Below are 279251 nucleotides of genomic sequence, written 5' to 3'. Positions count from 1 at the left end.
AAAAGTTCTATACTTTGAAACCATGGCTTCCTAAAAGCTTTATGTCATAGCAGAATCATCAAATACAACAGAAACCCTCCAACAATTTTCATCACAAAATGCAAAGCTCCCCTGCTATGCAACAACACTGATGGAGCAGCATACGAAATCATCACCGGAAACTTGCAGTCCCCAACGGAAGGATCCTCATCGGTCACCACAGCGAGACCCGAAAAATTGCACGTCCAGCTCTTCTGGCTGTTCACCTGGTAGTACATGTTGAATGCATAAGAAGCATTCCCTTGGAGGCTGAGATTGTTGCAAGAACTTCCATATCCCAAAGAAGTGCAATCTGAGAGTGTGCAAGCATAATCAATGCTTTTTGCCAAATCATCCAAATACTTAACTTTTGGGTCCAAAATACACCAACTCCTCTGCATATATTCCACATCTTCTACAGCTTCAAGGGCCTCGTTTTGCATAGTGCCTGACAAATCCAAATTATATTTCGGCTTCCCATCATACTCAAATATCCCCCAGTGCCTCTCAAAGTTCCCGGGGGCAATGCTTTTCATGTTTTCGTCAATGAGGCTGAAGATGTATACATCGAGTTTGCCTTTCCTTGCTGGGGTTCCGTCTCCACTCAGGGCATGCTGAATCATTCCCTGATTGAACCTCTTTGCGTTGCGGATATTCGCGTTTATGTCACCATCAGTTGGCCAGCCCACCTCTCCAACTATGATCTTCATCTCGGGGAAACCAGCTTTGGTGAGAGACCAAAGTAGGGTGTCAAAGTTTGCATCAAACACATTGGTGTACAGCAGGTTACCATCTTTAATGGGCTTGCTTGTTCCATCGAAAAATGCAAAACCGAAAGGAAAATAGGTATTGCCATAGAGGCTGAGAAAAGGATAGATATTGACTGTGAATGGTGCCTCATTGGTGTTCAAGTAGTGGAGGATCGCAATTATGGAGTCTCGAATTTCAGGCCGGAAGTCTCCAGTAGATGGAACAGGGTCTGAATCAGGGGAGAAGTAGATGTCGGCGTTGAAGGGGACGGTGGCTTTGACTTGTGACCCAAGTCCTGCATTGTTTAGGGCTTCTTGTATGTTCTTGAGAGCTGGTAACGTGGTTTGGAGATAGGTGCCATTGTATGTTTTGAGAAAGGGCTCATTGCCTACTGCAACATACCTGAAAAAAACCCAATTCCACAACAATCATTGAGACATTTTCAGAAACAAGTAACAGTCACTGTAACAAATAAAAAAAACAGATACGTGAGTTAGGTCAGTTGGCTAGGGCAGTGTGCCTGCCCCCTTGCCCCTGAGCTCCATTCCTTTCCATCTTTTGGTCAATTATTCTGCAAAAGAATAAAACTGCAAAGAGTATTCCTTCACAAGGTCCTAGAATCAACTCAACCCGAGTCTCGCGCTATATGAGCACCTGGGTAGAACTCGGCCTTAAAAATCGACTCACACAGTAAAAGGATTGACTCATTCAGACATGTTACAAACAAGTACCAGTCACAGTAAACAGTTAAAAAACAGAATAAAAGAAAGCAATCAAGGGGAAACAATAACTGCTTCAGAATCATGGGGCAAAAGCATGAAAAACATCGAAAAAAAATGAAGAAATTAACTTGATATTCACTCCGCCAGAGTAGCAGTAACTTGTGACATTGGCATCCACCCATGTATCTGCAGCCACCGGATCCTGGCTCATCTCCTGCAACATAAAATTGGGAACTGCCAGCATCACCTCAATTTTAGTCCCTATGAGAGCGGATAATATCCTTCCGTCCGCTTCGAATAATTTCAGCTTGTCGAATCCGTTGTCCTCCAGCATCCGGACAACTTTCTCCGGTGGGAGCTGGTGCGTCGCCATTGTTCCCCAGTTCACTCCAAAGGTCGCACCTTTTTCGACCATTGTCACGAAAACAAGAAGGATTAGTACTAATGCCAAGAGATGCACTCTTTCTTGTGACATTTTTCGGTTTTTTTTGGGAAAGAATTAAAAGGGTTGTCTTAGAATCTTAATCTTTGTTGAATGGAGCAAGAATCGAGAAAGATTTCGAGGCCTCCAATGATTTGGGAGATGCAGGAAAGAGAGAGAGGGAGGAAGAAGGGAATTCTTTTGGTTCTCTTCCTGAATACATAGAGTGAAAAGTTGCAATCTTTCTCTCACTCTCTCTCTCTTTCTCTCTAGAATTTCAGTGTTAGAACTTTCATGGGGGAGGTGACAGAAAAGCAGAAAAAAAAAATGTAAGATTCGTTGCTTAATTCAGTTATTCAGTTAATGGTGGCCAACCCATGCAATTTGTTTAGCGTTAGTTTATTAAATATGAATACTAAACCCATGCTAATTTGGCCGTCCACAAAGAAAAAGTGTAAAATGCATTCCCTATTGGTTTAGGGAAAAAACTTTTGCAGAGTTATCCATAACACGTCATTTGTAAAGTAGCTCTCACAAAATTATGAAACTCCTTATATTTTAGTTCCACTCGACCCAATGTTGGTCCACTCAATATGAGAGTTGCACTGGTTAGATAGCCCCAATCTAGAAAGAAAGAGTAAAATGCATTGCCTATTGGTTTAAGAGAAAAACTTGTGCAAAAGGCATCTAGAACTCGTTATGAGGTTAGCTCTCACGATAGAAGTATGAAACACTCGATATTTTGATTCCACCTAACTCGATATAGTAGTTCACTTAATGTGAGAACTGTCATAATCAGATAACTCTATCGAAGTTTCTCGACTAGTTTAGTAGCTTTTGAGAAAATGCATGGGAACATGAAGACTTATCCAGACCAAGGGAGCAAAGATAGTGAGACCATGAGAAGAAAAGCCATTGACTGTTCTTTTAGAAGAAAACTTAAAGAGAGTACTCCAAAACGCTAACTTTCCAGCCAAAACTTACGTGTTAATTTCACCATCAATTTGCAGGCTCCATCTTTTCTGTTGCTTTTTCCATCAAAGTTTGACACTTTATCGTCACTAAAAGTGTTTTGCTACGCAAGTTGTGCTATATACTATATTGTGCAATTCCAAGGGAGAAGGAAGGAGAATGCTAAATTCACACATGGCACTACCAATTCCTATTTGCCTCTGGCGTCCCAAGTGCCACACATTGGATTTATTCAGATTTTGTTGCCTCCCTGTCCCTACAGTTTGAGAAGCAGTGGTATCGAATATCTTCGATCGTCCAGTGTATTTTAAGGATTTTTTACCGTTTAGGATCTGACAGCAGAAACCTTCGGTATTCCATAAAGTAGAAACTAACGTGAAAATTGCGTGTTTTTGTCACGCGTGATGGTGCAACACACTAACTATTCTCTGCATGTACAAACCATGAATTAAAAGTACTCCCACCACAGTACAGATAGTATGAGAATTTACTGGACGATAGTAAATTGAAATATTATAAATTTGTTACATTTCTTAGAAGCTAGTTCATATCTGGCACCCTCTACACGAAAGGTTACAAGTGATTCAACAGACAGCAGTGGATCGTATAGAGTGCAGGGTTTTCGCCTTCTTGGCCGTTAGACTGTTCTCGGTGTGCTTGTTTCTGTATTAGCCGGGTGAACAAAAGCAAACCAGCAACAACGAGCCGAGTTTGCATATTCTTCCCAATACCAGATGAGCTTACTATCCAGCAGCAAAACGGGTAACACTTGATGAATTATTAAACAAGGCATCGTTCTGGCAGCCTAAAGCTTAAACCAAAACATTGCCTGTAAGATGAATCAATCCATAGACGGAAAGTACCACAAAAGCATATTTGTATAGACCTTGTTTGGAGCGACATCCTAACCCTGTGAAATATTGGATCCTTTATAGTGGCATTCAAAGCTGACTCTGCCACCTAGATATAGTTGAAAAAGCAGTTTATGTGAGTGCAGAAGTGTATGAAGTACCGGAACATGCATACAGCAGACGACTGCCCTCGCTCAAAGAGCGAATGCGATCAAATCAGCACTCCAACTAAACCTGTAATGTGTCCACGTTACTAATTATGGTACTTCTTTCGCCTCAACTGCAAGAAACCACATTATTACTAGTTAGCCCATTGTGAGGACCGCTCCCCACGCTCTTAGTGTAGAGAATATCATTTGTTCAAAAAAAAAAAAAAAAAAAAAAAAAACTGCTAGAAACCAAAGGCTAAGAAGGTTGCAAGTGAAAAATTCACATGAACTGAAAGACCACAATACTTTCAAAAGTATATTACCAGCTAGCGTTCCATTTTCAGATTCTGATTCTTGATTGCCCTCAACGGCATTCTTCAGCATGGGTGTGAAAAATAAAGTATCATCGTCTTCGTCTGCATCTGGTTTCACCTCAACGTTTGGACACGCCATACGACCTAGAGTACGAACACTTTGCTTCTTCACCTTCGAGTTCTTAGTTTGTTGATATCTTCTTAGGTTCCTCTTCGTCCTTGCATATATATAATGTGTCCGGTATCCCCGATTCCTAATTAGCTTAGTTTATATAATGTACGTTTGTGGTTTATGTTTCCTCTTCTACCTTATTGGATAAAAATGTAGACAAAAAAGAAAGAAAGAAAGAAAGAAAGATTTTCCTCTTCTTCCTTCCTCACTTTTTTTTTGGACAATATCTTAACATATTCTAATCTTCAAGGAAAAAGATTGGTACTTGAGTACATGAAAGCGCACGCACTAATTTTTAGCTAACATAACTCGCGTCTGCACTGTTAAATCTTAATTACCTTGAAAGAGTCATGTGACTAAGAAACTATAGCACTCCAAAAGTTTTATTTGGTACTCCAAACTTTCTATAATTATAAAGAAAAATACATTTGTAAGGAGTGCAGAATAACATTTTTGGAGTACTAATAACAGTTCTCTATATATATATATATATATATGTGTGTGTGTAAGTTGTGTTAGCCTGTTAGGTGTGTCTGAATGTCTAGCAACAAAAAACAACCATTGATTGGCTGATTATTCTCTAGTTCAAAAGTCAACTGTCCACTAATTTCACTTAATTATTGAATCATAATAATATATGTCTAAATGAAGCACGTACAAAGCACATGACCTTTTCTCAAGAGCATATCAGTCTTTCTCGGGGATGTTTCTTCTTGAGTTTTGTGTGTTTGAGAAATTGAGTTCTTCGTCCCAGTGGAAAGCAACAATGCCCAAAATACGTAGGCACTAATAATATACATCCAAAATACATTTCGATAGCTTTTCTCATCTATATAACGTATCCAAAAGAACTGACCAGGGTGTTGTACTAAGTGACGTTTTTTTATTTTATTATTATTTTTTATATAAACTAAATGTTGCTTTTAAAGAGTTATAGATGTAAAAACCTTATGGTACCGTTTGTTACGTAGATAGGATGAAACGAGACAGAATAGAATGGAATGGAGGTTCTATGCTACGTTTGGTGTACGCTCAGGCTGGAATGGAACGAAGAATTAAATGACAATCATACCCATCCACTTCGACTAGTTTGACCTTACCTGAGCCACCGCCAACAAGTTCAACGTCATCCCTCACATCTTCCGTCTAATCCTTGCCGTTCCATCCCTCAAGCGACGGCGTCGGCCACGTCCTGCAAGTGGGTCGTCTTGAGGTTTTCGCAGCGGAGGGCAACGGTCTCGTCGTGGGACTAGCAGGGAGGAGGGAAGCGGCAGGAGGAAGGTGGGGTTGGGTTCGAATAGGCTTACTGGGATTGGGTTAGCCTGGGTTGCTAGGCTTGTATTCGGAAAAAATGGTAATCATAATAACCAAATTCAGAAAATACCCAAATACCAATTCAACCATGAATTTGTTATGTCGAGATGAATCTCTAATGATCTAATCTGGTAACCAACTAATCAATGACAATAAAAAGTTATTTCACGGAACCTCAAGTCGCTAACTTCCAATTGTTTTTGCCTGTTATTGTTGAAATTTCAATTTTTCTATGTGGTTTCCTTGAACTTTCTCGGCAACCAAACAGAAAGCGATGAATAATCCAAGTAGATGAGAAATGGGAAAGAAAAATGTACTCGCAAGTGACCTGGGAGAAAAGAAAAGAGAGGCTACGGGAGAGGGTGCGGAGGAAGGTTGCGAGAGGCCCAGAAGAAAAAAGGCAGTGGCAGAGAGGATGGAAAGAAGATGATAGAATTTTAGGGTTTGTTTTATAATTTAGATGGTGTAAATATTGAATAAGATGAGGGGTATTTTTGTCTTAAAATGTTATAATTTTGTGTTCCACGAGATGGAACGAGTCGTTCCAGGGGGAGGTGGAATGGAAATTTAACCAAATTTCGTTCCGTGGGACAATGCATCCCACTGTCTTTGGCGCACCTAACGTAGGATAAGCGTGTTCCGTCCCATCCCACGTACCAAACGGTCCCTATATGAATGACAATGAACTACCGTTTGAATTACTTGATACTCGAGCAATCTGGTAGTCTTAATGAAGTAAGAATCATGGAGTCTTGACTATGCAACTAATTTATAGAAACCCTTATTAAGTAAATACAAGGATTTGGAATCATGATGAAACTTAATATGATTTGGTTGTGATTAGGGTAAATATCGCTTTCCAATAATAAGTGGGATCGAGAGTAACCCTAAATGCATATAAAGATGCAGTCCATGCTCTCGCACTACACAATTCTAATATGCAAAACCCTATTCATATAGCAGAAAATAATTTAGTGTGCTGAGAGTAGAAGACTACTTCACATTCTTCCTTCAAGGCGACATCTACAGGCAAGTCTTTTGTAGAATATTGATTGATAGCGGAGCCAATGCAGGGGCATTGGCATCCCTTGATCCCAATAACCTTGTCAAGTTATCCTTTTGAAAATTGTATGAACTCGTATAGCAGCACTGCAACAGCAGCATTGCAGCAGCACGCTGCTTTGTAAACTTATCCCAATAACCTTTTACTTGTAAACTTATCCTTTTCTAAACTTATCCCTACAAAAATAAAAAATATTTTTTAATTAATGCCTTTTTAATTTAACAAAGCTAATGAGTTTTCTGCGTTGAAAGGAATTAGTAACCTTGCACAAAAGTTGGCGGAGACAAAGAGGGACAAACAAATCCTTTGGTGTACTTGCTAGTGAAATTAGCATTGATTTAACTGTTGCGACTGCTTTAGTTGAAAGAGCTTTTTCGGTGATGAAAATTATGGAGAATCCACATCATAATAAGATGGGTGATCAATGGTTGAATGATAGTTTCGTTGTGTACATTGAGAAAGATGTTTTTGGTTCTATTGATAATAATGTTGTGATACTATGTTTCTAAAATATGAGAACACATCGTGGACAATTATAAATGAAAGTATGATGAATTTTTTAAAACTATTTTTTGACCCCATCATTTTAAATTCCTAGCTCTGCCATGTAAGTTCATGTATATTCATTTGTCTGTGTGAATCGCATGTAACCCTAATTTAATGTTGATGCTTTAAAATAACAACTTACAATATATATGATTAAGTTAATGTGTTGAATTATTGCCTACGATGCTTATATATAAATCGTATTAGGTGCGTGTGATGTGTAGCGACAAGAGCAGGGTTGAACGTCACAAATCAAAGAAGAAGAAGCTGATCAATTGACCTAGCTTGTATTGAATCATTGAAATGGATGTTCATATTTCTGTCTCAAAACTTAACTAATTGAAAACTCGATTTCTGTTTGCACCAAACTATTGGGGATTATCAACCCTTCTTTCTCTTCAGTTTTTTCTTGTTTTTAGAGAGATGTTATTGGCATTTTAAAGAAATTACCCTGCACTTTTCAAGGACTTTTAAATAAATTAAAAACATTCATTTTACACTTGAAAGTCTAAATTTAAAACTTGAAACATGTGAACAATTTGGAAATTTGGATACGTACCAAATATATAATAGTAACACTAATAAATTAAAAAACAAATCTAATGTTTATGCACATATACAACTCTCATTTCTGACTTTTTTTTGTATATTGTATATTATATATTGCTGCTCTTAGTAGATAACTTGACGGATTAAAATAGCTCAACAAGCCGATCTACCATTTTTATTCACAAATTGACATCTTGCAGCAACTTCAATGAATTAAATAAGACTATAGATTTTTTTTTCCTCATTCCATCGGGGCTATAAACACTAGTTCTTGGGTTCGAACTTGTGGTTAAGGAGAGGCTGAAATACCTTGTGAGTCTTTCTGACTCTCAGAAAGAGTGAATAACCGTGACTTGTCACCAATTGCCCCCCTTTTTAAAGAAAAAAAAACACTTACGTATCTCATGTTGTACGTCGCATTCTCTCTCTCTCTCATAATTTAGTTTCTCTTCCTCATGGAACTTGCTAATTGTCTAGTATGATTTATGAAAGAGATGAGTTTTAGAATAATCACACTCATAGGCTAAAGTCCCTCCTTTGTGAATTCCAAAAACATGATTTCTCAAATCATCTCATCTATTTATTTATGTGTGACTGATTTTAACATTTTAATTTTTCTTTCTCAGGGCATCATCTAATATGATTTATGAATGAGAGGACTGTTAGGATCAGTTTTGCTCATGCACTAATTTAGGTGTTTATGTTCTGTGACGTTCATGTATGCACGCACGATTGATCTTAGCATTCCTGTTTTATGAGACACTTCATTTTTACTACTAAATAAACCCCATATATTCATTTAACCAACACAAAATAGTAGGGACGTTTGTGAATCATTGTTTTCCATTTGATCTTTGATCTCCTTTCAAATTTCTCAACATGTGTACATGAATTATTGTATGTGTATGTCACATAAGTCAAAAGAAGCAAAATCTAAAGTCACAATTACAAACAAGCACACTTTAGCTTCATTTCTACATCATATTTTCTCTTGGCTTGCGAAAGCAATTGCCGTTGATCGAGTTCTTTCGACCCTAAAGCTCTGCCACCAACCACGGCTTTTCTTCAGCTTTCAGTTTTGACTCTTGGGGGAGTTTGGAGAACAGAAAATCAATAGGATTCTGCCACCTGATCCTTCTATCGTAAATTCCGCTGCATCACACGGACCAATCAGTTTCGGATTGTGGAACTATCTAATCTGAGATGGAGTGGTCGTGCCAGCAGAGGAGCATGGAAACGCAGCGTCCGAGGATGTAGAACCGTGTCTTCTGTTGCTTTGCCATCATCAAGCATCGTTTTCCGAACCCCATTTTCCGGTGGCTCTTGCAGCGGCGAGTTTGGTGTGTTTGCGGTTGCTGGAAGTAAGAAGTTGTCATGGCGAGTCGGTGACGGCGGAGATCGGTGGTGGGTAACAGAACAAGATAGATTAATGCTGAAGGAATGGATGGTGTGGTGGTGGTTTATATAGTTTCTAGGATCATCCTCGAGAGAGAAATGAGTGCAGACGTAACCGGTCCCACATATTCAGATTGTTGAAGTCATTCATGCTCAATTTTACGTTATTGTCCCTTCCCTTATTTCGTTCAAATTCTACGATATATCGCTAGTTAAAGTGCTTTAAAATAACTTAAAACGTTTTTGATAAAAATTGTTTCGAAATCAACCCCCTCAAACATCTAAATGAATTCTGAAAAAACATTTTATGTGCATTCTGCAATTTAGTATTTTTTTTTCAAAAAACATGTAAAATACTCGAATCCGAAATCAATTTTAATCATTTTAAAAACACTTTTAAATGAACACATAATTGTGGATTAATAGTAGCTTTTGTAGCACAAAGGGCATTTTAGTCATTACGCAAACAAGAACAATATTCTGGTCAAAAGATTGTGGGGACAACATTGCAATTCGCAATTATCTGATGATAAAGCGAGGAGAAGCCGTGTGGAAAGGATTTGGATCCTCTCCTAAGCCCAAGGAGAAGATCCTTCTGACCAAAGGACTTGGATCATTGGATGAAAATTCAATAGCTATAATTATTATAACTTTAAAAAAATCTCCTTATTTGTAACTGTTAGATTTTCATCAAACGGCCTAAATCATTTGTTCAAGAGGATCCTCTTCTTAAACTCAGAAGAGGATCCAAGTCCGTGTGTGGAAATGCAGATGGGCCATCTGTGTCCAATGACCAACGTCCACGTGCAGCCCCCACCATGCAACTCCCTCGTCTCACTTTTGTCCTTATCCGATTAGACTAATTTGTTTTGTGTGCTGACGTTCCAATCCTCGTGTCTATATTATCCACGTTTTTTTAATCTTTCAAGACGCGAAAGGCCGTGTTAGGGAGCGTGAGAGCGACCTGCAGGTCGGCCAGCGCGCGCATTCGATAAACGACATACCGTATGTGACAATGGCGGTGATTCGTTGTCCACGTCACACCATTTGTTAGTAAACAAATAACAACGGCGCCTACAACATCATCGGGATTGCTGGATTAGTTTGCGAGGCGGGTCTCTCGGGCCATCTCCAGCAGTGGAGGGCTAAATATAATTCGAGCTTTAATAATTTTTTATAGCTTTATATGATAAATGACCGGTCGATGATAATTCCGTGTTCTAAGTTTAGTTTTAATTGTAATTTTGGTCCGTCACTTAAAAAATATTTTCTTTTACCCTCTTAGTTGAGCTAGGTTTTTAGTGTTTTAAGGCTATATTATGGGATTTAGTTCACCGTTGGAGATGACTTTCTGTTAGAGAGATTTTATCTACAATTAAGGAGATCAAGTTTTTATAGTTATTATATGCTCCGATGATTCAGGAGAATCTCTGCCAATGACGGGTAGAAGGTGAGATTGGATTTCAATACTATGTTCGGTACTCAAACAAGTGGCAGAAGAAAGGAGGGTATGCAAATGTTTGGTACTCAAACAACCATGATAATTCACAAGCCAATTTAAATAAGAAAGTGATGGAAGAACAAATCTGCCAACAAGAAATGAATCGTGCAAGTGGAGAAACTTCCATCGGTTTAGTTTAGGTACTACATTGTAATTAGATCTATCAAAGGAATTGTTATTGGCACTCCAAAACTTTCATTGTACACTCCAAACTTTCTATATTTGGAAAGAAAAATACATTTGTGAGAAGTGTAGAATGAGATTTTTGAAGTACCAATAACATTTCCCCGACCAAATACGTAGGGGTTTATCATTTATGTTTTCAGGTGGTAATATTTGTCAAGGAGCTTCTCTGAATACTCTCCAAAGGAAAGAGCAGTGTTTGGTGGAATCAACTGAAACACGAGACCCGAATTGAAAACGAAAGAAGCAGAGCAGAGGAATGCGGGCCTTAAACATTTTGATTTGTGTCAAGATTTTGAAAGACGCTAGGCTAGTGGCGGATCTACAGAGGGACCTGGGAGGTCCCAGGACCTCTCAGCAACCCTAAATCGCTGCTAGAAAATTTTCAGGAGACCCCTCGTACTCGAACACAAGGTCTGTGCTGTTATGCAAGTTGCAGCGGAGAAGAAGACAACGCAGGGAGAAGAAAGAAAACAGGGACCATTTTTAACAATTGGTCCAAAACGGCAGTGTTTTGGCCAATTGTTTTAATTTAAAAAAAAAAAAAAAAAAAAAACAATGAGACAAAAGCTGTCGTTTGTTCATCACTCCATATTGTTTTGCCCCACCTTTCTTATATTCACCCAAAACCCTAAATTTCTAATCCCACCCAATCCCATGTTATAATTACATTACTCCAATATCATACTTCCACTTGTTTCAAATCTCCATGCCACCATTAACTGTTTTTTGGTATTCTAATCTAGTCTCAATTAAATTATACTAGATATTGGTGGAGATTTTTAGTCTATTAGGTACCGTTTGGTACGTGGGACGGGACATAACAGAGTGGGACGAGGCGTTCCGTCCCACGTTTGGTACACCTAAAACGGGTGGAACGCGTTGTTCCACGGTACGAGTTTTGGGTGAATTTTCGTTCCGCCTCCACCCCTTGGAACGACTCGTTCCACATCCGTGGAACACAAAATTATAACCTCTCCGTCTCCTTCTTCTTCCTCCTCGCTTCCATCCGAGGGCATGGGGAGCTATCAGAAACGGCGGTCGTGGCAGGGACCAAAGCCGCACCAGCAATGGTGACACTGGCGGCGCCCTGGTGAAGAAAGGCATCGACTTCGCCAACTACTTCTGCACCTATGCCTTCTGCTATTACCAGAAGGAGAAGCTCTCCGATCGAGTCCGCATGGACGCTTACTACAACGCCATTTTCAAGAACAAGCACCACTTCCATGGCAAGGTACAACATCTCATGAGCTCACTGCTTAATTACTCATCCTTTACCATTTGTTGTTATGCTGTAAAATATTTGGGATAAATTTGGTTTTAAGGCCAGAAAGAACGAAAATTTACTGAAAAAGTTTTGAAATCGAGAGATACCCACTTGGTTTTTTCTTGACGATTTGTTCAAAATCGGTCTGAAAGATTTCTTATTTGTTTGATTTGGGTTGGGGTTTTCTGTTTTTTGCAAGCACGGAACAACCGTTCTGTTCCGTCCCTGCGCGTACCAAACATACACGGAACCTCTGTCCTGTCCCGTCCCGTCTCATCTCGTCTGCGTACCAAATGGTACCTATTGATATGATTGTTGATATGTTTTATGTTTGTATACTCATTTTATCATTGAAATTTAGATGAAATTTTTGTTTATTGGTTAATTGGTATATGTTTTGTGTTTTTTGTTAATTGTGTAGTTTAGAAATAAGAAATATGAAAAAGATTTTTCAAGCTAAAGCCAATAGCACCATCTACTTGTTCGGGTAGTTCGAGCTCAAGACAAAATGAGTGTGACAACTTAGTTGTTTACATTGAGAAATATGTTTTTTCACGTATTGGTAATGAAGCTATCATGGAACATTTTCAAACTATGAAACCTCATTGTGGACACTTGAATTAGGATTTTATAGCTTGTAATGTTGTTTTGCATATGATTTTTGAATGAAACGTATTATATTTAACTTTTCAATGTCATTTTTGTCTATAAATTTTTTGACCTTTATTAATGGAACCCCCCGAGTTTAAAATCCTGGATCCACCACCACTACACTAGGCACAAGTCGAGCAGCGGGTTGGGTCTAGCGCTTAGGCAGACTAGGCGAATTTTGGTAAATTTATTATATTATATAAATAAATGTCTAAATATAATTAAAAACACACGTGAGACGGGGCCTAGGCAACGGTAGGCAGAGATTTTTAAAACAATGCTTCTGACATGGTTAATTTGGGATTAAGAGTACATTACCTGTTTATGAATATGAATCTAGCTCCTCTGGAAAATTAAACTCTTCGTCCCTGCAAAACGAACAGTGATTAGCTACAAACAACCATGCTTAAGATATCATATGGTGACAATCAACGTACAAACCAGTCCCGTTGCATGAATAATGCAAATGTCGAACGATCAAGACCAGAAGCCTCCGCTCCCTTGGGTGCCCTGACAAACAACCAGTGAATCGAAACAGTGACTATTATCGGGCATATGCAAAGGAAAACTTGGTGTCAAAGGGAGATTTGGGTTTTGAGGGGCATCAGAAGAAGAGAAGAGTTTCAAACACACATATTGTAGTAGAGATAGTACCCGGACACAATGAGGCGTTGCACAAAGATAGCCTCTTGACAGAACTTCAGTGGTTTCGCCAATTTGGCATGCTATTGCATCTTCTCCAAAGACGACCTAGCACACCAAGTGTACCAAGTTAGTTTTAAGAACCTATCTATCTTAAATTGTAACTATGAATAGATGGCGGGTAAGAAGAAGATAAGGCATGCATCTATGCGGCTGGCTGCCAAATTGACGTTTTCCGGTAGCTTAAGAGAAATCAAAACATAAGGACGGGACTAAATTGCCTTACCTGCTATGAGGATCTTCAAGTTCCTTCTTCACCTCTTCAGGGAGATTGGCTAATCTAATAAACGAAAAGAAAAACTCCCATGACCACTGCTATATCAAACTATCTTCCTGAATCATCTGAATTGCAGGTAAAAATGAACATCGAAATCCTGTTTAGAAGGTTAAACCTACGGGACAGGTGTAAAAGTTCTCGACGCAAGGAAGAATATCCTGGAACCTGCAATTGGCAACTCAAGGACCCGATTACAATGATTCTGGAAAGCAAATACTTATCAGATTACTACATGAGAACGGAATAATGGAGCAAAATATCGTCGCCAAAACAGCAAAATCTACAATCCATGAAGAACAAAGTACGCCAACGTGACATAGGTGTGTTCATGGCAAGCTAACAAACATTTCGATTTCACATCTGATAAGCCTGTGTTTCATCATTTTAACCGAATCATTAACAGATTCTTTCTGCAGATGTAGATAAAAACCCAAACCGAAAATTCTATTGTCAAACAAATATGCATAATGCCAGAATTAAGTAAACGAAAAGAAGGAGTAGAACGAATCAAAAGAGATTGAAACGACAATACAGACAAACATTTGAAATTAAGTAACGTAATCATACATGAGAGATTAATAGGATTCCTAACCCATTTGGTCCAAATCCTTCTTCAACCTTCACTGACAAGTCTTTGTTCTTGTCCTGTATCAATCAATCCAAAATAAGAAAACGAAAATTAGAAAAATCGAATTCTCAACATGCGAGATGATCGACTGAGTTAAAACATAGCAATTAGACAAAACTAAGAATAAAGCAAATAAGACTCTATTTGGTTGCTTAGAAAATGAAGAGAATAATAACCGAAGAGTCAACTCGAATAGAGTTTTGCTATGATTTCGACGAGTTACCTTGAGTTTCTGAGCACCCAAACAGAAAATAACGCCAATCGATCCAAACTCTTCTGCTCAAAAATTCTCGGCAACCAAACAAACAGAACTTAGAGAGAGAGAGAGAGAGAGAGAGAGAGAGAGAGAGAGTTACTTGGAGCTCGGAGGAAGGAGGCATGCTGGACATGAAATTTGGCGGGAAAGACGGGGATTGGACTGTGAGGGTGAGGAAGAAAGAATCTGTGGGAACGAAGGTGGATTTTGGTGCGGAAGGAGGTTTTACTGTGTTATGTATATAGATGGAGGGAGGGAGGAAGCTTGAGAACGAAAGGCGTGGTTGTGAATTTCAAATTTTTGGAAGAAAGAAATGAGTGAATAAGTTAACGATTGTGAACAGCTTTAATGGGTGTTCCATTTTTTGCTAAGCCGAACATAACAAGTGCCATTATTTTTGTTCATTTTCTTGACGAAACAATCGCATGTACTCTCACGGGATTTCTTACAACGTAGTCAGTCTCTCTACATGGCTCTTGCCGTTTTGTTCTTATTTCACATCCTGTTTACCGCGCTTGGTGTTTCCTGTGCTTGGTGTTTGCTATGGTGAGGATATACAGGAGTTAGCAGTTAGCATTTCGCAACCGTCTTCAGTCCTCGCAGGCAATTCAAGAAATTATGAAGAACAAGAACGAATGTAGTAAAGAAATATACAAGTCGGTTGACAAAAGGGAAAGGAAAACAGAGACATGGAGAAGAAGAAGAAGAAGAAGAAAGAAACACGAGGCAAATTTTAAGCCGATTATTTCTTTTTCACTAAAGAGCGATAGAGAGAAGAAGAAACAGCTGCATTCTGGGGAAAAACAGGAGTAAAAAAACACAATTAGGCAGTACCAAAGAAGAAAAATGTACAATTAGGACCAATCGCCGCTCCTCAAACTTTGTAGCAGATCCAGGTATCCGAAGGATTCGGGGCTAATGTACCTGCATTGATAAAAGCAAAGATCAGATTTGTATAAGGGCATCACATAGTAGTTAAATTACCCGGCCGTGCATGAATGGTTTGTGATATCACCATAGTGGCATCCCCCAGGTGTGAATTTCTCTTGCAACGTATCACTTATTGTTAGAATGTCAGTAGTGAAAGTAAAATACCCGTGTTGAAAAAGGAAGTCAATGATGACAACAGAGCAATTTGGCCTGAAAATTTGAGTCCCCCGTATGATGTTTGCAACATGCATCACCGGAATCAACTTGAAGCTCACTACCTCTCCATCTGTTAAATCTCAAATGTTAGTAAGCAGCATTGTTAAAGTTCTCTCCGACAGGGGGTGCAATTGCAGATGGTTTTTTTTATTTATTTATTTTTTTTTTTGGAAACTAATTGCAGATGGTTTTGAATGAAGAAAAGCGAAAATTTGTCATCCGACTTCAAACGATGAGAAAAATGGCAAAGCTGAAGGCATAGTTTACAACTACTATTTGTAAAAGCTAAGCTCTAAAGGTCTCACCTTGATTCGTTGGCACAAAACTCTCAGGAAGCTTTAAATCATAGCAAAACAAAACATCCCTTTTTTACCTATACCCATCGATGTCCATATAAGAAACAGCTCCAACTGGTACAGCTCTGCATGAGATCATTTCCAAATCAACATCACCATCAGTGGACGAGACAGAGAGAGAGAGAGAGAGAGAGAGAGAAAGAGAGAGAGAGAGAAAGAGAACTTACGTACTAGAAATGGATCTGGGTATTCCGGCTTCCTCTTCACATTCCTTTACAACATTTTCCCTGCATGCAATCCCATGAGGCTGCAATTACCAAAAATGGGTGCGAACTAGATATTAGGCTTAATGATTGTCCAAGCTTTATCATTTTTGTGAAGGAACCACTTTGCTTCAGATTACAACCATAAAATCTGGCAATTTCTCAGGTCAAGTTTAACTTTTCAATCTCGTAGTTTCACCAACTTCATTTCACATCAAAGTGCACCTGAGCGGTCTAATTTCAAGAACATGTCGTGTAATGAAGGTTAATCTAGTTGCCAAAAGCTACCTCCCTTTCACAGCCTAAATATTGAAAGAACAGAAACTAAATTCCTCATATCGAGAAGAAAGCTCATTACAAACCAGTCACCCAGCAACGAGAGGATCAAGCATCCCTGGATAAGTGGATATCTGTTGACTTCTCTTTCCTATCCATAGAAACTTCTGGCCATCCTTCTTAACATAGCCATTCATGGGCACCCCATAAGCCTATTTCAAAAGTATACATAAATAAGTTTAAATAAAACGAAAGTAGCAAGTAAAACAAATGAAACAACAAAAAAAAACCGTCAGCCGGCTTCTGTGTAACCATTTAAAATCGACCAGACTACATAATCCTTCAACGCCAAAATTTTAACCCTTCAAAGGCTTTTATATTCCTCTCCTCCTCTCACCACAAACACGAACTGGTGACCTTCCAAACCTCCTTATCAAAATCTTTTTACAGAATATCCATGAGCCAATCTAACAACAAAACCATCGGCGCTGCTAGCACAGCACCAATCAATCCAATGAACAAGGTCCATTCATATGCAGATTAGTATAGCCAAAATGGCTTGCTAGTCATTCATAAAAAATTGATCATAGTTTAGAACCTAGACCGAGGTAAAAAGGCTACGCAAAGAGCGAAAACAAACCTTTATTATGAAATAAGGCGCATGTCACATCCCGTCCACATAGTAAGATATTATCCGTTTTGGGCCACGCCTTCATGGAATTGTTCTTGGGTTTCCACCCAAAACGCGTCTTACTATAGGGAGGTGGGCATGTACATATAAGGCACATCATCTCCTCTCCCCTGGGCGATGTGGGATCTTACAATCCACCCCCCTTAGGGGCCCGACACCCTTGTCGGCACACTTCCGGCCGGGAGTGGCTCTGATACCAATTTCACGTGTGAGAGAGAGGGAGAGCTTGAGGGAGCTAGAGAAGACCCCAATTCATGAATGTAACCATGATTCTACGCAATGTTTTCTTATTTAGTCTTGTTCTCATGCATTCTAAATGGCTTGCGTCACCTTCGGATGTCGGCCAGCACGTGCCTATCCTAGTGTTCGGGGAATATCGGGATCGGGATGTGTCAGCACAGCTGCACATTCTAGAGAGAAACATATGGGTGCCCCAAAGGATGATGCCACAGGGTATAGCTGATCATCCAGATGAAAAGGATTCCAAAGTTTAACTCAACAGTTAAAACTTATAGTCGTCGGTGTGCTTTTTCTAATTTACTAAATTATAAGCACATTTCAGTCTTTTCAAGCAAAATCATTACCTCATTTCTTATACCTGGAATCAGTTCTTCTTCCCCTAAGCTTTTGATTACATCTCCCACTGCTCGCATCCTATCCTCTGCCGTGCGCAGTGAAGAATACAGGGTCATTGAGCCGGCGCCACCGTGAGAATTTGCACTTTCTGGCAGGAAAACAAACACGTCCTTGAAACCACGTAAATTCTCAGCAAAACTGCATAATTTCGGAAAATTATTCAGTAACGCATCTGATCATAAATTGGGTATTTGAATTCACAGAATTTAAGCTTACTCATTATGAATGTAACCAACAATTTGATCCTCAATGACAAACGGCATGAACTCCGATTGAGATTCCTGCAAGAAATTTCAATAAAATTTATAAATTTGGGCGGGAGGTTGGAGATACAAACGACCAATCGGGTGAGAAAATGCAATGGGCAACTTACCAGCCTGCGATTGCAGATTTTGATCTTGTCGGAGTAGCATTTGAGATCTGAAGGGCATCCGGTTTGGAGATTCGGACGACCTCGTCCCAAGTGAAGACATCGAAGGCTGCAGAGACCGATACGCTGCGAGAAGTGAGGATTTCGTTAAAAGCTTTTGGGGCTGATCGAAGTGGACGCGAAGTCGTGAGGAAGTCGGGGAAGGCGCGAAAAGCTTTGGCGGGGAAACGTGAGACCAAAGAGTCGACGAGAAGACTGCCGCAACTGACCAGGCCATGAGGGCGGGTACGACTCTTTGATTTTATACAATCTGTCCGGACAACGAAATTTAATATTACTAAGAAATCTTAATATGATAAAAATCAAAATGATGAAATTTTATTTTTTAATTGTTGTGAATTTTATTATTTGATTAACCTAAAAGAACAATGAAATTTGATACAGAATTTGTAATTTTTAAACTCTCACTCATAGTAATTGGGGTATGACACCTATTTACATAAAATTTAAACTTAAGAATTGGAGGTCCCAAATTCTAAGTTTTTTTTCATGTAGACATTCTAAATTTCTATGTTTATGAATCCAAATAAGGGAATTGACCCATGTCAATTTATAAATTCTGATTTTTATCCAAATTCCAAGTTTATTTCTCTCCTTCAAACATAGTGTTATCTTCGTGATTAAAAAACTTGAGTTTAGATAGAGAAATGTAGAAACAGACAGAATTGTGAAATTATATTTTCATTACTCAATAATGTCATTACAAGAAAGAGTGACAGCCTTTGGCTTTGTACAGTAATACCTTCAACTAACGACAACTAATTACATATTGTACCACAACTGATCTCAACTAACAATTCACTGTTATAATAAAACTAGTGACAACTTTTGATGATGTGGCATTTGCATCAAAACACCCCCTTAAGCTAAAATTGGAATCAACAAGAGTTCCAATAGGAAGCTTAGATTTCAAGTAACAAAACTTGTTTTTGGAAAGCGACTTAGTGTAAATATCTGCCAATTGATCTTTACTGTAGACAAACTAAACTTTGATGAGATTTGCAAGAACCAACTCTCGGATGTATTGATAAATAATTTCTATGTGTTTGGTTCTTACGTGAAACACAAGATTTGAGGCCAGGGAAATTACAGAATATCATCACACCACAAAGTAGGAATAGTTTTGGAAGGGAAGCCAATATCATGAAGTATTTTGCAAATCTAAGTGAATTCTGTAGCTGTGTGTGGCAAATATCGATACTCTGCTTCTATGGATAATCGAGCTACATTAGCTTCTTTCTTCGCACTCTAGCTGATTAAGTTTGGACCTAGGAAAACATTGCATCCACTTGTGGATCTTCGGTCAAATGTACACCATGCCCAATCTGCATCCGAGTATGCAGTGAGATGAATGCTACCTTTTTTTTTTTTTTTTTTTTTTAAACCAGATGCCTTGAGAAATAGAACCTTTCAAAAAATGAAGAACCCTTTTGGCAGCTTGCATCTATCGTTCTCTGGAAGTAAGCATAAATTGATAGATTTGGTTCATTGCAAAAGAGAGATCAGGCCTTGTCCATATCAAATATTGTAGGCCACCAACAATGAACATGTATTCAGTAGGATTAGATAGAAGAGGACCACTATGATCAAGCTTGGTGGAACTGAGAGGAGTGCAACATGGCTTAGAACCCCTCCTTATTAGTCTTCTTAAGAAGATCAAGTATATACTTTGTTTGATGAAGAAAGATACCTCAAATGTTCCTTGAACTTCCAACCCCAAGAAATAGTGCAGAAGCCCCAGATCCTTGATTGGAAAAATGACACTCAGCTTTTGAGTGAATAACTGACAATAAGAAACATTAAGGCCTATAACAAGTATGTCATCTACATACACTAACACAATTACCAAGGCTGGTCCTTTGAAAACAAATAAAGATGCATCTAAGGAAGATTGAACAAACCCAAAAGTGTGAAGAACTTGGAATAGCTTGTCAAACCAAGCTCTTGGTGCCTGTTTTACACCATAGAGTGACGTTCTCAGATTACAAACATGATGTGGCATTGAAGTATCAATAAATCCTGCAGGTTGCTCCATATAAACATCTTCTTTCAAATCCATGAAGAAAGGCATTGCTTATATCTAATTGGTTTAAAAATCAATTAAATTGGACTGCAAGATATCAAAGAACTCTTATAGTTACTGGCTTGGCTACAAGACTGAATGTATCTTGATAGTTAACGTCTGCCTGTTGATGAAATTCATTTGCCACAAGTTTGGCTTTATACCTGTCTACAATGCCATCAAGTTTCTTTTTAATGCGAAATACCCACTTACATCCAATAACATTCTAAGAATTAGAAGCATGAACTAATGACCGTGTACCAGTAGATTGTAATGCATTAAATTCTTCTTGCATTGCAGATCTCCAATAAGCATGTTTGGATGCCTACAAGTATGTATTAGGAACATACTCAAGATCCGTGGGAAGATGATGTTTGGTTGCTAAATATGTTTTGGGCTTGTATATTCCAACTTTTGATCTTGTTACCATAGGATAAGTGTTGACAAAAGTAATAATTTGAGTAGGGGCATGAGAACTAGCAAAAGAGTCATTTGCAACAATATTGTGAACTAAACCAAATGCAGGAGGCATATGTGAACCAGTGGCAGAACTAGTATGTGATGGAGATGTAGAATCAAGTACAAGACTAACATGAATAGCACTTGAAGATTTTGGAGCATTGGAATGCCTTGAATTGTCATTGGACCTAGACGATGAAAACTACAGATCAAATAATGGTGGACTAATAGGAGACTTTTGAGAAGATATTTGTGTACATGTATGAAATGGATATGTATCTTCATCAAAGATTACGTGTCTAGATATATAAATCCTGCTAGTGTTTGGGTTGAGATATCTATAACCTTTGTGTTGTAGACTATAGCCAAACAACCAGTAGGGTTCTTACAATTTCAACAAGATGTTTGTGCTCTCTCTCAACACAGTTCATTTTGTTCAAGAGTATGTGGGCAACTCAACTGATGAAGAATACCATGAGTACTGAGAAATGATTTAAAAGCATTGGAAGTGAATTCATCCCCTGAATCTAAACGCAATGTCTTGATTTCATTTCCAAGAAAATTTTCTACATAAGACTTGAAACAACAAAGGTAGTAAACGCTTCAGACTTAGCCTTTAAAGGGAAAAACCAGCTATACTTGTTGTAACCATCAACAATTAACAGATAATACTTGAAGCCACTAGGTGAAATGATAGAGGCAGGACCCCACAAATCACAGTGAAGCAACTCTAAACAGTGAGTTAATATAGAACTAGTAATACTAAAGGGAATTTTGTCATTCTTAGCAAGAGCACAATCAAAACAAAAGAAATCAACAATAGACTTTCCTTGTAATGCTACATTATGATTCCTTTCCTTGTAATGCTACATTATTGATAGACAATATCCTTCTAAAGATTGATGAAGAGGGATGTCTCAATCTTTTGTGCCAAACTTTCACATAAGCTTTGACATTTATTAAAGCTACATGAAATGTAGGTTGTCGACTAGATGCTTGAATGTGATAAAAGCAAATATGATCCTTGACAGTGGATCCATCATGATCAAGAGTTAATGCATAATTATTTTCTTTTAGAAATTGATAAGCAGACAACAAGTTGATAACCAATTCCATTCTCTGGCATCGCAAGAGCAGTTCTCCGAAATGTATCCTTACAAGGTTAGACACACAAAATTCAAAAATCCGCAATGTAATTGCATGCATGTTTACATGTCCTTAGCATCAGCATGTTAGGATGGCTTTCGTCACCCTCGGGTGTCGGCCAACACATGTCCATCTTGGTGTCCGATTGACACCGGGATCGGGGCGTGTCATCGCAACTGTCTTCAGTCTTTGCAGGCACCTCAATAAATTCTGAAGGACAAGAACAAATGTAGCAAAGAAGATGCATGCAAGTCGGTTGACAAAAGGGAAGGAAAAAAAAAAAGATGGAGAAGAAGAAGAAAAAACACGAGGCAAATTTTAAGCCGATTATTTCGTTTTCATTAAAGAGCGACACAGAGAAGAAGAACAGCTGCATTTGGATATAGCTGCTTTAGTTGCCTAGTTTGTAACATTAGCTTTTGATAATTTTGGGAAAGAGTTAAAAAAAAAACACACTTAGGCAGTACCAAAAAAGAAAAATGTACAATTAAGAACAATCGCCGCTCCTCAAACTTTGTAGCAGATCCAGGTATCCAAAGGACTCGGGCCTAATGTACCTGCACTGATAAAAAAAACAGTGATCAGATTCGTATGAGGGCATCACATAGTAGTTAAAATACCCAGCCGTGCATGAATGGTTTGAGATACCACCATAGTGGCATCCACCAGGTGTGAGTTTCTCACGTAATGGATCACTTATTGTAAGAATGTCAGCAGTGAAAGTGAAATACCCGTGTCGAAAAAGGAAGTCAATGATGACAAGAGAGCAATTTGGCTTGAAAAATTGCGTCCTCCGTATGATGTTTGCAACATGCGTCACTGGAATCAGCTTGAAGCTCTCCACCTCTCCATCTGTCAAATCTCAAATGTTTAGTAAGCAGCATTGTTCAAGTTGTCTCAGTCAGTGGGGAAATTGCGGATGGTTTTGAATGAAGGCAGGCGAAAATTCATCATCCGAAATCAAACGATGAGAAAAAGGGCAAACCTCAAGGCATAGTTTACAACTACGATTTGTAAAAGCTAAGCTCTAAAGGTCTCACCTTGATTCTTTGGCATGAAACTCTCAGGAAGCTTTAAATCATAGCAAAACAAAACATCCCTTTTGTATCTATACCCATCAATGTCCATATAAGAAACAGCTCCAACTGGTACAGCTCTGCATGCATGAGATCATGTTCAAAGCAACATCACCATCAGTGTACGAGACAGAGAGTGAGCGAGAGAGAGAACTTACACACTAGAAATGGGTCTGGGTATTCCGGCTTCCTCTTCACATTCCTTTACAACATTTTCCCCGCATGCAACCCCGTGAGGCTGCAATTATCAAAAATGGGTGCAAACTAGATATTAGGTTTAGTGATGAAAGGATTATGCAAGCCTTATCATTTCTGTAAAGGAACCACTTTGCTTCAGATTACAACCATAAAATCAGGCAAGTTCTCAGGTTAAGTTTAACTTTTCAATCTTGTAGTTTCAGCAACAACATTTCACATCAACGTGCACCAGAGTGATCTAATTTCAAGAACATGTCATGTAATGAAAGTTATTCTAGTTGCCAAAAGCAACCTCCCTTTCACAGCCTAAATAGTGAAAGAACAGAAACTAAATTCCTCATATCAAGATGAAATCTCGTTACAAACCAGTCCCCCAGCAACGAGCTGATCAAGCATCCCTGGATAAGTGGATTTCTGTTGGCTCCTCTTCCCTATCCATAGAAACTTCTGGCCATCCTTTTCAACATAGCCATTCATTTGCACTCCATAAGCCTATTCCAAAAGTATAGATAAATAAGTTCAAAATAAAATGAAAATAGCACGTAAACCAAATGAAACAACAATAAAACAGTCAGCTGGCTTCTATGTGACAATTTAAAATCGACCAGATTACTTAATCCTTCAACACCAACACCAAAACTTTAACCCTTCAAAAGCTTTTATATTCCTCTCCTTGAACCACAAATACGATACCACACAACTGGTCACCTTCCAAACCTCATCAAAATCTTTTTACAGAATATCCATGCCAATCTATTAACAAACCATAGGCGCAGCTAGGTGCATAGCACCAATAAATCCAATGAACGAGTTCCATTCATATACAGATCAGTATGGCCAAAATGGCTTGCTAGCCATTCATAAAAAATAGATCATAATTTAGAACCTAGACCAAGGTAAAAAGGCTACGCAAAGAGCAAAAGCAAACCTTTATTCCAAAATAAGGCGCAGCAGCACGTTCTAGAGAGAAACATATGGGTGCCCCAAAGGATGATGCCACCGGGTATAGCTGATCATCCAGATAAAAACGATTCCAAAGTTAAACTCAAGTGTAAAAACGTATAGTCGTTGGAGTGTTTTTTCTAATTTACTAAAATTATAAGCACATTTCAGTCAGTACAACCAAAATCATTACCTCATTTCTTATACCTGGAATCAGTTCTTCTTCCCCTAAGCTTTTGATTACATCTCCCACCGCTCGCGTCCTATCCTCCACCGTGCGCAGTGAAGAATGCAAGGTCATTGAGCCGCCGCCATCATCAGAATTTGAATTTTCTGGCGGGAAAACAAATACGTCCTTGAAACTATGTAACTTCTCAGCAAAACTGCATAATTTCGGAAAATTATTCAGTAACGCATCTGATCGAATTGGGTATTTGAATTCACAGAATTTAAGCTTACCCACTGTGAATGTAACCAACAATTTGATCCTCAATCACAAACGGCACGAACTCCGATTGAGATTCCTGAAAGATATTTCAATAAAAAAATTATCTTTTTTTTTTTGTGGGGGGAGCTTGGAGATGAAAACGACCAATCGGGTTTGTTTGGCAGCTAAGAAAATGCAATGGGCAACTTACCAGTCTGCGATTGCAGATTTTGATCTTGTCAGAGTAGCCTTTGAGATCTGAAGGGTCATCCTGAAGGGCATCCGGTTTGGAGATTCGGACGACGTCGTCCCAAGTGAAGACATCGGAGGCTGCAGAGACCGATACGCTGCGAGAAGTGAGGATTTCGTGAATAGCTTTGGGGGCGGATCGAAGTGGACGCGACGTCGTGAGGGAGTTGGGGAAGGCGCGAAAAGCTTTGGCAGTGAAACGTGAGACCAAAGAGTCGACGAGAAGACTGCCGCCGCTGATGCAGGCCATGAAAGCGGGTACGACTCCTTGATTTTACAGTATTACTAACGGACTTAACGACGTTATCCTACCACCACCGTGGCCAGTGGCTGTGGATGAATTCCAGCCGTACATTATGGGTTCAATTTTTGCTGGCATGGAAGATTGAAATCTATAGTCTTTTGGGCCTCCAGGAGAATGGACTGATTGGCGAAGCTACCAACTCTTTTCTTTCGGCTTTTTAATCAAAATGTTATTTGAGATTTGCGTAACACATAACTTTGGTTCTTAAGATTGAAAATTAATAAAAATGATCCATGAGATTATTCATCATTAATTATTTTGATCTTTCCATTAAAAACTTGGTTAAGTGGGCCCGAAGCTCATACCGGAAACTGAGATTTTTGGCCAGAAGTTTGGGCGATTTTTAAAACTTTGTAACTTAATCGTTTCTTAATCAAATTCGACCCATAATATATAAAAATGAAGATAGGAAAGTGTTGAACAAGATTATACCTATTTGGAAGCCTAATGGTTGCTGAAGATGGCCCAAAAATAGCCTGACTGGTCCGCGGGAAAACTTGCTGGAAACTGGATAAATTTTAAATGTTCATAACTTCTTCAATACTCAATGAAATTGAGTGATTCAAAAACAAAAGTCATACTTCTCGAGGGAAGAAGAGAATTGTACCTTTTTTGACGGCTAACTTGTCGTGGTTTGGCCAAAAAATAACCTGAAAAGTGACTAGTCCACGGGAAAACTGGAAAACTCGCCAAAAACTGGGTAAATTTTAAACATTCATAACTTCTTCAATACTCAACGAAATCAAGTGATTCAAAAACAAAAATCATACTTCTCGACAAGACAAAGAGAATGGTACCTTTTTCGATAGCTAACTTGCCATGGTTTGCAAGAAAAATAGCCTGAAAAGTGACTGGTCCGTTGGAAAACTAGAAAACTCACTCAAAACTGGGTAAACTTTAAATGTTCATAACTTCTTCAATACTCAACGAAATCGAGTGATTCATAAACAAATATCATATTGCTCGACGATACGAAGAGAATGATACCTTTTTTGACCGCTAACTCGCTGTGGTTTGACCGAAAAATAGCTTGAAAAGTGACTGGTCCAAGGAAAAACTGGAAAACTCGTCGGAAACTGGGTAAACTTTAAATGTTCATAACTTCTTCAATACCTAACGAAATCGAGTGATTCACAAACAAATATCATATTTCTCGACGATACGAAGAGAAGAGTACCTTTATCGAGGGCTAACTCGATGTGGTTTGGCTGGAAAACAGTTCGAAATTGGCTATCTTGGTCTCATCGAGTTAACCACTTTCGAGCCATTTTCTGGCCAAATCACGGCGAGTTAGCCATTGAAAAATGTACCATTATCTTCATCTTGTTGAGAAGTATGATTTTCGTTTTTGAATCACTTGATTTCATTGAGTATTGAAGAAGGTATGAACGTTTAAAGTTTACCCAGTTTTCGACAAGTTTTTCAGTTTTCCCACGGACTAGTCACCTTTCAGGCCATCTCCGCCAACCATTGGGCTTCCAAATAGGTATAATCTTATTCAACACTTTCCTATCTTCATTTTGATATATTATGGGTCGAATTTGATTAAGAAACGATTGAGTTACGAAGCTTTGAAAATTGCCCAAACTTCTGGCAAAAAATCTCAGTTTCCGATATAAGCTCCAGGACCACTTAATAGAGTTTTTAACAGAATGACCAAAATAATTGATGTTGGACAATCTCAGGGACCATTTCTATTGATTTTCAATCTCATGAACCAAAGTGATGTGTTATGCAAATCTCAGGACAATTTTGACTAAAAAACCTATCCTTTTTTAAGTAAAAAACCGATGTTGTCCAATGAAAAACAACAGGACCTTAACTTAAATGAAATCTCTCTTTCAAAAGTAAAGGTAAAACTATCTTTTACATCCAATTAAGACAATTTGGTCAATTAATCTTTACAAAAGGTAAGACTAGTCTTTACATCCAATTACGACATTTTGGTCAGTCAATGTTTAGCTAGCGAACGCGCTACATCAGATATTTGAGGTCTTGAATTAGTGAATATTTGATAGAAACGTCACGTGGTTGGACTTCAATAAAAAAAAAATTAAAAAAAAAAAAAATTGGTTGGTAAGTCCGTCACACCAGTCCATCTTTGCGGAGGCCGGTAAGACTCACATAGACATTATTGTTAGCTCATTGTGAAGCTAACCCTATTGTGAGGCTACATAAACCTCTCCCCTTTAGTGTAGATAATATCGTTTGTCAAAAAAAAAAAAAAAAGGACATTCAGAAATGAGAAGCATAATTCATATTCGAACAAGTCTATGCATATAATCACTATCACAATTTTAGTTCATAACTGGCCACGAACAACGCAGTACAAAAGCACTAAAAGCGTCCAAGTGAAAGTGTTTTGTTCTCAAGTAGTTTCATTAAACATAGTTTCCACAACGGTAAATATATTTCAACAGTTCCGTTTTCACATGCCAATCCATCACACACTCAACTCCTCAACGTTCAATTCCTCAACGTTCGGGCTCAATGGCTCGAATAGAGCTTCAACTTCGCTTTGATTAACCTCTTCTAACTTTGACGGGTTCCACTTTGGATTCTTCATTGGTAACAAACAAAAGCAAAAGATAAGGATTTGTTCTGATATAACAGAAAATAAGATGATTATTTCACCAAAATGGTGTTAGAGAGAGTAACCGTTTATCTTGCAGCACTCCGTCTATTAAGAGTGCTTTTCAAAGGGGAACTGCATAATTCGGATTATTAAAGTAAACTAACATCTATACTTTAAAGCATAATACTAACTTCAAGCTGCATTCTACTGCCTTTTTATAGTAATGAATCTTTGAGCATAATGAACAAACCTGATCCTTGTCCACCAAAACTGCCCGCACACCTTCAGCAAAATCACTCCGCAAAGACGATCTTATAGCAACACGATATTCAGTTTTCATCACACCTGTTAACTGGTATTGGCCAAGTTCGGCACATGTTACTTTCAGATTTGTGAGCTTCTAGGACACAACACCTATCAAAAGGATGGAACCACCACATGATGAAAGAAACGAAAAGGTAGAAACTGCAGACTCACTGTGGATAACTGATTCTCATTTTTCCCAAGCGCAGATGCAACCTTGGAGAAATAATTTTGTGTCAAGTATAGTGAAAAAGGAGCACCCTTTCCAAGACCTTGAAGAGCTTCATTAGCCCACTCCACCACTGCAATCAAAACAATGAATCGGCAAGAACAACAAAATAATAATACAAAGAGGAAACCCACAATTTGAGAGAAAAATACTCGCAAGCGACATACAAACTTTCAATAGAAGAGTATGAGAGATTTCATTTCATTATCAATAAACAAATGGCATTGACAAAGTTACCAGTAGCATCTGAACTCTGCTGCTGCTTTTTAAGTTCATCAATTGTCTCGACAACTGACTTATTTGCACCAAATGCTGAAGTTATTGGAGGCAGCAGCGACTTAAGTTGGGGTTCAGAATCTGGGTTGCTGCTGAATTTCGCCATATTTGTTTCGATGTCCTGATGTGGATCCTGGGAACTGCATCAACAATGGCATTGCTTTTATCTCAACAAAGGTATTGGACAATGGGATGATGCCAACTAAATTAATCCCCACTAGTGCATCAGATATATGAAGGAAAGGAAAAAAGAACGAAGGCAGAACGAAGAGAAACATACAAGTTGGTTGACAAAAGGGCCTCCTTTAGAGAACCTAAGTTTTGAGATGGGATAAAATGTGTCCCAAGTCCCACATATAGTGCATCCGATGGTGTTGAAATCCTTTTACCAGTCAGTCCAAGATAAGCACCTAGAAAGACATAACACAGTTAAAACAAACTACAGGACTAAGAATTGATGCATGAAGCTAACAGAGAAATTGTATAGGCCATTCTCTTTATATACTTATAATCTAAACGGTTTCTCCTTAGTAATGAAATACTTTAGTAAAAATATCTAGATTTATATACTTTCTGATTGTAGTGCCTACTATAGTATGTCAATGCTTGAAAAACAGCTTGCTCCAGTCATATGAAAGAAGTTGCGCCTGAGTATGGAAAAAGCATACCTACAGATCCTCCTCCTGGACTCTTTGCCGCAATATGTGAAAACCCAACATCTGGAAACAAACCAATTCCATTCTCTGGCATAGCAAGAACAGTTCTCTGAAATGTATCCGTACAAAGTTAGACACAAAATTCAAAAATCCAAAATGTAGTCTGACAAGGCAATAATACCTCTGTAATGATCCGGTAGCGACCATGACCTGATAGGCCAATACCAAAGCCCATTGTTATGCCATCCATGAAGCTTATATAGGGCTTCTTGTACTCAGATATTTTACATATTAGAGAATACTCAGCAGTGAATACCTGAAAAACGTGCAACCCAAATGGTAGCTCAGAAAAGAAATGAATCCTATCCAACCAATACTAATTATATCAACCAAGTTCAAGCAAAATCAAAACTAAACAAATGATCATATGTTGTAACTTGTAGGTTGCCCAAGAATGTCAAACACGAAATTAGAAAAGAAAAAAATGACGGTATATATTGAACATTAACTAACAAATAAATACATGCTGAAAGCACAATCTTCGCTGCAATTTATGACATTTATACAAGATTTTCCCTTTGAAATTTTAGACCTATCAACAAACACATCAGTACGATTCTAATGCATGAATTTTGTGAAAACAGGCTTGGTTTGTTTCTATTAAGGCTTAATCATCAATGATTTTGCAAGGGTAAACCGTATTGCTAGTTGTAAATTCTATTCACTATGAAAATTACCAAAATTACATCTAATATGGTAGTGAAGGAAGTTGCATTATATTATCTGGATTTTAGCAAACTGTATAAGGTTATAAGTCTGTTATTATATATACTTAAAACGACACAATTAGACCTCAATCATATCCGGTAGTTGGTTTTTGGCCGTGATCTGCTTCACATCACCGCCTGCAGGTAAACTAAAGTCTGGGTTATCAATTGTCAATGAATCAATGTGCCAACTTAACGGACAACGTCTATCTCTATATGGGAAAAATGCAGCACAAAAAGCAACAATGAGGTGAAACAATAAACATCATGACATGAAACAGCACGCACATCAAAGACCAACAATCTATCACATAAGCACCTAAACAAGAAACAATTCCAGTTCAAAACAAAGCATAATGTAGAAACCTTCGGCACAAGAGGTGTGTTTTTGTCCTTTTGAATTTCGGCAACAACCCCTTTAATATCCATTCCTGCATTAACCATGATAGTTCACTCTCAAAACCTTACCTATGAGACCCAAAAAACAAAGATAACCACCGAAAGAGCTAAACATACATCAATAGGAAAGCTTATTTAGCTACATGCTAAAATGGAAGTGTAAAATTGCCAAGAAAGAAAGTATTCAAATACGGATTCTCCGTGTTTACCAGCACAAAAGGCACGACCCGAGCTGCTATCGACGAGAACACACTTCACACTCGGGTCCGATTCCCATTCATCCAGATAGCTTTTGTATTTCACATCCATATCTGCGTTTCCAAACAATTCCCACTCAAACAGAAACACAAATTTCTTCAAAAAAAGCTAACTTCTTCAAAATTTTAATCCAAAATTTCGTCATCATATCACAAATGCAATAACACAGAACTGTAATCAATACGATGCAATACAGTTCAAGCTTAAAATTTCAGCTCCAAATGCAAAAGCAATTACAGATATATATATATAAATATATATATATATATATATGTCTGCGTGTGTGTACCTAGGTTCATGGCGTTGAGAGCTCGGGGGCGATCGAGGGTGATGACTGCGACGCCGTTCGGGTGGACACTGCCCTTGACGAACTCGTCGGCGGAGGCCATGATCGCGAAGGTTCGGAGAAGGAGAGGGGATTTGGAGGGTTTGCACAGAGAGAGCTTGGAATTTGGATTGAGGAAGAAGAAGAAAGCGGAAGACGATTTGCTCAGAATTTGGGTCGCTCCTCCGAATAAGATTCGCATTACTTCTGTTCGAGAGTGACTCTGTCAATGTCTAGAGAGAGAGAGAGAGAGAGAGAGAGAGAGAGAGAGATTTTTGGTGTTTCTGGACCAGATTGCCCTTGATGTTTCGGTTAAATTACCGGGAAGAAGAACTGTCGTGGTGGCGAAGTGAAAGTTGCGATAGTGCACGGTGGCGGGTAGCGACTGGCGAATGGGTTGTGCTCTGTGGCGGGAGGGTGTTAACGGTATTTCAGTTTTTTGTGACCACAACGCGAGGCACTTTATTGGGCCAGCTAAATCTAAAAGTGAAGCCCAATTTAAGAAATGACTGGTAGCCCAAAACGTGAATCCGTTGGTTCATCCGAGAAATGACAGAACTTTCCTAAATCTTGGTTGTGTAGGGGCCTTTATGCCATTGGATGTTCATGTTCTTTAGGGGTTGCCTGCTCATTTACCAAAAAGAAAAAGAAACAAAAATGTCCCTTTTGGTCATAAACAAATTAACAAAAAGCACGGAAAATTTCAGTTTGACACGTATATAAAAATAATTCATAACACAAACTAAAATTTTCGTCACACGTGTACATCAAACCGTGACTGGTAGGTAAGAGTAAAATCATTACTTGCAAAGGAACGAGCTAAACATTATCTATTAGCAAATAACTCTGATACTAAAAGTACACATTAACCATACATAATATTTTACATGCTAAACATTCTCCATTCTAGTCTTTTGATACAAACTATTGTGACGATTGACAACTTAAACATAGAATCTCGAATGTATAAGTAAATATTCTTAATTAATTCAGCTATTAACCCTTTGCAGTGGACACTTATCTTTCACCAGACAAATTATCCTAGCTACCTAGCTAATACTTACCTAGAGAAATTAACTAATTAACATAATCCGCATATATAATTTTTAGCCAATGATATAAGGATCTTGATCAAATTTAAGCCCCAAGACTTGTCCTAGCACATCAAGAAGCTCCAGGTGTGCAGTCAACTGCGGGAAATGCCCGTCTGTATTCATAATCTCGACATTAGGGTTTTCCTTCATCTTCTTCTGCATGTAGAACGCAACCGATTTTGGAGCAACAACGTCGCTGCTGGTGCTGATGATGGTGCATGGAGTCGAGACCTTGTCTATAATGTCTCTATGGTCGCTGTAAAAGACGGTTTTCGCCAAGGCGAGGGCAATTTCAGGCCTCATTCTGCGCAGGCACTTGACGAATTTTTCGACCGAGAGAGGGTCACTTGTGTCCACAGCAAGTGCGGCGAAGTTGGCAGCCCAGTTGTGATAGTTGGATTCTATGGCTGAGATGATCTGTGTGATATCTGACATCTCAAACCCACCTTCGTAGTCGTCTATATTTATATACCTACAAATGTATTGAATTAATATGATTTCTTTGTTCATATATATGTGGACCCAAAAATATATTTATGTTTTATATAGAGACAAGACAGAGTAAAGGCACTCTCATATATATATATATATATTACTGATATTAATTAATTTGTGACCACAAATATAAACATATATGCATGTATGTATGTATGTGTGTATGTACAACGTTTCTCTTTATGGACCTTTACGTCCGGTCTTTCGTGTGGATGCCTACAGCGGTGGTTAGATTGTTCTTTTCGGTCGATTGGCAATATAATTTCTGCCATTTTCAGTTGATCAACGCAAGAGTTTTGCTCAAAATTAGGATGTTCATATTTTGGGCACATCCGCACAAAATTCGAGCATTAACGCAACATAATTTTATATAAATAACTGGATGTTTGAAGTGTCTAACACAAAGTTGGACAAGGACTGAAACAAAATGATGGAGAAAATTTCACTAAGAAAATTATAAATGAATTAATTGATGCAAAAAAAATAAAAAAAAAAAACCTCTGTATATGCTTGAATATTCAGTAAAAAATCAGAGAAATGGAGAGAGAAAGTTGTATATGAGTGAGAGTACCTAGGAGAAGCTCCAATGAGGATGAGGGACTTCAAGAGGTCAGGTCTTTTAACTGAAGCAATACATCCAATCATACCAGACATGGAATGACCAACAAAGACAGTAGATTTTAGGTTGAACTCGTCTAAGAGAGCAATTAGGTCAAGGGCAAATGCGTCATATGAGGAATATTTCCCAGCTGGATCAAACAGTTTCAGGTCATCACCTTCCTTATTATTCACAGCGCCGGAGAAAGGCCAGTCGAAAACAAGAACACGGTAAAGCTGAGCCAAGTAGGGCACGATTTTGTCCCACACAGACTGGTCTCCTCCGTAACCATGTGCTAGAACCACCGCTTCACCGCCCGAGCCCACGATTCTTGCGTTCATGGCGGTCGAAAGGTTTTTTTCTAGCACCATTTTTGTGGTTTTTTTATGAAGTATTAACCGAGAGAGAGAGAGAGAGAGAGAGAGAGAGAGGGAGGGAGGGAGAGAGAGATGGAAGGGGGATGGCTAGAACAAACTGTGTTTTGCTCTAGTCTCCATTTTATAGGAACAAGAATGGAATTTTGGGCAAATGGAGATAAATAGGAATAATTTGTTTTCTAAATAATTGATATTATCTACACTAAGGGAAGGAAATAGTATTAACCTCACAATTGGCTAGCAATAATGTGGTTCAAATTCGCATTTGACGAGAATCGAACCTAAGACCTCCCACTTACAAGTGAAAAGAAATATCACTAGACCATAGTACTAACTGGCAAATAAGAATACTTAATTTAGTGTGTTTAATAATTCAGATGTGTATTGCTTGGTGAATAAATAGTAATTTTATTTTACCAAATATTGATTTTAAAACGTGTGAAGTTATTGCATATAGTTTTGTAGCCGGAAAGCACCTTGATGGTTGATGAGCGCAAATTATACTATTTTTTATCATCCCAAAAATTATATATTCTTGTAATGTTTTAGATTTACATGGTTTTGTGTTCTCAAACTAGATTGACAAGATGAACATAAATTACATTAGATGTCATTAGTTTTTGTTGAATTAAATGGGTCAGGTATAATTCTTTCTCAATATTTTGCTAAATAAATTGACCATATGTGCTTTTGGCATATTCAAGATCACATATTTTCGTTTTGGGTTTTCAGAATACGCATCTATTTTCATTTAAATGTTATGCAGATGACAAAGCAAAGCACATGACCGCTTCTACAACAAGGTTGCCCTTATCCTCTTAATTGTACCGACAAAAGAAAAAAGGCTTTGATTCTCTCTCCCCTTTTCTAGGAGTTAGCCGCACGAAATTAGAAGAAAGATGGAGAGTCACCTACTGAAATTAGCTACCAATTCGTGGGTCTTCGACAATGTCATAAATTTGGATAAATCAATGAAGGCGTTTAATCATACAAAGTGGCCAGCAAATAATTCAGGAGCCCTTCAGTTTTCTCTTTGTTATTTCAGTCAATAAATTGTCGTTAAGCCGTTGTAGGTTACGAAAAAGAAAATGGAAACATAAGAGGGAAAAGAAGAGGACAACTGATCATTATTCAGTAGACGAAGATTTCAACGACGAGAGCTGCAAATTTGTTGCGGCATCAAGAGAAATTCAGGATTTTTCCTAAACCCTAATATGGAACTTTATACATCACTATTGCATATATAAGAGAGATTATACTATGTAATCAGCGTACATACTTCGTATCAACAATTCTCATGTTATGTCATTTGTAAATATAAGACGATATATATTCGATTGTATGTTAGAATCTCTTGTAAATTAAAAAGGCTTGTTTCAAGAATTTTGTTCAACAACACTCATCAGGGCACTCATACAAAAGTGTGTGCGTGTGTGTGTACATCAAATATGCTTTATGAGATAATCAATCTCAACCACCCTAATACATAAGCTAGTAATGGTTTAATCACTTGGCAGGCTGGTTTGAACACAACAGGAACAAGATTTGAGGAATTTATGACGGCTGTTGGGGTCATTTAGTGCATGGCCTTGACTTTTGTCTCCTCTTACTTACTAATTGGGAGGGATCGAGTTGGGTCAATATTCCTACCAAATGAGATGGAAATTAACTTTACTAGAATCTAGTGGTAGTATGTATGGTACTGGGACGTGGTTTCAGACCCCAAAAGGACCCGTTTGTCCTTTTATGGTGATCGTGAAGTGACATAAGAGAGAGGGGCTGGAGTTGGAGATAAGTCCAAAGCCAACCTTTTTCTGCCATTAAAGCTGGCATACCCCACCACCACGTTCTTCCTATTCCTTATCACAAGTTTAAACCACATATGCAGACGATGGAGGTACGATTGCATACCGATCATCGAGACGATAACTGTTATATTCATCGTTGTTATGTTTTTATCTACTTATTTGACAACCGATATGATATTTATAAAGAAAAATTAATTAAAAATATCTGAAAATTTTGAGTTTTAATAATAAGAACAAAATAAAAGGTAAAGTGAATATTACCAGTATTGATTTTTTAGTGTAAAAATATGATTTTTCGTTAAAGTGAACAGTACCGTAGGATTTTATTTAAAGTTCCCTATTTATAATGGGATATTATAATAACTGTCTTCAGTTGGTTGGAGGAGGTCTTATCGTATATATGTTCAAATGCGAAGACAATGTATATTTGTTTTTTTCTTGTTAATCAATTTATTTGTGATGTCGTAATTTTATTGTCGATGAAAACTATTAAAATTCTATTTCCAAAAGACTCTATAAATGATTCAACGTAATAGCGAGTGAATGGTTGTTTTTTAAATGGCTTTTTTTTATTAGCATCCCACATAATGTTGAATGCACCTTACATTAAACTTTAATATTAAGTGACTTATGTAACCTAATATGCAATAACAATTTCGACCTTATGAGGTTTAAAGAAAATAAGAAATTTCTAAATACACCACAAGTTACTTTTAACGTATTATTTATCTTTTTCAACTATCAAAACCTCTCTCACTCTCCACTCCATTGTTGAATAAAATTCTAACTATTGAAACTACAAGCACGTTGATTGAGAAAAAAATTAACGTATGGAAGACGATATCAATATTTCGGAAACTTCACATGAGGTAAAATTTCATATTTGTTATTATTTTAATTATTCAACGACATCGGTAATTATTTAAGCCTGCTTTTGCTTTCCATACTACCTAATTTTATAGGAGGCCAACCCAGCAACGCCTTTCCCATTCTTATTCATCTTCTGGGGTTTACTTTTACTCTATTAGGTTTCTCACAGTTGCCATTTTTTAGCAGAAATACCCTTTTTTGTTAGCAAAAAGCTTAAGAGACAGAGAAAAGGAGATTGGTTGTGATGGCCCAATGAAATTCAAGCTCAACAGACTAGGTTGTAGACTTCTCTTTTTAGAGAATGTTACAGTTTTAATCCTAAGTCCATTTAATTTATAAAAATTGAAAATGAGTATTATAAGATTTAAAGAATGCGGGGTGTATCTGAAAAATATTAGGTGTATGAGAATGTGATGTGTAAGAGTATTATGAAAAAATATGTGAGGTGTATTAAGATAATTTTTAATTGAAAAAGCAAATGTGGTGTCACATCCCGGCCCGGGCCCCCACCACATCCCGGGCTCGACTCTACCGTAGTACGATATTGTCCGCTTTGGGCCCCAACCATGCCCTCACGGTTTTGTTTCTGGGAACTCAGACGAGAACTTCCCAGTAGGTCACCCATCCTGGGATTGCTCTCGCGTGAATTCGCTTAACTTCGGAGTTCCTACGGAACCCGAAGCCAGTGAGCTCCCAAAAGGCCTCGTGCTAGGTAGAGATGAGAATATACATTACAGAATCCTCACCCCTGGGCGATGTGGGATCTTACAATCCACCCCCCTTAGGGGCCCGACGTTCTCATCGTCACACTTCCAGCCAAGGATTGGTTATGATACCAAATTATCACATCCCGGTCTAGGCCCCCACCATATCCCGGGCTCGACTCCACCGTAGCACGATATTATCCGCTTTGGACCCCGACCACGCCCTCACAGTTTTATTTATGGAAACTCACATGAGAACTTCCCAGTGGGTCACCCATCTTGGGATGGCTCTCGCGTGAATTCGCTTAACTTCGGAGTTCATACGGAACCCGAAGCCAGTGAGCTCCCAAAAGGCCTCGTGCTAGGTAGAGATGAGAATATACATATAAGGCTTACAAGATCCTCACCCTAGGCGATGTGGGATCGTACATGTGAGGTGTATTAAATATGTAGGGTTTAATCAACAATACGTGGGATGTTAATAAAATAATAAGCCTTTTTAAATTTATAGTCATTGTTCATATGTTAAATATTAAAAAAGTAATAAAACGCAACGGTGGACTGTGAGCCAAGGAGAAAGGGAAGAGGGAATGTGATTTTAGAACAAAATCATCGAGTTGATGAGTTTTCGTTTCGTTTTTTTTTTTTTTTTGTTTTTTGTTTTTTTTTGAATTGATTGATAATAAAATATTCAGTTTGTTAAAATAGAAAGTGATATTGGAGATGAAAAGTTAAAGAGACCATTTAAAGTAATTATTTGACACTATTCACTCGCTAAACAAGCAAAAATTTAACAAAACTATCGGAGATGCTCCATCTCCATGAGACTCTTTAAATATCTTAGAATGCTAATTTAAAGAGCCTAACCCGTATAAACTTTAAATTAACAAAATAAATAGTGACTCTTTCAATATAGTGGGGAGGAGAGAGAAACTAACAAAAGTTTAAAATTAAAAAAATGTTAAAACTTATCTCTTAAAAATTGGGGTTTATGGGTAATGCTAGGAAACTAAATTTCTAAATTAAATTTTGTAAACCAATTGATATGGATGTCTATAATTGAGTTATTACTTAAGTGTTGCTTAAAGTACTTATTTTTTATTAGTGACACACTATTTGCTTTGCAAATTTGGTTTAAAGATTTGGTCTCCCTAACGTTACCCCGGATTTATTTTTGTCAAGGTTGATTAATAATAAAATAGTCAATAGTGGAGCCAAGAATTATTTGGTGGGTGGGTTAAGCTAAAATTATTACTAAGAGATCAAATGGTTAAATTTTTTTGTTACTTACATAAAGTTATACAATAAAAAGCCTGAAAGTAATAATTTAAAGTAAGAAATTTAACTATGAATAAAGCAAGTTTCAACTAGATTTAACAAAGAAAACATTTGAAGTTGCAATTTATAGTAGAAAGAAAATACATCATCAATCTTGTCATAACAACTTAACAAATAAAAGAAAAAGTACTTATTCAAGTTGCGCCCTTCGATCCTTAATGGAATCGAAATCCTTTGTTATTTCTTCTGAATCAATCTTTTCGGCAAGCTCTTTTTCAATGTACACAACCATTGAATCTGCTAGAAATTCACTCTCTATCTTGTTGTGAAGTCTTGTTTTAATAATACAAGTCTATATAATAAATTATATTTCTAAAAAATCTATTAGACTATCAGAAAAAATGTATTAAACTTGAAATTGAATTTTTAAAGTACGATTGTACGAACTCTTAAAATTAAAGCAATAAACAAATAAAATCATCAAGATATAAAAATAAAGTGGTAAAAAACTTACCAATTGATGAGAAAAATCAATAAACTTTCTCACTTGTATGCTTGATTTTTGTGAACTACAGACGAGACAAGACGAAGGCTTTCTGAACTGAAAAGTGAAATAGGATCATCGTTGTACCCCAAAAGTTGAAAAAAAAAATAAACTACTCCTAGGAAATCTAAAATAATAAAATATTAAATCTACTTTTTAAAACCAGATGACTACTTCTAGGAAACCTAAACTAATCACTATAGACTACTCCCTATAAACTAATCAAATAAATAGACTTATTGGGACATGTGTGTCGTGTGTACAATTTGAAATATAATGATAATAAATTTTGATATTGATTAAAGTAAATCATTTATTAATATTTATTAATTCTTACTTTTTCTAAAAGTAATCATATTTTTCAGAACTTTTACTTGTTGAGTGGGTTATAATAATTAAAAATAATATAATAGTCTAAATTTTCAATATTTTTAATCTTAAACAACTAAAACTCTTCCTATGCTATAGCCCACCTTAGCCTTTTACTGCCTCCGCCGTTGAAAATAGTAAAACAGATTGAATAGTTGAATAATAAAATATTCAAAATTTGTTAGAACAGAGAGGTTGTTGGAGGGTAAGGATCTCTCCGGATCTTGCAAACCAAGTTATCTTCGCCGTTTGGTTCAAATGTTGCGGTCTGAAATCTTTCTTTCCCTTTCTTTTCCTCTTGTGCAAATTTCTCTTCGTCTTCCTCTTAGAAAACGAAGACGGAGAAGAACTATTGGGTCTCACACATTGAGAATTCATCGACGCCACTGACTGCGACTCAGAGGAAAACCACCACCACCGCTCCGACTCCGAATAAGTGGATAAAGACGAGCCTGCTGATGGCCGATCCAATCCTTGCCCACCGTCGTCGCCATTGGCAACGAGAGGAAGACGGGCCTCCTCGTTGCAAGGTCCAGGGTTACAAGGTCTGCTCTGATTGCGAGCAGAAAGGATCCTTACTCGAGGATCTGGAGAATTCATAGTGGATTATGTGAGACCGCTGCTGGCTGCAACGAGGCATCACACCTAAATTAGAATCCTATTTTCTGCATGTTATCTTAAGATGATAAAATGATTAACTAAAACCACTATCATTGTTTTGGTGGTACTATTCACACACCTATTTTTATTTTTTACAGATTTCTTGTTAGTTTTTGTCATTTAATTTTCTTCAACTCATTATCATTATATCCGATGGCCGGAAATTGAAATGGGTGTGTAGAAGATAAAAAATAATGTATGGATAACACAATCCTAATGTTTTTAGCTTGGAAAGTAAACTTGTTGGAATAGTTATTGGCATGGATGGTCATGTATCATGTATGTATATAACAAAAATGTTAAGATCAACTGTTTATGCGTGTATAGGATGATCTTGGCCACTCATGTTTGGACTCACAAAGCATCACATTTCTGAATCAAATAGTTTAAGAAAATCCTGGATTCCTGGAATATTTTATAGGGTTAGAAAAAACAACTTTTAGAACAGAAAAATTGCCGTTTCATGAATGCTTTCTCACATACAATCTCATGCGTCACTCATACGATATAGCAAATGTGAAACATCCGTTTCATTAAGCCGACAAGTAGCGTTTCGGTCACTTTTAGTTAAAAACTGACAACTTGTAGAAAAATCTGGTTAAGGTTACTGTGTAAAATGCATGCTGCATGGAGGCCCCAGTTATGTGAAGCAAGGCCTTGTTTGCCAAAACATACATCCAAAAAAACATGTTTCACAAGATTTCTCGTGGCCACAAAGGCGAAATAAAGGAAAACTAATGAAAATGGTTAGAAAATTTTGAATTTTAACGATAAGGACAAAATAAAGGGTAAAATGAATAGTATCAAGATTGACCTTTTAGTACAAAAATATGATTTTTCGTTAAAATAAACCGTACCTGAAAACTTTTCGTTAAAGTTGTTAAAAAATAATTCCTCTGCAAATTAACGACACTTTGTTGACCAATATGCAGCAAATAGGTTTGAACTGAATCTTGGAATTGTTCTGATCAGGATATATCAAATTACTGCAATCTTTTCAAATAATAAGTAGGTGAAAAGTTCACTGTCCCAATTAAATTTTCAATAGCATCGGGTTGATATGTTTCCTATTTTTTTTTTTTTTTTAAAATAATGAAAATTTGTAACCATGTGACATGTTTAAGACGTCGCTTTGAGACAGCACTTTAGAGATTTTTTTTTTTTTTTTTTTGTACAACATGAGAGTACAAGTTAAACCCTCTCACGGATGCTTTGCTCTCATTTAACTAGTTATTGTTAGAAAAGAATCGCATATGCCCATTGCATGCGATAATATTTATGTAAAAGGGCAAGAATATACTCATAGATTCATGTACAATATGATTTTGCATTAAACATGATCCCGTTGTTTGAATCGACCTAGACAGACTAAACCCTAATAATAAAAGGTGAACTTAACAATCTAACGGCTACAACTGCATTAGAGCATCTTCAATGAGAGCTTTATCCTCCATGAGGCTACCACATTTCTAGCCTTAACAAGAAATTTTATCCACAATGAGCCGGAAAATGGGGCTAGATCCACCATTGGGCTAGCAACTTTCTTTCTTGGGTAGCATAAAATCGGACAACATCTAGCCCAAAAAAACAGTGGGTTCTACAAAAAAAGTAGCAACCCATGTAAGTAAAATTCTATCACTCTCCATCCACTTGCGAATACACTTATAATCTTCTTTTATTATTATTTTTAATTATTTTTTCTTACTTATTTTTCTTGCAATTTCGCTAATTAATGATTGTTTTAAATTCCATAAGAATGAAAATTTCAAATTGATTTAACGTTCATAGGCATTGATGGTGAAATTTTCAAATATTTTTTTTTTCAAAATTGTAGGATACTAAATTACCAATTGGTGCTAGGTAAATTATTGTGTTATACGTGAAAATTAAATTATTTTAGAGGGCGAAGTGGAGATTTGGTTCTTTTAACGGATGAGATTGAGATAAGGGAATCTAATACAACGAACAATTCATAAGTGATGAAATCTAACTTTGTCACAATTTGAACCTTTTAGGTTGAAGGGTTCATAAAAAAATTTAAGATAGCACGTTCAAAAATCAACTTATGAAAAGCTAACACACAAAAAAAATCATCGCTTAATCAAATTACTACATAAATAAATATATATAGTCCCATATAGAGCCCGAAAGATATAGCCCCCCATTGGGAGATATTCTTTAATAAAGTTCCAAAAATTCATCGGAACTCTAAAATAGGGCTAGATTTTTTAATAAAGCCCAAAGATTCTTTAATAAAGCCTCACTAGGGATGCTCTTAAGATACAACTTGTCATGAAAAAAGTTTCAAAAGGTATACATGATTAAGTTTAAGCAATGGTTTACATCCTGCAAGAGCGGACTCCTTTTTATTGCAGTTGCCATTAAACCCAAAGCACATTCAAGGGAAGAACATTGACTGTTATAAAATGACAAAAAGTTAGTGTGAAAATTAAAAGCTAAGTGGGAGACTGGAGGCAATTAGGTCCCAATATAAAAAAGTTGAGCAAAGACATTTACACGACCACCACCACCTATCGTATCACTATCACGGCTGCCACCACCATCACGTATCACTGTTTCTCTTGTCGCTACTGTCGTCATTATCTATCGTCATCACCGTCGCCACCACCACCCACCATCATCACCGTTGTCTCCACCATTATTACTAGTACATTTCTTAACAAATATCTCTCATTTATATTTTAGTAACTTTGTACACACATTAAATTTCGTATTTAGATTTCATTCTTTTAACTTAACCAAACAATAAAATTCATAAATTCTAGAAAATAAAATTATCATTTCAAATTCTATTATTTTAGAATTCCTTAATAATCTTAAATTTGCTCATCCAAATACAGTGTTATAGTTCCTTGTCAAATTAAAACACTTCCTGGGACAATATCTTTTCTGTGCAGATATGCTCATTAATTGGACGGCTCCTAATATGCAATAACCAGCAGACCTTTTGAGAATTGTTTCACGGCTGCTTAATATTTTTGAATTGAGTTCTCACTGTTATGATGTCTGCTCAGTTGCCCTTTGCTTTGCATTAACTTTGCGGCTGGTAGAAGATGCCACAAATGACGATATTTCATCATTGCGCTGTCTTGTAGAAGAGTTAAAACACATGGTAGGGCATGATTCGGTTGGAATACTGCTATCGTGACATCTCATGTGTAGGTGAGATGTGAAACAGGTTTGGGATTCAAGGAGCGAGGTGCTATAAATACAAGAAATTACGCAATAGAAAGGCCCTTCACAATCAGCATACAATTGCCCTGCGCAAAACCTCTCAAACACCTTGAGATTTTTCCTTTTCTTTTCCTGCCGACACACCTTCAATTTGGATAAACAGCACTGTGGAAGCAACCGGTGAGCACCTTCAGTTTGGATAAACAGCACTGCTGCCGCAGAATCAGCCGACCGAGAAACACCTTCAGTTTGGATAAACAGCACTGCGTCGAAGTCGACCAATTATCTATCTAAGTCTCGGCCGAGAAGGGTTTTCGAACCTTTGTTGGTGGAGGTCATCTAACTAAGCCTTTTCGGCATAGTTGGGTGTTACGAGTTGCCTTGCTCGGCGTATTGGACGTCGAGTGAGTTTATGATTGGATACTCGCAAGTAAGTTTCAGGGTTCGGCATTCCGACGGCCGAACTACGTTTACCATCAAGACATACATCACATTCGAGTACCTGTGCCCATATAGTTTGGTCTCGATTCGGCGTGCTTATACTCTTACGAATATAATCACAGTGACCGAATCAGGGTCCGACGACCTGTGAACTCCGTAGAATTAGTAGCCTTGTCTTCAGGCTATAGAACCCAGAGACCGAGAGCGTTCCTTCCTCGGTCGCAATCGCAAGATACAGAAGTCGATAGCGCACCCAACGCGACATCACATTTTACTCCTCGGCCGAGCTCGGCCGACGAGTTGGCACGCCCCGCATTCAACCGAAGGACGTAGTTAGCTCATTAGTTACTCGGCCTGCGCGGCCACGTAGGTTTTGTAATTTTTGTAGTCAACACACGTATAAGCTCATGTGCTACTCATGGGAGTTTCAAAATCCTTATTTTCAATTTATCAAGTGAGTGGCACATGAGCTTATATGTGAGACGCTTGTTTCACGTAACGGGGTACATGCAAAAAATTCAATATATCACGTTAGTGGCACATGAGCTTACATGTGAGATGCTAGTTTCATGCAACGGGGTATAGGCGCATCCATTTTGGTTTGTGAATGGCTTTGGGCTGTCCCAGTTTTCTTGTAGCAGATGAAAAAAGGATAAAAAAAAACACAGATTTTTGCAGCTGCAAGTCATATATATGTTGAAAAATTATATGGTTGGAAAGCTAGATATGAAAATGCAGTCTGAACGATCGGGATAATGAATGATACAATTTGCTAAGAATCATCTATGGAACATTCTCATGTTCAACAATGTATGACATACATGCACGGCGGACCGGACGCGCACTCAAGAGTCAAGGGAATTTAACGGGATGAGAAAGTGAATATTACTATTGGAATGGTCTCATACGTATATGCCCTGAATCCAGGAACTTCACAACTCCAGCCTAATTTTACAGTAAAAACTAGTAACTGTGTAAAGGATCCGTGAAACCGTATAATCCATTAATATTCACTTGAAGCAATCAAACCTGTATTAGGGAAGGGAAAAAACAGCATTAATATTATTACCATTTAAGGCTGATGCAGTGAAAAATTATGGTAAGAATGGTAACTTGCCTGGGACGGAACTAGCCGAGGAACATCAACTAGCCGCTCGATTGTCTGCAACTGATCGTAGGGCGCAATCTGTGCCGTAACATAGAAAATTCATACATTGATCATAACAAATTGCAACAGAAGAACAATGATCATATCTTGTGAGGTGCAATTATGGATGTAACTACTATGTATGCATTCAATTCGTTATTTTACTGCTACGGCGCCAGTTAATGGTTTTTGATTTTTAATCGTTGGATAAATCCTATTTTCGTAACATTTTCGCCATTTCAATTCACATTACTGGTAGCTATTTGGCATGCTTCTGCATTTCAGTCAAAAGGAGTTAGGTTGTCATGATTCTAATGAGGTTGACACTTATCTTTTGCATCATGCCGGTCCCTGTCAAAAACTTTGCAAAGTAAGGTAGCAATAAAATCATTCACAATACGATATTTTTTACCTGACTAAATCCGTCTGGCCACGTTATTGAAACGGCATAATTCCCCATAGGCCGAATCTCTTCAGGTTCTATGTCTTCCGGAACATCAGCAAACTGCAACTTTTGCTCCCCCGTCCACTCATCCTGATTTTGCACAAAATTAACAACTCAAAATTCGAAGGGCGAAATATTAAGTCAGGCATGTAGATTATTTGGAAATTATGACATCAATAATCAAAACTCAATATTAAAGGAAGATTTGTCGAAGCCTTTCTTTTCTTCTAAAGGTCCTACAAAGAGTCTAGTAACTTCTACCATCTTACCCCATCAATTAGCCTCTTCATAGTCTTTGTCAATCTGATTAATCCATCGGACCTACTAAATTTATGTGAGAATTTGATAGCCGGATTATTACTTCCCCGTGTTTTAGAACGTAGTTATTACTGATGTGGAAGGATGGAAGAGTGATACTGATGGGTGAAATGTCATATATGCACATAATCTGCATATTATGTAGCAGCAATACTTTGACATCAAAGATGCTTCGAAAATAAACCTCCACGTACCACACTTTGTGCAGAGCGGTCATTCCGCCTCACAGTTGCAGGATGGAGAAGAAATTCTTCATCTGAATCCGGTACCTTCACTCTTATTGCCTTGATAGATTTATCGTACATCACAGCAGTTGACACTGTAAAAGAAAAATAACGAACTCAACATATGTTCGAACAGCGAGTAAATTGCGAGCCTCTAAAATTTTGTGGAACACAAAACCATCACCACAACATTTTGATTTCAAAATTTTGAAACTAGAATAACCTTTTATAAAAATTTCAATATAGTACCTTGTTGGCGAATCTTAGCACACTGTTGCACAACACATATCCCAAGCTCCTGAAATGTCTTCGAAACTTCACCTAGAGGATCAGCTACCACTTCGGGCGTTCCACTATCTCCGGAAGCAGATAGCTGCCAGATAAATGTTATCAAAATTTATAATAGCTTCCTGCAGGACATATCATACATCGACGGAAGACATAGGACTTACAGTTGGTCTAATGGGAAGATCAAACAGATTCGGGATACCAAACTGCTGTACAACCTGCAGCGGATCAAACTATTATATTTCAAATACAATGGACATGAAATTTTACTGGTAGTGCACAAATTTGCTGCAGTAAGATTATCCAGATGTCGAGAAAGAAAGTGAATTCTTCAATAGTGAGCTTGCCTGAGAGCCGGATCCTTTACCAAATGGGTAATAGCGTTTCCCATCAGCTTCAAAATGGCTCATATTCTCGACTACAGCAACACACGGCACCTGAATGGTGAAAACGAAAGTAAGAACGTTGAGAAAGAAATAATCACACCTTCATCCTTTTGGAACAATGTTAGAACAAATTATTGGTTACATGGTATTGAAAAGTACTTCGCAGTAACGGATGATTGTGTGGTGGAAATACACACCTTAAGCTTTGAAAACATGCGAACTCCTTTTGCAACATCAATAAAAGCTAGCTTTTGAGGGGTGGTAACGATAACAGCGGCAGTTAATGGAACAACCTGCAAAACCAACTTTGTCTGTGTCAAAACGTAGAAACCTTCAAGTAAAAAATATTCGCGCAGAGCATCCACATAAACATACTTCATGAACTAAATACAGAACGACAGTAACCGAGACAAAAAAGTAGGACCTGGCACAACGTAAGCTGAATATCACCAGTTCCAGGAGGCATGTCAATAACAAGGTAATCCAGCTCTCCCCTACATAATGAAATATTCGGGATTAGAAGAAGACATGAGAATCATACTTAACAATAATGGCGGAGTTTCGTGTACAGAAGCATATCATACCACTCAGTTGTGGTTAGAAGTTGGTTGATGACACCAGAAACCATAGGGCCTCGCATTATAGCACGCCCTTGCCCGGCAAATCCAAAAGACACCAATTTCACTCCCAAGTATTCTGTAGGAATTATCGTTTTCGTCTCTGGGTTCTAGAGGATGTTCTGAAACTGTCAGAATTGCAGCACCTTACTAATTACGAGAAAAATTCTGCTAAATTTTTTCATATTACCATCACTAGTATTCGGTTCTCAGGGGAGACCATTGTCGGTAAACTTGGACCATAGACATCAGCATCAAATATACCAACCCTAGCACCCATGCCAGCCAAAGTGTATGCCAAGTTTACCGCTACAGTTGATTTTCCCACACCTCCCTGCACACATTTCACAAACAGCAGAAAAACGGTACAGAATTAGCAGTGTAAACTGATGGTGGAAACTTTCCAACAAATGTAAATTGCTTATATACACTTTTCTTAGCTTTTCCTTTCAAGAAGAAAAAACCTGAGCATCACAAATTCTTAGCAAGTGAAGCGTGAGGACAAAGGTAATTTTAGGTATTTCTTTACGCCGCTAGTCAATATTCATGGAGATTCCATAGTTATTACTAGTTCAGTCAGAAAGAGCAATTCTCCTAACTAGAAGAGACGGAAATTCAAGCTAAAAGATATGGCTCCCTGAATTTAAAATGTTACAAACAATAATCAAACCCTAAGGATTGAACTGAACCATGTAGAGCGCAAGTCACATACAACAGAAAAGAACCGAAAACAAAGCACAGATTCTACCTTACAACTAGAAACTGCTATAACATTTGAAATCGTCTGTAACCCTGCCGGAAGTTGCCCAGCATAAATTGGTTTCGCTGGCTGTGCTGACATAGTCACACTGACACTCTTAACCCAAGGAAGTGCATTCACCACCTCATTTGCCTGTTGTTCAAACTGTAACGCAAGGGAAGCTTGTTATGTTTGCTAGGTCCTAAAATGCTATTATAAAAAGCATAACAAATTTATTTTTGCCATTGATCATAGAAGATCGAAATCATGAAACTGATGGCAATTGCATCTTGCCATGCCAAACATCACATAACTCCATTAGTAGGGAATATCAAGTGGAATATGAATCATATCTACGATATCAAACATATGCAAGTTCATGATAAAAAAAAGGGTGATTGGCTCAATTACCATGTCCTTTATTGGACATGCCGGTGTAGTGAGCTCTAACCGAAATGAAACCTGAGACAAAAAGGTCAATACATTTTGGTAAGGACATTAAGCTCTATACGTCTGTCACTGAAAATTTTCCCATACAAGCTCTAAACGACCTCTCCCGAAGCATCATTGATGTCCAGATCTTTCACAAATCCACACGAGACAATGTCCGTCCCAAAGTCTGGATCGATGATCTGAGACAACGCTTTGAGTACGTCTTTCTCAGCTTCCGCCTTTAAAATTTCATCAGCACCAACTACATCTGAACAAAAGGAATAGGAAAACATAAATAAATAGAAAACAATATCATCAGATGAATATAGATGTTCCTTGAAAAACTTCCCAATATTATTCATAATCATAGAAAAATAATAACTTTGGATTGTTGTTGTCACATTCATTGCAGTTTTCCTAATTGAATAGGAACGCTATCAGGACTTGGGCCACTAATTCAACTGCTAAATATTTCAAAAGATAAATTCCTCTATGTTTTTCTTAAATTTTCTGCCTTTCACTAAATCTCGAAGTTAAGATTCCACAATAAAACTAGTTAGCAACGGGGAGTAGCCCAACGGCCCCAAAATGAATACTAGCACATGCCATTTCCACACTAATAAAGTGAGTTGTGCAATCTAGGAAAATGGGTTTAGTCTAGAATAAGCACTTATAATTTAAGCTGCTTGCTGGGTTGCTGAAAAGAAGGTAGAGAGAGAGAGAGAGAGAGAGAGAGAGAGAGAGAGAGAAGTGCTTTTACCTTCCAATGAAGCAGCTTTAGTAGTGAAGGAGCTCAATCCAGAGCCTCTGCGCGAAACCCATTTGGACCTTTCAGGTCTTTGTTGCTGAAGCGAACAAAATACAGCCGTTGAAGACTGAAGAGGCTTCTCATATGAAGATAGTAATCCTGCAACAAATCACCAAACCATAGCATAGTAAGTGCTTCAACTCAATCAAAACGAGCGTCGCAAATGTGAGTTAAGCTAGTTAGTCAAGTCAGTGTGTCCGCCCGCACACAAGTTCCATATCGATGTCTTCAACTCACCGGCATCTTCATGTGATTTAACGTTTTGGAATGAGAGATACAGCGAAGAAGGAACATGAAGAAGTTGCATGTTTTTGTTAGGGAGAGAAAGAGACTAAGAAATGCGTGGAGATGATGAGAGAGAAAGAGGTAGTGATGATGAGTGGGCTGCGTGAAGTGTGAACCTCATGTTTCAAGCCAATAGGAATAGCCTGGTGATCAGGGTGTGGGTAAGGGGTTGGGGTAGATTAGGTCCCAGGTTCGAGGCCTGAGGTGGGGATAAAAAAAATTAAAAAATTTTAAAAAAATAATTTAAAAAAAAAAAAAAAGTGAACCTCATTTTTCCAAAATTTGAGTCATCTGTGTGTTTGTCTGTAAATACAATCTTGTAATCTTATTCAAAATCTAATCTTGTTACCCACGACGACACGTTTGCCTCATTTGCTGACTTGGCACCAATCTGGTTCTTAGAACTATGGACGACATGTCGTTCCAAGTTAACTGTCAATTTAACTTTTGATTATCCATAATTTTCTACCAAGTCCCTTATTTTCTCCTATGCAAGTGATATTTGAGGAGAGATAGTCAAGAAATACCACGGAGCAAGTGAGATTTTTCACGTGGTGAGAAATATAAATTCATGATCGTCTATAACCAGTCTTACACATTGTTTACACAAGATGATAGAAACATTTCACATACGATCGTATACAATTGAAAATAAAGCATATCTCCTTATAGAGGTATATGCTCTCGTACGCTTTAAGTCTTAACCAACTGAGTTACAAGTCTTTTACCCTCAATTTATCTCCTTAGCTAAATGATTTTCATACTCCGCCGATCTAAATTTAAATTTTGTTTTAAAAATTAAAGCATCAATTTCTTAAAGAAAAAAATAATAATAAAAGCAAAAATATTTCCATTGGTACACATTTCTTTCCATCTTACCTTACTTACAAGGCAAGAATCACCAACCACATTAATTTTCCGAATACCAGATCATGGAATAAAAAGGTGAAGATAGAATAAAAGAATGAAAATGTAAGAAATTAGCAGTGAGAAGGAAAATAAAGCTAAATTCATGTACCCTTCTTTGAGTTTTATGAAGACAATGACAGCAGTGCTTATAACTATATCTTCAATGATTAATTCTACAGCTTCAAATGTAACTACGATAACTTGGGAATGAAATGCGACCTACAGCCAGAAACCTTGCATCTGAGCATCTCCTTCCCAAGAAAAATCAGTCTCTTCCAGATCAATGACCGAAATCTTTTAGCCGGACAAATCTTGTCCGCGGTACGAATTAAATCACTTGTGACAATGACTAAGGAAAAAATGCCTGTACAAAGACTGGCAAAATTAATCAGAGGCTACTTATCTTAGGAGAAAGAGTAATTCAATATGAAGCGGATAGAACTTCTTATCAGAATGCCTGGCCTTGCCTCCGCCCGCCTTTATTTAATGCCACAGCTTACTACAGAATCCATTTCGTGGCCTCTTGTTGGACACGATATCTGAAAATGAGTCAACTAACTGTCCTGCCAAGCTACTTGGATCCTCGATCATAGTATGAATAAAGGTATTGACCACCCTACGCTCCTGCTCAGTCGATCTCAGACTAAACCATGTTAGCAATTTCAACCTGAATTCCCGCGTAATGTGACGCTCACATTCCAGCCACCGGATTATTTTCACACAGTACTCAAAGTTCTCGTCCAAGCAATAAGAACCATTAGAAATATGTGCCGGTGGCCCGTTTATTAGCGTGCTGTCACAATCATATATCTCTTCATTTGTGTTTGCTGCCCTCTTCCTGCCAACTTCTGCCCGGGAATCAACAGCTGGGACATCTCCTTGAGGCCCGTGAGTCCAGGTCTGCGAATCACCACTACCATGTGATCTTGCTAAACCATTCTTCACTAGGTCATGAGAGGCAGCATCATCATCTGCTTCAACAGCATGCTGCAAAGTGTATCCATTGTCTTCATCTCTGGAGGACTCAAATGGCGGGGTTAGCTCTTCATTCAGATCGGGCATTGAAGCAACATTTAAGTCAAGCCTGTGCGAAACTGAAGGCAATGGTTCTTGTGGAGTTTCAGTTTTTATTGTGCTGCTTACTCCACAGCACGTTTCTTTATCAGCACTACAAAACCCCTCAGAGTTGCCTTGTTCTTGAGCCCAAGCCAGACGAAGTACCTTTCCAAGATCTCGAACTTTAAACTCAGAAGAAGGACCAACTGCTGTTGTAGTTTCAGACTCTCTCTTGGCACTAGAATCTGCTTCGATGATCTGATTCTCTTTCTTATGATTCCTGGAAACTGGTGAAAGGGAGCTACTGTGAATTATCTCAACACTCTTGGTGAAACACTTTGCCTCAGAGTGACCCAAGTCACCAGCCTCCGTATAAGATATTATCCTAAACGTATACTCTGTGCAAGGCTGCAGATTGGATATCAAAATCCTTCTCTGAGATCTTGGAAAGATACAACTAGGCTCTTTTGTGTGTGATTCTTCTCGACTCTTGTAATACCACAGCTTGTAGCCCTTAATGTCGTCAGACGATGCATTAGACAATTCAATCAATATAATCACAACAGAGGATGATGCCACTTCTTGAAAAATAAACTTGCATGCTGCAGGAAGTGAACCCTCTGCTAATGAGGGACAGAAAAAAATAAGTAATCGTTCCAGTTTTCCATGCATAAACAATGGCCTGTAAAAGGCGAAAAGAGGAGGACCAAGTGGTACAGTTTCCTACCTCGGGAATTTTGATCCGCATTAGAAACATTGGCCAGCCATTCATCTGCTTTCTGAATTGCAAGGGAGCAGAGTTTCAGCACGTCACCAGCAATTGATAGTCTGCTGACTATTCCTCGTGCCATCTTTGCAGAAACGCCATTCACTGGGCCAACTTCTGTCTCTAGCTTAGACTTTGCTTCTTTCACAATTTCATGTAGTTCATTAAATTTTGAAGTCCCATGCAAGAGTCTGTAACTCAAGTATATCCTATAACAAAGTACATCAACACGGCGAGCATCCTTTGCCACAATGAGCTGCTTCTTCCAATTTCTGCTAGCATTAATCAAACGACAGCAGTAACATCAGCTCGAGGCTAGAAACCTATTAGGCAAATTACACATGCAATAACTCCTCCCTAAATTTTTTATTGATTTAGATTGTTGGTGGTGGTGGTTTGGTGCGGGGTGGTGTCAGGATTTTTCTTGTATTTCTTTCGCCCAAAGTGCTTGGCAAAGATCATTTGTACAGAATAGCAAACATAAGGAACAAACCTGAAAACAGATTATTAAATGGGATACAAAAATGTTTCTTGTTTAGGAACTCTCAAACTCAAAAACATAAATTTGGAGTTTTCAAATAAGCAAGACAATTACTTACCCCAGTATCCCCGAAACTTTGCCACAGGAAGCGCAACAATAACTACCATCTAGCTGCATCAATTGCCCGAGATCAACAACTCCCACCTTTGCACGTTGAAGGGCGCACTCGATGTGACAAGACAACCCACAGGAATCTCCGCCACCAGATTCAGATGTGCACACTAACCAAAGGCTAGGGTCCTTGTTGTCATCAAACAAATGACAGATACAGCAAGAGCACCTCCTACAAAATGCGTCATCTATGGATAGAACAGCTCTACAAGCAGAGTTTTTACAGATCCATGAGCTTGAAGATCCAAATTCTGGAGACTGATCAGAAGCTGGTGAGAGTCGCATAGGATTTTCCCCCTTTCTGCCTTGCTTTTTAGGAAGAATATTTGGACTAGAAGAAGCTTTCTTTGCATCCTGCTTCTTACTCGTCTTGTTAGTAGTCTTCAAAGGTTCAGTCATTTTATTTTTTGATGAATTCAAGTTTTTCTTGTCCTTTTCAATGCAAGTTCGAACGAGTTCCTTCTTGGGACCTGATTTCAGAAACTCTTGAAGAAGCTCTGGACTTCGTGAAGCATCATCTGAATGCCCATTCTTCTCGGGAGTGCTTTGCACGCTGGAAGAGAGGCTTTGAGCACCAGAAACTGGATTGTGGAAAAAAAAAATGACGAAAAAAAAATGAAATTTAGGCACATATATCAAAGCAACAACAAACTTCAAGTCTACAACTCAATAATAAGAGAGGGATAAGAGAAAAAGGAAAAACTGTGATAGAATGCACAAGCGATAGTAAAAGCTCTCAAGATCAAGTGGTGAAATTCTGTTTTATCCTTCTGATTTCCCTTCAGCGCATAAAAAAATTCATTTACAAAATAATCCTTTTTGTAGTAATTAGATTACATTCCAACATCTCAGTCGGTTTGTGCTTATTTCTGTTTATATAGCCAACAATATCCAAAACACAGCATCTCCTCTCTGACCTCATTCCTTAGCGCACCATCCTAATCTCTCAACTCAACAACCTATTAACAATCCCTCCATCGACGATAATGTAAGTCAAAATATCATCTCACATATTGTAGGAAATGAACATCTAGTCCCACTTCACAACAATAGCTCTAGCATTTGTCCAAGAAATCTGTCCTTCCCTGGGGACCCTTAAGCAAGAAATAAAAAATTCAGCTGGTAGGTTTTATAGGGTGTCAGATGTACATCACTACATCTACATCAGCAAAAACTTTATTTTTGAATAGAAAAAGTTCAATACTTCAAGATGCAATTCAACAGGTGCTTACACAAGAAAGAAAGACGAAACAAAATAACTTCAAAACAACCCAAGTGTCTGGCAATAGAAAGTCACACATCAAGTACCGAAGAGCGTGTTCAATACCGTTTGCTATATCCAACATATCACTAGGCTACAACGGACAGGATCCCAGTAACTCTTCCACGAAACTTCTCCCTCTTGTATTTTCTACTAAAGTTATGTAACCAATACTACCAAACATTCGTCGCGAAATCACCATGGATAAAAACTTCAGACTTTACGAAAGGAATGCACGCGAAAGACAAAGATCGTACCTTTACTAACAAATTTATCTTCTAATTCCATATTACGCAATAGTTATACCCGACCTCCCTGCAACGACTAATTGGTATAAAAACATGGACAGAACAATTGAAGGGGGCTACTAGTTCTTCAGTTTCCATAATGTAGCTAGTCGATTGAAACAACCCGAAAACCGCACCACACAACGCTTGCAGCTAAAACTAGAAGGAACAAAAATTAAAAAAAATTAAAAAAAAATTAATTAACTACTGAAAGAGAACTAAATGTGCTTTGCAAACAAGCTAGCTACCACCCATGCAAATACGAAATATACTTATTCATATAAATTGTAATATTTATGCAAAATTATAAAATATAAAATGCATATATTGAATTTATATAACAAGATAACCAAATAAATCTTTGGCATGCACATTGTGTGAATTTACCGCAATTAAATCAAAGCTTTTTATTTAAAAAAAGAAAAGGGAATACTTCGATTTAAATGGACAATAAAATAATAAAGATTCGAAATTTTTAAGCAAACGAAAAGTGGTTAACAAGAAAACGCAGAAAACGAAAGCAGACAAATGGATCTGCGCTCGGAAAGAGGTAAGAAATCGGAAAAATTCAAAGGAAAATACAAAAACGAAACCACGGCGGATTGAGAGACGGACCTGGCGGAGAATGGGAGCGGAACCCTAGGGTTTTTGGCGATTCCCGGCCGAAGAATTTACCTTCGCGGAGCAGAGAATCAGAGAGAGAGAGAGAGAAAGCGAGGAGAGAGAGAAAGACTCGGTTGTTAGTTGGTTTTGTGAGGGAAAGCAGCTTGTACGAGTTGTTCACGTTTTGGAGAAGGGGCGTTGAGGAGAAAAATCACGCGCAGAGGATTCGCGTCGGGAACGCTGCAGAGGGGTTGGCTCTGCCCCGCAGAAAAGGTACAAGGAGCACTTCCAGGCGATGTGATTGGTCGGTGCGGCATTATATGGTTTAAAGGCGCGTGAGAGTGCATTATCCATATTTACTTTTTTATTATTTTGGTCATCAGAGATTGCTGGAAAAAAAATATATATATATATATATTGTATTTACGTCCATGTCATTCATCAATAAAATTAAAAAATCCTTATCATTCAGTAGTTTACACTCCGGTAATTTGTTCCATGATGATTAGGGCTAGTAATTTTGGACAGGACAACTCGAAATTTGTACGAAGATAGACCACGAGTACATAACCACGAGATATTTATGTTGACGAAATACAGATATGTAGATAAAAGCGTACATACATTTTTATTTGATTAGTATATAATGTCATCGTAAATTTGTGACAGTATGCTAGTGTCATACAAGTCTTTCTCGTGAGTAGATAGATTTGGTGGGCGACTTGAGTAGTTGGAGATTACAGTCTTTATATTTTTTTGTCAGGGTGAGATGGGGAGGGTACAAAAATGGGGAAGAAAATGGACTCAGAAGTCCATCAGATGCTTCCATCTTTCTTTGTCTATCCTTTTTCGTTATTGTTCATGGCATGTTATAGTGTAACATGTACGTACCCATCTTTACAAGTTATGAAATTTAAGACCAAACAGTGAACTTTTTGTTGCTACCCATTGTTTGGTTTTTGAGAAAATTGTGGGAGGAGAAAAGGAAAGGGTCATTGAATTGTCAAATAAAGGTACCCAATGACAAATTGTTGTGTTGTATTCGTCAGTTACATGGAAATTCAAACAATATTTTGATCGAGATAAATTTCGATAAGACTGGTGTAGAGTAGTCATCACACAAATAGAATAAGTGACGAGTTAAATAAAAAAAAATAGAAAAGGCTCTCATGATTTTGTGAGAGTGTTTGATAAAGGACGGGTCACATTCCAAATTTTACCCAACTTGTAACGTTGTAGAAAGTACAATGTAAATTTTTCCGGTCGCATGCAGATTCTACCTACCATGACCAAGCGTAATTATTTGCAGTAGGACCAAAATTGAATGGCCGGCCAGAAGTCATGTCTTGCGGCCTTTGGAATGATGATTCCAAAAACAATTAGATGCTTTGCTTGTGCTGCTGGGAACAGCTGCAAAGTGATTTGAGAGCATACATAACGCAAGTAATCACAGGCATTCTCAGAAAACAAGGACGATTGCCTTTATTAAGTGAAGAGTATGGATGGCATTTACGCATATTAAACCTCACCCAAAGCAGACAGCTATTTAAGGATTTCACCCACCAAAACTTTGATAAAGTTACTTGTAATTTTCCCCAACTCACTTTACATGTAACAAGTAAATCGCAACTCTAGCGTTCTTGGTCAATCATACAAAATGGCCATTTAAAAATCATGTTTCTTACTTAAAAACAGTAAAATTTTAACAACTTAAGGTGACTTCTAATTTGATTGATTTTTCACATAATTAATCTTTAAAGCGTTATCCTTAAAGTAAAATGTTCATATCATCAAACAACATTACAGGATGAGTAAGAGAAGCCGAGAAGGTAAAATTAGAAGGTTCAAGAGAAGGTTACAATGCTTTGCAAGTTTCTCCCCATGTGACATTGCAGTATTCAGATGTCACGATACCAATGTCTATTCAGTACACTTAAGTCTCCATCGTTGGAATGACATGAAAATATTCTTACTTGTGACCCCCAAGTGCAATCACAGCAGTTAAATCATTTTCAAGGTGGATGATTAGATTATGTGCAAGCACTAAGAATCTTATTAAAATACTAATCATGCTTATTCCTCAAAGCCATAAGGCAATAAACAAATAATTAGACAGTCAAACCAATGTTAAAGGTAAATGTATTAATATTTCTAACCATCTTACAATTCTTAATCAAACGGAAAGAAAGTAACAACACTGCAGGCCGTGGCATATAATACTTGTATACAAGACAGAAGGATCACTTATTGCTCTTTTCATTGTTCGGTTCAAACAAATGTCTTAATACCTAATTTGATTTGCTTAAGTAGCATCGGTCTTCGAGTCGGCAACCGGGCGTCGTCGCATATGAGAGGCATCGCAACTAGAGACCCTGCAAAGTGGGAATAACGAACAAAAAGAAAGTTTGACATCAATTTACCAACAACAAATGTGAAACTGTTAAAAGTGCGGTATTTGCAAATTTCTGAGGTCAACTACTTTAAAGATTTGATCCAAGATATTGGTGATTAACTGCTCAATAGGTAAAAAGCAAAGAATCAAAAGGATACCTAAAATCTCTGTCATCACAAAGATGGCTTTCAGGAAAAGCAAACTAAACAGATCTGATGCATGTATTCCATATATGCACCAATCAAAAGGTCTTCAAGAATTAGCATCTTAGCTGGACACGGACTTGCATTCACGAGGCCAAACCAAACAAAGCCAAGATTCTAAAGTTCAAATGTTCTCCAATAACAATTAGTCTAGCATGCCTAGATGCAAATTCGCAGTTCGCAATCAGCTCCATACCAACAAGAATCTTGGGCCTACAGCTATGACAATGTGCACACAACCCTTCAAAGGTTTTGTCTAAAGGACTTGGTCGGCACTGAAAGTGTAACCAACCAGAGCACCAACAAGTAACAACCTTGGCATTCATGTTTGCATAACGAAAATGATATATCTTGTGAGCCATTGTTGTTGCTAATGTATTTTCATTAAAAGGTAATCTGATTCCCCAGTAATCTAGTATGCAGCCACATAATTTTCTACATTCATTGTCGTTGTTGGAAATGAAATCCACAAGCATCCTTGACTGTAAGGTCCATAAGGCTTAAACCAACGTATATTTCCATTTACCATATATGCCATCCCATGGCATTTTCCAAAAATACCAAAAAGTAATGGCCAGATAAACCCAAATGACAAATACTGAGGGCTAATGACTTGATATCAAATTATTTCCACGGCACACTAAGAAACTCATACAATATAGTGCTTGAATTCTAAAAATCCCACAAATGGAATTATCTCCCATGCATAATTGGCATAAATTTCAGTATTCAGATACAAGACCGATAACAAATGATTTGATTCTTTTACAATTCCAAACCATCAAAACTAAATAACGGCCCAGCTCATATTCAGAACTGCTCTCCTAAGGTCCTCATTTTGAGGACGTGTGAGGCCCTTTTTCATATGAGCCCTCAGATTAATCTTATGGTACACTACAACTTAAAACTATTAACAATCGAGCAATGTTGCGAATTAGCTCTAGAATTTGAGAATTTTGGGTCACTTCAATGCAAAGTGTTGGGACATTCTTAAAGATTCAGTGGTTAAACACGCCAACACGTTGTCACGAAAGAGATGCATTTAACAAGTATTCCCCTTTCAGAATTCTTAGAAACAATCCAGTTTCGGGATTGGTTCGGCAACTATTCAAGCTAAAGAGAACATCACATTCACTATGGGTCCGTAAATATTAGCATAAATTCGATTCCTTTAGTTTAAAGAGATTAAAGCAGAACTCAAAATTCATGGGCAAGTCATCAAAATCTGAACAAATTGCTTTCAATTCAACAACCACAAATTCAAAAAGCATTCCACCTGATAGCTACATACCCTAATCGCAATCCATGCATATACAAATCACAAATTCAAAACCCTAGCTCCCAAATTAACCAGTTATAAATCTGAAAGAAAATTGAATTAATTTAAATTAAAACCTGCTAAGAAGAGGAATGCCGGCCCTCGCAAGCAGGGCTCTCGTCGAAGTTCTTAGAGGGGTACTTGGCGGAGACCATGCCGACCTCGAACACCAAGTTGTCGCCGCTGGACCGGATTCCGGTGATCGACCACCACTGGAAGAAGGCCCGGACGCTGATGCCGTTGATCTCGGCGATTTTTCCCTCGACGATCTTTCCTGTGATTTTCTTCGAGTAGGTAGCCAGGTAATTGTCGGGTGGGAGGGTTACCTTGCACGCGCCGCCGAGGTCAACGATGAAGTCGCCGGTGGTGCGGTTGATGGTGTAGTTCTTGACGGCGGTGGGGAGGAGACCGATTGGGAAGCCGTAGTTGGTGAGCTCGGTGTGAGCCAGAGATGGGCTTGAAATTGAGTTCCGGTTCGGGGTGTTCGGGTCAGTGGTTTGGGAGGTGAGGGGGAGGAGGAGGAGGAGAGAGAAGCAGACGAAGAGAGATTTCGCCATTGCGGTTTTTCAATTTTTTCCTTTTTCTTTTTTTTTTCTTTCTGGTTTTTAGGTTAATAATTTTGTAGATATTTTTCAGAAGTGAGAAGAAAGAGCTGCGAATATTCGCTCTCTATTAATCTGTTGGCGATGATACCGAGACTTTGCAATTTTTAACGACTTGACATGAAATGATACAATGATAATAAATTTTGAGTTAAAATATGTTAACAGATTCTTAACATGTCTATCTGTAAGTAATCCATTACAACCCGTTAACCTAAACGATAGTTACATAGTCCTTTATAGTGCGTTTACTAATCCGTAATCAAATTGATGAGGAATTGAAATGAGATGAAATCAGAATCAGATTCTTGTTGAAGTTGTTTACAAAAACTGTCCGGAATCGAAATATAATTCTATAAAGCTGTTTACTAATTCAGCATAATCTGAATATAAACCAGTATGATTACTAAAATGTCCTTCTCTCAAATCAAATATTTTTAATCACATTTTCATTAGTTATTTTTAATCACATTTTCATTACTAAAATGCCCTTTAGTTCTTTATATTTATTTTTATTTCATCTATATTTATTTTTAATCACATTTTCATTAGTTATTTTAAAATGCCCTCATTCACTTCACTTCCTCCGCACCGCCATACCCCAATCCTCCAACACCACTCTCCCATATCATCTTCCCAGTTCCCATCCCGCAAAAGAAAATACTATTTTAAGAGCCTAGCCAAATTCATCTTCCCAGTTCCTACCCTGCAAAAAATATTCCGGAAAGTAATGGGAGCCAAGGATCAAACGAGCATCAACATCGCCAACAGCATGAGCAATTTGGCCTCGAACTTCGAGGTCCCGATTGTCAAACCAACGTCACACGAGGATGAGCCGGCTGTGTCAACGGTGTCGAAGCATCTGCGAAGCCTCTTGATAAGAGTGCATAATAGGAAAGAAGAAATGCATTCTCGATTCCTTCACCATCCTAGAATCCAAATACCTCACCCATGGAGGGAGTCCAATTCCTCCAATTTCAGGAATTGAATTCTATTTTTCATGTGGGTCTCATACACTGTTGACTCCTCTAAATTGTAGTAAGCACAAGAGTTATCCGTAATCGAAATCGGATTCCTTATTTTCATTCCGATTACGGGTGCGTAAACACGTCCTTAGATTTGTAGGATTTAGGGTTTACGATTAAGATATGTAGATGCTAATTTAATGACGTAGATATATACTAAGTTAATATGATATTGTTTATTCAATTATTTATTGAATTAAAATATATTTTTTAAATGAAATTGATACGGCAAACACAGTACCATATTGAGGGCCACTGCACTGAAATCCCACTCGTTGCGCTGCCTTTTTAATTAAAATTGGGCCGAATTCCGTTTCAAATATAAGCATAAGTTCATCTTCAACCGAAGGGTCTAAAAAGGCAGATGATCGAAAATAATTCGAAAATCATCTCCAACTGAGGGTTAGGCCAGAGGGCTCGTGGAATCTAAGAGGGCCCTAAGGAATCTGAAAGGGCCAAAGGGCTGGCCAGAAAAAAACACCAATTATGTCGATTATAACTGACATGAATGCTTAAACTAAAATTTGAATCCAACGGCTAGTTGGCGCTAGTTACCGTTGGATTCAAATATATATATATATATATATATATTAGATTTTTTGGGCCTTTTTTTTTTAATTCTTAAAAATTCTAATTTTTTTCCCTATAAATACGTAAATCATTCATTCACCATTCCTTTAAATTTAATTTGTAGTTTTTAAATTTAATTCGTCGTTTTTAAATATAAGTTGTTGTTGGATTTGAATTTAAGTGTTGTAGTTTTCAAATTTAAATAATAAATTATGTTCGGCCCTTTGGCCCTCGGTTGGAAACGATTTTTTGTGACAAGGTTAAAACGAGCTCTATGGCCCTTTGGCCCTTGGTTGGAGACGGAGGCAAATATGACCATATATTGTTCATTAAAATATTAATATCTTTAAGGGCCAGAGGGCTAAAACAAACCCTCTGGCTAGCCCTCGGTTGGAGATGGCCTAATAGGCCTAAGCGGGGGCCAAGTCCAATCCTAGAATCATATTATATGATTTTTGTCCACGGCATTTTTTTTATTATTTATGTGTGAACGTTGTGATTTAACCAAAAGTCAATTAGTTAAATTTGGGCAAGTGACCATTTATTATACTAGCAGAGTTTTTGCATAACGGTATATGTTTGAATCCTATTATTAGCTAATCTAACATCTATCTAACAAAATCTATCGTTTGATAAAAAAAAAAAATTAGTTAAATTTGGACCGCTCACTGTTGCAAAAGAAATGTGTGAAAAAATAATTTCTGCCAATTAGACTTTCCTTCTTCTTCTCTCTTTCTCGATCCTCAGTCTCCGTTACTCGAAAAGAAATGTGCGGGAAAAGATATGTGATAATGTTAGAGGAAGAAATAAGGAAGTGTTATTAATGTTAAAAGAAAATCATATTCTCTGATGAAGATAAAAAATCGAATTTATGAAGATAAAAAATCGAATTTATGAAGACAAAAAATCGAATTTACTCCTTATATTCATATACATAAAAAATTGAATCTTTTTCGTAATTTTGATAAATTTAATTTAGACTAATCCCTTTGTAAATTTACTCCTCATATCCATATCATTGAATTTATTTTAATATGAGTCTAATATTGATCCTTTAAATAATTTAGTTTCGTACTCAAAGGAAATCATAATCATAAATAATAGCAACACACATTGACAAATTTAGAAAAGTTGACCATCTCTTATTTAATGGTGACACGAATCCCTTGTAAAAGGGGAAAATTTCGGTAGGGTAGAGGCCCCACCTCTGGCTCCACTCTCACTCAGTACTCCTTGTTTTTTTGGTTAATTCGACCTCACTCTTGATAACTTGACAAGTTCTTATTAGACAACTCTACAAGTTTGACTACATGCCGCGCTTACTGAATATACATTAATTCAAGATATAGCACAACCATTCTCGTTAATATGGTTACCATCATGTGTGCGTTTCACTTTGTGGTCAGGTGGCTTCTCTCTTGACAATGTGATAACTTTTTATTAGACGACCTTAAATGTCCGGCCATGTAACGCTCCTACTAAATGCTCATTAATTCAAAACACCAAATTTCTAATTTGTTGTAGTCAATATGGTTACAATTGTCAAGAACATTTGACATTTACAACTGTGAAGAGATCTTATTTGGGCCTCAAATCTAAATGCCCCAAACCTGCTAAGAATAGGAGTGGTGTTAGGCACCTGGGAACATATTAGTCAATTGTTAGGCTGCTCATTAATTTAAATAATAATGGTCCTTAATATGTTTTCGTTTTGTATTTGGTTTTGACTGGGCCCTGTGAGTTGCCACTGAGAATATGGTTTAAATACCTCCTCTCATTGTTCATTACGGTTTTCTGCTCTCATTGAATTTGCCTCTTTTCATAACCAGCGCGACACGATACAAAATTCAAATCATGTATATTTTTCTTGTAAATTGAGCTTGTCGTTTGATTTTTTTTTTTTTTCCTTAAAAGAGATCAGCTGGTGGCCTCGCCAAGCTAGTTCACCATTTCGAGGGCCGGAAAGATTCACAAAGGTATTTCAGCCTCCCTTGGCCGCCATCGTGCGATTCACTAGCTCTAGGAATCGAATTCTGAACGTGCCATGTGATAATTGTGTTGAACAATTAGTTCATTATTATTATAAGTTTTCTTGTGAGCCAAGGATTAGAACGAGGCGGAATCAAGGGTTACTTTGGAAGGAGACGAATAGAAAATATGGTCATTCTTGAGAAAAAGAAAATAAGGAATGCCGTAATGCAAGAAATGCAATCCTTACAAGTGAAAGGGAACTACTAAACCGTAGTGGTAATTACCAAGGAGAGTAAAGAGTTACAATTTTAAAATTTTGTCAGGTGAGAAGAGATTGTTGGGTGGCTTGCGATAAAAGTTGGGTGTGATTAGAAGCTCCATTTCTTTCAGAATTTGTAGGTGTTGAACACAATATATTTCGTAGCCCAACCATGGCTCGGTGGTATTTCAAACCTTCCAGCATTGAGTTTAGATTGGTGCATAAATCTTAAATAAGGATTAATCTAGTCGGAACAAATTTATTAAGGAAAATATGCATCATTGGGATCCTCTTATGTATCATTTGGATGAACCATTGGCACCACTACTGCATCATCATGATCTTCTCGGCCTTGCCAGTTTATCTAGCTGCTTCGAGACGACGCGCATGCACCAGTTCACTGCTAAAAGAATCGAAATCAAATTCTAACAATCGAATATTGAAAAATGATCATTTCAACAATTGGGATTTGTAAACTCGTCATGTCGTCCAAATTCCCTAGTTTCTACTCCTTTTCTACTAACCTGAGAGCGATAGTTACCTTGCAAGTCCGCGTAACAAATACACTGTGTTTGATGATGTTATTGCTGAAGCGAAAATTAAATAATACAAGCAAAATCCTCTTCTCTATCAATCCATTTAAACCAGTTTCTCTATGTCATTCACTACTTGCTCCGCTTCATTTCTTGAAAATCCTTTCCTCCAACCGAATCCCATGTCACATTCACCACCCTTCTACACATTATGTTTCTCTCCAACACTGCATACATCATAGACTATCAACAAGAACCCTCTCACCAGCATGCTTGCTGTAATTTCTCAGATTCTCAATCCCACCGGCTCAACTTCGTACAACTCAATGGAAAATACAAACATCTGATTCCTAGGAAGTTAATATGGTTGTGCTGGCATGCATGCCCTTTAAAGTTCCTACCAGATGTCTTTTTTTTGAACCAGAAAATACTAGTTGCTATAGATACGCAGTCAAGCAATCTGGTACAAGTTTGCGAGGGTTCCAAGTTAGAACAACCCATGATGTTCTGCTTCTAATATTATTTTTGGCTTTCTTTTTATTTTTGCTTTTTATGAGTTCTTCCCTTTGGATATTAATTTCCATTTTCTTTCGGTTTGTGTAATAGTACCTTCAGAAGTTGAAAATCATTGATCTCAGTTTTCATTTTTTCTAAAAAAAAAAATCACCAGACCTTTCACAACTCCCAAATCTTGAAGAATTGACATTGGAAAACTGTGAGAGTTTGTCCAAAATTCAATGGAACTTGCTTACTTCTCTTCCAAGGGATTTCTACAAGTCGAAATATGTTGAGACTCTTATACTTTCTCGTGTATGCAACGTTGAGAGAGATATAATGTGCAGAGGAGTGGTGAACGATAAAGCATAATTTGAAGTCTATTAAGGAGGTAAACTGGATCAGATTAATACTTAATATCATACATATATGTACATAGAAACAGTGCTCAGATTAATGCCAGGCATCTTTGAGGGTACCATTGATTTTCTAACCTTAAATTTTAGTTCCTGGAATATGTGGTGAAAGCACTGCAAGTATTTATGCGAATTCGTGTAGCATTTCTCAAATATTCTGGTGAATGTCTTGTATCGATTGATGTTGAAATGTTTCTAGAAACTACTTGCTAAAAAAAGTATGAAACATCGACTTGTCATTACTATCGAACTGTGAAAGCGAAAAACAAAAGAGGCCGATGACGAAGCTGACGGTGATGCGTAATCCGCGGATTCAGATATGTGATGATGAGCTTGATGATGAGGATCCATCCCTTGGTCATACCTCAACATAGAACCGAGCAGGATGTGGATCAAAAACATAACCAGCGTGGTCCAAATCATGCATATTTTCCTTCATAGGTTTGTTCCATATTAAATTAATAGGAAACTTATTTTAATCCTTGGCAAAGATGACTTTTAGACTAAAACAATAAGTAAGAACAAAAATCTAATTTTAGTCTCTTGATACGTTAATCATCTCATTTATTACTTATATTTTTTATGTTTTAATTATTTCTCTTTTTCTTCCTAATTTTAATGTATTAATTTTATTTCATTGTAATTATAATTTTCATTTAATTCATCGTAATATATTTTGTTGTAAACATTTAGATAAACAAATTTTTATTTTACAATATATTTCGATATACTTTGTCTTCTTCATTTAGGTACATTAAATTCATTATAATACATTTCGGTGCATACATTTAGGTATACACATTTCAATACATAAATTTCAATACAAACATTTAGCTACATTATAATACATTTCAGTACATTAGTTTAATATAATACATTTGGGTACATATATTTCGATACACACATTAGGTACATTAGTTTAATATAATACATTTCGGTGCATACATTTGGGTACATACATATCGGTACTAACATTTAAATACATTAATTCAATATAATATATTTCGGTACATACATTTTGGTACTAACATTTAGGTACATTAATTGAGTTTTTCAAGTTTGAAGAATGTTAAATAAAATTAATAAATTAAAAAAAACTTTGGTTTGGTCAAAATATATATTAAAATGTGTATATTAATAAATTTAAATATTTAAAGGGAGACATTGAAAAAAATACACATTAATTATTTTGAATTAAGGATATATTAAAGGACTATACTCAATATGTAATCTAACACCAGATTTATTTTAAATTTCAATCTTCTTCAATGATTAAAGTTAGAAAATCCCTTAAATTAACTCATATTCTCTTCATTCTCATTGTCACGGGACAATTTATGTCTTGTGACACTTCAACAATTACATCAACTTTATTCCTACTTTGCAAATTGAGCTTATCATTCGATAGTTGTCCCTTCCAAATGTAATGGGCATCATATGATTCATATCTGTGAAATGATTTATTATCCTAACGTCTTATGCCTACGCAAGCCCATAACCCAGGGCTGGTTTGGTATTGCTGTGCTTTGAAAAAAAACTGTTTCTGTTGTGGTGTGAAAATAAGCAGCTGTGAAATAAAACAGCAGAGTGTTTGGTAAACTTTTTTGTAAAAGTGCTTTTAAAAAAAAAAAAAAAAAAAAAAGAAGTATTATAGTGTTTGGTAAACTTTTATGTAAAACAGGTGTGAAAAAAGCCTGTTTTTCAAAGCTGGGTTTTGCAGCTTCTTGTTTTTGGCTTTTTTTCACCCAAAACTGTGAAAAAAAGTTGAAGCTGAATGTTTACCAAACACAAAAACAGCTCCTAGCTTTTTTTTATACCAGTTTTTTTTAGAATCACCTCAATATCAAACCAAACCTCAGTATGCTTGGGATTATTTATAACAATAATGGCAAGGGGACAATGATGATAAAATATATCTGTTAAGCAGTAAAAGTAGAATAGAGTCAGCCCATCAAAATTACGACCATCACTTGAAGCAATATCAAAACCGACTTTATTGCCCTCATTGAAAAACTCAAACCAATTAGAATAAATATATAGAATAATTCCCTTGGAGGAAAATGCCACCATACCCGCAAGAAATCCATCCCTATATATACATTGCAAGTGTCATATATATATGTACAGGTGCGTTTGTATGTGTGCGTGCACGATAGAAAAGACGACATGGGAAGAGAGAGAGACCTGTAGGATGTTCCATATCAATCTTACTATAGAAGCTGGTACATGTCTTATGGCTTATCCATGACTATGTTCAATTTCTGAAACGACTATTACACAAAACCAGAATTGACTTTTTAGAGTAAAATACTGTTTTTCATTAAAATGAACAGTACCGGAATATTTTCGTTAAAGTTCCCTAAACATAAACTATCAAAAACTTCAAAATTTAACACATTAGGCATGGATAAATGTATATATATCATAAAATGCCTTGCAGAAGACTCAATCCCGAGTATTGTAGGAATATTCATAAGCATGAAACATACTTAAGGTCCCCTGAATTTAATGCAATTAGATTTTGGCAACAACTTTGAAAGAATTATGAATTTATATTAATTTATGTACCATTTTTTTTGTATTACATTTGTATGTTATCTAATGTGGTAATAATATATAAATATCACGTCAATTAATGAATTTATTTCATTAAATGTTAATTGTATTCATTACTTGTCACATAAGATGATACATCTATTTAGTATAAATATGTAGTCGCTCTAGCATTACTTATCCTTTCAATAGCAAGGGCCATAGAGGAAAACGACATCCTTTTTGCCTTTTGTTATATCAGGTAAGGATGGGGTTAGAATTAATTGGGCTTTTGTACTGAGACCTCAAAGAGCTTTTTCCTTTGGGTTACTTTGAGTAAAGGCCCAACATCGAAAACTGAAAACCAATTCACAATAGGTAGAGAGGCCCAAATTTATATAATTAGTCAATTCAAATGACGTGAGAGCATATGCGGTATTTTGACATGTAATATCATGTTAATTCAAAATTAATTGATAATAAATAACGAGACCAATATCTTCTAAATAAATAATACAACACTTTCATTTTCGACATCAGATAACAGTCTCAAACCCAAGTTAATTTGACACAGATAATATACAGGATGGTTCGACAAGAGATTGCTGCATATATAGGGCACATACACCGAACTTAAAAATGTGTATCATAGTGTACATTATGACAATGGACACACACACATATATATAGTTTATCATCTCAGCATGGGGAGTTCCAAATCTCTGCATTTTTAACCTTGGAAATGCTCTCTAGCACTTCGAAGGGAAGAACGTCTCCAATCACAACCACCATCTTGCTCTCCAAGTCTACTTTGTACGACGTCACGCCTGTTTTATTCGTGACGCAAAAACAATTACAGAATCATTGTGAGGTTTGACAAAAACAAATCATCGTGAGGAAGATGATAATTATTTATTTTTATTTTTTTAAATACAAACATGCAAGATCTTGTAAGAAAATACAAAAATTCACACACCGGCCCAGAAAAAAAATACATGTGTTTATATGTGTGTATCAAATTATGATTTGTCTTGAATTCGTATTTAAAAGTTTGACATACCTTCTATCTTTGAGATATGTTTCTCAACTTTTTTGGCACAGCCATGGCAGTGCATGGAAACCCTTAGCACTACCATCTGCATAAGGTTTTTCGCCAACAGAAAATCAATCATTCATCTTCGAACAAACATTGAATCTACTGAGAGTTATCCAATCCATTCTAATCTTAGCCGCCAAACGAGGCCAACAGAGAGAAATGAAACGAGAGAATAATACCTTGGGCTTCAACTGAAAGGCCAACGTCTGTTTTCCGGCGACAACATCCTTCAGTTTTAGAAACTGATCCTTTTCGCCGGTTACCAACGGACTGCTTTCGAACTCGTCAAGATTTTCCGACCAGTTCATACAGAAACAAGAACCAGAGCCAGTTGAAGAAATACAAAACCTGTCCAGCACCCTTCCCATACTTAGTTTCCCCATTGCAACAACCAGAACAAACTTCTTAGCCAAACGGACACAAATCTAAAGCCAAACAAAATTTCCAAGCACAAGAAATCTCTACAGCCGATCTGTCCCTCCCAGTCCAGTTAACTAACCAAACTGCCTCAGTGTTGTAAGCCAGTGCAGACTAGTGTGAACATTATAATAGTGTGGGAGTGAGAGAGGGGGAGAGAGAGAGAGGAAGAGAGGGGGAGAGATAGAGGGAGAGAGAGTGAGAAGCGCTAAAGGTCAAATATTCATTGGGGAATGCAAAAGTTGAGCAGACCCAATGAAGCCATGAAGGAGGAAAGGGAACAAGACTCCAGTAGTTTATAATTTATAAAACTCAGCTGGTCAAAAAAATGTAGAAGGGGATCCGAAAACCCAGAAAGAAAAAAAAAAAAAGCAGTAACTTTTTAAACTGTAAACCAATTCTTAGACCAAAGAACAACACCCCAACTAGATTTTGTCATGTGATCACGACTCCTAAATTCTTCAAAATACAACTGATGCATGAGAAAGTTCAAAAGTTAATTTGAGATGAAGCTGCAAGTGATTCCTCTCTCTCTCTCTCGCATGTGACAATCCTTCAAAAGATAGAAACCTAATATGCAATAAAAGCTGGTGAGGATGTGCCTAATATTTCATATGATCGAGAGGTGGAGAGAGGGAAGCTCCAAAAGAAAAGCTTTACAGTGACCAATGGAGGAAGTAGCAACATACCACGCTTTATGACATGTGATGACTATAGGCACACGTCCAAGTTAGAGGCAGAGAATATGTTTATATATAATACATAGTTGAATTAATTTGGAGAGGCATCACGGGAATTGAGCTCTGCACACTATTTTTCACCTTCTGCAGACCGCTTTAATTTCGATTTTTCACTCTGCTTTGATTTGTTCAATTCAATTGGTTAGAGAAGTAAAATGAGTGTGCATAATGTTGAGAATGAGTCCCACATGGGCTTATAAAAGGTTGGGCAACTCTCTATATTGCCAATTGATTTTATGGTTGAATCTCAACTTCTTCACATAAATTATTTCCCAACACCTTTGCTAGGCATGTTTGAACACGAAAAACGTTTAGGTGGAAAAGCTTAATCGAAGAAAAAACAGTTATATTTGAGGAGCACCAGAACGAATTATCGAACAAATTTGCAACTAACTAATGTATATTGCATCTAAATAAGTGTATGTTGATCATTTAACAAAATATTAAGATAAAGTAGAGTGTGATTGACCACCTAATCCGCATGGATTGATGAACCCTTCAAGTAACCCGAAAGTGTTTGTGACGATGGATAATATAATTTAAAAAAAAAACACTACAAGAATGGAGATATGTTGACAGTTTTGTCATGGCCTTGAATATCAAATGAAAAATGGGACAGACGGCCATCCATTATTGGAGCCCCATGAGCTCACATTAATAATTATACGAATAGAATAATTTCATTAAAAAAGAAAAAAAAAAAAAAAGAGAATGGTTTCTATTCTATTCTTCACAGGTTGGTCCATGTGAAATGGTTTTTTAAAACGGACCAAATGAAACCAAATTTGAAAAAGATGGAAGTGAAGACATGTTAGGCACGTGAGGGGCACATGATTGTTGCTAAATGCAAACAGTAAAAATGTGGTGATATGTCGCATTATGGATCACTAGAGGGGAGCAGCACCACTCCTATGGCCTGGTTTTGTTGGGTGGCCAACTGGAGTGCACCTTTTGGTCATGGAGTTGGTCATGGAGTGATGGAGCGCACTGCAAATGATATGACAAGACATATATACACACGAAGCTTCATTTTCTGCTGATGGACTTGGAAATCAACGTGGCCATGACAGCAATGATGTGGGATTTATAAGGTTGTCCCACTAACATGCCAAGTTCTAGCATAATGGACGTAGGTCTGCGCTGCGGCACCTCTCACACAAAAATAAGTCCGGATGAAATCCACGCGTAAGTAAGTTTATTTTGTTACGTAAGAGGTGTCGCATTGAGACGTTATATACTAGAATTCTTCTGCTAGTACATCCACATCAATAGCAAACCACACCTACTAGAGCTCGATGTATAGTAGATACACATGTTTGTAAGTATTTCAAATATGTGCATTGTGCAATGCATGGAACCTAGATTTTTGAAGGTGTTGCTTTAAGTAGGTTATCAACACTAAAGAAACCAATAACCAATAACAACCACATGAAGTGAAAGACATTACCTTTAATTGAAATCTAATGTGCAGAAAAAAACTCACCTTACATTCTTTTTATTAATTTATCTCATCACATGACATGTCAATCTAAGTCCGAAACGTTCGGAAATCTCAATTCAAATAGCTTATATTGTTGTTTCACTACCTTTTCTTTGAAAAGACAAAAAATAGCAATTTGGAGATATCCAAGGTTATATACATTCATCGTTCCCGAACGCAGCATACAACCCTCCGTTGTACTGCATCTGCTTCTGGAAGAAATTGAAGAATTTCTTGGGAATCTATATTCCACATGTTTGAATATTACAATTCATTAATTAGCAAATGGTAATAGCAATAAGTGAATTCCATACCTGGCAAATGGAAGTGCAGATCTGACTCTACTGACTCTATATAAAAGAGGTTAGTATTTAAACGGCATTGTTTAGAGATAATATAAAACAATATTAGCTAATGCAAAGCATCCAATTTTCACATGGTATGACATGAATGGCTGGCTATAATATTTGTATATAATTTAGGTTTAATTAATCAAAAGCACAAGGGTTTAATTAAATACAAGCCTCAGCCTAGTTGCTGTGGACATGCATGCTGATCATAATATAAAACAAAAGCGCATTCTTCCTCTGGGACCAATTCATGGAATCATATATATAGTGCAAGCAATAGTAGTAGGCTATCTATATATATATATATATGATATACAATGAAATCGTCCACTTTTCGTTTGACGTAAGTCACACAACAACCAAATCCCATGTGCCCAAGTTATGGTCAAAAAAAGGTCGGTGATTTTTATGATAATACACATCATTTGCGTACAGATATCAAACTCTCATATCTTGCAATTATTCTACAAGATTTGTCCGACATTAAAGAAAATAAGATATATAATATAGTGGAGATCCATTATAACTAGCAATAGTAGGGGAGGAGAAACTTGAAAGTTGAAACTAGCAATACTAGGGAAGGATAAATTCAAACGCATTACTAAATTCAAACGCATTACCTCGGCTTGAACACGATAAAGGCAATTAATCACTTGAACTACAACTCCATTTCTTTTATGTGTGTGTGTGTGTGTGATGCATTAGATATACTAGGAGTGGTTAAACTGCCCAGTGTGCCAGGGCGGTGAATTGGCAAGCCAATGCAGCAATGCGGGGCACCATTCACGTCCAGAGTAAAAGGAATATTAGACAGTAGATTCTACAACGACATCAAATTAATAAACTAATTATATCACATGATTAGTCATTAGGCTTTTCGTCCTCCGTTTCTTTCGTTTCTTGTCCGCACAAAACCATAATCTCAGTCGACAGTTGCACGACAAATTAAATATTGAGTACGTACCTGATCTGCCTCTCGAGCTCCGACTCTCCGCATCGATCATCGTCACGTCTCACACGAATCGCAACGCTGCGTTCTGCGGATCGCTCTTGTGCTTTGCTTCTTCTACTTTTTTTCTTCTTCCCTACTCCCACTGCATAAGAATTGACGTGGGCTCCCAATTGGAAGCTGCAGTTGATAAATAAAGGGTGAAAACTCGAGCCCATATCAAAAAATAAGGAACGCCAAACCCAAATATTGAATGGGCCGATAACCTGGCCCATTGAGATCAAGCAACCGTTTTTCAAGATTTTACTAGAATTCTAAAATTTAATATTTTACTGACAAAACAACTAACTTCATTTTAAAATTGAGAAAAAAAAAAAGAAAAAAAAAACTAGATTTGAAGTTATACAATTTAGCGATACATGTATCGTAGGTGTACTTTGGACTACATAAGCAAGAAGGTACAAATCACGTAATTGTTTTCGTTTTTCACGCAATATGTATTATATATTTCACAATGGCATACAAAACGATGCAGTTATTTTGGTTTTAATTTGTAAGCACCTTATTTTACTCACTCTCTCAATCGTTATAAGGTTGATCGTAGATGTTGATTTTTTTACATAACACGTAATAACATTGTAAATGAGTAACCACTTTAGTCTTATAGAAAAGTAGAAAACTAAAACAAAAATTATTTTCTTTACTTAAGCTTAACAAATTTATAATATAATAATATTATAAAAAATAAAAAAACATAGACTTAGGTCACATGTTTCAAAAATACTTTTGATTAATAAAGATACAAAAGCCGGCATATTTGATTATTCAATTAAACTTGTTCGAATGATTGTGATGTGAGGCCAAAGACACGAATATGTTGGATTCATCTTATCCATTTTGCAACTATAATCTCAATTCTCAACCAAATAATGACTTTGTACAAGGTCATTGCCCTCTCACAATTCTCTTGTTATAGAGGGTGCAAATTGCGGATATCGTATATAGTTTTAATAGTTGAAGTTTTTCTATTAAACTCACTATGTCTTAAGCAGTGTTCTAAAAAACGCTATAGGCGGCTGCCTAGGCGCTAGGCACCTTGGAACCGAGGCAATTTTGTGCAAAACGATTGGAAAAATTGAGGTGACTCTAGGCGGTGCTAGGCGGCGCTAGGCGGCTGGGTGGTTTTTTTTTTTTTTTTATTGTGAAATTTATTTAAAGTCTAAGTTCTAATTATACCTTGAAATTTTGTTAATTTTATAGAATAGGTGTGTTGTGTATCAACTTAAATTCCGGGATGCTAAAGATAAGTATCTTACGTTACTAAATTTCCTTATTTTCCTCTTATTTTCCATTTTATGTTGTTTTAATTTGTGAACTTGTTGTACATGTGTTATCCTACAATACTCCTCACTATGGTTATATGACATATATGCTTAATGTGTTTTTAAATTTTGGATTTGTTGGATACTCTTTTTGCATTTTATCATTCTTTTATTATTTTATTCATGAATTTCATATAAGTATATTTTTTTGTAAGTGTCAATATGCACTTATTTACAAGATATACAATAAATTTACCTAAATCTGCCTAGGGGCCAGCCTAGGCACTAGGCGCTAGCCCGCCGTCCAACTAATGCCTAGCGTTTTTTAGATCCTTGGTCTTGGGTTTAAACTTTTCACCATTTTCTTAGTGTATTTTTGTTTTTTTAATAAATGAGATTATCTATACTGAGGGGGTGAATGAGTGGGCTAAACCTCATAATAGATTAGCAATAATGTGGTTCAATTCGCCTGTGGTAAAAATTAGACATAAGATCTCTTACTTACAAGTGAAGAGTAATACCATTAGACTGTAATACTAAATGACTACTTAGCACAAATTAAAGTATAGACTTCGCATGGATAAGAATGTATCTTTTATAATTTGTGATGAAGATTAATTGAATGTTATATTAAAAGTATAACAGTACAAAAGGCTTGCATTTTAATAATGATGACTAAATGCCGGTGTGACATGATAGGCCAACCTTGAAAGCAAAAAGTGGCATGATAGTATGGCATTATTGCCAGCAAAGATTTGGAATTATATGCATGCCATAGAGACACGTAGCACCACAAACTCTCGTGAAATTTAAGGTTAACAACAAAATCACATATCAACAAATCCAGAACAGTACAAAGTATGCGAGGAAATAAAATTCAAATAATTTCGGATTGAATATAACATTTCAAAACTAATATATTTAGTGTGTTTAAAAGAAAAACTCCAATTGAAAAGTATCTTAATTACGTGAGAGTTTTTGTTATCCTAAAGATTCGCATATCAATTTCGTTTGTAAATTCAATATAATGATTATGTTTAATTTGAAAAAGTGAAACTTTTCCATGTTGATAAGCTCGTGGTTGGAAAATGGGAATTACTTATTCTAGCCCATGAGAAAATAGGAAGAAGGTGAAACCCTTCATCCACCATCTCGAGTTTCATATTCTTTTCCCATAAGAAATCAATACAAATATTATTATTATTTTTGTATGATCAATTTGCTCCCATCGACGAATAAAAATGCCCCAACTTCATCTTGAGGAATGGATTTTCTGGTTACTATCTCTTCATTACCAAACACATAAAACGGATTTTTTTTCACTCGCCAATTACATGAGTTTAAATAAAATGTTAAGTCAGATACTTGTTTGAAAATACTTTTAAAATAATAAAAAAAAAATCATGCATATTTTGAAAATCATTTAACGTTTGACAAAAAAGTTATAAATACATATGTGATCTACTAACACTTTTTAAATGATTCATCGTTCATAATTTATCAAGAAAGTTACACTTGTCAAGCGCTTCTTCAAGAATAGATGCAATTGGAATGGTTGTACAATTTTTTTTGTTCCAAAGATAATAATGAATTTCACTCAAACATCACTCAAAACCAGTACATTAACGAGTATGAGAACGGTTTTTGAAACTTTAATCGAGTAAAATCCAATGAAAAAAAGCCTACTAAAGAATGGTTGTACAAATTAAACGTACTTCTAACAAAAACGCCAAAAGCGTTCGTAAAAAAGTACTTCCTGGATAAACATCCCAACCAAAATGATGATTAGTGGAAATTGCGACGGTAAATTGACCATTAATCAGTCAAGTCGCCTTGTGTGACCACGGACAAGTTTCAAGCAATAGCGATAGCAACGCCAGCGCCAATATAGCGAACGAACGCCTCGACCGTAGGGACAGGGTAATCCCCTGTGTCCGAGAACACCGTATAATATCCCAATTTCATTCTCTCTCTCTTAACATTTTGTAGGCATCAAAAGCAGAGTTTGGTTAAGCTCTGAGCTGTACAACAGCCATAGCTACACGCCCTCCAAAGATCTGTTACCTTCCATTTGATACACACGAAGCGAGGCAGTGGGTGGATCTCTGCGACGACTTCGTTTGGCTAGAGTTCTGAAGAAGTAGGCTACTTCTTCCTCCATCCGCAGCGAATTGAGGTCGGTACTATTTGTTTCTCGTGGTTGCGTACATATTCCGATTTGTTTCTGCTGTTTGAATGCTCGTTGGCGGCTCTGATTTTTCAGATCCGCCGCAGTATGGTGGTTTCTGTACTGAACAGGTTGCCGTCTGTTTGGTTGCCTAGAAAATGCTGGCTGATAAAAGAATATTTGGAGTTGATTGTCTAGTATAGGAATTTGAATTTTGTAGAAGATTTCGATTTGATGTGTTTATCGACTGATTGGTTTAGTTTAGTTTAGTTTAGTTTAGTTAAGTTAAGTTCATTGCTCTCTGGAAATGAAATCGATACAAAACTTAAAATATCGCTATGATTTCGGCGTAATTTGTTGAGATTCTAGTGGCTAAGTTATGATTCAACTCCGCGTCTTGTCCGAATTTATGTGTTTTTGGTAGTAATTATGGTTTATGATGAAACAGGGAGTGTGAGAATGGCGAGTCGAAAGGAGGAAGAGAAAAATGAACGAATTATTCGCGGCCTTCTTAAACTTCCCGAGAATCGCAGATGCATCAACTGCAACAGTCTGGTACACAATTCATTGCTTTCTTGTTCAATGTTCATTCATTGTTGCTTTCGTTGTTTAACACGTCACTTGTACATCTGATAATTGTATTGTTTGTGTCTCATTATGGTTTAATGGAACTAGATGGAATTCGGTCCAAACTATGTTTACTGAAATTATGTAAAGTAAAATTAACTTATATTTTACATTAGTGAGTAAGAAACTATATGATAGATGCAATTGAATTATTGGAGAATATAACTTGAGCAAGTCTGATGAAGTATCACACAGACCGTATTTTATATGTAGATTGGCGACCTTAGAAACAAATTATTACCTTAGGAGCAATATTTATGTCCAAAAGATTTGTCATGAGACTAATACTATGGTTTTGAGTTCAAAGAGTACACGTGGGTAAATTTATACGTAAAAAGTATGATTTTGTTGTTAAAACTTACATTCGTCTTTAAATTTCATTTTCTGCCAAGCAGGGGCCACAGTATGTTTGCACAAATTTCTGGACATTTGTTTGCACGAACTGCAGTGGAATACAGTAAGTCATGATGTACTCTGCTGCATTATTTCTTAAAGATATATATTCCTTTTCTCTGCATGTGTGTGTAAAACTGTAGATTCAGTAGAGGCGGAGGGGGATGCAGTGGTTATATATATTTATTTATTTAACTATTCTCCTTTCATGTTTCGAGCGCACCACTTATTGATTTGCTTACGTTGTGTTAATTGCATGAATTGTTTCCAGCCGTGAGTTCACACACCGTGTAAAATCAGTATCGATGGCCAAATTTACTTCACAAGAAGTTAATGCCCTTCAAGAAGGGGGAAATCAGGTATTCATGCATCTCTCTTCTCAGTTCTTAGAGATACATGAGATGTTCTTTCTCTCTGTTGCTTATCTTCTCAGTTTATTTTGGGCTCCTCTCTGCTTCCCCATTACAGCGTGCAAAGGAAATTTATCATAAAGAATTGGACCCACAACGTAATTCCTTTCCTGACAGCAGGTTAGTACTCTTTTATTCAGTATTATGTTAGTGCCGGTAATGACTTTGGTTCTGATTCAAATCTTTGATTCCAGTAATGTTGAGAGACTTCGAGACTTTATTAAGCATGTATATGTGGATAGAAGATATACTGGTGAGAGAAACTTGGACAAGCCTCCAAAGGGGAAAATGGTGAGCTATACTTTATACCAAGTGCTACCATATACCTAAAGTCAACATACTGATTCAGTTTATTCTTCTATCACAATGAAATTGTTGTAAGTGTTTCTGGGTTTAATTTGTTAATTACATGTCATACAGGGTGAGAAAGAAGATTCCTATGACAACAGACGAGTGGATTCATATCAGGGTGGCTCTCGAAGCCCGCCATATGAGGATAAATATGACCGTCGTTTCAGTGATAGGTCTAGTCCTGGTGGAAGAAGTTATGATGGGCAAAGAAGTCCGGGATATGATCAAGAAAGTCGGCAGTCTGGTGATTATAGGAGAAGTCCTGGTCGACCCGAAATTGTGAATGATTGGCGTCGAGAAGATAGATTTGGAAATGGGAGTCGAAATGATGATCGTAGAATATCTGATGGAGATTCTAAAGTGGAAGGAAAATCACCTGAACGACCAAGAGATCTAAATTCGTCTAGTCCCCCTATTGTACGGCCTGTTAGAGAGATTTTGGGGGAGAACACAATACCTCTCCGTATAATTGAACCTCCAAAAGCTAACAGTGCTAGAGCTACTGATAGCTCTGTGCATGCACAGGTGATGATGCTTCTCATCTGAATCATCTTGGTGTTAAAATATTATCTTCCCAAAGTATTCATTTTGTGATTGAAACACTTGATGGTTTTTTAATGCATATTCCTCTATTACACTGTTTTCATTTACATGTGAGACCAATATAATGTTTCAGCCGTTATATGTAAAAGAGCTGCTAGTGCCTGTGGATACATATTTAGTCACAATCAATGTGATTGTGATCCCCCGCATGTCTGCAATTTTCATCTTTATTTCGAACATTAGTGGTAAAAAATCTGCAGGAGTATTTTCTTGTCTGATTATTCAGTTCATTTTATGATTAAATTGGCTTGATCTAATACATTGCTGGTTTGCAGTTATGTTTAGTTACTTTTGAGTTTAATTGCTGCTCATTATTCTCATAAGTTTGTCTGAACAAGTATAGATGCTCTATTTCTACTATTTTTTAATGTTTGCATTTTTTGCTTGCTTGACTTAGCATGGCTTCATGTCAGCTTACCGTAATGCTTCACACTTTCCTGTAGTGATATCTGTGTTAGTCATGTTACATAGAAGATGATCGAATAGTGTATTTGTTTGGTAATTTTGTCTTTTCATCGTCATTCCCAAAATAATATAGTAGAGTTGCTTTTATACTCCTTTTTAAATAATTTCAGAGAAGTGTGTCGTCCAGCAGCTTGGCCTCCTCTAATGGGAACCCAGTGGAAGTGAAGCCGGAGACTTCTGGAAGTTTAATTGATTTTGATGCTGATATTGAACCTACTCCAGCTGCTGCAGTTCCTCAAGCGCAACAACCTACTGTAGCTCAATCCTTACCACAGCCAGCAAATTTAACCAATGACAACAATTGGGCCTCTTTTGATGTTGCTCCAGCAGTAACAGTACCTCAAGCTCCTGGGAATGTGAATTCATTAGAATCTCTACTATCACAATTATCAGTTTCAGCACCTGTCCCTAGTTATACTTCTGGGACTGCAGGTAATATTGGTGCTCCCACAGTTGCACCAGTAAGCAGCTTGTCAACATTTCCCCCTGTTGGTGCTCCGGTTCCTGCCCCTGGATCTCAAGCATTCCCAGTAAATGGTGGTAATTTCCATTTGAAAGATGCTGCTTCTGGCCAATGGCCTACCATGCAGCATCATCAACCTTCATTATACCCTGTTACTGGTATTCAACCTGCTGCACAACAATACATGCCTTCCGTCGATGGAACTTCGACAATTGCATCACAGTCGTCAGCTGGGGATGCAAAATCTACTGGAAGAAGAGAACTTCCTGCGGTAATTATACTTTTTATTGGCTTTGCTGGCATCATCATAATATATAAGCTAGATGTACTTTTTGGTCCTGTAGTTTAAGCCCTCTTTAACCCTTGTTCTAATTTAAACTAGTTTACTCTGTAGTTGCTAGCATTTTTGGTTTACATTTTGTCACACAGAGAAAATGTGAATTTTTGCATTAATTTCTCCAAAATCCAATATCAGTGTGACCAATGCAACAAATGTGGAATTGAGACTTTCCGAAATGTAAACTTCTTTACCTATAGAAAATTTTCAATTTTCCATCAACCATGTGACAAAAGTGAAAATTTGGTCGCATTGAAAATGTTGCAAAGTATAAGGGTAAATTTGTTGAGGTTACCCTACAGGGACCAAAGTGCAGTAACCTAAACTTTAGGGACCAAAAGTGAAATATCGGTTAGATATGTATGTACGCATGTATTTGATTAAATCTGAATTGATGGCAGGATATTTTTGCAATGAACTATCCATCCTTTCCTGCATCAGTTCCTGGATGGCAAACTGGTCCACGTGGTATGGGGTTTCCTATGCCATATAACACTGCAGTGGTATTGTCTCTCAATTCGACATTTTAAAGATAATGAGTTGGTTATCTTCACAAAATGATTGGTATAAACCATTTCTTAAACTTGTATTTGAATCTCTGTTTATAGCCCATGCCCAATTATCAGCAGTCTTCAAAGTCAGCAAACCCATTTGATGTAAAACGTGAACCACAAATACAAGCCTCAGCGGTATGTGATTTCAATTCATCTTAAGTTATCCTAATTAATGCACCTCTACCTTTTTGGTGGTATTTTATATTGTTATTTGACATATCTGTAAAAGAATATATGATGACATGCATGTTTGCTGAACTTATGAATTTCGTATGGTTTATCAATCTGTTAGAAGATTGAGTAGACTTGGAAAGGGAAGTTTGAGTAAGAAGTAGAACTAGAACAGGAAGGTTGTATCACTATTAAATTCAAGAGTGAGGAAATACTTTATTTCAATAAATTTACAAACTTAAAGGTGGCTGGAATCGCTTGCTTGTGTTAGTTTGATGTACATTATTGGCCAATTCTTTAACAACATAAATCTTGTGGTTGTCTATATATAGTACTAGAAGAGTTTGAAATCTTGAATCCTCATTCCTTATTCTTATCCGTAACAGAACGAGTTTTACGTCCCGTGGTTGTTTAGATAGATTGACTTTTAGTTTGCTCAAATCAATGACTCACCAGAAAACATGCTTTATTAGTTGGAATCAGGACCCAAGCATTTGTTTTTAGCTGTATATGTTCTTGATATCTCATCAATTGATGCATCTATTTGAGCTTCTTTGATGTGTTTTCTGTTGATGCAGTTTCCTTCCTTGCAAGCTCCCCTACCAAATGCCCAGCCTTTATCCCCATTGGGTTTAATGCGCACGTCCAGCCTTGGTGCTCCCTCGTCAGCATGGATGCCCCTCCAATCATCACCATATTCATCAGCGGTGCCTCCCCAAGGACCACAATATGCATCACAAGTGCCTCTTCAAGCACCACAGTATGCATCACAAGTCCCTCCACAGCCACCACAATTTGCATCACAAGTGCCTCCTCAGCCACCACAATTTGCATCACAGATGCCACCAAGTAAGACATTGCTGCTTTTTCCCCTTTTTTTTCATCTAGTAAATAGTGAAAGAAGTTTCTGATTCATCTTTCTTTAGTGGTTTGCTATCCACACATCTCTTTTTACTTCTCACACACATCTTGTTATTTTCCATCCATTGATCTTCTTTAATTCATCCAATCCGACGGCCGAAAATTAGAAGGGTGTGAGAAGTAAAAAAGAGTGTGTGGATAGCACACCCCTTTCTTTATTAGAAATGAGTGCCTAATTGTGGTTTGATAATCTCAGGGGCCTACATGGTGCAACAAGTTCCGAGTAGCATCCCACCTTCCGGGTAACCATAAGTTTGAGTTTTTTTTTTATTTACTATCTAAAATTAGTAGTTCCTCTTAAGTTTTTCTGGTTCTTCTACTTTACTAGCTGTCCTCATAGTTCACAAATGCGGGGTGTTATATCCCGGATTGGAACATAAGACTTTCTTGCTTTTCTGAATATAAATTCTGCATATGTTGAGTCCCCAAAAAAATAAATACGCTTGTGAAGATTTTAGAGTAATTTATATATTTTGATGAGATTATTTGTTAATTGTGATTTCCCTAACCTATTTTTCCTGCTTGTAGGTATCAAGGGGCAGGAGGCTTTGGCACCGATGGGGCGTCTTTTGGTTCATTAAATATGGATCAACAGCTGGCGGGTAGATTCTCAGCGCCCGCTACCCCAAATCCTTTCTCTTCGACGGGAGGAAATCCATTTGGGTAGATGAAAAAAACACAGGATGTCTCTAATCCCATTTAGGGTAAGCATCGTCTTGCTGCTCCCGCCGCACGTCAAATTGCTGGATGGAAAGTTTTGGTTTCCATCTCTGTAGTTTTTAAGTTATCCGATGCAGCCTAATGCGAGATTGTTCTATTGGATCATCACCGGGGGTCACAAGTCAAAAGGTCGACTTCCCGTCATGTACAATTTGTTTGTTGTTTGTAAGAGAGAAAGAGAGAGAGTATAGTTAAGAGGGGAATTAAGTTGTAGAGTTTGCTTCAATGGGGACCCTAGGTGTCTTCTTTTTTCAAGCCAAGGTGTTTCTTTTTTCCTTTTTAATTTTCTTTGCCTACTTTGTTGTATGATGTTGCATCTCATTATTATGCTGTGAGCTCATTGAGTCTAAGGTAGTTGGTGGAACAGTAACAATGATTTTACAGTGAATGCAGTTTGTACGTTAATACCATCGTCGATCGAGTGGTGAGATTATTTTCCGTTACGTTATTTTACGGTTTTGCCCTTGGTTCTCTGTTTTCAGTAACGTTGCAGCTTCGGGTTTTTCTATTGGTTTCTTGGCTTCCAAGAAACGTCAAATTTAGGCGGGCAATATTATTTGGTTTTTCTGTTAATTACTCGGTAATTATCGCTGCTTAATTAACACGCTAACCTTCGTATAAAAACTAAAAAACATTTTTACTACTGTGATGTTTTGTATCAATGTAAATGTGGAGAGGAATTCAAAATTTTATTATTGGCACAGAATGTTACGTTGGCGGTGTACCCGTGCCCAGGGCTAGAAGTCAGAGTAGCTAAATAAATCCTCTACTGGAAAAGAACCAATTGGCAATTTGCTATAGTATTGAACATAACAAACGACCTCTTGGGGTCAATTCGTGAAGAGCAAATATAACCTACTCCAATGCGTACAGATCCCTTCTTGTTGGGCATATGATCTTCATAGACATCGTGAGCTTAGGTGTAGCCAAATTGGTTTACACATTGTGTCTCTTTTTGCACTCTAATTCTAATTTCCTCTCTATAACTATAAACCGCTGGAATATGCGTTAAACATTTCAAAAACCAATCACGGACCTCAAAAAGATAAAGAAACTCTTTCGAGGACCCAAATTATATTTTCTTTTTCAATATTGTAACAAATAATAACATGCTAAGATTATTCTAAACCATATTTGCTCACACTACATATGGAGAAGAAAGTGTTATGAATTCACAACACTATACGGTCTTTTGGATAGGAGGACATAAAATGCTTCTAAGTAATGGGTAACTTGTATGTATTTTTCTTTCCCTCCTTAATCTTCACACAGTAGGAATTGGAAGTTGCAGTCAGTTCATTGGTGTAAAGTGCCAGCGGTGCTGCTGCCCATGGCGGCCTGAGGAGGTTCTTCTCAAGTATGCGCCGAGTTTTGATCCTCGAGGCTGATGCTTGGACACTCCCATATGTACAACCGATGAATGGGGCAAGATGTAGAAATAAACTTGTTCAACTTAAGCGGATTCCGCCGTTTGTCTGCTCTTCCATATGATTGGAGCCACCAGCATCCATACTGCAAAACGTAAAAGTTTCGTCTCAATTGAAATCCAGAAAAACTCAAATGCAGAATCCTGTCATCAATTTGTAACTCAATCGATTTCGTTTCGTGTTCTATACTCACAATACACGCAGACGGCGATCCACTCGTTCACAATCCTCACCCAAGTGCTGGCCCATCCCACATCAAGTGTAAACCTGCAGAATGAGGAAACTTGTTGAGCAAGCAAGAACGTAAGGGGCTCAATTTTAATTCACAAAGGTGGCGAAAAATACTTTTTCATGGACTGATGAGTATTCCAACCAATCAGCAGCATTGCAAAGTACATTGCTCCCGTGGCAAAAACGAAATGGAAGAACCCATAACCATATGGAACATCATCCTCGGATTCAGTCTCGTCGTTCCTGAACTGCAGATGTTGTCAGGCGCATTCTAAATGAAATATAAGGTGATCGATTAAAAGTTATTCAGACGGTGGAGCAAACCTTAAAGCATTTGGAATCTATGCCGGTTGAGAATGTCGCGATAACCATTGCAAGCACGGCTATAACAAAGCTCTGTCAACAAATAAGTCGTTGTCACAATTTTGTGTAGGAGAAAAGAAACATCTGTGAGCAATATTAAGAGTAGAGTATCACTATGATGGTGAGCCAATCTGTTTTGGTTGAATCCTCTGCCTTCTTGTTGCAACTTGTCCCCGCTGGTTCACTGCACTCGAAAGCAACAATTATGTATCAACGGAATTCACAAATATAACCAGTCACACGGTGGTGATCAACTATATGCGTGATTGTAGATATTGAAAGATTATGCAGCAATGCCATATAACATCTGTGAAATCTCAAATTGCACTAGCAAAACTTAAAACCGTACCTTCTAATAGCAAACCAGCAGATGAATACTATATAGAGCCCCATGAGACCCGGAGTCAAGATGCCGGCATTCACCTGTTCCGGGTGGAAATTAGCCAGCAAAACCACATTAAAACAAGGTTGAAAACCCGAAGGCAGGGTGATTAGCGGAACTTACATTCGGGTGGAGAGAGACACTGGTCATGAGTTGCAGTAGTACTAATGTCCAGGTAATGAAGAAAATGTTGAGGAGGCAAGTTGGTTCTGGTGCATACCATATGTACATCAATACGATCCCCACTAAGCATACAACATGTGCAGTAATTGCAAGTAATGTCACATAAATCCGGCTGCAGTGAAAACCTAAATTTAAATTAGCCCAAAATTCCAAGTAACGATATGGCTAGTAGCTACATTGAATTTGTTTCCAATGTCTGCGAAAAATGGAGATCCGATTTAGTTTAAACAAAGTCTTACCATCTTTCTGATTTGGTAGACTGACACCAATCGTTCAGCCACTTAATGAAACTGATTATGCTTATTAGCTGAATCAAGAGAAAAACCCTGATAGAACAATACCAGAACTTGTTAAAGAATACCCAAGAAACACATTTCGAAAGGTGAAAAGAAAGTGCATAGGGAATAATGTAACAACATCGAATCATACCCGGCACCAAAATGAGCAATCTCTCCTGCAAAAAGATTGTATCAGGTGGACGAAATTGGGTAGTTTCAAAATGAAAATGCAATTTAAAAGATGAATAACAAAAAACGGTTTTGGTTTATTTGGCTGACATTACACTAACCATATAGCTGAATGATTTTAGCAGGAAGCACAAAGGGAATGATGATGAAGGAAACCCACATGACAATCTTGGCAGACCACCATCCGGATTGCCACAAATCTCTGGGCTCGTTCAACTTCGATGTGCCAATAGTCGAAAGGAACATTGTGAAATAGAACAACTGATGAAGTATTAAGGTTTTACTTTACTTTGATCCACACGTAGACAACTAGAAAAATCATATGAAAGAGTGATAAACCTCGTCTCATCAATTGAAATAGTCCAGTTCAAACCGAGCCACGCAGAACAAAACAGAAAAAAAGGATACAAAGCAACCCAAGCTCACACGTAGGACTCCTTCTGCACCCAAACAATCCTTCACACCATGACATCCTTTTAATCCTGCACTCACAGCCAAAGGGTTTTAAACATTCTGCACTAATAATGTTTTGATTAACCCACATGTTTAAGATAAACTAATCATGTTTATCGAATCTATAGCAATGTGTTCATAAGCAAGTAGAGTAGAGAAGGGAAGGCAAATCATACTCTCCATCTCCGTCAACACACTGCTTCCGTAATCCCGGACAGCCCATGCCATAAGATTTGCGATCAAAAACATGAATCCATAGGCATATCTGGCCATCCATGGATTCGAGCCATTGCGAAATTGGCTGAACCATGAATCAACCTTGACTTTGAGTCCACTCCACTGATAGTTTCCAGCTGATCCACCCTCCTCCATTTCTACTCCATTCAACACTTCTTCAAGCTTTCTTCATCAATCAGATTTAAATCAGTGGGGTTTCTCTCTCTAACTGTCAGATTCTCTCACTCTCTTCCCTGCATAGTTGGGAGAAAATCACATGCATTTCATAGGAGATCTATACGTACAGTTACCAAATAGTCAAGACTAACAAATTAAAATAATGGGCTCAAATCTGGTTTGGTATTTAACATCATGGGTTGGTGATAGATTCTGTTCGAGGAGAGCAACTTTTACATGCAAGTTCTTCTCATGTCGCATAGCTCAAATAAAATGCAATCTTTTCATAAAAAATGTGATTTAAACGTAACCAGTCTTCTATACATGACTAGACGTGCACCAAAATAAAATCTTTTTTTCCCAAAAAATGCAATCTTTTACCTAAAAATGGAATTTTGGACAAAACCCATCTTCTATATTTGGCTGAAAGATGTACCGGAATAAGCAAAGACTACCATGCCATACTTGTGTTGGTCACAAATTCTGCCCAAAAGAAGGAACTTTGGGCACAAATTATGTAAATAAAATACTCAAAAGTGTCAAATTTCATGGAAAAGGTGCCGACTTTGTTAAGGAAAAGAAAAAACAAGAATGCTGATATCCCCATCTCTGTGTCTTATTTTATCACCCACATAAAAATAAAAATTTTATTACAAGTTTACCTCTTGATGAAATGACATATAAGGACCTAGCAGTTGTTCGAAGTTCAACCTTTGATTTTTACTGTTCTAACGAACTACTTTTGCTCTCTCGGCTCCTTTTCATCCTCTTTTCCCTCACAATATTATCCTCCTTCTCTTTTTTTTCCCATCTGATTTATTTTTTGTTTCTAAATTTTTTTCATGCTTGTTGGTCACCCGATATGTTAATTTTGGGATTTATGTTTTTGCCGGATGTGGTAACAGTGAGGATGGTAGGCTAGGTGGTGTTTAATGGTATGTTTGATCTGATGCTTTTACTATTGCCGCTCCTTCATCAAGATGCAAGATTCTCTGTATTTTGTCTTTACTGGAGCTTCGTCGATATCAGTGACAAACGCGCAAGGAGGAAGTATCAATAGTGAATGCGAGGAGGAAGAATTGGCAACGGCTCCGGCGTCGCTGAGATAAACCTGTTCGAGAATTACAGAGTCGGGAGGCTGCTGGGGTGCAGGGCCTTCGTGAAGGTGTACCACCCGCGAAACGTGGCGTCAAGGCCCTCAACAAACAGAAGATGCTCGAGGGTGGGTTCACGGTGGACGGTGAAATGGGTTGCCGTCGAGTTGCGCTGTGTTGTATAGGGTTGGGTGGTAGTTGGGCTGAGTGATTTTTGCGGTTTATTTCTTTCAATTTCTGGAAAATAGTAGAATATATTAAGGTTGGTTTAGGAAGATTGGTGGGTGGAGAAAGAGTTTTTTTTTTTTTTTTTAACTTTTTCGAGGGGCGATAATATAAGGTGGGGTGAAGAAATAGGATTCTAGGGTAGGTCTAGTATCTCTCAAAAACAAAAAAAAGTGGGATAGAGAGCATTATCCTTGAGGTGGTGGTTAACTTGGTTTGCACTTGGAAATAAAACCTTCTCAAGATCACCACAATAACTGGGATGCTTTTTCGTTGAGTGGGTTTTTTTGGGGGCAGAAGTTTGGGCGAGTGGGCTACAACGACAGAAACGGGCGTTGCACGACAACATCAATACCATAATTGATGATAGGGAGCTAAGTATATTCTTCGACACATTCTTATTGTGACGATCATACTGTCACGTAATATTATTAATTTATGTGTTATAATATGAGTGTTACAGTAGCTGAATTAATTAATCTATCAAAGACTTGATATATGTTATAAAATGAGTGCATTAATAACTCTGCATGATAGTGTAACGATCGTTCCGAAAAATGGTTTCGTATTCTCTCCTAACTGATGGAGCTTGATTAGAATCAGATGCAGCAGAATAAGCATTAAGCAGGCAGGCCAAATGGATCTGCTTGAGAGTTATGGAATTCAGGTGGTGAATATTTTAGACGGCTTAGATTCAACAAAGGTAGGACCCACAAGTCCACACATTTGATGAAGCAAGAAAAAAGCGGATGATCTGCACCACATCCTGGGGAGGATGACGTGGTAGTCCACAGCTCCAGCTCTCAGATTTTTATTTTTTATTTTTATTAATTTATTGCTTTATATTATTAAGTAGGAGAGCATTTCTTCAACTGCAAGTCTGCAAGGGTGCTCCGCGCCTGAACATCTTCCCACTGAATTCTGCAATTTTTCTCTTAGGACGATTATACCCTCAAATTCTTTACTCTTTTTTGGCGAGTTTATGCTAAAGAAATAGCTACTTATGGAGATTTATGTTTTGATAATTAGATGGGTCAACTTGTAATTTGACTCTTTATCACTAATATAATATAAATCTGCATATTTTTTGCTTTAGCCTGTCTCCAATGAGCACAAAAGGAAGACAACCCGAGAAGGCAAAGTAGAAAAAGGTGCCAGAAAAAATATTTAAAAAAAAAAAAAAAAACTGACTTTACTCTTTGAGAAAAATATTAAACAAGACAAAAAAATTCGTGATAATGTGAATATTTATATGATTATATGTACATGCTTCGATTTTGTTTTCCTTCGGTTTCTCACCAACCAAACAGAAATTCCAGCATTTGAGCCTTGTGATCATCGGAACAGTTTTAAAACTTGAAATGGGTTCTCACTTCTCAGTTCTATTGCAATTATATGAACAAACAAAAAAAAATGTTATGAAAGAATAAAAAATTTTGGATTTTGAGAAGAAAGAACAGAACCCAGATTAATATCAACCCAACACACAGAAAGATCGAATCTTTACCGTCTAAAATAATAATAAAAAATAAAAATAAATGTCGAGAAAAATTGTAGAAATTAAAGATTAGTGAGTGAAAGAGAGAGTACCTGAGAGATGAAGTGGCAAATGGGCAATGCACAAATGGAGGAATCAACTAGTGAGTTGGGAGCTTCGAGAGCCTCTCTCTCTCTCTCTCTCTCTCTCTCTCTCTCTCTCTCTCTCTCTCTCTAAACCTCTGAGAATCTGAGACTCTCTCTCTAAACTTCTGGGAGTCTGAGACTCTCTCTCTATGTCTCAGATTACGACAAAACAGAGAGAGAGGCAGCTTTGTTTTATTTTGTTTTAGAGAGAGAGAGAGAGAGATTGCTTTGAGGAGGTTTAGCTTTGCTTTGGGTGGGTTTCCTTTATTCTTTATTTTCCCGCCGTAAGCTTACTGTCTCCGCTTCCCGTCGTATCTTTCAATGTTTATTTTACTAGTTTACGGTTTTAACCTAATCAACCAAATATTCATTAAATCAAAATTAAAGAGAGAACAAATTGCCAATTTAACCTAAACGACACAAATTATAATGATTGGTGATTAGTGTTTGGTTAAGTACCAGTTTGGCACAGCTGAAATTATAAAAAAGTTGAGGTCTTTTTAGTGTTTGGTAAACACACTGAAACCAGCATTTTTTCACTGTTAAGGGTGAAAAAAGGCCAAAATCCTGAAGCAGCAAATCATAGCTTTGAAAAAACAGTTTTTTTTATTTTTAAAAACATGCGGAGCTACAGTGCAATGTTAATGAAACTTTCTAAACTCCAATAACACCCTTTTTAGTTTTACAAAATGACAATCTTTGTCCCTAAAACAACTGGATGGATTATTCTCACAGCACAGCAGAATCAGTTTTTTTAAAAAGCACAACAATATGAAACTAGCCCGAATGCACTCATTCTTAATGATTAACTGTTGAATATGTGAAGCCGGTTAATACTGTGGAAAACAAACAACCCAACAAAATAATATAAGCAAGGTTGACAAAAAAAAAAAAAAAAGCAATGTTAAGACAAAGAAACATACAAGAACTAACGTGGTTCGACTAAGTGTTTTGTCCACGGAGTAGCAATAATAGATCTCCACTATATTGACGGCAAGTAAAACGGATTTTATCAATCGAAAAGTTTACATATTTTAAAGCACATTTTACTTTTCAGTATATTCTTATCCTAGCTCCTCAAAACATAGTCGAAAAGTTTACATATTTTAAAGCACATTTTACGTTTCAGTATATTCTTATCCTAGCTCCTCAAAACATAGTAATTAACTTCTTTTTTTTTTTGCTCGTTGATACACGTAAGAGCGCAACAACACCCCTTGTGTATGTAAAATAGTGGGCTTCCTCGTCAGTGAGGAAATCTAATATCAATTGGAATTTGATTACAAGTATATGAGTTCTTTGATTAGTCGTGATAAGCTTTGGGAAACTAACGGTGGACAAAACAACCCAACAACCTCACGGCAACATTAGTATTTGATACATGCTTGACATAATCATGTTTTTAAGTTAATTATGATAACTATGATACCAGCTTTGCATTAAAAAAGAAACCCTATGTTACTTTCGTTTATACGTATATACATTGCGTAGAAATCCATCTCATAAACCTTCTTCTTTAAAATCACTACAAAACTGACAATAATTTAATTAAATTCAGTGATATTGTTAATTATATTAGTCCCACAAATCACATGCCTCTTTTTTAAATTACAAATAAAATTATTATTTTAAACTACACAATGAGAGATAGAGGGTTTAAACCATAAACAAAATGAGTTGAAGAGAAAAAAAATTATCTATCATGCCAATTTACAGATAATTCAAGCATTTTCATATACTTAAAAATCAATGCACAACCCCCCATATTTCAAGTCATAAGTATTTTTTAGGTCATTTTGACGTCACTTAATTTAGTCACAAGTTTAACATCACAAAAAATAAATGATAAATTGATGTGTAGAATCTTTTGAAGGCCAAAACTTGAAGAATATAATATATTAAACTTAAAAAGATTATATTAAACTAAGGTTGATTGCTTGAGTTTAGTGGGTGATCAGAGTATAATTGAGAAATATTCTCTAAGATCAATTGGTAAGCTCACAATACAAGGGCTTGATGATCACCAATACCATAATTATTCCTAATAATCTAAATTAAGACATCAATCGTCAAATTGAACATCTAGTAAACTAATATGGACACATCAAAATTGCAAATCAGAAGGTCAATAATATCTAATAAAATTGGAAAAATTCTTTATTTGTTCTCATGATAGATAAATATTATAAAATTCACTTTTCAATTCGGCGGAGCTCCATATAAATTATAAATAAAACAAAATTGTTTTTTAAGAATGAAGAGAAAGAAATGGGGAGGATACAAGAAGGAATCTTTCACATGCAGTTTTCAGACGTCAACGTTTACGTATGGATCCGTGCATGCACATGCTTGTAATTTGAGTCACCGTCACACGGAGTAGGATTCTCTCTGCTTCTATTTTCATCATCTTTCATTTCCTTCTCTCATAGTTTTCTTTTTGTATTTCTCTCTAATAAAATTAATACAAGATGTTTATATAACTTAATATTAACCATTTAAATAGAAGGGGAGGAAAGGGAGAGAGATTATGAGGGGAAATAATCCTTCTCCCTATCACAGATGTCCATTACGAAGGATGATGCTACATAAATCATTTTTTAGGAAATTTTTTTGCTCACCACACTTGGTGATAGTATTTATCATTATTAAATAGTTCAACGGTTGAGATCTGAGTAGGGAATATACATAAATTTCAAGATTTAACCTCATCCAATGGAAATATATAAGGTGGTGAACAAAAATACATCATTTTTTAAATCATATTTCATAGATTTTATGATGCAGCTTGTAATAGTTGGATTATTTTTTTTTTAATCATTAAAAAAAGTCAAACCATCAAGGCATCAACCATTCACATCATGTAATTTTACAAAATATGCTATCAAATATGGCCACCCTTACATTCTCCTGGTATAAGCGTATGAGGAGTTCAAGTTCTAGTAATCTTCTATTCCTAATTTCTCTTCTTCTTTTAATGTTGCACAATATTTCGAATTTGAAGTCTTTTAAAGATTGAATCTACTTATAAGCGAGTGAGTGAAACGCGTGGCAAGAGAGCAAGTTTGACTCGCAAACAATCGGCAAGTGATGGTAATCTAAAGGTTTAAAATAAAAGGATGAATTATGTTATTCAGTTGAACACAAAATTTTCACTTTCTATAATCCAACAACTAACGGTTTTTTGTTCAATTGATTTTGTGCTAAGTAAATTTTAAAAGAATTAACTAAAAAGCGAATAATTTCTACCATAGTCTGATTTTGCATAATTAGAAAGGGAATCAAGAAGATAGAACCAGAAAAATTCGACTTAGTGAACCTAATCTCCCCCATCCAATATATACAAATGAATATAGCTTAATATAATTTTATTTTTGTCACTTAGAATTACAGTCTAGTGGTATTCATATTCACTTGTAAATGAGGGGTCTTCAGTTTAATTCTTGCCAAAAGCAAATTTGAACCACATTATTGCTAGCTCATTATGAAGCTTAACCTACTATTTAGTGTAGATAATATTGTTTATTAAAAAAATAAAATAATATAAATAATTTCACTTTCACTTTCACTTTTCCTTTTCACCTAAAATGGGTAAATTTGAAAGATTGATGTTACATGGGCCATCAGCGTCAATCAAGGAACCTCTTGTATTAAATCAAGATGAAGTTTACACTTTACTTAATTTATGTTATTCCTATCAACTCACATGAGTCACTGGTCATGATTACTCATGAATAGTCATTAGGCATGGTTTAATTCGTCATTAAACTATTCAGCTCTCTCTAACTTACGTTTTTAATTGTATCTTCTGGGCTTTAAGTTGTCAAATGTTCACCCAAACGTTGAAATTCAGGGAGTGAATGGTCATTTCACAACTGAGATGTGACTCAGAAATGACCAGAGGATGAGATGGGCACTGCCGAAAGCCAGGTAAAAACTGAATGAAAATATAACGTAAGAAAACAAAAAGAAAAGATTACGACTAATTTCATCACCGTTTCGTTTTCAGTTTAATTTTTATTTTTTCTTTTGCTTTCTTCTCTCCGGCATTTATTGGCTTACGTTTCGCTCGTAGACTTTTTACCTGCGAAAGTAGTTATCAAAGGAGACACGATTTAACGTTTTTCTTCAATTGTGCAATCGGCCTAAAGATTGTTGGGAAGAAGCTAACTGGTTTAAGTGGAAATTTGATGGGCCTAGTTTTAAGGCCCATATTCTGGTAAAGCCTTACCAAGAAGTCCAAACATTTTGAAGGCCGGTGCAAAGAAGCCCAAAGCTTTCCCATCACAATGGTTTTAGGCCCACATCCATTGCTTCATGGTTTTATGATAAGTTCCCAGCCCATTGGATCACTTAGGCCCCTTTTCGTAACTGAAACCAAAAGCCAACTTCAGATTTTTATTATGTATACTTGTATATGACCACACTAAGTGGGTATGAAATTTTTTATTCTTGTTTGTAAAATTGGAGAGAGGAAAAGAGTGAGAGAGAACGTGTGACCGGAGAGAGAGGCAAAAAGGTTTATTTTTTTTAAATTAGAGATGTTAAATCATATGTAGATGAGGCTTAAACAAAAACAGCAAAATTTTATTTTGTAAAATTACATTAATGACCTTACTTTTTTTTATTCTCATCGAAGACTATATTATCTTTTCACTCTATTTTGGTTGACAAAAAATGCTCTATTAATGTGTAGTTTAGATTATTATTCTTAGTAACGTCATAGTGTCTGTAGATTAAATAATTAATTGTTAGAGAGGTGGAGAATTGTTGAATATCCAACCTATACCAGAATGTACGTGCACAATTATTTTCTGTCACTTCATGTGATGTGTACGGTGTAATGTCTCAAGGCTATTACATACTATTTGTGAGTCTGCACCATTCAATTATTGTGTCAATTATATTTGTACGAAGCTGCATTAATAAGTCAATTTCCAAAACTAATTTTAATAAAAAATAATTCGTCGAGTTTCTAACGGGGTGTATTTTTTGTTCACCATTTTAAGTGAGCTTAATTATTATCATTTGATGAATTTAAATTTTAATATTTGAGTCGGTCTACTACATATTTAAAATTTAAACTTATCAAACGATAATAAATAAAATGGTGAACATCACTATCATTTAATGATGATGAACAAAAATAATACTTTAAAAATGCGAGACTTTTTTGTAGAAGTGGTTCCAAACTAATCAAAATATCCATTAAATTAAGTAGATGATGCGCATCATGAACTGCTTAGAATTTGCCGGCCATCTTCAATAAGCCTATAGTTTGCCAAATACCCTAAAAGCATTGGATTTTTTTTTAGTAAGAAGAAAAAATAAACTATATATATGTGTACCTAATATAACGTCCATATGGTAATGGCATCCATGTTCCTCTTTTACTTTTTCTTTGTTAATCCTTTTTGTTTGTATGCGTATGTGATGTTGCTCTTGCATCATCAAACTAATGGATTTATTATTAATACAAAATTATAAAAGCTTAAAGAAAAAGTAGAACACCTTCATATGAGGCTTAATCGTAATTATAAATATGTATTTTTATTGTTGTTTATGCGAGTTGAATTTCAAATCTCTTCTAACTAAATGAAGACAAACAACACCAACTCAATAGCATTTAATCAACACTCTTAGCTATCGGGAGATGAACAAGTATACGATGACTATATTGAATTGCAAATGTAAATTTCGGACTTTATTTTTTGTATTTTAATTTTATATGACCCGACGCCATTTATACGTTTGACCTAATCACAGGCTGTCGAAAGAGGCCCAACATTAAATGGCAGTTATGTCCTATCTCAGGTAACGAAAGCAAGTCAACTAACTTGTTAAATTAATCAAAATTTTCATGAGAAAAATGGTGGTGAAAAAGTGCTAACATCCCATGTGGGCGTTTATCGAATGAGGCCCCATTTCTACGACACATCACCATGACACCATCCCTTGATTGGATATCTTTGCATCTTGTTTTCCACAGGCGACGAGAAAACGACATGGGGAACGAAGCAGTCTATATACATTAATACAAGGAAGATGATTTGAAATCGAGATGCAGTAAGTTGAATGCCAGTTGCCTAAATTTATAATCATCAAATAGAATAAATCAAACAGAACCAATGGCCAAGATTAGTATGAGGTTCACTCGGTTTGGGTAGTGCATGGAGTTGAAGTTTAGAGGGCAGCACATGAAAAGTTGGCCATTTGGTCGTCGCAATCAAGTCCCTCCTCTTATTTATGTCCGTGTCCAATTCTCCATCCAACTATCCGAGAGAGAGAGAGATGCTGCGTGTGGATGGTGGCATTACAGCATTGGGCATATGAGGTAACTGCATGGTGAATCCGCATCACATCTTTTTTTAAAGATGATTCCACTTGGACAGTAACTTCCATGGTCCATGGTTAAAAAGTGTTAAAAAGTAGGATATGCATTAATAATGCATAATTGTGTTGGTCACGTTGGATATATTGATTGATTATTATATATTTCACCCTAACAGAAATTTTTTAAGTCAAGTCGCCTGATCACGTGGGTGGTTATTGAAAGTCTGCCGCTCATCATGCCTCTCCACCCAAATATTTGTCCATTGAATCTTTGATCAACGACAACCGAGCAGGTCGGGACCGAGACCCTCCCAACCACCCCATCCCGGAGAAACAGAGATCCGGTCAGAAAATTAAAAAGGGCCTATGAAAGGTGAAGTTACAAGTTACAAGAGGAAAGGAGAAAGAGGATTCGCCAAAGATTTTAAAAGAGAAAAAGAGTAAAGTATTAGCGACAACAGTCAACACCGACAAACACCAATTCGTGATGACGAATGATTTCAGGGGCCAAAAGATGACCCATTTCAAAGCCTTTTTTTCATGATCAAAAGCATGAAATGTTTCAAATTCCAACGGAGGAATTGAGCAAGTCTGAGCGTGAAGCAACAAGGGAGGTTTCAAATTCGAAATTTCAAAATTCAAATTTGATACGATATTAGGGAAGTGCACATGAAAGTTGATGATAGCAATCCCAGACAAATATTAATCCAACAAAAAAGATGAGATGAGAAATTGAATGGAGCACCAAATCAATAAGCCTTTCGGGGGCGCTATCCAGCAATTCATCATCTCACATTCTCGTTTTGTTGTATCAGCAGGCTGGCCGACCGGTGGTGTTTTACTGCCTTGCCGGTCGGCCAGCTGTACTGATCTTGCATACCGGAATCCTGCCCCTGTATGAGCTTATGATCGAACGATCATCGAAAACCAATTGCAGACCCATTTTCTCACTTGCATTCCATCAAGCAAATGGAGACTGAAAGTGAAGAACAAATAACATAGCATGCAGATTTCAAGCTCATAACACAAACATAAGTAAATAGAAATCGGAAGAGAACAAGTAAAATGTTCAGGATTATAATATAGAAATTGGAAATTGAGAAGAAACAAAAGTATGATATGAAAAAAAAAACAAAAAAATAGAGACAGTAAAACAATAAAACCCACCACAAACCCAGCAGCGGCGGAAGGAGGTGGTGCTGCTGTGTTTGTAGCCTGAATTATGATCTCCGAAATGCATCTCCTATACATAAACATTCTCTGCAACCTACTTTCTCTGCCAATTTTATTTTCCACAACTCATCGAATGGATAATCCATAACAATTTCAAATAAATACGGAGAGACTTTCTTTCTCCTCTTACCCCTCTCTCTCTATACTGATATTACATCTCTATGCTTTCACCTCTTCTTCTCTGTTTCTTCAGACATTGGTTTGCCGTTGCCAATATGGTGATTGACTCCAACAATTGCATCAATCTCAAATTTTTATGCTTATTACACGAGCGATGAGAATTGCCCGTAAGGGAGAGAAATGTTGGTGCGGGGGAGGGAAAAGGAGCCGTGACTCTGAACAAGGACTGCTGAGTTTTTGGTGATTGTGCTCCGGGAAAGGTTAGAGGAGGAGAAAATTCTCAAAAGAATCAATAGAAGGGTGGTGGCGGAGGAGACGCGTAAGAAACTCCAAAGATGGGTGGCAATGGGCCCTCATATACAGGAGTGGGAGGTGGTGGGCTTTCATAAACAATTGACGGTGGTGGAGAACCGTAGTGAACCGGTGGTGGTGGTGATGGATAAGATGGTGGGGTTTCACATGGAATTGAGGGTGATGGGGATGGTGGTGGTGGGGAATTGTAGTGAACAGGTGGTGGTGGTGATTGGTATTGGACTACAGGGGGAGGCGGTGAAGGGGATGGTGGGGGAGGGGACTGGTACACTGATGGAGGTGGAGAAGAATAGATAGGAGGAGGTGGTGGGGGTGAGGGTGAAGGTGGCGGCAAGTAAACAATGGGAGGAGGTGGAGGGGGAGGTGAATATTCAATACATGGTGGCGGGGAAGGTGGAGGGGGTGGTTCTATACAAAGTGGTGGTGGTGGCGGTGGTGAGAGGACTGGGGGAGGTGGGGAATGTCCAGGAGGTGGCGGTGATGGATAGACATATATTGGTGGTGGCGGTGAATGCGGTGGGGGTGGTGGTGAATGTGGAGGTGGGGGTGAATAGTACATATAAGGAGAAGGTGGAGGTGGAGAGCTCAATGGAACCGGTGGTGGAGGTGGTGGGGGCCGCACGCAATAGGGTGGCGATACCGTTGGTGGAGTTGGAGGTGGTGGTGATGGTGGGGGAGGAGGTGATGGTGATGGTGGGGGTGGGGGAGGAGGTGATGGTGATGGTGGAGGTGGAGGGGGAGGCGATGGTGGAGGTGGAGGTGGAGGTGGAGGGGGAGGCGATGGTGATGGTGGGGGTGGAGGGGGAGGCGGAGGTGGAGGTGGTGGTGGTGAGGGTGGTGGTGGGGGTGGTGAGTAAACTGGTGGTGGGGGCGGGGGTGGTGACAACACTGGAGGTGGTGGAGGTGGTGGAGGTGGAGAGTAAACCGGTGGTGGAGATTGGGGTAAAACAGGAGGGGGAGTCGAAGGAACCACAATAGGCGGCGGTGAAGGCATAGGAAGTGGAGGCGAAGGCGGAGGGGGAGTAGGCAAAGACGGAACAAAAGGCTTACATCTAAAAGAACTACAATCCACAGGCTTCGACAAGAACGACTTACACTGCGCTGCCGTTCGCTGCGCCGGCCTATTCGGCAAGCAATTCCTCTTGTCGTCAAAGCCAGCCAGTCCCAGACACGCCGGCGGCTCACCCGTGAAGAAGTTATACGAGTAAGTGAAGTTCTGCAGACTCGGCAGCGAACAAATACTCGCCGGAATCTTCCCCGACAGCAAGTTGTGGGCCACATTGAGCTGCTCCAAGCTCACCATCCCTCCAATCGTCTCCGGTAGCGACCCCAGAAACTGGTTGAAGCTGACGTCGAACACCGTCAAGTTCTTCAGCATCCCAATCTCTGGCGGCAAACACGACCGGAATCCATTGTTCATCAGGATAATCTCGTTGAGGTTTGACATGTTCCCCAAACTAGCCGGAACGCAGCCGTGGAACTTGTTGTTGGCGAGGACGATGACGGAGACCGGCGAGTTCCCGAAGTTATCGGGCAGATCGAACCGGAACCGGTTGTGGTTGATGAAAATGGCGTCCAAGTCCTTGTCGAACAGCTCCTTCGGCACCGTCCCTTCGAACTCGTTGAACCTCAGATCCAAGAATTTCAGCTTCGGCAGCTGGAGAACCACCCGAGGGAACTTTCCGGCGAACCGATTGTTGCTCAAATCAAGCTCGAACAGCAGCTTCAGGCGGTTGAACTTGTGAGGAACAGTTCCACAGAACCTGTTGGAGTTGATGTGGAGCAATGCGAGATCCGTGAGCAGCCCGAGCTCCTCCGGCAAGTACCCGGCAATGTCGCCGTGGTTGAGGTCGATCCCCGCCACAGTCCGGATCGTTCTGTTGTCGAGCGCCTTGGTGCAGAAAACTCCAGTGTACTTGCAGACATTAGATCCGACCCAATTGCCCGTGATGTTGAACGGGTCGGAGAGAATGGCCTGCTTCAACGCCTGCAGCGCTATGTAAGCGTTCCGGAGCCGGTCGTTCTCGAAGACCAGCGAGGGGTCGACCGTCACATGCTCGCCGCGGTCACCGAACTCGTCGCGGTAGTAGAGGAGCTGGCGGTGCTTGATGTAGAGGGCTTCCTCGTCGGAGAGAGGTCCATGGCTGACAATGTGGCTGCTGCGGCGGTGCTCCTGAGCAGCAGCACCAGAGAAGAGTGATGACGTGGCAAGGAAAAGGGCAGTGAGGAGTGAGAGGTGGAAGAGGGTGGTGGTCTTCTTCTTCATCTCACACCAGACATCTGAATCTCCAAATGCCACTTTAAAATTTCTTTGAAAGATTAAGAACCCAAATAAGAAAGAGGAAATTAGAAAAAAAAAATTTAATTCTTAATTTCTCAGGTGAGATTGCAAATGGGGTTTTGGAGCACCGTGAGATCTGAGAGAGGAGGAAGAAATGGGAGGGGGAAGGAGGAACGGGGGGCAGATTTCTAGGGATTTTTTGAGAAGTGTGTTTGTTTGTAGTTTCTCTACTGCTAGTTAGATAGAGAGAATGAGAGATTACACATAAAAAAGACAGCTAAATCACAGCTCAAAGCCCACCAGAAACTCTCTCTCTTTCTTTCTCTCACTAACTTTCTTTCTTCCTCTCTCTCTCTCCCCCCATCAATTTGGCTCCTTTTTATTCTTTTTTCAAGAATCCCATTCCCATTATTCAACTCCCTATGCAAGCTAAAGTTTTGGAATAAAGTCATAGACTTCATTACAAAAATAGGAAGTGCTATCGCACATCATTTTTTACTTCTCACACATCTTTTGTTAATTTATGTTCGTTGATTTTCTTTGATTCATCCAATCTAACGGTCGAAAACTAAAAAGGTGTGTGGATATCATATCTCAAAAAATATTGCAAATATGTTCATTTGGGTGGTTTATTAACAATGTGGACAATAATTATTCTAATCTTACACAATTTGAAGTTGTTAGGGGGGAGTTGGTAGCTTGTAATGGCCATACCCAAAGTTTGATTTTGATTCTTATACTTTTAGGGAAGTTTCACTTTACTTATTATAATTCCGGTTGTTGCTTTTGAAACTGTGTATAGTTAAGTAACTTTGCATGTCTCTGTCGATTATCAATTGCTCTGAAATGAAAATTTCAACTTCTTTAATAGTATCAACGCCATATAGACTTACGTATGAAAAACAATGCTCGCATGTATTTTACATCACTTGATTAGTGTTATCCATAAGTTTTGTTGGATGTCACCACGTGAGGTTGTGACGAGAGTCGTGCCACGCTAGAAAGCTACATAACCTTGCAGAAGCTTATAGTGTGCAATTTAATGAAACAAATTAACATGTAAACAATACATGCGAGGTAAACAAGTGAAACTACATGGACTAAAATGAAACTTCATAAAATTGTAGGGACAAGAATCATAATTTGGCATCTGTATCACGAGATGTTAAAATTTTGGAGCAATTGGTGGGGGAAGAGATTTGAATGACTCCACTTATTATGCAGGTGGGGGTGGAGGTTGTTTTTGTCAAAACAGACGAACAGACGAGTCCCTTGGAGTAGATGAACTTCCAGTAACGTGTGTGAAATTACGTAACTATCAGCGTGCGCGTTTTCATTTCCGAGTTTCTCCTCATCACGGGGGGTTGGGGGCCACCGTTCAGGAGCGGGAACGGGCCGACACTGGTAAATTTGGAGGAGCGCACTGGATCCTTGTCTCTTAATCAAGCGGCCACAAAAGTTTGTAGTTGGCTATAAAATCAACAAATCACTTTCACAATTTTCATTTGTCATTTTTTTGTGTATATTCTTAGGGAAACGATTCAGTTAAACGAAGTGCAATTCTTTAAATTGTTGCGTAATTTTATTTGAATCATTAAATTATTGTTTTCCTTATAAAAGTGCAGATAGTACTAACGTCACAAAAACGGTACTTAAACTTTTATGTCAGATTGTAATAGTAAATACCACTTAATCAATGCTTTTTTTGTTGTTTTATGGATAACGATTTGGCGTTTTTACACTTAACTTGGTTAAGTAGAAAATAGCGGTTAACCATTGCTTTTCTTTTTCTGCTTTTCTATCATAACTATATTTTTACAACAATCTCATTTTTACCATCTGCATTTTGTTAGTTTTTTTTCATAATTCATATTGTAATGTCATAGTGGCATTATATTTTCGTCTTTGTTTTGATGAAGAAGTATTTTCCACGTGACCTCAAAAGAAAATAAATACATGTCTATATTAAATATGAACAAAAATAAATCGAAGATAGCGAAAAAAGTCTAAGAATAAAGTACATAATTAAAACAAATTAGTTATGACAACAAATTGTTTATTAGTGGTTTAAGTTCCAACTCTAATGCAACACTTGCCACGTTTCATTAAGGTAAAAATTGATGCAATATAAATGGTGGCAAGTAGTCCTCTACCATAAGGATAGAGATGAGTTTTGTCCTTACTCTACGACGTGAATTTAAACTTTCTCAACTCTTTAATCTAACAAATCTATCATTTGATAATAAAAAATAAAAAAAAATTAGTGGCCGGACTAATGTAATCCAAAGGAGTTATGACGCCAATTGAAAAAAAAAAAAAAAATATATATATATATACACACACACACGTTACTTTTAGTTTAGCAGCGAAGGGTATATCTGAAATTTACTTGAAATAAAGATAAATCCCATGCCATGCAAATGCAATGCATGAATGTCACGATGCTACGCGTCCTTATCACAGCTGATGCTGATGCACGATCACCAATGATGGTTAAAAACCATCAGTGATGTTCTTCCGATTCGCCCTCTCCAGCACGTAGGTGGGGCCCATGACAGAGGATTAAAAAAATTCCAGATAGCGACACATTCACCACGCCCAAGGCAACTGTGTGTTCCTGGGGGCCACGCGTCACGTCTTGCCCGGCTGGATCGTCGGCGTTGATAAGAGTCCCACGTTCGTGTGGTGCACCGCGTCCATGTACGCGTCTACGCCCACCGCAAAAGCGCTCCAGTTGGGAACTGGGTGAAAAGACCATACTGCACCTCACACATTTTTTTCCAAAATGCAACCCAAGCAAAAAGGCCCAACTACCTTTTTGAACGCGTTTTTTCCCCTCCGCCAAATGGACCCGGCGCTTATTTATTTTTTGGCACCGCCGTGTTTAGCGTTTTTAAAATTTTTAGTTTTTAGTTTTTTTTTTTTATTTTTTGCTTTTGTTCATGATTTTAAAAACCATTTTTTACTATATAACGGTGTACACGTTAAGAGCTATATTTTTCTTTAATTCTAACTGGCCACACATTCAGCGTTTCATATCAAGCGGCCATGCTTCTAATTTATTATGTTAATCTGGTACCAAAACATAAAAAGTTTTTTTTTTTTTCTCAGATTTTTTTATTTGGCCAGAAATAAATTGAACTTTTTGATGCTTATTTTTAAGGTTGAGTAATTTCAGCTGCGGTTGTGAAATAATTGTGTGAACATGAGATCTGTGATGGGTATTTGATGATTGGTTTTTGGAGCAGGTAGGGTTCCACTTTGTCTCAAAATGTTGTGCATATCATATAATTTAGGAGGTGTATTCAATTGAGAATTAGAGAGACTTTAATACATTTATAAATCCATGAATTTTTATGAAGTTTCATTGATTTGTAGAGATTCCATATAAAATTTTGATTCAATTCCTTCGAAATCTCATAGGAAGGTGTGAGATTTGTGGATACTTAAAATACACTACGAAATCTCTTCAATTCCCTTTAATTCCTCAGCTTTGTCAAATTCTTTAAAATCAAATTCTAATTGAATATACCTGGAATGTTATAAACTTCTTTAAAATCCTAATTGAATACATCCGGATTTCTAAGGATTTTAATAAACTATCTTAAAATTCTAATTGAATACACCTTGAATTTCAGAGAATCACATAAAATCCTGATTGAATACCCCTAAATTCATTAAAAGAATGAAAATCTCTCAAAATCTCAATTGAATACACCCCCTTAATTTGTCCTAAGATTTCACTCAAAAAAAAAAAAAATTTGTTCTAAGATTAAATTGTAGCGGCAGCAACACCGATCCAGTCCAGGGCAATATTTGGTGAATTAATTTACTAACTCATTTGTATTAATCTAGGGTTTAAACAAACAAACAAATTAATTATTTTATACAAGAACAATTCAAAATTGGACCTTTTCTTTTCAACTATTTGTTTTAGATCTCATGTGATGGGATTGCACATTTGTTTGCATCGTCAACCCGATCATACTTTGTTTGTTGTTTCATTCTTTAGGGTTTGAAGCATTTTGTCAACCATTTTAACTTAGCAAAGTATAAAGTTTTCGCTAATCATATTATATGAACGATACAAGTTTAATATTCAACCCTAAACTTCACACACTCTAGCGAAAACGTTATTTTTCACCGTCATCGTTGTCATCTTCGTCGTCCTCATATTTTTTTAATAACCTAAACACCATAATCTTCGTTTGGCTTAATTAATTACTAACAAATTGTTATTCATCCACTTAAATTAAATGATTTTGCATAATTGTCAACCAATTAAGCAGTCAGTTTGAAGCTGCCTTCAATCAAACAACCTGTCGTCCCAAATGAGTGGTCAAGATTAAACAAATATTCACATGAATTCCTAAGCAAATATGATGCCAATATGTAATAATGCGTATGAATGAAAGCCTGTTAATATGTATTTCTGCATAGGGCCAAATTAATCAATTGGTGTGAATGTAAAGCATGTTATATTTTTCTCTCAACAAAAAACAAGCATTTTATTTTATTTAATTATGTTCGGCCAACAATTCTCGTATAATATGACTCACCATTAATAAGGTTTGAGCTTTGAATTTGAATGTGTATGGAATACTAGTCACTTTTGGTACCATTTTACGTGTTGTAATATGCGATAATATTGATATGCTTTACTTTTATAATACATTAATAAATTAAATTTATATATTATAATTTGAATAAAGTAGTAACACTATGTGACGGTGTTCAAATGTATTATAATTTGAATGAAGCAATAACACTTTGTAACGGTATTCCAAGTACACTGAAAAATAATTTGTTGGAGTTTCATGTCTGTAATACCCTGAAATTTTTTTTTATAAATATGTGATTATGTGGAAATTTTTTTTTTCTTCAGAAAGTGGAATGACTAAAATGTCCCTCATTGACTAAATGTAATTATACGAGGACGTATTTTAACCTCATATATTTTATCATATTTCTTGGCATATTTGGATATAGCTCGATCTCACGAACGCGTAGGCGTAAACCGTTTGTAAAACAGAGTTATAACGAATGAGATATGAACGAGCAAAGTTAGGGGTGAAATGGTCATTTGACCATAATCTAGATTTCTCCATAAATTGTGAGGTGCCACATGTATGGCAGTGGTTGGGAGAGAAATGGGCATTGCCCAATCAGAAAACGGGGAAATGGGGAAAGGAGAGAACAAGGAAAGGAGGGGGAAAGAACCGGGTCACCCTCAACCTATGTGACCCGACCGGTATGAACAAACCTCTAATGTCGATTTTGGTGTTTTCCTGATGAGTTGGGCGATGCTACCACTACCAATCCACTCCTCGTCGTCCCAGCTTCCATTTCCACCCAATTTGGACTACTGTGATCGAGGTTTAGCGATGAACACTCATTGTCTTCTCCAGCGAGTTCAAAGACACCCACGGCGGTGATCCACCCGATTCTGAAGCTACCACCATGGGTCGACTCTCATGAACCCAAGAACATGTCCCAAGTCCTTGGTTAGGGCGACGAAACATTGGAGCTGGTGGATCGAGACCACCAAATTTCTAGGGTTTCGGCGAGTTTCGAGGCAAATTGGCATTTTTCCAGGCCAAATTGGACTTGGTCACATGTATAAAGTTTGTTCTACACTTTGAGATCTTCATTTTTGTAACTTTTGAGAATGTTTAGAAATAGTTGAAATTTTCCAGTGAGGTGGGGCAGCCAACTGCTACCCACGGCGGCGTGTGGCTAGAGGGTCGTCGATGCTATTTTTATGCTAAATGAGATGCCTTGAATTCAGTTGTGATATCCGGATGACGTAGGTGGATCGTTTGAACCTAAATTAACCACAATACGTTAATAGGTCATTAAATGAACCAACGATCTGACCGTTGGATTGTCACCAAACTTTGAGACCTTATCGTACATAATATTTGAGGACTTTAAGAACTTACGGATCGGGAATCGAACGTACGGATCTTCCTAAATTGGATTTGCAAATTGTAAAATAAAACGTTGACCGCCACTTGATTTCATGATTGGTGGAGATCCGACCGTTGGATTGGAATGAAATTTTAGTATGTTGTTCTAGAAGCATAAGGTGAACTACTAATGGCTTGATCCCTTCGTTTATGGTACGTAAGCAATCTAACCAGGATGTTAGATGCAGCCATAAATTAAACAAAATGATTATTTTTTATGGTTAGTTAGAATTATAATTAACTATTATTTTATTGTGGCCTACTTGTGTGTTTGGCTTCGGAATTAGAAATTTCGGATCATTACAATGTCCTTCTTGAGTTTTTATTTTTTTTTTTTTTATTTTTTACTTCTAGGTTTAGAGACGTGCGTGCATTATTCATTCAAGGCAACAACAACGTTACCAACAGTTTCTCCACTGACAGATTGTTGATACAAGGGTCTAATAATAGATTAACTGTATGCAGTTATTCACTTATGCGTGTGACCGACAAATGTTAACATATATGGTTAACTTTTCATCAATGTTGATCAGAGGCAGTGGTAGATTTAAGATTGAACCTTGGGAGGTCATAGTGTTGAAGTTCGAAGTCTTTTCATATAGAAAAGAGCACGATATGCGCAAAAAAATTCGGTTTATTCATTGATGCATTTTGTTGAATACTTGGTGGACTTGTTGTTATCAGTAGAATCAAGTTGCCGACATGTCAAAAAATATTGACATATACAAAAGCAAACTGATGCGTGCTATTAAGAAAATTTGTCAAATATTATCGACGCAACCTGCAATATGATATTATCAAATAATTGGTGGGCACAAAAAGAAATTGTACGAAACATTTAAAGAGTCATTAGAAGACTGCACATGTATATTTTTCAAACTCTAAATGTTCCTAAGACCACCTTAGTTCCAATGTATATCCACCGCTGATCATATGATCATAGGGCTCTACTATATTCCTACAATTTGTCAACTTATTGACGGACAATCATGCAGATATATGGTATATGCTGTTAGGACAAATATATAGTATAATTCCCAAGTGCATGCATCTTGATTTGATCAAACTTGAAAACGTGTGGGACCAATATTCCACGTAGGATAATGTAGTCAATGGAGTTGATTAGGACAAAAATGCCAGCCGGCAACCCAGCTGGGACGCTTAGTCATCACGCTTGCCAACCTCAACAATCCAGAATGTGGAAAGAGATCATCTTCGCATCCATTCCTCTAATCCATTAAATCAAGAGATTTGTGTTGTTGAAATTTGATCGAACGATTACAAACATGAACCCACTTTAATAGTTATAATAACTTTAATCGTTAGATCAATTTTCAACCGTACGAATTCCCTGATTTGATGGATTAAGAGGAAGGAATGCGGAGATGATCCCTTTTCCCTGTATGCATGTATATATGCTTTCATCACTAGCTGCTGGTTAAGTGAAACTAAGCTACAAAATCCAATTTTATTTTTGGCCATAATTAAACCTCATCGATTCTTCATAAAAAAATTATTATTTTTATTTCTTTATCTAGGGTAGATGTACTGTCCGCGTAGTAAATCCATGACTCATCTCATCATGCATATCGCACAAAAATTGTATTGGTCTTGATAATAAAAAGTAGATGATGTATCATTCAACGTGTTATAATAAAAATGATGAACATAATTGATACTAATACATTATATTTCTATGATGTATATATTAATAAAAAAAATATATCCACGAATTATAATCTGTAAAATTATAATCGACATGTTATATGAAGATATTAAAATTTTGCTCCTGTTGACGAACCTAGGGAACTATTCAAAGTTGTATGCCACTTGTCTTACGTGCCAATCGATCAAATTGTTCACATTGGATTTTCTATGTACGTAAACGTTTTTGCTACATTTAAACATTATTACTTGAGCCGTAGATGACCTATACAGTTTATATAAATATCGTATCTACTTTTTCCCATACGCATTTTACATCATGACAAGTAATAACCGTAAGGGATTTTCAAGCATGCTTTGAAATGATTACAAAGTACTTGGATACGATATAGAAATCTAAGCCCTATATATATATACACACACACGATGACGCTACTCACACACTTATTTTATCCTGCACACACTTCTTGTTAATTTATGTCTTTTTTAATATTTTTGAATTTAATCAGGAAAAAGGATCTTCGCTGGATCCTTTTCCTGGGGATCCCGTGATCGTGACCGTTCATCGTATATTGCGCAGTTAGAAATTATTTTAAATTTTAAATTAAATATAAATAGTACCTAATGAAAACTGACTGCACAATATACGATGAACGGTCACGATCACGGAATTCTCAAAAAAAATATACAACAAGGATTCTTTTCCTTTATTTAATTCAACCGTCGAAAATTTAAATAAAATACGTGAAAGACGAAAAAAAAGTGTATAAATAGCAACGTACATTGATGCACATGGTTTCCGGTTTTCAATGTCATTCTATGATGACGGACAAAATGACTGTGTAGTAATCATCTCCGTAGTACTTGGTCAAAAGTAACAAGTCTGTCGTGGTTGAGATTTCATGCTGTAATCACTGTAACGTATGGGGAAATTAGTATTGGAATTGAAAAAACAGCAAAAAGTGGGAAATAGAAAACTTAAATAAATAACTAAATAAAACGAAAACAAAAAAATAATAATACTTTGTAATTGCAGAGACTTCTCTTCTGGAACGCAAATTACGGACAGAATTCGAGAGCGGAAATTATGTTATGAATAATGCTGCAATTGAATGGTAGGGTTTTGCTGTTGGCTTTCATAATACTTTAATACTATATTCGGTTTTCGTCGGCAGGAGGGTTTTAATTTTCCAAACATTTGGTTAGGGTTTATTTGGCTCTGGGAGCTAGGTAGCAGTGGTGGATTCAGGAAATAATATTAAGGAGATCACTAAGAATAGCGAGCAAATTTTTTTTAACAAAAATAGCATGCGTATCGTTATTTCATCGAGTCTTAGTAGACATGAAGTCATTTGGAAAGGCATATTTTACACCTGTTAATGTCTCATTTGCGTGGGTCACGGGCTGCTCCCATATGAATGCTTAACAAAGAAATACACTTATCTTGAACATACTAACATTGTTTGATATCATTGTATCGCATTAATATATTTGTCCAAGAATGATGATGCTTTGTTATTCTCTGAGATCACCATTTCATTTACTTTGCATTTTTGGATAGTATTTTACTTGGTTCTTTTTTTCTACCTATAACTGTAATCACAACCAACAAACAAGCTAGAGGTAAATAATATTATGACTAGACTGTAAAGGGGCAACACCTATCTAATGCATTTTATTAAGCAATTGAAGGACCTATATGAGGGCAACTCCAACCTTTAAATGGGCAACACCCAAGTTATCCATGAATATTCACCGAAGTTCAGAAGGTCAGCACTCAAGTTATCTCTAGACATTTACTGAAGTTCCTGACCCCCCTACCTCTCAATACTTCTGCCCCTGTTGGGTAGGACCTTCCATGGCTTGCTGGAGCCACTGTGCTTTCATTTCATGGGTCATGAGTCTGCAACATATACCTTTAGACTTATACCTTCGGGGCGGGGTTAAGGTTTTGTCGAAATTTTCAACCTGGTCGAAAAGGAATAGCATCCACTAATTAACTTACAAATGTGAGCTATCCTCAAATAAACCAAGTGTCCGAATATACACATTTCTTTTTTGTTCTAACTTCTTCGTAGTTGTACACCACAAATCCGCAGAAGTCAACAAACTCTTTGGATCTGTGGATTTTGTATTTTATTTTTAATATTTTTGGTACATAATATATTCCCCACAGGTCAAAACGGTTTGGTCAGTTGCAGTGCAAATGCATGGTTGAAACTGTCATGTAATTTATGACAGCTCGGATTACACGGATAACGTTTACTTGAAATTGTGCGTGCATCCATTCTTTTAACAGTACTTCTTTTGTGCGGCTGACCTATGCAGTTACCCCCTCTCGAGTTTACCTAGGTATGAGTTCGAAAAATTTAGTATGCTCGGGTGTATTTATAGTTTAAAATTATTTACCGTTGAATTTAAGAGTCTAGGATCAAAGATTTTATGAACTTTCTATTCATTCATAAAATTTAGAGAGTGTTGTCGCATGGGTCGAACACCCAAGACATTCCTTTATAGGTATCAGGTGGTTCGAAAAATTTCATTATACTTCATTTTTCTTATATTACAAGATTCTAATTGTTGAATCTAAATCATTAGATCATTAACCAATAATCTAGCGGCCAAAAGTCTCATATGGTGAAGCATTATCAATTTTAAGTGGTTTTCTATTTGTTTAAAAGCCTTGTACGGCTGTGTTTAATAATGTGTTGTGAAAGAGTGACACGTGTGTAGCTGCCAACAATTTTAATTTGGAGGGTTCATGGGCGAGCGCGAAAGAAATAAAACAGAACAAGTGTCCCGTTTTGGTGCCAATGTGCCATGTGGTGCTGTTTCATCTCATCAACAACAAAGAACTTGGTACCCTTTTAAATGGAGCTTATTTCTTGTTGTCATGATACAATGTGGGTTGGAGCCTTTGGAGCTTTAGCTGTGTTTCGAGAAATCTTCCGTATGTGAAAGTAACGTCGTGACGTAGTATTATTATTTTATGTGTTATGTAGTAAATAAGCAATGAATTCACATATTAAAGTCCGGTATTAATTGCACATGTGAGATAATAATGGGATTGATAAAACTTGTGGTTTGTTTGATCCGACCCTGGACATGAGAGAGCTCTGCCTAGGAGAATTGTATGGTTTCCCCACGCTTCATGGGACGGGCATCACAATGCTCTCGTCTAATCTAATCTCACCTAACTCACACCACCGTGCAAGCGCAAAAAGTAATTGTCACACTTTTTATCACACTCGCATTTTTATTGAACAAATCAAAAGCCAGTAAACTATCGAGAGACAAAAACAAGGCATAAATGTAGAGGGAAAAGACGGACGTGTACCCTAGTGTTATTTACCTAAGAACTACGGAGAGAAGAAATTAAAAGGGTTTGTACTTGACCTTATAGGAAGGGACCAAAAGCTATTTACCTCCACTAAAACCTTTCACCTTCCTGCAAGAATGATGGACAGAATAAATAAAAATAAAGCAGAAGATGGTTGCATTTGCCACCTGCTTCTCATGTGAAATTTATGGAAAGGTTCTCCAATTATTTCCTTTCCATAAACCAGCAAAAATGTCGGCACATGAAAACAAACCAACCTATTTAAGTTATATCATACAAACCCTAGCCTGTAGTTCCATAACCAGACTCAGATAATTGTGTCATAATTTATGAAAAAAATTTACATTAAAAAACACTCATTATAATTTCAAGGAACTTGTATATGATTAAACCCATGTCTATGTTGTTGACCCTTAATCAAGAATCTCTCCGTCTCTGACACAGAGCCGAGAGTGTCAGAGCCGGAGAGGATCTCAATTTGTTGAACCCAATGAACTTATAGCCGAAGCCACCAAACCAAAACACAATTAACGAAAACTTAAGATTCCAACAAATATTAAAATTTAAAACCCATCAACATAGTACTTTTGCAAGTTTGTTTCTTTAATTTTTCGGAATGAGATTCCGACAAACCTTTCGCAGCCGACGACACGCTAATTAGACGATAAACCAAATGATTGGCACGACCAAAACATTGTTTAATAATGATTACCAACTTGAACAAGACGCAAAACGAATCAAACTAACCTAATTTATATAATACGATGATGAACATTGAACAGGTTATTAGCAAACAAAACCAACTTCTTTTTCTAATGCAGAACAACACGTAATCCTACATGCTTACACATTATGATAGGGAGATTTCATTTAGCTGCAAAATCACAGGTCACACATGGGAAGCAATCAGCAATCCGCCGCCCGCCACCGGGGGTTTTCTCTTTCCGACATTTTATGCTCACCTAATAAAAGTTGTGTAATAATATAAAGCGACCAATCCGATCAAAATCTTTACCGGGTTCAATAATTACGAGAAGCTTTTTCTTCTTTGACATCTTTTGCATTTGTAAAAGTGTAAAGTGTCACAGGAATAACTGGTCTTAATAGGAACTACAAGTGGTGCTTTCCAGGTTGTACATGGGAGAATTTTACAAGTCACCCTGCAGAGAAAAGAAAAAGCGAAACTCTTGTAAGAGGTCGCGAACCTAAAATTTACAAGGAAGCACGTAAAAAATTAGCAAATATATGGGTCCTATAGATGGGATTCGATAAGTAGAGCTAACAATTGTAGAAATTATAAGATGGAACCCATGTGATGCTGGAACGCCAAGCGTTTTTGGGGACACGATTTAAGATGCATGAAAATGCTTAATCCTAGAGCAAACAAGATCTTTTGTAAGAAGGTATTAGGTTGGATTAACAATTGAAAGGGCTCAACTAACTTGGGACAAAGTTCAAATATGAAATTTGTCATAGGACCGGACCAACCCTCCACCGACTGAAATTTAAGTTAATTGCTCAAATAAATACAAGACCAGATTTTGAACTTAGTATGATTAAAGTTCAGCTGCTTGATGAAGCTGGACACAGATTGAGTAGCTGCTAGTGATTCCCAATATCCTACTTGATTCTAATTGTTTAAACTATATACTAAACAATTTTGTAGAGATGAAGACAATTCGACATAGTATGGCCCAAGCCCTCGTTTAGTGATGATGTTTAATTTGAAACTGCACTGATCTTTCCAAATGCTGAGTGATCTCTAAGGATGTAGACAGATGAGCAAGCTCGGATGTAGACAGATGAGCAAGCTCCGATGAAGGAACCAGGAAGTCATGTTTATTTATTTTTGTTTAATACGTGAGCGACTGAGTAATATAGGCTTGTAAACAGAACTTAATAAGAAAATATTTAATATGGTAAAGACATTTATCTTACCTGAAGATTGGTGTGTAACAGCTGGAGCTAGCTGTTTAAGAGAACTATTGATGTGGCTTAAACACTGCATTTTCAACCCAGAAAACAGAAAAAGAAAAACTATCAGCATCAATTGACTTCTAAATAACATCAAATATTAGATTGTTATGATGTGCATCTGTAGACAGATGATGCTCTACGATATTCGAAACACCACCAAATTCATTATTAGACACAATAACGATACAAAGGGAAGCATGCTTCTTCTTTCCCCCCCTTCTTGGGCAGATGTGAGGAACATCAAACAGTACTAATAAAAAACTAAAATCTAATTCAGATTCAAACATGATATTGCTGACCAGATTTATAATTTCAAGGAACATCAAACGTTACTAATAAAAAACTCAAATATAATTCAGATTCAAACATGATATCGCTGACCAGATTTATAAGCAATACATGAGGAATCTTATTGGGCAAGTTTAGGGGGTGTGGTTTTAGTGTGTTTTAAAGATGAAATTAACCTCAAATATTTGTATTCAAATATTTTAAAGATGAACTTATCCTCAAAAGATATGAATTGGCAATGCATAAAGGGATATATATAAGGAAAAAGAAACGTGCCTAAAACAGATTCAGGAAAACCATATTTACTAGGCCAAGAAAGCTGGCCATTCATCGAGAGCTTGTATAAAAGCTCTGATGATTGTTATGGAATTCAAAAAGTTACTAGGTAAAAAATTAACGGATGCTTGATGAAAAGCCAAAAATAAAGATTGGACTCACAACGACAATATTGAGAAAAAAGAGAGCAGCAGCAGAAACCACCATAGCAACAATATCAATAATGATAGAACACCAAATTCAAAATTTTGAGTGCTGAATTAATCACCAGAATATTCACACATCCACAATCGCCTTTAGGGTGATGAAGTAGTTTCATCATTTTTATCCAACTCTTCATCCTGGTTTCCATTTACAAAAACAACACCGTTCATGGAGTCAGCATCCTCCTCAACAGCCTCTCCTTCACCTTGATCTTCTCCATTCGCCTGCACATCCTGAAACGAAGACACACAATCCAATTAAAAAACCGGTAAAATCATCCCTTCATGGAACAAACATTAGAGGTTTTTAACTAAAGAAAAGCTGAAAGAGAAGTCTTTTTATGGTTGACAATGCTTCAACTACAGAATAAAATTCCTAACGTACCATCTACAGTTGGATAGAATCACCAATAGTGTGACAAAGTTTCAAAATGCAAGAGGCAAGAAACAGAACTGTGTTTTAATCTCCCAAAAAGAAAAAAAAAGGCCAGAACAAACTTTAGCCGCGGTTTTGTAAGTTCAAGACCTTATTTGAACTTCTGCACTCTCAAAGATGAGTTAAAAAGTGAAGAAATACTAATAACTATGTAAGCAAGTAACTCAGATGTGAATCAGCTTTATCATTGATTCAAGAATGTTAGCTGGTTATAAACATCTATTTGTCATCAATTGGACAATTTACCTCATGATCCAGATCTCCATTTTCGATTGTGGCTTCTTCATCAATTTGCATGCTTCTGAACCTTTCCACTAGGTTGGTGGTTGGCTTCTCAGCATAGACTGGGTATTGTTCAGCAGGAGGATAAATGCCTCTGCAAATGACCACAAACCAATCCACAATCATCAAACAAAGCATAAGCACAATTTATTGGCAGTCAGTAATAAAGGTGATATCTACTCTACTGCAGCGCTAAAAAGTAGAATGTTAATGACCCTGATGTTGAACAGTGAGATGAAGGGTGGATACCTATTTTCTGCATCTTTAGACTCAAGGGCAAGAGAAACCTGCCAGTCCTCGAACAAATTAGGATACTCTTGCGGATCGGCCAATGATTCAGCAGCTTTTTTATTGACCTGTCATATTGAAAATTAAGAATATTTTAGAATAATCAAATATTTGCACAAATATTTCCTTGCTTCAATTGGTGGATAAAGTAGAGTATATAACAATTTTCCGTTGGTATCACTTCCTTCATCTCACCTATACATTTCACTTAAAAGAAAAGCATCATGTTCATGAACTAAAAAACATGCAAAAGTTTAACCTTGTTCAGGTCATTTCTCCAAATTGAAATTATCTCTGAGACCTTGCTTGGTAGGTAAGATCGTGCCATTAAAGCTGCTTCAGGTATCCTTTCACTGTAATGAAAGATGCCAACGCTTTAACATACAAAAAGGACAACTTGAGAAATTGAATGGTCATAATTAGGGTAAACAGAAATTTACCTTTCCAACAACAGCTGTATGCATTCTTCCAATTTACCCAGCATAAATAAACAAAGGAATGCAACATTATTCTTTCCTTGCTCTTTGGCAAGGGATGAAAGTTTTGATATTCCTTGGGCATCTCCAAGAGAAGAATAGAGAAGCAACAAGCCAGAAAGGTCCATTCCATTTGATAGACAATCTTCAGCCAAATCAAGCTGCATAACCCATTCAAGCATATGAATCAAGATTTTGAATGTAAAAAAAATGTGAGGCATCATAGATTCAAAGGTGTTTAATCATCAACAAACTCATGACCACAATTGATAACAAAGAATATCTAGTTCTTTCAAACAAGACAAAAGTCCTTTATGATCCCCTTCAATCACGATGTTTGGATGAGTAACTCAGTAGTCTCGAGGTGTGAGTGAATGAGGGTCTCTCGGTTTGTTTAATGGAGTTCAAACAGAAGACAGCAGTAAGGGAATACCTTCCCAGTGGACATAGCTAATTCTCCCAGCCGCTTCCATTTGGATTCACTTTGGGCTCCTGTAGCAATTTCCTGCCAGAAAGAAGAAAACAAAATATCTTCAAACAACCAATAAATAGTTATTAGAAAGAGTTTTTCTGTATAAAGGAATTACACACCACGATTTCTCTTCAAATTATCCAGAGCAAACCTTCCTGACAACTTAATAACAACAATTAACTAAGTAAACAAATCTCACCTTTGCAATCTCAAGTCTACCCAGCTGTATAGCAAGATCAAATTTGTAGTCAGCGTCTGTAGCCACTTCCAGTGCATCCTCCAACATACCTCGAGATTCCAAAAATCGAGCCACACTGGATAAAAGCAAAATTTACATCAATATGTCAGTCAATTTACAAAAAAAAAAAAAAAAAAAAAAAAAAAAAAAAAAAAAAACGATCACCAAAATAACAACTACGTATCAGGAACAAAAAAGGAAACACATGTGATAGAGATAGTAAATCAGGAAAAACGAATATAATATACTTGTAAATCAGATTATTATATTAGGATCCTTTTTATTGAACTAATAATAATTATACTTGTATGAGAACCAAAAAGCAATATGAAATGCGGTTTTAGGTAAGAAATGGATCTGGGTTTTAAGCTATATCTAATATCACTAGATGGTGCACAACAGTTGCCCATACAAAATATGGTTTCCTACCTATTATGTTGCTCTGGAGGAATTGTTGGAAAGATTTGCTTTGCATGCTCTAAATCTCCACGTATAACAAGTGTTTTGTACTCGATCAAGCTGAGAAGCAAGGTGTATCCAATGACACTGCATAGGTAACAATATTAACAAGTTAAAATAAACACTCCGAAGTGCATGAGTTGACCCCCCTTCAGAACTGCAGCTTGTACACTCACTTAAACTCTTTATCAATTAGAAAGAGACGACTTTGATTGGCAAGATATCCCAGCAAGTACATGGGCCGGTCCAGGTGAAACATTGTGGTCACCTGAAAAGCCACCCAGTCAAAACAGAGCACCATCTCCAAGTTTTTTTTTTAATGCCCTAAATAATATTCTGAGAACAACAGTGACATAATAAAAGTCTGGTCCAGAACACTGATTTTAAAAAGCCACAAATTTTGTATACCTCGCCACCAACACAATAGTTAAGTCGCCAAGAAGCGTTATTGTAAACGAAACAGTCCCCGACCCATAATCCAGTTCTGACACGCTCATTTATTTCATAGAGGAGTTCAAAAGCATCCTCTACACCTAGTTCATCAACTGGCCTTCCATTGTCAAAATAGGATGAGACTACATCCCTCTGCCAAATCAACCACACTAAGTTAATTATATGAATTACTTTTAGCTCAGATATACAGAAAAAACTATGCAAATGCAAATGAAGATGGGATAGGAGAGCTTAAATGGGAGAACTTTTACATCGTATTTTAGAATGTAGAATGATGAATCACTCGTGATTGCCACCAAATCGCCACTATCAGCCCAATAAACATTCTTGAACAGTCAAAGCAACCAAAGGAATGTATTAGTACCCATGCAGCCAGAATAAGAAGTCTGATAATCAAAATTTCGTATATGTTACACCTTAACATTGACATCAATACGTCTAATCAATCTGCATTCCGCCCAGTCATAGAAGCATATGAAGTCATTTGAGCGCATTGCCAATAAGACCCCTCCATAAATATGTTCTACAGAAAATGTTGGTCGAACATTCTTCTTCTCCTGAAATCAAATTTTAACTCGATCAGATTTGAAAACAAGGCAAATATACTGTTAGGGGAAAATTCCATCTCTTTTCATAGACTACGTATCTGCATGAATTAGCCATTGTTTTAATTCAAAAGGCAATGGTTTTTTAAGCAAAGAATAGATCTGCCACCCGACTCATAAGATGAATACAGAATTTCTGATAAGTATTCTCACTTCCAAGTTCAAACATTGCATCATTCACTAACTTTTGTCCAAACTGATGTCTACAGTTTAACCAATACATTCATTGTCCCTATACAGTCAAGGCATTGCCTTACTCGTGTAAAATTCTAGAGAGCACAACTTGTCGAGGAAAATGGGGCAAAAGAGAAGTGTTCTTGAAAAAGTAACATTAGCAATAACTTACAGGAATTTATTAATGGAGAACAAAGGAGTTAAAAAGGTTCAAAACCTGGAACGTTTTGCTATAAACTTTTATCCTTGATGTAGTTTCCCTAACAGCACATTCTCCATCAGATGACCAAACAAATTCCAATGCTGAACCAAAGGATCTATTTCTCCATGCTAAAGCTGTGTATATTATGTACTCGCCATCTCCACAGACAACAACAAACCTTCCATTGGGGTTGTGCTTCAAACTCTGAAGTCAAACTCAAAATAAAATCCGTTTGTCAAAACAATGTAATTAAAATTAGGCGTTTAATAGTCAGTCTTATAAGAATCTACAAGTGTGGGCGGTTTTGAGAAAAAAAATAATAATAAAGGATTTGGGACTTCAACAAATTGCTAAAGGTACGGAATTGCTTCACAGCTGATGCCTTGTTAGTTGTGACTTGACCACAATTTGATCAATTGGAAATTCAAAAAAAATTATAGTATAAGGTTGGGTGGACACGAGCACAGTCACACCCATACAGAACTTAGAGCCAAAACTGAGACTCAGAACAATGAGGAGACAAGAATCTTGTTTCAAATTGTTTCAAACCTTCCTCACTCTCCTCTATATCTCTTCATGTTAACATAAAATCTCTGCAATAGTAATGCATCATGGTTAAAAAGCCAGATCCACAGTAACTTGAACTGATGTATCATGCGCATTCATGAAAAGAGGACTGTTCTGTCTACTATGGACAAGACAAACATCACAGCAGAAAGCTTTGAAACACCTTAACAATGTAATAAGGTAGGTAAGTTGACCAAAAAAAAAATCACTGGATTAATGTTCCTCAAACAGATAAACTTACTTGAGGATAAAGGTCACAGGTTCCCAACTCCTTCACGGCCAAAGGCAATCTTTCTCCATCTGTAGCCTGAGTTTTACAATCATCAATGTTTATAAATTCAAGCATAAGAATATCTAGTTCTAGAACCATGTCAGGCAGAATGATCAAAGTCTGAGGAAGTAGGGATATTGAACCTCAAAATCTGCTCCAACGCTTTTGATATTCACAGTTTGAATCTCATTATGCTTTGCCCAAATAATTTTTCCACCACTATCCATGCTAGCAACTGGTACTTCTCGACCAATTTTAACCATTATGGCTCCTTCATCATAACCAATTACAATCCTGTACGCATGTAAGAGATCTTATGAAACCATCACATCAAACTATATTATAGTTCACAAAGCACCCATTCAGATTTCAGCATTCCAAGGTATTGTAATAGTGAAGGTCTGGTCTTACTCAATAATTTACTTCAAAAGCTAACTAATAGTTTGTACACATAGAAAACAAATAAAAAATAAAGACAACAAGGCTTACCGGCGTGAACCTTTCATGTACCCAAAAGCCCAAACACGTTCAAGTCCATAATTCAATGTGTTTTCAAGCCTGCAAAGTAATTATTCATGTAAAAAGAATTCCCTTTTCTCTGAGAGAACCAGTAAATCAACAAAATGATAGTGTAAAACATGGAGAGGCATAAAAGGTACGACAGAATCCAATAGCCTGCCTGTAAAAGGAAGAGAAACATAAAATGCAAACTGAACAGTATGTTTTATTCATTAAAGACCTAAAAGAAAAATACCATTTAATAAAAAGTAGGCAAAGTCTTTCAAGAATGCAATATACTAACATAACAAAATTCTCATCACAAGGTCTAGGTGCATTCCGGGCAAGAAGGCAAAACACTATTTTATTTTCCGAGCCTTAACAATCCAAAGGCAAACAAAATGATCCTTGGCAACTAAGAATAAATGAAATTGACAATAGGACATCCAAAATAGCTGAAACAAACACTTGTACACTTGAAATTTAAAACTTACCGATAAGTGGTTGAGTGCCATATTCTAACAGTTCCATCCTCTGAACCAGTAATTATAACTGGAAGTTCTGGATGAAAGCAAACTGCAGATACATTGTGAGTATGTCCATCAAGTGTCTGAACACAGCTTTTTGTCTGATAGTCCCACACCTGTTTACATAACTTCCGATTACAGTGTTTTCAAGATAACTATGCATGCATGCATGCACAAACAGTGAAGGTCAGTCCACACAATAACACTGAATTTTCAAGAAAATGGTGTGTACCTTTGCTGTATGATCATCTGAACCTGTGATTAAGTATGGTTTATCACCGCCAGTGAAGTAATCAACACAATTTACCCCTTTCGAGTGAGCATCCAATGTAAAATTTGGGTCAGGGGAGACAAGATTCCAGATCTGGAAACAAGATAATGACAAACAATTAATAGTATGCACAACTGATTATTTTCTAATATAAACTTACACGGGTTACTGAGGAACATTTCTAAACCCACCTTTACAGTATGATCCAAGGAAGCACTTGCAAAAGTGTTGGTGTCTTTAGGGTTAAAGGTCACTTGCATCACATAGTGAGAATGTCCTTCAAATATCTGAGTACACATCCAACCTTTTTCCCAATCCCACAGTTTGATAAGCATGTCATCGGATGATGACAAAACATATGGAAGTGTTGGATGGACAGCCACACATCTAATATAGTCCGAGTGTGCTTCAAAGACTTTAACTTTATCCATTGTATTATAATTGTATACACGAATGAACATGTCATCAGCTCCAGCCACTACCCACTGCTTACGCACTACAAACTTTGCTGACCGAACTGCAAGCAGTAAATTTATACATCAAACATGTTGATTATGATGTTTGATTATCTAGAACATTGAGCTAATACGAAAACTAACGTGCAATTACCTGGCAAATCAGTGACTTCAAAAGACTTTGCCATGCTCTGTATGTAAATTAGGAAAATTACAGTCAGCACTAACATAATTACACCCGCAAAAGATTTGATATCAAAGAAGCCAAACATATAAAGTCTCACAAGGAAAGAATCGATCTTTGAAGTATGGATTGTCCAAAGACATCAATGATGGTCAAGAGCAACAGAATAAGGTAATTTCAACGGAAGGAGGGACCACCCGTATGAAACATCTTAACCTGTGCCATTTTGAAAATATGAATTTTTCATTCACTAAAAGCTCAATTTGTTAGTCTTAGCGGTCACTCACTTGTTGTGTTCTCGACTAATGCAGCCTACTGACAATAAAGAAAAGCTTTCTATGACTGTTCAATAATCACACAAAGAAAAGGAGTTTCCAAGCACGGCAAATACAACAGAGAAGCGGTAATTTGAAAATGCAACCATGTCCGCGAGATCAAACCCCGAAGCAAGTAATGTGTTAACCCGAGACAAATACTAGAATCCGACAAGTGTGACATACCTGTGACTGGTAATTGAAGATGTACACAGTTCCGGAATACAGACTCGCAAGGATCCTGCCACAAAGATAAACACAGTATAAGTAGGCCTCACCGATTCGAAACAAATTCACAATTACAGAAACAGTGAAAGAGCATAGTATGTTAGGATTGGTAAAAATTACCATGGCTCAGATGGATGTAGATCCAAAGACTTAACTCTCTCGGTTCTTTGCACAAATTTCCGCTGCATAATTCGCAATCACAGTAAGCAGAATATTGAAAGCTCCGAAAACGAAAAGCTCAAACTTGAAACGGATAACACAAACTGAACGAAACTGAGGGAAATCTACCTTGATATCGAGCCTGAGAGGCTGCAAATTCAACATAGAAACAGCAGAAAATTGGAGTAAATCAGTGAAAATTCACCAGAGAAAACAGTAAGAAATGCAGAGATGAAGTTAAACCAAGTAAAATCTTGAAATTTAGAGTGAAATTTCGGTTCACATTTTCAGATCCGAGCCGAAACCAAAATCTGGAACGTTACCATTTTTGGAGAGCTCGAGGAAGTCGGTGCGGAGCTCCGAAGAGGGAAGATGGAAAGAATCGGCGGTGAAGAGATCGAAGCGAATTGAGTTCAGAGTTCGAACGGAGGTGTAAGTCTTGTGGGCTCGCACGTTCAGTTCGCTCGCAAAGAATAACAGTGCGTGTTCTTCTCAGAGAGAGAGAGAGAGAGAGAGGGAGAGAGGGCTAATGTAGGCTTTGGGCTCGGGCTCGAGTCCAAATCTATATTTTGGATTTGCATTTGGATTTAGATTTGGGCCTAATGTTACGTCCACTATTTTTCTTGACTGCAAACCATGGGCTTGCGCTTGGGCTTGAGACTCATCGACATGTAGTTTTTCATTTATTTATGGGTAAATTACATTTTCATACCTCAGGTTTGGAATCTATTTCAATTCCTTACAATATCTTCAAAATATTTCACTTTTCATACCTTAAGTACTATTTTATTTCAAAATACCTCCGTTACATTTTCCATCCATTGGTCCGTTAAATGCTGACGTGGTTGCCAAATGTATTCCATGTGGCCAAAAAAAAAAAAAAAAAAAAAAAAACTTGAAAACGCAGAAACCCACCCCACCCCATAACCCCTCTTCTCCCTCCCAAGCATCCCAACATCCCTAAACTTGCAAGAAGAAGAAGAAGAAGAAGAAGAATAAGGAGGAGGAAAAAAAAATCCCAGAAATCATCTTCGAGCGGGGGGTTTTTGTTGGGGAGGGGGTGTGTGGAAGGTGGGAGGGGAGCTGGGTCGGGGTGGGGGAGGGTCATTGGTCATTGGGTGGGGGGGGGGATGGAAGGGAGCTGGGTCGGGGTGGGGGGGGGGGGGCAGGGGACGGGAGGGATAGTTTCAAATTTATTTATGTTTTTTTCCTTTCTTCCTCCGCTTCCTCTTCTTCTTCTTCTTGTTGCAGATGTGGGTCAGTTGGGAAGGGGGAGGGATAGTTTCAATTTTGTTTTTTTCTTTCTTCCTCCCTCCTCTTCTTCTTCTTCTTCTTCTTCTTTTTCTTCTTCTTTTTCTTCTTCTTCTTCTTCTTGCAGGCTGTGGGTCGCTGTGTATTTCAATTTTTTTTTTTTTTTTTTTTTTTTTAGGTGAGAAAATTCAGGTTTTGGGTAAGGATTGGATGGGTTTTTGGATGGGAGGGAAGGTGAAGAGAGTGGGGGAGAGGGAGGTGGTTGGGATGCTTGGGAGGGAGAAGAGGGGTTGTGGGGGTGGGGTGGGTTTCTGAGTTTTCAAGTTTTTATTTTTTTATTTTTTAATTCATGTTTTTTTTTTAAAAAAATATTTATTTTTTTTGCCACGTGAAAGACATTTGGCAACCACATGACATATATGTGGCAGTTATGTCAGCATTTAACAAATCAATGGATGGAAAATGTAATGGAGGTATTATTTTGAAATAAAATAGTACTTAAAGGTATGAAATGTTTTGAAGATGTTATAAGGAATTGAAATAGACCCCAAACTGATGAAAATGTAATTTACCCTTTATTTATTTTGGAAGCGAGTTTCATAATTAGCTACAATACATAAATGTATTTAATACAATAATCATCTGACGATCAGATATAATTCATGTGAATATATATATATATATATATTTAATACAGTCATTATCTCACAGCCAAATTATAATTATATAAAATCCGTTCTCTTTTTTGGTTATTCTGCACAATTGGATTTTTAGTTGTTCAATTGAATAAATAAATAAAATCAAGGAATAAAAACAAAGACAAATGTGCAAGATAAGAAAATAAAAGTGTAAAAATCGTTGCGTTTTTATATATCTACTTTATCAACAAAGAAAGTGCAGGTCTAGGCCTAATCGAGTTGGGACGTATGTGTTCTCTTTTTGCACTCAAGTTGGCCTAACCCATGTCTACAAATCTTTATTCAAATTGTACATGCCGTTTCAAACATGCATCTCGATCGATAATACCTTCATAAAAGTAAAAGAAATTTACAATTCCATCAATCATGTGCAAAACCAAGAAACCAGCTGATAAACTTGGCAACTGGTGTGGCATCACCTGGATGGTACGGAACCAGGGAACCCAAATTCATATCTGGTGGGCGAGCATAGTACAAATGCTTCATGTCTGCAACTTCTTCTGCCAACTCACTCTGATGGTTATTCATCAGATCTTCATTCGCTACCATGACTAAGGGCTTACCAAGCTGCAAAGTCTCGAATACATGCTCCCTGACACTGCACCACAGCAAATTATATTCACATCAAACATCAACGAAAATAAAAATGGCTCACAATCAACAAAGTTTTTATACTTTTTACAACGTGACAAAGTGTCCGTGGGCGAGCATAGTACTTTTTATACTATTTTGACAAAAAATCATTTAAAAAATGATGAATCCAAAAACTAGAGGGGAAAAATAAATTTTCTGCAGAATATAGCACTCGTCAACTAAATTTAGAAATTATAGACAAGCGTCGCATTTACGACAAGAAAAGAGATGAAACTAATACATTATAGCTACTCAGATTCTAAGTGATGAATTAGCGCTGCAAGTATTTTAGCTGAAGACGCTAAAGCCAAATATTCTTTAAGAAATACATCAGTATCTCTGCAAGTCTTCTATTATTCAGATGGTAAAAACATGCAGAAAGATAAACAGACGCTATCAGAATCATACCTGCATGACTGACACAAGAGATGCTGCTCTCAGATGGTCTGCAATGCTCGAAGAAAAAGTGTAGTCAACAGCAAGGGGCTCATCTCCTCCTTCAGCCTGCATTATAACAATAATGTTGAGGCGGAAAGATGTTGCACAAAGTATGTCTGACAAAAGAGAGCATAGAAGTCATTTAACTTAACATTCCTCCATTCTGTTGCTACAACATTACTAGCAACCAGGCTATTTCAAAGTAGTAGAAAACCAAGCAACGGATGAATTCTTGTTTGAATTTATGAAGCACGGACAAACTAGTTTTTTTCTTTTAACCTCTATCTGCGTAGGAATTGAATATCAACACTACAGCTACCCATAAACCCAAATCTAAAATAGCAAACTGGATAACGCATTCGTTTACAAATCCACTTTGCACCACTAAAGTTTGCTACTTTGCAGTAGATAATGAAGAGCAGCAACTAATCGCATAACTCGGTTGAGAAATATCTTCGTGGGAATGTAGGATCCGCGGCCCATTTGAAAGAGAAGCCGAGTATACCAACTCTTGTTTAACCTCACGCGTATCCACCTCTCGATCAAGAGCATCAAAACTGGTAGTTCCAACAGTTACAAAAACTATCTTCTTAGCTTTCACATTAACCTCACTATATCCCATCTGCAATCACTTAAGTTTCTGAAAAGCACGAATCACTTAACCCTATAGCTAATCACGGGCAGCAAGAAACAATATCACCATAAAACAATTCAGGAACAACTAGGAATTATGAGAAATAAACTATTTTCCAGGAAAAAAAAATTACATTTCTAACAGCAGTTTTGATAAACTAAAATTCTCATGAAATCCCAACTTTAAAGAATTCAAGAGCAGCATCAAAATAATAAGTGAAAATGCACTGATTAATCATAACAAAATTGATAAAATCGAAACGGATAACACAAACTGAAAGAAACCGAGAGAAATCTACCTTGATATCGAGCCGGAGAGGCTGCAAATTCACCATGGAAACAGCGCAAAAATTGATGAAATTATCAAAATTCACAAGAAAAAACAGTAAGAAAGGCAGAGATGAAGTTAAACTAACTAAAATATTGAAACTTAGAGTAAAATTTCGGTTCGCATTTACCATTTTCCGTGAGTTGGGAGATGAAAGAGCTCGAGGAAGTCGGTGCGGAGCTCCGAAGAGCGAAGCTGGAAGGCCTTGGCGGTACAGAGATGGAAGCGGATTGAGCCCGGAGGCAGAGTTCGAATGGACGTCTGAGTCCTGTGGGCTCGCACTTTCAGTTCGGAACAGAGTCCAAAATAATGTTTGGGTTTGGACTTGTAGTTGTGTCATGATTCATGATTTATAATTTATTTATTTATTTCGAAAATAATTTTTACACCTTCTTTTTTTTCACTCTGTACTATGCATTTCCAGTCGTTGAATTGAATAGAATTAAAATAAATAAAACATTAGATGAGAACCAAGAGAAGAGTTGACGACAAAAAAATGAGGGTATGAAAATCGTTGTTAATTTATATTTGTATTTAATAAATAAAAATTGCATGTATAAGCGTAGGATCAACTTGACTAGAATAATGTATTATTTCTGTATTCAGATTAGCTTAACGCACATCTACAACTTGCAAGCTACAAGAAAAACTGCTCCAACTCCAAGCCGGTTTTAACTACAAGAAAATCATGTATGTTCTGAACTCCTCTCATACTTTGGTTTTCATTGTTTCAAAACAAAGTAAAAGTTCCAAATATTTGATCCATGATCCATAGTATTGCCAATAAGAAAAGAGTAATACTACACTTATTTCTTATCAAGTAAGAAAAATAATAATTTCACATCAGAGAAATAAAATTCCACTTTTCCCCCTCAAGAACAAACCCCAATAACAACAACAACAACCAAGTGTAAATTTCTCGGGGTACCAGCAACTGCAGAATCGAAACCCAGAACACAGCATCAAACTTATTGTATGCGCATCATCGCTTGCGGTTTATGATGAACCTTCGGCTTCACTGGACTTGCGAATCGAAAACTTGCAATTTACGATTGCATCCTCGATCGATAAGTAGATATTTTCTTTTCCGATCTTGTCTACGAAATGTGACGTTTGTATTTTCTCCATCACCTTAATCCTCGGGTTTATTATTCCCAGCTAAAATGACAAACAAATACAGAAATTATCTTTTATTCTCGTTATAATTAACTATTAAGACGAATAATTGATGAACAAGTACATGAATGCATGGATTTCATCTTTACCTTAATCCCTCTTGCAGCTAAGGTTTTGTGTACTTCCGCCAACGTTTCAATGCCAGTCATATCGATGGTTATAACTCCTACGAAATCGAGTTTGAAACATTTAATTTAAATTGGAGAAACAGTCATGAACGATGCAAAAATAAAATAAAATAAAAATTATCAATGAGGTAGGGAGATTTGAAGATGCGATATATAATCAAGTTTAATCGTACCTGACAATTCGAGCAAGACATGCTCAAGCTCGCCTCCGCTAGCATCTAATTGTTCTTGCTCATCCCAAACCCATCTCAAAATCCTATTTCCAAATATATACTAATTAGAAAAATTTACTAATAATACTATAATTTTAGTTAAGCAATATCATTAATTTTGAAATGTATAATATAAGCTAAACATAAACATTACCTTTCCCTTATATAGTTGCCATTTGCAAAGTAGACTGGGGAGCCAATTTGTAGTACCAGGACTCCTGAATTCCTCGCAGCTTCTGGATACTGCTCTATGTCACGGTAAATAACCGAGTCTGGTATTTTTCCAAGCTTACAAGTGCCAGGCCTAGCCACATAAAGGAGAGCTCTCACAAGACCAAGTACGATCTAATCAAACAAAGACTCACTAGGTTAATTCAAGATTAAAACCCTAATAACATTAATGAATACGTAAATGGCTACAAGCCTGCCAGTGTTTTCAGAAAATCAAAAGCACTTGTTGAACTTAGCATAAATTAATACACTCAAACACGTTTTAGGGTTTATGAATTCTGAAAGCACTATGGAGAAACAACTATCAAGTTCTTTTACAAGAGCATTTGCACTTTTGAAAAAGACTTAAAGCATAAACATGTGTGAGAAGAAGTGCTTACTGAGATACCGAGACCGATGTCCATGCTAATGAAGGCAACACCTAAAAGGGCAGCCATGCAGATGACGAAGTCAAACTTGTCAACCTTGAAGAGTTCATAGACTTCATTGTATTTGATGAGTCCAAGCATGGCGGACATAATAATTGCAGATAAAGCAACAAGAGGGGTGTAACTAAAGAGAGGAGCCAAGAACAGAAGAACGAACATCATAAAAAGTGCCATCACTGCGTTTGCCATTTGTGATCTTGCTCCCGCATTGTAATTCACCGCAGTCTTTGAAAATGGTCCTAATTAAATTATAATACAAAATTAATCAAAGAATTATAAAATATGTGAACAGTGATTAGTGAAATCAATTGGAGATAAGCAATTTATATGTAAATATAATATACCAGTAGTCAAGTAACATGAGGTGAAAGATCCAATAATGTTCATGAAGCCAAAAGCTATCATTTCCTTATTCCCGTCAACTTGTTCGTTCCTCATTATGGCAAAGCTCCTTCCAATTGCTATTCCCTCCTGAAAAAGGTTATTTGATAATTAAAATACGTATTAAACTAACCTAGTAGTAACTAAAAACTAAAGTCTCCCTTAATTTAAACCAGAAATGAAAATTAATGGGAGAAATAATTATAGGTAGGTTAAGGTCTTTCTCACAGCCAAAGCAATAAGGCCAGTAATAGCCGCAGCCTTCACAACAGCCGGAAAATATTTTTTGTCAAAGGTCAAATATTGAATGGAAGAAGGATTGATCCCTTTCTTCAAGTCTCCCACCTAAGAATAGAAATCGATAAATAAAAATAAGAAAATAACAACAAAAGAAATGAGATATGAAAACTAAGAGACCATCTTTTATGTCATGAATACACTTTCACTGTGACATTCCGTGCCATGAACGTCTTTCTCGTAGTTTTAATACAATTTGAATGGAAACCTTTGCTTTTATTTGTATATTAACTATTCTATTAATAAATGAATATTTGAAACAAGTTAGCACACTTACAATTGGTATTCCATGGTCTTTTGCATGGGCAAAATAAGCAATAAGGCACCCAACAACCACCACGACAAGTGGAGTCATAGCCGACACCCAGAATAGCTTTGGTTTTCTGTTTCTCTGAAAAGTTAGTGAACATCATTAATATAGAGGAAGAGTAATTAATTATTTATTATTTATATACTACATTTATTTATTGATCACAAGCAGTGACGAAACCAACATGGAGGCATCGGCTGCCACTGACTCTTAACAACCTCAAATATCTCCCTTCCGAAATTTTATATGATTCCTACAATAGCTAAGGCAAACAAAATAGAGAGAGCATTTATTAATATTTTTTATTTATTTAAAACCTACCAAAACTACAACCTTTCCAAAATAGGGAGAGCTTTTTAGTTGGATGATAACTTGGTTGAATATAATGAAACATGAATGGAAATCAATGGTTGAATGATAACTTGGTTTTATAAAATGATAAATGTATTTGATTTTATTGATAATGATGTTGTGATATGATATTCCTAAAATATGAGAACATGTCTTTGCCAACTATAAATTAAAGTATATTTAGTTGTTAGAGGACTTTGTTCGTAACCCATTATTGTAAATTCTAGCTCTGCGACTCACAAGATAGATATATATATATATATATATATTTTTTTTAATAGCAGGAACCATATCCCAGTGAGCTTTTGTTGAACAGAAAACTCACCAGCCACCTGGTAAACTGTAGTAAAAGGAGGAAGGTAATACCCAGAACTACACTCTCCCACCTCCACTGCAAAAAGAGGAAAAATATCATTAATTTTCTTCTTTTTATTACAAATGTCATTCAATTTTAAAGCGCGTCCATGCACCTAATCCACGCTACTGTGATTGTAATAATCGACATTTTAGGAAGGAATTAATCAACTGTTACCAAAATTAGGAAAAAAAACTATATATGCACTAATTTCGCATTAATATGTGGATAAGCACTGACCTCGTTTCTATGCTGGAATACTGATTTCAAAACGTTTACAACGTCGGTTTTGGTCGTGAAATTCTTCAACCCTAAAAAGCCCTTCAACTGTTGCAAGCAAATTATAATTGCAGTCCCTCCCATGAAGCCAGTGATGGTGGAATGTGATAGGAAATCCACCAGAATCCCCAGCCTGAATATCGACGACAATAACTTTTATATAATTAGGTTAAATTTGCATTAAAAGGTCACACACATATACATATACATATATATACATATACGGTACCTGTTTGTTTCCGTACTACACAATTTATTCTCACCTTAGAATACCCAAAGCTGTCTGAATAATGCCGGTGATAAAGGTGGCCGTAAAAACTAAGTGCAGGTACAATGTAGGGTCTGCCTTTGGATCAGCTACTTCTCCAATGATTTCGGCAATAAGCAACGAGCATGCTGCCACTGTTCCCACAGCGAGGTACTTGGAGTCTCCAAAAATTGCATAAATAAGAGGAGGAACAAAGCTTGAATCTACACAATTATAACACAACCCATTAATTATTTATTGGTTTGGTTGCACATAAAATTATCGAAGAAATATTCTCTTGCCAGACGCTGAACTTGGACTGTGTGTGCATATATTTTAGAAGATAATATTCAATTTAATCAATGATTCAGCCTTACAGAGGCCGATAATGGGAGGAATCTGGCAGAGTTTGGCGTAGCTAATTCCTTGAGGAATGGCGAGACTGGTGATGGTGAGTGCGGCAAGGACGTCGTATTGAAACGTTTTCAGACTGTATTTCGGAAGCCATCCCAAGATGGGAACGAAATATTGGAAACCCTTCCTGACCTTCCCAAGTGGTTTCTCATTTGCGAATGCCTTGAAAGGGTCGTCGGGGAAAAAGGTCTCCTTGAGGTCGGATTTTAAGGCGGTGCCGAAGCTTCGCGGAGCTGCGAAGCTGACTGAGCCGCTTGTTTTCGTCGTGGAATTCATGAAACAGGCCGAGTCAGTTCAGATAAGAGATCGTAAGAGCACGAGGAGAAAATAGGAGTGCGAGAGTTAGAGATATTGGTTGTGAGAGAAAACTACCCAAAGAACACGTACATTTATAGGAACAAGGGGAATGGTTGGAATGATGGAATGGGAATGGCCAAGATTAATGGGAATAGTGTGGCGCACTAATTTGACAAGTCACGGTAGTATATATGAACTTGGATAAGAACCTCTCGTGTCCGACTCAAACGATTTGATTTTATAGAAAATTGCAGTCAGAATATTATTAATGTGTGAATATTTCTAGATTACATTGTTAACTATTATGTTTTTGTATTTGTTCAAAATTACTATTTTTAGTAATATTAATCCAACATATTATGACGATATTGCTATTATTACATGCTTCCATAATTCACTATGATAATGTTGTGTGCCATGATTTGTGTTTTCATTTGGCCGGACGCATTTATTTCGTTAGTAATTCGACATGGAAGTGCTTGTTTATGATGGATTATGGATCTTTTATTTATTTGCTTTAGATGCAAATCTTTCTATCCATATTTTTTATACTAATTACCTTAATTTTGAATATAAGTAGTATTTTGTATTACCCTGTTAAAAGATAATGATAAAGACTGATTAAACAGATCCTAATGAACAAAAAGGCCAAAATACAATGAAAAATTATCACATTGATCTCACATATGGTAATATTTTGAATGGTGTAAAATAAAGAAAACTAAGTTCTGCTAATGGATGTGGTTATATCATATATTAGCAAATATGTCAAGTTTTTTGCATATCTCAGTCACACTCTCGGATAAGAATAAGATTAGTGAATTTAACATTGACTTAAACATCTGCCTATATGGATTATTAATATGTTTGGAATTGGATTAACCTTTTTACCTAATAAAGTAAATTCTTTATCAATTGAAAAATGGTCGAATGACATGTCCCACAAATTTTAAAACAACTTGTTGTCCTAACCGACCCAAATCCTACCCATCGCATTTCCAGTGCTTGTGGGACAAATAAACCAGCAAAGAAGTACCGTATTTTTCTGCTAAGTAGTAATTAATATTGGATTTCTTTCTTACAAGTAATGCACTTATTGAATCACACGAGAAAAATATAAGAGCATGAGGTAAAGTAAAAATGTACATGATATGTAAGTTTCTTGCGTTTCATCATTCTTACATCATGTAAACTTAAAAACTAAAGATACAAGAGTAAGAAAGGTACTAATCGTCTTCTTCTCTTTTTCTTCAATCTCGTGGATACGTAATGGGAATACATGAAGCATTTGGTTTCCATAAAACATTCAGATTTCATTGTTTGTCGAAGGTGGCACACACAGTGCCGCATATTTTGTACATAATGTTAGACTATGAGTATAAGTGTAGGTGTATTTGGCCGGATGTTTGAGTTCAAATTAGTATAGAATTCTTAAGAAAAGAGGATTACTTGTTCTAATTTATATGAAACTGAACTAATTAGTACGTAATAAACTGGTTTTTACCACATTGACAAGGAGACTTTTTTAGTATTCTATATGGATCCTAATAAGAGAATCACATGGATTAATTGTTTGTATAAATAGTGGTCAATGATCTCATAGAAAAAGGCTCATTATTTGGACCAAAGATCTATTGTTTGGTTGAGCATATTGTGTGTTTGGCAGAGAGGAAAAACGTACTATTGAAGTTACCTAGCTATAACTTCATCTTCTTCAATTTTTTTTTGAAGGTCATATTATTCTTACACACAATTCACAAGAGTGTGTGTCCTCGTTGATTGGGCTAAGGGGAAAGAGACAATTCACAAGAGTGTGTGTCCTCGTTGATTGGGCTAAGGGGAAAAAGATCCTCTCTGGATCTCTCCCTCCAAAGCCCAGGGATCAAGTGATCCTGATCTTAAAATTTGATCCAACAGCTAAAAATATAATAGTTAGTAAACTTTTTTAAAGTTATAATAATTTTTTGTCGTTGAATCAAATTTTAAGGGCCCGGATCACTTGATCCCTGGGTTTTGGAGGAAGAGATTCGGAGATGATCTCTTTCTGGCCTAAGGAACACTCTTAGCCAACATTATAAGTTTTATTTTGTATAAATATTATTTACACTAATAGGATGGAAGATAAAATAGTTGCAAATTCGCCATTCATGAAATTCGAAGATATATCACTTACAAGTAACTTAATTAGTGTAAATATGTTTTATTTTTTTGAGAAAATTTGTGTAAATATGTTAATTTGCTTCCACAAATGCCTCCCAAAAGTGTGTTCTTTTTTTTTTTTTTTTTTTTTATAATAATTTTTTAAATTTTTTTATACAGCCTCCCAAAAATGATTTGAAATAAGGGTCACAACCAAATAAAACCTTCCTCAGTTAACCAGAGAAATCCATCCTTTTGAGTTTGAAACGCAACTATTCGGTGAAGTTTTGTGTTTTAATCTTCAACAACTCACAGCTAACTTTTCAGCATCATTTCAACATTCTCAATCATTTTTTTCTTAGCTGAGTTGACCTTAACCAATTAAGATATCAGATGTATATTTCCTCGTACGATCGACGAAACATCTTTAATTAGTCGGTTCCACTAGACTATCATGAAGATAATTATCCGTAACTCAAGACAATTATCACTAGACAAAATACTAGTTATCTGTTAATGTACATATCAATTAGAAAACTTGATCTCAGATTATTTTTTAAAATCTCAATTGTTGAAATAATTAGTTTCACTTGATATTTAATTGTTATATCATCAAATTTTTTATCAAAATGTCGTTAATATTTGATTCATATGTCATCATTGATCATTTTAACATATTTAATTTATGATCATTTTAATCGATTCCTACGCAAACTTACATTTTAGAGTTTCAAAAAGTCAAAGAAAGTTCACCCTTTGAAATTTTGCCTTAGAGAAAATTCAAGCCTGAACTCAATAATTTCTGATTTTGATAACAACGGAGAAACTCAGCCATAAACCCCAAGGAGAATTCAAAGCAGGGCTGAAATCCTAAACTTACACCTACGTGGATTCCACTTTTATCTATACATACATGCATTGTAGCACCTTAATTTGTTGTCACAATGTTTGAAACAACTAATGCATGAAAAATATGTATCAAAATGACTAGCAAAAGCATTCATTGCCTTTTTCTCTGTAATGACCTGTCCGAAATTTTTGAAACGGAAGGGTAATTTTGTAATTTCACTAGAGTTGAGATGTTTATTTTTAAAATGGTACTTTTGGGTTTTAATTGGTGTGCCACGTGGGGCCCACCTTGACAATTTGGTCCCCCCTGGCACATTTTCCCTTTCCTTTCTCTTTTCTCTTCCCCGTGTTTCTCCCAGAACCCCTCAGTCTTCTCATTTTCTCTCCCTTTTTCTTTTAGCCCCTGAGCCTAATTTGCTCTTTAATTTCCCTTTCCCTCCAAATCGGACTCATGCACGCATAACCACTATCATTCTCTCCCCTACTTGCGTGTTCCACAAAACCTGGAACGAAAGGACACCGTATCGCGTGCACCATGGCTTCGCCACTATGCAGTTCCTTCTTCGGCGAACCCTCGACATAAGTAAGTCTTTGAATCTCTTGGGTTACATTTTGGGGTTAGATTAAAGTAAATTTTAAGTTGTTCAACTCATTAGTTGCAGAAAACACCCCGAGAAAACCTTCCCCAGATTCCGACAAGTCCGACGGCTTTCAAGCCGATTTCCGGCCAACTCCGGCCACTATTGGGGAAATGAAAGGTATAATCCTAAACTACACTTATTAGTCTTCATTTTGGTAGGTAGATCGTATGCTAAGGTTGAGAATCGAGGTTGATTGGAGCTTGGGAAGCTCCGGCTTGCTTCTTCGTGAATCCGGTCTGAGAACCGGGTCAGGGTCTCAAACCCATAACCCATTAACCCGAAATACCCATGGAACCCAACCCAGGTCACTATTTGGCCCAAACCTTTGGGCTGAGCTGTCAGGCCCAAAACTATTTGTGTGACCCACTGAACCAAGCCCAACCTAGGCCTTCGGCCCATTTGGCTCAGCCCAGTCTTAACAACCCAAGCCCAAAACCCAATTGGAATCTGCCCAACCCAACAAACCCAGAACCTGGCCAGCGCATGCGCCTGCGCGTGGGCGTCTGCCTTGGCCTGCATGTAGAGCACACGCGCCTTCACTGGAGGTACTGTGCTCCACCTCCGTCCACGGCGATGCCGGTAATTTTTCGGCCAACTTTCCGACGAACCAAAATGAAGTGCGGCAGCGTATGGCCATCGAGGCCACCATCCTGTGGCAGTGTGTTGGGGTACCCGAGGTCCCCCATTATGTTTTTCGACGTTCTGAATCCATTTATGACGTCCGTTTCTGGAAATTCAACCATTTTAGTATTGTTTTATTAATTGGTACCTTTATGTGCTTAGGTGCGTTTGTTAGTGGCGTTTCCATCCACCGTTGTTTGCATGGCTCTTCACCAACGGTGTAAGGTTAGTGGACCCCTTCTAAAATGCATATTTTACTATTAGAAATGCATACATGAAAGCATGATTTAATGGCTACGTTTTATGAAACGTTTATGAGTAAATTAGTTTCATGCTTTATGAATTATCATGCTTTATCGACTTTACGTTCTTCGTGGTATATATGATTGATAACTATATACCTACTTATGAACGTGGTTTTACGATATGACGTTTTAGTTACTGAGCTCCAATTGAGATAAATATATATATATATATTAGAAATATTATGTTTATGTTTATGTACTTATTTAGTAGTTATTCGAACGATACTACCTACGGGCGAATGATATCTTTATATGGCTTCAGTCGGGTGATGTAGGGGTCTACAGGTCGAATGATAGCTTTATATGGCTTCGGTTAGGTGATGTAGGGCCTATGGGTCAATTGATATTTATATAGGCTTCGATTGGGAATTTGGTTGGTGCCTACGGGCGGAAGATATTTATATTGGCTTCGACTGGGCGTTTGTAGATGCTTTGGCCGGAAGATATTTATATTGGCTTCGGCCGGGAAATGTTGTGCCTTCGGGCAAATGAAGATATATGTTTATATATATGCCTTATGCTACAACTTCTAAGCAACCTATATACAACATATGTTTTAGGAAAGGTTTTATGGTATGTTAGGGTTTTCGGAAAAACCTATTACTTATTATGCTATACGAGTTTTCTAAACCTGGGGGTTAGTACATTAAAGATTAACTATTTTAGTATTACTTATATATCAACTTGGTCCACTCATGTTTTGTTTTGTGTCCCCTCAGGACTTAGATTCGAGGTGTACAATCTCGGCGTCAAGGCACTCCTGCATCAGCATCTTCAAGTCTTCTCGGTTTAGGACCCTTTTATTTGTTCGTTCAATTTTATATTATTCCTTTGTAATGTCTCGGATTAGTTGTATGCTCTGAACACGTTCCATAATTGCATATTCATTATAATTAAATTTACAAGTTTTAGTTATGTCGGTTAATTGTTTCTAGTTCTCATGCATCATAATATGGCTTCGTCACCTTCGGGTGTCAGCCAGCACGTGCCTACCCTAGTGTTTGGAGAATATCAGGGTCGGGCATGTCAATTTGGTATCAGAGCATGCTTTGTTCAGAGCATACTTAGGATCTTCTGTTATTGTAGTAGTGTGTCGGTCATGACATCATTTAGATGTCACAACTTCCAGATTTGTTGTCATTCGGCACGATTGTGCAACCCTCAATCTGCATGAATAGTCACATCCTATTGAAGAATAAGAAATTTTGTGTCGGGATTGTGCCTCAGCGGTGACATGATGGATTATTAGACGACTTTGGACATCAGACTGATACTCTACAACATGCATTCCTTAAGAATTACGGGCAGAGTTGGTTTTTACATTGAAGTGAATTGAATTAGAAATCTCAGTAAGAGAAAGTCTGGGTAAGACCAGCTGAAGATTCGAGATGGCAATGCCACTCTGCAACATGTGTTCCTTAGGAATTGCGTGCAGAGTCGGATCTACATATGAGTGCTCGGAAACATAAAGTTTTTAATGGTATGAGTTGGTTAAGACCAACTGGAGACTCGAAATGGTGATGCTACTCTTCAACATGTGTTCCTTAGAAATTGTGGACAGAGTCGTATCTACATAGGAGTATGGTGAAACGGAAAAATCTTAGTGGTTTGAGTTTGGAAGATTTGAATCGGTGATGTCACTCTACGACATGCGTTCCTTGGTAATAAGAGGCGAAGTCACATTTATATGGAAATTGATCGAAACATTCGAAGTTCATGTTGGAGAGAACGAGTAAGCGCTAGATGTTGCGAAGTGTAGTAAGTGTTATTTTGGTGGATCGAATCAATGTCCTCTGACTCATTCCTGCTAAGGAAATTAATGCGGATCCTTAGAACAATTCTTGGCGATTGTTCTATCAATAACCTTCTTGCTTAATCTAACCACGAGGTTAGGTTAATTAAACATCGACTATTAGTTGTACGTCAAATTCTTCGAACATTGTTTTGTTAAGGTATATACTTTTCTTGGGAGTTTCTTTGGTAGCTGACGTTATTCTCATCAATTTCCAAAAGGGGTTAGGACCGTTGGAAATTGAAAATCCTCACAAGGCGTTGTGAAATACGAAATGTCTTTGGTCTTGTCAAATTCTTTCAGCAATTCTTAACTATTCCTGGAGCTTAGACCTATTTCCTTTTTGGCTAAGAAACCAGTTAATCTTGTTATGATGCTGACGGTGAACGAAGTTTCTGACAACGGGGTATTATCTCAGCTAATCGTAGTTCTTACACGTTTCGAATTATGCGGTGGTGTATTATTAAATGTTTGGTTGCACACTGATGCAGTAGAATCAAGTCACGTGTGCGTCTCTTAACGATTGGAACTGCACGATATGAATCATCCTATCTTTGAACTAAAGCTGATAACGATCTTTCTTGATGTAAAATCTGGTAACGTTTTCTCTACAGTGAGAACTATTGCATCCTTTTGACCAAAGAAGTTGTAGTGTGTCTTCACACATAAATTGTTGAGTTGGTGACAAATGAGGTGGATGAAACTTATCGATGATTTGATTGCATCTTTGAGTACCATTATGGTTAGGCAACTATCGTAATCGATGCTCTTAGTCAGAATTTCACTAGGGATGCGAATGAAAATGGGCGAATGTCACCATAGATTTCCAGTACAAACCACCTTGTACACATGGAGACTATGATGATGTTTCGGTATTTGTTAATCAACTCACTCGTCGTATTATCTACTAATCCGCGAGGACTATACTTTTGACCAATTGGTAGAATTCTTCATCCTAGACTTTGTTAGAATGACGTCTCAATTATCATCAATTTTGACCGTGATCTCAGTTTCACCTTTTGGTCCTAGAAAACATTACAGTTAACTTTGGGTTTGTGCTTACCCTACGACACTTCGTATCATTTCACTTCGTATCTTTTCTATAGTAGATAGACTATTCAGGAGGACTACTCAAATCCAAAAGTTTTAACCGGGACCACTAGTCATTTAATCACCCGTAACATCCTATTGAGTGAATCATTACCACCGGTGATTGAATATCCTTGAGATTATCGTTCCCTAAGTTTATCATTGTAATAAGTTTTATGAAAGTTGGATGGAGAAAAAGTTTGAGTTCCTGTCTATCAGATTACTTTAGACTATCACCGAGTCAAGCCCACACTCAACCATCCCGACTTACCACCATAGAATCAAGTTAGGTACTTACTCGTATTCTTGCATCAAAGCTACGCATTCACTTTGGTTATCTTGTTTCCTAGCTTTGATGGATTTGTTTGACCCTTAAATTCTTGTGTGTTCACTTAGCCTTTTCGGCATAGCTGTTTGCTAAATTCGAGAGAAATTTTTCAATGAATCAGCTTGCATAAGTGTTGCGAATTACATTGTTTTAGATCTCAGTGTATCATCACTTTTGTACCTCATCGTGATGCGTGTTTCACTTCTAGGTTTTGTGAAGTTCTTGTGAATGTCTTGAGTACTAAGTTGTTTGTCCCGTATCGTATTTTTATTTGCAAACTGTTGGACAGTCTTGAACAAACTATTTAGATCTTGAAAGACGTGTTGCGTTCTTTTGATTTGTGGTTTCTGAATGATTAGATTTTTCACTGATCTCTTTGGGAGTAGTTACAACGATAGTTTTATTTTCAATTTATGTATGACACTATTTGATAATTGGTATGATAAATTCTATTGACAGCGTTGGTTGGACAGTAGAGTTCTGCGAACTAGTTTTCGGATGTTTGATTTTATGATTTGAGAAACTATGTGCTTGTGTTGTTGTTGACTTAGGATTGGACAAATTGGTATGTTTGCACCCTTAGGAAATTACTACTTCCTTATCGAGACAACAATGTGTTGTCAGTATAGCGGGCGGCCGACTGTGATATCATTGGCTTATTCGTTGGGTTCGTCAAGTAAGTGGACAGGTATACCCGTCTACGATAGTTGTCACTGTTTAGTTATTGTTGGGGCAGGTCCCAAAGACACACATGTTCTCGAAGTACGTGATGTTATGTATGATTGGGTGGACCCATTTTCATTTTCGATTTTGATCTTTAGTACAAGTATTTTAACTTACCTTATTATAGTAATATATTTATATTTTTTATGTTACAAATGTTCAGTTGAATCTTTTCCACTTTCAATTTTAATTACAGTACCAGTTTTTCGACCTCTATGTTAGTACTTATTTATTTTGACGTTATCGTATTAAGCATACATATTTTTTACCATACGTTATTACGCAATTTCGACTTTATATCTTTATAAAGTATGTTTCTACTTTTATATTGATTGGGAAGATAGTAGGAGCTTGGAGGCATGAAAGAGGATTTGGAAACCCACTCACGACAGGGTGGCATATCCTCTTTTATGCAACCATTTTGACTTGATTTCTCTCTATAATATATCATTTCCTATATTCGAGTTTTTATGTATAGTACGTTATTTCAAATTTTAGGACGAAATTTTCTTAACGAGAGTAAATTGTAACAACTTGTCCCATAATTTTTGAAACGGAAGGGTAATTTTGTAATTTCACTAGAGTTGAGATGTTTATTTTAAAGTGGTACTTTTGGGCTTTAATTGGTGTGCCACGTGGGGCCCACCTTGACAATTTGGTCCCCCCTCCCAGCTCACTTTCCCTTTCATTTCTCATTTCTATTCCCGTGTTTCTCCCATAACCTCCCAGTCCTCTCACTTTCTCTCCCTTTTGCCTTTAGCCCCCAAGCCCCCTTTCCTCTGCAACTTCCCTCTCCCTTTGAACTGGACACACGCATGCACAACCACCATCATTCTCTCCCCTTCCTGCTTGTTCCACAAAACCTGGAACAAAATGACACCGTATCATATGAACGTGGTTTTACAATATGACATTTTAGTTACTGAGCTCCGATTGAGACATATATATATATATATATATATATTAGAAATATTATGTTTATGTTTATGTATCTATTTAGTAATTACTCGAACGATACTGCCTACGAGCGAATGATATCTTTATATGGCTTCGGTTGAGTGATGTAAGGGCCTATGAGTCAATTGTGATCATTTGGTTGGTGCCAACTGGCGGGAGATATAAGATTGGCTTCGGGCGGGCGTTTGGTTGGTGCCTACGGTCGGGAGATATAAGATTGGCTTTGGCCAAGCATTTGGTTGGTGCCTATGGGCGGAAGATATTTATATTGGCTTCGATCGGGCGTTTGTAGATGGCTTCGGTCAGGAGATGTTGTGCCTTCGAGCGAATGAAGATATATGTTTATATATATATATTTATTTCTTTATTTATATATATGCCTTGTGCTACTGCTACTAAGCAACCTATATACGATATATGTTTTATGAAAGGTTTTATGGCATGTTTGGGTTTTCGAAAAAACCTATTACTTATTATGTTATACGAGTTTTCTAAACCTGGGGGCTAGTACGTTAAAGATTAATTGTTTTAGTATTACTTATATATCAACTTGGTCCACTCATGTTTTGTTTTACGCCCCCTCAGGACTTAGATTCGAGGCGTACAATCTCGGCGTCAAGGCACTCTCATATCGGCATCTTCGAGTCCTCTCGGTGTAGGACCCATCTCTTTGTTCATTCAATTTTATATTATTCCTTTTTAGTGCCTCAGATTAGTTGTATGCTTTGAACACGTTCCATAATTGCATATTCATTATAATTAAATTTACAAGTTGTAGTTATGTCGGTTAATTGTTTCTAGTTCTCATGCATCCTAATATGACTTTGTCACATTCGGGTGTCAGTCAACACGTGCCTACCCTAGTGTTTGAAGAATATCAAGGTCGGACGTGTCATTCTCATTATTGCTAGTTCATGTTGGTCAAGGGAATTTAAGCTAAAATAAGATTGCATGGTAACGTTATATTTTGATCAGGGTGTAATCTCAAGGAGTTGAACCCTCACTAGCAATAAGATCAATGATATTACTTTTACCATTGGCTTTTCTTCCCGATAAAAAGCCGTACATGGCAATAGGCAGCTCCATTAACTTATACGACATGGATATATATTTTATGATCCCTCGGACAATATACATATACACATGAGAAGGTAGGTAATTTATGATTATATTAATTTTAGAAGCAATATTACATATTGATGCAGGAGTCCTTCAAGCCAATATTTAATGTAGGGGCAGAATAGAATCACTACATTAATTTTCCCTAACGATTAATATTAGCAATAATAGGGGCCCAAACAAGGACCTCTATTAATATTAGCAATAATAGGGGCGGAATTAATTTTCCCAAACGTTTTTTGTAATTTGAGCGGGAGATGAAATTTTGGGGGCGTCAAATTTTTGCCAAAATCAACAAGTTTTTCACAATTAAATTGCCGGTAACAATTTTTAAATTGTTTTAGACTCAGACGAAAAATATATTCATTTAAAAATTATGTTAATATATAAATAATTAATTACTCTAAACCCTATTACTCCATTTCTCTTCTTCCTGCGCCGCATGATCTCTGTCACCAGATTGTTTTTTTTCCCTTCTTCCTCCCTCTGCCGTCCCTCCTCCTTCCACCTCTCCTGCACTATGTATCCCCCCCGAGAAAGTGAAGGAAATATCGAAAGAAAGGTTTGCATTAATTCAACGGAGAGCAAAACTTGTTCTTTATAGTTTCATTCAAGGTTATTTCTCCTCTAAACTTTCTTTTACGCAGGTTAATTTGAGGATGGAAGAGGTTGAAGTGCAGTTGGTTATATATTCCTGAATCGATATGTTTAAAGTCCTTCACAAAAAATTTTATTGTAGAGGTACGTACTTTCTAATGGATTTTGTTTGTGGATTTTTCTTTTGTACTTATAGATTTTGCTTGTAGATTTAACTGTATGTGGTATTGAAGTTTTATTATTGTTCTATTTGTTTTATAATTGCGGTTATGATTTAGTCGAATAGTTGTTCTTCGCTATATTTACAGTTGCTAATTGAGAAAGAACGCAAGTTGAAATCTTTCGTCGTGCATGGAAGTTAAGAGAAGAAACGGTTTCGAGATTTATTCTAGACAACTTCATCAGAGGTTAAGAACAAGGGATTGAAGAAAAGGTTTATTTTTCTGGAGAAGATGAAGAGTTGTGTTGGGTTTTGTAACAGATGAGAACAGGGAATTATTCAAAAGAAATTATTTGTCAACCAAATAAATAATATTTTATTGATTATGTGTGTGTGTGTGTGTGTGTGTGTGTGTATTTTATTATATTGAAAGTATTTGGGGCGGAATCATTTGCCTTAAATGGTTGAAAGATGTTAGTGGAATACTTTTAAATAAGATTTTCCAACTTGGCAGATAACACTAATAAGTGCAGAAATTTGACACTATTCACCCCTAATAACAATAGCAACCCCTCTTTTAGAGGGGAATATATTTTCCGCCGCTTCTTTCTATTGGGGACGGTTTTTCAAGATATTTGCCCCTAATAAAGACTTTTAGATGCAAATTTTGTTGCCCCTCCCTTTCCACTGCCTCCATTAGCACTAGCACCGTCACCAACATCCCCTCATTTGCCAATGCCACCACCTTTGTTAATGCTACCACCAGTACGTCCACCTTTTCCAATGCCGACACCAACTTACCTTCCTTTGCTAATACGTCTGTCACCTTTAATTATGCAAAAATGCTACTTTTACTATCTAGTTGTATTATCATTAATATCATCTCTCTCTAATAGAGATGGAACCCACATGCTTTGGCGGGACCTATCTCTATTAGAGAGATGAAACAAATGATGAAATAATTAGGTGATAAGTGTAATATTACTCTTAATTATGACCCTTTCCTATTCCTCCTCCAGCTCCGACCTCCACCACCAATGCCTCCCCCAATTCCACCTCCCCTATCGCTACCGACTTGATGGCGCTTCTTCTCTTTTTTATTCTTATGGTGGCTTCCACCACCACCAGCCCCTCCACCTTTTCCAACACAGTCAGGCTTCCCAAAATTAATTGCATTATTGGCAGGTTTTCTAGAGTACCATAACTATAACTGTATGATCCCTTCCCTCCAAAATTAAAACCAAACCTTTTTCCCTCTCCTCCAAACCCACCGCCACATTAATCCCACCCGGAATGTTGGGATTTCCTGCAGCCGGCACATCAAAGAACCACGCTGGTTTTTTCACCAACTGATTTCCATCATCACTATACATTTGTCCGCATGAGCATGATCATCTATATCTTCCTTATTCCCTGCACACACGACTCAGACATCAAGCTCGTCGCCCTGGCCACCTACAAAACTTGAACTCAGATTATTTTTTAAAAATCTCAATTGTTGAAATAATTAGTTTGTCTCGATATTTAATTGTTATATCATCAAATTTTTATCAAAATGTCGTTAATATTTGATCCATATGTCATAATTGATCATTTTAACATATTTGATTTATGATCATTTTAGTCGATTCCTACGCAAACTTGACATTTTAGAGTTTCAAAAAGTCAAAGAAAATTCACCTTTTGAAATTCTGCCTTAGAGAAAATTCAAGCATGCACTCAACAATTTCTGTTTTTGATAACAACGGAGAAACTCAGCCCTAAACCCCAAGGAGAATTCAAAGCAGGGCTGAAATCCTAAACTTACACCTACGTGGATTCCACTTTTATCTATACATGCATGCATTGTAGCACCTTAATTAAATTGTTGTCACAAAGTTTGAAACAACCACTGCATGAAAAATATGTACCAAAATGACTAGGAAAAGCATTCATTGCCTTTTTCTCATTATTGCTGGTTCATATTGGTCAGGGAATTTAAGCTAAAATAAGATTGCACGGTAACGTTATATTTTGATCAGGGTGTTATCTCAAGGATTTGAACCCTCACTAGCAATAAGATCAATGATATTACTTTTACCATTGGCTTTTCTTCCCGATAAAAAGCCGTACATGGCAAATTGGCAATAGGCAGCTCCATTAACATATACGACATGGATATATATATATATATATATATATATATATATATATATTATGATCCCTCGGATGATACATATACAAGTGAGAAGGTATGTAAATTTGATTATATTAATTTTAGAAGCAATATTACATATTGATACAGGAGTCCTTCAAGGCAATAGTTAATGTAGGTAAACAAAGCATTAATAGAATGCATGTAGATAACAGAGTCAAGATTAACCAATGTCTTCAGCACCATACAACTTTGAACTCATAAGAGTTTATGATGTCGTTACTTTGGCTCAACATACATGGTTGAATAGAACACCAGTTTGACATAATCATGCATGTCCATTGTCAATAATGCCTCCAACATTTAATACCACCTCTGCCGCACCCGCCAAACCCTCATCTTCCACCTCCAACACCACCATCAAAATCCTCTACCAGCACAGCCACCAAATCCTCCCCCCAACTCCACCCCTCACCAAAACCTCCTTGACTAGCATCAGCACCACCGCCAAAGCCCCCACCACTGTCACCACCTCCAAAGCCACCACCAGCCCCACCATCCATGCCGCCACCTGCATCACCACCAATCCAGCCACCAAAACAACAACCAATTCCCCTACCACCACCATCACCAAAGCCTCCACCTACACCACCACCACCAATGCCTTCACTAGCACTCTCTTCCTTTCCACTGCCCCCACCAGCACCGTCACCAATATCCCTTCCTTTGCCAATGCCGCCACCAGCACCCCCACCTTTTCCAATGCCAACATTGACGCCCCTTCCTTTGCCAATACGTCAGCCACCTTTAATTATGCAAATATACTACTCTTACTATCCAGTTGTATCATCATTTGTACCATCTCTCTTTAATAAAGATGTGTCCCACATGCATTGGCGGGACCTATCTCGGTTAGAGAGATGGTACATATGATGGAAGAATTAGGTCTCGTTTGGCACACCATATAGGACACCAGATAGGACTATTTTATACGAATCCGATGTTTGGGGCATTTATGCATTAAATAGCCACCGGATAAATAAGCAGCCCATCTTTATTAGTACAATCCACGACGTACTAACAAGCCAGTCCAAAAGCCATGTATAATTTAGTCGGGTTCAAATATACTGAACACAATCCAAAGCCAAGCCTCGCATCATCATCATCTTCCTCTTCGTGCTGCCCGTTGGCTCGTCGCCTTCTACATAGGCACCAACCCATAATCACCATTTGAACCTATTATGTGAAGTCCATAGCAGAGCATCTAGTTCTTCACTCACTCAACATCGATTTCGTGATTCCAGTTTTTGATATGTCGATCTGAGTTCTCCCGGTTCCACCATTCAATTCCATCCCCAACAACTCCATCGAGCTCTCCACCTCTAGCGAGACCAGTACTATCGTCGCCGAGAGGGTTTGATTTGACAGACCCACCCCTTTCCCGTCTACCTACCCTATTCGCCTATTCCCCAGTTATTTTCCTTCTATTTACCCTTTGCTTTTCCAATTTTTTTTTTTAATTTTATGTATTTATTTAGTAAAATTATATTTGGTTTTCTCATTTTTTTTTTTTTTTTTCATTTCAACATCAATCATTCTGTAAAATGTTTAGAAAATTATTATAGTCCAACAAATTATCCGACACACAGATTAATCCGATACTGCACCAAACAATTGATTAATTTAGTCAATACTATCCGATGACTATTTATTTGATCCGATTGAAGTAGTCAGTCCAAGCTGTCAAACGAGACCTTAGGGGCCCGTTTGTTTGGCTTCACTAAACTTCCTTGACTAGACTGGACTGTAATCCGGTTTTTGTTTCACACGAGGACTACGTTTAATGAGACTCGCCTCGACTGAGTCCGACTAACAACTTTGCTACAGGGTCTTAGCGAGACCCCCCGAAATTGGGCGGACTGCTAAGACCACTCTACTCCGCTTCGTCCTCCCATCTACCTTTTCCTCGCATCCCACAACCCATTTCAAACCCAGATCCTGCAAAATCCGAAACAAAAAAGCAACAAAATTTCCCAAGGTTCCCTTTTTAGAACTAGATCCAACTCCCAAAATTCGAACCCAGATAACCCTGAAAACCAAAAAAAAAATTTGCAATGGATGAGCTTGAAAATTTCACCCAGAAAACCCAAACCAGATCCAATCATCATCTTATACCTTCGAGCCAATCACACATGCACCTCACCTCCATCAATTTCTTTCTTGCTATGTATTTTGATTTTAAGATTTGCAACTGATTTTGTGAGAGGAAGTGAAGAGGCGGGAGGTGGAGAGGAATGAGGAAGCATAGAGGATTTGCTTTGGAAATATCGGTCTGCTCTTCAAAAAATAAAGGCTGTTCTTCTAAAATAAAAGTAAAGGCAGGCAAATGAAACATTAATTAGGTTTTTAAAAGTTAAATAACTACAAATAATATTTTAAATTTGTTGTTTTGTTGTTTTTAAACACAAAAGTAAATAAATAATAATAATAATAATAAATAATTAGTGTGTAGTTTTGTCTGATATTGCACCAAACGTTTCACTAAACTAGTCCAGCTTAGTTTAATCTAAGTCAATCCGGCTTAGTCCCTAAAACTAGTCTAGTTCGAAATAATCCGGTGCAACAAACGCACCCTAGATGGTAAGTGTAGCATTACTCTTAATTATGGCCCTTTCCTACTCCTTCTCCAGCACCAACCTCCACCAATTCCTTTACCAATGCCTCCCCCAAATCCACCTCCACCATCGCGACCGCCTTGATAGCGCTTCTTCTCTTTTTTATTCTTATGGTGGCTTCCACCACCACCAGCCCCTCCACATTTTCCAACACAGTCAAGCTTCCCAAAACTAATTTCATTATTGGCAGGTTTTCCAGAGTACCATAACTATAACTGTATGATCCCTTCTCTCTCCTCCAAACCCACCGCCGCATTAATCCCACCCGGAATGTTGGGATTTTCTGCAGCCGGCACATCAAATAACCACTCTGGTTTTTTCACTACATGATTTCCATCATCACTATACCTTTGTCCGCATGAGCATGATCATCTATCTTCCTTATTCCCTGCACACACGACTCAGACATTAACCTCGTCGCCATGGCCACCCACGAACTTATCCGACAGCTGCATTGCTACATAATAACTCGAGGATCTCTATTGTTTGATAGTTGGAAGTTGGGATGGCAGACGGTAGTAGTAGCAGTAGTAAATTAGTAATGCAGCATGTAATTGCCCTGCCGCTACACTTTACAACACGATGAGGAAGTCAGAGTTGAGTAAGTTTAGCTCAATTCCATGCTCTGTTACGTGATTGGCTTAACTGTTATTTTTGCATGGATAATGGTAAGGAGGTCAAATTTCTAAACCAAATTGCAACCAAAATGTGCATCACCAATAGGAAATAAGCACATTGATCAGCACTTAAGTAACAATCCAATCATCAACAATCATATCATTTGGTTTACAAAATTTGATTTAAAAATTTAGTCTCCTTAACGTTACCATTTTTTGCATTACGCACCTTGTGACTAGGTTTTATACCATACGTATGTACTCGCGGACCACTGTCATGCATCCAATGCATCCAAATATTTTGGATGCATGACAGTGGTCCACACAATGTCATTTCTTTCCTGCACTTGAGTTTGATTATCTTTTTTTGTAATTTAAATATATTCATATCGTTTGTGAAAGAAATTTAATTCTCAACTCGTTTCCTTCGTTTGTTAAATTACTATTTCTCTTTAGGGATGAGTTCAGTTTCATTCAGTTCGGTTTTGGCCAAAATAAAAAACATAAGTTAAATGAAGGAAGCGGGTACATTTAACAAACAAATGTAATCATATCATTCGAATAAGAAATGATCAACAAATATTTTAAATAAGAAAATGGAGATTTCGTAAATTTGAATTGGCACAATTTTGTTATAAAATAACCCAAACAAGTCACAACATAGATTCCCGCAAGCGTAAATAGTTAACCTCACTAGTTATATATAAATGAACTTTAATGAAAAATTCTCGATACTGTTCATTTTAACAAAAAATTATATTTTTATATTAAAAAGTCAATCATGATACTATTCACTTTACACTTTATTTTGTCCTTATTGTTAAAACTCAAAATTTTTAAATCATTTTCAATAGTTTTTCTTATATATAATTTGGCTGAGGTGAAACTGTGCATGAGAGCACGCAGACGTGATGATTGAACAAAGGATAAAATTTGAAGATTTTACTTGAGGTCATGCACTCCAAGTTCCAACCGCTAGTTGAGATTCATTTCATGTATTTTGATTGTTGATATATATGATAAGTTTTCATGATACAAGTTCAAGTTATCGCTGGAAAAAAACTGTACGGTATTGAATTACGAAATGAAAAATGCTAGGCTACTTAAGGATAAATAGAAATTTTTACTCAAAATTCTACGTGTTCGAATTATATAGCTTGGTATTTATGATCATTATTGTTCATATTATGAATCATTATGTAAAAATTATCTCTAAAAAAATAAATTAAAAATAAAATCGTTTAGTCAATCTATTGTAGCAAATGCATAAAAAAATCCGTTCATCTGTTTTTATAAAGTTCAATGAATAAGCCACCCTAGTTTTAATTGATTTTTTTTAAATACAACCTATATAGAGTAATTTATAATATAAAGATTTCTAACCATAAGCGCATGATTAATTATGAATCGGCAACGATTAGTCCAACGTTCAAGACTAACAATGGGCGCCAATGTCCATCAATGAGTGTCCCATAAAAGGTTGGGACCGTCAACCTTTCCCATCCATCTGCATTTACAAACACATTCGGGTAAACCCGAAACCTTTCGATCTTCTAAGCCACCAGCCAAATTAGGGTTTTTGTTTCAGCTCTCGGAGCTTATCCCCCTTCCCTCTGATCTCTCTCAATTGTAAATTCGAATTCATCGGAAACAAACAATCTACAAAATTACATTACTTTTCAAATTTTCCCACACAAAAATCCTCAATTTTTTTGCGTCATTGGGTATTAGGGTTCGACCTGCTGTGAAGCTACCGATTTTGTGCTCCAATGGACGACATAGTAGACGATCCAAGGTACCATCCGAAATCCTACTCTGCAAGCCACCATAACTCCTCTGGTCGCCGTAAAATCCATATCCGAAACACCCAATATGCTCGTCCGCTTCTTAACCGATACGCGGAGGAAGACGACTACGAATTGGACGATTTCGACGAAGGAAATGGCCGGGAAGACCAATACAACGACGAAGAAGACAAGCACAGACATGGGTTTAATCGGAATTTTGACGCGGAGGAAGATTTTGAGAGGCTTCCAAAGAAGAGGAAGGCGAAGAATTTGGAATCAAGGTACGAGTTTGCACCTCGGGTGATGCCGAACTGGGAACCGGGTTTTCGGTCTGAAGAGGAGTGGACGGAGCACGCGGTGTTTATGCTGCTGGAGGTTTGGGGTGATAGGTTTCTTCAGCTGGGGAGGAAGAGTTTGAGGTCTGATGATTGGCATGAGGTAGCATACAAAGTCTCAGAGGCGTTGAAGATTGAGAGGACCGACGGGCAATGTAAGTCGATGTTGGATATGCTTAAGAGGAAGTATAAGAAGGAGAAGGAGAAAATGGAAGAAATGGGGTTGAACTCTAGCAAATGGGCTTACTTTAAGAAGATGGAGATGTTAATGGCATCGTCGTCGAGGCAGGAATTTGGGCTTGCTTGTGGGATTGATTCTGGGGAGTATGTGTTTATGAACACAAGGGTTTATTTGGAGCGGTCGAATGGGTTTGATGAGATGAGGGATAGTCCTGGTGAGTCAGAGACAGATGATGATGAGAATGGGAATGATGATTTCGATGTGTTTCCACCAAGAATGGCAGGGATGCATGGAGGGGACGGGGATGAAGGGTCTTCGTATAGAGTGTTGGCGGATTCAATTCACAAGTTTGGGGAGATTTATGAGAAGATTGAGAGTAGTAAGAGGCAGCAGATGAGGGAATTGGAGAAGATGAGGAAGAATTTCAACAAGGAGTTGGAGTTGCAGAAGAAGCAGATTCTAGAGAGGGCGCAGGTGGAAATTGCGAAAATTCAGGAGGCAGATGACGATGATGAGACAGATGTTTCTGTTGAGGATCTCAGTGACTGATGCAGGTGAGGGTGTGTGGTATCTGTCTTTTGCTTCAACTTAGTTGGCAACTGAATTGGTTGCTACAATTATTCTCTAGATATAATTTTTGTGAGATTATTGTTTTATGATATGCTAAGTTTGCTCTGATTGTATAATTTTATGCCTCTAACATTGTGATGCTTGCTCCCAAGAATTAACGGATTGGTTTTATTCCTCTGTTAAGTTATGTGAGTATATGTTTCATGGCATTTTCTCCGTTCGTTGAGTAGCTCTGTTTTGGAAAGAATTTGATTTACTTTGGCCCCATTTTTTTTTTTTTAATTACTAATGTTAGTATCAAAAACATTAAAGACATGATTTAGTATCAAAAACATTAAAGACATGATCTTAATGTTCTGCCTTCGAAACCCAAAATCCCACAAACAATGGCTTTCGTGGTTATGCAGAGGCTCATGCATTGTGTTCTATGGCTTCAGTTATGTTTGAGATGCGTTATTTTTTTGTATTTAAAGAGAAAATTGTTGGTGACCGCTATTAGAATTGATTTAAGAAGAAAAGAAACATTGATTCGGTAAATACTAAATGGAGAACGTACATGGATACAAGGGCAAGATACAACTTTGTTGTGTTCATGAGCCTTTAGACTGTCAAACATTAGAACTTGCTAGCCTCATGTTTTAGCGGATGATCCAAAATACAGGCTCGTTTGAAAGTGCTTTTAAAATGACTGAAACCGCTTTTGGTGAAAGTGTTTTTGGGTTCCAAAAGCACTTGAAGTTCTTGCAGGAAGCACCTCAAGTGCCTTTTCAGGATTCACTTGCATTATTTTACTAGGATTGGTTTCAAAAGCACTTTCAATCATTTTGAAAACGCTTCCAAATGAGCCATACACTTGTATCAGTCCTATGTGTGCTTCAGAACAAGATGTTAACATACTCTTCAAGGTTGAATGTTATCTTGAGATTTAGGAAAGCATCTTCTTCTTGTTGATGAAATTTCTGAATTTGTCCTAATTTCTTGTCTCAGGACATATTATGATCGAGAAGGAAGGGGACATCTAATCGCTGTTCTCAACTGTTTTGGGGATTAACTTGCAAGACATTCATCTCCTGTTATCCTTCAGTTTTATCAAATTATTTTTATTTTTGAATATGTCACAAAATCGATTAAAATTTTTATATCTAAAATTTTCTACGAAGACTCATAAATATTTTCTATTGACTTTTTTAAGTGAAAAATAAGAAAAATTCATATTTATTACAAACTTTCTTCTGGAAACAGCTCCTCCTTGATTGAAGGAGCAATCCATTGTATCTGAATATGTGTTATGTCCCAAAGATCATCACCCTCCTTCTGCACTAATATCTCCTTCGCCTTCATCTCCGTAATCATCTTTCTCAACAACTCCGGCACAATTTCCGGCAGTTTTGATTTGCCATATGCTCCCAAATCCGCCTTCATACATGTGTCCATCCTTCTCAACACTCCCAACCAAAATGTCCGAAAGCTGCTGCATTGGGAAATCGGTATCAGAAACTGCAAGTACACGTCTGTTAGGAGCTCCAATGCAGTCTTCAAGGTCCCTTCCATGCCTCTCATCTCTGTCTCTGCGTTCTCTCTTTGCAAGTACTCCAGCATCTTTTCGTGCAGATCATCCACCATCGCGAAGATAACAAGGTTCAAACAGTTGGTACAGTTGGTTGGTGTGAATTCTAGTTCCTCAGCAAGTTTGAAACTTTTTTGAACCGACAAGACTGCATGGTTTCTTATTTCTTCTCGCCGAGCTAGGCTGATCTTTTGAAATGCCTCCCCTAGCTTGACAAACAAATTCACGGCAAAGTTGTTAGAGCCGAAACCTTTTGAGTCTTCTAAGGAGGAGTTACTCGTGTTGCTCGCGATGCTGTAATTGTTCCCAGGATCTGAGTACTGATTTCTGTACCATTGGATCAACAAGTTTACAGAATCTGCTAACAGGTCAAGTATCTTCAAGTTCTTCTCCGACGGGCTGTTTTTTAGAGCAATAAAACCAAGGGCACAGTCGATGCAGTAAGCGTAATTTGTCTGCAATACATGGGTTCCATCAGACATCATCATCATCAGAGTCTCAACTCCCTGCTAATAGGTGTCAGGGTGTCGCCCGGAGACTGATAACAAGTGGAGAACTGACTTCCATCCGAGTTGGGTTTGCAAATTGGCAGGGTACTCAACGAGAATCTTGTTTACTGATTGTGTAATGGACTCACTGCAGGTGTCGAGAATTTCTTTTTCCAGCTTCCACATTAGATTTCTCGACTTGAAAATGAGCTCCTCAGGGATTCTGTCAGGTCGGTACCAAGGAGCTTGAGACAGACCTTGAAGAGGCCTACAATGGCTTTTTCGGAAAATGGGATTGGGGAGAACATGGGAAACTTAGCAACCGCCAGCAGATAACCATGAAAACTCAACCAAAATGCTTGGAACCTATGGACGTTGGCCAAGGAGATGGCAACTATCAAATCCCAGCAGAACCCAACGGTCTCTTCTTCTTCTACGGGTGTGCTAAACTTCTGCCCTTTCCCTGCAGCTGCATATATTAGCGAATGCCCGAGGTTGAGCAAAGAGTCCTTGGGAAAGTTTGAACTAGTGCTGAAGATGTCCCCAATTCGGCATTGTTTGATAACCTTCAGGTTCTGTTCAAATTCACTCATGCCAAGAGATGCAGCATCTTCCGGACTCTAGTGATAGAAGATGTGAGAATCGACTAATCATGCCAGAAGCTTGTTGTCCTCCAAATTTGGGATCGTGAGCAGGAAAGATTATGCCCGATTCAGATGTTGGTTAAGCATCAGATGAGGTGGAAGCAGCATCAAACTCAAGGACATTTTGGGGAAGTAGGTTAAGCCTCTTGAGTTTCAGCAAACAGTCCACAATGTTCCTCCAACCCCCTCTGATCGACTCTCCAAAGTTGTTTGCGATGGTGAGAATAGCTAGTGTAGCCATTCTTGGCATCAAATCTTTGCTAAAAGCAAAGAGTGTTTCTTCCGCAGAGGCGTGTGAATCTCGAGAAGGTGGCAATGAGCTCATCGAGTGTGTCCTCCGGGCGGTACTGCGCTATCCTGGCTACCGAGAATAATCCTTCAATGCATTCATGGAGCAACTCCTCTTCTTCAGCTTGCTCGAAAAATGCAGAAATAGCTGTGACTAAAGGGCCATCAATGCAAGCAAACATGTCTCTGCCTAGCCGACGATCAAAATCACATAGAATGAAAGGCTGCACAGTTTTGGAACGGTTCATCAACTCAATCCATCTGCTCGGGTTCATTAGTACTGTCATACCGGATTGACCAAAAAGCGTGATTGCATTGTTCGATATGGATTGGAAAAGCTCGCACAGATACTCTCTAGGAAGATCCTTCCCTTCATTGATTGCCCAATTATTCCTGATGAACTCTTCTTCCGTCATCTTCTTCTTCACTTGCGGATTGTGCTGATCAGTATTGAGCATAATGAGAGAGTAGCAAAGAATGAATACAGTGTCTTTGTTCACGAAAAGATCTGCAGACTGCTGCTCAAAAAAACTCTCTGAAAACGCTTCGAGAATCCTCTGAATCTTCTGGGACTCTCCTGGCAAACGGAAAGTCTCCAGATAAGTTCGGAGAGCACTGTCAAGATTCATGCCTGAAAATCCAAGGGCTCCGGTGAATTCTTTAAGTACTTTGATGTGAAACTCGTCGGGATCACCAAGATAATCGTCTATCATCATCTTGTCAAGCCCAGGGGTGTAACGAAAGAAATAAGCCAAAGTCTTTGGATCCGGAGGGTAAGAGACTAGGTTGGAAAGCTTCAAGTATTCCATTCCCTTCTCGCGATTAAAATGGTGTCCAGCAATCAATGCTTTTCTCTTCTGCGCTTTCCTCAGCCTTACAAATTGCACCCAAACTTCTGAATCACCTCTCAGTTTGTCTTCCCAAAACAGCGTATACTCTGTGATCTCAATCGGGTAGGGTCCGGAAGGGCTTGTATCATTTTCTCTATCAATACTATCTGCAATGTTGTGGATCACGAAAACAAACCCTTCAAAGGCTTGTATTTGTAAAGTTTTCAAAGGGCTTGCGACCGGAAAAGACTGCTTGCAAAGCAACATCCCAATCTCCTCAAACACATTATGGCAAAGCGGATCACAGTCGTAGTTCACATAGACCTCTACGACGAACGTCAGTTGTCTGCAGAAATTTATAATCCCTTGCAACCTCTTGAAGTTGGATTGACACTCTGGGAGCTGAAACTCGAAACAGCACAAATGTGAAGAATGCTTCTAATTGAAGCCGAATGAATCTGCAAAAACAAAGCAAAGAATTCTCAAAATCGAAATGTGTTTAATTCGCAGACATCTCGAAATGAACCCGAAAACCTCACCTCTGAAGAAAGTGATACATGTTCAAAATCGTACTGCAAATCATGGAAAAAACAAGCGGGCTTGAACTCGTGCCGGAGTGAACCAAATGGTGAAAGAGATCATCTTTCATCATCCTCAACAACTTCGAATGAGACCCGATTCCATCCCCGCTCAACTCGATCGCGGAGTTGATCAGAACAAGAGCGAAAAGCTGCACATCCTCACCCCTGATCCGTCTCAACCACCTGAACCACGTTCAACAAAGAACACAAGAAGTGAAAAATATCAACCGCCCACCGGATCCCATACCCTGAATCCAAATTCCCATCGTCCGCATCGGCGTCTTCGGTGTCAGTACTCGCCGAGCCGTCCTCATCTTGGAAATCGATTTCTGGCAACCGCGAAAATTTGATCTGGATCAGCTCGTGCATTGTGTACCTCGCACTTCGCATGAGCAAGTCTCCTCTGTTCGCCGATTGCTGAACACCCTGAAAACAGGTGTTCACGATTGTGCAGATGGCCTGATCGGAGAGCAGAACCAAAGCGCGGTGGTTCATGATTCCGGTCAGGATTTGGAGGATGTTCATCATCACGGCGTCCTCGTTAACAGAGTCAGTTCTTCCAAGCCAGCACGTGGAGATGGAGGTGACCACGGTGTTAATAGCTTCTTTCGCCCCCGGAGTCTTCTCGTCGAAGACTCCGAGCTTGAGAATCTTCAGCGTGGCGGAGAGGGCGATGCGGGTGGCGGAGGCGTGGACGTGGTCGCTTTGGATGACATCTAGGAAGGGGGAGAGGTAGATGGAGGGCTCTATTGTGCGCCATTCCTGCTGGGGGTTGAGGATTAGGGCGCGGAAGGATTTTAGAGATTGGAGAAAGGAAGGGTCGATGATGTCCTCCGGGGGGCGAAGCAGTGGGAGGTTGGGTCCAGGGGACGGCGGACGACGGCGAGGACGGCACCAACTTCGGTGTTTAGCATGCACGACAATCCCAGCTCTTTCCTCTTGAGCTTTGTTTGCTTGTTCCGGCTCGATTTGCCTCTCATCACCGATCGGATCTTTCTCCATGCATGGCAGTCTCAGGGGAGGAAGGGAGAGAAGTTCGAACAAATTTCAAAAAACAGTTAAGTTAGTTGTGTGGTTCTAGTGCTGTGGAAGGACCATTTTGGGTTTTTCTGGTGTCAACTATCGACAGTGTTACTGAAAATGCAAGAGTGAGATAGGAGGGTGGTTTTGTCATTTGACAAAGTTATACAAAACCCGAATTACCCGGGAAACTTGATGTTTAGTTTTTAGTTAATTTGTATGGTTAAAGGAATTTGATAAGGGATGTGCTATCCACACTCCATTTTACTTCTCACACATCCCTTGATAATTTATGTCTATTGGTCTTTAATTCATCCAATCCGACGTCCTAAAATTAAAAAGATGTGTAAGAAGTAAAATAAGATGTGTGGATATCACACCCCTTTTGATAATTGATGATTTCCACCACAATTATCTCCTCCTTTTCTTCCTTTCCGTTAAGGGGAAACATTTCCGGATGCAGTTTAGTAAAATACGAAGTTACAACAGTCAGAGAGGCATCAAAACTCAAAGTTTTCACGCTGCTATCTATAGAAATCTCGTGCCCTTTGTCAGTTGCCCGATCGATACGAGCTCTTAAGTTCGTGCTGCAAACAAAACAGCACATCAAAACAATCTTCGTCATTGTAATTACCGGTCAGCGTGGCAGCTAGCAGGGTCTTCAGCCAGCTCTCGTGGAGAGTAGAAAACTCTGATCTCTGTTCGCTGGTCTTGAAACTTTGCCCAATGGATTTCTTCATTACTTGGCCGGCCTTTGAAGCAGCTTCGACCACCTGCTCTGGGATCCCAGCCATCATTGCTACTTGCAGTCCGTAACTCTCTGGGCATGCCCCATTGGTAAGGCGATAGAGAAATACCAGCTCTTGGTCACCTTTCGAAGGGCATGCAGATTTTGACTTGAAAGAACATGCCATGTGTTGTAATGTAACGTGTGGATGAGAAGCGAATTCCTTGGTCAGCGGGTGATAGTGAGTCGCAAACAATAATCTGCAGTTAATCTTCTCGACAAGATGGCGAAAGACCTGACCAACAAACAAAAACATAGTAATGAATCTATTGATACATAGCTATGGCATAATTATCAATAATATGATGGCCTTGTAGTAAAGAGCAAAGTAATCTTACAGCATATGCAATTGCGTATCCATCAAAAGTGCTCGTTCCACGACCCAATTCATCAAGAATAACCAAAGAATCTTGAGTGGCATGTTGAAGAACTGATGCTGTTTCTGTGCATTCCACAAAGAACGTACCTACAAAAGCAATTGAGAACACTTCCATGGTCAGATTTTGCAATTTAAGATCATCACAAAATTGTCTTTTCGGAGGTGATTCAGAATACGAAGAATAAAAGTAAAGGAAACGAGACTGTTGGTCTGCTAAAAAAGGCTTACTCTCGCCAGTCATGATACGATCAGTGGCACCAAGCCGTGTGAAGATGACATCTACAAGTGAGAGAACACATGTCTCACAAGGCACGTAACAACCCAGCTGCAAGACATCAATGAATCAAATGACTAAACATCAAAACATCTAATGGTCTTCACTGACCAACTTCTGGGTTTAAATTACAGAAGAAATCACTCAAGGCAAAAAGAACCTGGGCTAGTATAACAGCAAGACATGTGGCGCGAAGAATAGTTGATTTTCCACCCATATTTGGCCCAGTCAGTAGTAAAGTGCGTGGATGATGGCCATCTGTACCCTCACCTAGGACCATGTCATTTGGGACAGGCAGTCCTCCATTTTCCCCAAGAGCAAATGGATGCCATAGTCCTTTAGTAGCAAGTGTAGGACTTTGGTTCTCTCCATTCAAAGTCATATCTTCTGATTGAGGCAAAATAACAGGTCTGGACATGGTCCCAGATGGGAAACTTGCAGTAACAGCAAAAGATCTTAGTATATCAATACAGTTGATGGCATGTATGGCATCAGACCATTCTTTTACTTTCTCGATAAATAGTTCAATCAGGATGGAGAGTGTTTCGGCATGTGAATCAGTTGCCTCGTTATTCTGGCACCAAATTCAATGTCAGTATACTTCACAGAGGTTTAACTCTTGAAACTAAAATCAGAATCTTAGTCATGCAAAAAAAATTCATACAATATGCAGTACTAGTTTAATGATTATCCTGATATAGAGCAGTCCAAGAAAAGTCAAAAAGATAATACTGAAAGAAACTGAAGATTTATTGCACTTTTTAAACCATAAAAAAGGGACAACCAGAGAGAGAGAGAATTATTTAACAAAAGTTGTCACCACAAATAATCAATTAGCAAGGCTCCTGCTTGCACACTAACGGAAGAACTTCATTTGTCGTTGCTAGGACTAAAAAAAAGAAGTCTCTAGTTGTATGCTTCTCGGAAATCCAATAATAGAACACAATCGAGGAAATGAGATCTATGAAAGAGCAGAGTATTGACTATCAACGGAAATATATTACACTCGCTGACAGGAGTGTTCTACATAAACTAATTAACACCAAAGAAGAGAAATGGACACTTCTAATAGAGCAAGGTATGAGAATTGAAAAACGTATACCTGGTAATTTGGGAATTCACTATCTACAGCAGCTTCAAATTGGGTAAGATGTTGATCAAGCCCATCACTGCCACTCAGACTTGGAACTTTAAATACTTTTGATAATCGTTCAATGATATGCCCTTCATTCTGTAATAGCTTTAACAAATCCAATCCAGATCTCAGGCCCTTCACAAGAGTCCCAAACACTTTCACCTGTACAACATTAAAAGTTCGTGTTCGGTGTTATCTTTTCTTACCATACATTCATGGTTAAGGAGAATGGGTTGATAAAATCAATGGAATCTATTCTCTGAACACTCAAATTTGAACAGAAAAACATTTGCCATATTTTATAAAGTTTCAATATAACTTCCATATTAAAGTAGAAAATGCTTACTCTCTGTTTCAATACTTTTTTGCCAAACAACGGGAGTAGGAGAGAAGCTGAGGACTGAACACTTGCCCTAATCCGTCCGAGTAACCTTTCTAGGTCTGGAATCTTGCGAAGATATTGAGCAATAAGTGGTATCATTTCTGGATGTACCAGTAGATCTTCAACTACATCAAGCCTATTATTAATGGCTTCAACAGATTTCAGAGGATGGCAGAGCCACTTCCTCAAAAGCCGCTTACCGGATGATGTTACACAGTTATCAAGATATGCGTACAGTGTACCTGGTAAAAGATACCAAAAAGCACAATAAAAAAATGGACTCACTCAGTATTCTGGTTGAATTCAAGGAAAGGAGAACACTTGCCTGATGGACCACCATCAGCATTATTACTGAAAATTTCCAGATTTACCAGTGTCTGTCCATCCATTTTGAGGCAACCCCTATAAACTTGGTAAGGTAATATATCTCCATTTCGTAAAGCATCATCTAACTGCATAAGAAATGGAACGCATCAGTTACTTTATGGCAGACATATATTCACTGGATAATTATTTTTCGTTTTTGAAAGACATTTAAGTGAGCTTACCATCAACCTGGATAGATGGCCAATAAGAACGCCAAGTGCAGATAAAGTGATTTCATGGTGTATCTCACTGTCAAGTCCATGATTCCATGAATTGGAAGACCCTTTGAAGTACCCTTTCAACTGAATTACATTTCTAACTTCAGAAGCATCCGAAAAATCAGTGAGTGACTGCACTGGAGTCAGTTGCAGTGCAGCAGAACCTGCATGATAAACAGAAACGCAGTCAGAATCACCTACACCACTCACACACACATGCTCTCTCTATCTCGATCACTTGGATTTGTTTTCAATTGGGAAAAAGAAAAGGATATCTCGAACCTGTTGAGTACTTTTTTAAGGCTTTTTGAGCTTCTCTTGACAGCCCTGCGTAGATTTGAGGTTGTATGTTTCAAGTGATGAAATGATTTTCATGCATTAATATTGAAATCTGCCAAATATGTAGGCAGAAAGGGCATCGCAAGAATATTTACCTCTACTTTCATATATAACTTCTTTAGGTGACACCTAAATCAAACACCATCAACAAAATTAGAATATCAATTTTCAAGCCTTTGAAACTACTTCACTAAAGATACTACACAATGAAAAGAATACAAGAACATACTTGCATCAATAAAGCCCCCAAAGCAGCACAGGAGGCATCGTCACTTATGGCACCAATCCAGAACTTTAAAGCAGCACAATCAACAAAAGCAAATCCATATACAACTGAACCATTATGCACCTCAGAGCTCACCTGAACACACCAAACCAGGGAAGTGCATTTTAAATTCTATAATGCATAAAACACTTCTCTAGTAGCAAAAATATAGGAACTTGTAGAAAAAATGAAAATCCTTCAAGCCCATATACAAGGAAAAACATCGGAAGATGCTATGTGGCCAACTACTACATATGATATAAAGAAACTGCGAAAAATATGTCAGCTTTAAAATGGCCAGAATGATCTTAACAAAATAAGAATCTGTTTTGGTGCTTCCTTCTAACAACTCTAAGTTCACCTAAAAAAACAACTCCGAGTTGAATAACCATTGTGTTCATGGGTCTCTCAATTGGACCATATAACAAGGAAATTTCTGTGATCCGTAATGCTAGTAACATCACTTAGGACAAGGATTGTGAGGTATCAAACAGATTGCAAAAAACTTATGTAGCATGCACATTCAAAAATTTGAGATCAGGACGCTACAAACCTCTTTTAATGCAAGAAGATGAACAGCATCAGGCCCAATATTTCCGTCAGTTGTGGTTGATGGTGTGACTACCTGAACCAGCTTTCTCGGAATGACCTGTAAGACAGGGATTAAAAGTCAGACTGTGCAAGTACAAGGTCACCTAAACAATCACAAAGTGTAGAACTAACAATAATCTTTAAATCTTAGATTAACATGGCCAACTTACAGCTTTGGCACCTCTGGCTTTTGCTTGATCAGAAGTCTCCAGCTGCTCTATCCTTCCAACTTTATAGCTTCACAGAAGATGTAACAGATAACAAGTCAACTATGCTGTAGCAATGTAGGAAATGAGACAATTGCATATGACCACCTAGGATGATGTGATCAAAGGCATCATTCAACAAATAAATGCAGATGATAATCAAATCATTGTAAGACTAGTCAATCACATACCCACGCACAACCAGCTTTTCGACAGCATCATCAATCCCACTTTCAGAGATACCAACCTACATCATATGGGTGGAAATACTCGGGTCAACATATAGACATATAGTTCTAAAAGGATGATCAGAATAAGTAATGTGAATCAAACGATTTAGTGCATCAACTCACCTGACGACATTTCCCTACACCACTTAAGGTCATTTTCCAATCAAGCTCCTTATGGCCAATTTCAGCATCTAGTTCATAAAGCTCATAAAATTTTCCCTGAGGTTGATCACAAGCCATGAGATTAGGTAATGCAGTTCGAAAAACAAGGATTTAAACTTCGAAATCTGAATTGGATGAATAGAAATCATCCCAAAAGTCCTAGTACAACAAACTACACTTTCACAAACAATTACAAATTATATTAACTATAAGCACATAAGCAGTTGTAACTAACCACTTTGAAGAAAAGAACAACATCCATATATTGACACTTGACATCCCAATATTGTCTTTGCGATGCTGACATCTTCTTCAAAGCATCAGGTGGTATATACAGTGTTGTTTTGTCATAGAGAGGATCATCAGGCCGCCTTCTATTTCCATCTCTGATTCGGGACGGGTCAAGCCAGTCAAACTTGCTAGCCATGTCAGATGCTTCTCCATTACTCTTGTCCAAGGCTACTGCTGGCTCCTGAAGAAGTTTCACTCTTTTGCTAGAATTTTGCAACGGACCATCTAACTTATCCCCAAACTTCGGAATATCATCTTGAATCCGTTTCATTCGGGGAACCAGACGCTGTGCCCCAGGCGTTTCTGGCCCAACAATGTCACTATCAATATGCACAACAGAAGCTTCACCAGTTTTCTCATTGGAATTGGTAACATTTTTGTTAAATAGAAAATGTTGAGATGCCACTGCTTGTTCACACAATCCTTGAGGCTCGGTAAACTTACCAGACTCTGTACAACCGTTAGAGGAACCAGCATTTGATTGCTTCCTACAAAAAATCAAATTAAATTTATAAATTGATTGCAGAACTTGAACAGAAATTAAAACCCTAAACCCTAAGTTTATCCATAAATATATGTTCAAATTTTATAAAAATAATTAATATTATTGCGTATCATCGACCTTCATTAACCAAAATAATAATTAATAAATAATACCTCTGGCTCTGAGGAGCTTTTTGGGTATCATCGACCTTCATAAATTTAAGCATGATGTTGGCAAATGGAGACGACTCTTTCAGGCTCTCCACATTCACAGGCAAAATCTGACGTGGAGCCTTCTCCGGCGGAGTGTCGGTTCCGGTAACTTCAAGAGCCGCCGTAGTCTGCTTAGAAACGGAGGTCTTTTGTTCCTGCTGCGTCACCGGAAGCTGAGAAGCTCGGCGGCCGTTTGGTGCAGTTGCGGCGTCGGAGCTCTGCTTTTCGGGCGAGGGTTTCTTGAAGAAGGAGAGGATCGACTGCTGGCGTTGCATTTTTCCGATTCGCAGAGAGAGAATGCTGATTGCTGAGCGCGAATGTGGAACTGGAATTTATACCGAAATGTAGAATTGGCGCCACATATTGGGAGCGAAGTTAAATTGCGCGGGTGATTTTTGACCTAGGTGACACTTTACCTTCTGGCAAATATGCCCTCATCTGCAAAAACAACCAATTCGCAGCTCGCCACTTTGAAGACAACAGACATGGGGGCCAATTCATAAATAAAACTAGGGTAAAGTACAAAACATTATCTTAACTATTGGTGTCACGACACTTTCATACCTTATTTTTTAAAATTGACAATGTCATACCTCATCTTACGAATTTGTGCCAATATTATACCTTCCGTTAGCATGCCGTTAATTTGCAGTTAAATGCTCACATAGCTTAATCCAGACTTCACTTTCTATTAAAAAATTAATAAAATATAAAAAAAAATATTTAATATTTTTAAATATTAAAATAATAAATAAAAGTTAAAAAATAAAAAATAAAAAATAAACAAAAATCAAAACCTTTCGTCCCTTCCACCCCCTTCCCCATTCTCTTTCTCCCCATCTTCATCTTCTTCCCTTTTTTTTTTAGAAAACAATTGTGGCATTATTAATATAATGGTAATGTAAGTTCAGCCCGAACCCTACAAACTCACCAGAAACGTACATATGAATTCATCCTGCATTCAGACGCTAGCGAGTCTAATGGCACATTCATAATCCTTTGCACACGATTTTAGAATGCAAATTTGCCGCATAAATCCGAATTCAATTGTGTATATACACCAAAACCTCTCACTCTCAAAATGGACCTGACAAGTGTGACAGCAGTGATTAGAGCATACACAGATTCCATCAGGTTGCCAACATCCTTCCTTCTGAATAGAAAGCTGATGCCGAAATGATACAAAGGAACCTTTGCTTACCGAGAAAAATGATATATAGAAGTTGTTTGTATGCTCCAATCAATTCGCCTACCTCAATGCATCAACCATTCTGCAATCGTGTTTCTTACGCCGACATCTGTGATGGGACTTTTGATCCACGAATGTATTCTCCCCCACTGTCTCCATCATAGAATCAGCATCTCCAAATTGATCGCCCCAAAACAATACCTGAGTATCCTCCTCCTCTTCATCAAACTCATTGCCATAGCCGAACTCCACGTCCCTGCAATAACCCGGTTCACTGCCGTCCCCGGACTCATTCCCCTGAGCATCAAAACCCCTAGTGGGACCAAACCCAACACCCACATTCTCCTTCTCTCCATTACCCCCACCTCCATCTTTTTCCTTCCTTGATTTCCTCGCCTCACTCACATCCTACGCCCAATTCGCATCCCCATTCCCAAACAGCTCCCCACTTGAGTCCGTCCCCACCACTACCAGAAAATCTGAACACGTCCCATACGCCGCCGAAGCCCCAATCGAGCAGCACATCTGGGTCCCACTCTGCTCACTTCTCATCCCGGAAACCGACCTCGACCCATGACGCCGTCGCTTCTTCGCGATGAACCGGAAGCTCCCGTTCCTGGTATGGTGTCCGCTGGAGATCGTCCTGTCGTCGTCGACCAAGGTAAGCCGGGACATGTCGATGGCATTGATAGAAAAATAAGTCGTCCTGTTGGAGAGGCAGGGGCGCTTGGTGTGGACGAGGAGGCCCTTGGATTTGCGATCAGCGGAGTCTAAGGTTTTGAAGGTGGGCGTGGAGGTTTGCTGCTGTTGCTGCTGTAGTTGGAACGCGCAGGAATCGACGGAGTGCCGTGAATCCAGGGATTTGTGTGACAACCCCTGCATAATCTTCAACCAAAAAAAAAATTTGAAAACCCATCAACCCCCAAACCCCCCGAAGAAGAAGAAGAAGAAGAAGAAGGAATAAGGATGAGAAAAAGAAGAAGAAAAACAAAAAAAAAAAAAAAAAAAAAAAAAAAACCCAACCCAGTTCTCCCCCCCCCCCCCAAAAAAACAAATCCAACCCCTTGCAACCCAGAAAGAAAAAAAAATGAGGAGGAAGAAGAAGAAATAAATAAATAAACCCATATCCCATTCACCAGGCCGATTTCGCGAGGGATAGGTGCGAGGTTAGGTGGGTGCAAGGGTGGGTGCGGAGAGTGGATGCGAAGGGAAGACGAACTGGGATTTTTTTTTTGGGTTGCAGGTAGGGGCTCGGGTTGGGGGGGTGGGGGAGAAGAGAGAAGGACGCCGAGCGGGGGGGATGGGATGAAGTTTTGTTTTTTTTTTTCTTCTTCTTCTTTTGTTTTCTGGGTTGCAGCATGTAGATGGGGGAGGGAGGGAGGAGGGAAAGGGACGAAGGCTTTGTTTTGTTTTGTTTTTTTTACTTTTTTTTATTATTTTAATATTTAAAAAATATTAAATGATTTTTTTTTAGTTTTTAATAATATTTTTTTAATTTTTTTTAATAGAAAGTGGGCTCTTAATCAAGTCACGTCAGTATTTAACTGAGAAATTCATGCCAAGCTAACGGAAGGTATAACATTGACACAAATTCGTAAGATGAGGACATTGTCAATTTTAAAAGATGAGGTATGAAAGTGTCGTGACACTAATAGTTGAGGTAGTTTTTTGTACTTTACCCATAAAACTAATATATAAAGTTGGTTTTACCCCTTTAATATTACAAACATGCAAGGGCATTATAGGAGTTTTGGCGTTTTTTTTTTTTTTTTTTTGATGAAGTTTTGGCGTTTTTTATTGTGCTATATTTTGAACCGCTGAGGTTTACCCTCCATTTTGAATGAGTAATTAGCTTCCAATTTTCTCAAATACTATAATTATTATTTGACGGTAATTTATGAGAACATATGTATTTAATATAATCATTATCTGTATTAAATACATGCAAATATTATAATCAAATCTTAAATTGCAAACTGCTGTTTTGAGTTTTTGACATTGTGTGAATTTGCGACTTTATTAGGTTGATAGTAGTCAACTGTGAAAGACGTACTCCTTAAACCGTTAACCTTCCTGCATAGAACACACATTAAGGCCATGACGTGTAGTGATTTTCAAGACTCATTTTCTTCTTTTTGCATTTTTTTTATGTTTTAATTTTTCTTTAATTTATTAAATTCTACGACTAAGAATAACATAAGAGTGTAAAGGAAGAAAAAGAGAATGAAAATTATTTAGATTCGAGAAAAGTTGTAAATCAGTTGAATGTCAAAACAACGGCTACCATTTAAAAAATTAAAACCTCGTAATTTTGGCAAACTCCAAATGTTGCTCATCCCACTTTCCATCACTATAAATACTCGTTTAATTACAAAATCGGTTTTTTTTTGGCTAAAAAATAGAAATTAATTTATAAAAGTTACTTTTGTGAGCTTTCAAATTTTGGTTGGTATTGAAATAAATTTTTATCTTTATAAAAATTAAAATTGGTTTCCAAAGAAAATTTTAAAAGTTTTAAACAATAAAAACTACAAATAAAACGATTATCAAACGGTCACCTTCTTCAGTTTATTGTATCTGAATCCAAAACTTTCTTTTTCTCCGTAGTATTGAAAAACTCAATGCAAATTATCCTATTATTTGTAAATTAATTTTAAAAAGGAGCCATAAGTTTTACAACATTTTTTTTGCCAATAATTAGATGAGTTTTTTAAATTTTTTCAGGGAAGAACGGAGAAAGGTGTTGGGGAACCCTCGCGCTACAAGAGTTCTTAGATTTTCACTATCACATTAGCCTGCCTTAAATTTTCAAATTTTTATTTTTTAAATTTTCAGCACATATTGAGCATTGAACTCCTCTCTCGCACGACAAGCCGTTGAGACCTCAAACTCTTAAATATAAGAATCTTCCAGCCAAGCACCAATGGTAGACAGCCACGTTTTCAAGCAAACCAGCATTACGCGGCGAGGGACAACCGGATAAGAAAAACCGGTTCCACATTAACCGCCCACGAATTTTCATTTTCCATGATAAAATATCTAAACAGAACCTTTGAGAACGTTCCAGAGTTTTACCCCGCTATAACTTGCGCACCAATCTTCACCGTCCTCATCATCTTCTCCACCAAAATCCATAACCTTTCTCTCTCTCTAGATATCCGACAAATCTCCGACGATGCTGAGCCGAAACCCAGGAGTTATCGTCCAGGACTGGGAGCCGGTGGTCCTCCAGAAGAAGCCCAAGTCCAGTGCCCTCCGCGACCCGAAGGCGGTGAACCAGGCGATCCGGTCGGGCGCGCCGGTCCAGACCATCAAGAAGTTCGACGCGGGATCAAACAAGAAGACGGCACCGGTTGTCAGCGTGAAGAAGCTCGAGGAGGCGGCCGAGCCCGCGGCGCTGGACCGCGTCTCGACGGAGGTGCGGCTGGCGATACAGAAGGCGCGGCTGGAGAAGAAGATGAGCCAGGCGGAACTTGCGAAGCGGATCAACGAGCGGCCTCAGGTGGTGCAGGAGTACGAGAACGGGAAGGCGGTGCCGAACCAGGCGGTGCTGGCGAAGATGGAGAGGGTTCTGGAAAAGAAGCTGAGGGGCAAAGTTGGGAAATAGAAAGTGTCCTGTGTTGAAGGTTAAAACGACGGCGTATTAGGGTTGTTCTGTGTCGTGAACGGAGTGGTGGTGTTGTCAGTTGTGTGGGTGCGTGTGTGGTTCTGTTTTTGTTGTGTGCTCAAAACTGTAAGGATGTACAAAGAGGCAAAGATATGTACTAGGCTAAACTCGCCAATGGACTTCATGAAATTAATGGAATCTGATGTTTTCGTTGCGTTTTTTCTGAATACATCAATATTTTTACACTAAGGAGAGGAAGAGGTTGGTTAAGCCACATAATAAGCAGCTTAATTTGATATCGAATTCGTTATTCACGAGATTCAAACTTAAGATTCTTTTACTTTCAAGCGAAGATGAATACTTTTAATTTGGTATCGAATACGTCATTTACGAGATTTGAACTTAAGATTTTTTACTTTCAAGCGAAGATGAATACCAGTAAATCGTAATACTGGCATGTTTTCGTTGGCTTAATAATACGGTTTTTGTTGTTACGGTTTGATATAATCAACAATTTTGATTGGGTTGGTATTGTTGTGCTTTAAAAAAAAACTGTTTGTGCTGTGTTGTGAGAATAAGCTCATTTTTGCCGTTTCACATTTTCAGCTTTTTTTACCCAAAACTGTGAAAATGAGCTTTTTTTTTTAAGTGGTTACCAAAAACTTTTTTGAGCTCAGCTTTTTTTTATGCTCATTTTTTATAAAAGCACATCAATACCAAACAAGTACTAAATTTCCCTAATTTTACAAGTGTTCTCATGGAATCATGAATTTGTGTTACCAATTGGCAATTTGACGTGAATTATTTGGGTTGTGTGGCCTTTTGTGTGTACTTATTGCGGGGACGCGAGGCTTTTACCATTGTTCGGGTATGCGTGTGAATTGTGATGGGGCTAAGCCTTTGTTGATAAGAGTCATTTTATCCTAATCGACAATCACAAATTTTCAAATTTCGAACTTGATTTCAGATCAAAATTGGTTATTGACCTATTTATTCTTTTGATGATTGGTTTAATATATATAAAAAAGATATATCTTTATTATATTTCATCTCTTCAACAAAAGTTTTAGATAAAATCAAAATTTCCGATGTAACTTTGTACTTTTTGACTAACAATCAACCTAGTAAGGAGTCATTCTTTCTTAATCGATAATCTCATAAACTGGCTGAATTTTATTTGGGTGTGTCAAGATAAAAAACTTTCGGATCAAAATCAGATGCAACCGGAATATATCCAATATGTACCTCTTGGCAAATAAGCAACCTATTGCCCATCGAGTAGGGCGGTGATACTACCCATACGAAATTCATAATTTGTAGCCTCTGCTACTATATTTCAAACTCAAACTTCTGTATTTTCCATCAGTAAATAAAATATAAAATCTCCCACAACAAAAGGAAACAGATATACAACATAACATATACGCATATATACATATATATATATGTATATATATATAGGTGTTTTATTATTGTTGCACAAATACAAGGTCACAATTTGCCAGCCTTAAGATTATATCATAATTTAGAGCCAGGGAGAGTTAAAAAGGGGAGTGACAACAGATTTGGTATGGAGATACTCGTGCAGCCCCTGCATACCAAAGTCTCTTCCGAACCCGCTCATCTTATACCCTCCATAAGGGCAGTCTCGATCGAAAGCAAAGTAGCAGTTGATCCAAATAATGCCTGCGCGGATCGACCTTGAGACAGTGTTGGCCACATTCAAGTCCTTGGTTATGATCCCTGCTGCTAGCCCGTATTTGGTGTTGTTGGCTCTCTGTATTGCCTCCTCGATTGTCCTGCAACATTTTCACACGCTGTGAGTTTAAGACAATGTACATGTTGAAGGCAAATCGAACAAGAGAAATCAGACTTGTGGTACTTACTTGAACTTCATCAGCGCCATTACTGGTCCAAATATTTCATCCTGGGCTATGAGCATGTCATCCTGAGAAAATCGTCATAAGATCATTGAGACGAGAATGATATGAGGAAAAAGAACACGAAAAATAATTGTATGGATTTGATGTTCCATTTGCATTGCTAAAGTTGGAATTTGTAAATGTACCTTGACATCAGTAAATATTGTAGGCTCAATGTAATATCCCTTGTTGCCCACAGGCTTGCCCCCTGTTAACAATGTGGCTCCTTCCTTCTTCCCATGCTCAATGTAGGATAGGATTTTTTCGAACTGCTTCTTATCAACCTGCAATTTTCAGTGAACATCATGGATGCGAATTTGTAGGCCATAGATGAATCATAAAACTTCATTGGCGGTAGAGTCAGTTACCTGTGGTCCTTGACGGACATTAGGATCAAAAGGATCCCCGACTACCCAATCTTTCGCCTTCTCTTGTAACTTCTTCACAAATTCATCATAAATCCCTTCTTGAACATAAACACGAGAACTAGCCACGCAAATTTCTCCCTGAAAATGTGAATGACTAACACGCGGTTAGTGCTGCTACATAAATCTAGCCAAGTCATAAACATTAAACAAGGAGATGCTAGTTAAAACCAAATTGAATGGAAATTACGAACTTCACCTTGTTGAAAAGGATTCCCAAGAGAGCAAGATCAGTTGCCGTATTTATATCAGCGTCATCAAAAATCACAAGGGGTGATTTGCCTCCTAGTTCAAGTGAAACTGGCTTCAGATTGCTCTTTGCTGCAGCCTGCATTACTTCACGCCCTACCTCAGTGGAACCAGTAAAACTGACCTGAGACATCAAGAACAAGTGTCAACATTACAAATCGCAGCAAGGAATTCAAGTATTGTCCTCAAATTTCATAAAAATTGTTCACAAAGGATACAACATTTGAACAAAAAAAACGAGAGTTTACTTTGTCAATGTCCATATGATAGCTGATGGCAGCACCAGCTGTCTTTCCAAATCCGGTTATGACATTAAGCACTCCATCAGGAACACCAGCCTTCATAAGAATTTACAAGAGAAAGTCAGCAACGGCGAGCCATATTGGCAATAAACACGAACAAACACAGAGCATGACCGAGCTTACCAACTTAGCCAGATGAGCATAGTATAATGCAGATAGAGGTGTTTGCTCAGCAGGTTTGATGACCATGGTGCATCCAGCAGCTAAGGCAGGGCTGACCTTTCCAAAAAGCAGGGTGCTCGGGAAATTCCAGGGAACAATGAGCCCCACGACACCAATGGGTTCAAGCAACGTATAACCATGAAGTTCGCGCGACATTTTGAGCACCTCTCCATGGATTTTGTCAGCTGCACCTGCATAATAACGTACCATTTCTGCTACCTGCGGTATGTCAATGGTCTTGCCCATGCTGAACAACTTCCCGGCATCAACAGTATCCAAGATAGCTAGTTCTTCTACATGTTTGTCAATTAAGTCTGCAAACTTCATCATTATCCTTCCCCTCTCCTGAACATAATTACATTCAAGGCAGTAAACAAATTAGATCTTTCGTAACACATTGATCTATACAGATTTCAGGGTTAATTCCACACTGATCAATTATTCAAAATAAAATATCAAGCTAAGTCATGCACAGAAAATTTATTCTTTATTGCTGAATTATTATGGCAACTAACTTGAATTAATACTAAAATGTCAACGAGCTATAATACTGGCTCAGTTGGGAACTGACCCTTTCTACGGTTTCCATCCTTTTCATATCTGGATTTTGGATTGAATTTTGTGATTAATTAGTTGTTGTCATTCATAATTTAAGTTTTCGTGTAGTGGTACTTGAGTTTGACCTTAAAAAAGTAGTTATATTTTAGTTGACGAAATTATCTTATCAAATAATACACCGAAGATAACTATGACAATTATTTTTTTAATTATAAGAATTAGAAAATTAAAAACCACCGTTATTAGCCTAGTGGCACCGTTATTAGTCTAGTGGCACGTATTCTATGAAGATCTTTTAGACTACAAATTTACTTTATTATTTAGAAGAAAACAAAAATATTTTCCATGGCCGCCATCCTTTTGACTATATAAAGATATGTTATCCAATATGTTACATAGTAGAACGAAAGGTCTAACTTGTCTCTAAAGCTAACGCTACGAGGGCTATCTTAATGCAAACAAATAATAAATAATAAAAATATAATCACGACAACCATTTGTGATCATGTTCAGAAAACACCCTAAATGGGAGATAAGTCATCACATCAGACAACAATGAAATTAGTAAAAAATATAGTACAACAAGAAAAGGGGTATATATTTTAAAGTAAACTTCTATACAGCCCATGTGTTTTGTATAATATTTTTTTAATAAAGCGATAGCATCGGCTGATTTTTAGGAGAAATAGAATCGATAAAAATTGAAATAGCACTATAGTGCATAAATATGTTGTCTATCGCTACTACAATAAAGCGTCACATATATAGCGATGGGAGAACCTAATTCAAAATCCATCCTATTCCTATGAATTTTTTAATAAATGAATTTAAATCATACTCATTAAAAGACTTTTATTGAACAATTTGATGCGTACCAACCGCCTCCAAAAATTATTAGAGACAAATTGGACAGGCTCTTCTGACCCGGAGCAATTAATAACAAGAAGAAGTGCAGCCTCAATAATTTGCTTCAAATAAATAATTCTCTAAAAATAGTATCATTGAGGCCAATACTGTACAAATTTTTTGAAAACATAAGAGCAATTAATCTATTAGATATAAGACTGTGATGTTTAGTAATTAAAGAATCAAATGAAGAATTGATTGACAAGGACTTCCAACTAGCAAATTAACTAGAAGAAAAAATAAAGCAAAATACTCGGCTTCTTAAGCGCAAGCAACAATTCTTTTTAGCTCTCAAATTACATATGTACGGATGAATTATATTTAATACGTATCAAAAATGTGATTTGCACGTAAAAAAAAATAACCGAGCGGTGTTTGAAAACGAGGGTAGCTAAGAAGTGGAAAGTGCTAGAGCTAGAGTATAGTGTTGGAAGACTTACAGCGCCAGGCAAGCGAGGCCAAGGGCCATGGTCGAAGGCAGCACGCGCCGCCTTGACTGCCAAGTCAACATCTTCCTTGTCTCCTTCTGCAACTCTGGTTATCACGTCCCCTGTTCTTGGATCTATCGTCTCAAATGTTTTACCTTTCCAAGTTTTATTGGGGTTCACACAATAAAATGCAAACATGTCAGTAAGTCACTTGATATACATACATACGTACATATATATATATATATGTGTAGTGTGTGTGCGGGCGTGCGTGCGTGCGTGCGTGCGTGCGTGCGTGCGTGTGTGTGTTCACATACATGTCATTTACAAGCTTAAAAAAAGACGGGTTCTTGAATTTTGAGAGGTTGCAAGTTCGGTCGAGGCAACAACAGAAACAGTACGCAGGCATAGTGAAAATGGGCAGTAAACAAACGGTTTTCAACAGCTCGTAGCATCTGAGAAGAAGTGGGGAATGGGGAAAAACCTGAAACTGAATCGAGGAATTCGCCATTGATGAACAGCTGGGTGAACTTTATTGTGGGAGTCTTGACGAAGGAGTCGGAAGCAGAGGTGCCGTTGAAATCACTCCCCATGGCTGCCGTTTCCTTTGTTCCTCTCGCTCAGCGTTTTGCTCTGTTTGTTTGTGTGGAAACTGGAAAGAGAAAAAACTCTGATGCGTTTGTTCGTGAATGGGAGGGCATATGTCCGCAATTAAATAGAAGTGGGCGGATGAGTTAAATTTCATTTATGGGGTGGGGTCCGCTTTTCGGATTTTCAACTTCCAACACGGAGTAAGTAATCCCCGAGTTGAAGGTCCATGATATGGCACGTGGGCTTTTCATCAAATTACACAGTAAATTTTTGGACTTTTTTTTTATGCCCTGAAAAATAAACTGTCATTTTGCATTCTGAAATTCGATTTTCGTAATACTTTATCGAGATTTTGTCAATTCTGTGAAAGAGAGACGGAAGGATGACGCAAAGAAATTTTGAAATTAAAAAAATTCATTTTAATCCTTGATAAAAATGGTTTTTAGATTAAAATTATGAGAAATATCAAAATCTAATTTTAGTTATACATTAATAACCTTATTTATTAATTATATTTTGATTTTTTTAATTATTTCTTTTTTTCTTCCTAAATTTTAATGTATTAATTTTATTTCATTATAATTTTCATTTATCGTAATATATTTTGTTGTAAACATTTAAATAAACTAATTTTTGTTGTACAATATATTTCGATGTATTTTGTCTTCTTCATTTATGTACATTAAATTCATTATAATACATCTCGGTTGATTCATTTAGTTACACATATTTCGATACAAACATTTAGGTACATTAATTCAATATAAAACATTTCGGTACTCAATTTTGGTGCATACATTTCGGTACACACATTTAGGTATATTAATTTAATATAATACATTTCGGTGCATATATGTCGGTACATACATTACGGTACTAACATTTAAATACATTAGTTCAATATAATACATTTCGGTACATATATTTCAGTACTAACATATAGGTACATTAATTGAGTCTTTCAAGTTTGAAGAATGTTAAATAAAATTAATAAATTAAAAAACTCTCTTTTGGTCAAAAAATAAATTACAATTTGTATGTTAATAAATTTAAATATTTAATGGGAGACATAATTAAAATGCACGTTAATTATTTTGAATTAAGGGCACATCAAGGGATTATAATCAATATGTAATCTAACACAAGGTTTATTTTAAATTTCAATCTTCTTGAATGATTAAAGTTAAAAAACCCCTTTCGAAATTACCCTGCCACGTCAGCACATTCCATCCATTTTCCACGAAATTGACAGAGTCTTGATAAAATGGAGCGAAAATTGAATTTCAAAGTGCAAAGTGATGAATTATATATTTTAGAGGAGAAAGTTAAATTGAGTTTGAGTTCCATAAGCATAAAAAAAAAGGCCAAATTTTAATGGGATTGTTCTTGGGTAGACCTATTCAATGGCAAAGGTGTCGAAAAATTTCTTTATCAGACTGGATTTTCCTCAGCCAACAATTGGACAAGGCATTTGACCAAAAATAAAAAATAAAAAATAAAAATAAAAAAATAAAAAAGAAGGAAAAATTTGGACAAGGCAGAGGGGCGTGGGGCTGTAACGAGCAGCATCGGCATGCATGTCATTAGTTTTCAAATTTTGGATGGTGAATTGGTGATTATGAATTAATGATTATTTTGAATTGGTAATTTGGAGTTTTGTGAAATATGATTAGTGTTTTTTAATTGTAATTTTGTATTTCAAAGAGTATTGGTAATGTTTAAGATGATTAATCTGAATTTGTTAATTAATTGATATGCAAAAGTTTTTAGCTAAGAAACCGATGTTCATGAATAGTTTGACTAATCCACTTGCATTGATAACGAAACGATAATGCAATATTTTCATGAGATAAAAACTTGTTGAGAACAATTGTAATTTGGTACACCGTCTAATCAAAACATCTTTTTTTTTTTTTTTTTTAATACAATAATTTTAGAGAAGTGAGACTCAGACTTAGGATGTAGGGTTATAATATTTTAAGCCAACTCAAGGATTTTGTAACATGTTGAAGTACGTTACCTTGACGGGCCGGCATCGGTCGATGAACATGTTATTTTAATTTTTTGGTCAACATCAACATGCGATATGATAACGAATCCCACTTAAACTTTTCTTGTCAAACAAAGACCATGGCGTGTAAAAGGGAATGAATGAGCAATACGAATGGGTAAGATGTAAAATGTGGGAAATGTCAAATATTTTGTCTAACTTTTTTAGAAAAATGTTATTAGCACTCTAAAAATTTTATTTTATACTCCTCATAAGTATTTTTTTTCTTTCATAATATTGAAAATTTGAAGTGTAGAATGAGATTTTTAGAATGCTAATATCAAATTTTTTTTTTATTGCAAAAGTGAGTCAACAAGAAGATGTAACTTTTGACAAGTAAAAGTCCTTATGGTACAATTTATTTATTAAAGAAAAGAAAGAAATAGAGGGATGTGAAAGCGGAGATTAATCCAACAGAAGCCTCTTTAGATTTTTTTGGTAAGGATTCTAATAATTCGTAAATCGTGTTCATTCATCATACATTATACGGTTAGTTTTATTAAGTATTGTTTGTATTTAATTTTAAATAAAAATATTTAAAATGATGTTTTACCGCATGATGTACGATGAACGAATATAATTTATGGATTCCCAAAATCTTTACAAAGAGAATCCAACGAGAATCCATTCGAGATTGATGGCAATTGACGAATTACATTGCAAATTAAGTGACAAGTAATATAGAAAGTATTTGTCATTCAACTTGTCATGCACGAAAGAAATTTGTCTAGAGTGTTTTCTACGTCGAAAATGAATGGTTAAGACTTCTAACGTATGAAATGTAAAACCTTTGTGAAAAATTAAATGACTAAGAGGGCAATTTTGGTTTGAAAGGATATTAAAAAAAAGTTTATTGCCACTTAGTATTACGTTCTAGTGATATTTCTCTTCACTTATAAATGATATAACTTAGGTTCGATTCTCGCCAAATGCGAATTTGAACTACATTATTGCTAGCCCATTGTGAGGCTAAGCCAACCCTCTCTCCCCAGTGTAGATAAAATTGTTTGTTAAAAAAATAGTTCATTGCCTACCCCAGGGCGGCAATTATGTATGCTTCAATTAACTATGATAATTGTCATCAATGGCGAAGCTTAGTGAGGGTAAGGAGTGGCAGCCGCCCCGCCCATCGTCGGAAAACACGACTAGGAGCGTTGGTTCAGCCCCTCCGCTATCGGCGAAAATGAGAATTCCTGCTTTGGTGATTTGGTTTCTGTAGCAAAGCTGGGTTTTTTATTTTTATTTTATTTTTATTTTTAAAGATTTTGGAGAACAAAATCTGAAAAATAAGAAGTTGTAAAGCGGCGGAACTTGCGAAGAGATGGCAGCTTATCAGTTTGATATTCCCTATACCAAACGGCGACAGCTGAAGAAAATTAAAGGCAACAGAAAACTCACTGCACCGATTCATCTCCACCATAAATTTGATGCTCATCATATTTCATATCTTATGCAAACACACAGTTTGATTCATGCATTTGCGATAGGCAATAACATCAATTGGCATAGGATAAGAATGATTAAAACTATAAAATTAAAAAAAATCCCAAATTATTGACCATGGACAAGTTGAGCAGCAGAATAAAGAGATCGTCGGTGGTGGCTTGCTTTGACGACAAGAGTTGGATGCCTCTGCTTCCAGCGACGATGGTGGAGGTTATTGGCATTAGGGTCGCCGGAGAAGGAAGGAATTGGGTGGGGTGTAGTTAGGGGTGACAGAGAAAAGGTATTGTGGGTGATATCTAAAGCGTTTGGTTGCTAGAATAGTAGATCTATTGCTGTTTGGTTAGAGTTAAAAATGATAGTTGTCGTAATTTTATTAGGCCACAAAGTATAATGAGTAAAATTGGTACTGAAATATTGTCCTTTCCCCCCCCCCTCGTTTAAGACCCCACTATATTTATCTTAACCTCTCACATTATCTATAAACATTATATTACTTTTTTTAAAATAATGTAAATATTATTTAATGCTTATTTTACAATAAAAGAAATTCATTCAAATCCATCTAGACTTTTGCCTAGATCTCTCATAGGCGCCTAGCTATTAGGCTTTAGTCCGCTATCTGACTAGTGCCTAACGTTTTTTATAATATAATCCTAGACAAGTTAAGCTTCTTATATTGGCTTTAATATTACCGCTTAAAATCGCTTTAGTGGAGATACTATTTTATGCTATGAATATTGACCCAAAACTTTACACTCTCCATATGAAAACAATCACATTGATTGAATCTTGCACTCTTCTGAATTTCGTCTCTCCCCTCAACAAATTCTGACTTCACCACTATCTGGCATCATGTTATTTTCTCAGTAGACATGCACTAACTCGTACTCGAGTACGTCTTTGCCTTGTAGAGTACATAACTAACATTCCCGTCCGCCGTTCTTTAGTCATTGCACACGTCAATGTTCAACTTTAATGCCTGGACGTTTTGTCACTGTTGAACTTTAAGCCAAAAAAATCGTACGATCCAGTTTCCGTAACAAACCCAAAACCAATGGAAACCTCAACCGCATCGTTTGATTTTTTAGCATATAAAAAGCGGCTAGTAGTACCTGGTGGTTGAATTAGTGCTGCTAAAATAGGCGCATATTAGAGGGAAATGGAATGTCTGCATTTTAAATTTCTAAATTAAGATAACGGACAAAAGAGGGGAACACAATGCTTTCCTTTTTCTGCCTAACTTATGAGTTTGACAACATGTGACACTGCACAATGGAACGAACCAAACGCGACATAAATACGGGATATAAATCGTACACGATTGAAATACAATTGATATTTTTTTATGAATAGTACGTGGTGGTCGTATCATGGTAGTTCATTACAATTTGAGCAACCTTCATGATCTTTTTCTTGATGTTGGCGGCTTGAGTTGTAAGGTAAAGTTGGTGGTTTTGCGTGTGGTTGGAGATGATGGTCTGATGGGGGTAGTGGTGACCATTGGTGGAGCCTATGTTCCATGACCTTATATTCATTTTGGAGAAAAGTAAGCCCTAATTAATTTAACAGATTTTTAACTAGGGTACTTGTTAGATACTTGTTAACAGATGAAACATTTTCAATAGGTTGGGTACATGTTGGAATGTTTAAAAACGTTGAGACCAACCACTTAGTACAACAATCTATTGGTATTCCTCTTCACTTTGAGTGAGATGTCTTAGGTTCGGTTCTTGCCAATAGCGAATTTGAACCGCATTATTGCTAGCTCATTGTGAGGCTAAGCCCACCACCTCTCCGTTAATGTAGATAATATCGTTTAAAAAAAAATGACACAAAAAAGGTTGAAGAGTTTTGAATACTCAATCCTTATTATTTTTATTTCATTTTATGTGTAGATTAATTTGTTAGTAACACGAAATAAATGAGTCAATCTAAATACGAGTCATTGCTACTATCCAAAAGTCAGCCTTCGTGCCTTACCATAGCCGGCGTCCTTGATCTTTTCCATTGATTTTATCATTCAAATTCGTTGTTGACTGAACTCATGTTACAAGACTTGAATCACAAAACAACAACCCACCATGAAAAGTTGTAACATGAAAGATCAAACAAAGAAAACATAGTAGTTTATTTTAATTTAATTTGACAACCACCTCTACTCCGCTACTAGTCTAAAGGGAAGAGACAAACTAAGTAGATGCCAAGAAAGGCAGTCGACAAAACACCAATGGAAAATTTGCCATGGAGGGATTCATGGAGCATATCCTTCCTTACTAACAACAAGGATGATTTTATTTTATTTCTTTTTGTCCAAGATGGGAATTGATCAAATATTGTGGTACATAAATCACTAATTTGGAAAAGAAATGGAAAATTATGGCACATAAATGAAAGCATTGTAGCACATTGTATTGGAGTAACAGTGACTGATGAGGAACGGTCGGTTATGTATGGTTCATTGTATTTTGTTTAACCTTTGATTTGGAATAGTTGAGAGAGGCAAAGTACACAAAACAATCCAACTCTCTAAAGTCTAGACTAACAGATGCAAGAGGAGCATTGTACGGTTAGGAGGGATTTGTCTCAAGATTACACACAACTATCATCTGACCTATGTTTTGCTTCTTGCTATTGCGGATACGAGGGAGGCTGGTATGCCGGTGGAGCAACATTCGAGTAATTATATGGGACGTAGTTGGTCTGGCCGCCACCATAAGCACCACTGCTTCCAAACCCGGCAGCCCCCATGCTGTCCCCAGGGAGGGAGTAGTGTTGAGGAAGAGCAGCGGGGCTTTGAGCAGGGGGTGCACCATATGAGGATCCATACGATGGTGCTGTTGGAACATCGAATACACTTTGGCTCGGGTAACTGTAAGGACCAGAATATCTTGTTGCGGGGCTATGTTGTGGAAGAGGATTTGGGTTCCTCCTAGTAAAGGAGGGGTATGAATTGGAAAACTTGGCTGCTTTGGCAGGGCGGAATGAAGACTGTCCAACCCCTCGGCTGCCACCCCCAACCCCACCGTAGGCTCGCTTATTATTATGGGGCTTGCTGGAAGATGCTGAGCTCTTCTTCTTTTCTGTCTTGACTTTCTCCAGATGAGTAGCCCGCTTTCTTAAGCTCTCAAGAGAAAACTCTGATTCAAGCTTGTGGTCTTCTACACATTTGATGATTGCTTTGATGGAATTCAACTCCACTGTGCTCGACTCCTCCTGTAAGATGGACTTCGATTAATAAAGCTCCCTCAAGTGTGAAGATTACAGAGTGAAAAACAAAACTACATTGGGAAACTAAAGACAAAAGGAAAGTTACACATACAGTTGCAGCCACACTATTATTGCCGTTCTTCAATATGGTCGTAGCATTCTTTCTGGAGTTTCTGAGATATGATTTGAGCAGAGAAACAGGAGGAAAACTCTCAGTCAAACCAGACTCAGAAGCAAAATATACAGCCTCTATCTCCTTGCCATTCTTCACAAACTCATCAATGACATCTGTAAAAATCAGAAATTTTTTCATCAAATATACACAAGAAGGGAATACTGCCAAGATGAGAATCTAGGAAATCAAATATTGATGCTGCACCAAAGAGAGAAAAGACGATGAAAGAAGGATCCTCTCAAAATACACAAATGAGTGTAGCAAACACTTAATCAAGCTACAATCACATTCGTTTCAGAAAATGGGCAACTGACAGATGTACATTGGAATTAACATTTTCATGCTCAAATGGAAACACAAACATATTTCTAGTATTTAACTTTAAGCAAATGTATGAAGGCTACCAAATTACAGTCGTGAAACTTAACACCTAATACACATCAAGTATCTTATACTGTGCAGCAATTTCTGAAAGATGTAAACTCTGCATAAAAATTTAGTATGTTAACTATCCCAGCTGCAGCTCAAATTCTAAACAAAATAACGTACAAGTGATAAAAGTTTTTCGCTTTAACACATGCTAAGGATACCCTGATATTAAATTACTTCAAAAAGGTTAAGAACCTAAATACCATTGATAACAAATACACAATACATTAGCCAAAAGAAGTGCTGATTTTCTAAATTACAATGCAAATTCAGACTTCATTTTGTGACAAAGCAACAGTGAGACTGAAATCAGTCCTACTGGCTTAATAAGTGTCTACATTAACTTGATTTTGGCTTTGCTAGGCTCAGAAAATTTTTAAAACCCGAAGCACATGCCCACTAAATCACTTATGGGATCTGGTTCGATTGGTTATGCCTCGTTATGCAAGCAGAAAGACCATTCGAAATACAAGTTTCTCAACAAGTGGTAGCATAAGTTTCTTTGGAACTGTCACAATGTATGTACCAGGGTTCTATCCCTATTATATATGTATATATTCGTGAGCAATTGAAAGTTCAATAACAACAAGTTACCATAAAGAACATGGTTTGTAAAACCATTTGAGTTTGATTAAACAAAACCATACCTCCCATTTTTTCTCCGAATTCTAAAGCCCCTGCAAGCTTTGCCATATCCCTCCTCGCTGCGTGCTCCATTACCAACTTCCGAAAGAACTCCTCACCGAACTTCTCTTTCAATCGAAACCCAACGAGCATTTGCACAAACATCACCGCCTCCGCAGCCCCCAACGTCCAGCCACCACCGTTTGAATCTCCACCCATATGCGCCTTCCACGTATCTACAATCCCCGCCGCTCTCTCCACCATGCTCCTGGAAAACTCCGGCCCTTTTGGGCCGGCTTTACCCTCCGGAAACAGAGCTTGAACTAACAGCCCGCACGCCCACCGCTTATCGGTAACCCCCAATTTCTTGGCTTTAGAATCCAAAAACTCTTCCAATGCATCAAGCACCAATCTTGGCGGGTCAACCGCCTCCTCAATTGCCTGAACAATCTCCGCCCTGAGCGATATAGACTCCTTCCGCTTCGAAACGATGAACTTCACCAACCCCTGCGAGTCCATTTTCCTGCAAAACGATTTCAGGGTCTCCGGCAAATCCAACTCCCCGGATGCTTTCTTCTCCACCTCTGCCAAGGCCGCGGCTTTCTGCTCCTCGATTCTAGCGGCGGCGGAGGACCCGCACTCCGTGATGGAAGCCTCCCGGTGGTCGAGAGAGTGTGAGTTTTCGCGGGTACGGGATTCGAGGGATTGGATTTTGGATTCGAGGGAATGGGATTTGTCGGAGATGGATTTCTGGAGGGAATCGAAGTGGTCGGAGAGGGTTGTGAAAAGCTTGGTGGAGGTGGAGAGTATCGCCTTCTGCTCGTCTAGGTCGCCAAAGAACTTCTGGACTCTGTCCGTTGTGACCATCAGTTCGGTCCCCATTGGCGTGAATGTGGTGATGAAACGACGCTGTTTTGAAGTCACTGAATTGGGGATTTTCCGTAAACGAAAACCCTAAACCCTATTTTCAGAAGACGAAGAAGAAGAAAGATCAGTCTCTCTGTAATATTTTCCAGTTCTGTACCTTCTGCTGGTGAAAGCGGATTTTCTTTTATTCCAGTTTATGAGGAAAACGGTGCCGTTTATGTGAGGAACCCGTACTGAATGCGCTACTCTATCTGCGGAACCCCTATGCCCCTTTTGTTTCTCTTTTGGTCCAATACCAATATTTAGTTCCACAAGTGATTAATATAAATTATCAAATTTGATTTGTATACACTTAACCATAACACTAGTAGTTTATCATCTTATACACGTAACACAAGTTATATGGTGCGTTATTTCACGTGTTATAATTTGAATAGAATAATAACGTTATGTGACTGTGTTCTGAATACATCGAAAAACTACTCACTTACTGCGTGTAAATTTATGATGTAAGTGTAGAAAATAAGGCTTTTCACATACAAAACTTTAGCAAGTCACCCTTCATACTTTGCGATGGGAAAATGATTGTTGCAACTAAGAATCGGTTAAAACATAAAAAGCGAATAGTTAAGGGGTTTTTTTTTTGTTCTTCAATTGAGCTCTTGTAGTGTTTTTTCATTTTATAAATCTTATAATTGTAAGGGTGTTTTTTTATCTAAATTACTATAGACGACACCAAAATAATGTAGGAACTTGGAGAAATCTTGTGCTAAGATACATCCAGACCTCATGAACTGATGAACATTACTTGCATATGTGTACATGGCAACAAAGAACTACACAAACAAGTTCATTTCTACTCTTAAATCATCGATTCGTTCTTCGAAAAGATCTTCGAAGGATCTGCGAAACGCATGGAGAAGGAGCGAGATACGTCACCGGGTTCATCCCATTCTGCACATCCTCCGTGATCAAAATTCTGAGAGTATGTGTAAGGATCATATGACACCTGCACAGGTGATGGAGAGTCAAAAATCTTCCTCTTTTCTTTCTTCAACTTCACCCACAAAACTTTCCACCTCAACTTATTGCCGTTTGATCTGCTTGCAGTGTGATCATCGTCTTGTAATCTCGTGTGATCGATCTCGTCGTAGTACATCCGCCCGCCCAATCGGATGGTTCTGCTGCCCGAGCTGCACCAGTATTTTCTCACATCCATTGCAGCAACCTGCAATACAAGGTTCTGTGTTTTGAAAGTTGACCTAATTGATGAGAGTGCATGTGCATATATATATATATACACATACATATATATATATATATATATATATATATAAAGCGGTAGTTGGCTGGCTATTTGCGACTCAAATGGTCCAACCTGGATGGCTAATAGAAAAGCTCATAGCTCAGTTAGCTTAGAAGTACAGGACTAAAAAGCTTCATCTAGAAGAATAAAGTAATTAACATGTGTTTATTACATTGTAATCCGGATTAGGTGATCCTAAACATTCTATTGTGTCACGTGATACATGTGACGAACTTGAAGGGTGCATGCAAGTCTATTATACTTAAATAAAACTGGATCATACCATATAGATAAGGGGTGTTTTTGGGTTACGTGGAAGGGTACGAAATCCTGGACCTAGAATACTCTTACCCGCCTTTCTACCCACCTTCACCGTTAGAAAAGGGGGTTAAGAGTTGCATCGGCCTGCATCACGATATAAACTTATCTACAGTGGCATACCACTACAATGGTCACCTAATTTGGATTATGTGGACCCTAATCATTTAATAAAAGTTTAAACATAATAGTGCGTGATTAGCTTAAAAGTCACCAATGACATCCTCTTTGCACGAAAGCCCCTTCTCGCATCAGTTTCTTTCTACAAATATGTCTCTTTATAATAAATTTACCTCGCCGAACTTGGAGTTTTTGGTGCATATAAGTATTTTTGTTGGAACGTTGATATATATCTAATGGAATGCTTAGAGTAGCCCAATTTTCCAATAAAATGATCTTGTCAGTATCGGTATAAATGACCTATCCCTCATGTTCAGCTACAGCAGTAACTCCAGAATCTAAAGCTACTTGGCGTTCCAATCCAGTTCCAACAATGCACTTTTTCGACCGAGAAAACGAAATCGCTTAACATTGCATATTAGGACTCATTAAAGCCCGATTCACATCATTATGCTCGATAAAAGGAATTAGGTAAGCTCCAATAGAAAAATATAGAAAATCCTTTCTTCGCAACATCGTCCACGCAAAGAAGATAACGTGGACTAATCTACACCCTACAGAAACGTATGAGAAGGAAGCGCACACGTTCGGTAAGGAATCAATGAAACATGCAGCCACATGAGGAATCCCACTGGAAATTGGTAAAACAAAATCTCAGGCAATGGATCAGTAAACTTTTTATTATTTTTGTTTTATAATAAATATTATAATTAACAATAATGGTACTATTCCTTTACACACGATTACTATTGGGGGGGCGACTTTTTCTTAAACCTGAACTCTCCCCCAAGGGCTTATGTTTTTTTTCTTCAAATTGGAGCATTGCATCCCTGCTACAACCAAAATACAACATACCAAGAGTACAAACTTGTCCGTGTTTGAACTACCTCCGATAAGCACGAATGCCGGTACATTTTAGTGCCCTCTACGGATACGCTGTCAATGAAAGCACTTTTCCCTTCTCTACATAGTACAGAACTTTCTGTATCGTCGGGCAGGCTAGACAAAAGGTGCAGTCAGCCGTCCGCCAAGAAGTACATAATGCCGCCTTAGTGCCACTGTAAAATCCCATTTTAAAAAAATGTTAAGAGCTTAAGGTTTAGGTATATTGTTTATTTAAATAATGCTTAAAACTGGACGGAGGAGGCTTAAGTCCGAGGTTCAAGCACACTTCTTAGAAGTTTAACGAATCAAAGTCAAACTCTTAAAAATCCATATTATACCTGCATTTAACATCACGCTGCAGCTTCTTTACCGGACCTGATCCTCAAGACACTGTTCTCCCATAGCAGATAGATGCAATATAGAGATTCTTCAACCATTTTTCCTGCCATGGGCAAGATAAAACAGTATAACTTATTGAATAATCAAGAAATCCACCAAACGTTGAATTTATCAAGCTAGTACTGGTGCATCTAAATTTTAATTCTATTGGTCTCCCCGATTAATTTTATCTCAGCAATCAAAATGTACCTTCACTTGGTATGTTGGAAAAATTGACGTCCGTAGAGTTTCTTGAGCAATATCTGGGGATTTCTTTTTGGGTACACTAAGTATGAATGCAGCTTGATCCTCTGTAGCAGCAGTTGAGGTAATCCGATATCCATCCTCCCATCTTCTATGGATGCCTTCACTAGGATATAGGAAATCAAGTTCAACAACCTAGCAAGACAACACATAGGACATGATCAATTTTCTGCAGTGTTCCACCTGAAACAGAACAGTACAACGGGGTTCTAGACTGATCTACCTGACTAGAATAACCTGCATTGCGGGACATAACAATACCCCATCTGCTACCTGCAGTAGTCATGGACGTAACAGAGAAACCTTCTTTCCACTTCTTATGAATCCATTTGAAGGGGAACACATCGCTGACTTTGTAGGATTGTTGAGTATAAGGTACACCTTCAATGACGAGAGCGGAAAAATTAGCTACTAGAAAAGAGTAGCTCAGCCAAGTCAGAATGATACTTTGATGAGATATATCCTGCTGATTAAAGCTGGAGGTTGAGGAAAAAGAAATGTGATACGAGTGCAGAAACCAAGTCCCAAGTAGTCCTTATCTAATACTTATTAACTGCAACATTCATTACCATCAGGGACCAGACCCCCATGGCTACATCGCCACGGACAACAGGAAGCTCTTTAAACTAGTATCACTTACCTTGGGACATTACCACCAGGGCACTGCCGTTGAATGCACCAGCAAGTGAAGTGATGTAGTAGTTCTTGTCCCACTGTTCCATTATCCATTCCTGGCAAATAATCAGAAATAATTAGCTTTCTGGCAGAAGATAATTAAATGCAAAAATGAAACTTGATGGGAAGTAGTTTCAAGAATAGCTACCTTGTGCAAGAAAATAGACGACCGTTCATAAACCTGGGATGTGAAGCCAGTCCCTGCATCCATGACAATAGCCCACATATTTGCAGACGAAGCAACACAACTAATATACAACCCATCTTCCTTTCCTTTATCAATGTGCTGGTCCAGTCTTTGATCCAAAACATTGTAGTGATACCTGCAGAGAAGCCTTCTTGTTACTTGCTGATACAGGAACAAGAATGTAAAGCCAAGAATAGAGTAAAAACAAAACGAAATTTAGATTAAAGGTAAACCAGGGAAGGGGGATTTAGGACGGGTGATTGGTGAGACATTGTCAAGGCTTTTCTACCTTGCAGGTGTTAAATAAAGTAAGATAACCTAAAAGGGATTTTATGAACCCTTTAACAGAAGCTACCTTTGCTTCATTGATGATCTGGTATTATAGACCGAGATCCACTGAGTAGCTGGACTACCTTGGCGAACTTTTTTCTTAGGTTGCTCATCGTCTACCGAGTCAACAGGCAATCTTCCCCTTTTTTGACCCGCCTATATTGCATAAAAACCAATAAATAATTGAACTGGCCAGAAACTTAAAATTTTTCATCAAATCAAAACACGAGTAACCACCTTTGCAGCTCCATCAGTTCTAATAGGTCGCAGAGAGGCAATTGCACCAATGCTATTATCAAAAAGGGAAATAAGCTTTAAGTAATTTGGTTCTTCATCGAATTTCATATTGGTCACCATCTCAAGAAACAGTTGAAAAGGGGGAGGGCATAAGCAGCATAGCGTCTCAGCAGAAGTTGCCATCTTCTTCTTACAAACAAGAAATCCTTTGTTCTCTCCCTGCTGCCCAAAATTCCAGCTTAGCATTTATAAACAGAAATAGGCCATCCAGGGTGGAATGATAGTGCACAGTGAAATACCAAATGAACTTACATTGTAGCCTTGCCAGGGAAGTTTTCCTCTAAGGAGAAATATTAGGGTATAAGCTAACGATTCAAGGTCATCCCTTCGGCTCCCTGTCCTGCCTAAATGAGCATGTACACTTGCATAACGTACAGTTCCCCTTTTAAAGATATCAGATGTATTAGGCCACTTCAGATCATGAGTAAATTTCACGTAAGGAAAATTCTTCTAATGGACTTGTAATTTAATGATCAGATTGAACTAATTCTCGTTACTACAATTAAGTGACACAAGAAATCGGTCAACTGAACTATTTTCTGAAATGCTATTAAAGCAGTTGTTTTTCCCATGATACTTAAAAGATAACAATTTTTTTTCTCCCCTCAATCCCTCGTAACCATCTTGTAATCTGACCATCGAACCCACACACCATAGCCAAGGTTGTAGTTACCTGAAAACATCAGGTTTTTGGTCATAAACAACATGACGTCCAGAAGACCCATCTCTCCATCTGGAAGCTGAGGAAGAAAAGAAAGGTTACAAGTTGTTTCAAAATTTTGAAGACATGAAAACACAGAAGCACATTCAACTGTGGTTTAAGAGTTTTCCCTTTCCGAATACTTGTCTAATAAAGAACACATACCCAAACCAAGATCAACAAGGTATAACTTCTTCTCATTAGACGTTCCAGGTAGACCAAGTAAAAAGTTTTCTGGCTTAACATCTCCATGCACAAAACTGCAGTGAAAATCAATAACCATGAACAACGTATGCGAAAGAAAAAATTAAAAGAAAAAGAAAGATGGAGAAACTAATTAATAGTAAGGTACCCTCTAGTGTGAAGCTGCTGCAGAATAGATATTGCCTCCACCGCTATACAAGCAACCATCTCTTCAGACAGCCTTTCAAGAAAACAATAACAGGACACAAGACCAAAGTATTTAATATAGCCATAAACTTGGAAGGGCAAAATTTTCAGTAGTATTGACTCTGAAACTTGGAGCATAAAATAAGAAGAGAACAATATAGTTTCTTACAACTGATTGCGAGAATTCCAAACATCCCATAAACTTGGGCCTAGCATATCCATGATCTGTATTCACATTGAGGAATAATTATTCAAGAATGGAAAGTATTAACAATATTTACAACATTTGGAAAACCTTCCAAGAAGACAAATAAGGTAGACAGGATACTCACTAGGATATAGTACTCTCCCTGTTGACCTTTGTAATGGACGAGTGGAAGCCCATAGCATCCATTAAGAGTACTGTTTACCGTAAAACACAGGTCAGGATACACAGGTCGGAGTTTAACTAAAACAAGGATGAAACATTGCATTACCTGTATACTTGCCACTCATAAGGAGGGCCGTGACTGCAACCTTTACCATTTTTACTTTCAAGCTTCAGAGCAACCTACAATGAACAGGAAACAACCATTAGTATTGCAATCAACTTCCTCTGAGAATTTATGCAGATATACTAGAGATGCACTGCAAATATGAAACCTCATAGGCATCAGCTCCAGAGCACCCTATGCCGCCAGTCATCCTTCTTCCCACAAAAACTTGTCCAAAACCCCCTTTCCCCAACTTTCTGTCTAGCTTGTACATGGGAGATTTGCCAACTTGTACCTGGAAATAAAAAAATTATAGAAATCATATACTATATTAAATGAACGCTTCAGTAAATAATCTACAGATAGCTAATAAAAAAGCTGATAAAAATTACTCTGTCCGGAAGTGGATTAGTGCTTCCTTCATCCTCCATAGCAGCCAATTTCTGTGCACCTTTCTGATCTACCAATTCCTCGTGAACCGGCACTAATTCCCTCTCTGGAAAACCCAAACCTTTATGACCTTGGCCACCAACTCCAGCACCAAATAGCTTGGAATTCTTACCTTGATTCGGGGCTCTAGACCCTCTACCCCTACCTTTACCAGTCAGAACTGCACTTAAACAAACAAACCCCAGTGTTAAACGGATTTCAGAAGATATCAAGGGTAGAATGTTGAAGCTATTACCTTTTCCAGCACCAGGCCGCACAGCTGGAACTAGAACAGCAGGATCTTCCTGAACATAATTGATCCTCTTTGAACGTCGAACCCCACTTCTTAAATCTGGCATTCTATATTCATGCAAATAATTGCTACTTTCCTTCTCCAGCCCCAAAAGAATGTTGAACAATTAAAGCCTTAGATTCAACCTAACAAACAAAAAAAATCAGATTTTCATTTGACTTCAGATACTCACCATACAAAAATAAAATTGACACATAATCATATTAGTCACGTCATTCAACAACATACAAATGTATACAAGATCTATAACTCATGAATGCATAATGATTCCATTGACATATGAATTTTCATAGCAACCACACGTTTTAACTGAACCATTATTTATCACATAATCACAGAAACAAAATTTGGTTTTAAAAGTGCTGCATTGCAAGTTGATGTCCTTCAGAAACATAATAGACATTCGAAACTTTACTCAATACCTCTACAGCTACATTAGCATCCACGCACAACAACATTAATTTCCAAAAGCTACAACATCTTTGATCTTCATCCAGCCAAAATCCCGGTTATCCACGAGTTCAAAGTTCAACCAAACAGTCTTAAATCCCAAACATTAATTCAAACAGCATGACATATACATCTATCACCACAAAGTAAAATCATCACTGAAATCCAAAACATCTCATCCATAAACCACAAACATCACACAAAAGCCCAAACTTTTAACCCCAAAAACCCCCTATTGGGAATGATTTCAGCTCAAATAAATCAACCCATCTCAGTTTTTCCACCCATCAGTCAGATAAATCCAAAGACTTGTGCAAACATAGCAAGCACAAAAATCCCAGAAAATAAAAATACAAAAACAAGAACACCCACATACAGATTCACACCAATCGATACACTGCAATCGCAAAAACATCAAAACAATCAGAATCAAAAGCAAATTTACGGCATACCCAAATGGCAATACATTATAAAGTAATGAACTTTATCGAACAAACACGTAGCCTTTGATAAAAAGCTCATGAATTCGAGAACCCAATTGGATTCTTCCGCTGAATAATACAGAAAAATTGAAGAAAGATGGGGGATTTAACTAAATGGGGTTTGTTTCATGGAAGAGAGGCTACCAAAAAACTTGACGGTGGGTGACTTAGGTGGGTCTGAATGTGTAGAGAGAGAGGAGAGGTAGAGAGAGAGAGGTATCCGCATGGGAAAGAAGGGGTAAGCGAAGAGTTCTGGTGTGTACGATATCACAACGGGTGACGTGGAGTGAACTTATTGGTGGAGCAGAGGCCTTATCGTGGACTTTGAGTATTGTATCGTAGCTTTCTTCAAAGTATGAAGAAATATTTTATTATGACTGAAACACGGATGACACAGCACATGTTTTTATGTAATTGTTGTGAAATTTTATTTTTTAAGTTATTAACTTTTTAACACACATATTTCATCATTTATATAATTATACGTGATATACTATCTCATGTGTTGATCACAGTAAAAAATCTCTCCAAGGTACAGTGTGTTTCTAGATTGTGTCGCAGGTGCCAGGTCAGCAAAAATGGAAATATAATGAACTCTTATTTCTTTTCTTTTTTGGCAAAAGTTATAATGAACTGTATATCATCTCGTTTTTTTTTTTTTACATAATATTTCATGAAGGAGAAGAAAGATCGTGGTGAAGCACAACCTTCTTATGTTCGCGTTGGATGTTGGAGTGAGTTTTGTAAAAGAACGATCGTCGATGAAGGTTATCTAGTTGTATTGGTTATTTGTGTGGACGAAAATACCCATAGGAGTTATATTTATGTTTTTCTCAAAGGTGCAGTGTTTATTTATTTGAGGGGTTTTTTAGTCTTATTATTTTTGGTGAAACCTTGAGACATCAAATGTAATTTTGGCATTCCATTAGTAGAGATAATGTTAGCACGAGAATTGTAATAAAGTAACATAGATTACATGAAAATCCAACTTTTGAGGGAGTTCTCTTAACATTTATCGTTTTCTTATAACAGTAAAGTGAGTAAAGTCATGATGATGTTAAACATCTTATTGATTATTGTTAAATGAGTTTAGTTTAATCTATTTATAACAAACATCTCGAAATTTAAATAATTTAGAGATGACTAATAGTGTGTAAGCAAAAATATTCAACAAAAATGAGCAATGGTCACCCACTATTACAGTCTGATGGTATTTCTCTTCATTTGAAAATTAAAGGTTTTAGGTTCGAATTTCGTGGATGGTGAATTTATAACAAATTAAGTTACTAATTATGTGTAACTCTTTCTCTCATTAATGTAAAAATATATTGATATATTGATTACTAAAAGATTTTTTGGGCTAAGCATATTTATTCGTAATTATCGGAAAGATTTTTTAATAGACTCCCAATTTTAAACTAGTGTATTTTAACAAACCAAAAAAAGTCATGCGGATTTCTCTTCGATAAATGGGATGTTTCTTCATCCTTGATTCTTTAATAGTGTCGTTTTTGTTTGGAAAGTGATTTTATACGGATGGGATTCTCGCCGGATCAAGACGGCGATAATTCTGAAGATTATTTCATCATGTTTGTTCATTGTACATCATGCAATTAATTTTTGTCATATATTATTCATGTTTACTTTAAAATAATATATTTTAAAATAATTTCTAATCACACGATGGATGAAAAAACAAGATTAAAAGATTCCCGAAATCTTCACAAAGAGAATCCAGAGAGGATTTTATCTGGATTTTATACTCCCTTATTAGGGTATCTTTATTTATATATTTGAAAATGTGTGATATAAAATAATAAAGAATTATATCTAAATAGTTCCTTTATAAGATAAATATATCCTACACTGTTAATGATATTTTGTTAATATGGGATACACTTCTTTATTCATTTATGATGAACACGACATTTTTATTCAATTGATTATGGTATGGTTCAATTCAAATCCTAATTTAGAGTTCGTGTCTCTTGTATTAAAAATAAAAAAATAAATACGCACGTTTTCTAAGTGCAAAAAAAATTATGAATGCAAGTGGATAATCATTATAGTCTGGTGGTATTTCTTTTTACTTAAAAGTGAGAGATCTTATGTTCGAATCTCGTGATGACGAATTTGATACCAAATTAGGTTGCCCATTATGTATCTTAACCGAACTCCTGCGTGAATTAATCCAATTTTTTTTTTTTTAACAAAAGGAAATGTCAATACCATTTTTGTTAGGGTATATAAAAAACAACGTTATTTTCTTAAACATGTTAAGTTTAAGATTTAGTGTATAAGATTTATATTAAAAAAAAACTATCAAACAAAAGTCCTAACGACGTTCGTATAAAAACAGAAAGTGCTAAATATTGAAAAACTATCTAGCAAAAGTCCAAATGACGTTCGTATAAAACAAAAAGTTTTAGCACTTAATTTTATACTTTTTTTGACAGAGTACGGTATATGGATAAAAGAAGAACAAGTGCATACATGGGTTTTAATAAAAACTTTATCAGGATTTCAACTTGATCTAAGAAAAAATGGCATCCCGCACCATACAATTACAAGTCTAAACTTTCTTCAAATATAAGATCAGTGATAATATCAAAGATTCCCTCGAACTACTTGTCCATCCATAAAAAGACCCTACCGAGCCCAGTGGTGTGCCAACCCTGTTAGGCTCCCGTTTGGTGAAAAGACAGTCACGAGTGGGCGATTGAGCGCAGAAAATGTCTAGCATCCTCAAAATTAGATGGTGCGTTTTCAACTTTTCAATTGTAAATTAAAAAGTTGCACAGTTTCGTTATGATTTTGGTTTAATGTGGTTTGGGATTTTGCAAATGTTTGTTCAGTTTATCGTATTATTCGACCAACAATTGACATGTCGTTTTCTTTGTTACTGTTAATCAAATTAAGACAATGAGGTTAAACCTGGAATTGGATCCGCTCAGGACCTTAATGTCCGGAGTCCAAGGATCAAATCATCTGGGCTGCCGATTAGTGTTTAAAAGAAATCAGAATCATTGATTTTGTGTGGTGAGCCAAGAAAATAAGTTAATGGGAACTGTTAGATTCAATTTGTGCAGCCTAGATGAATTGATCCCTATACTCCGGACGCTAATGTTCGGAGCGGATCCAATTCCGTTAAACCTTGACATGGGTTTGTCTTCACTTGTGAGTTTTTGACATGTGCACTTATTTGTAATTGCAATAAAAATAAAGATTTAAATCTTGATAACGGATTATTTTTCTGCTTACTAACCATTTGGGAATGAAACAAAAATAAGACCCAATATATGTTAGTAAACGTAGAATACGTAGAAATGAGAATTAAACTCTAATTTAGAGTATCGTTCATTGTAAGTAAACATGAATAATTCAGATTTTGACTCCTCAATCCAACTCCCTTACCAAATTACGAATTAGTAACCAATGCCATTACATGAAGGAGGTCGCGGATTTGACTTCAGTTGGATTATTCCTTGCTCAATAACGGATCAGCAAACAATGCCACAAACAGAAGGAGGTCTCTAATCCGACTTACAAAAATACAAAAGCAGTACATGCATGCGATGAGTTATGTACCTAATTGTGGTTAGCTTATCGTTTGTTAAAAAAAAAAAAAAAAAAAAAACAAAAAACTATCGAGACCTGCAACAAAGGATGATGTAGCACAAAGAAGCCCACTTTATGTGATCAACCTAATTTAAAAAAAGTAAAACTAATAAGGAAAGTTTGAAAATTTTAAATTTTAAATATAAAAACAAAATAAAAAGTATGAATAATAACAAGAGTAACTTTTTAATATTAAAATATAATTTTTCATTATAAACCGTACGAGAAACTTTTCGTTAAAATTACTTTTTGAAAAAGACATAAATTGACTGAGATAATGTGAAAGGGCAGGTTGGCAGCCAGCAGAAATCTCTGCCTTCTTTTTTCTATCCTCACTTCTTACATTCTCTTATTATATCTTTTTCTTATCATAAAAAATATACGAAGTTGACGTAAAAAAAAAAAAAAAAAAAAAAGGCAAAATCTTACTCCGATCCCCAAAACCTCCTAGCGAATGAGACATAATTCAGAAATATTGAGCTAATAATAATAAATTAATTTATATTAATATTTGAACTACAAAGCAAATTTCTCCATCTGAATAAGAGGAGAAAAATACACACACAAAATTAAAAAAAAAAAAATAGAATTTAATATATCACCAGATGTACAACAATAATGCTCAATGTGATTTCTGAATCGGTTTTTCTGCCCCAAGAAAATTTCAGAAAATCAATCTCTTAATGCATAAGGTACGTAATTGCAAGCGCCACCATCATAAGCGTGTAAGCGATTCCCTGATCGATCGCCATGCCTGCAACAATTCGAACCCAGAAAAATTAGACAAAATTATCAGAAAAAACCCATAAAGTTATCAAATTTTTGGACCGACCCAACAAAATAAAGATTGAAAATTTGATTTTTTTTTTTTTTCAGGAAGAAATTGATGGACTTACCGTCGCTGGTGGGAGCAGGAGCTGGCGCCTGCTGGCCGTAGCCGAGGCTGAGGAGCGCCATGAACATGAACCCAATGATTGGGAGAGCGCAGGATCTGATTGAGTTCATTTTTTGACCGCTAAATATGAATTAAAAGAAAATTAGGTGAAAATAAAGGGAAATTAAGAGGGATTAGGCAAAGATCTGTGAGAAGGTGGGGTGAGGTTTTGAGAGGGGAAGGAGGCTGCGGAAACAGTTGGCGGTGCTACATTTATATACGGGGGAAGTAAGGAGGGGTGGGTTTTTTGGGACATGGGAACATGGTGGGCCGGCCAACATGTGCGGTTTCTCTGGAAAGTGGATGAAAGGGAAAATGAGTTCAAATTGCGCGTGTTTGTGCGAGACTTCTACTAATTAAGCTCTTAATTTTATGAAAATTGTTATTACCATTTCAAAAAATTTATTTTGAACTTTAAATAATTTTTTTTTTTTTTGTTAAATGTAGAAAGTTTAGAAGTTATAATGAAAATTTTAAAATGCTAATAACAATTCTTAATTTTATCATCGAGATTTTTAGCTCCTAAACGTCAATTATTGAATTTAACGACTTCAAATTATACTGTATTCTATGTATTAAATATACAACAAAGAGGGCCGTTTGAATTTCTTTTGTATACTGTATTTTTTGCTCATAGAAGTGTTTATGTAAAAAAGAACTTGATAAGTGTTTATCTAGAAAATACGTCTATGACCACAAACACTTTTAAATGTACGTGTCAGATGTCGTTAGAAGTGTATTATTGTCCAAATATAGTTTTAACCCTTCTAGTTACAATTTTAAACAGATAAAGATTTACTAGCATATGGGCACACACAAAGTGTGTAAGAAATTTTTTTATTTTTGTTTTTGAAATAGAAGGAGAGAGGAAGAGAGTGATAGAGAATGTGGGAGTGTGAAGTTTATTTATTTTATTTTATTTTATTTTAATTAGAGATATGTTAGGATTGCATGTAGGTGAGGTTTTATAAAAAAAAAAAAAGTAAAATTTGATTGTGTGAAATTATATTTCTGTCCCATATTTTTTATTCATATTCTGTTTTAATTAGAGGGTTAAACTAGTAATTTTATACGATTTTGGTTGACAATGAGTGTTATTAATTAGTAGAGATATGCATGCTGATATAATAGTGACGCACTAATATGTTATTATGTCATTGAATATGCCATGATGACATCTCATATAAATAATATGACGCCAATATTCATTCGAGTAAATAATATAATATTAATCTTTAATATCTGCACCAAGGTGTAAGAATCTCTGTGTTGTTGGTGTGCGAAAGGATCATCTCTGGATCTCTTCTCTTTAATCTATCAAATCAGGAGATTTATATCGTTGAAAATTGATCCAACTACTGAAGTTATTATAATTTTTAAAATGAACCCCTATTTGTAATCGTTGAATCAAATTTTAACAGTATAAATTCCTTAATTTGATGGATTAGAAGGAAGGGAAGGGATCCCTTCCCGTTGGTGTGAGGTTTTGTTTTGGTTTGGAAGGAAAAAGTCATACTTTGACTCCGAGTTGGCGGCTTGTTGACTCGGACCCTCATCACTCCAAAAGGCAGGTATCAAGAGAGAGAAGAAAATCCCGTTTCAAAGCAATGGATTTGCGTTTTTGGTCAGAAGCCTGTAGCCCGCCACAAAAGGCTCCCATGTGTAGGAAACTCCAGAGCAAACGCATACAAGTCCAACGTGACCAAATTGGAAGGTCAGAGCCCAACAGAAGGATTCTATGAATTAGAAATTTGGAATAGCCTTAAAACAGATGTCAGCCACTAATTACAAGTTAATTACAAGTTTTCTTCTACCACAATACAATTACGTGTCATGGAAAAGTTGTTCTTTGCGTTGAAACCATGGCTCCCACTCACACCAGCTGTACACTCGACTCAGATATGCCCATCTGTGGCTGTAGGTAGAGTCCATTGGGACCCCTGAATTCTTTGAGTGAAGGAAAATCGTGCAAAATTTGGCAATATATCTACACTTCTAGGGTGCACAAATAAGATCCTTTTCTGTCAGGATTACATGCCCGTTTGGAAATGCTTTTCTCGAAAGTACTTGATAAGTACTTTTTCGAGTTTCTGATATACGAAATCTCAGTCAAACCAGACTCAGAAGCAAAATATACAGCCTCTATCTTCTTTTCATTCTTCATTAACTCATCAATTACATGGGCACGAATCAGTAATTACCTGAATCAAATATACACAACCGAGGCAGTACTAACAAAAAGAAAATCTAGCAAGCGAGTAATGATGCGGAACAAAAAAAGAGAGAGGAAGAAAAAGAAAGATCTTTAAGATAAACAAATGAGTGGAACAAAAACCTAACCAAGAAATAATCAAATTTCTTTTCATGAATTGGGCGGGTGACAGATGCGCACTGGCATCAAATTGAAACACATTGTTATACCATGTAAAAGAAGAGGTGGGGGGAACAAGTCTCCTGGGTAAGATTAAATTTACTATCAGTCATTACCAGTTCTGAAGAGGGAGAGACAAAACTAAGGCACATATTTCTAATTTATTCAAGCCAATGTATGAAGGCAAAGAATTGCTTTCTAAATTTTATGTTCTTCTAAGTTAATTGCTTTCTAAATTTAAAATTCTTCTAAGTTATATACCTGCTAAGTCTCAGAGCTGCATCGATATAAGCTGTGGCACATATTTGCTTTCTCAAATCCTCTCCCATCTTCTCATTTTTTTCTGGAGGCAAAGAATTGCTTTGATCAACTACTTCAGCTTATGCTTCTGTCTACATCTCCTTCTCATGGCTTACCACTCATTCTCTTTTCTTACTTCTGCTGGGTCAAAACATACCAAGACTCTGGTAGCCAACTATCTGAATTTAATGTCTCCATTGCATCATCTCCAACTATGAAAGCATGCGCCTGGTCCTGAACCTGAAGCCAACTGATAGCACAGTCCTTCTTCACTTTCCTTGATTTCATCAGTTCCCTCACCCTGTTTACCTCTTCCCATCTCCCAGCTTCTGCATACATGTTTGAAAGAAGTATATAGTACCCAGAATGATCAGGCTTCAACTCAAACAGATGCTCTGCTGCCCAACTCGCCAACTCTAAATCCCCATGGATTCGGCATGCCCCAAGCAAAGCACCCCAAATGTTGGCATCGGGTACAATTGGCATGCCTTTAATAAGTTCTGCTGCTTCTTCCATAAGGCCAGCTCGCCCAAGGAGGTCAACCATGCAAGCATAGTGCTTTTCTGTTGGCTCAATATTTTGTGTGCGCATCTCCTCAAAGTATTTTTTTCCTTTCTCAACTAGCCCTCCATGGCTACAAGATGACAAAACTGCAATGTATGAAACTGAATCGTATTCTACACCTTCTTCCCTCATTTTTTCAAAAAGACGGATTGCAATGTTAAGCTCACCTAGCATTCCATATCCCAAAATCATTGTATTCCATGAAGCTACATCCTTTTTTGGCATGCAGTCGAATACCTTAGCAGCAAGATCAATTCGCCCACATTTGGTATAAAAATCCAAAAGCGAGTTAGCAACAAAGAGATGAGTATCAGAAATCTTTCTTACTAAAAATCCATGAATCTCTTTGCCCTGCTTGATTGCAGTTAGATTTGCGCAAGCTGATATAACTCCCATAAAGGAAACAACGTCATGCATCATTCCCTTAAGCTTCATTTCAGAAAACAAACTCAGAGATTCTGAGCAATCAGTAGTTTGAGAATAACCTACTATAAGTATATTATAAGAAATCTCATCTCTGACGGAGATGTTAAACACATTTCGAGCAAGACTTAGACAGCCACACTTTGCGTACATGTCTGTCAAAGCATTAGAGACAAACAAATCTGAGGCAGATCCCATGCGAACTGCCATTGCATGGATTTCTTTTCCAAGACGGCGGGAACCCAAACGAGCACAAGCTGGAAGAAGATTCGTGAAGGTTACAGAGTTGGGAATTTCATCATGAGCTTGCATTTGCTTCACAAGTCCAAAGGCTTCCAACTCAAGCCTGTTTTGAGAAAAATTAGCAATCATAGCATTCCAAGAAACAATATTCCTTTTATCCATCTCTTGGAACACATTCGATGCCTCATTTGGACGGCCTGATTTTGCATACATATCAATTAATGAGTTGGCAATGAAGATATCTGTTTCAATACCTGTTCTGACACTGAAACCAGTGGAGTTCTTTGCCAACTCCGAAGAATTCTAGTTCAACTAACACTGGTAGCATGCTAGAAATGGTGACAGAGTTTGGTTTAACCCCTACATCAATCATCAACCTAAATGTATTTAAGGCTTCCAAATTATGCCCCATGCAAGAGAGACTGGTAATAGATGCATTCCAAGAAACCTCATTCTTCTGAATTATCTCATCAAAAATTTGTTTTGAAGCCTTCACATTCCCACATTTCCCATACACGTCAACCAATGCATTTCCAGTAGTCACCAAAAGGTCCAAACCAACTTTCACAACATAGCTGTGAATCTGGCTCGCCATCAACTCATCTTTGAGCTCTGCACAAACTGGCAGCACACTGATAACAGTAACAACATTTGGCTTAAACCCAATTGCCGAATTCATCTCTCTATAATAATCAAGTGCCTCCATGTAGCACTCATTGACCGGAAGCACCCCAATAATTGTATTCCATGAGACAACATCCCTTTCACGCATTTCATTAAATATCCTCTTTGTATCTCTCAGATCCCCACAATTACCATAAAACAACATAAGGGTATTTCCAACGAAAACATCGTAATCAAATCCCACTTTAAAAACAACCCCATGAACCTCCATCCCTTTTTTTACCTCTAAAAGGTCTGCACATGCCTTGAGAACAAAAGGAAAAGTATAGTCATCGGGTCCAACACCGCTCCGAACCATTTGATTATAAGTCTGAAAATTATCATTAACTTGAGCAATGAAGCAAGCCCGTATGAGGGTGTTCCACAAGAAAGCAGTGTGACAATGCTGGACGGTTTGTTGGAAGAGATGGTGAAAGGTTTCTGGGGATCTGAAAGTGGCGTATCTGAGCATGAGGGAGGCACATAGAGAGACACTGTGGGGCAGTACTCCATTGAGAAGAGCAGAGGCGTGAACTTGCTTGGTTTGGCAAAGGGTTTGGACATTGGAGCTGAGCGTGAGGAGATCAAAACGAGGGTAAGTTGGTGAGGCATGTGTACAAGGCGTTGTGGTGGTAGAGAGATACAAGGTTTGGGTGGGATTTGGTTTGTAATTATATTTGCGGCATGAGAGTAGCAGAGCCAGGTGAAACTGCCTTAATGCATGGTGAAGGTGGTTTAACATTGAAAGAAGCAAGGCGTTGATGTCTTCAAAGTACGATGTTAAATGATTCCATAAGAAGAATTGTAGACTAAGTAGTTTCTCTATGATTTGGCAATGAGCAATCTTTCTCTCACTATTCTCCGTTACACTGAAATGTCAGATAACAATGTGTAAGCTACAAGCTTAGTAAGCAACTGCAGCTTCCAGTAAATATAGGTTTACTTTTCATAAAACAAATCAGAATCTGAAAGGAGAAATTAAAGCCTAAGGTTCAACCTAACAAACAAAAGACAACAAACTTTAAAATTTATCATGTCATAACCATCTAAATTCAGTTTTTTCAAATTGTCTTCAGATACGCACCGTACAAAAGTGAACTTGACGCATAGTCATATTAGTCATGTCATTCGACTAGATACAAATGGAAACTTGATCTATTAATTATAAATGCACAAAGATTTCATGACAAGTGAATTATGATAGCAACCTCACATTCTTATTAACCACTATATATCACTGAAACAAAATCTGATCACACGTGCTACATTGCAATTTCAAGTCCATTACAAACATGATAGACAAACAAAACTATACTCAATCGAACCGCAGCTATGCAAAGCAACTATGCACAAACTCCCATTAATTTCCCAAAGCTCCGACATTATTGATTATCATCAGTTGGACAGAATCCCAGTTACCCACATTACAACCGAATAGTCTTAAATCCAAATTATTGATTCGAACAGAATGACATAAACATAAATCACCACAAAATTTCATCACTGAAATCCAAAAAAGTCATGAACATAACTCAAAAAGTACAGATTTTCAACCTGAAAAACCACCTACTCAGAAACATTTCATCTCAAATAAATCAAACCCATCTCAAATTTTTCACCTATCAGTTAAATGAATCCCAAGAGCCATGCAAACACAGCAAGCACAAAAATCCCAGAAAAAAAAATACCCACAAACAGATGCACTGCAATCGCACCCAAACATCAAAAGAAAAAGGAAATTTACGGGCATACTAAAATGGCAATATACAAGAAAGTGAGGAACTTTATCGAACAATAACGTACCCTTTGATAAAAATGCATACAATTCGAGAAGCCATTTGGATTCATCAACCCATCAAAGGCGGCGGAGGGCTTCGATTTCTCGTAACGCCGACTGGTAGCCGCGGACCTCACGGTAAGGTTGACGAAGATTCGGAGGGCTCTGTACACGTCGGAGTAGGATCCGGACCCGAACATACTGTAACTTCCGATGATTTTGGGTCGGATGTGGATGCTCCAGCTCTCTACCGGTGGAGGAAGAAGAAAGGCGCGCTAGGGATTAGCGCGAACCGGTGTGGATTTCAGACACGTGCGAAAGAAACGATGAAATTGACAGTAATGCCCTTAATGAAGGCTTAGATGCTGCCACGTGTTAACTCTGAGTTTTGATCACCTCCTTCCTCGTCTTATTTAGAAATTCGAATAGCTGAATTACATTTTACCCCCTCAGGTTTAAGATCAATTTTAATTTTTTACAACATCTTTTAAACATTTCAATTTCATATATTTGCTATCATTTTATTTCAATTTCATACATCCGTTAGAAAATCTATTAAGTAAGCTGTTAAGTGATGACGTGGCAAATAAGGGGTCCCCATTTGTGTCACGTGGCTAAACACTTAATAAAAATTTTAAAATAATTAATTTAAAAAAAGCAAAAAAAAAAAAAAAAAAAAAAGCCAAAACCTAATTCGTCTTCCCCACCCAAGCACACCCCTAACCCAGAATCTCATTCCCCTACCCCTTCTTCCTACCAAAGCACACCCTCATCCAAGTTCTTCGGCCGTGCCGGCCTCATGTCCTTCATCTCCGCCGTCCCTGATTCCCAACGTCTTAGTTCATCTTTGCTAGGCTGCCGTTAAGACCGTCCTCTGCGATGGTACACTCCGGCCGATTCTCGAGCTTTTCGGCGGAGCATCTACTCCCGACGAGGCCTCCGAGACCAATGTTGATAACATTACTATCTCTACAGATATGTGGAGGCTTCGAGATCCGAGTCACAACTCTGGTTCATCTTCCCGATTCGCCAATGCCTCATCGCTGAAACGCAAGCGATCCATCGCGGTCAACGAGTCCTCCACCAAGTTACTTCAGTTCCAGCAACACGCGGATCTGGATCTTCGATTGACCCTGACCCCGTCTTTCAAACCTAAGCCCAAACCGAAGACCCGATAATTGGGAACCCTATCCATGAACTCAGATGAGTCCGGCGTCACCACGTGCTTCGAGAGTGGGTTCGAAGATCAACACCATTACTCTTACGTCGTCGGACCGGAGAGAAAGCTACTCAACTTGTTCCCCTGAGGAATTTTCCCTTCCGCCAACCACCAACTTTTTATTAGTGAATCCGACGCGGCTATATGAAATTGAAATATGGGGTATGCTCGGTGGGGAAGACGAACTGGGTTTTTTAGGTGGAAAGAGAGGTGAAAACAGTGGAGGAGGGTGAGGGAATGGGATTCTAGGTTGGGGGTGTGCTCGGGGGGGAAGGGGTGGTGAAAAAGAACTGGTTTTTGGCTTTTTTTTATTATTAATTATTTTAAAATTTTAAATTACGTGGCACAAATGTGGCAGCCACGTCAGCACAAAAGGGGACCCCTTATTTGCCACATCATCACTTAACGGTTTATTTAACAGATTTTCTAACTGATGTATGAAATTGAAATAAAATGATAGTAAATGTATGAAATTGAAATGTTTTAAAGATGTTGTAAGGAATTGAAATCGACTCCAAACCTGAGGGGGTAAAATGTAATTTACCCAATTCGAATCCTACAACCAACATGAACATAACTAACTTCGGCTTAGAAGTATTTTGTATTCCTATCATCTAATAGTGCACTACTCTGTGTTTCGGTTATACTAAAAAATTTCATCTTAAATGGTTCTCTTTTACTCTTTTAACCAAAAATTCTTTTGTGCAGTGTAAAAAGCATGCATGAAGCACATTCAGATTTATTCTTTTTCTGTTTCCTTTTAATACAGCCTTTTTGCACTTCCTAACTTTCAATTGAATCGTCCTTCTGTAAAGTTTTCAACAGAGGCAAATGATCAATTTGTAGAAAATAAAATGATAAATTATGGAGGGATACACATGAATTGGATATTTTGAAAAAAAAAGAGCAATATGGACATTAAACTAATTGATCGCGTCACACTTGGCGTTCACGGTCAAATTCGACCCTAATAAAAAGACCTAATAGCCTTCATGCACGCGCTCACGAGCATGCAAAAGGTATTTTTCGAATCACGGTGTACTACACGCGACTTACACGTTTTAAATGTATTTATATGCGTAAATTGACAAAAGAAAAGTCAAATATTTGAAGTAAATGAATAATTTTAGATCATGATAGAATAAACATCTCATAAACCAGTTAAAAACAGCTGAATTCACATAATAAAATCGGTTTTTATATAATTTACATTAATAATAGATAAAATAATATTTAATAAATAATTGATTGAATCACATTATTGCTAGCCCATTGTGAGGTAAGCCGTTAAGCCACTAAGCTCACTCCCCTCCCCCTTAGTATTGATAATATCGTTTGTTAAAAAAAAAAAAAAATCATTTGACAATTAATTTAATCACATTATTATCCATGTGCGAAAAAACCTTTTTTATAAAGAAAATAGTATTAGGGAATTGTTATTAGCACTCCAAAAATTTTATTTGACACTCCAAACTTTCTATAATTAGAAAGAAAAATACACTTGTGAGGAGTGTAGAATGAGATTTTTGGAGTGCTAATAACAGTTCCCTAATGTTTAATAAACAACTGATTGAATCACATTATTGCTAGTCTATTTTGAGGCTAAACCCACCCTATTTCTCTTAGTGTAGATAATATCGTTTGTTAAAAAAAAAATATAATAATTTAACAACTTATTTAATCACATTATTATCCGTGTGCGAAATACCTTTTTTATAACTGGCATTACATGCCTCTTAAGATGTGTTGAACACAATATTCATGATTTTCTTTATTTTATATTATATTTTTCTTTCTCCTTCACCTGAGCACCATAACTTTCACTCATCCTTCAATTTTTTTATTCTTTTCTCTATTCCCACTTATATTTATATTATATTTTAGGGTAAAGTACGAAAAACTATTTCAATTATTGGTGTCACGACACTTTCATACCTTATATTTTAAAATTGACAATGTCATACCTCATCTTACGAAATTGTGCCAATGTTATACCTTCCGTTAGCATGCCGTTAATTTGTCAGTTAAATTGTGACATCCCATATCGCCCAGGGGAGTGATCCTTATATGTATATTCTCATCCCTACCTAGCACGATGCCTTTTGGGAGCTCACTGGCTTTGGGTTCCATGGGAACTCCGAAGTTAAGCGAGTAGCGCACGAGAGCAATCCTATGATGGGTGACCCACTAGGAACTTGCTCGTGAGTTCCCAAAAACAAAACCATGAGGGTGTGCTGGGGGCCCAAAGCGGACAATATCGTGCTACGGTGGTGGAGCGGGCCTGGGAAGTGATCCGCCCCGGGCCGGGATATGATAATTTGGTATCAGAACCTAACCCTGGTCGCGTGTGTGCCGACGAGGACGTCGGGCCCCTAAAAGGAGGGTGGATTGTGACATCCCACATCGCCCAGTGGAGTGATCCTTATATGTATATTCTCATCTCTACCTAGCACGAGGCCTTTTGGGAGCTCATTGGCTTTGGGTTCCATGGGAACTTCGAAGTTAAGCGAGTAGCGCACGAGAGCAATCCTATGATGGGTGATCCATTGGGAAGTTGCTCATGAGTTCCCAAAAACAAAACCGTGAGGGTGTGCTGGGGGCCCAAAGCAGACAATATCGTGCTACAGTGGTGGAGCGGGCCCGAGAAGTGATCTGCCCGGGGCCGGGATGTGATATAAATGCTGACGTGGCTTTATCCAGACCCCACTTTCTATTAAAAATTTAATAATATATAAAAAAATAATTTAATAATTTTAAATATTAAAATAATAAATAAAAGTTAAAAAACAAAAAAAACAAAACCTTTCGTCCCTTCCACCCCCTTCCCCATTCTCTCTCTCTCTCTCTCTCTCTCTCCCCATCTTCATCTTCTTCCCTGCTTAATCATCAACCAAAAAAAAAAAAAAATAATTTGAAAACCCATCAACCACCAACCCCCCTACCCGAAGAAGAAGAAGAATAAGAAGAAAAAAAAAAACCCAGATCCTGTTCCCCAGGTCGATTCCACGGGGGGCGGGTGCGAGGTTGGGTACGGAAGGTGGATGCGAGGGGAAGACAAACTGAGATTTTTTATTTTTTTCTGGGTTGCAGGTAAGCCTGGTAAGGGCTCGGGTGGGGGAGAATAGGGGGGGTGGGCAGGATGAGGGAGAAGAGAGAAGGACACGGAGGGGAAGGGGGAAGGGATGAAGTTTTGTTTTGTTTTGTTTTTTTTTTTTTTTTTTTCTTCTTCTTCTTTTTTCTGGGTTGCAGTAGGTAGATGGAGGAGGGAGGGGGGAAATGGACAAAAGGTTTTGTTTTGTTTTGTTTTGTTTTTTTTGATTATTTTAATATTTAAAAATATTAAATGATTTTTTTTTAGTTTTTAATAATATTTTATTAATTGTTTTTAATAGAAAGTGGGCCCTGAATCAAGCCACGTCAGCATTTAACAGAGAAATTCACGCCAAGCTAACGGAAGATATAACATTGGCACAAATTCGTAAGATGAGGTATGACATTATCAATTTTAAAAGATGAGGTATGAAAGTGTTGTGACACCAATAGTTGAGGTAGTTTTTTGTACTTTACCCTATATTTTATGATGGCAAATTACCAAACTACCCTTGCATTATTTGATATATTATATTGGGCTGCTTTTGAATTATTTTGGTTCAAAGGCAATTTTGTCCTAATATTTTTGTCAAAGCCGTGTGTTGACCTTAAAAACTACCAAGCCTACATGGCGCACATGCCAAGTAATCAATAAGCTAACTATGTCATTTAGTTGTATGCGGGGCGTGCTAACTCGTCAACCGAGCTAGGCCGAGGAGTAAAATATGTTGATGTTGCGTTGAGCGTGATGTTAACTTATTAATCTTGCACATGCGGTCGAGGAAGGAACACGTCTCGCCCTTCGGTTTTAGAGCCTGAAGACAAGGCTGCTAGTTCTGCAAAGTTCAATATCAAATTCGGCTTTCAATGTGCCGAATGTAGTAACCTGTAACACCTCACTTCGCCAAGAAGGCTTATGAGATGACCTCTGCCAATAAGGATTCGAAAATTCTTCTCGACCATGACTTGGATAGATAACCAGTAGGGCTCGACGCAGTGTTGTTTATCCAAATTGAAGGTGCTCCGCAGTCGGTTGATTCTACGGCAACAGTGTTGTTTATATAAACTGAAGATGTTACCGGTTGCCTTCACAGTGCTGTTTATACAAACTGAAGATGTGTTGGCAGAAAAGAAAATAAAAATCTCAAGGTTGTTGAGAGGTTTCGCGTAAAGTGAGAGTTTGCGCAAGGCAATTTATGTGTTGAATTGGAGGGGCTTGAATGTTGTCCGTGGCTTTATATTTATAAGAACGAATTGCCTCACCCTCAAGTTGTAGCCGCATCACACGATTCTTGGAATATTACTCCAGCTAGAATAATTATCACTTAATCTTGCTGATTATCTTGTACGCGCAATTGCATTAGGATAATTGTCCCCTCATCACTCATCGGCCAACTGGAAGTCATCATATGCATCATGACAAAATTCTAAACTACATGGAACCATAGATAATCGTTATCATCACCTCCACACGTAGGCCAAAGATAGGAATCCTAATAGAACTCTTTATTTGCTGCATGCAAAATTAAAAGTCGCCACGTCATCATCCATTGCTAGTGATAATCCACGTGCATAGCAAGCCTGTAGGTCTTTGGCTAATCCCAAAAGCCATTTTGACCACATCACCATTTCAATTTCATCTTGCATGAAATTAATCCAGTAGTAAATGCATTTCATATGCCGAATATCTCCAATTAATTTGAATTGTAGGTTAGAGATATTATTTGCATCACGTTTATCTGGAACAAGAGAAAAACCAAGATAATTCACTATTAAGAAATAATCACTATGATTAAAAATCATAATATTATCTCTTAACAATAAAATTATCTTAATTTATTCATATGACGGTGTGAAGTTATGTTCATTCAACGACCTTGATTGCACGGGATGATAGTGTAAATTTGGATCCAAACATTGTGATACCAAAACTGACCTCCGACTTTATATATATAGATATAGATATAGACAATATCATTATATTAAATTTATGATTATAGAAAAATTTTGATAAGACAACTTAATCAACTGGTTGATCACGTGACATTCACAAATGGCGGACCATACAGCTGAATTCTACTGTGTATAATAACGAATCTGTTCCTAGCTCTAGATTGATCATGAAGAAAAACTTGGTGCTAAGAAAAGGACAAGTGTATCCCACGTGGCAGAATTCAAAAGGGAACGTAAGTACTAGTAGCATCTAATCTATGTGGAAGTTGGAACGAGGATTCTTTTTTGATTTTCTTTATGAGGGATTCCGAAGATCTTTTAATTATATTTGTTTATTATATATCTTGTGGTAAAAAATTATTATAAATTTTTTTATTTAGATTTAATATAAACAGTACATCATGAAAATTAACTACATGTATGATAAATGAACACAATTAAAGAATCTCAAGAATCTTGTCAATAGGATCGGAGAGGATCCTCATTCACCATGTCTCTCTCTGGTGGCCCAGTTGGAACACATAATATAAAAGTTGTTTCGGCTTTGGTGCATATCTATCGAAAAGAACTCACACGTTATATACAAGTGTATCGATAACAGACAACGACTCAAAGAGTGCAGCCGTGGCTTGCCTGGGCTCTTACACGACCTCTCATACCTTGACCATCACATACGCCTCCTCAAGAATTAAAGCATCATTTAAAAGCAAAAATTGTAGCTTTTTCTTTCCCGGGAATCATATCGAAAATCTACCTTCTTTTCATGCCAAATTAACTTGGCTTAGCCATCTTCCCCTCTTATAAATATTTTCTTATTCCTCCGTATAATTCTGTAGCCACCTCCCTTCCCACTTTCCTTTGCTCTCAATTTCTCAATCTGCTCTGAATTTTCAAAATTACCATTTTGTTTTGTAATTCAGTTTTCCGGAATTGGAGGGTAGAAATTATGTGTCACCCTTCAGGCGTGCCTAATTCGGTGAGACGGAGAGTGAGAGACTTGGCCGTGCTACAGCAGCATCGCAGGTGGCTTCTTCTGGAGGCGTATGTGGCGGTAGAGACGGCAGTGAACCTGCGTGCGGCTGCAGCTGCGGCTAGATGGGTTGGAGAGGCTGCTGCTGGAGGTGGCAGCGGTGGCGGCAATACAAGGCGGTGCTTGTGCTCGCCGACGCGGCATCCGGGGTCGTTCCGGTGTAGGCAGCACCATGCTGAGTACGCCTGGGGCGGTGGTCGGAAGTTGAGAGGAAATATGTCGAGTAATTAATTAGTCCTATTATATTAGTGCAAATCGTGTGTACAAATTAAGGAGGAAAGATGATCAAATATATGGGTGATCTGTTTTTCTCTCAACTTATGCATGAAGTAATTTGTGCATAATAATAATTCTGTCTTTTTTATTTCCCATTTCTAACGGTATATTTTTTATTGCATTCGATTGTCCTGCCATCGATGATAAAACAAATTTATATAGCGAGAATTTAATCTCAGGTGCATAAAGAAAAACTCTAGCCGCCAATGTGACTACACTTCTATTATCAAATTGAATAGAGCAGTGAGTCATTTGTCCGCGAGTTTTAAATTCTTATCTCTCAAAAGAAAATTTAAGTTTTAGTTTCGTAATACTTTGCATCGAGATTAAGCATTACCTAATCACCGAATTAGCGTTTTCCCCAAACCAATTTCTACCCCGACGTTGACAGTCTACATTATTGCATTTGTTGGTCCATACTCCAGTGTGCTTATGAAAATGACGTTGATAATTCGAGATTTTATAGCATCCACCGACGTTGGATCCTTTGTTAAAATTGACACGTTTCGACCGCAAAGTTGATTGAGGAACCAAATGTTACAGAGTAGAGTGAAACAAGTAAAAGCCTTCCCCACTGGGATTTTCATCTAATGATTTTGTTTTGCTATTCAAGCTTCGTTGATTGCATAATCAAGCACACCCTGTTCACATTCTACATGCTATCCGTGATCAATTCGAACTCGATAAGTATGCACACGGACTGCAACTGTCGGTTTTCGCCTTTAGCATCCAATTTACAGGTTATACAGCAGTAATACTCCATTGATTTCACTGCAGGAATCAAATAAGGTAGTTAATCACCAGTAAATTAAACACTCTCATGGCTATTACGACACAACATTTTCGGTTTCGAATTTTTGCTGTAGAACAAGACCGGATATTCAACTTCTTACTAGAGCCAAACTGTACGAGTTACACATCTTCTCAAACGCGGGGGATCAAACCCCGCCAGGGATGTGTCTTGTCCGTTGATCGAGATGGTCATGCGGAAGGCAATGCAACTCAAGGACATTGAGGCAGCAAAGTCTTGCAGGTGAAAATTCATGGACATTGAGGCAGAAAATTCTTGCAGGTAAAAAATTCTCATATGCAGGTCAAGGACACATCCACGGACACTAATATTTGAAAACTTCTTTCGTTAAATAGTATAAAGCAACTTTAGCCACCAGACGGCATAACTCTATCGTTGAGTTGATTGAATTTAATTTCATTATTTTCTAAAGATGCACAAGGAATTTGGCACAAAATGTAAGAGGACTCTGGCCCAAAGAAAGCAAATTCATGTCAACGTATCACCGATTCTTTGTTGATAAGGAGGGTGAACCTCAAGACCAAAAGAAACGACACATTATTATGAGGAACTGGTGTAAACCCGGCTTTTAGATGAACTATGCCTCTAAACAAATTGGGTAGAGCCAAAGGATAAGCCTCTTCAAGAAATTAAGACATTATTTGTTGGGGTAGTGCTATCCACACACCCATTTTTACTTTTCACACCCCCTTCAATTTTCGGCCGTTGGATCATGAACTGAAGAATATCAATGGCCAAAACTTAACAAGGGTCTATGGGAGGTAAAAATGGGTGTGTGAATAGCACTTTCCTATTTGTGGTTACAGAGCAAGAGGAATGAATTTTATTAATCTGTCAGGACTAACCATAGCACAGGAGGACGGAGCTTCCGAATATATGAAATTGACGTGAGAATAGGAAATGAATATGTCGCAGGGACTATAGAGATTTTTGCAGAGTTTGAGATTAGTTAAAGAAAGCAAAGAAAATCCTAACCTTAGAGTAGCAGTCTTCACGAACAACTGTTTGATTGTTTGTACCAACATATACTTCACACGACGCTCTCGCCTGATTACCATTAAAGATCACAATTAGAATAGTAGAATGAAAGATTTAACATCTAATATAACATGCACGATAAAGTGGTTAAATGTGAAGTGAAGCACAACATAATCAATGTCCACCTCAACCATCTCACCCTTATTCAATTGCAGCATTTCACACGTATCTTTTCTAAAGTGATAAACCAGTTAGCAGATATCAATAGCCACTCTATCCTTATGTGCCTATTTGTTTGTACCGATCTTTCACCTACCAAATCTCGGCTTCCTGCAACTCTACGGTTTGGATCAGAATCTTATTTCTACTAGCAGCAGCACTATATTACATACTATGCATCAATGAAAAGTACACACAATTGTTCCTCTTTCTTTTCCAACACAAAATAATTTGGGGGTAAACAAGTAGCCCTCTGCACCAATCATGAGTGCATATACGAGAACTTATCGGCACCTTTCCTCTCAACTCATTTCTAAATGATTGATCAAACTAGACGTAAATCAAATTTCAACAATGCTGGATGTCTCGACCTGCTCTGAACTTGAAAATTTGATCCTATGAACTACTAAATTACATAAAGAAGAAAACTTTACGAACCTCAAGAACAGTAAAGGCGAAATCAGTCAACCAAATGAGAAGTGAAAACAGGCACATTATGTGAACTAGTTATAACACTTCTTACACAGTTTCCCAACTCTGATAGCAAAACTCAGCATACCAAATTTCTTATAAATACAAAAAATCGAAGACTACAGAAACGGAGTGTTTGCAACTTTCTTTAAAAATTTCCCAAATAGATACAGATTCTAATACAAAATTTAATCTTTACCTCTCAATGTTTAAAACAAATATCAGACAGAACCAATTCCAGATAAAAGCTTCTACATTGAATCAGTTCGAAGTAAAAGACTCTACATTGCATCAAAAGCAAGTTTACCTTGATCGGAATCTTGAAGAACAAAAGCCCCAAACTTCCATCCACCTCCGTATCAGTATCAAAGGGAATTACCCCCTTGGCCAAATCTTCAAGCAAGTAGAACACGTCGTGGAGGACCTGGAGCCCGTCGATCACGAGCGTGGCGTTCACGTACGACGATGCTCTGGCCCTCACGCGCCCTCCGTCGGAGCTGACAACCCCTAGCTCCCTCGCGCGGTACCCCACCGTAACTTTGAGCGAGTCGTAATTCAGAGAGAAGAAGTCACGATTTCGAATTCTGATGGTGAGAGAGAAGGAGAGGTCGAGAGTGGGCTTGGGGGCCGCGTTGATTCGGACGTGGTTGAGGTTAATTCGGACGAGTTGGAGGGTGGGGTCGGAGGGGTAGAGGAAGAAGACGGCGGCGGAGAGGAGGAGGAGGGAGGTGGTAATTGAGATGCAGAGGCGGAGAGAGCGTCGGCAGCAGTAGTCGGGAGTGGGGCGGTAATGAGTTAGAACGACGACGTTTTGCTGAGGTTGAGTGTTGTAGGGGCCTGACGGGATCGGCGCGTAGAATACGTACTCGCTCTTGGAGGAGGCCATGTTTGCTGGAGCAGCTTAAAGACGCGACGACGACTTAACAGGGTTTCTTTGGCTTTTTCCCCGTTTATTTTCTACGCAAAGTATTAGGTTGTTGATTTGGTGGGCCATAGATTACGTGGCACGATCGACGCCGTCAAAGTGGACCTTAACCAATCATGAACCCAGGACCCCTCAATATTAGGCCAATTTGCACATGCGACCCAGGACATTTCTCACTTTGGTGCAATTTCCCCTCGTATAGAGAAAAAGGCTACACTGCCAATTTATCTTCTGAACTATCACTTAACTTTTGATTTCCCTCATGAATTTTTTAATTAAAAAATTAAGGATTTAAACTAATTTTATTGGCCAATTTCCCTCCTATCGTTAGTTTTTCATAAATTTCATCCAAATTAACGTTAACTCTTATTACATGCATACCACATAACTTTCTTTTGTGGACAAAAGCGTCACTTTGCTAAACTTTCAAACATACAAGCTATAGAATCACACATATTTGCATATGTTTATATTTTAAAATTTTAAGATTTTCAATTATTCTAAAAAATGAAGCGACCGAACTACCATATCATGTTGTGCACAAATTGACTTCAAAAATCAGCTCATACAAGTCACGTAATGAAATTAAATAGAATTATTCCAGTTGATACGTGTTATTTTATCGTTTTTTTGTGATAATTTCTAGGAAAAAAAAAAAAAAGAAGCTTAAGTGGTAAATGCAAAAAATGAAAAAACTAGGTGATCTTTTTGCAATATTTCTAAAACTTATTTTAGATTGGAGGTCGTAAAGTAAGATGCGGCAATAGCGTATCCCTTACTAATACAAAAACCCTAGAAAATCAGAGTTCCAGAAGGCAAAACCAAACGGCTGCCTGAAGAATTTGGCGGGTGAGAGTGAGAGAGTCGAGAGAGGGTTGGAGAAATCAATGGATAACTGAGAAGCAGATCAGAAAGTGCCAGTTTTCAAGGACATAAGGCGATATTACTGTGTATTCTGCGGGATCTGCCGCTCCAAAAAGACTCTGATCGCTTCTCACATCCTCAATCACCACAAGGTTTCCAATCCCGTCATTTTGATCAAATTATGAATTTTTACGATTTGGTTTTTTGAATTCGAGGGATTTACTGTTGTCGGTCGATTTGGTTCTTGTATTTTCATCGAAATCTGAAGTTTTGGGTTTTATTCAGATTGATTGTGTTTATTTTTATTTAGTTTTTCGCTATTTTCTTATATGCTGTAGCAGATGGATATGGCAAAAGAGGCTGGTGGGGAAGGGGAAGGAGAGAAGGAAAAATGTAATACTTGCGAAGAATGTGGTGCTACTTTCAAAAAACCTGCACATTTGAAGCAACACATGCAAAGCCACTCCCTTGAGGTATTTGATTGCTGTTGAATTCAAAGTTTCTTAGCTTTTACATGTTTTTGTATAGGAAAAGTATGTAATTGGCTTGTTATATTTGCACTGAATCCAGTTGATGATGCTCACACAGCTTAGTTTGTGATAGTTTCATATGAGTTGATGTGTCTATAGCTTTCCGTACTTTTTCGATGAAGTTTACATCATGTTTGCAACAATTTAAGATTGAAGTTTTGCAGGAATCGATATTTTTAAGAACTATCTTTTGGATAGCGTGAAGCATTGGATCCCACACAAAGCACTCCAAAATGCGAGAGGTTTTTGACTTGAATGGACCAGTATCAGGTGGGAGACCTCCTGTGAAGCTCCATCAAGCGAGCCTCAGTCACGTACCTTTCAGTTTGAGGTTTGAATGCTTGAACACGTGTAGTTTGTTTGTGGATTCGCTTTAGCTTATTCTCTTTACTTTTGTATGAAGTTTTCGTTATGTTTGCATCAGTTGAAGTTAGAAATTTTGCAGGAATCAACATTTTAATGAAGTATCCATTGGACAACGTGAAGCATTGGATCCCAATCAGGAACTCCAAAATGCGAGAGCGTTTGACTTGAATGGACCAGTAACAGGTGGGAGACCTCCTGTGAAGCTCCATCAAGCGAGCCTCAATCACGTAATATGTGATTTGAATTCATGTTCATGTGGGTTTTGGAATTGTGTTTATTGGTTCATTATTTATGTTAGCTTATTCTGTACAGAGGCCATATATTTGTTCGGTGGATGATTGCCGTTCCAGCTTCAGAAGAAAAGACCACTTAAATCGCCACCTTCTTCAGCACCAAGGGAAACTCTTTAAGTGTCCAATTGAGAACTGTAATCGTGGATTTGTTTGCCAAGGTAACATGAGCAGGCATGTTAAAGAACTTCATAGTGAGGATGGCACCTATGTTGGAAGAGGTCAGAAGCAGCATGTGTGCCAGGAAATTGGTTGTGGAAAGGTGTTTTTATTTGCTTCGAAGTTGCGGAAGCATGAGAGTTCTCATGGTAGCTTTCATTTCTAAATTTTAAATCCTTATTTATGTTTTCAGCACTATGTTAATTGCAAACAAAAAACAATATCCTTCATTTCTGTAGTTCATATGGATTCAGTGGAGGCATTCTGCTCTGAAGCAGGTTGTATGAAATATTTTACCAATGACCAATGCCTCAAGGACCATATCCTGTCCTGCCACCAACATGTTATGTGTGAGATATGTGGTTCCAAAAAGTTAAACAGGAACATCAAAAGGCATCTACTCACCCATAAAGGAGGAGTGCCTTCAGTTGAGAGAATTAAATGCAGTTACAAGGGTTGTCTTCACACATTTTCAACTGTAAGTTCCGGCCTTGGATTGGTTGCATTATTTTGGTACAGAAAATTTATTGTTTGTTATTCTGTGTTGCCATGGTTATTTTTGACTCCTTTTCGGGTTTTGGCTGGACATTTGCAGAAATCAAATCTCACTCAACATGTCAAGGCTGTACACCTTGAAGATAAACCTTTTGCCTGTAGCTTTTCGGGGTGTGGCATGAGATTTGCATACAAGCATGTGAGAGATAACCATGAGAAGACTCGATGCCATGTTTATGCCTATGTGAGTTTTGTTCTTGGAGCATTCAATACCCTTTCTATGCATGGATTTTCAGATAAGCATCTTTCCGGGAAAATGCCACATTACAAATTCATATTTGGAACATTATTTTGATTTGCAGGGGGATTTCGTAGAGGCTGACGAACAATTCCAGTCAAGGCCAAGGGGCGGCCTTAAGAGGAAGTGTCCCACCATAGAAATGCTCTTACGAAAACGGGTGACTCCACCGGATCAGTTGGGCGTAGAGCCTGAGTACCTCTCCTGGTTGCTCTTACAAGACGCGGAGGATGAGAATTGAGTCGTGGCGTTCTAGTTAAAATTACCGGACACGCATACTAACCTATGAGAGTGAAAGCTTTAGGAATTAGGAATTTCTCAAACTGGATTTGGATGTTGGATGGTGTAATGAATCTCAACAATAAATATATATAGCATTTTTGTATTTAACAAAGTCTTTGGTAAACATTCATGGTGAGGATTGCACTATGTTTTGCACTTTTTAGATTATTCACCACTGCTGTTACTGTTTGAATTCGTTCGAACAGGCGATGTATCAGAGTAGAACCTCGACATCTGAGGTTCCCTCTCCAGGGCCCCAATCACATCCTTTACAGATACACTACGTCGTGCCGCTCTTGGTTTGGGCGCGATAACTCGATCCTTTTTGTCGCCCCTTTTCTCTGCTTGTTGATTGTCCTCCATACTTCCTCCGGCTGTTGATGTAGGATTGCAGTTTACGTTGGCTGAATCATGTTGCACATATATCAACATATATTGTTATTTTTTGAGGCAATCTGATTAGTGTTATCAAGAGTATTTGTCGAGTCTTACCGACGCAACCAGTCAAGTGTTGTTAAGATATGCTTAGCAGTCATTACACCAAACATTAGGTGAGCACAAAAGAGACTATCAAACATTCGGAGGGTCCCCCGAGAACTTTCACATGCTTGTTTCCTGGTTTGTGGATGATCCTCGTCCTGGGACCACCTTGATCTCAATGTGCATCCGCCCTTATTTGCAACTCCTTTGACATTTTAAAGCTTTTCTTTCTTAGTCACAAAAAAAAAAAAAAAAAGCTCAAAGTTGAGTTGGGATTATAATAGATTTAATGTTCGGTTCCTTTCAATATAATGAAAATTTATACCATTACGTTTTTGACATGTCTAATATAAAATGGTATAAAATTTGGCATCAACTATTAACGTTTAATATGTCAAATTCAGTATTTAGTTGTGTAATTATAATTATGGTCAAGTGATTCTTGACCACCATTTAGATCAAAAGACCCCTTTAAAATATTATATTGTATTTACCTGGATATGATAATGAGAAGATCATCAAGGAGATTGACATAATTGTATTTCACATTGTTTTTAAGATTTTCCAGTGAAATAATGTGTTATGCCAGCTAATATGAAATGACTGTTTTTATGTTGTATTCAAATTTGAATTTTCTCTGTATGGAATGAGTGTTTTCATTACCACTCCTTTTGCTTCTACAATAATTAGAAGAAAAAAATGCATGGATTAGATTAAATTATTTTGGAACCTTGATAATCATGTGAATCTAAGAAAATTTGACAACGGAGTAAGGAGGATGTGACGGCACGCAACCATCCAATACCATGCGATAAGATATCGTACGAAAAATCAGTTCCCATTATTGCATATGAATCTATGATAAACATAAACTGACTAAAATCACAGCCTTACAAAAGTCATCTCAGTCAGATATCCATATCATGGTCTAGAAAAAAAGAATAAAAATGAAAGACGGCAGTATACATGAAGAAATTTTCAGGAACACGGTTAGGCACATTCAATGTCATAATACAAATTGTTAGAATTTTTTTTTAAAGTATCTAATTATTTGTATTTTAATATTTGATGTACCGAACCGTATTTCTGGCACTACCATCTTTTTTTCATATAATGGCCAATACACTTCATATATAAAAAGAATAATTATTTGCAATGAGCAAATACAATTTTGTGTGACACAAATATACACCTAAAATAAATTAATAAAATCAAGAGCTTTGTACGGTGACACCACCTGCACATGTCAAGGCCAATCCTGACTATACGTATTTCTCAAGTAATTTTACCGTAGAGTACCAAAAAATTGGATACTTAGTAATCCTAAACCCTATATATATATATATATATATATATATATATAACACACACATATATATAACACACACACACACACATATATATATATATATATATAATATGTGTGTGTGCTCTGATTGTTCAAGAAGAAGAGAAGTACTAATTAATAAAGATAAAAGTATAACACTCGTATATATCCATCATATATTCATATAAAAACATTTACACCTGAATTAAGCAAGCAGAGACAAGATTTTCATTATACCTATTTGTATATATACGTACAACTTCTATAAATAGTTGGATTAATGAAAAGGATGCAACACCAAACTTTTTTGCGGACTTGGTTAACTAAGTAGACTGATCAAGTACAGATGTGGGAGACAAAGAAGCCGCTGAGTTACTATTGGTAGGCATGGACTTTGATCGCTTCATCCAAACCGATGACGTGGACCGGTGAAACCGGCACCGGAATGAGCCTTGATGTGTCGTTGGTGAGCAGAGACATTGACCCTTTTGTGAAGTAATTGATGCAGCTTCTGCGTTGCCACCATTTTCTGGAGTTGTTGAGACTTTCAGGCCACTGCCATGGGAGGCCATGTTTTGATAGAGAATAGTGATGCCAATTGAAGGAAAAGCTTTTATAAACTTATTGCCAGATTGCCTTTATATATAGGAGGAAAGTTAGAAGGGAAAAAAAATGGATTTTATCCTCGAATAGTGTGAGGTCAGAAGTGATCAATTAAGGCAATCAAGCTGTACCCTTGATTCCTATCCTCATTAGTCTCTTTAGTAACCAAATTAGAAGAGATTTTTAAGTGTGATCGTCATTCGAGATGATACATCACGTATTACTATATAAATAGTTGGATATGTGTGTTAAAAAGTTAATAACTTAAAAATTAAAATTTTCCACCACTTACATAAAAATACTTAATGTGTATCATCCGTATTCCCGTCACAGCTAAAAATTTCTTCCAAATTAGGAATTTGTGGTAAAAGTGATTTTTGTACTATCATGTAATTCATTTATAATATTATATATCTATAAAGTACGGTTAGTTTTTATCATGTATAATTTATATTTAATTTTAAATTAAAATTAACAATGATTTCTGACTGCACAATGTACGATAAACAGACATGATTGGAAGATTCACAGAGGATCCTCATTCGTTATTATTATCAGATATGTGTATGGAATATTAGTTATATCATTCTTTATATTCCATTACTATGATTAATAATATAAAGTAACAGTGTAACTGTTTCACAAAAAAATTATTCGTAAATAAGTTAATTTTGTTTTTTGTTTGTTGTTTCTAACCTACATCTGTGCTTTTCACGAAATAATAGACTCTAAACCCTTGGTTTTATGCTAATCTGATCTAAAGGTTGAAAAGGGTGACTAAAAACAGATGAGGAGTCATTATCTCAACTTCTAAATAAATTAATCATTTTTACCAATAAATAAATAAAATAATCATGTGTTAGAGAAGAGAACAGGACAAGATCATGAAGTGGATTCCATAATCCACCGACTTAAGAGTTTTGAGCTTATTCAAACTCCTCATATAATAACATTTAACCAGTGTGAAAGGCAATACTGTTTTAAAAGAAAAAGTGAAAGGCAAATCATGAAATGTTTACTATTTTTGTTTGTAATGGGAATTAGAATATTTTGATTCCTGATTTTTTTTATGTTTTTTAATACATAGTGACTAAAATTATTTTGATTTTTTTTTTCCCTTAAGTGTACTAACACATGCGTAATAAAAAAGAAAACATAGATGACCCTTCCTACCGTGTAAATTGTAATGTACTTGAAATTCAGGATTAAATTTAGTTATGGGGAAATATTGATCTTATCTCAACTCCTCCTCTCTCTTATTTCAAACTTGTCGATTCATGACTTCTGTCATTAGGAAAAAAAAAGTTGATATGGAAGGAGACTTGAAGATAAAAAAAAGGTGATATGTTGAGGTCGGTAAGGTGAGTGGGTATAGCTAGTGGTTGCATGAAGATGAGGCTTTCCATGTGGGAGGGATTGTTAAGTATACGCAATGTATGTGGCTGATTGTACACGTAGTATACATTCTGATTAATTTGCTATTTTACACCAGATCATGCATGGTCCTGTATTTGTGCTCTCCCTACCCTAAGTCAAAAAGATTTGGCATCTCCCATTGTTGCTAAAGAGCAAGAGCTTTTATTGTCATCTTCTGACAACATCAAGCTTTAACGATCTAAACCATCTATTTTTCAAGTTGCTCTTCATAAATCATCTTTGCAAAATATTAGCCAAATAAAAAATATTTGAGGCATCTAATTGAGTTAAAAAAAAAGTGACGAATACTTTGGTCTAAAGAAAACATTGAAATTTCATCGTGATAATTAAAAAGCAAATAGTTTCAGATTGAATTGATTTTTTGCAAAGATGATCTATAATATTGAGACTTACAAAGTAGATGGTTTGGATAATTGAAGTTCGATGTGGAGTGGTCCTACAATTAATTCCCATTTTTGATAAAAAATGAAAATCTCTTCCTTTAAATGGCTTGTTTATATATATTGTCTTAGCCATGCATGACTTGAGCCCATATTGAAGATATGGGTTGTTCATGACTACTTGATATGTGTTCTTGTTGTTTCCGAATTAGCTAGGTTAACTTCCTCATCCATACAAATTACAGGACTATTGCATCGTTTTTAATGTGTGGAAATTGAAATTGGCAATTTGTTTGTTGCGAGCTTGTTTGATTTTCACAAGCTAATGAAATTGGCAATTTTGTTTTTCTTTTTGTTTTTAAAAGGAAACGATGATAATGGATTAGGCAAGTCGAACTACTTATAAGGCTTGTTCATTAGTCTACCAAAATAGTCTTATTCTCAAAACCCGCGCAAAACAGTCAGAAAGAACCAAGACTCTGGAATTAGCCATCGATTACAAAGTAGACAAAATAAAAATGTGGTATAGTTTTTAAAACAAAGAATGCTTGTAAGTAATAGTTTGGTTCTACAAGACGATGAATGTTCAAACAATTTATTTCTTCTTAGAAGAAACCATTTTTCTATATACGTAATGTTAATTTCAAATACATCTTTGAAATCAAACACAAACATACCTGGCTATGCATGCGCTGTCTCATACTACAGCAATTTCAACTTGAATTACACGGTTATATATATCCTTGTATTATGTTATCTTATCTTTATAAATTATATCCTTGTAGGAATTTGTATGAAAAGATAACCCACCAACCTTTTTAGTTTTTATTTTCTTTTGGCGTGGTGCCTAACACCTTCCCCAATCCAATCCCTTCAAGTTTCGTTTTCGTTCGATGATAGCGATGACCTTTTTAAGTTATCAAGATAGCATATATATATATATATATGAAATTCAACAATGCAAGTCGGCTGGCTTGTTACGATTCTTCTTTTATGTACTGCTCATTACTCATCTGAACTTAATTTAAGCTCCAAGAATTGCATTTTGGTTTGATTAATCTACCTTGGGATGTATCCATTCATGTCTACATCATTCATTGTAAATCTATCTTAAACCGTGAATATGTCTCTGTACATCTAAACATACTCAACAAAATAGACACAAGTAAATGTACCACCAGTTTCATAATGGATTTCTCGCCTACTACACTCTAAATTGGCAATAAAATGACTTACTAATTGGTTATCCTTTAATAATACTAGCTCTTTTAAAAAATTAATACTTTTTTTAGTGATTTGTAGTTCAAATGGTTAAGAGAACATTACTTCTCACTCGAGTTTTCCCTTAATAATGTTTGCATACGTATATATAAAAGAATTGATTATTTGATTTCGGGTTTATATGTGAGAATCCAATGATCGAAAGATCCGTTTACTAACCATTTAATTTGTTTTTACATTTTCAGTTTAATATAGCTTACACATATGGCAAACACAAAAAGTGAAAACTAAAAAAAAAAAGTTATTTTTTCGACAAAAAAAAAAAGTTATTTCTCTTAAAAAACGAAGTAGTTATTAACAGATCTAAATCGTAAATACAGACCTAAATGCGATTATCGGTGTATGAACGCACGGCATGTCAGACGGGGTAAGAAAAATTGGATAAGTTCAGAAAAATAAAAATGTCAATGATGCCCGAGTGTTCCTTCTTCATCTGACTGGATCAACCATGCATTGAAAGTAACAAGCTAAATAAAAATGGAAAAGAAAAAAGAAATAATTAACAGACAAAAATACAAAAAAAAAAAAAAAAAAAAGGCAGCTAGAAAACAACTACCAGTCAAGGAACAAACTACCAGTCAGTTTGATCTTTTGGTTTTCTTCTCTCTGTGGGGGCTCATAAGTGCCCTTGCTAAGTTATCACTTTCAAACGAAGAAATCTTGTCTCTGTTGTTCCTGAATTTCTGTGAATTTTCGAGAAAAAAGTTGGAAGTAATTTTAATCGAGAAAGATCCATGGCGAGATCTGGCAATAAGAATATACAAGCCAAGCTGGTGGGTATGTCTTCCTTTTTTTTTTACTTTTTTCTTTCATTCGCTTAATTCGTTGTATGCATGATCTATTGAGTTATTGCAAATTACTATTGTCCTTAGTAATTTTGTGAGGTTAATTGAGTTTTGATATGATTCTGATTAACTTGATGAGCACCAACCACGATGATATATGATATGACTTTTAGGCTTGATTATAGCGATGGTTCCTGAATTAGGATTCTCGCAGATTGTAATTAACTCAATGAGCAGTGTTATATATATATATGTATATATATATATATATATATGAACAGTGTCATATATATATGTAATTAACTCAATGAGCAGTGTCATATATATATGTATATATATATGAAGGAGTCAAATGCTTCTTCTATTCACTTAGCTGTTAGATTGTTAAAATTGTCACATTTTATCAATAAATATAATTTCGCATTGAAATTTTTGTAAATTGGTTAACTTCGTTATTATGATTGTTTCCAGGTACTTCTTGGGGACATGGGAACTGGGAAAACAAGTTTGGTATTGAGATTTGTGACTGGAAAATTTTTGGAGTACCAGGTTTCACTTTGGATCAAATTTTAATTTCTTTGTACAAAATGTAGAATGCTAGAATATTTGTTCATGGCTTTTAATTAATATGAGTAGTGTATAAATTGCAGGAATCAACAATTGGAGCAGCTTTCTTCACTCAGGTTCTGTCACTAAATGAAGCTACTATCAAATTCGATATATGGGACACCGCGGCCAGGAACGGTACCACAGCCTGGCTCCAATGTACTACCGCGGTGCTGCTGCAGCTGTTGTGGTGTACGATATCACAAGCATGGTATGGAGACTGGTCCAGAACGGTTTCTATCGTTACGTTTGTTGCTAGGTCTTCTCATATTCATGTTTGTCACATAATGCCTTGAACATTTGTTGATAATCCAAAATGGCTGCATGCAGCTTAATATGCTCACTGATTAGCAACAGAAAGATTTCTATTAAGAAGCTTCAACCTCTAGAACTTCAGATAATACTTTTATGGCTCGCTTAGTCACCTAGGATTGGATTGGATTGTTATTTGTTGAATGATTGAATAACTGCTTTACTAATGATATCTCTTATGTTCATATGTGGTGTGTTTTGCTGCAGGATTCATTCCTTCGGGCGAAAAAATGGGTTCTAGAAGTGCAACGACAAGGTGAATGCATGCCAGTTTTTGTACTTAAAGTTTCATTTTCAATTAGTTTTTGCATCAATTCGAATGAAGTTTGATATTTGTTCAAGATAACTGAAATTTGTTCAATATTTTTCATATCAGCAAATCCAACCTTAATAATGTTCTTGGCTGGTAACAAGGCTGATTTGGAAGATAAGAGAAAAGTAGGGTCTGAGGTATTCACTCTTCACCAGGACACATTTCGTACATATAATTTATTGATTCTTCAAGTTTTTCTCATGAAATTTATATTTTGAATTTATTTTTGGCTGCAGGAAGGTGAGCAATATGCCAAGGAAAATGGTTTGGTTTTCATTGAAACATCTGCAAAAACTGCACAGAATGTCAATGAGCTCTTCTATGAAATAGGTACATACTTATCACCCTTTCACAATGTTTTTCTTTTCTGATACTAGTGATATTCTACTTTCAAACTAATCTAAATTGTGGGGAAGAGGATTCAAACTCGGGTGCATAGAGGGAGCATATCTCCTCTAATTGACTAATGTGGCTATGCCCACGTCTCCCACCCTATATAATGTTTGGAATAATATGTATTCCAAGTTTTCCACTTGATCTGAAATCATTTGGGCAGTATTCAAGTTGTATGATCCCATTCCATCAGTCCATTAGCAAATATTCTTGAAAAACGCTTATGAAAACAAGTCTTTTTTGCAGCAAAAAAACTGGCCAAAGCTAGCCCTTCTCGTCAAAGTGGGATAAAATTGCATAGCAGATCACCGCAAAACAGCAGGAGAATGTTCTGTTGCTCTTGAGTCTTGATGATTTCGGTATGCATTTTCTTTCGCTGTATCTTGCCTCGTTATCAATTTTGGTCACCTGTGTCTTATTTTCTGTTAAATTCGACGATTACAAAGCTACTAAACTTCTTTTAACAGGATTGTGAACAATTTCAAGGACATGGTTCAACAAGATGGTAGAAACTAACTAAAACTGTGGCTGCATCAGAGATGGAGCAAGCTCTGCCGACCTGCTACAAGATATGAATTTCCTTAGTTTATGTTGTACAAATTATAAGAATTATTTCATTATGTTAATTGATGTTAAAGAGTGATTGTGGAACATAAGTATAATGAGAAGCAAAATTTCACTCATAAAAACGTGTCATGGCAGCGAGTAAAAATCTACGCTTTCTTGGTGTAGCTTGAACGATCAATAAAGTTTTGCCTGCAAAGGTTGAAAAATAACCTACCCATATATCCCCGTCCCATGAGATATACTCATGTGCGCTCGAGTAGTGGGGCAGTTGTTCCTAACACTCTCATCAACACATGAAGAGTGGTGTCGGAACAATTGTCCAAAAACTTGATTGCAGGTATGTTTTTCTTTCTGCGGAGGAGAGAGGTACACTACAACGGGGATGGCGAAGTTCCTCTTGTTGTTAGCTTGTTCAGTGCACAACGGAAAGATATTATTGGCGGTAACCGTTCTACTATTTCACGCTATACATATCTCTCGTTACATGATTGGTCACATTATAAAATAACCAAATACACACTCTCTCTCTCTCTCTCTCATTCTTACCGAAGTGGACAAAAACCTCCAGCAGGTTTCAGTTGGATTGTTTATCTCAAATCGATGTCCCTAAAAAACAGACTTTTCTTTTATTTTATTTTATTTTTAAATTGTGCATCTTCTGTTTATTTGTTGAATTTTTGTTAGTCCACCATTTCCCGTTCACGTGCACACCCATCCAATTTCTCACAATCCCGAACGGAAAATAAACGTCTAATATGTAGAAAAATGAAATGAAACTGCTTCTCCATAAACTAGTACAAAAGCAGGTGAAAACAAGAAAAGTACTTCTGGCTCTCTGCTTCTGCAGTTTGGGAGGGAAGGAAAAAAGAGAGAAGCATGACATGGCTTGGATGGACGAGCCATGACCAACGCATGCAGTGAAATGCTGATCGGAGCACTGTCTTCCCATTTACCAAAAACTTACCATCATCAATATTACTGTGACGGTGTCTTATGTCAATCACAAATTGTCACTCATTTCATTTGTCACACTTAATATTGAGTGATTAGTTTGATATTCCGCCATGGTGAAAACAACCCTCAAAATGCCACAGACATTTGAAGCTAATAACATAGTGCCATGTGTTATCAATGTCGTAAAAAGCATTGAATTATTAGCTAGGATGCAAAAATAACGTTCGAATGATGCATGTAAGTGTCTCAATACAGAAGAATAACTTACGTAAGAATATCAGCCACGTCATTTGTACATCTCACAAATGAGGCCTCTAGAGAATTGCTCTAACAGGGCAACTCTATCAAAAATAGATCTATGTATTTGATCATACCTAACCCAAGTGAACCTGGTCAATGTGAGAATTGCTTCAGTAGGGCAACTCTATCAAAAAGTTGGCACCGTTTAAGGAAAGTTATTCTCTCCCACTGTAGATCACAAAAAACCCATCCCTTTGTGACAAGATAATATCCTAAACTACGAGGAGAATTACATAGAGAGAATCGAACTTGGATGCACAAAACCAGATACAAATATAATAAACTAACCAACCTACCTAATTCGCATTTGCTATGAAAAAAAACATATAACTAAAATTAAAAAAAAAAATTGAAAAAACGAAGAAATACAAAAGCTCTAATTAATCACCATGAAGGAGAAGTGGAAGGAGAACCAGAGGAGGAGGAAGAGAGGCCGTTGTTACTATTGGAATCACTACCCGAAGTGCCTAGAGACCTTGCATCCCTGAGAGAAACAGAGCAAGCCTCCGCAGGGTGCTTCTTCAACGGAGTCAAAGGAGGCGTGGTAATTGGGTTTGACGGACCTGAGGGGGTTGGTTGCGCAACCTCTTCGTACCGGAGCTTGAAGAAGAAGAACCCCACCATTTCCATCCTTGATGGCGACATGTCCGGCGTTTGGAAAGGAGTGTTTGTTCCGCTGCCCTGCCGATCGTTTCGTTGTCGTAAATGAGGTTGGAAATGTACACAAAATACTCTGCAGCTCCACCCCCGCAACCTCTGCTGCCGCCACCAGCGTTTTCGTTACAATTAGCACTGTGACTGGGACTAATTTTGTCATCTGGGGTTGGTTGCGGGGAAGTTACAAAAGAAATTGATGGGGAGGGGATTGACATAATTATCCCTATATGGCAGGGAGATGTGTTTGTTAACATTTCTTGGTTTTGGACCGGGATGTCGAAAGCTTGGAGGAGCTGAGAGTGCTGCTTCTTCGTAACCGCACAGTATTCTTCTCTGGAAGAAACCGGTAGGGAAAGGAAGCTTCTCGGAGCGCAAAGAATGCCTAAGAAGCTGCCGAGAGAAGGGCCGGTTAGGTGGTCTTGAGACTGCTGTGTTGAGGGCAGATGAGGAGCGGCTGCAGAGTCAGCGACGATGTTGGAGTAGCTGTTGGTTTTGTGCTGGCGTCGGCGGAGGAGGAGTGAGCAGTAGAGCTCGGCCAGCAGCACCAAGATCAAGCCTACGACTATGGCGAGGGTCACCACCATCACCAGTGTGGCCCCCATTATCACCTTCGACGTGCCCTTCATTTCTCTCTCTCTCTCTCCCCCCCCCCCCTCACTTTCTCTCTCTAGACTGTGGTGGATGAGGGACGAGAAGACTGTCCTGGTGTTATATTGGAGGCTGAGCACCGAGCAGATTTATTATTTTGGCGGTGTAAGTACGTTACCTATGACAAGGGAAGGGAACGTAGAGGGGCAAATGGTCCTGGGGAATGTGGAAGGGCAAATAGTCCTGGGGAATGTAAAGGCTTTCCCTTCTGACAATCAAGGTCAAATTAGTCATTTGTCACTGACACTAAACCATAAATTTACCTCTCTATCCTTGATTGAAGACAAAATTTCCGAAAGTGTGCAACTGTTAATTATGATGAACACCACTCAACAAGAAGCATTCTCAATTCTCAAACTCAATTATCCATTGAAACTCAAGACACTATAACAAATTCTACAATGATGACTCCAATGATTTGAAATTTCGGTAATATATGATTTATTAGACGCAGTGTGAGGTAAAAAAGACCAACCGTCGGAAGCCACTGTGCCACTCAACTACCGGAAACAATGGTCGCCATCGAGCTCATACAGTTAAGATTCTTGCTTTTACCCTTTACATTCCTCTTAGGGCTGCAAATTGGGCGGCCAAATCTTCGTAGTCTGGGAGCTTGGGATGCACATGCTTAGCTGGATTGGACCTGTCGGGTTGAAACGAAGCCGCACGAGCAAATACTTTGGGTGCCTCTGATGGACCGCTATGTTCATGAGGAAGGGAAACTGATCTTACTGCTGTTGGAACCATTTCCGACTCATCTCTGCTTGCGTGTCTTGGGGATTCACCAACACCAGTGCCTGCATGCTGTGCGTGACGACTTCTCGACTTTCTTCTTGACAATTCTGAGTCCAAGTTAGATGGCTTTTTACTGTAATGAATCAGAAGCTCGTCCATTCTCCTCTCTTCTTCATCCTTCTTATAGTGCTCGTCATCAAACAACAGTTGTAGACCTCGTCGTGACTCATCCTTTCTCCTGCTTCTTGTTTTTCTGATTGCAACTTCTGTCTCTTCACTGTTTCCAGCATCATTGTGAGAGGACCGTGATCTTGAGTGTCTCCTCCTAGAAGATCTTGGTTTTGGTATGTGGTTGCTAGATGCATCATCCCGATGAGCACGATCCTTCTCATGATCATGACTATTAACTTTTGTAGCAGCAGGCTTCTCATCCTCATCATCAGATCCTACGCTTACCCCTCTGAGTATATTGTCAACAAAGGCTATGTTATACGCTACAGGATCCTTAGTGATGCGCTTGCTGCCAGAACCATCCTTGACTTCATGTTTTCTATCTTTTGCTTTGGCATTTGGTTTCACATACGGAGGAGGGACCCCATAATTGTAGGGGGGCTTCAACTTAGGCATCTCTTCTTCTTTAATTCCTAATTTTGCGTCATTTTGTTTGCCACCATAATTGTCACCAGCAAATAAGCCTTGCCCGTTGCTTTTCACATGAGGTCCAGCAACACTTGGCTGTACACGAGGTAAAGCTTCATGGAAGTCTCTTTTAGGAACATTGTTCTCCCTCTCGTGATGCCTTTCCTGTCCTTTTCCTTGAGATGAACTGTCTGATCTAACTGACTTTGGGGGAGCATCCTCCCTTCTATTCCAAGCTTCATATCTGTGAGAAGCCAATTCTTGCCTTTCCTGGAACAAAATTCCATGGCCATCTTTTTCCATGACAGTATCTTCCCTCGCACCGAGAGACTTATGTTCTATCCCAAAGGGTCTATGCCTCGTTTGAGGAACGTGATCATCTTTTTTCAATACAGTACCGAGCTTCTCCTTGTGTAATTTCTGAGCATCATTAAGATCAAATCTCCTTTCTGTGGGTAAAAGATTATGTTCTTTTGGGACTGCAGATTTCCCAGTAGACAATTTGCTTTTATCGTCACTAACATGGGAAGGCCCGTAAGTTTTTGGCTTGTCCTGCAAGGTCCAGTCCACAAGTGACGTTTAATTTGAGAGAGCAATGCTTTTGACCATGAATTCCTCATTCTATCTGATATAGGTGTTACAGCAACAACAGAGTAGGACATACCTGTGTAAACGCAGGAGGAGGTTTTGCCATCCTCTGTTCAAAGGCCTTGGAATCCCAATTTATTGAGAACTCTACTGCTATGTCTTTCAATAACTGAACCTTCTTCTCCAGTGTGGGAGGCTTTGAAGCTATGTTCTCAACAAACTATCAATTAATAATGCAGTAGGTTAGCTTAAAGCAGTTACGGATGCATAAAGTTCTATATGAGCATGTCGATAAAGAATTACCTTTTGATTCACAAAATACTCCAGAGAATTTGCGTATCTCTCTTGAAAAAGTTGCCTAAGGTCACGCAACTCTGGTAAATCAGAGAACCTTGCAGCAGCAATCATCAGCGATGATACAGGTTCCTTACATTCCTCAGGGCAATCACTACAAAGAAAATAGCGTAGCAAAGGGAACGTTATCTTGAGTTTCACTACAGGACTGTCATTTCCTTTAGCAGGAAACCGTACAAATTGTTCGGATTATTTCCTAATGTGCATAATATTAGAGGAATAATATCAGGTTAACAGACAAAATGGAGCAATGACATAGAATCAGCTGAAAATATCTGGGGCAGAACCATAGACAAGTTGTGTTTATGAGAATCGCAATCACGTGACAATATGTCCACACTTCTTTACGCATTTTTACTGAAACCAATATTTTCCCAACAGGTATTTCCCCTAGTTGAAACAAATTACCTCACTTGATGTCTCCTTTCTCATCAACAGGGGTAACCGTATCTTATCAAGCCACTTAACGAGAAAATGTCAACTAAATCTATACCCATTTTTGCGACTTCTAACACAATCAGCCACAAATTATACAAATGCACATATCATATAACACAATAATTCACAAAATTGACCATAACATGTAGAGAAGAAACATATTAAAATAGCATAAAATTGGTATAAAGTGTTCCAATCCAATATCAAAAGAGCGGTTGCACGCTAAATAGGTAAAGAAAATTGAGCGATCGGTTTTGGCAGCAAAGAATCTCTAAATTCCCACGACAACCCAAGAATGTACCTTTCTTTCTGCATAACTGAAAGATTCTTGAGCACCAAATCACAGCATCGCTCAACGAAATCATAACACGAAGAAAGGATCAACTCCGCTGTGAGTCCATCAGCCTGCATTTACCAAATATAGCATACTCTTGCTTTAGGTGCACAAGTAGGCAAAACAAAACTTAGTCCACATCACCAACATATTTTGTCTGATTTCCGGTTAATTAAAAACCTTGCACATTTTATTTAATTTAATCCAACGATTCTTATCCTTTTCAAAGAGCAAATATCGTAAAATACAAAAAGGCAGAAAAACAAATTTTCTCGGCGTCCAAACAGATTACAGAAAATTCAAAATTGCACCCAAAAAATGAAATTAAAGAATCAAAATCGAAGAGCAGAGTAATCAATCAATCTCACCCTTCCGAAAGCATTGATATCAAGGCCATTGGTGAGCAGATCAGCGATATCCTTCTTCAGAAACTTCTGCGTTGCGTTCCTCTTCCTCCGTATCACATCGATCCGAGTCTTCGTCGATTTAATCAGCGATTTGCTGCAAATCAAAACATGCAGAATATATATAAGCACATATATATTTCTATTCTGATATACATACAGAGGTAGATGCAAATCATGCAACTGTATATGGAGAGAGATCTGAGGGCAAACGCAAACCATTTGGAGGCAAATCCACGGCCCAGCAGCCCGTCCAACATTTTTCAGTAACTCGGTGAACGATTCGACTCAGCGACTCAGAATGTATGAGCACGCATTGACAGAAGCTCGCAGTGCAATAGAACCAGAACAATAACAGCAAGAAAGGTAGATGAAAAAGAAGAAGTCTCTCTCTCTCTCCTCGCTCTCTCTCCTCTCTCGCTCTCGCTTTTCTGAAGCCACTTCAGGACATTTTTCGAACTCTCACTCGGCCACTAAGCTGATGGGAGAGAGAACTTTTGTGACAAGGTCCTTGCGCTTTCACCTTTCACCTTTCACAACGACGTTGACGCGGGTAACGACCGGTTTTTATAACGTTACTGAGGGTGTTTTGGGCAAATAAGCGCGGATTTGGTGGGTTGGGAGATCGTGGCCGTTGGAAGAGGAGGGTGTGCGGTGGGAGGTAGAGTCATCAAGTCAAGGTGGGCAAATGACGAGTCAGCCCTCCAGGAGTTGATAGAATCTGCTGAGCTGGACCCAGACCGTCAAGTGCTTTATTTTTGGGTCACATTCCTTAATTTTTTCATTAACCTTTTTAATAATAATTATTATTTATAATTATATATTGCTTTCATGGGACAATGAAATGATCATTATCGGTCTGACAGAAGAAAAGGAAGAGCGTTGATAACGGCCAATTAACCGATTTATCAGAAATTGGTCTGAAAAAAATGATTTTCTTTTTTGGATGGTACACAGATTAGCCAATCTAGGAATGAAAAAATGGAAGTTTCTCGACAATGGATGACGTCCTCAGCTCGGTCATGACATCGGTGGGTCTTTGGTTGGCATGATCTCTCTCTGTCGGTAGCCTACCCCTTGAGCTTAAATTATTATTTATTTTTTGAGGAAACTGCTAATTTACCTTTTGAACTATCATTGAACTTTCGATTTCTCCCTTGAACTTTTTAATTGAAAATTTAAGGATTTAAACTAATTTTTTTGGCTAATTTCCCCTTAACCGTTAGTTTTTCCTAGATTTCATCTAAATTATCGTGAACTTTTATCATGCGCAAACCACGTAACTCTTCTTTGTGGACAAAAACGTCACTTCACTAGACCTTCAGACACAAAAGCTATAAAATCATACATATTTGCATAGGTTTGTATTTTAGAAATCTAAGGTTTTCTATTATTTTAAATGATGAAGCGACCAACTACCCGCACATGTTGTGCATATGCTTCTATTTAACAGAAATTTGGATGGAATGAACGAAAAATTAACAGCAGGGGCAAATCGGCCAAAAAAATTAGTTTAAGTCCTTAATTTTCCAATTAAAAAGTTCAGGGGGAAATCAAAAGTTAGGTGATAATTCAGGGGAAAATCAAAAGTTTACTCTTTATTTTTTAACTTAATTTTAATGCTTTTAATTAATTTTTATTTGATTTTAAAAAAATTCACATAATAATATTTAATTAGACTTGTGGGTCTCATATATTTATCACATCATCTATTAATAGAAGTTTGACGAAATTGATTTGTATCACTCATATTCAAATATTACATTGATCCAATAACTCCATGTCTCCTCTCTTCAACAAAGATAATATATTGTATTCAAAGAGTAATGTTAAGGAAATTAAATATTTAGACAAAATTTGTTAAATCATATGACGTATTTGTTGATGATTGAATTGTTGATTAACGTTTTTATTTTTTATTGATGACACATCACATGTTTTACAAATTTAGTCTAGAAATATTGTTTACCAAGCATTACTCTTATTCAAAATATAATGGATAGAATATGTCAATTATTTTGAGATTTTCTAGTAGTCTCCGCAATATTCTTTATTTTAATATTTTTGTTCATTGAATACTTAATCAAGAAGGTGATAATTAAAATTTGGGTAAATTATATAAAACTACCTCAACTATTGGGTCATTAACCGTTTCATACCTCGTCTTTAAAAAGTTTCAATGTCATACCGTATCTTCGAATTTGTTGCAATGTCATACCTTCCGTCAGTTGTCTGTCAATTATTCTGTTAAATGCTGACGTGGCTTGAGGCGAAGCCCACTTTCTATTAAAAAATTAATTAAATATTAAAAAAATTAAAATACAATTATTTTAATACTTTTATAAAAAGAAGGTGGGACCCGCCCACTTTCTTCCCTCCCACATGTCTCCCCCCTGCACCGTTCCTCCCTTCACTCCAGAAACCTCCCCTCGCGCCCTCTCTTCCTCCATCTCCTCATCCCTCCCATGGTGCTCCTCCCCCTCCCCCTCCACCTCATCCTCCTCCTGCTTCACTGACCTCCCCACACCTCTCTCCCTTTCTCTCTCTGTCTTCCTTGAAACCAAACCCAGACCTTATTCGAGGCATTCATCTTCAACAGCGGCTTCAACCTCTCGTTGGTGCGACACGCGCCCATAACCTACATAACAAGCGCTTCTAGCCAGTGCAAAACGCGGTCCTCCCTAATGCTTTGCTGGAGCAATAGATCTCCATCTTCTTCGTTAACAAGTATCCTCGTCAACTGCTCCTCGAGCCCAATCTCACTCCTCGACGCTGGTTTAGCGTCGAATCTCCCCACACCGTTCAAAGGCGACGAGTTCTCCAATTCCCCACCGTTCGATTGATCCCCAACGCGATCGATCTCGTTGTTCGTTTGTAAATCTCATTCTCCATGGTTAGTCATCGCAAATAATTAGGGAAATTTCCTAGAAATCTCAAATCGCCTTGATAGATTTGAAACCCTAATCGAATTCAATTCTTTTTGTTAAATTTAATTTCATTTTTTAATTTGGTTTCCAAATCTGAATCGGAAGCCTTGGAGCCGATTGAGATTGAATCCGGAAAGGAAGATTGAATTGTCGGTTGCGTGGGTGAGGAAAGAGAGGGAGATAATGAGGTTTTTTTAGAGCGAGAAGAAAATAACTCTGCTGCAAAAATGGAAGGACAAGAACGGCAATGGGGTCGGTTTTTATAAATATAGCTAGAACTTGGAAGGGGATTGGACAATTATATGAGGTGGATGAGGAGAGGTGTGGGGAAGTTAGTGAAGCAGGAGGAGGAGGAGGAGGAGGAGGAGGAGGAGGAGGAGGAGGGGAGGGGGAAGAGGAGATGGAGGAAGAGAATGCCCGGGGGGGGGGGGGAGGGGGTGGGAGGTGGGAGGGAAGAAGGTGGGCGGGTCCCATCATCTTTTTATAAAAATATTTAAGTAATTGTATTTTAATTTTTTTAATAGAAAGTGTGTCACGTCACAAGCTACATCAGCATTTAACAGAATAATTGACAGACAACTGATGAAATGTATGACATTGCAATAAATTTGAAGATACGGTATGACATTGAAACTTTTTAAAGATGAGGTATAGAATTGTTAATGACCCAATAGTTGAGGTAGTTCTGTGTAATTTACCCTTAAAATTTAACTACAAATTTTTTTATTGTTTTTTTTATTTTGAGGAAAAAGGTGATATTTCATTTCATTTCCAAAGTTTGACAAATTAAGAATTACATGGCAAAGAGAGGTCCTCCTCAAGTGTATCACAAATGATAATTGCAGGTTCATCAAACCAAGTATTCACACCCCCGAGTGGAGGGAGAACCTAGCCAGTCTATGCGCAACTAAATTTGCTTGGCGATGAATATGGAAAACAAAAACTTCAGCGATCAAACGCATCAGGAATATCGCATCCTCAATGATTGGTCCAATGAAAGACAGATCCATCTGCAGAGTCAGAAAGCACACAGCACTGTCACATTCCACGTCTGCAAGCTTCCGCTGCTCTGCATGCCCCATTCATAGAAAGTTAGAAACCTACGTAGATGGATTAGGCTTTACGGCTTTGCATCACCGCCCCACCGCTTACGGAATCGACCAAAGCCATCCAATTAGTCACATGATTAATTAAATTAATCCACTTTGTAGTCGTGTGTTTGGGGATAAATTAAGCAATCCACGTGTTACTTCCACTAATTAAAAGGGAAATGACTATCGTATTACCACCAACCCCTTCAGCTATCTAACATTCATGCAGAAGCAAGGCATAGATGCCAACATTTCCAATTTTGTTTTTTTGGTCAAAGGGTATTATTTATTACCAACAACAAACTTTATAAACACAATGGTCCAGATACAAAGTATGCACAAAATTGACCATAAAACAAAAAAGGGCCCAAAGATAGTTTGCAGCCCAAATACACAAAAACAACAAACAGGAAAACCCTAGAGAAACTAAAGTCCCTGTAGCAAAAGTCCAACACACAGTAAACAACAAAAAGCAAATTAGAACCCTGTTGCAGCCGTTTTCCGCACCAGCAAATCCTGTACAACTCGATTCCACGCTCCTGACGAAACATCCCCGCTCTGATCGCCCCCACCAGATGAAAACAGTTCATCAATCGCAACCAAAAACTGGAAAAAACCAGCCATGAAGCATGTGGAAGTCCACATGCAACGCTGCCATAGGCACAGGGAGAGAGAAGGTAGTGGTGTTGATAACACCCGAACCGGTGAGAACATCGGACTTTGATACACCAACTCGATAGATCGCAATGAATCGCGATGAAAAGTGGCTACATATTGAATTGGAGGTGATCCAGAAAGAGGGTTGCCAAAAGATTATGGAGAACTAACTAGAACAAGATTGAGGGGAAAGGGAAAATGCAACAGGAGAACACATGAAAAACATAACAAAATGGCGGGAATGTCTCTTAAGCACGCTGATTAGAGACTTTTAGCATAACTAATTACAATCAGACAATGTAGTGAACTCTTAAAGCGGAGTGAATCTTAGGTATAACTAATCTACTAGGGCAGCTCTCATGAAAGGGAAACAAACGTGGGGTAAGATTTAAATAAAAAATTCCTGTTTTATAAGAAATATTATACAGATAACACGGTCGTCTCACCTAAATTTTTTTCCTTAAAATGATGCTAAACGACTTAATAAAATCACATTCTAAGTGTTGGCCCAGGAGCAATTTTTTATCTGGTGCACATGCCTATTTTCACATCTTGTATACACACGCGAATAACAAACCTTGGATTTAAATGGAGTTGCAATCGGCTCAAAGAACTGTGAAACATATCTCATTCTATGATCTGAACTCACATATTACAACTCGAACGCTCGCCAGTCGGTCACCAATAAATAATGGTTTACCAAAATGCAGAAAGAAAAAAAAAAAAAAAATACAACTTGCTTGGTATTGTGCGTCCATCTGCATCCAAGTTTGAATCTCCGCCTCATAGTTTAGCTTAGATTAGAGTATAGAATGATAATTTGTTAGTTCCTACCAAAAACATCTCAAAAAGTTGATGAGGAAATGGAACAGGTAATTTTCTCCATCGAGCAGTTCGTGTCGAACCAATCTTTGGAGGATGATGTTCTGCGGAAGCAACTCGCTGTAATAGAGCAAAGTCGAAACTGAGGCAGCAGGATCTCCGATTAAGGATGTTAGCAGCCTCAGCAGTGTCCTAAACATCAATGGTGTAAGAGACTGCACCACCAAAAATGCAACCGCAAAAAAATGTCACAAAAAGTAAATAAATTGAACAATAGATTGCACATAAAAAAATAAATTTGATCGTACATACCATGGATTTCGGTGAGGGAGAAGGAAATTGGAGATGAAATTCTGAACTGGATTTGGAAGAGAATGTGGGGTTTTTTGATTTGGGGTGATTTATTTGTAGGATTATCTGTCAATCTTTCAGCAAACATTCAAACCTACCCGTCGGGAAAAAAAAAAATTTGACGTGAAAAAAATTAGGTACGTAGTGCTCAAACCACCAGGAAGGATAGGTGGAGTCCATTATTCAAGTAAAAGTTTTCACTATTGGCCGAAAAGGCAAAACCCAACTCTTTCTGTGTCTCTTTAGTATTGAGAATTCAAACAAATATGAGTAGTTTTCTTGGGCCACTGGTCTGCGATCCTGAGTACCATGTGTCGTACCTAAAATGCCATGTTTACATTTCAAACCAATCACACACTAAACTTTAATGAATTAAATATTTAAAATGCCATGTTTACATTTCAAACCAATAACACATAATAGGGTGTAGAGTTTTCAATTGCCATCCATTTAATCTACCAATAAATAAGTAGCAACTAGCAAAACGTAGGGTTTTTAAAGAAATGAACAAGTCAACAAATAAACCATAAGTCAGCAGTCCCCAAATGTCAACAATTTTTGGTCACACCAACAAGTTAGTAGCACTGGTCAATATTATCCTGAAAAAACCAAGATTTCGTACACAAAACATGAGATGCAATATTGTCCTAATTCTGAGCATTTTCTCATGCATGTACTGCGTGCAATCTGTTTTTTCTTCTTGTCATGCACAAACCCTAGTTATCTTGTACTACTCAAGCAAGGTCAGCAGACAGTAGATCGAAATCAGGATCGTCTTGCTTCGGAAAATGGCAGTTTCTTTAAGTTAAGCTTCTTGAGTCCTGGTACTTCAAGCGCTTCCGGTGATACCAGCGATCGTTACGTGGGACACAAAGCTTCCAATAAGTCATCCGGATGCAGTGTGGGTGGCTAATTCGAAAACTCCGCTCAGTGATTCATCAGGTGTTTTTACTTCGGAGAGTGATGGAAAATTGAAGATTGTGTATGGTGGAGGGCAGATACCCGTATTAGATACCAATCAAACAGTTTGAGGTAATGTGACTGCTACTTTTCTAGGTACCGGAAATCTTGTGTTACAAGAAATTGCTTCCAGTGGAGCATTAGGAAGCGTTTTATGGGAATGTTTTGATCATCCAACACACACATTTTTGCCACTGCACATTGGTACCTGCATTTAATAACGATGTAGGGTGTGTTAGCAGATGGCCAACAGATAGCAGTTAAGAGATTTGCAAGAAAATCGGGACGGTGACTAGAAGAATTCATAAACGAGATTACACTTAATAGCTGTACTTCAACGCAGCAAACTTGTTCGGATTCTTGGTTGTTGCATTCAAGGAGAAGAGAAGATTCTGCTCTATGAGTTCCTGACGAATACAAGCTTGGATGGCCTTCCTTTTCGGTTTGTCCACAACTCCTTTCGAATCCAAACACTCCCTTGTTCCATCTTCCCCTGCATCTGTAATTTGCTAAGCATGCTATGTATGAATTTCAATAAACTGCAGATTCGACTAAAGGGAAGCGTTTAGATTGCCAATAACGCATGAACATCATCGAAGGGATTGCACAATGAATTCTCTATCTTCACATGTATTCTACAGTTAGAATCATACACACAGATTTCAAGCTAGCAAAATTTTACTTTACGAAAATATGAATCCTAAACACGAAGCGTAAACGATTGCAGGTTTCTTTCCTCTATATTCCACCCACGTAGTGCCACTGAGATAAGGACTTGTATGGCACGGGTTACAGTGATATTTTGTACCAATAACATAAAAATATGTGTTAATTTCTCACCACGTGTTCTTATATCATTAGCACGGAACACCAATGTGACAGTATACCCGTGCCATAAAAATTACTCTCAGTCACAAAACGCTAGTGCTTTATCCTTACATTCACGGTCGTATGTTTGATTTCTCCTTCTTAATATCTTAATTGCCACTTAATACTACGATTTAGTGATACTTCTTTTCACTTGTAAGTGAGAAGTCTTAAATTTGATTCTCGCCAAATACGAATTTAAATCACACTATTATTAGCTAATTCTGAGGTTTAGATCACTCTTCAATCTTTTGGTATAGATAATATCATATGTAAAAATAAAAAATAAAAAAATTAGTCTTATCCGCGTAACAGTTTAAAAAAGTCAACGGGAAATGAAATATGTCAAAATAAACTGCGCTTTGGCTTGTACTACTTGTGTTTAGCTCTTTTATTGTGCTAGTGTATCAACTTTGGCCGTATCTTAGAATCTTCCACTAATGTATTCATAAAGGTTGTGATTTTCACACATCCTTAACTACTTTTTTCACATTTCTTCTTATTTTTTAATACTTAATTGGTAACTTACTATTTAATATTTCATATATACTTTTTTTACTTTTTGATGGTAATTAATGAAAGATTAAATAGGAAGGGGTATATATGGAAGATTAAATAGTGGGATACAAATTAAGTATTAAAAAATATGAAGAGATGTGAAAAAAGTAGTTAAGGATGTGAAAATCACAATCCTATTCACAATTGTGTTTCGTTTATAAATACTGATATTATATCTTAAAATCATAAACATGTCGTCCACACGTGTGCTCTCTAGTAGAAATTTAGGCCATTTGACCTAAAAAGTTTGCCTATGAACGCGAATTTGAAATATAAAATGACACCACCTTCATTGGAGATCTTTAGATTTTCCAGCAATCAAGAATAAATTAAAAAACAATTAATTAATTAATTAATTAATAGTATGAATTTAAAACGAGTAATGGGTAGGGCCTAGTTCATGACTTTGAGGAACCTTCAGCTGCGATCATGACTGGCTAATAATTTTAATAATTTATTCTAATTAAAAAAGAAATTGAAGAACAAGTCAACAAAATCCTTTCAAATTTTCAACGAATTGCTGGACACAAGTCTGCGCACATATCAAATTTGTACAGCTAAGTTCAAAAGATTGGACAAATTAGAAAAAGTCAGAGGAAAAATCTTCAATTTGCAGGCCATTCAAGTTACAAAAGCTTATCTGCAAAAAATTCGTAGAGAGACAGAATATTGTAGGCGATGGCTGCACAGGGAAGCAGGAGGCTTCTGTTTTTCTCGTGTTTCTTCCTGCAGTATCTTCTCTCTTGTTATGCGGAAGTAGTGGTGTACACGCTCAAGCAAGGCGACCAGCTACGGGACCAGGACGCCGATCATCTCGTTTCTCCGCACGGTTACTTCAAGCTGGGGTTCTTCAGTCCCGGTGCTTCGAGTGACCTGGGTGCCTACGAGCAATCGATTCTTGGGAATATGGTACAGCAAACTACCAAATCATCCCGATGCGGTGTGGGTGGCAAACCCTGAAACTCCGGTCGTGGATTCGTCTGGAGTGTTTATGTTGGATAGTGATGGGAAAATGAAGATCAAACATGGTGGAGGGGAGATTATTCTGTGGGATCACAATCAGACAGTTTCCGGTAATGTGACTGGCTATATGATGGATACCGGAAACTTTATGTTAAGGGAAGTAGCATCGGATGGAACTCCCGGAAAGATTTTGTGGGAAAGTTTTGATTATCCATCAAACACATTGTTACCTGGAATGAAGTTAGGCTTGGACTTTAGGACCGGGCGTAATCGAACAGTTTCTTCATGGTTCAGCGGTCAGGTGCCTACGCCAGGTGCTTTCCGGCTTGGTGTGGATCCCAATCGCACCAACCGGTTAATCATCTGGCGGCGAGACGTTGTATACTGGACCAGTGGGATCTGGGAAAGTGGAAGTTTTCAGATGGCCCCTCAACTGACAAGCAGGGTTGATTTGTTCGAGTTCTCTTTTGTTTCAAATGCAGAGGAGAAGTACTTCACTTATTCTGTCAAAGACAACTCTACTCTTTCGAGATGGGAACTCAATACTTGGGGCCAACTCTTGCAGTCGATTTTAGCCTCAGACGGTACAACATGGAACACCACAGCCACAGGTCCATGTACGTTCAACCCAGACTATCCGGATGCAGTGTGCATAAAGCAGACGACCTCTGAATGCAGGAATGGTTCCGAGCTATTCCTACCGATAAAAGGCTACTTAATTGATGCTCAGTTGACATATAATGATAGTAACCCTAACTTGGATCTTAGCGACTGTCACGCAATTTGCTGGAGGGATTGCGCCTGTATCGGCTACGGACCTTTCCATCCCAATGGGTCTGGATGTCTGTATATGAGAGAAGGAGCACATTTTGTCAAGAATAATTACTTTGGAGTTAATTACCTCGTTACCATAGCAAATAATAGCAGAGGTATGTATGGCATGACTAATGCTGAGTTTATCTAATCCACCTATGCACCTTGTCAATCTTCTATCCTTTAGTTCATGCTATTCGGGACACAGACATGAACCTCGTAACGATAATGTCTTTCGTATCTATGTATTGGCTATAGCTCTCAACCACTTCAAGTAATTAATGCTAATTTGGTGGTTCGGTACAGATGGAACACCTACCGAAGGAAGTAAAAAGAGCAAATGGTGGATATGGTGTATCGTGGGGATTATACTTGCAGCGGCAGTGCTACCTTTGGGCTACTTCCTCTATACAAGGAAAAGAAAGTCTCAACACGTGCAACAAACTGGTGAGAAGAAACTGTGTAGGATTTTGTGGCTGTTAATTTATGAATTGCAAGTACCTTATGAACCTATTGCAATCACTGGCTTGCAGACAATGCGGAAACAATCCAAGAGCAAGGGTTACTTGACTTGGGATCTCAAATCAGCGGAATGCGTGACATATTCAAACTCAAATTCGGCAAAAGCCGGCGGCTGGAATTTAAGATGTTCACTTTTCCTGAATTAGTGGCTGCAACAGATGACTTCTCATTTGCCAGAAGGCTAGGAGAGGGTGGTTTTGGACCGGTTTACAAGGTAAAATCTAAATTTATCAACTAATGACTATCTGGGAAGTTGATATCTGACAATTGAAATTTTTGTAGGGTGTATTACCAGACGGGCAACAGGTAGCAGTAAAGAGACTCGCAAGACATTCAGGACAAGGACTAGAAGAATTCATGAATGAGATAACACTTATAGCTGAACTTCAACATAGTAATCTTGTTCGGCTTTTGGGTTGTTGCATTCAAGGAGAAGAGAAGATTCTGATCTATGAATACTTGACAAATACAAGCTTGGATGCCTTCCTCTTTGGTTTGTCCATAATTCCTTTCAAATTCAAAGACTCCCATCTTCCCCGAAATCTGTAACCCTACTAAGCATACTATGAATTTCACATTAACTGCAGATTCCACTAGAGTGTATCTCTTAGATTGGCAGAGGCGCATCAGCATCATTGAAGGGATTGCACAAGGACTTCTTTATCTTCATAAGTACTCTAGAGTTAGAGTCATACACAGAGATCTGAAAGCTAGCAACATTTTACTAGACGAAAGCATGAAACCTAAGATATCAGATTTTGGAATGGCCAGAATCTTCGCACAGAATGAGTCCAGAGCAAATACGAATAGAGTTGTAGGAACATAGTAAGTTTAGAAAGCATAAATATTTCATAATAATGTCACCTAAAATTTATACACTTTCTTATATGAAATATGAACGGTTTCCTAATTTTGTATGATGATTTTATGCAGTGGCTATATGTCTCCAGAGTATGCCATGAATGGCATTTTCTCTGAGAAGTCTGATGTATACAGCTTTGGAGTTTTACTGCTGGAGATCGTGAGTGGCAGAAAGAACACTGTTTTCGTTTCATCTACTAATCTCAGCCTTATTGAACTTGTAAGTGTTATAAAGATAGATCGAAATTAGCATTCAGTTTCAATTAGAGCAGAAACACTCACATGGTGCATCAAAATTTAATTGACTGCAGGCCTGGGGTTTATGGCAACAAGGTGACTGTCTAGAGATAAGGGACCCATCAATGGACTCATGTCCAAAAGACGAAATTTCGAAATATGTTCATGTTGGTCTGCTATGTGTGCAAGAACATGCAGTGGATAGACCTACTATGTCGGAAGTAATATCCATGCTCACAAGTGATGTCATGTTTTTACCAGATCCAAAACAGCCCGCATTCTATGTCTCAAGAAGTGAATACGGATCATCCCAAGCTGCGATAAGGTCGGATATGGGTTCTTCAAATTGTGTATCTATAACTGTAATGGAACCTAGATAACAACACCAACTTCACGTTCCATTAGATAGTATTCATCATTCAAATATGAATTTTACAAATGTAATGCGCGGGGGAAATCCCGTCGAGTTTAGGAAGTTTTCGGATACATTCTTGCCACAAAAGGCTATTTCTTTATTTCTTAATGAATATATATAAATTCGTGAAACTTTATGTGAGCTTTGGAGTAAAGTAAAGGGTACACATTTCATCGAAAAACAATCAAAATTCGATATCAAACAACTCGATAAAGATTAAGCATAATCCGTTCAACTCATACAGTGGGGTGGGAAAGCACTTAACTTAAACCTACAGCAACACTACAAACAGAAAGACCATAAATTGAATGCAGAGACGCACAGATTAAATATTGTTCTTATCTGGGTCGATCTTCTCAGGAGATTCCTCCTCCTGCTCTTGCTCCTCTTCTTCTTCCTCCTTCTTCTCCTCCTCGTCTTCGTCTTCTTCCGGCGGGTCATACGGCATAGGAGGCGGCAGAGGCGTCTTCATAGGACTGAACTGCGGAAAAATGTCAGGCCTCCGCCCCGGCTTCGGTCTCTCCCACTCCTGCAACACAATTCCGAAAAACCAAAAACTAATTAGCAACCAAAGTTCCAAACCCAAAAACACGGCAGAAATCGAGAGGAGGCGGAGGAGCACGCTTACAATCGGGAAATCGAGAGGGTTGCGGCGGGTGAGCTTCTCCTCATCCGGCGCCATACACACCACGTGACTCCTCCGATGCTGACGAGACTCGAACGACAACGCGGAGGACGGAGACGACGAGCTTACTAGGGATAAAGAAGAGTGCTTTCGTCTCCAATTCGACCAACTGCAACTAGGAGATACGCAACTCAGTGTTGAGAGGCAGCTCGTCGCAATAGCCATCACTTCTCTTCTGTTTTCAGCTGCTTCTTCTTCCTTGGGTCTTTGCGATTGGACTTCCGGTTTTTCAAGTTGCAGACGGCTCCAAGGCTATAGCAGTAATTTCAGTAGTATAGAACAGGCCAGGCCGCGGCGCAACCGCCTTACCCACACGCTCTCAGCCGCTACCTCTTCCTCTACCTCTCTTTTATTTCTCCGTAACAACCATTGATTGTCTCACCCTTTTTGATCAATTTATTATCTTTAGCCCGACTAGAACAAATTCCACAGCCCAATAGTTTTAAATGAAAGGCCCAACAACCTATTGGCCCATTAGGGTTGGGTTTTCTTTTGATACAAGCCGAGTTGCAGAATAGAAATTTGCTCACATGCTGTTTCCTTCAAAGATAAACGTTCTTAATCACTTTTAACTACAAAGCGCTTTGCTTTAATTACGACTGTGGCCTACGCCCTCAATTAATCGAGGTGCTATCTAATTCTCTCTCTCAATAACCGCTTGTGTGCCTTGGAAAAGATAAGTTTTTTTTTCTTTTTCGTATGAATTTTTATCAATGACACAAAATTTACTAAAAACGAAAAGATGTTTTTGTCTACAAACAAGGGAACTTTTGCCAAGTTTGTGGGTAAAATGTCCAGCTGTTTTCAGGTGAATTGGAACAATTAGCATTCTGAGTAGCAAGTAAGAGCACAAAATTTGGTAAGGACAATCATACGGCTTGATTGATTTGGAGTCCAAAGACTGTCAAGTTCTTACTCTCCACTTTCCCATGCGCTTTCTTGAAGGCACTGATATAGTCATCGCAGGTGTACTCCTTTCCTCATCACTACTTTCACTATCCAGCACAATCACTGCCTCAGCCTCACACATTGCCAATTTTTTACCTTCCTTTGCTTATTAATCCCTGCAGCAATCCCACTATTGTAATCTTCATCAGACTGTTGCTTCTCATCCCGCTTCAAATTCTGTTGCTTAGGAAGGGCCTTGGATGGATATGAAGAGAGACTCCGGGGCTGCAGAAGAATGTTATTATTGTTGTTCTCTTGCAAATGAGCCATCTCACATTTTGTATGATTCTCAGTCACCTTTGGCGCCACATTCTCCTTGTTAGCCTTTCCATGTGCCTCTGATGAGCCTCTGGATCCCAACGAAAGCTTCTTGCCAGCTAAGCAAAGCTTCTTGCAACTTATTCCAACGGAGCCATTTCCCATTCCATCAATCAAATCTTTATGTGGTTGTGAGTAGATGCTGTCAAGAGCTGGTGCCGCTGACAAAGGCTCAGACAACGCATTGGAATGGGATACTGAGGGCAGCAGTTGAGGGGTAATGAACTTTTTATCGTTGTTTTCATCAAATATTTGGGATGTGTTTAAAGAAGCCAATGACTGCTTGTTTTCAGATAGACGCAGCCTCTTTGATCTCACGACTGTGTTGTCATCTATCAATTTACCATCTTGACTCTGATGAAGTCCTTGCTTGTAACTGTTTCCTGATTGCAGCATGGGAAGGTTTTGCAGTTTACGTGATGAACGGTGAGTTGGCACCACATACTCCATACCATCACTTTTCTTCTCGGGTTGGCTGAGGGCTTCTAGTGACAATTTTCGTCTGCTCCCACATATCTTCTCCTGACTCCGACTGCACTTATCTTCCAGCAACTTTTCTGTTCCCTTGACTTCTATCTTGTTTCCGAAATTAGAGGCAAAGAGTTGCACTTTTGGCACTTCATTTCCTTTCCCGCAAACATCTCTTTTCTGGGTTTGGCCTGAAGACTCCAGTGACAGCTTCCTGCTACCCCCAATTACCTTCTTATCACTCACAGCAGAATCCTCTGCTTCATGTTTTGACTCATGGATTGAAGCTTTAACTTCCAGTAGCACCTGAGGAGGGAAAAACAAACCAAAAAGAGGTTACAGTTCTAATGGATCCTATCCGAACAGTAAACTTTTCAACCAAATAAGTCTTAAGATAAATTGATAATACCGTGAGTGGATTTGCGCCGCTTTGAGGTTGAGATTGAGAGTCACAAACACTCCCAGAAGCAGAAGCCTGGGCATATTTCTGAGTCATAGATCGAGCTTTCTGGTCGAAAGCTTGCCTGTTGTATTTGAATTCCCTACTCTGCACATGCAAAAAAATATAATGTTGGTACCCCCCAATGTCCCAACTCCTAGGGATTCCAACCATACATGTTCATCTAGAAATTATAATAGCAGGACTTGTTGGAAATGTATCGATAACATGTTTTGGTTTGTTTTAAATGATATCAGCACATTACCGATGCATTTGACAGTCCGACTACATACACATGACAGCATATAACATAATCATCACTTTAGATACTCACCGCTTCACACATGAGGCCATCATCTGGATTGGGTTCACTCAATAACAACCCAATGCTTGTAAGCACAGTTGAAATGTTCAATGATGGTTGCCATGCCCCCTGCTTAAAACGATATTAATTAAGGTTTCGCAAATAAGCTTCTCAAATCTCCATTTCATAGTTAAAAACACTTAAATCATTGTGTTAAAGAAAAAAAAACCCTTTTGCATCCAACTGTGATTGCAACCGATCGTTGTTCCACCAACATTAACAGTTGATAAACGAGCGGTATGTTTCTATAGTTCAATCATTGAAGTGTTCCTTGCTAACATTAATAGTTGTCGGGACTATGCTAATTGAGTATCGTAACTAACCCCTAAGCTTCATTATAAATTGATGGATGAACAAGACAGAAAATTTCACTTGACAACCTAAAAATTGACCGCTAAAAATTTCCCAATTAGCAGCATACATGAACATTTTCATTGGGGTTACTCAAGTATTCACTCACCTTCGGAGGAAGATTGAGAATGTCGAGGCAAATCCGGCCTCCGGTGTCGATATTCGGGTGGTAAATTGGCGTCGCAAATGTCACACTCGGAGGCTGAAACGGGTACCTGAAAATCATAAAATTTTGTAAGACCCCAAAAAAATTCATAAAATTCCCAAATTTTGAAACAAAAAAATAATAAAAATTGGCAATTTTGAACCGACCTCTCGGGTATCTGAATCTTAATGTTGAAGAACCCTTCGGCGTACACGGTTCCTTCTGGACCTTTGATCTCTGTAAAAAAAAAAAAAAAAAAAAAAACGTTTTCGTTATTGAATTCCTTTTTTTTCCTCGGAAACCAAACGTGGCGTTAGAAAAATCCGAAAAGGGGAGGAACTCGGAAGCTTTACGGGCGTCGATGGTGGTGAGGGAGGAGGAGGAAGCGAGGAGAGGGAAAGAGGCGCCCGGCGGAGGATCAGTGAGGAGGAGCTTGAGCTCCTTCTGCAGTCGGAGGTTAAGCCGCGCGGCTTGAGCCATTGCTGCGGTTGCTTTGGCTTCCCTGCGAATTTTGGGTACGATGGAAAATGGAGGGATACGGGGGAAAGCGCGGGCAGGGGAAAATTTGGGGAGGAGATATTTGATCCGGACCGTTCAGATTTCCGTTTTTGAAAATGTATATATGGACGGCTATGACTCGGCCATCTCAACTTGATCCTAGCATTTTTCACAGAAAGTTAATTTTTACACAATATTCCACCACCGGTATGTGCTTTGGAATTGGTGTTTGAAATTTGAACTTGCAGAAGGAAGGGAGAGGAATAAATTAGATCAACAGGTTACAAAGTAAGTATAATTTAAGCAAGCTTTCTAAAAAAGCTACACAGAAATATAAAATAAAAAAAACGATATTATAAGTCTACAAACATTTGACATAGTGAATTTGATAGTGAATCGTGAGATTTTTGCCTTACTTTAAAACTTGAAAATGGCTTCACGTTGAAGAGAAATACGACCTGTATAGAATAAGTATAATGGCACAACATTTATGTAGGCGTCCACTTTTATATGTCCCCAAATTTCAAATAAAAGACCAATTTATGATCATGGGGTATTATAACATATAATGTTGGGTGATTAGGATTGGATTGATTTTGGATTGAAAATTAGAATTTGATTGAAGGAATAACATTGACTATTTGAGCATCTCCAAAGGAGATGTCAAATTTTAAACATCAAAATGATAGTTGATAGCTTATGTGGCAATTTGACATTTTGTACAATATTTTGCTTCATCCGATATGTTAAACAATAATGTCATTTAAGAAACTTTTTTATCTTTTTGTGGAGTCCAATAATTAAGCCAACCAATCAAATATTTCAAAAACGTAACAACATTTATTATATATTACATTAATCTATTAAAAAATTATTTAATGAATTTGACATTTGCTGTCAAATTTGACAGCAAAAGGCTTTGCTTCAAATGACTCAAAGCCACATAAGAAATTGAAGGCTCGGTTAGAAAGAGTTTGCTGCCATTTTTTTACTGTTGTAGGCCTACGTGTCAATTTTGAAATCTCCTCTAAAGATGCTTTTTGTAGTTTAATTCTCACGTTAACGATTCAATAATCAAAATTTAACTTTTTTATTATTCATAAAATACACCGTGACATAATAAATTTCATCCAAAATGCAAGTAAGCAATCCTGATTTATCTTTTACTGCCAAGCCAAGGATTGAATTAAGCTAATCCTGACCGTCAAACGAGGCCATAAAGCATAGACCCGCGATGTAGTGGATCGGACCATGCATCAATGACGTGAAGACAACCAAACCCCGCCCGAGGCAACCGACCACGTGTCCCCGCCACTCATCCTCCTCTTCCTCCTTCCCCCCTGCCCCTTCTCGATAGCTGCCCGTTCATTGGGGTCGATACAGTTACAGGCCTAGAGTCGACGAAGATAAATGCGGTGGGGAGACAGACGTCGAGATCTGGTTCGTCAATGCACCACCACCACCGCCAGTACTCGGACCACTTCACGGACTCGCCGTCCAAGTGGCTGCAGTCCCCTTGTCTCTCACACTCACAGGTCCTCTATTAATTTGATTATCTTTTCAAACTGGCCCCTCGTCAACTCGAAATTTCATGCCGGGTCCCTGATAATGCGAAGCTCTCTGTTTTGAATATTTTGCAGGACTTCGAGCTGTACGCGACGAGAATGAGCAGGCAGAGTCATAGAAACGGCAAATGAACGATCGCCACCGGAGTCTTCGACTGTGCCGCCGATTGCGTCGCGATCGTCGAGCATGAGAAGGAACGGCGACGATCGAGTTTCGCCTAGTGAGCTCAGCCCTGGATTGTTGCCTGAGGTTTGTCAAATTACTTATATATATTTCCGTTTCATTTGTATTTTACTGATGAGAAAAATTTGCTTTGTTTTCCGTAGCCCTTACATTTCTCTGCTTTCCTTCAATAATTATCAAATATTTAGAATACAAGTTAATACCGCGCTAACAAATAATTTGGGCAACTCCACAATTTAATCTCACGAAACGAGTACTAAAGAAAATGAATAGTTCGGATTGCGAGATAAACAAGTGGTTCATGCGGATGCAAATTTCCGCTCCTTCTTCTTGGACAAAATTGCACCTACAAAACAATTAACACCTTAGGGTCAAGGCCAAGAGCCTCACGCGCCCACAATGAATGGGGGGCTTTGGCAGAAGAACCCCCAATGCCAAAGTTAGAATTTAGAGAGAAAAGTGTTTAGAGAGTTTTTGGAGTTTTGCAAGAGTGTGGACCTAACTTTTTAGAGAAAAATGGGGTTCAATGTATATAGCATGGCCGGTCCCCTTTAGAGAAAAGGTGGTTGGCCCTTTGGGGTATTTTTGGTGTGTAATGGGTGATTTAATTGGTGATTAATGGATTAATTAGGAAATAAATCCATTAATTAGCCAATTAACCTAATTTTTATGGAATGTTTTGAAGGTTATGGAATGATTGCTTTGTAGAGAATATGGAATGATGAAGGATGAAATAATTTTGAATTTGTTACCTTCTTTGGGCACTTTTGACTTAGTTGAGGGATGATTGCCCGTTGCTCGCGTGTAGGAATCCCAATATGCCTCAAGGGTATTTTTGTCCTCTTATATCCAAAAATCCACGTGTCGCCTTGTGATTATTTTTGGCTCCACTGTTCACTCGAAAAAAGGAATAGTTTGCATCATGAGATTAAATTGTGGAGTTAGCACAAACTAGGTGTTGCTAAGAGCAAAGTTGTGGTATGTCTCATTTGGTAGATTTAAAAGTTTTCTCTTTTTTCTTTACCTTGCAGCAAATGGTAGAACTTGGTTTTCGAAAAATGATTCTGCAGGTACGCAAGAGACCGCTAAATAAAAAGGAATTCGCGAAGAAAGAGGAAGACATTATCGCAATTGAACCACATTCTAATGCTCTCACAGTTCATGAAACCAAACTTCAGGTGAGCAATTGTCAAGAGTCATATGTCAATGCGCTTGCCACCTCCCACATGCCTTCACTTGAAATGAAGGCATGTGAGGTGCGAGAAGGATAATTGTGACTGAACTTGTCTTTAGGAAGAGGAAATGGAAAGTGATGTAGAATTTCTGAATTTCTAGGTTATATAAAATGACTGGTTTAGCTTTGCACCACCAGCAGACCATTATATGACATGTGGTTACTTTGTGATTTATCAGAAAGTTTTCTCTTTTCTCTGCAGGTTGACTTAACCGAATATGTTGAGACTTGAGAGACACAATTTTTTTTATGCTGTGCTGAACGAAGATGTTTCAAATGATGAGGTGTGAGTTTATCCGAAGCTGGTTTCGCTTTGTCACTTTCAATCAATTGATGTTACAATATCTTTCATTTTGTTGTTTTAGGTATACTTTGAAAAGGTGGAGCCAATAGTTCCATTGATTTTCAACCGAACAAAAGCAACTTGCTTTGCATACGGGCAAACTGGCAAGTATTATACCCTTAATAACAACTTAGCTTCTTCATTATATTGTAAGAAATCAAGAATTTATGTTGCGCTTCTCATTTGTTTTAAATTGGCTGTTCAGGTAGCGGGAAGACTTATACTATGCAACCCCTGCCCCTTAAAGCATCCCAAGATATTCTAAGATTAACGCTTGATACATACCGAAACCAAGGTTTTCAGTTATTCGTGAGTTTCTTCAAGATATATGGAGGGAAACTTTTTGATCTCCTAATGACCGAAAGTAAGTTATTTCAGCCTTTAGGAAAGAAAAGATTTTCTGGCTCATTATCCTGAAAGAAGTCCACTTCTGCAGAAAGCTTTGCATGAGGGAGGATGGTAAGCAGCAAGTGTGCATCGTTGGTCTGCAAGAGTACAGGGTTTCAAATGTTGAGATGGTCAGGGAGTTTATTGAGAAAGGAAATTCCACCAGAAGTACCGGTACAACTGGTGCGGATGAGGAATCTTCCCGATCACATGCTGTACTTCAGCTTTGTGTAAAGAGACCAGCTTATAAAACTGAAACAATGCCCTGCCCGGCTCGTAGGCAAGCTATCTTTCATAGACCTTGCTGGAAGTGAACACAGTGCAGATACTACAGATAGTTATAAACACACAAGTGGGGATTTTGTTGTGTGGAATTATGAGCAATTAGCATAACCTTATTCCTTTCGGATTCATGTTGACTATCTTCTTGCAGAATGGAAGGTGCTGAAATTAATAAAAGCTTCCTTGCTTTGAAAGAAGCTTCCTTGCTTTGAAAGAAAGCATCAGAGCTCTTGACAGTAACCAAGGCCACATTCCTTTCAGAGGGAGTAAGTTGACAGAAGTTCTTAGAGATTCATTTGTCGGTGATTCATGCGCCGTTATGATATCATGCATTTCACCAAGCTCAGGATCATGTGAGCAGACTCTCAACACGCTAAGATATGCTGACAGGTACGTAGTTAAGTACAGAAAAAAGAAGTGGGGAAGTTGGTTTTATGATTGCTTTTGCATTTATCGTGAACTTTATGCTTCCAGGGTGAAGAGTTTATCAAAAGGGAGCGGCTTCAAAAGGTATCAATTTTCTTCGTTGTCAAACCTTCGAGACTCAACCACAATGCCCTTGTCTTTCGTCTTTGCCAAATGACACAACCTTTGAAGATGACATGACTTTTGTCCCTAACGAACAGAGCAGCTCTGGTTGGTCCAAACAGATTGAGAGAGAACACTCTCCAAATATTAACGCGGATCGTATGCCTAGCGGGAGCGCAGAAGGAATTTTGCAACATCTGTATCAAATTATTACAAGGCTCCAATAGGAGGTAGAAATGGCATAGGCAAAGATGCTTTTGACTACCCTGAGCAGACCTATGAACAAGAAAAACCATCAAGGGGGAGTACTAAAAACGTAGAACCTAGCATCAGTCAGCCCTCGAAAAAAAGAGAAAAATTGGTAGTCAGATGAAATGGAAAGATATGCCTGATTTTAAGGTTATGAACTTTCATTTGGAGGATGATCCTAATGCTGTCTTACAGGTAAAGGTATTCTAGATTTTCAGTTCTATATTTCATATCAGCCATTCAGTTATCATACTCTCATTTGCTTGTTTTTAGGAGGAGGAAGACCTCGGAACTGCTCACCGAAGACAAGAACAGCATATGATAGACATTGTTTGGGAGGTCAGTATAACTTTATAATCTACTTTGACCTCAGTTCTATTTTAAGCTGTATATGTTTGGACATGGCTTAACCGTGTTTACTGATGCAGGAGATGAATCTGCTGGTTCAAGCTGATCAACCAGGCAACCCGATTGACGATTATATATGCAAATTGAATGCCATACTTTCTCAGAAGGCTTCAGGAATTCTTCAACTGCAGACTCAGTTGGCTCAATTCCTGTGGCATCTGAATGATCACAGCGTTTTAGTATCTTCTTCTTCAAGTAACTGATCCAATTTGTGAGTGAGAACTGATCATAGCAGTAAGATATGATGATTCTTTCTCTGCTTGCTTGAGGTTTGCTTTCGGCCCTTGTTTCTTGATTTATTTGTTCTGTTTGTCTAGCGTTGTTGGCTCTTCATAACACTTCGAGCAGTGTGTGATTATCGATAAAGCTTTTGTTTGAGTTGCTAAAATTTCTACAAATATATGAAAACCACATACCAAAAACAGCTTGTTTAGGGTAAATGGTTAGTTCTTGCTTTTTTTTCGTCTTAACAGTTATTCATATCGTTTCAAATTGTGATCATTGAGGAATGAGAGAGATACATGCAATTATATGCATGTTTTATAAAGATTTATGGCAGTGCAATTTATCAAAGTAAATATGCATGCTTGACAAAGATTTATGGCAGTGTAATTTATCAAAGTAAATTATGAAAACCCTTATTCTGATTTGCTCTATATATTTTACTTTTAACTTCATTTCTACTGGATAATTGAAGAGTATAGGGAACGCAACCTCCTCCTCTGGGGAATCTGTTTCCCAACCGGTGCACAGTGGGTGTTAGCTATGTGTTAATGCGGGTGGTGAGTAGTGTAAGTTGTGGTGGCGACGGTGATGATGAAAGTATACATGGTTCCATATTCACCATCCCTATGCGCATGGATGGGGATGGGAAATTTTTGTGGTGGCGGAGATGGCGAGGGCAAACTCAATGTCACTCCGCCTCATTTCCAATTTTACCATCCCTATGTGTTGTAGAACATTATAGATGGTATATCGGTCGATGTTTCATGTAGCAGAGTTGGGTTGGCGAAATTAGAGCCGTTTGAAAGAGATTCCAAATTAAAATATTTTCAGATTACCTCTCGCATCTTCTTCTAAGTCGGCTTAAGACTGAAAAGGACATCATAGTCATTACATTTGCTTGATTAGAGATTGCAATCTTTGTGATAAAATCTTGTCTTACCTGAAAGTCACTATCATCTATTTTCTGCTCAAAATCTTTGATCCTTTTTGTACCCTTTTCCCTCCCTTTCCTTCTCTTTCAGACTTTCGTGACACTTCCTTTCCTTTACTACCAAAGAGAGGTAGAAGAATTTAAACCCGGGATGAAGCGATTGGAAGAAGAGCGTCCTGTACCAAAGCAATCCATCACTTGGGATTAAGTGATTGGAGAAAGAACGTTCAGCACTAAAGCAATCCGTCACTTGTGCGTTGGTTGTCAAATAATATGAAAATAGTTTAATAAAATTATTTCTATGGTGGTGGTTGTTTTCATTCATAAATCAATCACATCCATAAAACTGTTTTTTTCAAAGGCGATCGCTTTCAGAGTCGGAGGACAAACATGAAAATGAAATTATTGGTGGGCTTTCTAGGGGTTTTCTGGTTTTTTTTTTTTTTTTTTTTTTGGCTTAAGAATTCCTTAGGTTGTTTTGGAGTTGTTTATCGAACTTCATTAACTAAAAAATATGCATTAATCAACCCTACAATAAATTCATATACACAGTCTCGTTTTCTTCAAAAATTGTAAAAATTATTACCCGTCGGATGAAATGAAAAATAAAAAATATTACGTTTTATTTGAAATAATCGCTTGCTTGCGCATGAATACTTTTCAATATTTAATGCAAATGTCGTCTAGTGCCACTTGAAAATCATCGTTGCGAAAGTGGGCAACTGTCCAACCACTCCTTGTATAAGTTTTCAATAAGTCGTGTGATTAGCTCAAGTCTGCTACAATTTGCAGAACTGATTGGATACTAATCTCTATAAATTGATTGGCTACAAAAACCAGCTTAAGTAAACACACGAATTACTTTGAATATGTTATAACATCTGCCGTGGGGTCTAGGTTTCTTGATGCCACACTCTTAATTAATGATATATTTAACAAATCAAACACAAATAATATTAAAAACTATGATTAGCACCCATCTCAGGCATTTCTGCTTTGGGCAAGCTAAGGATCTATCTTTGCTTGACGGGAAATTAAAACTAAATAAAAAATAAAAACTTAATATATGATAATCATCCTCCTTGTAATTTTTTATTTGAGTTTTTTTTTCAAAATTTTTAATCCCATTTTTATTATTTTTTCATGTAAACAAAAATTTGGGGAGAGATCGGTTACTTTCACTATCAACGACAGAACATATCCATAATTTCTAGTTGAAAGAACTACGTGTGGCATCTATTACCAACTATTGCATGTATGAATTTACTTAATATTTTACAAATCAGGGCACGAACGAAGATTACTAGCAACGAGACTTAACTGGATAGGAGCCATTGGCGAATCACCATCATCATGATATATAATGGATTTTATATTTAATTTATATTTTTGTAAGTGCAATAATGCACTCATTTAACAAACAATTATAGGCCCAACAATGATGGATAGGAAAGCTATAGTCACATTACATTAATTCACAATCATTATTTAATATAAGGCACCAAATATTTTGATTGACTCGCCACCTGACATGCTTGACAATGTTTTATTTTAAAATTTATTTCTGAAGCTACTTAGTACTACAATGTAGTGATATTTTTTTTCACACTTGTTAGTGAGAAGTTTTATATTCGATTCTTGTCAATGGAGAACTTAAACCATATTATTGTTAGTCCATTGTGAGGCTTAACTCACCCCCTTCCTCTATATCATTTATTATAAATAAATAAAAAAATTTCAATTCCCAAAAAATTAGAGGAAACTGTTTCCCATTAACTTTAAATTATTGTACTAAACAAATAAGTTTCTCGTACTTTTAATAAAACAAATAAGTTTCTTGTACTAAAAATTCAATTCCCAAAAAATTAGCCCACTCCCTTCCTCTATATCATTTATATTAAAAAAAATAAAAAATCAATTCCCAAAAAATTAGAGGAAATTGTTTCCCATTAACTTTAAATTATTGTACTAAACAAATAAGTTTCTTGTACTTTTAATTAAACAAATAAGTTCTTGTACTTTCAATAAAACAAATACGTGGCTCCTTATGGATCAACCATAATTTAACACATGTACATACACTTTATGTTGTTTTGGAATTGTATCCCATCCGAATTCATTTTGTAAGAATTTTAGGAATCCTCACATATTAGTCATTCATCATGTATCATGCTGTCAGAAATTATTTGACTTTTTTATTTAAATTAAACTCAAATAGTATCTGACAAAAACTGATCAGACGATGTACGATAAACGGCTATAATGTGAGAATTCATAGGATCCCACAAAATGAATCCGAAGAGAATCCTCTTCCTGTTGTTTTTACCTTCAACTCTCTCACTCTAATTGTACCTCCACCCCCTTCGACACTCTCTCTTCAACCAATGTCATCTTCGTTTGAGATAAAAAATAACTCATGGGACACATAACCCGTCGAACGTCCAGCTTTGCACGGGACAAAGAACCTAATGGACAAGCTGCATTCACATCGAGCTTCCTCAGAAGCTTCAGCACCACTTCCCAAACTAATGGTAAGACAATGGTTAGAGAGAAGAAGTAGTGGAAATAGATATTTATATCTCTGTATCTAACGGAAATTTGACAGAATTTTTACTTTTGGATTAAATTTGCTAACCGGTTTGATTACAAGGTTCAAACTCCTTTTTTTTTTATCTCATAAGCTATCTTCCGAATATCTTATGAGCATAAAAACCATTAACCTAATTTAATCTTCTTTAATATATGTGTTAGTTTTTATTCTCGATTAATGATATGTTAATCAGTTATCTAATGCTTAGACAATTAAGAATCACATCAATTGAAGGGTCTAATCTAGTACTATCTATTCCAAATACTTGTGAGCGGGCATGTACATGAACCTCTATTAATTGACAATTAATCCAAATTAACCCAATATTAATTTATGAAAAAAAACACAATTTCATTTCATAAAATGAACCGACAAGGTGACAATAGGATGGAGACACGCAATAGGATGTGCTCCCCATGGCCCTAACACTAACACCACTCAAAAGTAAAATTTAAAATTTAAAATTAAATAAATAGCATCTAATAAAAATTAATCGCATAATGTACAATGAACGGTCACGATTACAGAATCATTTTTTTTTTTAAGAGCTTGGACCTTGAACCCTAGACGTGGTCGAGTAGGAACTAGACACGTGCGCACCACCCTTTATGCGCCAACGCACGAGGCAGCAGCAAAATCTAATTAGCTGCCCAAAAGCAGAATGCAAAAGAAGATCGGATTCCTAGCGACCGAATCTAATAAGCCCACTACTTTTGCGTTTGGCTTTTCGCTTCACATTTTCCATCCTCCGATTGGCTAATAGCCTCTTACGTTTCCTCTTTTTTGCAATAAAATTTTGAGAGATGTTGGAGCACCACACTCTCCCCAAATAAGCGCGTGCTTGTTTGATTGGATCTTCATAAACGCAGAGTCCCACTTCCTTGGCATCCCACGATGATCTGTGGTTTGATTTGATGGGTTTTTCTATTCATATTCAATGTCTATCGTCATGTTCCCTTGAAACATGAGAAATTATGAACGGTAATAATGCTTGGTCGTTCAATTATACTTTATGATCTCATAGCTGGTTAAACAAGTATATCCTACCTCATTTTAATGTAGGACTCATCTACTTCTATATTTCTTGTCAGTAGTAATACTCGATATGATAAATTCATTATTGATAAGTAAACATGTCATATAGTATTAACTAGAGTGTAAAAAGTTCTTATCAACATTCAAAAGAAGTTGTCGTACACTTATAACTTGTAAAAATGTAAGCGAGAAACTCCATATGAAATAGTGCTTGCACGATAAATTATTAGGAAAACTGATAAAAAGTTCAAAAAAAAACTTTAGTCTTAATGAAAAATGACAAATAAAGGTGTAGTGAATAGTACAAGAGAAAGATAAAAATATGATTTTTCATTAAAAGTGAACAGTACTGTGAATGTTTCGTTAAAACTCCCTAAATTATTTCGCATGATGATACAACTGATTAGTAATATACGTGGACCTTTTAAATTTATTTGATAAGAATTGGTGAGTTTGTATTGGATGTGAAAAATCTCAAATACCGTCATATTCTATGATCTAGATTGAACGAGTGCTTAAATTTTTATTTTTATTTCGTAACAATCTTTGTATGAGTGTAAGAGTTCTTAATTTCACTCTGACTTTCTCAGCATGCGGTCATGGATCATCGTGAAAACTAAGTTATGGACCAAAATTAAGCACCACATAATACTCTCTCTTTTTTAACAATCTTTGTAGGAGTGTAAGAGTTCTTAATTTGACTATGACTTTCCCATCATATGGTCATGGATGGTTGTTAAAACTAAGTTATAGACAAAAATTAAGCACCACATAATACTTTCTCTTTTTGGCCAGGCATCATTTTTCATTGGGTCACTTGTTCCTATCAAAGCTAGCTAATACAATATTTATATCTTTCCATTCAACCTTGATGATGTACTTCACGTGTGGGTTTTCTTTTTACTAGCTCAATCTGCCCACTAAGATTAGGAGAGAAATAGATCGAATTCTATGCTCACCCATCGTTTGACATTAGTTGAATTGTGCATTAAAAATTCGAGAATTCTTGTTTATGTACAACATATTTCGCTGTTTAGTAGTAAGTATAGTAAGGAGACAGGCTTACTTACATTAAAAAATGCCGCGATAATGATATTTTAAACTAAGAAAGAATATCGTGTGAGGGTTAAAGCACGTAACTTTATGTTATTATTTTGATATATGTCATAGTGTGTCAAAGTTGCATAGAGATGAACCGATGTCTCCATATTAACAACGTGTAGCCAAAAAATTGTCGTTTGTAATCTTGAAAGATATTGGTGTAATTAGAAATAGAATAATTATACATAAATAATTATTTATTTTATTAAATTTTTGAGGTGAGATTTTCAACAGTCTCGTATATATACACGAATAAGAACCACCACCTTCTTTTGAATTAGGTCCAAGAAATAAGCCACATGCTGCCTTTACCTTCTCAATTGTTTATGAACTGCAATTCCATCTAGAGCTCTCTGAGTTCATAGTTTTTTCAAAGGCTTAAATGTTATAATGGTCCATGCGTTTTACTCATTAGGTCAATTTAGTCCATGTGTTTTCAATTTGGTCAATTTGGTCCTTGTGTTTATCTCCTTATCAAATTAAGGACATTTTCATCTAATTTTTGTAAATAATTTATAAATTACTATAAAACTTATTTGTTAAATTATAATTTATTTGATTTAAAATGTTTAAAATGAAATAAAATTAAAAATTAAAACAAATATATCCTCCTTGCAACTCTCCAACCTCCTCCCTAATATTACCCCTCTCTTTTCTACGTCATAACCTTATTCATTTTTTCAGATTGGAAGTTTTATTTCTTATATGTGTTATTTCTCATTGATTTTTACTTTTTTATAAAGATAAAGGGTAATTATTTCTCATATGATTTTTCTTATGAATTTTTTAAAGAGATTGAATAAAATGTTCTTAATTGGCTAACGAAGACAAACACGAGGACTAAATTAGCCAATTAAAAAACATGAGGACTAAATTTGTCATTTGGCTATAACACCAGGGCTATTTTGACATTTAAGCCTTTTTCAAAAGAAAAGATGTGGATGACGAATTGTTGGCCATTTATTAATTAATAAAAAAAATTATAGCCTAAGACGGCCAAGAGCATCTCCAAAAGATACGTCCAATATAGTATGTCAAAATTTTATTTGATGGTTGATGTGGCAAATTGAATACAAGTGCTAAATCTTCTTCTTTCTAATGGATGTGTCAAATATTTATTTTATTATTTTATTGGGCCTAGATTTACATTAACTATTAAAAAATAATCAAAATTAGTTTTAGTTTGTATTCTACTGGTTGTTAATGGGATCCATGCATCAAAAAATTAAATTAAATGACTCACATGACTCACATGCCACATCATATATGGCATATCCATTAGAGAACATTTGAATGTCTTTTAATCTTATTTGGCATATTTGACATCTCTTTGGAGATGGTCTAAGATCTATTACCCGTTTAGCCTATTGTAATTAGCCTTAACGCCATGAAACTAATAATTAATTCCTCTAATTATCATGTGACCACTATTTAAATACATACATGAAATTATCAATATTTTCATTGAAATATTCGAAAAATCAAGATCGATTTGGGAAGAGGGGTGAAATGCAAACTTTACACTATATGGGCAAAATATAACAAAATCAATTAATATTGATGATATTTACCAATTCACTACATAAGTTTTACCGGAGCCCATTGCAGATTGAACTTTTGATTTTTTTTTTTTTTTAAGATATTTTTCTTTAATTTCGACAAATTTGAATATGCTCATCTCTTTATAAATTTTCACAATTATCATCAAAGGCAACTGACTCGATATTGATATATACACCAATCTTTTAATAAATTTGCATATGTTACAGATTGTAAGATCCCATATCGCCCAGGGGAGTGATCCTTATATGTATATTCTTATCTCTACCTAGCACGAGGCCTTTTGAGAGCTCATTTGCTTCAAGTTCCATAGGAACTTCGAAGTTAAGCGAGTAGCGCGTGAAAGCATTCCCAGGATGGGTAACCCACTGGGAAGTTCTCGTGTGAGTTCTCAGAAACAAAATTGTGAGGGCGTGGTCGGGGCCTAAAGCGGATAATATCGTGCTATGGTGGAGTCGAGCCCGGGATGTGGTGGGGGTCCGGGCCAGGATATGACACAGATACTCTTGGATTGTGATTGTGTAAATGCTAAATAGATTTGGTTACTAATTTTTCTTTCCCTATATGATTGTATTTACTTGGAGGACAAGTTAATCATCTCTTTATTCTCTACTATAAATACAGACACTGTCTAGAATAGATAACAGACACATAAGAAATCCCTACATTTTCTCCATACTCTCTCTTGTCGTACCTCTTATTCCATTTCAGTTAAATAAGCCGCAACACGTTATCAGCATGCTCATCCGCTACACTAAGGAATCTGATAGGGAATTTTTTTATTACAAACTAGTTCATCAATATCATCACACAATCAGGTTCTTCCAAAACAACGGTTTTATACTTGATATTTTTCAGCCATATTTGCATGAACCTTCACCATAATGCGTAGTCCAACTTTACGTTTTACGAATTTTAGTTTCTACATAAATTGTTTATGCACTATATTCATAATTGTTGAATTATTGTGAATTGATATTGTGAATATGCATTTAAATATATTTGAACTGAGAAAAACTAAATTAGGGTTATTGAAAACCCTACACGCGACCTATGACTTCGAGCTGCACTGCCAACAGCTCCTAGCATGCAACCCAAAAAAAAACTCTATGCCAAGATGGCGTTACCGTTATTGAACCACCGCAGGGCTTGGCCTACAGCCATGCCACGCCACATAGGTCATCGTCCTTGACGACCAGAAGTTCATCCCCGACGAGTTTTAACCAAGATTCCTTCCAATCTCATTGAAATTTTCATAAGCCCAATTCAACTTTCTAGGGTTTTGGTTTTGAACGAAAGATTCTCACCTTTTTTTGCTAATCATGGTCGTTGTTGAACCATAAACTCGCCCCAAGGTTTCCTGACTAAGACACAATCGCCAAAAGTAGTGGTGCCGGTCACCCTCTCCGTTGCGCACACCCAGCAATGCTAGGGCTTCTCTCTGTCGCTCATTCTCGAATTCGAAGCTCAACAACCACCTACCATTTCATAATTTGACTCCGACGAACTCTCTTTACTCTGGCCACCACCACACCTCACGACTTCATCCGCCAACACCGATTCTCTCTAGTCTTTGTGTGTGTGGGGTTTCGAATTAAGGTTAGGGTTTCAAATTTGGGCTTAGGGTTTCGAGTCAGGGGCTCAGGGTTTCGAATTGAAGGCTCGAGTCAAGAGGATGACAGAGGTCTGTCTAACTATCTCTTCACTCTGTCTCTCTCTCGACCACCGATTCATTGTCACTCTCTGATTTAAATTTAGGTTTTTAATGTAGGTTCAGATGATTTCAATTTTAATCTAGATGATTTGGATTTTGATGCAGGTTCAGTTTCGGGAAATCTTGAAATACCGAAAAGATTTTTGGAATCTCGAAATTTCAATTCGGGGATTAATCGTCGAATTCTCGTTGCGAAAATTTTCAGTTTGAAATTTGGTATGCCATTTTCGGTTCGGTATCCCATATCAAACCAGCCCTACCCAATCTCATCTAATCTCGACTAATACCCACCCTGTCGTCTAGGTATAACTACAGTTGTCAACAACCTAGGGGGACCACGTCACTAAATAATCAAACAAAAAACCCGCATTCAAGTCCACGCCCCTTTTACGCGCGTGGAACATCACTCTCCTGGAAAATATCTCACGAGTCACAATGACGTGTGCAAAAAGCGGGAGAAAGGCAGGTCCCACATCGCTCCCGCCAATGAAATATCAGATACCTATCGCCGTGTGCCACGTTAGCTCGGTGCTACTGTGCGCGCGTCTGTTATATATTTACGGTGCTCCTTCACCATTATTCGAAAAAAAAAGGCAGCGATAGATAAGGCTCTGGGAAGACACACTGAAAACAGAGAGTTGCAGAGAATAGGTATATGGGATGATGATGGAGGAGAGCAACAACGTCATCGCACCGTTCGTTTTGAAGACTTACCAGATGGTTAACGATCCAACGACGGACAATCTAATCACTTGGGGAAGAGCCAACAACAGCTTCATCGTCGTCGACCCACTGGTCTTCTCCCAGAGACTGTTACCCGCTTACTTCAAGCACAACAATTTCTCCAGCTTCGTCCGCCAGCTCAACACCTATGTGAGCAATTAATCATGAAATTAGTAAATTAATGGGTTCTGTTAATTAAGTAGAGAATTGAAAAACCCAGTTCGTAATTTTGATTGATTTTGCAGGGATTTCGAAAGGTCGATCCAGATAAGTGGGAGTTCGCGAACGAGTGGTTTCTACGAGGACAGACGCATTTGCTGAGAAACGTGGCGAGGAGAAAACAAATGGGCAAGAGTTCTAACTCGAATTCGCTTTTTTCGAATTCGAATTTCTTACCAACGAAGCACGAGGAGCTCAACGACGAAGATATAATTATGGAGATTTCGCGGTTGAAGCAGGAGCAGAAGGCGCTGGAGGAAGAAATCGGGAATATGAACCGGCGGCTGGAGACGACGGAGCGACGGCCGCAGCAAATGATGGCGTTTCTACACAAAGTGGCGGAGGACCCGGAGATTCTGCCACGTATGATGCTCGAGAAGGACCGCGCGACGACGGCGCTGTTGGGAGAGAAGAAACGGCGGGTTATGATGATAGCATCGACGTCGTCGTCGTCATCGGGGATGGGGGCCACCACTTCCGTTAGGACTGAGGACGAAGATGATGGAACCGTAGGGGTAATTTCGTCATCTCCTGAAGCAGGTTTTGAGATGGAGAGTTTTAATCGGTATTCCACGTCACCGGAGGTCCAGACGGCGTCGGATTGGTTAAGGCAGAGGCGGTTTGTGGATCAAGTTCGCGCTGTACAAAACCCGAATAATATGAATCCGACGGCGTCGGGTCATGGGGCGGAGAATATCCGGAATAGTAGTAGTTCCGGGTACGGGTATGGGAATGGGAATGGTGGCGACCCTGGCGGGGAAGTGGGATACTTCACGGAGGTGGAAGCTAGTCCGCCACCGCCTTATCCATTTTCGCTACTGGAGGGAGGCTTTTAGATGTAGGTGTTTTTGGTGCTTTAACAATTTGTATGTTTCATTTTTCGGTCGAATTTAACAAGATTTTTCTTGGATTCTATATTTGTGTTATTTTCTTTTTATTCTAATTGATGTGCCTTTATCAAACTCACTTCGTACGCACAAAAAAACAATTATGTGTTAGCATTTAGTAATACTTGTTTATGTGTAAGTAACAGATTTCCACAAGTTTGTAGCAACATGAAATTAGTTCTCGTTATTAAATGAAAACTTATAGGCGATTTTAGCTATAATCGTCAATCATTTTTTATTCAGATATATATTCGACCTTCAATGGTTGCAATGCTACATTATAAATATCATTTTAATTAGATTAAAAAAGAACATTATTGATGAATCATTCTATCACCATTCCTAATTTAAAAATTGAAACGTTCTAAACTACATCTCAAAAGATTCTCTCGCTAAATGAATGTGAGCTAAGTTGTTCTTCACCTGGTCTTGACATAGCTTCATAACTACGTTTATTGAATTATTAAGTTCGCAAGAATGAGCCGTAATTTTAAACCATATATCATTGAAGATGTAGTCCGTTCATTTATGTGAAATGAGAATCCTCTTTGGATTCTTTTGTGAGGATCTTAGGGATCCTTAAATTGCGCGGTTAAAAATCATTTTAAATATTTTTATTTAAAATTAAATATAAATAGTACCAGATGAAAATTGACCGCATGATATACGATGAACGATCATGATTTAAGGATCCTCATGTTCTTCACAAAGACAATCCGAAGAGGATCCTCCTGAATTTATGTGTACGTTACACCTCTATTTACACGTGTGGTAAAACTTGATATGATTATTTAGCTAATAAAGTTGGTAAGATATGAATAAATATTAAAAAGTTACACAGACACAAGAGGAATATGGATACTTTGTCCATAAAAAAGTGCTTTAGGAAGGAGGATGAAAAGCGGAACCAAGTCGTCAAGTCAATGACCATTTTATTATTTTTATTTTTATTGTATTTTATTCATCGAGGCACTAATTCTCAATGACTTTTAGTAATTTGATTCACATTCAACCTAATTTCACATGATTTATGAGAAGTAACACATTTTTAATATACTCTGGACCCATTACGAATTGCCACATTAGCTTGTCTTAATTGCAGCCACCAATGTACACTGTGGCAGACCCTACCGCCATTGGCATACTACAATACTGTTAGGAAGTGTTCACATTCAAAAGAGTATTCAACTGAGTACTACATTACAGTAGTATTACTCTTCACCTATAATTAAAAGATTCTAAGTTTGATTCTTGTTAAAAATAAATTTGAGTCACATTATTACTAATTTATTATGAAGTTTAATCTATCATCCTAAATAATATTGTTTATTCAAAAAGAAAATATTCAATTTATGGAGAAAATGTTGGGTGGTGTTGATTCATGAGACAACACACTCGTAAATGGGAATCTGGATCCTCACCGTATTTTTTTTTGTGAGAATTTCGGAAATCTGTGAATCGAGTTTGTTTATCGTAAATCGTGCAGTAATAAATTATTTTAAATATTTTTATTTAAAATTAAACATAAATAGTACTTAATAAAAATTTATCATACGATATACGATATGCGATAAACAAACACGATTACAAATTTTCAGGATCCTCCTCAAAAATATCTAAAGGGGATCCTGTTAGCGTAAATGGTCCATCAAAATGCGGATTGACGCATAAGACGTCTCCACACAACATTTGCGATCGACAACCCCCGAGGGGCACAGTAAACTTACAAGAGGCAGGAGGGGTGCCCTTCGTTTATAAGGTAGGGCCTGTAGGCCATCACCTCTATGCAAACATGCCCTGCCCTTATGTGCCACATTTGCACGCTCGTGACATGGACATGCCAAGTACACAGTGTAGTGTAAGCATAATTTTTAGAGTAAATTAAAGTAATGGTATCTTAACTAAATATTCATTACTATTGGTATCTCAATTCATCAAAACGTGTAGTTATGATTATTTTCGTCAAGTTCGTTAGAATTTTATCAAAATAAGTTATGCTGAAAGGACCATTGTTACAATTGGGCTCCCTCAACTCAATAAAACGTGTAGATAAGGTCATTTTCGTCAACTTTGTTAGAATTTTGTCAAAATGAGTTAGGTTGGAATGATCATTGCTACAATTGGGTTAAAGTTGAGGGATTATTGCTCCAATTTGGTTAAAATCAAGGGACCATTTCTCCAGTTGAATTAAAGTTGAGGGACCAATGGTAATGAATTTTTAGTTGAGATACCATAGTTGCAGGTTTTGACAAGTTGAGAGAGACCAATGATAATGAATTTTTAGTTGAGATACCATAATTGCACATTTTGATGAGTTGATGGACTAATAGTAATGAATTTTTAGTTAAGGGACTATTACTCCAACTGAGTTAAAGTTAAGGATCATTGCTACAATTTACTCTAATTTTTATAAACTTAATCAAGTAATTGAGATCGTGACGTTCACGAAGGTTGTTTACTTACTTAGTGCTTGCACTAAGGGCTAAGGTTGCTTTCTCTGTTGGTTGAATTGGCCATTAGGTGGAATCAGACCTTCGACTCTTGATTGTTGCTGGATGATGTTATTTTGCTACCACCCTAAACTACAGTGTATGCTTACTATATATTTAATCATCTGTCATGTGTTTTTTCACTTTCACTTAAGCTTAGTTATTTTTTTTTCAAATTGAAAAAAAAGTAACATTTAATGTGAAAAATAAATGTCACTTGGTACTACGGTCTAATAATATTTCTCTTCAGTTAAAAGAGAGAGATATTTAGTTCAATTATCGCCAAAGACATATTTGAATCATATTATTGCTACCCTTTGTAAGACTAAGTCTATTCTCCTCCCCCCTCTGTAAGAGAGGAAAAGATATGAGAATAAATTAAGAGAGAATCCTACTCGAAGCAAAAATGTTCCCATTGAGATTAGTGTTAAGTCAAACAAGATAGCCAATGATGTGCCAAAGATCCATGTCAAAGTCAGACTCGTGCTTAATTACATTTCCATCTATGTGGGGCCAGGCTTCGAAGTTGACGTAGGGATTTGCCCTCAGAGGCTCACCTTATGGGGTCCACCCGAGATTGAAGCGTTATTGGGCCATTGAGACTCGTGTCCTGCTCTGAGAGAAACCAAACTGCATGATGAATTGGGCCACGGACCTTTGCAACAGGAGAGCGAAGAAATTTTTAGGGTTAATGACAAAAAACTACCTCAAGTTTGGGTCAAATGACACTTTAATACCTCATCTTTTAAAATTGACAATGTCATACCTCATCTTACGAATTTGTGTCAATGTTATACCTTCCGTTAGCTTGGCCGTTTATTTCTCAGTTAAATGCTGACGTGACTTGATCCGGGACCCATTTTTATTAAAAAATTAATAAAAAAATTATTAAAAACAAAAAAAATCATTTAATATTATTTAAATATTAAAATAATAAAAACCCTTTTTTTTTTTCTTCCCTCTTCTTCCCTCTTCTTCTTCTTCTTCTTCTGCAGACGAACTGGGCGTGGGCTTTTTTTTTTTTTTTTTTTTTTTTGTTTTTTTTTTTTGTTCTTCTCTCTTCTTCTTCTTCTTCCCTCTTCTTCCCTCTTCTTCTTCTTCTTCTTCTTCTTCTACTTCTGCAGGGGGACGAAGTGGGTTTTTTTTTTTTTTTTTTTTTTCTTTTTCTTCTCTTCTTCTTCCCTCTTCTTCTTCCCTCTTCTGCAGGGGACGAACTCGATTTTTTTTTTCTTTCTTTTTCTTCTCTCTTCTTCTTCTTCTACAGGGGGCGAATTGGGTTTTTTTTTTTTTTTTTTGCTTCCTTCTTCTTCTTCTTCTTCTTCTTCTTCAGGGGGCGAACTGGGTTGTTTTTTTTTTTTTTTTTTTTTTTTTTTTTCTTCCCTCTTCTTCTTCTTCTTCTTCTTCTTCTTCTTCTTCTTCTTCTTCTTCAGGGGGCGAACTGGGTTGTTTTTTTTTTTTTCTTTTTCTTCCCTCTTCTTCTTTCCCTCTTCTTCCCTTTTCTTCTTCTTCTTCTTCTTCTTCTTCTTCAGGGGGACGAACTGGGTATTTTTTTTTTTTTTTTTTTCTTCTTCTTCTCTTTCTTCTGCTTCCCTCTTCTTCTGCGGGTTAGGTTGGGGGGGTGGGGTTGGGTGGGAGGGGACGGGTTTGCTGCTTTTTTTTTTTTTTTTTTCCCTTCTCTCTTCTTCTTCCTCCCTCTTCTTCCCTCTTCTTCTTCTTCTGCAAGGGACGAACTGGGTTTCCTTTTTTTTTTTTTTTTTTTTTTTTTTGTTTCCTTCTTCTTCCTGCTCCTTTCTAGGTTGCAGGGGGTTGAGTTTGTGGTGGGGGGAGGGGGATGAACTGGGTTTGGTTTGGTTTGGGTTTTTTTTTTTTTTTTTTCTCTTCTTCTTCTTCTTCTTTCTCCTTCTTCTTTTCTGGGTTGCTGGGTTGCAGGAAGATGATGGGGAAGAGAGAGGTGGGAGATGCACGAAAGGAAAGGAGAGGGAAGATGATGTCTAATGTTTTTAATTTTTTTTATGTACTTTTTATTATTATTTTAATATTTAAATAATATTAAATGATTTTTTTATTAATTTTTTAATAAAAATGGGTCCCGGATCAAGCCACGTCAGCATTTAACTGAGAAATAAACGGCCAAACTAACGGAAGGTATAACATTGACACAAATTCGTAAGATGAGGTATGACATTGTCAATTTTAAAAGATGAGGTATGAAAGTGTCATTTGACCCATACTTGAGGTAGTTTTTTGTAATTAATCCAAATTTTTAGTATTCATCTTTCACGTGATATTTTTAATTTATTTGTGTGAACTTCATGTGAGACGTAACTTTAAATTTGTAACTGTTTACGCATCAATGATTATTCAAATAGTAAAGTAACCATATTTTTTAGTTAAATATTAAATTATAAAAATTAATATTAAACGATAAACGAATATTAGTTTAGTTAATTTTTCGTAAATGAATTTTTAATGAGGGTTCTTAAAAATAGACTGTTTTCATCATCGAACTACTATGCATGCTCGCAAGAAAGTTAAATAGATAGGACTGTTTTGTAACTCCATGAAACATTGAAAAATCAAAGGAAAACTAATAAAAATGACTTAAAAACTTTGAATTTTAACGAAAATGATAAAAATGTGATTTTTCGTAAAAATAAATAGTACCGATAATTTTTCGTTAAAACTTTCAAAAATCAATAAAAAAAAAGGCTGTGGGCCCCGAGGGTCGTAGGACAAGGGGGGTCTCTGTTCTCTCAACCAAGTATTTTCCTTCGGCTTAAGGGGCAAGGGAGCAAGCCCATCGACTCCTGAAACCACGTGGGGACAGTAAAAGGGAAGAAACACGTGTTTGCTTCCCAGTGCTTCACTTTTGATCCCCCTCCTCACGCGTTCAAATGAGAGTTCAGAGTCGAGACGCCAGGAGAGCGCAATGTGGTGGTGCTCTGGCGCACAGACGTTGAACCCATGACTAAGTAGGGTCCCCCACGTGTTTATATCCAAGTTCAGCAACTATATAGCATGGGTGTATTTTCTACCAATAGCAATTTTTAACCTTTTCATTTTTTCTCAAATAAATGATACTATATCGTTTGTTAGCAATCAAGGAGATGTCAAATGTAAATATCAAAATAATATTTTATAATTTATGTGACAAATTGATATTTTGCATAATTTTTTACTAAATTGATATGTTAAATAGAAATATCATTTTATAACTTCTTTCATCTCTTTGTTGGGTTCAGTTATTGGGAAAACCTATCAAATACTTACTGCACAAAACAACATTTATTATGAATTGCATCACACTTATTAATAAAGCATAAACTAATTTGACAGTAGAAGGCTTTGCCTTCAATTGACTCAGGTCCATGTAAGAAATTGAAGGATTGGTTAGAGAGAGTTTGTTGTCATTTTTTACTATTATATGTTTAACATCTCTTTTGGAGATGCCCTTAGTATTACAATTTTTCTTACTTGCTAGTGAGCTTTATTTTTTATATTTGAATGTAAATGTCGTTGTATTGATAAAAAAATAAAATAAAAAATTTGCATGTGATGAATTGTTCAGTATATAGAACATTTCTCTTTAATTATTACGCCACGATAATGAAAGACATTGTCACTAACTAGATGCTATGATGGGTTCAAATATGGAAATATACTTATTGTCCAAGGTTTTGATTAGTTTTAGTGGACAAAATGTATGGGGGGGCTTTGTATGGGCTAGGGCATGAAAATGAGGGTGACACCTGTCCCTGGAGACTTGGTTCATATGTCCATTTCTTGATTAATTTTAAATCAAAACCTGGTGTGGATAAACACAACAAAAAAAGCACAAAGACCGACGTGGCATCTGCCATTAGCTTAATCTAGAGCTCAATAATAACAAGGCATTGGGGATAATTAAGCAAGTGATATATATGAATCAAAATGTTCCTTCTCTCTTCTTTTAAAAAAAATGTAAATTGTCATTTTAAGCAAAGTATTACACTTATCATTTTTTTTCTTTAAAAAAGGAATAACTGGTAATAAATCACGATTAACCACTTTTTTTGGGCTTGAAGAGGCTATGAGAAATTTCACCTTGCTCGTGACCACAATCAAGCAGATTAACCAGCTCGGAGCATCGAACATTCAATATTTTTTTGTTTATTCGAGAGCCGCAATCCAGGCTCTTATAGCTGGGCCACTTGTTGTGGTTGTATTATACTTATCATTTATTTGTAGCATTATTTGTATCATTTTTATAATAGAGATAGGATCCACAACACACGTGGACTTCATTTCTATTAGATATCTAATACAAATCATGCTATAAATAAATAGTAAGAATAGCATTTTCATTTTAAGCAAAGTAATTTTGTCACTTTTTCACAATGAAGGGTTGGTAACACAAATAATTAAACATTGTGATATTAATTACATAACGTTTGAAATGCAGCTGAAATTCAAACTAAACACAAAATGTGACAAATCTAGTAGGTAAAAAAGAAGAAATTAAAATTCAACATAAGAATAGTATTGTACATTGTTTTGGATCCTTTTGTTTGTTTGCCAATCAAACATGAACAGTAACTCAACAAGCTTTGAGCGTCCTAACATTAATTACGACCACATTTCACTTGGCAAGAATTGCATGATGTAAAACAGTATGAGAGAAACAAAAACAAACAAATGATTTAAACCCTCTAGTATTTTCTTCTGCACTTATTCTCTTATTTTCATTGGAAAACTAATAAAGATGGTTTAAAAACTTTGAAATTTAACGATAAAGACAAAATAAAGGGTAAAGTAAATAGTACCAGAATTGATTTTTTAGTGTAAAAATATGGTTTTTCATTAAAGTGAACAGTACGGGGAGCTTTTCGTTAAAGTTACCTATTTTTATTTGTTGATTGTAATTTTATTATTACAATCCAATAATTAGAAGGATTCTAAATGACAAAACAAGTGCGCAAATTATTTCTCAAAAAGTAGTATGGGAGAGTATGTATTGTTTGGTGACTCTCCATGCGTCCCGGTTTCGAAACTTCTTTCTCCTAAATTATATATAATGGTTTGGTGATCACTCCATATCATTATGTTGGTTTATTGTTAGTTTAATTTGCATCAAAAGGACTCTACCATTATATATAAAGAGTAAACTGTCGATCCCCCCTGAACTTTCACCTAACTTTTGATTTACCCCTAAACTTTTAAATTGGAAAATCAAGGACTTAAACGAATTTTTTTGGCCGATTTTCCCTGCTATTAGTTTTTCATTCATTCCATCCAAATTTTTGTTAAATGAAAACATGTACACAACGTGGTAGTTCGGTCGCGTGAAAACCCTAGATTATAAAATGTTAACATATGAAATTCTGTGTGATTATATAGCTTTTGTATCTAAAGGTCTAGCGAAGTGACGTTTTTGTTCTCAAATGAGAGTCATGTGATAAGAGATAAAGTTAAATTAAATGGAATCAATGAAAAAACTAGTGGTAGGCAAAAATTGGCTAAAAAAATTAGTTTAAGTCCTTGATTTTTCAATTTCAAAGTTTATGAAATAAATTGAAAGTTAAATGAAAATTCAAGGGGAAAATCTATCATTTACTCTATATATAAATATTTCTCATGTTGTATAAGCCCATGACAATCACATGCCGAACCAATGCTCTGAATTCCAAAGAATTTGAACCGTACATGAGTCATGATGCAAACAGCAACAGCAACATCATGGGTCTCTGCATAATTATCGGTTTCCTTTTTGGAACCAGCTAGTGCAATGGGAAACCGTATGAGTTTCAGCTTTCTGGATGCAAATCTAGCTTGAGAGCAGAGCTCGTATGTTGTTTGTTTGATTGGTTGAGTGTCCTTGTCTCTTGTGCTTATCTTGGCTTTTATAGGCAATTTGACCCGACTGCTTTGGCTTCATTCTTGGCCGATGGCTCTCGGAGGGCAGTGAGTCATCCTCTATTTACTTGTAATGCCATTAGAAAATACTTTTTGATTGATAGTGGGTTAGTCTCTGTCATTTATCACTTCACTCATAGGCATATGGCCTATGCCCTTGCTAAAAAGGCTTTAATTTGCTTTAGGCTTCATTGCTGAGCTTCGGGCAAATTGGACTTGTTTTGGTGCCTTTGGGCTTCCCCTAATACTTAAGCCCAATGTTTAAATATTAATCCAAACAGATGTCATAAGTTTGATTTTGTTAGATGTTTTCTCGATGCAATATGACAAACATTTTTAAAATATGGGTAGTGATTTTCAGACTCACACTCACTTCTTATTTATTTATTTTTCTCTCTCTCTCTGGATTAACCTTTGACTTATGTTAAGTAAATTCAAAGATAAAAAAACAAGACTAAAGATAAGGAGAGTCCAAAAATCACTGACTTAAAATATTACAGGCTTAATTCTGAACTAGATGTCACATATAGGAGGGCATCTAGTTAGCTTTTCCCTAGCTACTCCTACTCGATATATGTAATTGGGCTTTTATATAATTTGCAGGAGAGATTAGTGTTTATAATCATTCAACACTAGTATGGTTTGGGATTTAGGGGTGTTGCTAGAATTATTAGGGGAATTGGCAGTCTTTTGGGGACATGGTACCACAATAAAATAATCGAGAAAGGATAAGAAGTTGAGTTAATTACATTTTAACGTAATATAATTATACAATTGGGGCTAATGAGCTTTCTTTCCTAGTCTATTTGGGGAATATAAAGTGGCCAACTAGTTAGGACGGTTGGATCTTCTATATACATAGAAGCGGTTCAGATTATTAAAGTTTGATGTGGTATGAACTTCATAATTAATTCCCATTTAAAAAAAAAATTTGATACCTTCCCTTAAAGGCTATATGTATATATAAACTTTGCTATATATTGAATTTGTTGCTGACAACAACAAAGTCAATGGATTATATATCCATGAGTGTTTTATTCTAGCAGGACTCAAAAGTAAGATTAAATGGGTTTGGGCTTTTTAAAATCCATATCTACTATGTCCATTTTTAATGGGGTGGATATAGACATATCCATGGATACCCTCTTTTCTTTTTCTCGGGCTAAGAAAGCCTCAGATGCTTTGATACTAATTAGGGTTTTCTGGTGTAGTATAAAACTTGAGGTCCCTGCTCAATGTGTAATGATCACAAACCCTAAACTCCCTATATAGTTCTCGTGATTAAGGTGCAATAGTGAGGAGAAGATTTCTGAGTTCCTTACGTGCAGATCATCATCTCATTCATCATGTCGAACGTGTGTCTTAATGGTATGAGACAATAAGGACTAACAATTACCTCAACTTCTTCAGATCCCATGTATTCTCCACTTGTTGGCATGTTATCTTTGATCTACAACTTGGTGACAATGGTTATGACCCAACATTTAAAATTTACTTAGTGAAGCGCAAGCATATAAGTAAATCAATTGATGGATATAATTGAGCTGCACATCTTTAGACAGATTCCATACAATTGTAAGATTCTTAGGGTTCAGGGTTTTGAACCGTAGACACGGCCTACTTTGTTTTAATTATTACAATTGGGGTGGAAAGAAAATTAAAACTTGAACTTAATTATGATTGATGTAAAATTGTGATTAAGGGAATGTTTTAAAGATGTCTTAATAAACCAATATTATTGTTGTCCACTGAGATAATTTTTTCATTAAAATATATGTGATCTATATATGCTTAATGGAGAAATTTTTCAATGTGTGGGACATGGTGGATGATTTTTTTTTTTTCAAGTATCCAACTACTTATATTATGACACTAGTTATGTGTGTCAAGCTGTGCTCCTGACACACTAAAAAATCTTCGTGTCAGACCGTGCTTCTGATACACTGAAAAATCTCTCTACCTGATGCCCCAATCCCTCGTTTTGAAATAATATTATACATTTTCTGGTGACCAGAATTCAGCACCAAGGGCCAAGCTGCCATCTTATTATTTTGTGTCAAGTCATGCTTTACTTTCTCATGATGGTATCTTATTCAATATATATTCTTACAATCGAGTTGTATATGAAAAGATAGGCTCCTGGAAACAATTATTGGGAAAGAAAGAGAATGGTATTGATCCTTTTCCTTTCCCAGAAAATTAATAAAATTGGCTGTTCACATTGACAAATATTCATTCTTGAAGAAGCAAAGAACATATATACAAGTGCAAATGAACCTTCCAAATTGCAAACTTTATTAACCTACTTTACCTATATAACTAGCGACTAAGATCACACTTGACCCATTATTACTACTAATCAATCTTTAATTATTTAAGAACCATGAGTAATGCTATGTAAACCAAATTTTTATACCACACTTGCAAACCATGTGATGTGTCACCAATAGGAAATAAGTACGATAATCAACACTTTAGTAATAATTAAATCATCACTCACTTCATCACATGGCTTACAAAATATGGTTTATCGATGGTCTCCCTAGCTAGCATTACCCTTAAGACCCCACATACTTTACTCACCCTAGAATTAATTATTCAGTTTTATATAGTCTCATAATTTTGTAAAGGTTAGCAAGAGAGAAGCTAACATGAGATGTAGGGAATTAAGGACATAATTTGTCATGAGTCATGACTGGTACCATTGTTTGTAGGTTATTTAGTCATAAACTTGAGCTTAACGACAGTTAATGAATGTCTGTTTATAGTTTATATACCACATGAGGAAATTGTTTAATATACAAGAAAATACTCATTAATTACTAAATTGCAATTAGTTTATAATAAACAAGCTTCTGAAGTTGTTTTAATTAAAGCTTTTATTCCAGAAGGTCACATTCTGTTTCTGCACTAAATCTTTATGGGAATAAGAGAGGAAAAAACATGATTCTAACAAACCCAATAATACCCGAGGTATATGAGATTGGTCATATTTAGTGTATATATGGTGCCTTTATATACAAAGTAAGGAATTTTAGTGTTGACTTTTGTAAGTGGCCTAGTATTAAAGGTCACTAAGAATTTAGAATTTTGTTAAAATTTTCATTAGGCAGTTGGTGATGGAATATCAGTGTACATCTCAATTAGTCATTATACTAATACCACTATCGACCTCGCTTTACTACTGTCAGCTCAAGCTATATGGAGGGTTTCGAACCCTACACCTAACCTAACGCGTGCAAGTGTATAGCATTCATATTAAGTTATTAACAATGGCGGAGCTAGTTTCCATTGTTTGGGGTCCGCAGCAACTTCATACGAACTGTGTCTCCGCCCTGTGTATATGAATGGAGACCACTGTGCGGTTATACCAGATGAATTTGAAAGAATCCTTGTATGATTAGAATCATGGTTCATGGGTTACCTAAAATAGCGTCATTGATTCTGCAGGCATAAATTCATAGTTCGTCTCCCAAAATCTGTCAGACTCAATAATGATGGTGGCCACAAACGATGGCCAGAAATGTTTGTAGATGGTACATATTCATATAGGCCTGCTGCATGAGTGGTTTTTTATCAATGAAAAATTGACAATTCAATGTACTTTGGTATATTTTATGAGTTGACCCAGTAACATTCCCTCGTCGAGCCATCCAATCGCATATACAATCACACAAATTTAATCATTAGGTCAAGCAGGGACTCATCGGTGACCTTAAAGGCAGGTTGCTGGCAACAATTTATGCAGAGTGATATTTTCTTTAAAAAAGAAAGAGAAAAAGCACAGTGACCTTAACCCCTACATACCCTTGCTGTTTATAGACAAATTTTGTGTTCCTCAATATAGGTTTATTGCGTCAATTATTTGTTGCTGGCATTTATTTCTTGTGGTGGCCGTGTAGTGTTTAATTCTCTTTGTTGGTTGTGTGAACGTATCTTCAAATAGAAGAATTAGTCGCTAAAGTAAATGTACCGACTCATAGAATACGATTGATTCTAGTCTACCCATTTCATTTAAGACGCGAAATTTTTATCCTTTTTGAAATTGAGGTTACACAAAATAGGGCCCGAAAAGGATATACTTTTATTTTAATCTTAAAAAAAAAGTATTCTATACTATTCTATACACAGTAACTATGTTCAATTTATTTTATATTGTACAAATTCCATTTATGTATGGACTCCCGGGAAACATACAATACTCTACTCTATTTCATATTTCACAGATCGGGAGTAATTGAAAAAGCCAGACCCAGTACGGTATCCCGTGGAATCCTGAATCTGATGCTAATAATATAATAATTGTACTAATCCACATATGCCTCTCTCCCATCAATCGAATCGGTACTAGTCGAAGAAATGGAAATTCCCCCATTTGGTTGATGATAAATGTGAAACGAAAAAGAAAAAAAGAAGAGGGATCGCTGTTGGGAATGAAATTATGTTATTTGGACTTCTTTTCACAAAAAATAGTGGTAAAATGAAATGGTTGAATGATTGAAAAATGAGATTATTTAGGAATAACCATTGAATGCTATGATTACGCATTGAATTTCTGGTAGTAGATCCATAATCAAAAGAATTTTTGTACATTCTCTTCGAGATCAAACATAGTAATTGAAGTTTCATTCACATATTATTTTTTTTTTAGTTATTGGGTGGGCTAAATAAAATAAATACTAAAAAAAAAAAAAAGAAAGGATTCATTGAGATTCTCAAATTTTGAAGATACTTTTTCGAATGAGCCGAGCCACTAGGATGAAACTAAAAGAGTTCCGCATTATGAACTATGTACCGCGCACATCACTTAGATGGGCTATAGAAAGTAACATAGGAGGAAATGAAGAAATAGAATCTGAAAAAAATATAGAACGAAAATGAAACTCCAACAGTTCTCTGTTCGCCAATAAAATTTCGCAATAATTTCCGTTCAGATATGTGGCTTGTGATGGTGATCTTCACTTGAAAATTCTTACTGGTTTTAGTAGATTGAGCTGCCGAAAGCACATACGTATGGCACTAAGATGTTTACATTTTGATAGAAAGTAAACGTGGAAATTATAATCCAAGAAAAGAGAGAAATTAAGAAGTGGGAATATGTAAATTGTGCTTTTGTGCACGTAAGGCATGCAGCAAACATAACTAAGCGTTTGATTTTATTTTATTTTTAAAAAGGGGGACAACTGACGGCAAGTCATGGTTATCCATCTCTTTTGGGGTTTGGGAAGACTCACAGAGACATTTAAACCTCTTCCTGACCACAAGTCTAGCTTCCACACCAACATAGTTTGATTAATGAAGGAAAGAATCTTGGAGGAGAGAGAGAGAGTACTGTTGGGTGACATGTTTGGTTTTAGGTACGTTAAAAGAAAACAAAAAAGAAAGATGGAAAGAGATTCTCCAAAATGATGGGGCATTTGAATTGGGAGCCTAGATGGCATTTTTGGCCTTCTGCCTCTAAATTAGGGCAGCACAGTGGCCATTGCAAACTATGACAAGGCAATCGGGTTTTTAACTTCAAATAGTCTACTTTGATTCTCACTTAGCATCCCACACATTTCTCCAACCAAAAGTTTGGAGAAACTGTAACACTAATAGAATTATGGCTATAGGACATCAATGTTTGCACACTATTTGCAATTAGTGACTATAGATAGAAAGCTAACACTCTTAAGGTGAAGAATCATCAATTTCCACTTCTAATAAAATAGGTAATTCTATATAAAAATAAATAAATACAGAATATGTTTTGGTATCTATCTCTCCACCTTTGTTTAGATTAAGGTTTTGGTGTTTCTTAGTGAAAAAATCGAGTTCATTTTGTAAGTAATCACTCAGCTGCCTCGAGTTAATCCATGATTATATAGGAGAGGAGTACCAAAAAATTGAGATTATCATACAATCATACACTCACCTTTTAAGTCGGGATTGATTAACTACATAAACCTTTTACTTTAAGTGAATATAAAATTGTAAATGTTAGAATTATGAGTTAAAGATTGATAACACGACGTATACTTGATGTTCAAGTTTGTTACCATGATGGCGTATTTTTGTGCACTCTTTATATGTGTCAATTTTTTCTTTGTAAATATAAAAATGAGAGTTTTAATGAAACACTCTCGGTACTGTTCATTTTAACGAAAAATGACATTTTTACTCTAAAAAGTCACTCCTGTTACTATTCACTTATAACACCTTTTGTCATTTTGATTAAAACTCTAAGTTTTCAAGCTCTTTTCATTAGTTTTCCTTATAAAAATTTGGAGTTCACAGTGATATATTTGAAGTGGCAATATATTCAAGTGAAACTTTAAAGATCGGAGTTTTTGAAGCTATATTTTCAAGTGAAACTTTAAAGGTCAAAGTTTTTGAAGCTTTTCTTCTTGTTTGGTTGTTTATGATAATGCACTTGATTACATAATGAAGGTTATGTTTGTAACTCTTTTTACTTATTGTTTAATGACCTGTACATTTATAATCAGTGAGTTCTAAAATTTGTTTTGATTTAAGTTATTACTTTCTAGCATCAATATATACATTGTCTGACTTAAAAAAAAAAAAAAAAATTTAAGAGGGGTTTTTTTTTTTATAAATTTCGCACGTAGGCCACAAAATATCAAAGATGATCCCGTCTTATTGTAATTTTTGAAAAAAAGTTGCAGTATCAATTAATTATCAGTAACAGAATAAACCGTCCCCATATTTTTCATCAAGACCGTCAAGTTAATTGACTTCAAATGAAAAGGCACCACAGCATAGAGGTATTTTCACTAAAACTATATAATGATATTCCAATACGTAAAAGTGAAGATGTCCCATTTTGGGGAGGAGAATTGAGATCAAATTGGAGCAGCACGGTGCCACGTGTTCGTGTTCCAACAACAAAACATTATTCCAATCATATCCTCATATCATATAAAGTTGACACGTGGCTAAGGAAGGAAACACACTGATCCACACCTAGCATTTAGAAGTGTCAATCTTCAAGTAAATTACTTTGGATCACATACATTTAGTCATTTATATACCCCATGAATCCAACATAATCATTTTGTGATGATGATGATGTGATCTATATATTAGCGCTAGAGGAGGTGGGGCTGATTAATTTCTCGACCGATATTTTTCGAGCTATATTGGGAGAAATTTTTCCAAGTGCCGGGAACACCATGACACATGGTGTTCCCTCACACATTAGGATTTAGTTTTATTTATTTATTGAAATATAAAATTGAAGGATATTCAAGATGTCAAATCCTAATGTGTGAGGGAACACCATGTGTCATGGTGTTCCCGGCACTTGGAAAAATTTCTCCTATATTGGCATGCATTGATTCACTAGAACAAAAACAGTTCATCTACCATGTCAATTCTATCACGGGCATATATAGCTTATGGTAAAAACTATTCAATTACCACGGTCAAGTTTAACTCGTGGTAGATAACATTAATCCATCACGGTCAGAATTTGACCCGTTGTTAAAAGCAAATAATCTACAACAGATATTTAAATCCGTGATGGAATATCATAATTACCATGAAATATGCTCATAATAGTTACTTCAAACTATGACATCGTCTTTTGTGAAAACATTTGAAGGAGACGGGAGATTAAAAATTTGGAGGGCTGCCAAAATTTTGGCATGGCACCCAAAATCTCAACTCCCTATATTTCCATTTTGTTATCGATCTGTCGTCCAATACTTCTCCTTTTGTTATAATCATGATTTTTGTGTTGGATTCACAGGTACCTGCCTCCAATCTTGAGCTTCCAGTAACCCTTCACTTCTGCATCTACGGATCCACCCTCCAAAGTCTCTGTTTGGGTAAAATAGTTTTTTTTTTTTTTTAATTTTTTATTATGGGTAATGTTGAAATTGTTTACCTGATTAATTTATACATGTGCAGTTTTGTCTTAATTATTTGGTCTTTTTTTTTTCAGAATATTTTTTGTTTGATATGAACTTGCAGGTTGGTTTTTTCCTAAGTTCGTTTTTCTTGATGATTTAAGGTAAAAGAATCTGGTTGGTTTTTCAATGTAAAATAGACTTCTGGGCTTTCATATGGATTTCATTACTAGTGTAGTTGTGACATAATTTTAGCGTAAAGCTATACCACTTATCCTTCTGTTATCGCTTCAATAATAATAATGCAGGACAACCGTCAGGTATTCCACAAACAAACGATGCCTGGAGTGGTATAAAATTCATTACCTTTTGGGGCATTGCATGTACGCTTCACCAGTATAAGCTTCTATGGGATCTTGAGTTCGATTTTTCTTTTGTGTTCTTTGTGAATAACTTCATATGCTTTTGCTTGTTACATATGGCTCTTCCGTTGATGCCAGCTCAAGCCATGACTCAACAGGTAAATTTACTGTATTTATGTTCATATATATAAATTTGCACAATTTATTTTTCTCATAAATACATGAACGGCGTCTTTTTCTTTAGCCGATGAGCAGTGTATATATATTTCTCTCTTGTAGGCTACAAGGCATGCACATCGGGTATACATTGGTGGCCTTCCTCCCTTGGCTAATGAGCAGGTTATAGTTTTGGATTCTTTCCCAAGCACTAGTGTCACGCCCCGATCTCGACATACGTCCAGGATCGACACATGACGTCATCAAATACCCGTATCTCTAAGATACCCCGTCACCGGATAATGGCAAAACACAACTTAAGATCCAACTGCGCAATAATTCTTCGTAAACTTTATGGTTGCATCTAACATCCTTGTTAGACTGCCTACGAACTATTAATAGGGATCAAGCCATTCGTAGTTCATTATTTCACTACACTCGAATATTCATCACATAAATCGTTATGTCCCAACAATATACCACAATGCATAACACGCAATATTTCCAAGAACAAACGACGAAGCACAATCATATTCTCTAGCCATATTGATCAACAAATCTACTCATAGTGCCCACAATCACAATCAACTTAATTCCACATTCACATAATCAATAAAACACAATACACCAAAATGCAGGGCTAGTTCGGTTGAAGCCTACAACTCTGAAGTTGAACACGAATCCAAGGAACCCACAAGTCAAATGATACGATTTTGGATCACTCAATGAAATCCATCAACATTAGGTTTCGGACCATTCAATGGAACCAAAACACCAAGTAAGAGGAATTTCGGACCATCACTCAATGGAATCCAAACCAGGATACGATTCCGGACCATCATTCAACGGAATCACGGAGTGGAGTAGGAAGGATTCCAGACCATCACTCAACGGAATCCGAACCAGGACACGATTCTGGACCATCATAACGGAATCGTGGAGCACAATGCATAACAACCAATCAATGAACAACACATGAATCCATTTACTCAAGTTATAAAGGCTCAACGAAACAAGAAATGAAATAATGAAACGAGGGGTGAAACACGTTTCAAAGCAACAAACCCCATGCCAATGGGTTAACGGTCCACCATTAGCCCTCACCTTTCATCAAATCAAGCCAATCATACAAAACAAACCATATTTCCAATATGCACATTAAATCCCACTTCATAAAACTACATCGATGGCTAAATATAAAAATTAACAATTTATAGGACACATAATTATAAAATCATTTCATATTCACATGTATTAAAGTCATTCACATTTCATCATATCATACCATCTATGCAAATCATCCACCTTTCAAATATGCACGTCAAATCACATATCACGATCATCATCAGTACACAAGCCAAATCATGTTTAATAAATATAGGTCTATGGCTAAATATATATATACATACATATATATATATATAATCACATTTCAATAGAAATCACATTATAAAACCAAGTCGTATTCACATATGATACCAATATAAGAAAATTAAGGTAATAACCATATCACATATGTTAAAGTCACTCACCGAGATAAGCCGCAAAACCTCACAGGGCTTCCATTAATTCTAATTTTAACTAAATATAATGTTTTATAATGCATTGAGGTTTTGTGACGATCCAATGGTCGAATTATCGTCAATCACCCAAACAAGTGGCGGTCCAATTTGATCACCACACCAAACAATGGAATTTTGGGAAACCTTGCTAGACATAGTTTCACAGGGTCACTAGAAGGTATTTGGTACCGAGACAACACTCGTGGACGGTTTCACGCATTGCCACACGCAGTGGTAGTCAAGGTGGAGGGTTTAGAAACCCCGAATTTTCCAACAGTAACTAAATGAGTTCAAATTTACGTGGTAACTAGAGCTCAACAAAGGAAACACTTTTCACAATTAGGCCGACGATAAATTCTAACCGGAAACCGTCCAAATTCACCGAAGAAAATCGGATTTCTAGGGTTCTAAACACCCAACTCTAAAATGAATACGAAAGCACAAACTAAGCATACCAACTTGAAGATTATGAAGAGTAGATGAAGTTTCATACCTCACTCGAAGGAAAGGGTTGCCGAAATCACCGGAAAAATGATAAAACCACCAAAAAACTCGTGGGCTTTGTGGCTTCGAACTGCAAAGATGGAAAAGAAAATGGGAAATCTAACACTACAAAGATGTAGGGCTCGTCAAGAGCTTTCCATGGACACCAAGATCATCCAAAACGGAGCTCGGATGAAGGAGATACAAGCAGGTCAAGTTTGTGGTTAACGGGTCTAATTCACCCTCCAAAACGGGTTAGCAGCAAGCCCTTTTACCTTTTTTGTTTCTTTTTTGTTTGTTTGTTTGTTTTTTTTTTTTTTTTTTTTTCAGAAACCTTCCCCCCTTTTATTTGATTGGTCGTTCTCCTTCTAGCTGATTGGTCCTCTTATTTTTGCTTAAATCTGATAAGGCTTGAAAGTTTAATCGATTTAAAATCTGTAGTTTAGTAAGACAACTTCAAATGTCCGTAACTATACCGTTATAATTCGAACTCGTAAATGGCTTTCGCCTATACTTTCGTGGTTTCAAGATCTATTCGAAAATATAAATTGTGACCTCCAAAGGTCTACGGATTTTAAGCAATTAATTTTCAAACTTCAAACTTTGTAACTAGTTTAGTTAAAATCTAAATTCAAACAATTTAAAATAAATTCTCGAGAAATAATATAAAATCTCAATAATACAAATACATAGATTATAACAATGAATCCAGGAACGGGATTTCACAAATAACAAGTGTTTTGACTCTATACTGGAGTGGAGATGAACAGGGAATCT

The 279251-nt window shown here is 37.3% G+C and overlaps 32 protein-coding genes, 4 long non-coding RNA genes and 6 pseudogenes across 53 annotated transcripts in view; 11 read left to right on the top strand and 31 right to left on the bottom strand.

Annotated features, from left to right (window-relative positions):
* The window catches only part of LOC103944019 (glucan endo-1,3-beta-glucosidase 8-like), a 2400-nt gene extending 154 nt beyond the window's left edge, over positions 1-2246 (bottom strand). The window contains exons 1-2 of the mRNA XM_009354411.3: positions 1619-2246; positions 1-1170 (exon numbers count right to left, since the gene is read on the bottom strand). The exon at positions 1-1170 is cut by the window's left edge and continues 154 nt beyond it. Coding sequence (XP_009352686.3) covers positions 45-1170; positions 1619-1965 — 1473 coding nt within the window. The 5' untranslated portion in view covers positions 1966-2246 and the 3' untranslated portion in view covers positions 1-44. The remainder of the gene's footprint in view (positions 1171-1618) is intronic.
* A 6422-nt stretch (positions 2247-8668) lies between these two features.
* On the bottom strand, positions 8669-14780 carry LOC125478238. Of its 4 annotated transcripts, none has more exons than XR_007259045.1 (5): positions 14669-14780; positions 13767-14462; positions 13493-13588; positions 13276-13379; positions 8669-13206 (listed from the first exon to the last, which is right to left on the bottom strand). It is a non-coding gene; the product is annotated as an uncharacterized LOC125478238 (long non-coding RNA). The 4 variants fall into 4 exon arrangements; XR_007259056.1 differs by having other exon boundaries at positions 13280-13379; XR_007259067.1 differs by having other exon boundaries at positions 8669-13379; positions 13767-13982; positions 14410-14462.
* Positions 14781-15419: 639 nt separating this feature from the next.
* LOC103944018 lies at positions 15420-20510 on the bottom strand (annotated as a pseudogene).
* Positions 20511-22422: 1912 nt separating this feature from the next.
* Positions 22423-25419, bottom strand: LOC103943854 (nudix hydrolase 20, chloroplastic). 2 transcript variants are annotated; one of them, XM_009354215.3, is made up of 9 exons: positions 24961-25419; positions 24782-24846; positions 24516-24705; positions 24309-24389; positions 23747-23872; positions 23341-23420; positions 23147-23262; positions 22838-22958; positions 22423-22668 (listed from the first exon to the last, which is right to left on the bottom strand). In XM_009354215.3, the coding sequence occupies exons 1-9, from the start codon at positions 25246-25248 to the stop codon at positions 22614-22616; spliced, it is 1122 nt and encodes a 373-aa protein (XP_009352490.2). In that variant the 5' UTR covers positions 25249-25419; the 3' UTR covers positions 22423-22613. The 2 variants fall into 2 exon arrangements, with proteins under 2 accessions (XP_009352490.2, XP_009352489.2); XM_009354214.3 differs by having other exon boundaries at positions 22423-22663.
* A 2141-nt stretch (positions 25420-27560) lies between these two features.
* Positions 27561-31440, bottom strand: LOC103943856 (3-hydroxyisobutyryl-CoA hydrolase-like protein 3, mitochondrial). 3 transcript variants are annotated; one of them, XM_018646635.2, is made up of 11 exons: positions 31055-31440; positions 30717-30818; positions 30495-30539; positions 30194-30246; positions 29523-29657; positions 29354-29450; positions 28966-29095; positions 28647-28825; positions 28355-28482; positions 28128-28229; positions 27561-27862 (listed from the first exon to the last, which is right to left on the bottom strand). In XM_018646635.2, the coding sequence occupies exons 1-11, from the start codon at positions 31290-31292 to the stop codon at positions 27746-27748; spliced, it is 1326 nt and encodes a 441-aa protein (XP_018502151.2). In that variant the 5' UTR covers positions 31293-31440; the 3' UTR covers positions 27561-27745. The 3 variants fall into 3 exon arrangements, with proteins under 3 accessions (XP_018502151.2, XP_009352492.2, XP_018502150.2); XM_009354217.3 differs by lacking the exon at positions 30194-30246 and having other exon boundaries at positions 30475-30539; XM_018646634.2 differs by lacking the exon at positions 30495-30539.
* Positions 31441-31894: 454 nt separating this feature from the next.
* Positions 31895-33765, bottom strand: LOC103943852 (strigolactone esterase D14-like). The gene is made up of 2 exons (XM_009354213.3): positions 33251-33765; positions 31895-32656 (listed from the first exon to the last, which is right to left on the bottom strand). The coding sequence occupies exons 1-2, from the start codon at positions 33646-33648 to the stop codon at positions 32197-32199; spliced, it is 858 nt and encodes a 285-aa protein (XP_009352488.2). The 5' UTR covers positions 33649-33765; the 3' UTR covers positions 31895-32196.
* Positions 33766-44276: 10511 nt separating this feature from the next.
* LOC103943850 (fe-S cluster assembly factor HCF101, chloroplastic) lies at positions 44277-49306 on the bottom strand. Its single transcript, XM_009354212.3, has 16 exons — positions 49165-49306; positions 48880-49026; positions 48239-48387; positions 48099-48149; positions 47697-47852; positions 47139-47282; positions 46916-47058; positions 46756-46825; positions 46529-46624; positions 46293-46382; positions 46110-46163; positions 45907-46030; positions 45628-45752; positions 45083-45205; positions 44641-44709; positions 44277-44552 (listed from the first exon to the last, which is right to left on the bottom strand). The coding sequence occupies exons 1-16, from the start codon at positions 49232-49234 to the stop codon at positions 44547-44549; spliced, it is 1617 nt and encodes a 538-aa protein (XP_009352487.2). The 5' UTR covers positions 49235-49306; the 3' UTR covers positions 44277-44546.
* An 893-nt stretch (positions 49307-50199) lies between these two features.
* LOC103943849 (VIN3-like protein 1) lies at positions 50200-54915 on the bottom strand. 4 transcript variants are annotated; one of them, XM_048586120.1, is made up of 5 exons: positions 54759-54915; positions 54114-54302; positions 52543-53176; positions 51905-52215; positions 50200-51800 (listed from the first exon to the last, which is right to left on the bottom strand). In XM_048586120.1, exons 2-5 carry the CDS (start codon positions 54142-54144, stop codon positions 50605-50607), a joined length of 2172 nt encoding a protein of 723 aa, XP_048442077.1. In that variant the 5' UTR covers positions 54145-54302; positions 54759-54915; the 3' UTR covers positions 50200-50604. The 4 variants fall into 4 exon arrangements, with proteins under 4 accessions (XP_048442077.1, XP_009352484.2, XP_048442096.1 ...); XM_009354209.3 differs by having other exon boundaries at positions 50200-51797; positions 54759-54914; XM_048586139.1 differs by lacking the exon at positions 54114-54302 and adding an exon at positions 53606-53689 and having other exon boundaries at positions 54759-54893.
* Positions 54916-56871: 1956 nt separating this feature from the next.
* On the bottom strand, positions 56872-59275 carry LOC103943848. Its single transcript, XM_048586114.1, has 2 exons — positions 58737-59275; positions 56872-57118 (listed from the first exon to the last, which is right to left on the bottom strand). Exon 1 carries the CDS (start codon positions 59214-59216, stop codon positions 58740-58742), a length of 477 nt encoding a protein of 158 aa, XP_048442071.1. The 5' UTR covers positions 59217-59275; the 3' UTR covers positions 56872-57118; positions 58737-58739.
* Positions 59276-67562: 8287 nt separating this feature from the next.
* On the bottom strand, positions 67563-69665 carry LOC103943847 (protein SODIUM POTASSIUM ROOT DEFECTIVE 2). The gene is made up of 3 exons (XM_009354206.3): positions 68338-69665; positions 68123-68198; positions 67563-67889 (listed from the first exon to the last, which is right to left on the bottom strand). The coding sequence occupies exons 1-3, from the start codon at positions 68539-68541 to the stop codon at positions 67762-67764; spliced, it is 408 nt and encodes a 135-aa protein (XP_009352481.1). The 5' UTR covers positions 68542-69665; the 3' UTR covers positions 67563-67761.
* A 5733-nt stretch (positions 69666-75398) lies between these two features.
* Positions 75399-82008, top strand: LOC103943846 (probable ADP-ribosylation factor GTPase-activating protein AGD14). The gene is made up of 13 exons (XM_009354205.3): positions 75399-75592; positions 76032-76138; positions 76606-76667; positions 76875-76962; positions 77072-77133; positions 77208-77304; positions 77434-77889; positions 78543-79166; positions 79634-79735; positions 79841-79921; positions 80536-80806; positions 81075-81120; positions 81407-82008. The coding sequence occupies exons 2-13, from the start codon at positions 76043-76045 to the stop codon at positions 81543-81545; spliced, it is 2124 nt and encodes a 707-aa protein (XP_009352480.2). The 5' UTR covers positions 75399-75592; positions 76032-76042; the 3' UTR covers positions 81546-82008.
* Positions 82009-82644: 636 nt separating this feature from the next.
* On the bottom strand, positions 82645-88657 carry LOC103943843 (probable serine incorporator). 3 transcript variants are annotated; one of them, XM_048586085.1, is made up of 14 exons: positions 88407-88657; positions 86160-88198; positions 85281-85574; positions 85060-85133; positions 84753-84912; positions 84602-84638; positions 84424-84510; positions 84125-84296; positions 83969-84042; positions 83734-83803; positions 83581-83652; positions 83371-83504; positions 83219-83292; positions 82645-83110 (listed from the first exon to the last, which is right to left on the bottom strand). In XM_048586085.1, exons 3-14 carry the CDS (start codon positions 85474-85476, stop codon positions 83052-83054), a joined length of 1209 nt encoding a protein of 402 aa, XP_048442042.1. In that variant the 5' UTR covers positions 85477-85574; positions 86160-88198; positions 88407-88657; the 3' UTR covers positions 82645-83051. The 3 variants fall into 3 exon arrangements, with proteins under 3 accessions (XP_048442042.1, XP_048442037.1, XP_018502146.1); XM_048586080.1 differs by lacking the exon at positions 86160-88198; XM_018646630.2 differs by lacking the exon at positions 86160-88198 and having other exon boundaries at positions 84614-84638; positions 88407-88656.
* Positions 88658-95822: 7165 nt separating this feature from the next.
* On the bottom strand, positions 95823-99087 carry LOC103943845 (leucine-rich repeat extensin-like protein 4). The gene has a single exon (XM_048586074.1). The coding sequence runs from the start codon at positions 98698-98700 to the stop codon at positions 96412-96414; it is 2289 nt and encodes a 762-aa protein (XP_048442031.1). The 5' UTR covers positions 98701-99087; the 3' UTR covers positions 95823-96411.
* Positions 99088-110423: 11336 nt separating this feature from the next.
* On the bottom strand, positions 110424-120475 carry LOC103943842 (coatomer subunit beta'-3-like). Its single transcript, XM_048586068.1, has 26 exons — positions 120316-120475; positions 120122-120142; positions 119954-120015; positions 119792-119846; positions 119262-119298; positions 118844-119169; positions 118614-118745; positions 118349-118497; positions 117846-117914; positions 117500-117650; positions 117327-117392; positions 116534-116722; positions 115954-116094; positions 115789-115863; positions 115493-115669; positions 115261-115352; positions 115055-115171; positions 114587-114701; positions 114349-114420; positions 113880-114076; positions 113699-113792; positions 113401-113507; positions 113116-113245; positions 112499-112667; positions 111628-111691; positions 110424-110849 (listed from the first exon to the last, which is right to left on the bottom strand). Exons 1-24 carry the CDS (start codon positions 120316-120318, stop codon positions 112527-112529), a joined length of 2718 nt encoding a protein of 905 aa, XP_048442025.1. The 5' UTR covers positions 120319-120475; the 3' UTR covers positions 110424-110849; positions 111628-111691; positions 112499-112526.
* Positions 120476-122090: 1615 nt separating this feature from the next.
* On the bottom strand, positions 122091-124313 carry LOC103938837. Its single transcript, XM_048578181.1, has 5 exons — positions 124104-124313; positions 123945-123965; positions 122983-123078; positions 122428-122539; positions 122091-122394 (listed from the first exon to the last, which is right to left on the bottom strand). Exons 1-4 carry the CDS (start codon positions 124311-124313, stop codon positions 122501-122503), a joined length of 366 nt encoding a protein of 121 aa, XP_048434138.1. The 3' UTR covers positions 122091-122394; positions 122428-122500.
* Positions 124314-124711: 398 nt separating this feature from the next.
* Positions 124712-129114, bottom strand: LOC103943841 (probable sulfate transporter 3.5). The gene is made up of 12 exons (XM_009354201.3): positions 128746-129114; positions 128385-128592; positions 128083-128254; positions 127813-127878; positions 127104-127217; positions 126758-126874; positions 126493-126619; positions 126101-126387; positions 125644-125834; positions 125451-125533; positions 125239-125315; positions 124712-125131 (listed from the first exon to the last, which is right to left on the bottom strand). Exons 1-12 carry the CDS (start codon positions 129056-129058, stop codon positions 124970-124972), a joined length of 1917 nt encoding a protein of 638 aa, XP_009352476.2. The 5' UTR covers positions 129059-129114; the 3' UTR covers positions 124712-124969.
* A 10797-nt stretch (positions 129115-139911) lies between these two features.
* Positions 139912-140785, top strand: LOC125469820. Its single transcript, XR_007252101.1, has 3 exons — positions 139912-140204; positions 140290-140383; positions 140548-140785. It is a non-coding gene; the product is annotated as an uncharacterized LOC125469820 (long non-coding RNA).
* A 2143-nt stretch (positions 140786-142928) lies between these two features.
* On the bottom strand, positions 142929-145464 carry LOC108867003 (glycine-rich cell wall structural protein-like). The gene is made up of 3 exons (XM_048578123.1): positions 145231-145464; positions 144435-144531; positions 142929-143317 (listed from the first exon to the last, which is right to left on the bottom strand). Exons 1-3 carry the CDS (start codon positions 145462-145464, stop codon positions 142929-142931), a joined length of 720 nt encoding a protein of 239 aa, XP_048434080.1.
* Positions 145465-147293: 1829 nt separating this feature from the next.
* On the top strand, positions 147294-149927 carry LOC103943840 (trihelix transcription factor ASIL2-like). Its single transcript, XM_009354200.3, has 2 exons — positions 147294-148682; positions 149686-149927. Exon 1 carries the CDS (start codon positions 147595-147597, stop codon positions 148675-148677), a length of 1083 nt encoding a protein of 360 aa, XP_009352475.2. The 5' UTR covers positions 147294-147594; the 3' UTR covers positions 148678-148682; positions 149686-149927.
* Positions 149855-153008, bottom strand: LOC103944017 (annotated as a pseudogene).
* On the bottom strand, positions 149855-154338 carry LOC103938840 (annotated as a pseudogene).
* A 132-nt stretch (positions 154339-154470) lies between these two features.
* LOC103943839 (DNA mismatch repair protein MSH7) lies at positions 154471-160924 on the bottom strand. The gene is made up of 17 exons (XM_048586060.1): positions 160399-160924; positions 159686-160229; positions 159412-159507; positions 159250-159305; positions 159023-159089; positions 158815-158910; positions 158226-158357; positions 158092-158125; positions 157940-157984; positions 157622-157821; positions 157399-157525; positions 157038-157315; positions 156659-156853; positions 155717-156130; positions 155511-155607; positions 155242-155369; positions 154471-155138 (listed from the first exon to the last, which is right to left on the bottom strand). The coding sequence occupies exons 1-17, from the start codon at positions 160710-160712 to the stop codon at positions 154668-154670; spliced, it is 3294 nt and encodes a 1097-aa protein (XP_048442017.1). The 5' UTR covers positions 160713-160924; the 3' UTR covers positions 154471-154667.
* A 511-nt stretch (positions 160925-161435) lies between these two features.
* On the bottom strand, positions 161436-162508 carry LOC103944016 (annotated as a pseudogene).
* Positions 162509-164616: 2108 nt separating this feature from the next.
* On the top strand, positions 164617-165446 carry LOC103938842 (multiprotein-bridging factor 1c-like). The gene has a single exon (XM_048567715.1). It carries the CDS (start codon positions 164802-164804, stop codon positions 165231-165233), a length of 432 nt encoding a protein of 143 aa, XP_048423672.1. The 5' UTR covers positions 164617-164801; the 3' UTR covers positions 165234-165446.
* A 1093-nt stretch (positions 165447-166539) lies between these two features.
* On the bottom strand, positions 166540-170859 carry LOC103938843 (aldehyde dehydrogenase family 2 member C4). The gene is made up of 9 exons (XM_009348887.3): positions 170670-170859; positions 170198-170340; positions 168255-168638; positions 168078-168167; positions 167780-167953; positions 167524-167661; positions 167302-167439; positions 167120-167181; positions 166540-167032 (listed from the first exon to the last, which is right to left on the bottom strand). The coding sequence occupies exons 1-9, from the start codon at positions 170776-170778 to the stop codon at positions 166759-166761; spliced, it is 1512 nt and encodes a 503-aa protein (XP_009347162.2). The 5' UTR covers positions 170779-170859; the 3' UTR covers positions 166540-166758.
* A 5797-nt stretch (positions 170860-176656) lies between these two features.
* On the bottom strand, positions 176657-179789 carry LOC103938844 (FRIGIDA-like protein 4a). Its single transcript, XM_009348888.3, has 3 exons — positions 178731-179789; positions 177592-177767; positions 176657-177485 (listed from the first exon to the last, which is right to left on the bottom strand). The coding sequence occupies exons 1-3, from the start codon at positions 179587-179589 to the stop codon at positions 176901-176903; spliced, it is 1620 nt and encodes a 539-aa protein (XP_009347163.2). The 5' UTR covers positions 179590-179789; the 3' UTR covers positions 176657-176900.
* A 2183-nt stretch (positions 179790-181972) lies between these two features.
* On the bottom strand, positions 181973-187821 carry LOC103938847 (casein kinase 1-like protein HD16). Of its 3 annotated transcripts, none has more exons than XM_048586030.1 (19): positions 187716-187821; positions 186583-186764; positions 186290-186507; positions 186067-186192; positions 185901-185974; positions 185757-185826; positions 185594-185649; positions 185387-185458; positions 185200-185294; positions 185008-185074; positions 184587-184716; positions 184275-184496; positions 184063-184193; positions 183669-183843; positions 183486-183576; positions 183069-183226; positions 182792-182980; positions 182542-182645; positions 181973-182376 (listed from the first exon to the last, which is right to left on the bottom strand). In XM_048586030.1, the coding sequence occupies exons 2-18, from the start codon at positions 186683-186685 to the stop codon at positions 182586-182588; spliced, it is 2037 nt and encodes a 678-aa protein (XP_048441987.1). In that variant the 5' UTR covers positions 186686-186764; positions 187716-187821; the 3' UTR covers positions 181973-182376; positions 182542-182585. The 3 variants fall into 3 exon arrangements, with proteins under 3 accessions (XP_048441987.1, XP_048441996.1, XP_009347165.2); XM_048586039.1 differs by having other exon boundaries at positions 184275-184493; positions 187716-187820; XM_009348890.3 differs by lacking the exon at positions 187716-187821 and adding an exon at positions 187542-187679.
* Positions 187822-191664: 3843 nt separating this feature from the next.
* On the bottom strand, positions 191665-193018 carry LOC103938848. Its single transcript, XR_666009.3, has 2 exons — positions 192086-193018; positions 191665-191943 (listed from the first exon to the last, which is right to left on the bottom strand). It is a non-coding gene; the product is annotated as an uncharacterized LOC103938848 (long non-coding RNA).
* A 1395-nt stretch (positions 193019-194413) lies between these two features.
* Positions 194414-198783, bottom strand: LOC103962952 (putative pentatricopeptide repeat-containing protein At1g69350, mitochondrial). Its single transcript, XM_048586024.1, is given in 3 exon segments — positions 194414-196294; positions 196296-197556; positions 198491-198783. Coding segments are annotated over 3 exon segments (2664 nt in total). The 5' UTR covers positions 198526-198783; the 3' UTR covers positions 194414-194926.
* Positions 198784-199038: 255 nt separating this feature from the next.
* On the top strand, positions 199039-199771 carry LOC103948628 (annotated as a pseudogene).
* Positions 199772-206471: 6700 nt separating this feature from the next.
* On the bottom strand, positions 206472-209418 carry LOC103962955. The gene is made up of 3 exons (XM_009375735.3): positions 208819-209418; positions 207819-207890; positions 206472-206803 (listed from the first exon to the last, which is right to left on the bottom strand). Exons 1-3 carry the CDS (start codon positions 209395-209397, stop codon positions 206801-206803), a joined length of 654 nt encoding a protein of 217 aa, XP_009374010.2. The 5' UTR covers positions 209398-209418; the 3' UTR covers positions 206472-206800.
* Positions 209419-210250: 832 nt separating this feature from the next.
* Positions 210251-212867, top strand: LOC103962954 (transcription factor IIIA). Of its 3 annotated transcripts, XM_048586001.1 has the most exons (8): positions 210251-210452; positions 210642-210773; positions 210995-211161; positions 211276-211423; positions 211509-211794; positions 211885-212123; positions 212241-212384; positions 212503-212867. In XM_048586001.1, the coding sequence occupies exons 3-8, from the start codon at positions 211064-211066 to the stop codon at positions 212677-212679; spliced, it is 1092 nt and encodes a 363-aa protein (XP_048441958.1). In that variant the 5' UTR covers positions 210251-210452; positions 210642-210773; positions 210995-211063; the 3' UTR covers positions 212680-212867. The 3 variants fall into 3 exon arrangements, with proteins under 3 accessions (XP_048441958.1, XP_048441962.1, XP_048441967.1); XM_048586005.1 differs by lacking the exons at positions 210995-211161; positions 211276-211423; XM_048586010.1 differs by lacking the exons at positions 210995-211161; positions 211276-211423 and having other exon boundaries at positions 210639-210773.
* Positions 212868-218829: 5962 nt separating this feature from the next.
* LOC103962953 (ras-related protein RHN1) lies at positions 218830-221320 on the top strand. Its single transcript, XM_009375731.3, is given in 9 exon segments — positions 218830-219001; positions 219485-219562; positions 219664-219742; positions 219745-219830; positions 220139-220187; positions 220308-220381; positions 220481-220574; positions 220884-220996; positions 221105-221320. Coding segments are annotated over 8 exon segments (597 nt in total). The 5' UTR covers positions 218830-218962; the 3' UTR covers positions 220982-220996; positions 221105-221320.
* A 1007-nt stretch (positions 221321-222327) lies between these two features.
* LOC103938854 lies at positions 222328-223897 on the bottom strand. The gene is given in 2 exon segments (XM_018645367.2): positions 222328-223040; positions 223043-223897. Coding segments are annotated over 2 exon segments (897 nt in total). The 5' UTR covers positions 223742-223897; the 3' UTR covers positions 222328-222842.
* Positions 223898-224092: 195 nt separating this feature from the next.
* On the bottom strand, positions 224093-227779 carry LOC103938859. Of its 2 annotated transcripts, XM_048585984.1 has the most exons (7): positions 227475-227779; positions 227220-227352; positions 226819-226922; positions 226029-226173; positions 225802-225945; positions 225494-225689; positions 224093-225223 (listed from the first exon to the last, which is right to left on the bottom strand). In XM_048585984.1, exons 1-7 carry the CDS (start codon positions 227513-227515, stop codon positions 224322-224324), a joined length of 1665 nt encoding a protein of 554 aa, XP_048441941.1. In that variant the 5' UTR covers positions 227516-227779; the 3' UTR covers positions 224093-224321. The 2 variants fall into 2 exon arrangements, with proteins under 2 accessions (XP_048441941.1, XP_009347177.2); XM_009348902.3 differs by having other exon boundaries at positions 224093-225689.
* Positions 227780-232535: 4756 nt separating this feature from the next.
* LOC103962957 lies at positions 232536-233378 on the bottom strand. Its single transcript, XR_669615.3, has 2 exons — positions 233065-233378; positions 232536-232967 (listed from the first exon to the last, which is right to left on the bottom strand). It is a non-coding gene; the product is annotated as an uncharacterized LOC103962957 (long non-coding RNA).
* Positions 233379-236003: 2625 nt separating this feature from the next.
* On the top strand, positions 236004-239440 carry LOC103962960 (G-type lectin S-receptor-like serine/threonine-protein kinase At1g11330). Its single transcript, XM_009375738.3, is given in 8 exon segments — positions 236004-236370; positions 236372-237380; positions 237571-237711; positions 237798-238000; positions 238069-238279; positions 238374-238611; positions 238720-238867; positions 238959-239440. Coding segments are annotated over 8 exon segments (2460 nt in total). The 5' UTR covers positions 236004-236166; the 3' UTR covers positions 239265-239440.
* Positions 239441-239489: 49 nt separating this feature from the next.
* Positions 239490-240233, bottom strand: LOC103962958 (proline-, glutamic acid- and leucine-rich protein 1). The gene is made up of 2 exons (XM_009375737.3): positions 239928-240233; positions 239490-239828 (listed from the first exon to the last, which is right to left on the bottom strand). Exons 1-2 carry the CDS (start codon positions 240147-240149, stop codon positions 239625-239627), a joined length of 426 nt encoding a protein of 141 aa, XP_009374012.3. The 5' UTR covers positions 240150-240233; the 3' UTR covers positions 239490-239624.
* A 103-nt stretch (positions 240234-240336) lies between these two features.
* Positions 240337-243653, bottom strand: LOC103963008 (probable ubiquitin-conjugating enzyme protein 17). Its single transcript, XM_048585966.1, has 6 exons — positions 243371-243653; positions 243185-243254; positions 242982-243087; positions 242492-242590; positions 242128-242265; positions 240337-242024 (listed from the first exon to the last, which is right to left on the bottom strand). The coding sequence occupies exons 1-6, from the start codon at positions 243495-243497 to the stop codon at positions 240993-240995; spliced, it is 1572 nt and encodes a 523-aa protein (XP_048441923.1). The 5' UTR covers positions 243498-243653; the 3' UTR covers positions 240337-240992.
* A 1102-nt stretch (positions 243654-244755) lies between these two features.
* LOC103962962 lies at positions 244756-249242 on the top strand (annotated as a pseudogene).
* Positions 249243-258426: 9184 nt separating this feature from the next.
* LOC103962963 (heat stress transcription factor C-1) lies at positions 258427-259708 on the top strand. Its single transcript, XM_018651320.2, has 2 exons — positions 258427-258724; positions 258820-259708. Exons 1-2 carry the CDS (start codon positions 258512-258514, stop codon positions 259627-259629), a joined length of 1023 nt encoding a protein of 340 aa, XP_018506836.2. The 5' UTR covers positions 258427-258511; the 3' UTR covers positions 259630-259708.
* Positions 259709-279208: 19500 nt separating this feature from the next.
* LOC103963009 overlaps positions 279209-279251 on the top strand; it is a 1119-nt gene continuing 1076 nt past the window's right edge. For both annotated transcript variants that reach the window (XM_048567553.1, XM_048567524.1), the window contains exon 1: positions 279209-279251. This exon is cut by the window's right edge. The gene's annotated coding sequence lies outside the window, so the exon portion shown is untranslated.

Source organism: the organism of the source record quoted next, unplaced genomic scaffold (genome assembly GCF_019419815.1).
Source record: "Pyrus x bretschneideri cultivar Hongxiangsu unplaced genomic scaffold, Pyrus_bretschneideri_v1 Contig1, whole genome shotgun sequence".
Taxonomy (NCBI): Eukaryota; Viridiplantae; Streptophyta; class Magnoliopsida; order Rosales; family Rosaceae; genus Pyrus; species Pyrus x bretschneideri.
This window is presented reverse-complemented; position numbering and strand designations above follow the sequence as displayed.

Coding starts and splice junctions, on each gene's coding strand:
- LOC108867003 (XM_048578123.1), bottom strand. CDS start 145,464: ATGCGGCGGTGGGTTTGGAGGAGAGAGAAGGGATCATACAGTTATAGT. Junction 144,532..145,230: donor TGGTAAAGGAATTGGTGGAG/GTTGGTGCTGGA, acceptor CGGATTTTGCAG/GATCTGGGTTTGAAATGGGT. Junction 143,318..144,434: donor AGTCCGCCCAATTTCGGGGG/GTCTCGCTAAGA, acceptor GTATTGGCAAAG/GAAGGGGCGTCAATGTTGGC.
- LOC103943856 (XM_018646635.2), bottom strand. CDS start 31,292: ATGCGAATCTTATTCGGAGGAGCGACCCAAATTCTGAGCAAATCGTCT. Junction 29,451..29,522: donor GCTACCGGATCATTACAGAG/GTATTATTGCCT, acceptor GATACATTTCAG/AGAACTGTTCTTGCTATGCC. Junction 28,230..28,354: donor ATGAGAATCAGTTATCCACA/GTGAGTCTGCAG, acceptor GGCCAATACCAG/TTAACAGGTGTGATGAAAAC.
- LOC103963008 (XM_048585966.1), bottom strand. CDS start 243,497: ATGGCTCAAGCCGCGCGGCTTAACCTCCGACTGCAGAAGGAGCTCAAG. Junction 243,255..243,370: donor CCTCACCACCATCGACGCCC/GTAAAGCTTCCG, acceptor TTTTTTTTACAG/AGATCAAAGGTCCAGAAGGA. Junction 243,088..243,184: donor AAGATTCAGATACCCGAGAG/GTCGGTTCAAAA, acceptor TATGATTTTCAG/GTACCCGTTTCAGCCTCCGA.
- LOC103962958 (XM_009375737.3), bottom strand. CDS start 240,149: ATGGCTATTGCGACGAGCTGCCTCTCAACACTGAGTTGCGTATCTCCT. Junction 239,829..239,927: donor ACCCTCTCGATTTCCCGATT/GTAAGCGTGCTC, acceptor ATTGTGTTGCAG/GAGTGGGAGAGACCGAAGCC.
- LOC103962954 (XM_048586001.1), top strand. CDS start 211,064: ATGCGAGAGGTTTTTGACTTGAATGGACCAGTATCAGGTGGGAGACCT. Junction 212,124..212,240: donor GTCTTCACACATTTTCAACT/GTAAGTTCCGGC, acceptor GGACATTTGCAG/AAATCAAATCTCACTCAACA. Junction 212,385..212,502: donor GATGCCATGTTTATGCCTAT/GTGAGTTTTGTT, acceptor TTTGATTTGCAG/GGGGATTTCGTAGAGGCTGA.
- LOC103938837 (XM_048578181.1), bottom strand. CDS start 124,313: ATGACACAACTACAAGTCCAAACCCAAACATTATTTTGGACTCTGTTC. Junction 123,966..124,103: donor CTCCCAACTCACGGAAAATG/GTAAATGCGAAC, acceptor GTGAATTTGCAG/CCTCTCCGGCTCGATATCAA. Junction 122,540..122,982: donor CTCTTGTGTCAGTCATGCAG/GTATGATTCTGA, acceptor GCTGTGGTGCAG/TGTCAGGGAGCATGTATTCG.
- LOC103943840 (XM_009354200.3), top strand. CDS start 147,595: ATGGACGACATAGTAGACGATCCAAGGTACCATCCGAAATCCTACTCT.
- LOC103943852 (XM_009354213.3), bottom strand. CDS start 33,648: ATGGTGCTAGAAAAAAACCTTTCGACCGCCATGAACGCAAGAATCGTG. Junction 32,657..33,250: donor CTCATTGGAGCTTCTCCTAG/GTACTCTCACTC, acceptor ATACATTTGTAG/GTATATAAATATAGACGACT.
- LOC103943843 (XM_048586085.1), bottom strand. CDS start 85,476: ATGGAGGAGGGTGGATCAGCTGGAAACTATCAGTGGAGTGGACTCAAA. Junction 84,913..85,059: donor GTGTGAGCTTGGGTTGCTTT/GTATCCTTTTTT, acceptor ATACTTCATCAG/TTGTTCTATTTCACAATGTT. Junction 84,043..84,124: donor GTGTCTCTCTCCACCCGAAT/GTAAGTTCCGCT, acceptor CACCCGGAACAG/GTGAATGCCGGCATCTTGAC.
- LOC103938847 (XM_048586030.1), bottom strand. CDS start 186,685: ATGCCAGATTTAAGAAGTGGGGTTCGACGTTCAAAGAGGATCAATTAT. Junction 186,193..186,289: donor CTAATCCACTTCCGGACAGA/GTAATTTTTATC, acceptor TTTTATTTCCAG/GTACAAGTTGGCAAATCTCC. Junction 182,646..182,791: donor TTCCAACATACCAAGTGAAG/GTACATTTTGAT, acceptor TGCCCATGGCAG/GAAAAATGGTTGAAGAATCT.
- LOC103943847 (XM_009354206.3), bottom strand. CDS start 68,541: ATGGGGAAACTAAGTATGGGAAGGGTGCTGGACAGGTTTTGTATTTCT. Junction 68,199..68,337: donor CCTTTCAGTTGAAGCCCAAG/GTATTATTCTCT, acceptor AACCTTATGCAG/ATGGTAGTGCTAAGGGTTTC. Junction 67,890..68,122: donor ACATATCTCAAAGATAGAAG/GTATGTCAAACT, acceptor CGAATAAAACAG/GCGTGACGTCGTACAAAGTA.
- LOC103943848 (XM_048586114.1), bottom strand. CDS start 59,216: ATGGCGAAATCTCTCTTCGTCTGCTTCTCTCTCCTCCTCCTCCTCCCC.
- LOC103943854 (XM_009354214.3), bottom strand. CDS start 25,248: ATGGCCTGCATCAGCGGCGGCAGTCTTCTCGTCGACTCTTTGGTCTCA. Junction 24,706..24,781: donor GTTGGTTACATTCACAGTGG/GTAAGCTTAAAT, acceptor GAAATTATGCAG/TTTTGCTGAGAAGTTACATA. Junction 23,421..23,746: donor AGCTCGTTGCTGGGGGACTG/GTTTGTAACGAG, acceptor TGATAATTGCAG/CCTCACGGGGTTGCATGCGG.
- LOC103938842 (XM_048567715.1), top strand. CDS start 164,802: ATGCTGAGCCGAAACCCAGGAGTTATCGTCCAGGACTGGGAGCCGGTG.
- LOC103938843 (XM_009348887.3), bottom strand. CDS start 170,778: ATGGGGAGTGATTTCAACGGCACCTCTGCTTCCGACTCCTTCGTCAAG. Junction 168,168..168,254: donor ATGCTCATCTGGCTAAGTTG/GTAAGCTCGGTC, acceptor ATTCTTATGAAG/GCTGGTGTTCCTGATGGAGT. Junction 167,662..167,779: donor TGGGAATCCTTTTCAACAAG/GTGAAGTTCGTA, acceptor TCACATTTTCAG/GGAGAAATTTGCGTGGCTAG.
- LOC103938859 (XM_009348902.3), bottom strand. CDS start 227,515: ATGTTGGACGGGCTGCTGGGCCGTGGATTTGCCTCCAAATG. Junction 227,353..227,474: donor CGTGGATTTGCCTCCAAATG/GTTTGCGTTTGC, acceptor TTTGATTTGCAG/CAAATCGCTGATTAAATCGA. Junction 225,946..226,028: donor AGTATTTTGTGAATCAAAAG/GTAATTCTTTAT, acceptor ATTAATTGATAG/TTTGTTGAGAACATAGCTTC.
- LOC103943849 (XM_048586120.1), bottom strand. CDS start 54,144: ATGGAATTAGAAGATAAATTTGTTAGTAAAG. Junction 53,177..54,113: donor AGATAAATTTGTTAGTAAAG/GTACGATCTTTG, acceptor TCCACAATCCAG/TTTCTGGTGCTCAAAGCCTC. Junction 51,801..51,904: donor TGCGGATCAAAATTCCCGAG/GTAGGAAACTGT, acceptor GTCCCTCATTAG/CAGAGGGTTCACTTCCTGCA.
- LOC103943850 (XM_009354212.3), bottom strand. CDS start 49,234: ATGCAACTTCTTCATGTTCCTTCTTCGCTGTATCTCTCATTCCAAAAC. Junction 49,027..49,164: donor TAAATCACATGAAGATGCCG/GTGAGTTGAAGA, acceptor GATTTGTTGCAG/GATTACTATCTTCATATGAG. Junction 47,283..47,696: donor TAGCAGTTTCTAGTTGTAAG/GTAGAATCTGTG, acceptor AAATGTGTGCAG/GGAGGTGTGGGAAAATCAAC.
- LOC103943845 (XM_048586074.1), bottom strand. CDS start 98,700: ATGAAGAAGAAGACCACCACCCTCTTCCACCTCTCACTCCTCACTGCC.
- LOC103962963 (XM_018651320.2), top strand. CDS start 258,512: ATGATGATGGAGGAGAGCAACAACGTCATCGCACCGTTCGTTTTGAAG. Junction 258,725..258,819: donor TCCGCCAGCTCAACACCTAT/GTGAGCAATTAA, acceptor TTGATTTTGCAG/GGATTTCGAAAGGTCGATCC.
- LOC103943846 (XM_009354205.3), top strand. CDS start 76,043: ATGGCGAGTCGAAAGGAGGAAGAGAAAAATGAACGAATTATTCGCGGC. Junction 76,963..77,071: donor TTCAAGAAGGGGGAAATCAG/GTATTCATGCAT, acceptor TCCCCATTACAG/CGTGCAAAGGAAATTTATCA. Junction 80,807..81,074: donor TGCATCACAGATGCCACCAA/GTAAGACATTGC, acceptor TGATAATCTCAG/GGGCCTACATGGTGCAACAA.
- LOC103943839 (XM_048586060.1), bottom strand. CDS start 160,712: ATGCAACGCCAGCAGTCGATCCTCTCCTTCTTCAAGAAACCCTCGCCC. Junction 160,230..160,398: donor AAAGCTCCTCAGAGCCAGAG/GTATTATTTATT, acceptor GATTTTTTGTAG/GAAGCAATCAAATGCTGGTT. Junction 158,911..159,022: donor AAGCCAGAGGTGCCAAAGCT/GTAAGTTGGCCA, acceptor CCTGTCTTACAG/GTCATTCCGAGAAAGCTGGT.
- LOC103943842 (XM_048586068.1), bottom strand. Junction 115,864..115,953: donor GTATTGATGTCAATGTTAAG/GTGTAACATATA, acceptor TGACTGTTCAAG/AATGTTTATTGGGCTGATAG. Junction 115,172..115,260: donor CTAATTGATAAAGAGTTTAA/GTGAGTGTACAA, acceptor TTACCTATGCAG/TGTCATTGGATACACCTTGC.
- LOC103938844 (XM_009348888.3), bottom strand. CDS start 179,589: ATGGGGACCGAACTGATGGTCACAACGGACAGAGTCCAGAAGTTCTTT. Junction 177,768..178,730: donor ATTCGGAGAAAAAATGGGAG/GTATGGTTTTGT, acceptor TGATTTTTACAG/ATGTCATTGATGAGTTTGTG. Junction 177,486..177,591: donor ATAATAGTGTGGCTGCAACT/GTATGTGTAACT, acceptor TCCATCTTACAG/GAGGAGTCGAGCACAGTGGA.
- LOC103943841 (XM_009354201.3), bottom strand. CDS start 129,058: ATGAATTCCACGACGAAAACAAGCGGCTCAGTCAGCTTCGCAGCTCCG. Junction 126,388..126,492: donor CTCATGTTACTTGACTACTG/GTATATTATATT, acceptor TAATTTAATTAG/GACCATTTTCAAAGACTGCG. Junction 125,534..125,643: donor GGCAACTATATAAGGGAAAG/GTAATGTTTATG, acceptor ATTTGGAAATAG/GATTTTGAGATGGGTTTGGG.
- LOC103962955 (XM_009375735.3), bottom strand. CDS start 209,397: ATGGCCTCCTCCAAGAGCGAGTACGTATTCTACGCGCCGATCCCGTCA. Junction 207,891..208,818: donor TCTTCAAGATTCCGATCAAG/GTAAACTTGCTT, acceptor AATGGTAATCAG/GCGAGAGCGTCGTGTGAAGT.